Source organism: Cervus elaphus, chromosome 31 (genome assembly GCF_910594005.1).
Source record: "Cervus elaphus chromosome 31, mCerEla1.1, whole genome shotgun sequence".
NCBI lineage: Eukaryota > Metazoa > Chordata > Mammalia > Artiodactyla > Cervidae > Cervus > Cervus elaphus.
The window spans coordinates 53,730,320-54,018,677 of NC_057845.1; the positions used below are offsets into that span (position 1 = coordinate 53,730,320).

Sequence of the window (288,358 nt, forward strand, 5' to 3'; positions counted from 1 at the left end):
CAGGAATTAAAAAGCCTCTTGATGAATGTGAAAGAGGAGAGTGAAAAAATTGGCTTAAAACTCAACCTTCAGAAAACTAAGATCATGGCATCTGGTCCCATCGCTTCATGGGAAATAGAGGGGGAGACAGTGGAAACAGTGGCTGACTTTATTTTTCTGTGCTCCAAAATCACCGCAGATGGTGATTACAGCCATGAAATTAAAAGACACTTACTCCTTGGAAGGAAAGTTATGACCAACCTAGACAGCATATTAAAAAGCAGAGACATTACTTTGTCCACTAAGGTCCGTCTAGTCAAGGCTATGGTTTTTCCAGTAGTCGTGTATGGATGTGAGAGTTGGACTATAAAGAAAACTGAGTGCTGAAGAATTGATGCTTCTGAACTGTGGTGTTGGAGAAGACTCTTGAGAGTCCCTTGGACTGCAAGGAGATCCAACCAGTCCATCCTAAAGGAAATCAGTCCTGAGTGTTCATTCGAAGGACTGATGCTGAAGCTGAAACTCCAGTACTTTGGCCACCTCATGCGAAGAGCTGACTCATTGGAAAAGACCGTGATGCTGGGAGGGATTGGGGGCAGGAGGAGAAGGGGACGACAGAGGATGAGATGGTTGGATGGTATCACCAACTTGATGGACATGAGTTTGAGTCAACTCCAGGAGTTGGTGATGGACAGGGAGGCCTGGCGTGCTGCGATTCATGGGGTCGCAAAGAGGCGGACACGACTGAGCAACTGAACTGAACTGAACCCATTCCAGTATTCTTGACTAGAGAATTCCATAGACAGAGGAGCCTGGCAGGATACAGTCCATGGGGTTGCAAAGACTCAGATATGACTGAGCAAGTAACACTACCGTTTTCACACATGTACTCCCTAATGTTTGGGAGTGAGCAAAAAGGGAAGATTATCTGCAAGTGTGTATAACTCTTGTATACACAAGATATACAAGAGTATATTTTGTTGTATAACTCTGCAGGGCCAGTTAAAGAACTTTCTATGATCTCATTTGAAAGGTTAAGTTAATCACAGGAGAAGCTATTATCTATCGTTTATATCTTTGAGCCTGTACCATGCACTGTTGATGCCCCAATCCTATCCCCTTGGGCTTTTACCAAAAGAGTCCCCTCTACTCTCCACCTACCAGTATCTGTATCTCTTTGGCCAAGGGCTCATCTGACTGGCCGTACCAGGGCTAGCTTCTTGGAGGTATGACCAGTACAGTGTTAGAGCTTTCTACACTCAGATGGGGGCCTTATGCTTAGAGAATTAAAATTCTCGGCTGTTGCTCTACTGAAATTCTTAGTGAGTTTGTGTTCCTTAGGTGAAGTCCAGTGGGGCAGTAGAACATGCACGGGGTTTGGAGCCTCCACTCCTGTGCACCCCCTCTCCCCTGGCCTGACCCAGTGACTTCTGCCTCGTTCTGCCTTTGGCCGAGGAGCGAGACAGAAGTTGGGTGAGAATCAGGGTCAAGCACACGCGTGCAGCACATTCCACGTGCCCAGTGATGAGACGGCTTGGAGCACGGGACAGCGTGTGAGCATCTGCAGTTGCCTGTGAGTACCCCCTACCAGAGTGATGTATTAAATAGCTAGCCAGCTCTCACACAAACTCGCTCACAGACACACACGCGCATGCACACGTGCAGAGAAAGAGACAAAGAGAGGGCTTTTCCTGGATTTTTCAGCCAGGAGCTCCACATTCTGATTTTGCTGTGGACCAATGCAGTCCAACAGTTGATTCAGTGGAACTCTCTCTGCCCCCAGACATGCAGACCAACCGTGCCAGAGAACGAATGTCTACCCCACCCTTTTCACCCCACCCTTAACTCAAGGATGCCTGTTGGAGCTGGTGGGAGGATGTGTGTTCCACAGTGGCTCCAGAGGTCTCCAGCAGGATTCGGTTCCTTTTATCATGTGGTAATTTGATAAAGTGCTCTTTTTTCTTTTCCCTTTGGGCCCTGTGGCATGTGGGATCTTCGTTCCCAACCAGGGAAGGAACCGCATTCCCTGAGTTGGAGTGTGGGGTCTTAATGACTGAACCATCAAGGAAGTCCCACTGACTGACAAAGCGCTCTTGGCCACCTTTCCTTCTCTGCCTCACTTCCTCACTTCCCCCCTGGTGCTTCCTAAGATTATCTTCCAAATATACCGCTTGGATTTGAATTCTTGAGTATGTGCCTGGAGAAACTCAAAGTAACAGTGATTCAAAAGCCAATATTTGAGACATTTCTAATATCTTTTACTAATTGAAAAGCAAGTATCTCCCAGAGAGCGGGCTCCTCTCTTCCACAGGCTTCTCTGTAACTCAGAGGCTTTGGGCTTTGTATTTCTGCGTACCCTTTACTATCCAGGAGGCATGGCCAAACAATCATTTCTCCTGTGTTTACTTCCTCCTCCTCTAGTTTGAATGCAAAGGGCTCAAGCTCTCTAAGGATTCCTCCTCATTCTATAACGCTATGAATCTCCTGGCCTCTTTCAAAAAGAAAAAGTTGTTCTGTACTTGTTACCACAACATACAATAATTTTCTGTGGATTTCTGAATTCTGCTATGATGGTGTTTGATTTTGTTAAATATGACCCTCACTGACAAAAATTATACAATGCATTTATCATCATTTGTTCTGGAAAACAAATATATTTATTGAAATATATATAAAATATGTATTTTATATTGAAAGAAATATTTCAACTGAATCTGAAAATGTAGTTTCAACATTTCTTTCCAGATTTGGGAAGGAAATTGAAAATGGTGGAAAGGTATGGAATTTTTTAAGACCAAGATATGTTTTATATTTAATTTATTTCTAAAGTTTTAAATCTTTATTTTAAATTTTTATTTTTATACCATGAATCAATGATGATGATGATGATTCTCTGTCTTCAGGCAGTGCTGCTTTCTGAAAGCAAAGAGAGTTAAAAGAAGGTGCTATCAGCGTATTGGTCAAACCTCACATTCTCAGAATGCTTTAGAGAAAAAAAAATGACACTGAAAATTAGTAGTTAATTTCCACCTGCTCCCTCTTCTCTCCAATGATTCGTGAACTCGGACAAAGCTGGTTGCAATCACTGATTTTTTTTTTTAAAGATCCCTTCCCTTGCCACATCTGAGACCTAACAGATGAAAGATGGAAAAAACCAAACTTATTAAGGGAAATTCCAGATTATCTCCCAACATAATGACCTTATGCAGACCTCATCCCCTCTAGGAATAACCCTGACTAATAAGCCTCTTGACTTTGAGGTACCTGTTTGACCTATCTCCCGTGATTTTTCAGTTCTAACTATTCTCTAACCTAGCCGTGTCTCAATTCCTTGTCCTGGTGAAAAGTTCATTCATTTATTCATTCATGTGTTCATTGTTTTAACAAAAAACTAACTGGTCACATACAGTGAGATTCAGTGATCTATAACTCAGGTACAACTGTGGTCTGCAGAATGGCAGCATCAGTAGCACCTAAGGAGTCTGTTAGAAAAGCAAATTTCTAGTCCTCACCACAGACCAACTGGGCTAGAATCCCTGCATCCAGGGATCCATGCTGTAACTACCTGTCCAGGAGATTCTCATGCAGCTATAGTTTGAGAAACACTGGTCTTGGTCTGGATTGGGGCCCAATGATTGCAGTTCTAATAAGTTTTCAGGTGATGTTGATTCTGCTAGTCCAGGGACCACACTTTAAGAAACATTGATTGAGAGGTTCAAGTTATTATTTCTGCTACCTAACAAATGCCTGTCTCAATCGCCTCAAATTATAGAACTTTAACCTCTGCTTTGTCCAAACTAAATCCAATTTTACTGTGAATGTTTCAGCCCCAACTTGCTACTTTTTAAATTTGGTAGCAATTAGAGACAGTTGCCACTTTACCCTGCTAATATTATATTCTCATTATTGTTTCACTTGCTTTACCTGAAAAGCTCGTGGCATGTTCAACAAGGTACAAACTTAAAATTGGATTCTATGAGTATAAACTATAGATGTGCCCTATTACCTGTCTAATTTCGAATTAGTGACTTACCATTTCTGAAGCCTATTTTCTTATCTGCACAATAGAGATGAGATGGATTGGAAGAGATTATGTACTTGAAAAAATCTAGCAGAAGGTCTGGCATATAGTAGGTGCTAAATAAATGTTATTTAAATTTTTATATCATACCTTCTAAAGTCAGGTAGTGATATATGTTAAATTCACTCAACTTTTCAATCTTGTTTATGCCTTCAGAATGTATTTAGTTTCTTTTAAAAATGGATTAACTTTATTGCCTACATTTTAATCTATTTTGGTGACCTCTAGGAAACATAAAAATACTAATTTTCCTTTGATTTTTAAAAATACCTATCATTTTAAAAGTACAGCAGACTATAACAGAATGTTATTTTTATAACAGACTGTGCTAGTCCTAATGTTCAGGTTCCAGCATTTCCTTGTCATTTGATGTCAAATAAAGTGAAGTCGCTCAGTCGTGTCTGACTCTCTGTGACCCCATGGACCATATATATAGCCCACCAGGCTCCTCTGGCCATGGGATTCTCCAGGCAAGAATAGTGGAGTGGGTTGCCATGTCCTTCTCCAGGGGGTCTTCCCGACCCAGGGATCAAACCCATTGCAGGTAAATGCTTTACCCTCTGAGCCACCAGGGAAGCCCTGTCAAGTAAAAGTCATGGCAAGATGTACCCTAAAATTTCTTATTAGGAAAAACAGCTTCAACGTTAACTAAGCCTTTCATCCAAGTACCTGAAATCCCTTTATAGGCATTAGTTAATTAAGTTTTAAAACACCCCCATCAGGAGAGGAAGAATTAGGAACACATGGACTAGAACCACATTGGCTAGTTAAGAAATCAGGGCTCATACATGATCTATCAGAGTAAACTGCAAAGATGACAATATAGTCTGTTCAGTTCCATCATTTAATGCCAGGCTGGAGGAAGCACAAGCTGGAATCAAGATTGCCAGGAGAAATATAAATAACCTCAGATATACAGATGACACCACCCTTATGGCAGAAAGTGAAAAAGAACTAAAAAGCCTCTTGATGAAAGTAAAAGAGGAGAGTGAAAAAGTTGGCTTAAAGCTCATCATTCAGAAATCTAAGATCATGGCATCCAGTCCCATCACTTCATGGCAAATAGATGGGGAAACAGTGGAAACAGTGTCAGACTTTATTTTTGGGGGGCTCCAAAATCATTGCAGATGGTGACTGCAGCCATGAACTTAAAAGACACTTGCTCTTTGGAAGAAAAGTTATGACCAAACTAGACAGCATATTAAAAAGCAGAGACATTACTTTACCAAAAAAGGCCCATCTAGTCAAGCTATGGTTTTTCCTATAGTCACGTATGGATGTGAGAGTTGGACTATAAAGAAAGCTTAGCACTAAAGAATTGATGCTTGTGAACTGTGGTGTTGGAGAAGACTCTTGAGAGTCCCTTGGACTGCAAGGAGAGCCAACAAGTCCATCCTAAAGGAAATCAGTCCTGAATATTCATTGGAAGGACTGATGCTAAAGCTGAAACTCCAGTACTTTGGCCACCTCATGCGGAGAACCAACTCACTGGAAAAGACCCTGATGCTGGTAAAGATTGAAGGTAGGAGGAGAAAGGGATGACAGAGGATGAGATGGTTGCATGGCATCACTGACTCGATGGAGATGAGTTTGAGTAGGCTCCGGGAGTTGGTGATGGACAGGGAAGCCTGGAGTGCTGCAGTCCTGTGGAGTCTCAGAGTCAGATATGACTGAGCAATTGAACTCTAACTTTAAAATAGTTTTTAAATCATATTTCCATAAAAGCAATGCATGCATATGCTTACAAAAATCAAATAGGACCAAAAGAGTCATCAGGAATGTCAGCAATTTCTTTCTCGGCATTTCCCCAATCCCAGGTCCTGTTCCCTAGAGGCAACCTCTCTTTAACTACTAGTTTCTGTATTTGTAAGTAGTATGCTTTTATTGCTATTCTTGATTTACCAATAGTTACATACTATTTATGCCATTCTATGATAAACTAGAATTTGGCTATTTCAACACAACTACCACCACCCCTCTCCCATTCCTCCCACTAGAACTATGTCAATTTTAATTAAATAACCTAATCATGTTTGGAGTATTTTGAGTATATATAGATGTTCACTACAGTTGTCAAGTCGTGGTATTACCAGTCAGTCTCACTATGGTTATATTTTCTTTCTCACTCAGTGTTTAAGTTTTGTTCCTAGAATTCCTAATTATTTTACTTTATTCTTGCAGGTCCTTCTTATAACCGTCTTCCCCACTCTCTCTCCTAGCCTTACTATAGCAAGTTTCCATCTCAACTTTCTGCTTCCACTGGGGCTGCTGCCCTTAGCTAGCCCCTGTATCAACAAATTGCAAAAAGTTCCTTCCAGTGAGTAAATTAGAAAATGGTGACTCACCCTGGCTGAACCAATCAGGATAAAGCCTGAAGGGCACAGACTTAGGTCAACAAGGATGGCTTTCAGTCTCCATTTGCACCCCAGGGCCAGACGCTGTTACCCACACAGTACTACCTGGCTAATAATACATTGCAGACCTGAAAAGGTGGATCCCCAGCTGCACCTTGGATTTAGACATACTTTGTTGGAATCTTCCAAGTGTATTAAAATGTATTAAATTAATTAAATTAATATTTGACAATATGCTCTGTTAGTGAGACCGTGGCTAAACAGTTACCCTCTTACATTGTCAGTGAGAAAGCAAAAAAAAGAAATCACACAATCCTCAGAGAGAGGAATTTGACAAATTCTCATGCAGTTACATATGTATTTATCCTGTGACACATACATTCCAATTCTAGGTATCTTTAGTAAAGATTTACTGGAAAAATTCAAAATGACTTGTGTCCAAGGCTATCCTTTAAGAATATGTTTTACAATAGCAGTAAGCTGGAAAAAACAAGCCTCTATTCATAGTTGAGTGGCTGAATAAACAAGCGTTAGCAAACATTTTCTTCTTTTTAAAAAATCTTTATTGCTTTATTTTTGACTGTGCCGGGCCCTTGAGGTTCAAGCTTCTCTAGTTGCGGCAAGCAGGGGCTGCTTTTTGTCAGAGCGCGCAGACTCCTCACTGCGGTGGCTTCCCTTGTTGCGGAGCATGGGCTCTAGGACGCACGGGCTTCAGAAGTTGCGGCGTGTGGGTTAAACTGCTGTGGTTCCCAGGCTCTAGAGCACAGACTCAGACTCAGTGGATAGGGTACTCGGGCTCAGCTGCTCTGCAGCTGCAGGATCTTCCCAAATCAGGGATTGAACCTGTGTCTCTTGCCTTGGCAGGTGGACGCTTTACCGCTGAGCCACCAGGGAAGCCAAAATATTTTCTGTAAAAGGCCAAATAGTTAATAACTTGGGCTTCGTGGGCATATAGTCTCTGCGGCAATACTCAACTCTGCCATCATGGTACAAAAGCAGCTATAGACAATAAGTGAGTGCGTCTGTGTTTCAATAAAACTTTATTTGTGGATGCTGAAACTTGACTGTGTATAACTTCTGTGCCACGAAGTATTCTTCTTTTGTCCTCAGCCACTGAGAAACATAAAAGTCATTCTAGGCTTGAAGTCCATATAAAAACAGATGGCAGGATAGATTTGGCTCTCAGACGGTAGTTTGTAAGTCCTGCGAAAAACCATAGTATATACCAATGTTATCCTAGCAGTTAGATAAAGAACTGAGGGAAATACCTATATTATGATATGGATCCAAACTGTGTAAAGTGAAAAAACAAGGGGCAGACTGGTGCTTATTGTATGCTATTGCTTGTGTAAGAAATTGAAAGAAATATGAGTACATATGTATAATGTTTATATTTTCAAAAAGAAATGCTGGAAAGATAAACCAAAAACCAGCTAAAGCAGTTACTTAAAAGGGGAGGGACAAAACAGGGTGATAGGGGCAGAAACGAGAGCAAGACTTCCGTGAATATAACTTACTGTTTTGACTTTGAAATATAGTTTTGACATAATTAACAAAACAAAGTCACAAAGAAAAAAAATGATTTAGTTACTCACATTTAGAATCTAAACTTCCTTTCTCTTGAGATATCAAAAGCTCTGTCTGGCCTCATCGAGGCTACCTTCCCACATGGCAGCGGTCTGAGGAAGCCAGGTTTTAGCAACTTTCTTTTCAGTAAGACATATATTCTGTGCAGGTATTGAAGTTTGCAACTTCTGCCCTAGGAGAAGCAAATGAATTAACATTTGATGCTTAGTAGGGCGGTAATAGAAAACTATTCATTATTTTAAGCACAAGCATGCAATGATAAAAGTAATATTTCAGAAAGATTAATCTCTCAGTGTTGCATGCAATGATTAGCAGTGGGATCTAGAGCCTGATTCCAGAAAATCAGGAGACAGAAACAGGTTTCTGAAGGTCCTGTCCAGGAGGGCTGTCCCACTGAGCCGCACTTGACGCTGCCCTAGGCATGGATCCCGCAGGCCTGTAGCATCGAATATTGATACTCATCGCCATTCAGGTGAAGCTCAGGCCTCAAAGCCTGGACCACCCTCACACTCACCTCCTGGGCCCCAAAGGCCTGCTGAAGCCAGCTGCTTGACCACCTCCTCAGCAGGAGCCGTGGTCGAGTTTGGGAAGGAGCCGCCTTCCCGGGACTAGGGAACTGGTGTGCCCGCCAGTCAGGCCGTGCTTGTTAGGACTTCTGGATGGCGCGTGGCTCCAGGTCGGGCAACGTTCTGTGGCCGAGTTGGGGCGTCGGGGTGACCAGCCTCAGGTGCCTGGTGGTCAGCAGTGGGCAGCCACCCATGCCTCACCTTTCTCCATCCTGCACCCAGCGCTTTGCAGAGATGAGAGCGGGGGCGGGAGGTGGCTCGGGGTGGGGGACTGAGCCTGCGGCGGCGGAGCTGCCCAGACACTGTGCTTCACGACTAAGGCTCCCTGGCCTCGCCCTCTGGGGGCACACCCACTGCTCTGAAATCACAACTGTGCCCCTGGAGGTGTCCGGGGAGTCAGGTGTCCCTTCTCAGAGCCAGAGGACAGGTCACCGTGCAGGGAGCAGCCTCAGAAAACCTCAATAAGGTGCCCCAAGCATCATGCCCATCCTCTGGCAGACTCAGGGTCAGATCTTGAACTCAGGCCACCGGGTGTGGGTGGAACTTTATTTTAATAAAAAGACCAGTGGCGTGTCTCTGGAGGGTGGCAGGAGAGCAGCACCAAGGCATGAAAAAAAAAAAAATTGCTTAAAAAAAAAAAGAGTTGCCCAAGCTCTCTAGGGGTAGGTCCCGGACTCGATCCATTTCTCTGGTCCTCTATAGCATCCTTCCTCTCACAACACGTTAACTTAGGTCAATTGATTCAGTTCTGTGTATCCTTGGCCCATGTCAACAAAAGAGCAAATATATTAAAATGGGATGATTTCTGCAGGCCCTTCCAGCTCTAAGATTCTACCAGCCAGAGAACTGTGTTTCCATGTGTAGGAGGGGGTATGGGGAAGAGTTAGCAGTATTTAGCTTCCATGCCCACCCCCCACTCCTGTCCTTTAACTATAAAGAAACCAGGAAATAGAGTCATTTGATCCAGCACGCATATGAAAATTAGACTACAGCTGGTCCCCAAGAGTGACTTCTAGGGTCACCCTGGATGTCTCTGCAGACATCGGGAGGCTCTCCTGAAGTCTCACCTATTATGGGTAGGCTAGCCTACCACCTCTCACCTTACACCCAGTTACTTCCTTAGGAGTAGGGTTTTTAGTTAACAAAATGCGTACACTGGCATAGATACTCAATCTTAAAACCTCTACTTGTTTCCAGAGCATCCATGCTGTAAATAGCCATCATTCCTACTCTGCATGTGTATAGTTTTTAGATAATTCCTTTTGTACAAATTAAATAGCTTCATCATGGCTGTCTTACTTCTCTCGATGAGGATGATAAGATCTTATTCTCCTTTCAGCTTAGGAGAAAGATCCTGGAGAAGCTTTAGAAAGATCGGTAAATCAGTCTTTCTTTCACATTTCCTCAAAAAACTCCATAGCTTATCTTCCCCATCATATGAGAAAGACTCCTTTTCAATATACTCTCCAATTTTGAGAGAAACATACTGCCAGGAGCTGAATTGCTATCCTGTGGCTTACAGGCAATTCCTGGCTTCTAACTCTGGCTCTAACTTCTCTGGGCACCTCTTTGAACTGGGAAGGTTCGTGACACAGCAGATCACTGCGGGCTGTCCTGCCCCGTGAGAAGGCCTTTGGGTACACGTGCTTTCCTCCTTATTCCCTGAGCCAGTGACTACATGCAGCAGGGATTCTTCAGAATGAAGACATGCCTTACACACCAAGTATTATAATTTTTCTATAGTGTAACAAGAAATCCAGTATCCTATAGACAAAATAAAATTGGAGGTACAATCTTTCAATATCTAGAAACCACTCTTATTTTTTATATTTCAAGGTAATAACCACAGCCAGCCAAACAGGCAATTTGGGAGCCTCTAAAGCATCAATCAGTCAGTTTCATAGTTGGCATCACCGCCTTTCTTCGGGGACCACTTTGTATGAGGTAGAAGGTGCCCCTGCTCTCACTAGGGCAGACGAAGAGAGGGGAATAAAGAGGCTAAGAGTGAGCCAGCCTGTTCTCCATGGGAGAGCAGGGAAAGGAGAATCGGTGAGTACTTGCTCTTCCACCTCTTCCCCAGATGCTTCTTACTGTCTTTGCATTATGTGTCTTTTCCTTCTAAACTTGGACTGTTTGCATGGATCAACAAAAAGATGTCTCTAACCTTGCCAATGATGTTGAATTTGCAAGAACTGCTTGACACCACTTCCTCTGGACCAGATTTTTAGATTTGGGATCTGAAATTTTGCTTTTTAAATTGCTCTTTTCCTCTTCTCTCTCTACCATTTTTCTACCTCCCAATGTATAGAAGAGATATATGAACAAAAATATGGAAATATTCATTATAAGCATTATCTATTCTTTGATTTTATTCATTTGCTCATTTAACAAATATTCTTTGACTACATCTATATATTAGCTAAGTGCTGGGTATGTATGTAGTAGTCAGCCAAATAGACTAGGTTATAATGAAGGTTATACTTTTGTGACCTTAAATCAAATAAATATTTGCCGTATAAAGAAATAATTAGGGATAACTAATATAGAATGGAAGGTCAGCAAAGGCTTCTCTGAGGGAATAACACATATGAACATCATATGAATAATAATAGGGTTTCATATGAAATATGAAAAATATTTGATGATGATTCTAAATAGATTATTCTCCTAATTCTTATGATATAAAAATATTTATGTATTTGTGAAATAAATGTAATGGAAAATTCGAACATTTATTTGTAAGTAGACGTCTATTTTGTCTATTTGTGTTTTTTTTAATTGAAATCAGTTTCATCCAGCAAACTTGCACTTTTCTAGTACTATGAGAAAAGATCCCAAATAAAAACAGTTCTTTTTTTGATGTCAGTGGGGCTTACTAAATGGCAAAAAAAAATGGCAAAAGCAGTGAACCAGATACACTTAGATGTATAAGGAAGGATTTTAAAATCCCAATATGAATGAGAGAGGAAATCTGTTTAATATTATAAACAGATCTGAACTCTTCTTTGATTATACCTTTGCAAGCAATTGCAAAAGAAAGAACATACAAACATGATGGAGGCATTTTTCTAGACATTTTCTAGACATTTTTCTTGGTTAAACTTTTGAATCCATGAAATACAGTCTGCCTCAAAGTAGGCCCAGATTGGACCCACCTTCAAAATTACTGAATTAATAAGATAACACATTTATAACTTGCTTTCTCATTTATAAAATGTTTAATTAACATCCCATCTGATTCTCAAAACAGATCTTTGAAGAAAGTATTATCACTATACCCATTTTAAAGAAAAAAAAAAAAAACACAGAACTTAGGTGATATGCTTAAAGTGAATCAGTAAGTGGGGAAAATAAGCTTCAGAACTTGAATTTCTGACATGAAAGCCTGTGGACTTGGTGTTGAATCACATTGCCAAGCCTTATTGTAAATCAGTCTCTACAGCTGTCCCAAGAGAAGTGACAGACAGACTTCTCACAGTAAAACGGCAGTTGGACAATCACACTTTCTGCTGTGCCACTTCATGGAGAGCAAGAGGTCACAGCCTCACCTCATCCTAGATTTCTTCAGAGACCCATTAAAGGATCTCACATTCAAAAGCAACGGGCAGGTAAATCTTCACTTTCAACACGGTTCTGTGGCACTTGTGACGCGCGCCTGGAGAAGCAGACTTGGCTCAGGTGAGACCCACACCTGAAACTCATGGATTCATTTCTGCCTGGAGTGTCTTTCATAAAGAAGGATGGAAAAAAAAGGTACAGAAGTCTCTGAGTAAAGTGAGAACTTGCAAGCATGCTGCGAACATTGCCTCCCAGAACAATATTAGTGGAAAAGGTTCTTCACAAGCCTGATTTGCTCCTTTTTTTTTTTGCCCTCCAAAAATACAATTTATTTCATTTTTTAAATTATCAAAGATTATAACTGTACAATATTGAGAAGTATAGAATGAAATCAATTATTGGATGACAGTTGCTCCACAGTATTCTGCGGGCCTCTGCCACACATCAACACGAATCCGCCACAGGGGTACACGTGTCCCCTCCCTCCTGAAACCCCCTCCCACCTCCCAACCCATCCCCGCCCCCAGGCTGTCATAGAGCGCTGGGCTGAGCTCCTGTTTTACACAGCGAATTCTCACTGTCTGTTTTACATGTGACAATGTATATGTGTCCATGATCTGCTCTTTAGAAACCTAAAATCTGAAAGGAAGTGTCTGTGTGTCCCAATAATTTCAATATTTTTAAAAAAGCAAGTTTCTGTCCTCAAGCAAGATGATAATAATTACAGTAATAGTAATACTAATAATAGTGGTGTGGAAAATAGGACACTTTTACTTATTTTGTCTCCGTTATCCTGAAGTAATTCCACTTTGGGCAATTTAACCATCCTTGAATTATTTTTTATTCCAGAGTATTCAGGTGGAATACAGACAATTTCTTATTACACAAAAATGGCTTTCTAAAATCACAATAGCAGGGGTTGACCAACCTTACAATCATTTCTCAGGTGGTGCTAGCGGTAAAGAACCCTCCTGCCAATGCAGGAGACATAAGTGACGAGAGTTTGATCCCTGGGTCCAGAAGATCCCCAGGAGTAGAGCATGGTAATCCACTCCTATATTCTTGCCTGGAGAATCCCCATGGACAGAGAAGCCTGGCAGGCTACAGTCCATTGGGTCACAAAGAGTTGGACATGACCGAAGTGAATGAACATGCATGCACAATCATTTCTGAAAATGATTCTTGCAGAAGGCTAGAAAGGTCCATCCCAGGAGTGGATATATAACCTCAGTTCAGTTCAGTCGCTCAGTCATATCCGACTCTTTGCGACCCCATGAACCGCAGCACACCAGGCCTCCCTGTCCAACACCAACTCCTGGAGTTTACTCAGACTCATGTCCATCGAGTCAGTGATGCCATCCAGCCATCTCATCCTTTGCTATCCCCTTCTCCTCCTGCCCTCAATCCCTCCCAGCATCAGGGTCTTTTCCAATGAGTCAGCTCTTCGCATGAGGTGGCCAAAGTATTGGAGTTTCAGCTTCAGCATCAGTCCTTCCAATATATAAACTAGTCCTAGCCAAAGAAACATGAGAAAGATCTCTTGGAAAACTTTTGGGAGGAGTTTCAGTAGACTGTTGAAGAGAAGATGTTCACTTCCAATTCTCCCTTCCTCTTGCCTTTAATTTGACTATAATCCCTAGAACTGTTGCATCCTTTTTGTGACCATGAGCATTGAGGTTATGAGGGTAAAGAGCCAGAAATCTGTGGAGACCATGGCAGAAAACCTGAAAGAGCCCAGGTCTCAGAGTCCCCAAAATACCACCAAAGGTTTCCCATATAACTATTGGCCTATCACTTAAGAGTATTTTAAGAGGACTAAGACTTAATTTTAAAAAGCCTATCAATCCAGGTCTTGCTCTGAGGCCAGCACAAGGAAAATACCTTTTCTAATGACAACTCAAGAAAAAGTCTTTCTATTGTTACTATTTAAATATCACTATGGGGAGGCAATGCTTGGTCATTGAAAAGCAACAATTTCATTGTATGAAAGTAAGGGATTTTAAAAGCACTTTCTAAGTAGATTTGCAACAACATATTTGCAAAGAGTAAATGTTACCTTCATTTTCAATAGGAGACCATATTATCATAACAAAAACTATTGTGTGTTCTTACATATACCTTTAAGACTTTTATTTTTTATTTTTATTTATTTTTTGGCTTTCATTCTTTTTTTTTCATTTATTTTTATTAGTTGGAGGCTAATTTCTTTACAATGTTGTAGTGGGTTTTGTTATACATTGACATGAATCAGCCATGGATTTACATGTATTCCCCATCCCGATCCTCCCTCCCACCTCTCTCTCTACCCAATCCCTCTGGGTCTTCCCAGTGCACCAGGCCCGAGCACTTGTCTCATGCATCCAACCTGGGCTGGTGATCTGTTTCACTATAGATAATATACATGTTTCGATGCTGTTCTCTCGAAACATCCCACCCTCGCCTTCTCCCACAGGGTCCAAAAGTCTGTTCTGTACATCTGTGTCTCTTTTTCTGTTTTGCATATAGAGTTATCATTACCATCTTTCTAAATCCCATATATATATGTTAGTATGCTGTAATGTTCTTTATCTTTCTGGCTTACTTCCCTCTGTATAATGGGCTCCAGTTTCATCCATCTCATTAGAACTGATTCAAGTGAATTCTTTTTAATGGCTGAGTAATATTCCATGGTGTATATGTACCACAGCTTCCTTATCCATTCGTCTGCTGATGGGCATCTAGGTTGCTTCCATGTCCTGGCTATTATAAACAGTGCTGCGATGAACATTGGGGTGCACGTGTCTCTTTCAGATCTGGTTTCCTTGGTGTGTATGCTGGTATTTTTCACAGAACTAGAACAAATACTTTCTCAATTTGTATGGAAATACAAAAAAACTCAAATAGCCAAAGCAATCTTGAGAAAGAAGAATGGAACTGGAGGAATCAACCTGCCTGACTTCAGACTCTACTACAAAGCCACAGTCATCAAGACAGTATGGTACTGGCACAAAGACAGAAATATAGATCAATGGAACAGAATAGAGAGCCCAGAGATAAATCCAAGAACCTATGGACACCTTATCTTCGACAAAGGAGGCAAGGATATACAATGGAAAAAAGACAACCTCTTTAACAAGTGGTGCTGGGAAAACTGGTCAACCACTTGTAAAAGAATGAAACTAGAACACTTTCTAACACCATACACAAAAATAAACTCAAAATGGATTAAAGATCTAAATGTAAGACCAGAAACTATAAAACTCCTAGAGGAGAACATAGGCAAAACACTCTCCGACATAAATCACAGCAGGATCCTCTATGACCCACCTCCCAGAATATTGGAAAGAAAAGCAAAAATAAACAAATGGGACCTAATTAAACTTAAAAGCTTTTGCACAACAAAGGAAACTATAAGCAAGGTGAAAAGACAGCCCTCAGAATGGGAGAAAATAATAGCAAACGAAGCAATAGACAAAGGATTAATCTCAAAAATATACAAGCAACACCTGCAGCTCAATTCCAGAAAAATAAATGACCCAATCAAAAAATGGGCCAAAGAACTAAACAGACGTTTCTCCAAAGAAGACATACAGATGGCTAACAAACACATGAAAAGATGCTCAACATCACTCATCATCAGAGAAATGCAAATCAAAACCACAATGAGGTATCATTACACACCAGTCAGGATGGCTGCTATCCAAAAGTCTACAAGCAATAAATGCTGGAGAGGGTGTGGAGAAAAGGGAACAGTCTTACACTGTTGGTGGGAATGCAAACTAGTACAGCCACTATGGAGAACAGTGTGGAGATTTCTTAAAAAACTGGAAATAGAACTGCCATATGACCCAGCAATACCTTTAAGACTTTTAAATGATAGATGGGTCTTAGCTCTGTCTGAAGATTAAATTCCAGATAAATTACTTTTATTTTCAATCTTGAAAATTTGGATTTTTAAAAAGCAATTTTACTGAGCAGAATCTTTTAGAGTAAAATATTTGGGCTTAATGTGTTATTACTTTTATGTGCTTCAATATTTTAATAGGTTAGTATGTCAAAAATAGCTAATACACACGATCTTTCTGCTCTTAACATTGCAATAGTTATAAATCAGCATGCTTCAGGTTATAGTTCTACTTCTAATTTTGGCTTAAATGGTAGTAGAATAAAGATTAAGTTTAGTATACTACTCTTTTCTAAGTTCCTTTTAAAAATCTCTACAAAGAGATTCATATTATACTGGATTTAACATGAGTAATAAGCAAGTAAAAACTAGTTGATACTAAGTTGACAACTTGTTTACAGTTTTTATAGATGGAGCTTAAACTAGTCATAATCTCACAAAATTTCTGAGAACTTAAGAGAATCAAATAGAATTGTGTTGCTTCTGTGTAAGCAAGTCCCTTAAGTTTGTTCCTGTCTCTGACAGATCATGTTCAACAGTAAAATGGTGCTTATCCCTACTGGAGTGGCATTTCCAGGCAGTTTAAATACCCATTCTTAGGGTGTCCTCCGACTCACATCTCCTTCTCAGTCTTCATATTGAAACAGGAGGGAAGAAGGCAGGGTACAGCCTTGAAAAGAATGACATAGCCCTTGGTTACAAGGCATAAATTGGTTAGACCTGACTAGGCCTAAGAGGGCGGAAGATTCAACTTCCAATAGACCTTGAGCCTCATTACACACTCATCTTGGATCTGTTTGGTTCTAATGAGTTTATGTCATGGGCTATGTCATTCTTTCCAAGGTTGTGCCCTGTCCCCTTCCCTCCAATTTCAAAATGACTTTTAATTTCTCTAAGTGAGTTGTAGAAGAAGTAGAAATGCCTAGATCCTTTTCAATAATGTAGTATATTTCACAATAATTTAAGTAACCATGGAGATAGTTATCGAATTAGATAGAAAAAGACCAATTAAAGAATTAAATAGATGGGATTTTTATGCAATGTACAAAAGGCAGAGTAAAAAAGACAAAATTATAGAGCAGAGGGAGATATGGAAAAAAATTATAAAGACTACCCCTCCAATCCTGAGGTTTTAGCCATCTAGTTATAGAATCACATATGAAAACAACAACAAAACATTCATTTACCCAAATATTCACATACATTTTATACCAAAATTGTATTTTCAAACAGTGAATGGCAACAGCTTAGCATTAAATATTTGATCATGAAAGAGACAGAACTGATTTTTCTTGACAAACTGGATTTTAGCTTTCTAATGTAGTTCTATTCATTAGGCCAACTTCTTTGTTTGGTGTTTTATTCCCATAACAGAAAGACTGTCCTATACAAGAGGGCAGCAGTGTTATCAGCAGTAGGTTATCTTTAAAGCTGGATTCCTGCTTCTGAAATTGGATTTTAAGAATTCTAATACTCAAAGTTTTTGATCTATTTCTAAGAGGTGAGTCATATCTACACTCTTCCATCTTCAGCTGCTTAGAGAATAAAAGTCCATAGGTCCCACTGGTGGGGGAGCGTGAAGATGATGTTACTATCAATGAACTTTTTTTTTTTTCTTTTTTTGCTTTAACTTGCTCCTGTTTGATCCAATAAACGTTTTTGTTTTTTTTTTTAACTTTTATTTTTTTTATTAGTTGGAGGCTAATTACTTCACAACATTTCAGTGGGTTTTGTCATACATTGACATGAATCAGCCATAGATTTACACGTATTCCCCATCCCGATCCCCTCTCCCAACTCCCTCACCACCCGATTCCTCTGGGTCTTCCCAGTGCACCAGGCCCGAGCACTTGTCTCATGCATCCCACCTGGGCTGGGGATCTGTTTCACTATGGATAATATACATGCTGTTCTTTCGAAACATCCCACCCTCACCTTCTCCCACAGAGTCCAAAAGTCTGTTCTGTACTTCTGTGCCTCCTTTTCTGTTTTGCATATAGGGTTATCATTACCATCTTTCTAGATTCCATATATATGTGTTAGTATGCTGTAATGTTCTTTATCTTTCTGGCTTACTTCACTCTGTATAATGGGCTCCAGTTTCATCCATCTCATTAGAACTGATTCAAATGAATTCTTTTTAACGGCTGAGTAATATTCCATATCAATGAACTTTTAAATTATTGCTGAAGGAGAGAAAAGGGTCACAAAACAGGTTAAATTAGAAAGCGATTGATACAATTCATCTAGGAGAGCTTCAGTTTTCTTCAGGGCAATAGGAAGAAATGTTATCCAATGACAATGCATAGGCTAAAGAAAGGAATGGAGGCCTGAGGATAAAGGAAAAAAAGAGCAGTCACTGTAAAGGCTTTTTAAAATTTTTATTTTATTTAATTATTTTAAGGACATGAAACAACAGACTGGTTCCAAATAGGAAAAGGAGTACGTCAAGGCTGTATGTTGTCACCCTGCTTATTTAACTTATATGCAGAGTACATCATGAGACACGCTGGGCTGGAAGAAGCACAAGCTGGAATCAAGATTGCCGGGAGAAATATCAGTAACCTCAGATATGCAGATGACACCTCCCTTATGGCAGAATGTGAAGAAGAACTAAAGAGCCTCTTGATGAAAGTGAAAGAGGAGAGTGAAAAAGTTGGCTTCAAGCTCAACATTTAGAAAACTAAGATCATGGCATCCGGTTCTATCACTTCATGGCAAATAGATGGGAAAACAGTGGAAAGAGTGACAGACTTTTCTGGGGGGGGCTCCAAAATCATTGCAGATGGTGATCACAGCCATGAAATTAAAAGGCGCTTACTCCTCGGAAAAAAAGTTATGACCAACCTAGACAGCATATTAAAAAGCAGAGATATTACTTTGCTGACAAAGGTCCATCTAGTCAAGGCTGTGGTTTTTCCAGTGGTCATGTATAGATGTGAGAGTCAGACTATAAAGAAAGCTGAGCACCAAAGAATTGATGCTTTTGAGTTGTGGGGTTGGAGAAGACTCTTGAGAGTCCCTTGGACTGCAAGGAGATCCAACTAGTCCATCCTAAAGGAGATCAGTCCTGGGTGTTCATTGGAAGGACTGATGTTGAGGCTGAAGCTTGAATACTTTGGCCACCTCATGGGAAGAGTTGACTCATTGGAAAAGACCCTGATGCTGGGAAAGATTGAGGGCAGGAGGAGAAGGGGACAACAGAGGATGAGATGGTTGGATGGTATCACCAACTCAATAGACATGAGTTTGGGTAAACTCTGGGAGTTGGTGATGGACAGGGAGGCCTGGCGTGCTGCGATTCATGGGGTCACAAGGAGTCGGACATGACTGAGTGACTGAACTGAACTGAAGTTTTATTTTATTGTTTTTATTATTATTATCATTTTGGCCATGTTGCATGGCACACAGGATCTTGGTTCTCCGACCAGCAATCAGACCCGTGCACCCTGCAATGGAAGCACAGAGTCTTAATCCCTGGACCACTAAGGAAGTCCTGTAAAGGTTTTAATAAGGATGATTATAAGAACTATTGAATAGCTTTGAGAATTCATGGGAAAAAAAGTATGACACCATAAAGTTTTAGGAATAATAGCTTGTGCCCTATTGAGATTTTATCAAATAACTCCTGATCTGTTAAAATGAAGCAGGTCCCTGTTGGACCCTCAGGGTACAAATCCTTTCCCTTTCTCCTATTTCTTGTTTGTAGGAAATAGACTTCGTTCAGACTCCTTGACCTTCCCTAAGTTCTAAAGAGCAGATTCATTTTGCTTATTGAGGAAGGGAAGGAATACAGAAACACAAGAAACAAGTCAAGAAACAGCAGTGCAGCAATGGGACAGGGCCCCATTTCCTCCTCAAGGGATACATACATTTCTCTTTGAGTTCTTCTGCAGGGCTTCCCTTGTGACTCTGCTGGCAAAGAATCCACCTGCAATGCAGGAGACCTGGGTTCGGTTCCTGGGTTGGGAAGATACCCTGGAGAAGGGAAAGGCTATCTACTCCAGTATTCTGGCCTGCAGAATTCCATGGACTGTATAGTCCATGGGGTCGGAAAGAGTCGGACACGACTGAGCGACTTTCACAACAGCAACAAGCAGGTACTAAGGCCCCCACCCAGGCACAGGATGGTAATTTCAGCCAGAGCACAAGATTCCTGAAACAACGTCCTGTTACCTCCAATCAAAATTGGAGGTACTAACCAATCAGAAGAAAGTCTTCACGCTGTGGACGATTACAGACACTCTGACCTCCTATCCAAATGATTCTCCATTTAGAAAGTTTCATGGTTGAGCAGAATCTTCAGAGTTAATCTTTAGACACAAGTGGGCCTTCTCCCCAGGTTGCTGGGCTCCTCGATAAAGCAACCTTCCTTTTTCCAACCAACACTTGCCTCTTGAGAATTGGCTTTTGGATGGCAAGCAACACTTTGGTAACACTATGGCAGGAATGCTGAGTGTTGTTAGTGAGGATTAGCAAAGCAAACAAATGCTGCTGAGTGCATTATTGAGAAGTTTACCATGGAGTCCAGTCTGAACTGGAAGGCAGAAAAGTCAGAAATACAGTAATGGGTTTGGAGATAAGTGTTAGAAAACAAAAATTGTAAGATGAAGAGTAAATTCAATAATGATGCTTAACTGCTTGGAAAACACGAGGCTAGTTTAGAAAAAGCTCTTCAATAAGAAATTCCCACTGAGAGGAAATTTCCACAGGAGGTTGGAAAGTACTGATGTTACCAAGGACCTCAAATAGTAGAATTTAAAATGTGTAAGAAATTCAAAAGTAAACTGATTGTTAAATGATGTCTGCAAAGCAATGATCTAGAAGTAGATACACCCATCCTTGTTCCAGGCAGCATGGGTTGAAGTAGTAGAAAAAAATAACTTTCTATAGCAGAGGATGCAAAGAATGTTAAGTTTTAGAGAAAAATCCATTTTTATTTAGTTCAAGAAGATGGAAGTATTAAAAATAAGAATATGGAGATGTTAGTTCATGGTGGAACAGGGGTCCTAAAGTCTCATGAAGAAAATACAAAGATTGGTCAGGAATGGAGTGAGCCTATGGTGGTATTAGGAAAAGCCAAGTAAAGTGGTTAGAGGTAATGCTAAATTTTACGTTAAGCTCTTTGAATATTAGTCAAAAAAAATTAAGGTAAGGTGATAGGGAGTTGTATTAGTAAAAGAACTTAAAAAAAAAAAAAATGTTTCCTCACTGTGCTACTCACACCAATTTCTGACACCAAGGGTGTGTGTTGGGGGGTGTGTCCCCAGATGAAACAGTTCTCCAGTTCTCCAGACCAGTTGTCCTACAATTCAATTATGATACCAGAAATCAAAAAGTCCTAAAGATTAAGGACCCAGTCCCACAAGACTACCCTCATTTCAGATGTCCATCACAAGTCCAAGGTTGTCAGCTGCACTTCTGACCAATCAGCTGTAAATTGAGAATTTCCATCCAAATTTGAACAGTGCTGGGAAGTCCCTAGTAACAGCAGTGTGGAGTCCCAGTTGGGAAAAGGGTCTTGGGCAGTCAATCCATCCCATAGGTAGGACTTCAAATTGTAGCTTTGGGGGCTCCTGCTTATAATCCCAGACTGAAAACTGAAATCATCATAAGTTCACACACCAAAAATTCAGCTCTGGTTTTCCTTTAACTTTTACGATGCTGTTTGTTTCACCTTGTGATATAAAAGACTTTTTAGGCCCCCAGGGGCTGGCCAAGCCCCCAGAAGCTTAAGAAATGTCAAGACCCACTACTTTTCTTAATTAAAGTGCTGCTTGACTTGCTGGTAATAATTGGTGTGTTTGCAGGCTGGCAGGTAGTTCAGTTAGGGTCCAGGCAGGGTCAGAATCCAGTCAGAGGCCTGCTCTTCCACTTCTGAAGCCTGAACAAGACTACCTCCATTTTAATTTCCCTAACACAGGGGAAACAATTGCATTTGCTAGTTTATTACTGAAGATACAACTCAGGTATAGCCAAATGGAAAAGTTGCATAGGGCAAAATCTGTGGGAAAGGGTCAGGACACCCTCAGCACTTTCACCTGTTCACCAACCCAGAAGCTCACAGGGTTTAGAATTTTTAAAAGAAGTTTCATTAAGTTAACACAATTAATTAAATCATTGGCCATTGATAATTAAGTCAATCTCCAGCTTTTCTCCCCATCCTGGAGGTTGAGAGCGGAGTGGGCCTTGAGAATTCCAGCCCTCAGATCCCTAGGTTGGTTTCTTTGGCAACCAGCCCAAAGGCTCCAGTCACCTCATTAGCATAAGCACACAAACGGTTGAAAGGGGTTTATCATAAATAACAAAAGACACTCCTTTCACCCATGCCACTCAGGAAATTCCAAGGGTTATAGGAGCTCTGTGCCAGGAACTGGAGAGAGGAAGATCAAATGTTTATTTCTTATTATGTCACAATTAGTTTTCTATTGTTGCTATAACAAATTAACACAGGCTCAATGATCTACAACAATACAGATTCATTATCTCTCAGTTCTCTAGATCAGCAGTCTAACACAGGTCCAACTAAAATCAAGGCACGGGCATTCCTTTCTGGAGACTCTAGGGGAGAATTCATGTCTTTGCCTATTCTATCTTCTAAACACTGCCAAATGCTTTGGCTTATTGCCTCTTTCCTCTATTTACAAAGTCAGTAACTTTGCATCTCTGACCATTTTGCCCACCATGCAACAGGTTGTGGTGAAGGAAAGTATAGACTTTACTGTAAGGCACCAAGTCAGAAGAATGGGCAACTTACACTCAAAATATCAGAACTCTCTGGTGAGGGAAGGATTTTTAAAGGCAACATTAGAGGTAAGGATTGCAGGGCATGTGATAAGCTCATGGACTCTCTTCTGATTGGTAGGTGGTGAGGTAACAGGGTGATGTTTGGAGAATTTTAATCATCAACCTTCTAATTCCAATCAATCTGGAGTCTAGTGCTTGTGGTCAGCATATAGACAACATCCTGTAAGTGGGTGGGGACTGGGTCGGTCTTAGCTCCTGAAAAACAATTCAAAGATATGTATTAGATTGCTCTGCATATTCTACAAGGAAGAGGAACTGGGTCTCTATTTTATCACTGAACTATTATTACTTTTGCTTGATTTTACCCTTTGTTTCTGTTGCAGGAAGGGGGACCCCTTCCAGGGCCCGAAACTGGGCTCTTGTCTAACACTCGGAAATGAATTGTCCAAGGAGACACATGCTGACAAAGCAAGAGATTTTATTGGGAAAGGGCACCCGGGTGGAGAGCAGTAGGTAAGGGAACCCAGGAGAACTGCTCTACCGCGTGGCTCGCAGTCTTGGGTTTTATGGTGATGGGATTAGTTTCCGGGTGGTCTTTGGCCAATCATTCTAATTCAGAGTCTTTCCTGGTGGCGCACGCATCGCTCAGCCAAGATGGATGCTAGCAAGAGGGATTCTGGGAAGTGGACGGACAGGTAGTGTCTCCTCTCGATCTTTCCCGATCTTTCCCGAACTCTTCCGGCTGGTGGTGGCCTATTAGTTCCGTATTCCTTATCAGGATCTCCTGCCATAAAACAACTCATGCAAATGGTTACTATGGTGCCTGGCCAGGGTGGGCAGTTTCAATCAGTGTGCTTCCCCTAACATTTCTACATTCCCTGACTTCTCAAATTAGTAATTGCTTGAGTCTCCTTTTTGGGACTCGGTGGAGGCTTAGGAGACTAAACCTTTTCTGCAGACAAGAAACGGGACCAGATGGGGCTTTTGTGCCTTGGAAGGCCCTACAGTGTCTTGCTTGATTTCAATTCCCCTTGCATCAGACACTCCCCAGTTCTGAGGAGAACCACAGTGAGACAAGAAAGGAAATAAAGCTTTAGATAGATTCATCATAAATTTGTCGTGAAACTCAGTTTTAGGTGGACTCTGTTTAAAGGGTACAAGATAGAAATAAAACTTCATGTGATTAATTAGGGTTGGATCTGTTGAAACATCCATGGGGGAAAAGTGGCTCTTGATTTTACTAAATCTACACAGATATAAGATTTTCTTAGTTCAGTTCAATTTAAATACAACAGCAAAATCCTTCACAGATGTATTTTCTTTTCCCTCCCTTGCATTCAATAATTATTTATTGATTAATGATAATATAAAAGAAATGGTATTGGAAATTACAGGAACCTGAGACACATCCATAAGAATTAAGGGGACAGTATAAAGATATAAATAGGAAGTAACTTACAAAATTTACCCAATAACTTAGAAAAATCTATTATGTTATTGCAACCTTTGCCACATGATCTTCCCCCATTTATTTTCTCTCTTCTTCTAATATCCCTCTGCCTCTGGGGCTACCCTGGTTGCCTCGGACAGTAAAGAATCCTCCTGCAATGCAAGAGTTCCAGGTTCGATCCCTGGGTTGGGAAGATCCCCTGGAGAAGAGAATAGCTACCCACTCCAGTATTCTTACTTGGAGAATCCCATGGACAGAGGAGTCTAATGCACCACAGTCCATGGGGTCACAAAGAGCTGGACACAACTGAGAGACTAAGCATGCACGCAAGCTGCCTCTACCCATCAGTTCAGTTCAGTCGCTCAGCTGTTTCCGACTCTTTGCGACCCCATGAACCACAGCACGCCAGGACTCCCTGTTCATCACCAACTGCCGGAGTCTACCAAAACTCATGTCCATTGAGTCGGTGATGCCATCCAACCATCTCATCTTCTGTCGTCCCCTTCTCCTCCTGCCCTCAATCTTTCCCAGCATCAGGGTCTTTTCCAATGAGTCAGCTCTTTGCATCAGTTGGCCAAAGTATTGGAGTTTCAGCTTCAACATCAGTCCTTCCAATGAACACCCAGGACTGATCTCCTTTAGGATGGACTAGTTGGATCTCCTTGCAGTCCAAGAGACTCTCAAGAGTCTTTGCCAATACCACAGTTTAAAAGCATCAATTCTTTGGTGCTCAGCTTTCTTTATAGTCCAACTCTCACATCCATACATGACTACTGGAAAAACCAGAGCCTTTAATGGATGGACCTTTGTTGGCGAAGTAATGTCTCTGCTTTTTAATATGCTGTCTAGGTTGGTCATAACTTTCCTTCCTAGGAGGAAGCATCTTTTAATTTCATGGCTGCAATCACCAACTGCAATTCTCAGCGATCAATGCAAAGAAATAGAGGAAAACAATAGAATGGGAAAGACTAGAGAGCTTGTCAAGACAATCAGAGATACTAAGGGAACATTTCATGCAAAGATGGGCTCAATAAAGGACAGAAATGGTAGGGACCTAACAGAAGCAGAAGATATTAAGAAGAGGTAGCAAGAATACACAGAAGAACTGTACAAAAGAGATTTTCACGACCCAGAAATCACTATGGTGTGATCACTCACACTCACCTAGAGCCAGACATCCTGGAATGTGAAGTCAAGTGGGCCTTAGGAAGCATCACTACGAACAAAGCTAGTGGAAGTGGTGGAACACTAGTTGAACTATTTCAAATCCTAAAAGATGATGCTGTGAAGGTGCCACACTCAATATGTCCGCAAATTTGGAAAACTCAGCAGTGGCCACAGGACTAGTTTTCATTCCAATCCCAAAGAAAGGCAATGCCAAAGAATGCTCAAACTACTGCACAATTGCACTCATTTCACATGCTAGTAAAGCAATTCTTAAAATTCTCCAAACCAGGCTTTAGCAATACGTGAACCGTGAACCTCCAGATGTTTAAGCTGGTTTTAGGAAAGGCCGAGGAACCAGAGATCACATTGCCAACATCCTCTGGATCATCAAAAAAGCAAGAGAGTTCCAGAAAAACATTTATTTCTGCTTTACTGACTATGCCAAACCCTTTGACTGTGTGGATCACAATAAACTGTGGAAAATTCTGAAAGAGATGGGAATACCAGACCACCTGACCTGCCTTTTGAGAAACCTATATGCAGGTCAGGAAGCAACAGTTAGAACTGGACATGCAAGAACAGACTGGCTCAAAATAGGAAAAGGAATACATCAAGGCTGTATATTGTCACCCTGCTTATTTAACTTATATGCAGAGTACATCATGAAAAATGCTGGGCTGCAGGAAGAACAAGCTGGAATCAAGACTGCTGGGAGAAATATCAATAACCTCAGATTTGCAGATGATACCATCCTTATGGCAGAAAGTGAAGAAGAACTAAAGAGCCTCTTGATGAAAGTGAACGAAGAGAGTGAAAAAGTTGGCTTAAAGCTCAACATTCAGAAAACTAAGATCATGGCATCTGGTCCCATCACTTCATGGGAAATAGATGGGGAAACAGTGGAAACGGTGGCCTCTACCCATATTTCCATTATTATTATTATTTGAGTGCTGTTCTTTTCATCAGTTTTCATCCTCTTACTCACGTGTCTTTTGCCTCTTGTTTCCCTCCATTGCCATGTTACTAACTTCTAGCACATATTTAAACCACTGTGGGAAAAAAACTATTTTGTCTTAAAATACTAAAATTCTTCTGAATTCATTTTCTCCTTTCTGTCCCCTTTAGCACTGCTCAAGTTCAGATGTTCATTTTCTCTTTTCCTTACAACTTCTTTAGTACATTTCTGCTTATATTAATAATTCTCCTAAACCCCCTGACAATCATCCATCCTCAACTTTACACTGTTTTCTGACTTTTCTAGAAAACCTAAATTTGTCCTTCCCCTACTCAAAAGTATTCAATGGTTCACATGACCTACCAGATAAAATCCAAACTTCTTTATAAGGTTCAAAAAAATTCCTGCCTACCTCTGTCAATTCATTTCTCCCTTTTCTCCTACTTCCCCTTTGCAGGTTACCCTCTGGCAGCACAGAAATACTTGTGACTCTGTCATTCTCTGCCATGCCTCTGCTCGCTCCACCTGTCCTTCTCATATCACCTCGGCTGCTTTTACCCCATCCATATGCAAACTCCTAGTCAGTCCTTAAAACTGTTCAAATGCTGCTCAGCCAGTAAAAGGAATGAAATCTTGTCATTTGTGACAACAGGGATGGGCCTAGAGGGTATTTAGTGAAATAAATCAGAGGGAGAAAGACAAATACCATATGATTAACTCATATATGAATCGAAGAAAATCACAAACAAACAAACAAAACTAAACTCATAGATACAGAGAATAGATTAGTTGTTACCAGAGGGGAAGGAGGCTGAAAATTTGGAGAAATAGGTAAAGGACGTGAATTGTATGGTAAGGAATGGTAATTAGACCTTTGGTGGTGATCACTTTATAGTGTATTCAAATGTTAAATTATAGTATGTTACACTTAAAAATTACACAACGTTATAAACCAATTTTACCTCAATCAAAAAAAAAAAAAAGATTGTTCAAATATTACCTTTGCGAGTCTACAAGCAATAAATGCTGGAGAGGGTGTGGAGAAAAGGGAACCCTCTTACACTGTTGGTGGGAATGCAAACTAGTACAGCCACTATGGAAAACAGTGTGGAGATTCCTTAAAAAACTGGAAATAGAACTGCCATATGACCCAGCAATACCACTTCTGGGCATACACACTGAGGAAACCAGATCTGAAAGAGACACGTGCACCCCAATGTTCATCACAGCACTGTTTATAATAGCCAGGACATGGAAGCAACCTAGATGCCCATCAGCAGATGAATGGATAAGGAAGCTGTGGTACATATACACCATGGAATATTACTCAGCCGTCAAAAAGAATTCATTTGAACCAGTCCTAATGAGATGGATGAAACTGGAGCCCCTTATACAGAGTGAAGTAAGCCAGAAAGATAAAGAACATTACAGCATACTAACACATATATATGGAATTTAGAAAGATGGTAATGATAACCCTATATGCAAAACAGAAAAAGAGACACAGAAATACAGAACAGACTTTTGAACTCTGTGGGAGAAGGTGAGGGTGGGATGTTTCAAAAGAACAGCATGTATACTATCTATGGTGAAACAGATCACCAGCCCAGGTGGGATGCATGAGACAAGTGCTCGGGCCTGGTACACTGGGAAGACCCAGAGGAATCGGGTGGAGAGGGAGGTGGGAGGGGGGATCGGGATGGGGAATAAGTGTAAATCTATGGCTGATTCATATCAATGTATGACAAAACCCACTGAAATGTTGTGAAGTAATTAGCCTCCAACTAATAAAAAAATTAAAAAAAAAAAATATTACCTTTGCGGTTAGGCTTTTTCAGTCTCTTTTAGGCAGACCTCAGACTCACCCTCTGTTCTTTCCTCCATTGTTGGCAAGAATACTGTATTGGTATTTGGGGTCAGGATTTGAGTTTTTCCATTCCCAACACTTGACATAAATTTCAGCATACAGTAGCTCAATCATTTTTGCTCTATTTCTCTACCTTTTAATTTAACCTACCTGAATATTAATGCCTAAAACTGCATTTTTTTGGAACCCTACTGCCCCTACAAAAGAGCTGTGTATTATTAATATAAATAGAATTAGCCTTTAGATAGCTTTGTGAAATATCTGTTTTCATTGTAGGTTTAGGAGAGAAGTCCAATTCTTCCTTCCCAAACAATCCTCTTATCTTTTAGTTCCATAATGATTCTCAAGGGCAATCAAGTTCTGTAAAATAAAGAAATCCCCTTAACCACCTAATATTAGAAATTTCTATTTGTTTCCACCATGATCTAGATCAGGAACATTAATTGCAAAAATCAAATCATACGTTTACATGACAAAAACACCAGCACAATTACTTCCAAAATTACTCATTTCAAACCCACCTCTGCTTAACCTGGATTCTTGTCAATGAAATTGAAGAAATTTTGCTCATTTGCCTTATTGCTTTTATTTATATTAATTGACATATTGACGTAGGTAGGCTCTATAATTTTAAACAGTTTGAATTAGAGAAAAATAACTGTTATAAGGGAAGGTTTGAGGAAGGAGTCACTGAAAAACTGAACATCAACCAAAGTTCAATCAGGAAAACAGACACTATATTATGTTGCCTACAGAACTTAATAAGTGGGCATTGCTGCAGAGAGGGTGAAAGGGTGCTCCACACCAAAAAGGGGGCACGGAACTGACTCAGATATGTGTGCAGGAGACTGTCACCACCTTCAGGCTGGGGAAGCAGAGGGAAAATTCTGGGTTCTTAGAACTAAGAAGCTCAGGGGACAGGTCCTATTGTTTAGGGCATGGACCTTTGAGAACTGGGCATAGCCTCGCTTTTGTGGGTAACTCTGAGGTGTTGTGATGATTTCTTACAGCATAGAAATGGGAGGCTGGAGCCCACTGCTGAAGACAAGCTGATGGGCCGTTACTACTGAGGTGATGCTGATAGGAGCAGGAAGTAAACAGCAGGAAGTAAACACGTGTCTTCTCCCTCTGTCCAGTGACTTCTACTGACAGAACCTATCAAGAAGCCAGCTGGCAAAGGAGATGGATGTGTGCAGAGGCCAAGCCCCAGTACTAAGTGTGAATATGAAATGGATATGATAGCTTAGTAAGTAGTACTGTTGTTGTTTAGTCACTAAATTGTCTGACTCTATAGCTACCCCATGGACTATAGGCTCCTCTGTCCATGGGATTTCCCAGGCAAGAATACTGGAATGGGTTGCCATTTCCTTCTCCAGGGCATCTTCCTGATCCAGGGATTGAACCCATGTCTCCAGCATTGGCAGGAGGATTCTTCACCACTGAGCCACCAGGGAAGCCCTAAGTAGCACTAAGAGCAATTAAATCAAGAGTGTCAAGCCATGGTCAGTTAAAGTAACCATCTTGCAGCTTGAAAAACTCAACATGGTCATATACTCAAGACCTTAAGAAATTAATATTCTTCTGCTGAGTCTGTCTGCCATTAGACATACACTTGAGTATGCTTGTCACTATAGATATCATTCAATCATCCAATCTGAGAGCTATATGGCAGATATTTTTCAAGGTGGTTGAGTTTCAACAGTGAAAAATAAATAGGTTTCTGCCCACCCTTGTGGAACTGTCATTCTAGTAAATATAAAAAAGATAACATAAAAATACAGTGTATCTGATGGTGAGTGCAATGGAGATAATAAAGCAAGTTGTGTGTGTGTGTGTGTGTGTGTGTGGTGGGAATAGGGATTGGAGGTGGGGGCAACTCTTTCATATGGGGTGGTCATGGAAGATCTTAATGACAGAGTGTAATTAGAGTAAAAACCCAAAAGAAATCAGAGGAAGAAAGCAGTATGAATATATGGTTGAAGATCTTTTCAGTACGAAATGGCTGTATCTGATAAAAATGGGTGGACTTCTTTCATGGATTTGCAGTTTAACTATTTGCATAGTTCTGCTATAGACTGTGACTCTAGCTAGGTAACATCAACTTACTGTCAAACATAGTACCAATTCAAACACTCCACAAAGCATTGCTCATCTCTTCCACTGAGAGAAATGCTATACTTCTTCATGCAGCAGGTTATAAAAAAATTGCTGATGGTAAAAGAACTAGCTGAGGTATGTACATAATAGCCTACCTGTACTAAAAAAATATTTCCTCTTTCAGAGTCAGGTATGAAATTCTAGCCTCAAACTTTTTCTTTGGATTATCTGAGTAAATGTAAAATGTCCAAACTGTACATAAGATGTCTTTGATGTCTTTGTCAAACTTCATTTTTTAATTAAGAGTTAATGAACCTTGATAATTGGCCAACAGTCTTTAAGGCAGAAAGTGGGATGGATACCATCAGTGCTCTTAATCCAAAACAATGAAATCACTGTTGGCATTAGAATCATGTTGCTTTTTGTTCAGATAATTTTTTTTTTCTTGGAAAATACATGAATACTTTGGATTCAGTGGTACCAGAGATGTCAATACTAACTATGATTAAGTATTCCTTCAACCAGTTTGCCACTCAAACAATAAAAGTGAACTTACCTGTAAAGTTAGACATCTGAAAATGATATAACCCAGTTATATTCTTATGTTAAAGGCTTTAAGGGAAATAACAGTAATTCTAGTCCTTGAAAAGAGTGAGTTGTACCATGTAACGTAAAATCTTTTTCTGTAGAGCTAATACTTTCCTACAGGAAAACTTAAGGTGGGTATGTCTTCATTTGAGAGGAATGTATTTGAGACTGGACACGTAGAAAGTAGAAGTTTGAATTAGTCAACTTGTTTTCAACTTTTTTTAAAAAGGAATCTTTGGAGGTCAGTGGTGTCTACTAGAAGGCAAGAACTTGATTCTGGTGGTGAGACCACCACACCTGGCTTGTAGAGTTTGCAAACTTCGTGCCTAGGTTCCTCTGGCTCTCAAGGAGGTATAACAGTAATTGTAACCTTTCTTGCTTTGACATCTCTGGCTGAAGCTGATGTATTAAAACAAATTATTATTATTAAAACATAATGCATGTATGCACATAAAACACCAGCTTGGTGCTCTTTTCAATTTTATATTACGTTTATAAAATACTGGTCCTTCCATGCTCCCTTCACTTTAGGTCAGAGGAGAATATAATCAGAGCATACTAATCCAGTTCTCAAAATATGGAGGAAATATATTCTTTAAAGCTCCGTATCATCCCTTTGAGAAGCACTAAACCGCCTAATCCCTCATGGTCTCTGTAGCAATTGCATGATGGCCCCCATATTAAGTCTTTGGCACCTTTTCAAATCTTGGCTAAATTACTTTTTATCTGGAGACTGGAACTATCAGGGAAAGACTAGGGGAATGAATTGGCTAGCAGTATTAAAATTCTGGCTGTTTAACATTTAACTGAGTATCAACAACGTGTTAAAGTGCTATCTAAACATAATTAGCTAGTCATGGCGCAGTGGGCTCTGTCTAAATTTAACTGTGAAATTAGGTTTAGGGAATGTGAAAATAGGGGGGAATTTTTTCTCAAGGGAAACGGTGGTGTCAGCACAGCTGAGGAATGTCACAATAGCTACATTTAGTCAGTTATGATCATCATCAGGGCATCTCCTGGAGCGACGCAGGACAGGGTTTATTCTTAAGTCCATTCAGACTAGGTGATGGAAAGGAGCGGTTGCAGGAGACAGGCTTACAGGGGACGACAGAGGCAGACAGGAATGGAGAGGGAGCGAGAAAAGAGGGTGGAGGAAAAGAGGTCTTTAAACCGAGCGCTGGAAGACAGGATGGGCGGCGGAAGTTAAGAAAGAAAAAAAGAGCGGTGGGCAGGGGTAGACCTGCGTGTAGTCTTGGAGGTGAGTAAAACGTTAAGTTAGTGGGTGGAGGCCGGGGAGCCCTAGCGACTGAACGCGGAGGACAGCGTGATCTTGGCGAGAGAGAATCTTTCGTTTAGCTGCGACAGGCGGCCACATCCTTTTTTGACTTTATTCTTATTGGAGCACATATGTGGCTATCCGGTGGCGATGGCAGGACCAACATAAAATTAATGGTGTCAGGATTGAGGATGCGTGTCCTCCGCCCCCAGCCCCCCTCGGGAGAGTGGAAACTGTCCCCCACCCCCCCAGAACCGCCGGTGGCTGCGGCTCCAAGGCTAAGCCACCGGGGCAGTGCGTGGCGGGCAAATGAAGAGGGCAGGGTGCGCAGCCACCGGGGTGAAGGAGGGTCGCGGAGGATCACAGACGCTCCTTTCACGGGCAAATATTTAATATTTCTCGAGGTCACTGTCCCGCGATCAGTGCACAGGAAAACAGGCAACGAAAATAAAATCACATGTGCGAACATGCAAATGAAAGAAAACCAAAGAAAAACACCACCGCACTACAGGCGCTCCGGTCAGGGAAATCCACGGCCTCCTGTTGCCAGCCGCCCGGCGAGGACAGCGGACCGCCGGGCGGCCAGAGAAGCGAGAGCGAGAAAAGACCTCGTGCGGTTCCTCTCCTTGCCCGGCTCCGTTGACCCTTTCACCAAACTGCCCTCCGTGAGAAAGGGGCAAGAAAAACGCCTGTGCAAACGTGCCTCGGCGGGCTAAGGGGGAAGAGGGGCTGGGAAGAAAGGCGGGATTCGGAGAGCTCAGCTGTCCCGGGAAGCAGGAGGGAGAAAGTCTCTCCTTCCAGGCCCCGGCGAGGAGGGAGAGGACGAGCCCCGCAGAATACGTCCAGCTTCCCAGACAGGAACCTTTAGCCGGGGCAACGGAAGGGCAGCCCCATCGTGCCTTCCTCTCCCCACCCCCTCTCTCCTCCGGGTCCCCGCCAGAGGGAGAAAGCCGCCCGGGCTGGCTTAGCTGCGAGCACGACCGTCCCACCGCCCTCCGCCTCTATCCGAGCTGGGGCCGCGGCGGACCCGCGAAGGGCGGAGTGGGCGAGACCATTGGAAAGGCTGGGGAGGGGGGGCAAGGCAGGATCGCGAGGGGCGGGGCCTACTAACCCATTCCAGATTTTCTGGCCTCTTTAAAGCCCTGCTTTGGGAGAAACCCCGTTATCTTGGAGGAGAAAAGAGATTTGGGGTTTTTTTTTTTTGAAAGGGGCGGGGCGAGTGAGGAGGGCGGGGTGGGAGGAGTGTCGCGGCTCGCACTCGGGCATCAGACGGGAGCGCGAGTTGCGCGCGTTGGGCGGGCGCGTCCCTGCTCCTGCTCGGAGGGTCCGGCTTCCTCTCCCCCTCCCGCGCGGGGCGGGGTGGTGCGCTCCGAGTTCCCAGGAGTTCGAAGTGGGCGGGTGCCGGGCTGGGGGGGAGGGGAGTGGCGGCGGCGGCGGCGGCGGGCGGCTCCCGCCTCAGCCTCGGCAGTGGCGTCGGCGACGGCGGAGTCGAAGCAGCCGCGAGCGCTCGGCGGAGTGTCAGCCGGCGGCGACGGCTCAAGAACTGGGAGTTAGGGACGCGCGCACCGGACCTTCCGCCGAGGCCACTGCCGCCGCCGCCGCCCAGAGCCGGAGGCACCGGGGCCGGGGGAGCCGGGCGGCGGGAGAACCAGCGGGCCGGGGGGAGGGTGGGGGATGGCGCGGACCCCGGGGCCGGCTCCACTGTGCCCCGGAGGCGGCAAGGCACAACTTTCCTCCGCTTCTCCCCCCGGGGCCGGGCTCCTGCTGCCGCCCCCGACGCCGCCGCCGCCGCCGCTGCTGCTCTTTCCGCTGCTGCTCTTCTCCTGGCTCTGTGGTAGGTGAACCTCGGCCGCCGGCGCGGGCTGAGGGGAGGCGCGGCCGAGGGTCCCTGCGCCGCGGCCGGGCCGGCGCGGGCCGTTCTCTCGTGCGGAAGGCGGTTGTGTTCGGCGGTTGGCTGCGCGAGCGGGTGCCGTGGACTTTGGCTGGAAACTTTTCGCCGCGCCCGGGGCGAGGCCGGGGAAGGGCCGGGGCCGGCGGGTGAGGCGCCGACTGCCCGCTCCCCTCCCCCGCGGCCGCGCGGCTCGCCACGCTGCCGGTCGGGGTCTGGCTGCGGGGTTCTCCGTCCGGACGCCGAGTGCTCGGCGCGACAGGGGTCCCTCGCTGTTTGCTCTCGGGACCGTTACTTGCTCGCTCCTACGCGGAGGAAGCAGAGAGCACGGACTTCTGTGCTGGCGCTAAGGTGATGGGATGCTCGTTTGCCGCCTCATTTTTTCCCCGGGTGAAACTTGAGCTGTGAGCCTAGATACCTTTAGGAACGCAAGAACCGACGACGGAAAGAAGCCTTTGGGTTCCCACCCCGCTTCTCCTTCCACCCGGGAGAAGGCACCGTGTCAACCCACCCTGCAGCTTCCCCTACAGTTTTCTTCGATCCTACCGCCCCTTTCTGCCCTGGCAGCCTCTGGATCGCTTTGCATTGAGCCTATCGCTGCCTTCCAGTTTGTGGGACGTCTGTCTCACTGTCCATGTTTATTTTAGCTGAGCCAATTTGTCTTCAGGACTTTGATTTATGTGTAAAATACCTGACTGCATTGGCTGTGCCCCGGCTGTTCTGGTCAAATAAGCCCCGCGCCTCTTCCCTACCGTTCTTCCCACATGTTCTATTACAGTTGTGTCGCATTTGGGAGGTGGTCTCATTGTAAGTTCACTTCCTAGGCATCGGAGACTAGAAGCCTACTTGTTAAGAGTATCGTTAAATAAATATCTCCGTTTCATGCGAGAGACGTAGACTTACGTGATCCTTAATGGAAGGCGGCGATTTGGGAGACTAAGGCCACCGGTCTAGCTCTGGGGACTGGCTTTGTCTTTTGGTAATACCGGAACACAGCAGGACGTTATTCATTCGATGACTCCCACTTAGCAGGAAAGTGGAGAGGAAAACTTAGGCTTGCTCAAAGTGTGTTTTACCTGAGACGTTTTTCTGGTACATAAATCTGCTCTTGGATGTCAGCGTTTAATGAAATTTTAGAAGAAACCAGGAAGTTTTACCAGTATTTACTACAAGAAGAGATGTGTGCGGTTTTCTTGGATGGTGTGATTTAGAAGAGAATCCTATACCCCTGTACCTTGTGGGTGTGTTGGGGTAGCTGGTTATGAGGAAGGCAAAGTTTTCAAGAGATTGAGTGCCCCTTATAGGCTGAGAATTTCCACTACCAAATCACTGTCACGTTTAAAGCACTGTAATGACAGTTTCTGATTTACAGAGTATAGTATGATAAATGGCATGTTATCTAATCTACATTGTTTCTGTAGTCCACTCCTCAGATGTTTGGTTTCAGGACACAGTTCTTAATGCTGTTACTTATTTATATTGAAGATTCTGGATTGAATTTTGTGTACTGTTCTTTTGCATTAAGAAGTCTTGTGGAATACTCCTTAATGTGGGAGGAAAATGGGAGGGGGATGTTAACAGTTTACTATTCTGATTCAGATTGTGTTAAAGACTAAGAATATTTATACTTGCAGTAAAGGTTTATCCAGCTAAGCAAAGCCCCATAGAAGACTGAAGCAAGGTAATATGTACAGGTAATACAAGGAAAATTAAATTTGGGTAATTTCATAGTTATTGTGAAAGTAAAGTGGTGTTTACTTTTTGAAGAAACACATTGAAATTCACATGAAAGAAGAAAGGAATTAAAAAATCATCTCAATAATGTGCTTGATATTTTAGAGTTCTGAAAATTCAAGTAGTATAGGCAAATGGACTGTGATTTAGAGAGATGTAAATTTAAGTTTTTAAGAGTTGTCTCTGCTTGTAGTTGTAGAGACAGACACTAGCTTTGTATTACTGTGCACTGCTCATTTAAAGAGCTTCCTTTTTTTGGCTTATAGTGTTATAACACCCTAATTTGTGAACCGTTATGACAAGTTTTTTTTTTCCATCAACCTTTATTTTAGAATTAAGTCTTTGAATAGGGCACAGTTGTCCTGATTTATGGATACTTAGTAAGTATGGAAACGGAAATTTCTTTTTGTAACCTGTTCATTGATCTAACATTCATAGTACTACTTACAAGCTTTGGCATGTACTGATGTTTGAGTTTAGTTTTATTTATTTATAAAATTTTGTTGAAGTGTAGTTGAGTTACAATGCTTTGGAAGTTGTTAGAAATGAGAAGATGTTTAGGCTTTAAAGAGATGACTCTATGATGATTTGTTAATTAGAGTGCTTTACTTATTTTTACCACATACAGATTCTTTTTTTCTTTTTGCTGTGGTTTTTGATATTCTGGTTGCATGTAGCATGGCTGTACCTATGCTAAACTCTTGCAGTATCCTCTCAGCACAGTATCATTTTTATGTCATGCTAATTTTACTGCTATAAAAAACCCTCACATTCAAACTAGTAGACATGATATTCTGAAAACTGTAAAAAAGTAATTAGATTTGCTCTTTTGAAGGGTGTACATTATCTGTCCTATTTGAAGAACTGAAATTCTCACTCGTCAGGGTTAGTTTGTGTGTGTATGTGTATGTGTATTAAACCTGATAAATCATAGGTATAAAGGTTAAGAGGACTAGATTTTCAACATTTTCTGACTTGATAAACCTCATTTATTTAATTCTGGAAGTCCATATTTCTTTATGATGCCAATAATCAATTCATATGTGATGAGATTTATGTTAGTTTCCCTTCCAATATTTTTCTTGAGGGACAGAGAATATTAGCAGGGATGTCGTATCGATGAGAGAGAAGATAGACTATTGACCTAAGTTCCAGCTCTTCCCATTTTCAACAAGGTTTTATCTTAAATAGATATTTAGAAGATTATAGAAGAAAAAATCTAATATGATGATGGACCATTTAACAGCACTTTCAGAAATTGCTTTATTCATGGCACTTGTTAGACACTTGAGGACACTGAATAAGGCAGAGTCCTGGCTTCAGGGAGCTTACCTCAGTATAAAGACGTAATGTAAAGGGATGACTGGAGGACTTCCCTGATGGCTCAGACGGTAAAGAATCCACCTGCAGTGCAGAAGACCCGGCTTCGATCCCTGGGTTGGGAAGGTCACCTGGAGAGGGGAACTGCTACCCACTCCAGGATCCTTCTCTGGAGAAATCCACGGGCAGAGGAACATGGCACGCTACAGCCCACGGGGTCACAAAGAGTCAGACACAACTGAGCGACTTTCATATAGGACAGCTTGGTGTTTATGATAGATTTGTGCATGAGGTACTGTTGATTACCCAGAAGAGGAATACCTAACCAACTATATAGGGATATTAGTGTAAACTGAGGGAAAAAAGTTACCTAAGAAAAAATCAGTTGAGTCAGATTTTCTTACTGAGATAGGTCACTGTGGTAGGTGGTATAAGTTTGCTCTCTGCACTTTATGGTTAAGATACTAAATAGGCAGTTTGAATCTGAAAAAAGATTGTCACTTACCAGCTGTGTGACTCTTTGGCAAGTTATTTAACCTCAGTAAACTTAAGTTTTCTCATCTCTTCAAAAAAGGGTAATATCAACTTGTTTATAGAGTTCTTGTGAGGATTAAATGAAAGAAAATAGCAGAATGCATGGAATATACATTCAAATTTTAGCATTTATTTTATTTCATATTATTATTAGGGGCTTCCTTGGTGGCTCAGTGGTGAAGAATCTGCCTGCCAGTGCAGGAGATGAGTTCCATCCCTGGGTTGGGAAGATCCCCTAGAGAAGCAGTAAATGGCAACCCGTGTCAGCAGTCTTGCCTGGGAAATCCCATGAACAGAGGAGCCTGGTGGGCTGTAGTCCACGCGGTGGCAAAAGACGTGGACACGACTTAGCTACTAAAACAAGAAAGAGAGACCAACTGTTTGTCATTCTTAAATTTTACCCTGATGACTTCAATAATTGGGTTTTCAACTTGATTGACTTGCTTTTTTTATACTTTCATCTTTATTTTGAATGTATAGCCCAGTCAGTGCTCTTGAAGTATTTGTTAAATTTACCTCAGATAAGTATACAGACCAGTTTTCAGAATGTTAGGATGTAGTGAAATTAACCCAGCTGTGTAATTGTATGGAATCTACATGGAATTGGATGGTTCCAAAATGATGGAGAATGTTTTAGGACTTGGCTGTTCTGTGTGATCACTTAGAATGTTAGTGGTTATACTGAAAGTGTAGAGTTGAAACTGTGCAGTTGAAGATGGAGTCATAATTTCATTTCTACTTTAGCAAGTTACTGGTATTATCAGGTTGGAGCCTACAATATATATTGCCCATATCAATCTTCCTGCTTCTAAGACGGATATAATTGGAAAGTGACCCAAATTTAAAAGGAAGCAAAAAAGAGCAAATTTTGCATTTAGCTACACTGTCCAAAATAGAAATGGGAAAAGCTAGTCAATAATATATTTGTGAGTGTGGGTATATTTACTGTTTTAACCTTGTTTATGTCACTTATGCGTATATATGTGTGTGTAAAAAGTGATTCAGCAACTCTAAGGTACATTTTGCATCTGTATAGTTAAGGAACAAAACTTATGGCTTATTGCCTTTTATTTGAAAATGATTGAAGTGAAGCTGGCTGTGATACCCTTGTTAAAAAGGAGTATTTTGGTATTCTGTTGCTTACCCCTTAAAAAATTAGTGAGTAAATAACATATTCCTATGGCGTATTCTATACTCTATTAAAGTCTCCATAAAGTTGGCAATACTGAATACATGATTTGTGAAGGATGTGGCATTTAATTGATAATAGCCGAAGTGAAGTGAAGTGCAAGTCTCTCAGTCGTGTCCTACTCTTTGCAACCCTGTGAACCATACAGTCTATGGAATTCTCCAGGCGAGAGTACTGGAGTAGGTAGCCTTTCCCTTCTCCAGGGGATCTTCCCAGCCCAGGGATCAAACCCAGGTCTCCTGTATTGCAGGCGGATTCTTTACCAACTGAGCCACCAGGGAAGCCCAAGAATACTGGAGTGGGTAGCCTATTCCTTCTCCAGTGGATCTTCCCAACCCAGGATCTTCCCAGTTGAACTGGGGTCTCCTGAATTGCAGGCATACTCTTTACCAACTGATCTATCAGGGAAGCCCTAATAATGGCTTATTAATATGTAAATATAGGCTAAAATCAAAGAACCTTTAAGTAAGTAATGAGTGTGTCAGAAACTTAGATCCAAAAATCTTAGCACCATTAATGTCATGCTTTTGGTTACCTTTTATGTTTTCATCTGAAATTGTCTTGAACCCATATCCTTTCCTGAGTTTATGAAACTTATGATTTTCTGTTTTAGGCTCTGACATAGATTGATTATTTATGTAAATAAAACTTGTTGTGAATCTTTATCAAGAGTGAATTTTAGGTTTTTTGCTAAATGGCTCACTTATTACAGCATGGTCATTAATTTAAAATTTTAGTGAGGGCTGTCTCCTGTAAGTCTAGATACAGCTATATTGTAAGTATTACAGCTGTTTCAGAAACGATATTGTATTGCATACTTATGTTGCGAGTTTTACATGTTTTCTCTAATATTGCATTCAGGGAGATTATTTTACTTGCAGCCCTGTTAATTGCCCAATATTCAGTTTGCTAATTAAGATCAGTAGGAAAGAAGTACCCTGTAGTATTGTGAGTAGATATTCATAAACTGGAATTTGAGGTATGGTATGTAAGAACATACCAGCTCATAACTGGTTTAAATGACAAAGAATTGACAGCATTTCTGATGATTATTTTGTAGCTGTGAGATATTTAATTATACTTGTGACTCTATAGATAGGAGAGGTTATAACAGTTTTTTTTTTTTTTTTTTTTTACTTTGGTTTCCTTTAATAGGAAGTTAATAAGTTAATAGTTTAATAGTCGTTTTTTTTTTTTTTTAAATAGGTTGACTGTTGTACCAGTAGAGGCTCTTTACTTTAAGCTGTTAGATTTCTTCAGAAGTAAAACTTTTGAAAAGGAGGAGGGTATGCTGCTGCTAAGTTGCATCAGTCGTGTCCGACTCTGTGCGACCCCAAAGACGGCAGCCCACCAGGCTCCCCCGTCCCTGGGATTCTCCAGGCAAGAACACTGGAGTAGGTTGCCATTTCCTTCTCCAATGCTTGAAAGTGAAGTTGCTCAGTCGTGTCCGACTCTTCGCGACCCCATGGACTGCAGCCTACCAGGCTCCTCCGTCCATGGGATTTTCCAGGCAAGAGTACTGGAGTGGGGTGCCATTGCTTTCTCCAAGGGAATATCTATAAATCACTATGCTCAGCTACCCAAGGTCAGCAAAAGTACGGTGTATTGATAAGTTCAAATACTAGTTACTAGGAAATCTTTTTTGAAACAGCATCCCAGGCCCCACTGTGGACTTACTGGATGAAGAATTTTGCAAGTGGGTGGAGAGTGTAGCCTGGTGATTGGGGCGTTTGTGTTTTAAGAGACATCTTCAGTTGATTGTTTCTTCCCTTGATGAGTACTATTTATCATGGCATTTTTATATATGATTTGACCAGATGTGGTCATTATTTTGTTTACTACTGTATCTCATATCCTAGGTATGCAGTGGGTGCTCATATTTCTTTATAGCAAGAGCTTAACAACAAAATAAAATTTAGTCTAAACCATCAATGTCCCAATAGAGATCTGTGAACTATATACATAGTTTTAAGTTATCCTGATGCCACTTTCAAAAAATAATGAAAGGAACTTGAGAAATTAATATATTTTATTTAACACAGTATAACCAAAATGTTATTTAGCATGCAGTTGATATTTAAAAATTGCGATATTTTACTTTTTTTTTTTTCTTTTGTCGTAAGTCTTTGAAATCTGATGTGTACTATACACTTACAGATTGTTGTTTGGATAAGCTGTATTTCATGTATTCTGAAGTCAGGTGTGGCTGGTGATTACCATATTGGACAGTGCAGGTCTAAACTATATGTGGTCTCCAAAGTAGGTTATGCCCTTCTGTGGTACTTAACTCAAAAGGCCTAAAATGATATTACTCTTCCTTCTTATCTAGTCCAATTCTGGAGCACCCAGTTTGAAATTAATTTTCTCCATGAATACTTTGCTCACCACTTCTTTCATACAGTGAGCTTTTTTCTTTCTAGTTACTCTTTTTACTCATTATTTAGTATGTAGTTGTGAGTTGTTCTATGATGTATACTCTTTGCAGTAAAGACTTTGCCTCAAGCTTCACTGTATGCATCCCAGCACCTATTACAGAATAAACATAAGTTATTTTTTAAGCTTATAGACTTTTAACGTGTCAGGGAGGGAGAAATTTTTCTCTGCCCTTCTAGTTTCCCCTGTGTGGTCTGAATTACATTGACAGGAGACAGATTAAAAGGAGAAAATGAAATAGAAGTTTGATGCCATGTATACATGGAAGAGACTCAGGAAACTGCTTAAATGAAAGTCGCTCAGTCGAGTCTGACTCTTTGGGATGCCATGGACTCTACAGTTCATGGAATTCTCCAGGCAAGAACACTCGAGGGGGTAGCAGTTCCCTTCTCCAGGGTATCTTCCCAACCCCGGTCTCCTTCACTGCAGGCGGATTCTTTACTAGCTAGCCACTGGGGAAGCCCTTCCCTCACATTAAATACCAGCTTTGGCTACAGACAAAACAGGGTACTGGAGGTAGTGATTTGAGACTTCAAGGGGAGAAAGGCAACTCACATAAAGCTGTAAAACAAATGTTTGGTAAACAAATGTTTGCTGGGCCTTGTAGACACCATGGGAACATAGAGTGGACTCTGATCTCTAGGCCATGCAGAGATTCCCCACTACACTTTACCTTTACTTTTATAGATAACTCTGGTGATAGCTCAATGCCAGGCCCACTATCTAAAAAACCTTTTTAGGCAGTTGGGGAAAGTCACAGTTTCTTTCTGTCTTTTTGTCCTTGGTTGTTTTCAGCTCAAAATAATCCTGTGCCAGAGACATTATTGGGGAGCAACTTTTGCTCCCAAACATTTGCTTTTTTCCCTGTTAGTAAGTGTTTTAGAATTGACCAAATTTGCTATACAACAAAAGGGTATCAAGAGAATACTTAGCTTATGATTTCATCTTCCATGTTGAAATAAGATAATAAAACAGAATAATAGCTATAATAAATAACTAGAAAAACTTCTCTGAATTTGACTTCATTTCCTATCTGATCCTAGCTATCTTTCAAATCCTTAGTCCCTGGAGCAAATTCTGTTCATTTTTTCATGCTTTTAGGTTTAGAGCAATGTTTTCCAAAGTGTTTAATAGAACCCTAGTTTCTGGAAAACAGTGCAGTGATTGAATATATCTGGGAATGGGAAAAACTAACTGTGTAACCCCCTCCCTCATGGAAAATCACTGCGTGCGTTAGTTTATTAATGGCGTAAGAAATTCTTCAGTAAAATATCCTTTTCTGCAGTTTAATTAAACAACCTGTTTTTGCTGCAGAAATTTTGTTGTACAGAACACTCTATAGGGAATGTATTCTTAAAGAGGTTTGTATACTTGATATTTATTCCTATCCTGACATTTTTTCTATTGCTACTTTCCAAGATAGGGGAGGAATTTATTTATCCAATATACTAGAAATGGTTGATAGGCTTTAAAGATGTTACTTGGTGAGAAATGTTCTTCATTGCCTTTTCTTTTTTTCTAAAAATTCCTTTTGCTTTCTTTAGTTCTGTCTTTATACCTGTCTTTATATTCTGTCCTCATTGTCTTACCCATTTTGAATCTGAGAAATTTGAGGAATTGACCTAGGAGGAATGCAATTCTTCCTCTTTGATATTAGCCGTGTATTATTTACCCGAAAATATATGTAGCTTAAGCAGTTTCTTTGGGATATACCTCACTCTATGTATAATACATATCATTCTGGGTTTGTGTTTTAGAAATAGAGTAGGTATATTTAAGATAGCTTTTCTGTTTTAATGGAAGTATACCAGTGCAGTTACTGAAAAGGACATGAAAAAACCAAGAGGCGGATATAAAAATAGATGTACACAGCTAGGACTCCAACTTAACATTTGAGAGCATTGTATAAAATTAAAAATGTGCTTGACTCTTTTTAATGGTTTCATTTCAGAGGAAAAACAAAAGTATTAATAAAGTGTTAGTATTGGAAAACTATGGTAAGATGAATTTCATATAGTGACTCTTTGAGTTATCCATGATAGACATTATTGTCATTACTAAAACATTGGAGGCCATTGGTTTTGAAACTTATTAATACAGTATTTAATTTAGTCATTGCTACTGTGGATTAGATTAAGATTTCATTTTACAAGTGTCCTTGTCATGAACTCCAAACTCACTTATAATTTGATTTAGGTTAGAGATAATCATTCATGGTTATAAATTCAGTGTAATGTTAAGTGAGTCAGGGAATAATCTGTCTTGTATGTGAGTCTGCTTAGTAGTACCCGTGTGTTCAGTCATGTCCGCTCTTTGTGACCCCATGGACTGCAGCCTGCCAGGCTCCTCTGTCCGTGGAATTTTCCAGGCAAGAATACTGGAGTGGGTTGCCATTTCTTTCTCCAGTGAGAAGGAATACCCAGATTATTTTAAATGTAGAATTTTAAAAAAGCTTCTCCTATTTTTCACTAAAGAAATTCTGATGGGAGAAGGTACAAGGTACGTAGCTAACAGTCCTGTCCTTCTCATTAAGGGCACAGGGCTAGAGCATTATAGCATTTTTCACTAACCAGGAGTCTGCATATGTTAATTGCTGTAGCAGCTACTTAAAAGAGGTAAAAAACTACCACCAACAAAAACTTTGATAAACATATGCAAGTAATGCAGTGGTACTGAGCATCAACTTTTGTATTAGCTTGTCATTCCTATAAGCAATTTTAAGGTTATGAATATGTGATTATTTTGATGACACAGTTTCATTTGCCTAGTCCACATTAGAACCAGAGTGAATTTTAGTATTGAAATAACAGGAAGAAACTCTTCTTTCAAGTTGTTACCTTCTGTTGCACACTAGCACAGTGTCAAAGATTTGTTGTTTTTCTTTTAAAGCTGGTATAGCTTTTTCAGTTGAATGACAAAAAGAAGGCACATCAAGGTTAGAATTAGTAATACTAATGAAAGCATCTTGCTTAGCAAGAAATAAGACTCTTTGGACTATTGATACTCCTTTCTGTATTTAAGATAGATTATGTTTACATTTTTCAGTTTAAAACATTGTCAACTTTTAGATTATTTGTAAAAGATTTAGCAACTATGGTGGCTATTTTGAAACCATGAATTGTTTGTAAGGCTTATTTTCTATATGTGTATAGAAGAGTGTGGGCTTTGATTATGTTTATATTTGTTATATTTTGTAACTGCTAGTGAAAATGTTTACGTAAATAAGTAGCTGGTCAAGTTTTTATATAGCATGTTAAAAAGTCTCTTCTCTTATAATAAAAGCTTTAATGTTAACAGCGCCTGTTAAAATATAAAAACAAATCTGAAGTTCTCTGAGAAAAATACATATTTTTTCTTAGCGAACACTGCTGTTGCTTTGCTGCCCTCTACAGTCATCTGAGACAGTCACTCAGACTTTCCTTCCATCAGACGGTTACAATGCTTTCTTGACGCGTGTGCTTTAAATTTCAGGAGTGGGTTAAATGATGTTTACTGTTAAAGTATGATAACATATAGATAACAACGGTTGATCTGTACCTTTAATGCAAAAAATAAAAGGTTTACAAGTTGAAGCAGGGGATGGACAGGAGACTACTGCACATCAGTCAGGAAACAAATGCTAGAGCACCAGCCTGGTGATGGGTAGTACAGAGGATGCCACAGTGGGATAAGTGCTCACACGCTTATAAACCCACTGTGGTACAGCCTAAAAGAGAAAAAAGCTCAGTAAGGCCTGGAAGAGTCAAGAACACTGATTAGAGGAAATGAAACTTTTGAACTGTAAGAATGATTTGAGTTCAGACAGGTAAAACAGGGTTATGTCGAACAGGAAAAGAAAATATTAGAACACAAAGCATCTGTTACACAGAAAGGGCTATGCTAGGACCCTCGGAGTCTTTTGCCTTTAAGAAATGTAAAGTTTAATTGTCAGCAGATTTTGGGATTAGAAGATAGTGTGTGTGTTTCTCTTTGTCTGTTTTATACCCAGTTACTTAATCTTTTTGCCTATTTCAGTTGTTATGTGAAGTGAAAGTGAAAGTCGCTCGGTGGTGTCCAAACCTTTCCCCACTCCAGGGGATCTTCCCAACCTAGGGATCAAACCCAGGTCTACCGCATTGCAGGCGGATTCTTTACCAGCTGAGCCACAAGGGAAGGCCAAGAATACTGGAGTGGGTAGCCTATCCCTTCTCCAGGGGATCTTCCCGACCCAGGAATCGAACCAGGGTCTCCTGCATTGCAGGTGGATTCTTTAACCAAATGAACTATCAGGGAAGCCCCTTCAGTCCTTATACACTTAGCTAAATGATACCTCCTTTACAGAGTTGCTGTGAAAATTAAATGAAATCCTTATTAAACTATAGTAAAGTGCTTTATAAATACAACTGACCATAATCCAAGGGAAAATGGATTGTCTTATGTTAAAAATGCGAAGTGTATCTAATTGCTTCAAAAGAAGGAGTTTAACTGAGAAAGACTCAATAGAAGACCTGATTTTCTAGCTGAACCTTAAAGAGTTTTCCATTTCTGAGAGAAGTCAGTAAAAAAGCATTCCAGGCTGAAAAGATCACTGGACTGAGGACTCTGTGGAAGGAATTAATGTTTCCATGTGGTTCAAGTATGATCTGTTATGGAGGGTAGTCATAGATTTTTTTTTTTTTTTTTTAGATTTTTAAATACTTTGCTGATGCTGAGGAGATTAGAGTTTGTGTGGGAGGCAGTGAGAAGCTTTTGAAAGCAGGTAACTACTGAGTCTGTGATTCCAGAATATTTTGTAGTCTGACAGCACTGTAAAAGGTAAATGGGAGATACGAGAGACAAGCAAAAGGGAAAACGATTGCAGTTGTACGTAGGAAGAGAGGATTGTGGAGACAGACGGCAATTTGATAGGAATGTTTGAAGGGAGGGATAGATCTGAAAAGTAGATCACATGGTGTCTGAGTATCATCATGGTTGAGGAGACAAGAGTTGGGAGTGAACTTAGGGTTCTTGAGTGACTAAGAGGACTGTTGTTGCTCACTCAACCATGTCCAGCTCTTTGTGGCCACATGGACTGCAGCACGCCAGACTTCCCTGTCCTTGACCATCTCCTGGAGCTTGCTTAAACTCATGTCCATTGAGTCAGTGATGCCATCTAACCATCTCGTCCTCCGTCATCCCCTTCTCCTCTTGCTTTCAGTCTTTCCCAGCATCAGGGTCTTTTCAGTGTCGGCTCATTGCATCAGGTGGCCACATTATTGGAGCTTCAGCCTCAGCATTACTCCCTCCAATGAATATTCAGGATTGATGTCCTTTAGGATTGACTGGTTTGATCTCTTTGCTGTCCAAGGGACTCTCAAGAGTCTTCTTTAACACCACAGTTCAAAAGCATCAATTCTTCGGTGCTCAGCATTCTTTATGGTTCAACTGTCATATCCAAACATGACTACTGGAAAACCATAGCTTTGATAATCCAGACCTTTGTTGACAAAGTAATGTCTCTGCTTTTTAATATGCTTTCTAGGTTTGTCATAGCTTTTTTTCCAAGGAGCAAGTGTCTTAATTTCATGGCTGCAGAAGGATTAATGAATCAGTCTAGTAACTTTGTGGAGGCATTTTAATTGTGGTGCCTCTGGGATGTATTTTACAGCTGTAGTTAGAAATTTGTTATGAGAGAGTAGGAGGGAAGGACTTGGAATTGGGAATTATCAGTATTGAGGTATTTGGATTAGGTGAGCTCTTTGAGGGAGAGGCAGAGGGGGAGAAGAGAAGAGAGGAAGGAAGTGGAAGTAGGGAGGGGACTGGAAAAAATTTTAAAGGTTGAGGTACATTGATTAGATCAGAGAGAGGGAAGGGATAAATAATCTGGGAATAAAATCTTCATAGATCAACACATTTAGTAGTTAAGAAAAGTAAATTGATGACTCAGTAATTTAGTAAAAATGTTTAGGAAAAAGGTTAATTTTCAAAAAAATTAATGAAGGAATAATGAAAAAACAGTAGGGTAGGACTTGCTCTTGGGAAAGAGGAGGTGAACAAATAATTTGAGGGGGAGTAACGTATCAGTTATTGTGGACTGAATGTGTTGTTCCCAAATTCCTGTGTTAGAGCTCGAATTCTCAAGGTGGCGATTCTGTTTTTGTTCACAGGTTCTGCTACTGAGTCCCGTAGCCCAGAAGAGTAGATTCTCTATGGGTGTCTACTATAGAGAGTTGAAGAAAAGCTTTTTAATTTTTACGATGAGACTTCTTGGTTTTTGTGAGGGTGGTGGGAAGGGAACTTTGGTGTGGCACCATCCAGGAACAGAAAGTAAGTGGATGGTGATGGTAGAAATGAAAGGGAAATTTTAAAAACAAGAGAATTAAAAGGCAAAACAACACCTCTTGATGATGTCAGGATATGAAGAGTGAGTAAAAATTAGTGCATTTGGAGATTACGTGTTAGGCAGATGGGAGAAGAGTGTAAATCCTGCTAAAAAGTAGGTTGAGGTGAAGAGTCAGTTACCAGATGGAAGGATTTATTAGTTTCCTAGGGCTGCTGTAGCAAAATACTACAAACTGCGCGGCTTCCGGTAGCAGAGATTCATTCTCTCCTGGCTCTAAAGCCCGGAAGTCTGAAAGCAAGGTGTCAGGAGGGCCGTGTTCCCTCTGAAACCCTGGTGCAGAATCCTTTCTTGCCTCATCCTAGCGTCCAGTGGTGGCCGCCAGTCCTGGGCGTGCCTGGGGTGACAGCCGTGTCCCGCAGTCACTGCCTCTCATCACAGGCCCTTCTCCCTGGTTCTGTCCTGGCGTGTTCCTGCCCTTGTGAGGACGGCAGCCACGCTGAGCTAAAGCCTGCCCGCTCCAGTGTGACGTGCTCAGCCTGCATCTTGGTTACGTCTGCAGATACCTTGTTTCCAAATAAGGTGCCACTCGCAGGTACTTGGAGTTAGGGTTTCAGTATATTTTTAAAGGGGGATATAACACCTCATAACAAAGGGGTAATGATTTTAGTTTTGACTGTGTTAATTGTGAGATTTGAGGCTCAAGTTAAAGTGGCAGGTAAATACGGAATTTGAAGATGTGAAGTGTGGGCTCGGTTGAACCAGACTTGAGACATTAATTCAGGAAATACTAAAACTCACATATGAATATTAATATAATATATGTTAACATATGTATATATATATACATACACACACATACACATATGTGTGCATATATATTATAGATACAAACACACAGAAAAGTATACACGGAGAATATGTAATCTGAAGAACTATTACCAAGTGAACACATCCACAGAAACATCACCCTGGTCAAGAAGTGAATCTTTACCAGCGCTTCCCAGCCCCCTTCCCGTTATTGTGCTCAGTCTGTGCTTAGCCACTCAGGTGCGTCCAACTCCTTGTGACCCCATGAACTGCAGCCCGCCAGGCTCCTCTGTCCAGGGGGATTCTCCAGGCAAGAATACTGGGGTGGGTTGCCATGCCCTCCTCCGGGGGATCTTCTGAACCCAGGGATCAAACCCAGTTCTTCTGCATTGCAGGCAGATTCTTTACCATCTGAGCCACCAAGGAAGCCCTTCCCGTTGTTTTCCAATCACAATTCTTCTCTCGTCTTTAGTAGTAACGACAATTCTGACTTCAACATCATAAATTAGTTTTGCCTGTTTTTGAACTTTCTGTTTCTTTGCTGATTTTGGAGAATTAACCATTTATCATTTTTAATGTTGTGTAGACATTTAGGTTATTTTCATTTTGAGGCTTTTATGAATAGCACTGCTGTGAACATCACTACATATCTTTCTTGACTTATGCTGGGGTTACATCCCCATAAGTTGAAAATATAAGTCAAGATTTATTCAATATACGTATCCTAACAGACATCACAGCTTAGCCTGTGTGTATATCTGTGTGTGTGTGTGTGTGCACGCAGCGCGCGCGCTTCGTCGTTCAGTCACCTCTGACTCTGTGGCTCCATGGACTGTAGCCCACCAGGCTCCTCTGCCCATGGAGTTTTCCAGGTAAGAATGCTGGAGTGGGGTTACACTGTCTGCTCCAGGGGGTCTTCCCGACCCAGGGACCCAGCCCATGTCTCTTGCATCTCCTGCACTGGCAGCTGGATTCTTCACCACGTCCACCGCCTGGCAAGCCCCCTGTATAGCCCAGCCTGTCTCAGACATGCTCAGAACACTTAACGTTAGCCTGTAGTTGAGCTTCCTAACACAAATCCTGTTGTATAACGAAGTATTGAGTATCTCATGTAATTTATTGACTACTATACTCAAAAAATGGGTGTGTGTGTTGTTTACCCTTGGGATGGCGTGACTGACCGGGACCTGCCCCTCCCTGCCCAGCACCATGGGAGAGTATCCTCCTACATGTTGGTAGCCTAGGAGACATTCAGAATTTGAAGTACACTTCCTGCTGAATGTATATTGCTTTTACACTGCCATAAAGCTGAAAAATACTTAAATCATGGATAGTTGGGGACCATCTGTGTCACTCTTTTGGTAGTGGAATTGCTGGTTTGTTTTATGTATGGTTTGGTTGAAAAGGTCTTCCTGAGTGTTTGTTACAGCTTACACTTCCCACCAGTAGTGTTTAAGAGTTTCAGTTGCTCTACTGCCTCACCAGCCGTTTGTTGGTGTTCAGTCACCCATTCGTGTCCGACTCTTTGAAACCCCATGGACTGCAGCACACCAGGCTTTCCTGTCCTTCACCATCTCCCGGAGCTTGCTCAAACTTATGTCCATTGAGTCAGTGATGCCATCCAACCATCTCATCCTCTGTGGTCCCATTCTCCTCCTGCCTTTAATTTTTCCCAGCATCAGGGTCTTTTCTAAGGAGTCAGCTCTTCTCATTAGGTGGCCAGAGTATTGGAGCTTCAGTATCAGTCCTTCCAATGAATATTCAGGATTGATTTTCTTTAGGATTGACTGCAGTCGATCTTGGAGTCCAAGGGACTCTCAAGAGTCTTCTCCAGCACCACAGTTCAAAAACATCAGTTCTTTGGCACTCAACCTTCTTTGTGGTCCAACTCTCACATCCATACATGACTACTGGAAAAACCATAGCTTTGACTAGACAGGTCTTTGTTGGCAAAGTGATGTCTCTACTTTTTAATACACTGTCTAGGTTTGTCATAGCTTTTCTTCCAAGGAGTAAGGGTCTTTTCATTTTTTTTTCCATCCATTCCAATCAGTGCATAATGATTTAATATTGTGGTTGTAGTTTATACTTATCTGATGGCTAAGATCTAAGGATTGTGGACTATTTGAATATCCTCCTGTGAAGTATCTTTTCATTCACTTCCCATTTTATTCATTTGGATTGTCATTTATCTATGGATTTGTAGGAGTTGTTTTTGAATTCTAGATGTGAACCACTTATCAGTTAGATGTATTGCAAATATCTTTTCCCACTCTGGCCTTTTCACTATATTAATGGCATCTGTGGACAGACACTTTAATATATATTCATGTAGTCAAAACTAATCCTTTTCTTTATAATTAATTCTTTGTGTCTTATTTGCAAAGTCTTTGTCTGTTATATCATTATGAAAACATTTTTCCCTAGAAACTTTATTATTTTGCCTTTAATATGATAACATCTAGAATTTATTTTTGTGGTTAATGAGGTAGGGTCCATATTTTTTCTTCATTTATTATCCACTTGACCATCTCCATTTATGGAAAAGACCCTTGGCTTTGCAGTACTGCCTTTATAATAAATAAAATAGCCATATATGCCTGGGTTTAATTTTGGACTCTCTTCTTTGTTCCATTGGTCCATTTTACTGTCTGTGCACAAATAGCATAGTGTCTGATTATAAGTGTATAATAGCATATCCTGGATCGGGTGCAATAAGTTAACCTACTTGTTCAAGTTTATTATGGTTAACCTTGGTCCTTTTCCTTTCCATGTACATTTATTGGCAGTTTATCAGTTTTTACAGAAAACTTCCAGGGATATTAGTGGAAGTACATTAAATCTATATGAGTTAATGTGGGATTAAATTGATATCTTTATAATACTGAATCTTCCAACTCAATGAACCTGACTTATTTTCTGAGATTTTCTTTACTTTCTTTCCATTAAACCAGTTTTTTTGTGTGTAGAAGTCTTGCACAGCTATAAACTTTCAGTTACTTTAGTTATAGATTTCAAGTTATTTTTTGATGTTATTATAAATGATATTTTAAAATAATACTGTTTATAGGCATATAAAAATATAGACCTTGCTAAATAACTTCATTTATTTCTAATACTTTGTTGAATCGTCTGGATTTTCCATCTATACAGTCATGCCATCTAGGAATAATTAAAGCCTTATTTCTCTCCAATCCTTACACTTTTTTTTTTCCTTTTCCTTTGCTTATTGCACTGGCTAGGACCTCCACTATGATGTTGAATTAAAGTGGTGGCCACAGTCATCGTTGTCTCATTCCTTATCTCAGAGGAAAAAAGTGTTCAACATTTCAAAATTAAGTATGATGTTTGCTGTAGTTTTTTTTTTTTTGAATCTCTATCAGTTTTGGAAATTTTCTTTTTACTCCTAGTTTGCCTGTGAATTTTTATCATGAATAGAGTTTAATTTTATCTAATGCTTTATGTTAATTTTAAGATGATCATTTGATTTTTTTTTTTTAAATGTGAATTACATTTAAAAAAAAATGTTAAATCATCTTTGTGTTTCCGGAATAATCCCAGTTTGGTTTTGATGAATGTATCCTTTATTATATTGCAGGATTCAGGTTTTTTTTTTTTAAGTTTTTTCTTTGCTCTCTATGTTTATCAATTGAATTGGCCTGTAATTTTCTTACAGTGCTCTTGCAAAATTTTGAGCAAGGTCATGCTAGACCCACAAAAAAAATTGAGAATTGCTGCATCTTTTTCTATTCTGTGTAAGAGTTTAATAAAGATTAATACTTTTTTTTTTCTTTCAATTGGTAGAATTTGTTGGTAAAGCTGTCTGGACTGGAAGTAATTTTTTTATGGGAAGGATTTTTAGTTCCAGTTTACTTTTTAAGTAATCATTTTCTTCTTGCATCAGTTTGGCACCCTTGCCTCTTTATAGGAATTTGTGTTTCCTGCTTGCACCTCTGCTGACCTCAAGTTGTTACATTTTTTAACTAACTTTTTACTGCCTGGAGTATCTGATAGTAATGCCCCCCTTTCTCTTTCCTCAGGGTTATTTATTTTTTTTCCGGATCAGTCTTGCCAGAAGTTAATCAGTTTTATTAAAGCTTTCAAAGAATCTATCTTTGACTCATTGTCCAAGCTCTGTTTCCCTTTTAAAAAAAATTTTGGCCCATACCTCATGGCATGGGGGATCTTAATTCCTCAATCGGGGCTTGAACCCAAGCCCCCTGCGTTGGAAGCGTGGAGTCTTAACCCTGGACCATCAGGGAAGTCCCCATGTTTGTTTTCTGTTTCATTATTATCTGTTCTGTATTTTCTTCTACAATTTTTGTAGGGTTTTTATTATTACTTTTTTTTTTTAAATGGCTGGTTAGATGATTGACTTTTAGTACTTCTCTTATATATATGCAAATTGAACCTGTATGTTTTCTAAATAAGGTCACATTCACAGGTGAACATCTCCTAATTACTTTCTTCATCTGTGCTTTATTTTTTCCACTATAATATATGAACTTCTACTACATGAATTTTTCTAGCTAATTTTTTGGCTTCTTGTATTTTTACTTTTCAGTATTACTTATTTTTTCCCTCTTATTTACAATTTCCCTGATGTGATTTTAAGCTCCTGAAGGGCATGGAATGTGTCTCTTCCTGTCCTTTCTCAGCATAAACCCTGGTCTATATTGGTAAGTGTTAAATAAGTGTTAGTGAAAAAAAATGGATGTGCAAAGAAACCAAATTAAGAATTTGCCTTTCTGATTTCATCACTGTTATCTGTTACCAATACTTCAGATTTTTCTTACTTGTCCAAACTTCCCGTGTATTTTCTGTTTCTGTGAATCTCTTTGCTTTCGTCCTTCTTCCTATAGTACCCATTCTCTGTTTGGAAAAACTCACCTTTAGAAAAACTCTACCTTGCCTAAATAAGATCTAGCTCCAGTTCTACTGCTTTTCCACATATTACCAAGTAAAATTAGTAATCACTAGTTTGGGCTTAGCTGAAGAAAATGTTTCAACTTTTCTCATTCTACACACGTCTCTCATTCCTTCTCCCAGGTCTCTTTTTCACCCTTAATTACGGTGACTTTCATAAAGGTGATATAACCCAGTTTGCCTTGGAATGTCTAGGCTTACAACTGTATTTCTGGCATAGTCAACAATAATACTCCTCTACATCTTTTCACTCTAAAAGATGTTTTTTGGTTTAGGCAACAAGTTATATGATCACTCTACCCCACATCCATTACCTTGCATGTCTTATTTTCTCTTCTAGATTCTCAGCTCTTGGAAGTCTCAGGCTGTGTTATGTTCTGTGTTACAATGTGCTTAGTCGCTTAGTCGTGTCCGACTCTTTGCAACCCCACGGACTGCAGCCCACCAGGCTCTTCTGTCCCTGGGGATTCTCTAGACAAGAATGCTGGAGTGGGTTGTCATGCCCTCCTCCAGGGGGTCTTCCCAACCCAGAGATGGAACCCAGGTCTCCTGCATTGCAGGCGGATTCTTCACCGTCTGAGCCACCAGGGAAGCCCACCTTATAATACTTAGAACTTGATGTGGAGTGAATGAAATGCAGTAAATATTTGAGCTCTTACCATGTGCCATACATAGTTTTTCCATATTAGCTCACTTAATTTTTCACTTATTACAACCTAGACTTGTAATATCAAAGCCCTTGCCCCTGTATTTTTCATTTATAGCAGCCTCGCAAAATGTTAATTCTAAATCAGTTCAGCTGTACAAATTCTTTATACTTATTTCTCAGCTACTAGTGGGACATGGGGAGAAAAAAATCATATAACCACGCAGATTGGTGCCATGTTAATCAGGCTTTAGGTTCAGTTGGACCTTAGACAGTTTTCTAACATCTTTGGTTTAGTTAGTACATGCTCCGTGAAGGTAAAGCCTGATTAACAGTGGCACCAATTTGCGTGGTTATATGATTTTTTTTCTCCCCATGTCCCACTAGTAGCTGAAAAATAAGCATAAAGAATTTGTACAGCTGAACTGATTTAGAATTAACATTTTGCAAGGCTGCTATAAAAGAAAAACACAGGGGCAAGGGCTTAGATATTACAAGTCTAGGTTGTAATAAGTGAGCTAATGTGGAAAAGCAATAGAATTGGAAAGACTAGAGATCTCTTCAAGAAAATTAGAGAGAGCAAGGGAACACATTTCATGCAAAGATGGGCTCAATAAAGGACAGAAATGGTTTGGACCTAACTGAAGCAGAAGTTGTTAAGAAGAGGTAGCAAGAATACACGAAGAACTGTACAAAAAAGATCTTCATGACCCAGATAATCACAGTGGTGTGATCACTCACCTAGAGCTAGACATCCTAGAATGCTAAGTCAAGTGGACCTTCGGAAGCATCACTACGAACAAAGCTAGTGATGGAATTCCAGTTGAACTCTTTCAAATCCTAGAAGATGATGCTGTGAAAGTGCCGCACTCAATATGGCAGCACATTTGGAAAACTCAGCAGTGGCCACAGGACTGGAAAAGATCAGTTTTCATTCCAATCCCAAAGAAAGGGAAAGCCAAAGAATGCTCAAACTGCCATACAGTTGCACTCATCTCACACGCTAGTAAAGTGATGCTCAGAATTCACCAAGCCAGGCTTCAGCAATACCTGAACTGTGAACTTCCAGATGTTCAAGCTGGATTTAGAAAAGGCAGAGGAACCAGAGATCAAGTTGCTAGTATCTATTGGATCATCGAAAAAGCAAGAGAGTTCCAGAAAAACATCTACTTCGGCTTTATTGACTATGCCTTTGACTGAGTGGATCACAACAAACTGTGGAAAACTCTTCTAGAGATGGGAATACCAGACCACCTGACCTGCCTCTTGAGATACCTGTATGCAGGTCAGGAAGCATCAGTTAGAACTGGACCATGGAACAGCAGACTGGTTCCAAATAGGAAAAGGAGTACATCAAGCTGTATATTGTCACCCTGCTTATTTAACTTATATGCAGAATACCTCATGAGAAATGCTGGGCTGGAAGAAGCACATGCTGGAATCAAGATTGCTGGGAGAAATATCAGTAACCTCAGATATGCAGATGACACCACCCTTATGGCCAAAAGGGAAGAAGAACTTAAGAGCCTCTTGATGAAAGTGAAAGAGGAGAGTGAAAAAGTTGCCTGAAAACTCAGCATTCAGAAAACTAAGATCATGACATCTGGTCCCATCACTTCATGGCAAATAGATGGGGAAACAGTGGAAACAGTGTCAGACTTTATTTTTTGGGCTCCAGAATCACTGCAGATGGTGACTGCAGCCATGAAATTAAAAGATGCTTACTCCTTGGGAGAAAGATGTGACCAACCTAGACAGCATATTAAGAAGCAGAGACATTACTTTGCCAACAAAGGTCCATCTAGTCAAAGCTATGGTTTTCCCAGTAGTCATGTATGGATGTGAGAGTTAGACTGTAAGGAAAGCTGAGGGTAGAAGAATTGGTGCTTTTGAACTGTGGTGTTGGAGAAGACTCTTCAGAGTCCCTTGGACTGCAGGGAGATCCAACCAGTCCATCCTAAAGGAAATCAGTCCTGAATATTCATTGGAAGGACTGATGCTGAAGCTGAAACTCCAATACTTTGGCCACCTGATGTGAGGAACTGACTCATTTGAAAAGACCCTGATGCTGGGAAAGATTGAGGGCAGGAGGAGAAGGGGACAACAGAGGATGAGATGGTTGGGTGGCATCACCAACTCAATGGACATGAGTTTGAGTAAACTCTGGGAGTTGGTGATGGACAGGGAGGCCTGGCGTGCTGTGGTCCATGGGGCAGCAAAGAATCGGACACGACTGAGTGACTGAACTGACTGACTGCATGCTCCGTGGTTTTTGTTTATTGCGGCTGTGCTGTGTCTTCCTTGCAGCACCCGGGCTCCTGGTTGCAACACGTGGGTTTCTCCCTCTGTGGCTCTGGGCTCAGTAGTTGCAGCGAATGGACTTAGTTGCAGTGTGTTGGACCTTGGCTTCCTGACTAGGGATGGAGCCAGAGCCCTGCATTGGAAGCTTAGAGTCTTAACTGCTGGATCCCCAAGGAAGTTCCATTTAATTTTTTCTTTAAAATGTTACTAAAACCTTGTTAATTATGTGATAATGGTCATGTTTTATAGGTGATAAAACAAGGTTTTGAAGTACTCAGGGTCACCCTGGTAATAATTTAGAGATCTGTGTGTTCTTGAATATGGGTTACTCAGTCTCCAAAGTTCTCTTTTATTCCATTCTGTTACCATTCACAACTTTGATTCTGATTCACAAAGTATTACAGTACTCAACCATAAGCTCCATATACTTACTTAGGGATGCTTCTTTGAACAGTAACTTTGAGATTTTCAGATTATTAGTGTTTTTATGTATCACTTATAGTTAGGTTAAAGTAAATTTAAGGACCAGAAGTAAATTCATCAGTATTGTTAAAAAACAATACCATTGGTTGAACATTGTTTACTGTTGATTATAAGTTTTATGGTTGGAATTACAGTAAAGTGAAAATCCCTCAGTGGTATCCGACTCTTTGCAACCCCATGGACTCTACTGTATAGTCCATGGAATTCTCCAGGCCGGAACACTGGAGTAGGTAGCCTTTCCCTTCTCCAGGGGATCTTCCCAACCCAGGGATCAAACCCAGGTCTCCTGCATTGCAGGCGGATTCTTTACCAGCTGAGCCACAAGGGAAGCCCAGGAATATTGGAGTGGGTAGCCTATCCCTTCTCCAGCGGATCTTCCTGCCTCAGGAATTGAACTGGGGTCTCCTGCATTGCAAGTGGATTCTTTAATCAGCTGAGCTAGCAGGGAAGCACTAACAGCTTAAATGCCACCTTTTGCAAAGCTTTCTCTGATCCTCTGGACTATTGCAAAAGGCACTGTCTCTTTATTTATATGACTTGTGGTAAGTCTTTTAATCTTCCTATCATATGCAAAAAAATTACCTATGTATCTCACAGAGAGCCCAGGTATAGATTCATTTAACTCAGTCAATTGATCTTTAAAAGAAACAAAGGCATTGTAACGGAGCAAAGAGAGTCTTTTCAACAAGTGATCCTGAAACAACTGAACATCCACATGCATTTTCTGGGAGTGGGTGGGGAATAGGGTTGTGGGATCAGAATCATGGCATATATAAAAGCTGACACTTTTCAGGAATACGCAGCTGTAAGGTGTTCATGAGATATGAAAACTGAGTCTCAAAGAGATTGACTTTGTCCCATTTTCTGCCTCTCTTAATACTTATTACAGTAATTCTTTAACTGCATTAGTTTCTATAATCCTTTCATCGTCATTTCCTTCTTGACTAAAGTCTATAGTCTACCATTGAAATCATTTATTTGTCTGAATATCAGTTGCTTGCTCATCTCTCTTCTGATTGTGCTAGCCTGGTGAAACTCTGAACCAAGGTGAATGCTTTTACTCTTTGCCATCTCCATTTATCCACTTAGGCAGCTGAGTACTGATTGATGTCACTGTAATTCAAGATTAGTAAGTACAAGTGGCTCTTGGTACTAGTCTGAAATCATACATTTTTCTAGTAGTGGTTCTCAAACTGTTTGGTCTTGGAACATTTTTGTACTCGTAAAAACTTGTTGAGAACGCCAGTGAGCTTTTTTATTTTAATTTATTTTGCTCTAAGGCATGCTGGGGGAGAAGGCAGTGGCAACCCACTCCAGTGTTCTTGCCTGGGAAATCCCATGGACAGAGGAGCCTGGTGGGCTGCAGTCCATGGGGTCGCACAGAGTCGGACACGACTGAAGCGACTTAGCAGCAGCAGCAAGGCATGCTGGATCTGAGTTCCCCTACCAGGAATTGCACCCTGAGTCACCTGTCCCGGAGGGCAGATTCTTAACCACTGGACCACAAGGGAAAATCCTGTGGTCGATTTTGAGTTAATCTTTGTGAAGGGTGTGAAGTCTGTGTCTTATATTTTTGCATGTGGATGTCCAGTTGTCCCAGGATCGCTTGTTGACAAGGCTGTTTGCCTCACTGCGTTGCTTTTGTTTCTTTAAAGGTCACTTGGCCTGGTAAAATGACCCTGTTCTGGGCTCCGCTGGTTCCGTCCGTCTGTTCTTTCACCAGTGTCACTGTCTGGACCGTCCTGTCTTTGTAGGCAGTCTTGAAGTCATGTGGTGTCAGGCTTCTGACTTGATTCTTCAGTATTGTTGACTAAGCCTGTGTCTTGTTTTTCCATAGATATTTTAGAATCAGTTTGTCAATATCCCTGAAGCAGTTTGCTGGGAGCAAGGATTGTGTTGAATCCACAGATCAAGATGAGAAATGACATCTTGACAATATTGACTCTTCCTACGCATAAACATAGAATAAATACTTTTATTTAGTTTTCTCTAGATAGATCTTATACATATTTTGTTAGATTCATACCTAAATATTTTCTTTGCGGGTGCTGATATAAATAATATTGTTTTTACATTTCAAATTCTATTTGTTCATTGCTAATATCTAGGAAAGCAGGTGTATCCTACAACTTTGCTGTAATTGCTTTATTAGTTTGAGGAGTTTTTTGTTGATTCTTTCTGATTTCCTACATGGATGATCATGTCATTTGTCATCAATGTTTTATTTCTTCCTTTCTAATCAGTATATTATTTATTTCTTATTCTTACTACATCATGTGATGTTGAAGTGTTAGTCACTCAGTTGTGTCTGACTCTTTGGGACCCCGTGGACTGTAGCCCAGGCTTCTCTGTCCATGGAATTCTCTAGGCAGGAATGCCTGAGTGGGTTGCCATTCCTTTCCTCAGGGGATCTTCCAGACCCACGGTTGAAACCCAGGTCTTCTGCATTGCAGGCAGATTTTTAACCATCCGAGCCACCAGGGAAGACCAGTATGATGTCGGAAAGGTGCGGCAAAGGGTACATCCTTGACTTGTTCCTGATCTTACCATGAAAGCTTCTAGTTCTCACTGGAAGCTTCTTGTATTAGCTGTGTTTTTTAGAGAAATGTTCTTTATCACATTGAAGAAGCTTCTCTCCTACTTGAATATTCCTTTTTATTGGTGAGTAGTATTTCATTGTACAGGTATTCTTCAATTTCTTTATTCATTCATCTGTTGCTGGACATTTGGGGTGCTTCCAGTTTATGACTGTTAAGTATGAAGCTGCTGTGAACATTTGTGTATAAGTCTTTGTATTGATACATGCCTTTTTTCCTACTGAGTAAAGATAGCAGAGTGAAGTCGGTGGATGCTACAGTGCTTGTATGTTTAAGAAACTGCCAAACTGTCCGATAAGGTTGTCCTACTTTGTAGTCCAACCAGCAGTGTAGGAGAGTTTGTTTTTCTACGTTCTCTCCAGCACTTGGTCTTGTCAGCTTTTTTGTTGCATCTACTCTAGTGTGTGGTGATACCTCACTGTGGCCTCAGCTGCGTTTCCCTGATGATGTTGGACGTCTTTTCACGTGCTGTTTGGTGATGTGTCTGTTTTAATCTTTTGCCCATTTTTTATTGACCTGTTTGTTTTCTGTTTATAGGGTTTTGAGTATTCTTTTTATATTTGGATTCAAGTTCTTTATCAGCTGTAAATCCTTTATCAGATATGATTTGCAGAAGACATTTTCCCAATAAGTGACTTGTCTCAAGAAGTGTCTTTTGAAGAGCTGCTGCTAAGTGCCTTCAGTTGTGTCCGACTCTTAGCGACCCCATGGACTGCAGCCCACCAGGCTCCTCCATCCATGGGATTTTCCAGGCAAGAGTACTGGAGTGGGGTGCCATTGCCTTCTCCGCTTTTGAAGAGCAGAAAATTTAAATTTTGAAATCCACTGATTGTGCTTTTGATTACATATCTTAAGAAAATAGTTACCAAGGCAGGGTTATAAAAATTTATGTTTGCATTTCTATATTAATTTTAGCAATAGCTTGTTAGTTTTTCATAAAAGGGTATATTGGCTTTTGATTGGGATTGTATTGAATCTGTAGATCAATTTAGAGAAATTAATGTTTTAAGAATATTGAATCTTCTAACGTCTGAACAAGTATGCCTTTCCTTTTATTTAGGTCTTTAATTTCCCAATTTTGCAGTTTTAACTGTACCAGTGTTTTACAGCTTTTGTCAGATTTCTCTTTAGCATATCTTTTTTTTTAAATGCTAAACTGAAATGTTTAAAATTTTTTCCCAGTTTTCATTGCTAATACATAAAAATATAATTAATTTTTATGTATTGATTTTAGATCCTATATAAGTACTATTACTGTCTTTGGTAATCACCCTTGTTATAGTAGCTTTTTAGTAGATTTCATCAGATATTCTATAAATAGAAAATTGTATTTTCTGCAAATAAAGACAGTTTTACTCTTTCCTAATCCGGATACTTTTTATTTTGTTTTCTGGCCTGATTGTACTGGCTAGAATCTTCACTGTTAGGTTGGGTAGAACTCAGACAGACTGCCTGACTGTGTAGGCTGTGTAGGGTCTCTCTCTCTAGGGGTGGCCCTGGAATTCACTGTGAGTGGTAAGCTGAGGCTAATCATCAGGTTCACCGGTATGTTTACTGTCTCTCTGGAATCATTATGGTTGTTTCAAGCCTGAGGGTAAATCTTGTTACTCTTTCTTGACTAGACTCAGAAGTATCTATACTATTCAGTGTTACAAATGTAGTCCCATCAGGCTTTTATTTTATCCTCACCTTTCGTAAGACAGTTGCTAAATTCATTGGTTATTTATTAGTCCTCGTTTTTGGCCTGCACAGCATTTGGGGTAATTGATCGCTCTCTCTTTCTGTATACTTGCTATACTTACTGTGCAGGATATACTTTTTGGTCCTCTTCCTTCTTCCCTGGCCATGCTTTTGCCATCTTCTCTTTTGCGTTCTGTTCAACTTCCATACCTTTAAATATTCAAATGCATCTTGCGCGCTTAGTCTTTGTGTTAATATTTTGTAGTGGTTTCATCCAGTCTCATGACTTTATATACATTTTATAGGTTGATTACTCTGAATTTACATCTGCAGTCCATCGGTTTCTCCAGAACAGCATACTTTTATGTATCCAGCTGATTATAAATCTTGTCTGTTTGGTTGTGAGATAGGTATCACAAACTTAAATTAAAAGCTGCACTTCTGCAGCCTAATCCTTAAAAACACTTGCTAGTTCTCACTTTGGTAAAAGGCCAGCTCCATCATCTCACTTATTCAGGCCATAAATTGGGAGTAATTTTGGCTTCTCTGTTTATCTTAGACCCGATATTTGGTTCCATCACCAAAAAATCCCATTTGCTCTGCTTTCAAAATACAATATATCCAGAATCTGGCTACTACTTAACACTGCCACTTTGGTTGTTGTTGTTGTCCAGCCACCCAGTCATGTCCGACTCTTTGTAACCCCATGGACTGCAGCACACCAGGCCTCCCTATCCCTCCCCATCTCCCAAAGTTTGCCCAAATTCATGTCCATTGCATCAGTGAACCGTTCTGGTTACGGTGCTCCAAACCCCATCTTCTCTGTCCTTAACAAAATGTAGTCTTACCTGGGATCCTTAGTTTAGTCCCTTTTAACGGTAAATTAGAGTATGTCGTGTTTCTGCTAAAAACTTGTCTAGTCGTTTTTCAGTTTATCAGGACTAATAAAAGCCAAGTCATACAGTTGTATAGTCCCCTGCTATTGCTGTGGCCTCACCTCCTGCCGTTCTTTCTCCTGCTTCACTGTAGGGACACTGCAGAGTCCCTTTTTCTGACTCTTTCACCCTTTCAAATCCTTGCTCCAATATCGTTTTAAAAAGGCCTTTCGTCACTCTGATTAGGAGCTGGGGCGCTGCCCTGCAGTAACAACTGCACCTTTTACCTTCCTCTATTTTCCTCCGTAGTTCTTACTCTCTGGCGTCTATTTATCTTCTTGTTAATTATGTCTTTCCAGTTAGATTGCAGACCCCGTAAGGACAGGGATGTCTTCCTGTTGGGTTCTGTTCCCAGCACCTAGAAGAGCGACAGTGTCTGCAAACAGCGCACACTTGGCACGCGCTGGTGCGCTGACTGACGCCTTGAACTCTCAGCCGTTTCTGATACGTGATCCAGGTTTTCCTTAGAGTGTAGGATCTCCTATGATCCCGAAGGTAGAGATTTTTTCACATTCTAATAGCGTTTGAGTTACCAGTTTATAATACAGTTCTCACGTATTGTTAGTCACTTGGCTCTACTATTCTGTGCTTATTTCTGAGTGTTTGGGGCTATTGTTAAAAAGACTTTGATTACATTTTTGAAGTTAACATGTCAAACCACTTATCAGTTTAAAACAGACTAATTCAGACTAATTATTGAATGTATTGGTGATATTAATTTATTGAAATGCTTTTTTAAAAATTACTTATTTGAGTCTGGATTGTGGCGCGTGGGGTCTTTGGTTTGGTGCGTGGGCTTCTCCAGCCGCAGTGTGCAGGCTTCTCTCGCAGTTGGGGCGCGTGGTCTGCGTAGCTGTGACCCACAGGCTTCGCTGCCCCATGGCCTGTGTGATCTCAGTTCTCCCACCGGGGGTCCAACCCTAACCGCTTAACCTTAGCTCCAGGGAAGTCCCCATCTCAAATGTTAACTGTGCTGAAATGATGGAGGATACCTTAGATGGTCTGATTTTGCTAGTCTCTTGAAAATACGTACTTATTTCAGTTGTTGCTTTGAAAAAGTGATTCTAAATTCTGAGAAGTCTGAAAGAATCCATACTTTAGAGATATTTAGAGATGTTGTTTATAGTTGGACACAGTACAATCAATAAATGTTTCATTTCTATATTTGCTTATACTTACTTTGTAGATCTAACATTTGGAAGATCCCAGAACTAAAATATCCAAGATGCATGACATTTTTTGTAGGTTGAAAAGTGAGATGCGGTAAAAGATATATTAAAATATCAAAAAGGATAGTTTTAAAGATAGATTTGTGATGACTTTTACTTTTTGGTTCATTTCTTGGATAGTTGCCACTTCATTCATACTTCCATTTCAGTCACTTTAATGTGATCTCTATTATAAATCTCAAGTCTTTTTGTTTTTAAAAAATCGATATAACTTATGTGTGTTATTATATTTTCTTCCTGTCAGAAGCTTATTGTTCATATATATATATTTCCTAATTACTTGTACCCTAGGGGCACTTTGAATTCTCACTGAATTCAAATACACATGAGTATTCAAATACACATGAAAATTCCAAAGAGTTGTTTTTTTCTTAGTTGAAGTGTTTTCATGGAAGCCACATGTAGGGGAAAAGCAATCCTCTTCATCTTTGAAAAGATAACAAGTTTAGTTAATTAATTATAGAACTTTTTATTTGGTGTGTATCAAATAGATATACAGAGCAGAAACAACATCATATCTTATCATGCCTTGCCTTGGCCTCTAGAGTGTGCAGTAGCCAGGATATGACAAAGTTAGGGTCTTGCCAGATAGGATAGATTCAATTCTTTGCTGTTCTTAGCCTCTGTATTGTAGACTTTACGTAACCACTAATGAGGAACATACTTCAATTAATTTAGATCTTTAGTAATAAACAGTTGCTTCCCCAGTACTCTTCTGCTCTCTAGTTACACACAGCTGCAGATGGGAAGGTGGAAGGAAGAAGTAGGCTCCATGTTTGGGAGGTCTTAAGTAATGAGCATTCTAATATTGACCTTGGTCTAAGAACCACAATGGAAAATCTGTTTCTCCATGGCTTTAAGATTCCATGGGGAAAATCTTCTCCAGAAGTGGCTTTTAACTTTTGAGTTTAATCTAGGTGTGGAAATTTATTAGACATTTTTGTTTGCAAGCAACAAGAACTATAACTTTGGATAACTGAAACACAAACAAGATGTGTCCTTAGAAGCTCATGGGATCTAAGGGAGAGCCAAATCATCATTACTTACAGGGTAATATAAAGTCTTGTGTAAAGATTTAAGGGTTGAAATAAATAAAAATTTATACCAGAATTTACTTTTGCAGAAAGCAAAAAATCCTCTGAATGTTTCTGTAGGAAAAGTAGACAGTAAAAATCACTTGTAAGTTCCTAGAAATTAAACAAAGTGAAAAAGAAAAACCTGGCAGTCACATTAATGTTTGTTTACAAGTAAAATTGGCTCATTAAAAATCGCCATTTGTAGTTTTTGGTCAATATCTGCTCAAGCTCTTTGGTTATTAGAGAGGTGTTTTGTTGGTGGTGGTGGTGGTGAAATCTGTAAACTTTTTCCTTGGTGGTTTTTCTGTCTTTGTTATGTGGAGAGTAATTTTCCCCATTTAAATATTGTAAAATATTTTAAATGTATTTTTGATTTACTGGATCCACTTTTTCTTTTTCCTATCTTCCAAGTATTATTCTCTTTAGTAGTGATGCCCCATTAAGCCATGGTTCTTTCTTTTTTTGAAAAATTTTCTGTTAAAAATTGAAGTATAGGGTGACTTATTAGTTTAGGTATACACCATAGTGATTTGATATTTTTATAAGATATACTCTATACAAAGTTATTATTCAATATTGATTATATTTCCTATGTCACACATTTTATCCTTGTAGCTTATTTACTGTGTGGCTGGTAGTTTGTGCCTCTTAAACCCCTCCACCCGCCGTGCTCTTCAGCATACCTCTCCCCTCCCCGCTCTCCTACCTGGCAGCCACTCATCTGTTCTTTGTGAGTCTGTTTTATTTTTTAGGCTTCATATGTAAGGACAAACATATAGTGTTTGTCTTTCTCTGTCTTATTTCACTAAGCAGAATAACCTCCAGGTCCATCCATCTATTTTGTCACAAATGCAGAGTTTTATTATTATTTTTTTAATAACTGAGTAAAATTATGTGCGTGTGTGTGTGTGCGTGTGTATGTGTGTGTGTGTGTATGTTTGTAATACATCTTTTAGGGGTTGTTTCTTTATTTTGGCTATTGTAAATTAGTACTACTTGAATATTGGCATGCATATATCTTTTCAAATTGGCATTCTTGTTTTTTTTTCAGATAAACACCCAGGAGTGTAATTGCTAGATCACATGGTAACTCTGTTTTTAACATTTTGAGGAACCTCCATATTGTTTTCTATAGTGACTACTAATTTACCTTTCCTTCAGCTGTGCATAAGGGTTCCTTTTTCTGCACATTCTCACCAATGCTTGTTATTTTTTTGTCTTTTGGACAATAGCCATTCTGACAGCTGTGAGGTGATACCTCCTTGTGGTTTGTGTTTGCATTTGATAATAATGATGTTGAGTATCTTTTCACGTGCCTCTTGGCCATCTGTTTCTTCTTTGGAATACTGCGTATCCAGGTCTTCTGCACATTTTTTAAATTGGGTTGTTTAGTCTTTTGATATTGAGTTCCATTAGTTCTTTGTATAGTTTGGATAATAATCCCTTATTGGACATATCATTTACAAATATCTTTCTCCATTCAATAAGTTGTCTTTTCATGTTGTTGATGATTTCTTTCACTATGAAAAAGCTTTTAAGTTTGATTTGGTCCATTTGTTTATTTTTGCTTTTGTTTCCCTTCCCTGAGGAGACAGATCCAAAAAAAATATTGCTGAGAGTAATTTCAAAGAGTATTGCCTATGCTTTCTTATGGGAGTCTTATAAGTTTTCAGGTCTTACATTTAGGTCTTTAATCTGTCTTGAGTGTATATGTATGGATTGGCTTCTGGACTCTATTTTGTTCCATTGAGTATGTGTCTATTTTTTATACCAGTTCCATACTTTTCTGATTATTGTAGCTTTGTAGTATAGTCTGAAGTCAAGGAGTGTGATGCCTCCAGATTTTTTAAAGATTGCTTAGGGTGTTAGAGGTCTTTTGTGGTTTCATATGAATTTTAAGGTTATTTGTTCTAGTTCTATGAAGTGTGCCACTGGAATTTTGATGGGAATTTCTTTGAGCCTGTAGATTGCTTTGGGTAGTATGTGTATTTTGACAATCCATGAACATGCGATATCTTTCCATTTATTTGTGTGTTTTTCAATTTCTTCTATCAGTGTAGTATAGCTTTCAACATAGAGGTCTTTCACCTTCATTAAATTTTTTCCTAGGTACTCTTTTTGGTGCAGTTGTGTGTAAATAGGATTGTCTTCTTAATTTCTATTTCTGATGGTTTGCCACTGTTTATAGAAATCTACCAGGTTTTGTTTTGTTTTGTTTTGTTTTGCCATGCATATGGCATGCGGGATCGTATTTCCCTGACCAGGAATTGAACCCATGCACCCTGCAGTGGAAGCTTGGAGTCTTAACCACTGGACTGCTGGGAAGTCTGAAATCCACACTTTTGTATATTGATTTTGTAGCCTGTAATGTCACTGAATCTACATATTACTTCTCTCTCTCTTTTCTTTTCTTTTTTTTTTTTTGGTGAAGACTTTAGTAGTAGCATGTCATCTACAATGACAGTTTTAACTTATTCCCTTCCAATTGAAATGCCTTTATTTCTTGTTTGCTGTGTCTGGGACTTTCATTGTTTTGTTAAACAGAAGTGGCAAGAGTGGGCATGCTTGTTTTATCTGATCTTAAAGGAAAAGCTTTTTAGCTTTTCACCGTTGAGTATAATATTAGCTGTGGATTTGTCATTGTCGTATTCAGTCAGTTGTGTCTGACTTTTTGCAACCCCATGGACTGCAGCATGCCAGGCTTCCCTCCATCATGCTCCAGGCTTCACCATCTCCTGGAGCTTGCTCAAACTCATGTTCATCGAGTTGGTGATGCCATCCAACCATTATGTCCTCTGTCACCCCCTTCTCCTCCTGCCCTGAGTCTTTCCCAGCATCAGGGTCTTTTTCTAATGAGTTGGCTCTTTGCATCAAATGGCCAAAGTGTTGGAGCTTCTACTTCAGCATGAATCCTTCCAATGAATATTCAGGGTTGATTTCCTTTAGGATTGACTGGTTTGATTTCCTTGCAGTCCAAAGAACTCTCAGGAGGCTTCTCTAACACCACAGGTCAAAAGCATCATTTCTTTGTCACTCAGCCTTCTTTATGGTCCACCTTTCTCACCTGTACATGATTACTGGGATTTGTTATAAATGTCCTTTATTATATTGAGATAGTTTCCTCTGTACCAAATTTGTCGAGAGTTTATTGTAAATGTTAAATTCTTTCAAATGCTATTTTTTGTGTCTATTGAGACGACTGTGTGCTTTTTATCCTTTGTTTTGTTAATGTGGTATATCACATTGATTGATGTGCAGATATTGGACCATCTTTCCATTGTGGAGAACTTCTTGATCATGATAATGTGATCCTTTCTGTGTATTGTTGAATTGTTTGCTAATATATTTTTAAAATGTATTTACTTTTAATTGAAGGATAATTGCTTTACATGTTGTGTTGGTTTCTGCCATATATCAACATGAGTCAGTCATAGGTATACATAGGTCCCCTCCCTCATGAATCTCCCTCCCGCCTCCCTCCACATCCCCTCCCTCTAGGTTGTTACAGAGTCCCAGTTTGAGTTCCCTGAACCATACAGCGAATTCTCATTGGCAGTCTGTTTTACATGGGGTACTGTATGTTTCCGTGTTATTCTCTTCATTTGTCCCACTGTCTCCTTCCTCCCCCCACCCTGCGTCCCTAAGTCTGTTCTTTATGTCTGCATTTCAGTTACTTCCCTGCAGATAGGTTCATCAGTACCATCTTTCTGGATTCCATATGTATATGTATTAATATACAGTGTGTTTTTCTCTTTCTGACTTACTTAGCAATATTGATTCTTCCAACCCATAAACATGGAATATCTCTCCATCTGTTTATGTCATTTTTTATTTCTTTCATCAATATCTTACAGTTTTCTGTTTATAGCTCTTTTGTCTCCCTAGGTAGGTTTATTCCTTGGTATTTATTTTGTTTGGGAATGTTTGCATCTATGTTTATGAGAGATACTGGCCTGCAGTTTTCTTTCTTTTTTTTGTAGTGTCTCTTTCTGACTTTGGTATCAAGGGAAAACTGACCTTGCAGAATGAGTTTCAGGATGTTCTCTGCTCTTCAACTTTTTGGAATAGTTTAAGAAGGATAGATATTGACTCTTCTTTAAATGTTTGGTAGAATTTCCCTGTGAAGCTGTCTGGCCCTGGACTTCTGTTTTCTTGGAGGTTTTGGATTACTGATTCAATTTCATTACTAGTAATAGTGGACTCAGTGGACATGAGTTTGAGCAAGCTTCAGGAGTTTGGTGATGGACAGGGAAGCCTGGCATGCTGCAGTTCCTGGGGCCGCAGAGTCGGACATAAGTGAGCGACTGAATTGAGCTGAATTAGTCTGTACAGATTTTCTATTTATGTGTTCCTGCTTCAGTCTTAGTAGATTATAGTAGCTAGGAATTTATCCATTTCAGAGAGGGTTTCGATTTGTTGGCATATAACTAGCATTGTGATTTGCTTGTTGTACTTCTGTGATGGTGGTGAAATGAACTACTTTTTCATTTCTAACTTTATTTGGGCCCTCTTTTATTCTTGAAGATTGTGGCTAAAGGTTTATAAATTTTGTTTATCTCTTCTAAAACCCAGCTCTTGGTTTCATTGATCCTTTCTATTAGTGGGTTTTTTGGGGGAGAGGGGCTCTCTATTTAACTTATTTCTGCTCTGATTTTTATGATTTCCCTCCTACTACCTTTGGGCTTTGTTCTTTTTTAATTCCTTGAGGTGGAAAGTTAGGTTGTTTGTGATTTTTCTTGTTTCTTGAGGTAGGCTTATATATCTATAAACTTCCCTCTTGAAACTGCTTTTATTGTGTCACATAGATTTGGGAAAGTTGTGTTTCTATTTTCATTTGTCTCAAGGTTTTCTTTTTTTAAATTTCTTCTTTCATTTCTTCATAGATGCATTTTTTTGTTTTGTTTTTAATAACATATTTAGTGTCCACATGTTTGTATTTTTTCATTTTTATTCCCATAATTTCTGGTTTCATACCATTGTGGTCAGAAAGGATGCTTGATATAATTTCAATGTGTTGAATTTATTGAGATATTTTTGTGGCCTAGCATATGACCTGTTCTGCAGAAAGTCCCATGTGCATTTTAAAAGAATGTGTTATTTTGCTGCTTTGGATGAAATATCTGTTCTGTAGATAATTATTAAGTCCATCTTGTCTGTCATTTAAGACCACTGTTTCCTTACTGGTTTTCTGTCTGGATGACTTATCCACGGATATAAGTAGAGCATTATAGTCCTCTACTATTGCTGTATTGTTGTCAATTCTTTCCTTTATGTCTATTATTATTTTGCTTTATATATTTCGGTACTTGTCTGTTCAGTTCAGTTCAGTCACTCAGTCGTGTCTGGCTCTTTGCGACCCCATGAACCGCAGCATGCCAGGCCTCCCTGTCCATCACCAATTCCCGGAGTCAACCCAAACCCATGTCCATTGAGTCGATGATGCCATCCAACCATCTCATCCTCTGTCATCCCCATCTCCTCCTGCCCCCAATCTTTCCCAGCATCAGGGTCTTTTCAAATGAGTCAGTTCTCCACATCAGGGGGCCAAAGTATTGGAGTTTCAGCTTCAGCATCAGTCCCTCCAATGAACACCCAGGACTGATCACCTCTAGGATGGACTGGCTGGATCTCCTTGCAGTCCAAGGGACTCTCAAGAGTCTTCTCCAACACCACAGTTCAAAAGCATCAATGCTTCGGCGCTCAGCTTTCTTTATAGTCCAACTCTCACATCCATACATGACTACTGGGAAAGCCATACCCTTGACTAGACGGACCTTAGTGGACAAAGTAATGTCTCTGCTTTTTAATATGCTGTCTAGGTTGGTCATAACTTTTTTTGCAAGGAGCAAGTGTCTTTTAATTTCTTGGCTGTAATCACCATCTGCAGTCATTTTGGAGCCCTCCCCCCAAAAAGTCTGTCACTGTTTCCCCATCTCTTTGCCATGAAGTGATGGGACCAGATGCGATGATCTTAGTTTTCTGAATGTTGAGCTATAAGCCAGCGTTTTCACTCTCCTCTTTTACTTCATCAAGAGGCTCTTTAGTTCTTCTTCACTTTCTGCCATAAGGGTGGTGTCATATCCATATCTGAGGTTACTGATATTTCTCCTGGCAATCTTGCTTCCAGCTTGTGCTTCTTCCAGCCCAGTGTTCCTCATGATGTATTCTGCATACAAGTTAAATAAACAGGGTGACAAAATACAGCCTTGATGTACTCCTTTTCCTATTTGGAACCAGTCTGTTGTTCCATGTCCAGTTCTAATTGTTGCTTCCTGACCTGTATATAGGTTTCTCAAGAGGCAGGTCAGTGATCTGGTATTCCCATCTGTTTCAGGATTTTCCACAGTTTATTGTGAACCACACAGTCAAAGGCTTTGGTATAGTCAGTAAAACAGAAATAGATGTTTTTCTGGAACTCTTTTGCTTTTTTGATGATCTAGTGGATGTTGGCAATTTGATCTCTGGTTCCTCTGCCTTTTCTAAATCCAGCTTGAACATCTGGGAGTTCATGGTTCAGGTATTGCTGAAGCCTGGCTTGGAGAATTTTGAGCATTACTTTACTAGTGTGTGAGATGAGTGCAATTGTATGGTAGTTTGAGCATTCTTTGGCATTGCCTTTCTTTGGGATTGGAATGAAAACTGACCTTTTCCAGGCCTGTGGCCACTGCTGAGTTTTCCAAATTTGCTGGCATATTGAGTGCAGCACTTTCACAGCATCATCTTTCAGGATTTGAAATAGCTCAACTGGAATTCCATCACCTCCACTAGCTTTGTTTGTAGTGATGCTTCCTAAGGCCCACCTGACTTCACATTCCAGGATGTCTGGCTCTAGGTGAGTGATCACACCATCATGATTATCTGGGTTGTGAAGATCTTTTTTGTATAGTTCTTCTGTGTATTCTTGCCATCTCTTCTTAATATCTTCTGCTTCTGTTAGGTCCATACCATTCCTGTCCTTTATTGAGCCCATCTTTGCATGAAATGTTCCCTTGGTATTTCTAATTTTCTTGAAGAGATTTCTATTAAGTGCATGTATGTTTACAAATGTTATGTCTGTTTCTTGGATTGACCCTTTTATTATTATATGATATCCTATTTGTCTTTTGGTGTAGATTTTGTTTTAAATTCTGTTCTGTCTGGTGTGAACATTGCTACCCCATAAGCCATTATTCTTAAGGTTGTAAGGAGGTATCATTAGCGCCATCCTTTCCAGTTTATTTTGATGTCTTCGTCAGGTGAAACTGCTATAAAAAACACTATAGACTGGTTGACTTAAGTATCTGAATTTATTTCTCAAAGTTCTAGAGTTTGATAAATCCAGGATCAAGGTGTAAACAGATCATTTCCTGTTGAGGACTCTTCCCTGCCTTGCAGACAGCCACCTTCTTGCTTTGTCAGGGTGGAGAGGCAGCAAGAGCTCTGTTCCCTCTTCCTTTTTTTAAATGAGGACAGTAATGCCAGCATGTGGGCCGGCCCTCAGGTAAATGTCATTGTCACTAGTGTTCAGTATACACAGTGTGGAGGGGCACAGACGTTCGGCCCGTAACTCTGCTTCATCCTGTGCCTTCTCTGTCTTACCTGAGGAGGGGGAGGCTGTTTGTTTGCTTTTATTATGAGCATTACTTACTGTAAGTGATTCTGACATCAAAGAACGCAAAGTGACAACTAAAAGTTCTTTCTTTAATCTTTAGTCATTTCACTCCTTACAGTAACTAATGTTTATCTTCCAGAACATATAAAAAATCATTGTCAGTATATATGGCATATGTGACTGATTTTTTTGCATTTAGATCTCCAGTCCATCTGGATCTGTGTGTGTATGTGTGTTTAGTGTAAAGCAGGGATCTCTGTTTCCAAATATTTAGCTACTGTCCTTTCAGTGTGTCTTCACTAATTCATTATTTACACTCGTAGAACATGTTACATACCATGTGCCATCATATATGATGATCTGTTTACATACTCTGAGTTGCTTTAAGACCCTGAGCTTTGTATTACTGTCACTCTAGTATCAGCCCCCTTACTGTGCGGTTGTGTGTGTGTGCATGTGTGTGTGCGGTTGTGTGCGTGCGTGCGCACGTGTGTGTGTGCGTGTGTGCGCGCCGTGGTTCTCACTGCAGTTGCACTGAGTCTGTGCTGATGTGGGGAGATTTGCCATCTGTGCAGCGTTACACTTTGCTTCTCATGAAGGTGACACGTCTTCCAGTCATGCAGTCCGTTGCTCAGGTCTGCAGGTTCTTTACAACATTATTTAAGTAGTTTAAGTATTAATATTTTATGAATACTGTTTTTTTCTACAGTAAATTTGTAAAGATTATCACATATTATGACATGTTGAATATACATTTTGTATACAGTTTGCATTCTTTACAAGCAGCCATGTTATTTGTTCTAATAGTGGTTTCCTTGGCCTTCTTCAGTTTATCTAGTAATAGATTTTCGAGATAATTTCCTATGTTCTTTTTTTATTCATCCCTGTTTCCTTTTCTTGTTTCACTGCATGAGAATTTCCATTGTAAGTTGAATGATGATGAAAGTGTACCATCTTGTCTTCATCGTTCCTTAATAACGTGCCCCCCCCATTAATTTTAGCATTGTGATGTCCATTGATTTAGAAGAATGTGTTATTAAGAATTCTTTTTTCAATTGTTACTTTTTAAAAATCCAGATAATGAATGTTACTTTCTCTTAAATTTCCTTTTGGCTTCCAATGAGAAAGCCATGCGACCTTTCATTGTGATGAATAGTCTAAAAAATCCTTACATTTTGAATATCCTGCTTAGTCATTATGTCTTTTTCTTTAAATACAGAGCTATGTATTATTTCATAATATTATATGAAATGTTTAATATTTATAAATTGCTTTTTCATTTGTGTATCTTCAGGTTTAGTATTAGGCTTATGATAGCTTGCTAAAGTACATTTGAATGCTTTCATGTTTTATACTAATTACATTAAATTTTAAAAGCTTTGTAGTTATCATATGGTTGAAAGTACATTTTTTGGACTTGATTTTTTTTTGGTGGAGTGGTTAAAAGAAAGACAACTTTTCTTCCATAGGTGTCAAGTATGATCAGTGTGGATTTTCAGTCCTTTCCTGTAATATCCTCAGTCATCTCTTGGATAGGAAAGTTAACTCTCTTATCTATTTAATGTATTCATTTAGGGTTTTTTTTTTCTTCATGCAAAAGTTCATGGAAATAATATTGTATTAAGTTTTTATTGTTGTTTAGAGCTGTTTGAACATGTTTAAACGTTTTTCTTAATCATCTTTTAAATGATACACCCCATGTATTTGCTATATATGTTCTAATATACTTGTTAGTGAAGAGTGTCTTGCTTGAATTTAATATTAATGAGTATTAGTCCTATGTTCCGTAAAATGATTTGTATTTGGCCCATTGCTTTTAGGAAGGAATCAGTATCATAAGGGTGAAGTTTGATGATTTTATTTTAACTTTCATTTGTATGTTTTCTTCATCTATGAGATAGAAAATTTTGATTTCACGTTTATATGTGTTTTTTTGACTTATGTTTTCTGGCAGTTGATCTGTCTTTACCAATGTGTTCTATACAGATTTTTGGTAGAGAAACCCTCTGAAGGAAGATACTTTAGGATTTGGTTATCTGTTACTGAGTAACAAAATATTCTAAAGTTTGGTAGTTTTAAAACAGCATACTTTTATTATATGTCAGTTTCTTTGGGTCAGGAATCCAGGCATGACTCAGCTGAGTTCTTTGTTTCAGAGTCTTTCACTAGGCCACAGTCAGGGAGTCAGCTGGGGCTGGGACCTTACCTAGTGGCTTGACGGGGGAAGGACCTCCTTTTAAGCTTACTGTTGGCCCGGTGTAGTGATTTATCCACTGCAACACATGTTGGTGATTATTTGATTCATTTAAGAATCATGCTTTGGGCCTGAAAACATCTAACTCCTTTCAGTTCTTCCTGTTTGCTCAGTCATCAGTGTCTGTGTGTGTGTAGGAAACAGGGAGGGAGGGGATTTGATCATATATTAGCATAACTTAGGTTCATTTTTAAGAACTATGCTTTTCTTTTTTCCTTAGGTGCCTTAGCTGGACCAATTATTGTGGAGCCACACGTCACAGCAGTGTGGGGAAAGAATGTTTCGTTGAAGTGCTTAATTGAAGTAAATGAAACTATAACACAGATTTCATGGGAGAAGATACATGGCAAAAGTTCACAGACTGTTGCAGTTCATCATCCTCAACATGGATTCTCTGTTCAAGGAGAATATCAGGGAAGAGTCTTGTTTAAAAACTATTCAATTAATGATGCAACGATTACTCTACATAACATAGGATTCTCTGATTCTGGAAAGTACATATGCAAAGCTGTTACATTCCCACTTGGAAATGCTGAGTCCTCTACAACTGTAACTGTATTAGGTATGTGTACTTGACTTGTGTATTTTGGTGGTAGTGATGAGGATTATAGTAAAAATATTTTCAAAAACTTAAACTGATTGAAAATTACATATAAATGTAGATTTAAAATGAAAGAATTCAAATATGATTTTTCAATTTCTGTCATAAAACTCTATGATTCTAGACTCTGTTTAAACAAAATCTTGTCCATATCTACCTGTCTGTATAATGCTGTGTAGTTCATAGCTATTTTACTTTGTTCATGAAAGATTGTTTTTTTATTTATAATACTAAGTGCTAATATTCTTTGATGTTTATTTTATTTCCCCTCAAACTTCAACAAATTACCATCTTTAAATAAGCTTTTCCATTTTTTTAAATGACTGTGGTCTTAGAGCCATTGATGTCTTATGTTTGTTTTTCAAATCAGATTTTTATTTCTGCTGTTGTGGATTTGCGTAGCTATTTGAATCATGGGCTGTTGCTTCCATTGAAGGATCTTCTGCCTTTTACTATCTGATAACTATTAAAATTATGTTGAACTTTAGAGAGAGCTTATTAGCATTAAAATAGCCACCTGCAGTGAAAGGTAAACCAATCTGGAACAGCTGGTGAGCACTCATAGACTACTAGTTTGAGGACCAAGGACTAGTAGCAACCTTAGCCATTTCCCCCCAGAGTGGAGCCCCTTTAATGGCGGGTCTTTGCCCCGAATCCAGCTGTCTGCCTGTCAGGGCTTCTGTCAGGTCACTGGTGGCTTTCCCTGGTCAGTCCTCCTCTCTCTTCTCCAGGATGCTGACCCTTTATAGACTTTCTGCACTCCTCACTCATCTCACTGTCTGCTTCAGGAGAACCAAACAGTTACACAGCCTCTAATATTTAATGGTATGATTTCAGGATCCCTGAAGTTCAGGGAAGAAATTTTGTCCAAATTTGTTATATATTTTTTCATGTTGAGAAAAACTATTTAAAAACAGAAATAAAATTAAATATTTGAAGACTTTGTGTTTAAGACCCTGTCCTAAGGGCTGTGGAGAAAATATAACTTAGGTTCACAAAATTGATACTTTTGAGAACTGTTTTGATTGGAAAACAAGGTATTGATATCTAAAAAATCAAGTGCAAGCCATTGGGGTAAAAATTAAAAAAAAAAAAATAAGTGTCAAGAAAAAAAAATTGTAGGAGAGAGAACTCAAGAGAATAAGATTTTTTGCTTTAAATTTTAGTAATCCTTCCTAAATTAATAAACATTTAGTGGTTTAAAACTCAGGATTGTTTATAGTGTAAGACCAGTCATGATTTTACCTGTCTGCCGCTCTACTTTCATCTGTCCCGTTCCTTGCTCTACTTCTCCCAACAGCCTAAATTTTATAATCATAATGAACTATTTGTGGTATGTTAACGCCTACGTTTTTATACGTATTGTTTGTTACGCCTCTCTTCTCAAGAGATCGCCACCTTTCCCCTTCTGTCTGTCTCTCCCTCCGTGTCTTCTGTTTAACCGTTACTCGTCACGCCACGTCCTTTTGGTAGCCATCTTAAACATGTCTAGCCCTCTGCTGCTTGGTGGGGATTTTAGTTCGCTCTTTCGCCGTTGTATCGTGAGCTTGTCCCGGTTGCAGCAGCCCGGTTAGCACTTGCTGTGCGCCTTTCTCGCTGTGAACCTGTGGTGGGCGGCAGCTGTGCCCTTTAGAGTGTGACTGTGTGTCACGGGGCTGCGAGAGCCCGGTGCGGCAGTAGCGCGCCAGGCGTTCCTGAGGTCGGTGTGCGGGTAGCTAGGTTAACTCCAGCTTGGAAATGTCCTAGTCCTTGAATGGTGATAGGTTTTAGTAGGCAGAAAGGAAAGAAACATACGGAGGGGAATAAGTGAGCCAATGCAAGGAAGCAGAAAACAACATATATCAGGGCAGAGTTTCTTCACCATGGCATTGTTGAAGTCTTAGGCTGGAAATTTTTGCTGGGGTAGACTGTCCTGTCCATTATGGACTGTTCGGCAGCCTTCATGCCATCTACTCGCTAGATACTAGGAGCAGTTCCTTAGACGTTGCGATAAGTTAGAATGTCTCCCAGCATTGCCAAGTGTCCTCTGAGGGACCACTGAATAATCTGTTGATTGTTCAAAGGATTTATATAAAGTCAAGAATTAAAGGCTAGAAATGAAGAGCAGGACCACTTTAAAGTAACTGGTATATCGAGATTGGGAATTTGAGCCTCTATTACTTGAAATGCAGACTGAGCGTTTCTCACTTCTCTTATTCTCAAGTTCTTTCTGCTTATTTTTTATTATTTTTGACTGTACCACGTGACATATGGAATCTTAGTTCTCTGACCAGGAATTGAACCCATGCCTTTAGTGAAAAGTGCATAGCTCTAACCACTGTACTGCCAGGGAAGTACCAGATTCTTGTTGTTTAAAGTGTGGTTCGTGAGCCAGCAGCAGTGGTATCACTTGGGAGATTGTTAGAAATACAGAATTCAGATCCTCTCCAGACTTGTTGAATGATAAATCTATTATAGCAAGATCCCAAGTAATTTTTATGCACAGTAGGTAAAGTTTGAAAAACACTACTTTGACCATCTTCTCACCTTCCTTAGAGGGATGTCTAACTCATAGACTTTATTTGTAAGTAATGTGATGAAAGTTCTGATTTAGGAAGATCAGTCAGGTGTTTTTGATGGATTAAAATGAAGAGTCCTGAAGTCATAATTCCTCAGATAGGAGGCCATGAAAGCTTGAAGTTAATTTTCTAATTTATGCCACTTAAGTGAAGAAGGGAGCTATTGGGAAGGAAAAACTAACAGAACTTTGTAACTGACTGTATATAAGAAACCAGGAAGGTTTGAACAAGTAACAGGTTTTGAGCCTTAGTGGTTGAGTAAATTATGTTGCCGTTAATTTAAATTGGCATGTCTGAATGAAAATCATGTTGGGGATTGGGAGGATGAGATGATGAATTCAACCTTTGGCTTACTGAGTTGGAGGATACATAGACAAGTGACACCAAATTTTGTATCAAAAGTGAATATAATTAGGGATCATTCAGGTAGTAGTGTTTATCAGATAAAAGTTTTTAAGAGGCATACAGAAAGTAACTGAAGTTTTTATTAGGGCAGGGATTAGAAGAAATAGAGATGAACAGTTCAAAAACATAGCTTTGCAAAAAAAACTGTTAGAGTAATATTATTTATATCAAGAGAAGATAAAGTTTGTGAGATTGCTCCGGCACATTTCCCCACAGTGAGAATCGAGCCCGGCAGAAGTGATGTCGGTGGCCCGTTTTCCCAGTGCCCCTGTGGCTGGCACATGCAGCTTCTCAGGCGGCCCTCGCAGTGAAGGGTCCACCTGCCAGTGCCGCAGACACGAGAGATGCAGGCTCAGTTCCCGGGTTAGAAAGATCCCGTGGAGGAGGGCATGGCAGCCCACTCCAGCGCTCCTGCCTGAAGAATCCCGTGGACAGAGGAGCCCGGTGGGCTGCAGTCCATGGGGTCACAGTCGGACACGACCGGAGCGGCCTGGCGTGCATGGTGGGCACATAGCTGCTGCCATTCTAAATGCATGCCCCAGAAGTTAACTCATCACTTAGAGCAGATACCTGAAGGCATTAGAACTTAATTCTTTTGAAACTGATTGGGAAGAACTGCACTAATTATCAGATTTCTACCAAGTCAGTCATAGAAAATAGACAAAAGCATTGAGTGTGTAGATTAGGCAGAGACAGTGACATAAGAGTCTCAGAGGAGTGGTAGTGAGAGACAGCTGAATTAAGGGACTGTAATGTAGCAAAACCCTTTTGGGAAAATTGAACAACAAATGTCCCATAGCAGAAGAGTTGTTGTATAATTGATGGCTTCTTCTTGATGTATGAGATATTATATAGTTGTTAAAATTGTAGTTAAGAGAAGTATTCCTGCTTGAAGATAAAATGAGCCACAAAATTGTAGGAATGCCATGATTACATTTATATAGACACTGGAAACAAAAATAAAGAGCAAGAAGTGAAGTATATGATAATGACTATATTAGTATATCAAAGAAGGTAATGTCACACCACTCCAGTACTCTTCTCGTGGACGGAGGAGCCTGGTAGGCTGCAGTCCATGGGGTCCCTAAGAATCAGGCACAGCTCTTAAGAGATGGATTGGACAGATGTTTAGAATTTGTGGAGCAGAAAGAAAGAAGGGAGTATCTGAGAGAAAGAATGTGTGCTTTAGAGACCTACAGAAGGGCCCTCTGAAGTCTTTGGTTTAGAACTTACTGTGTACACGTGGAAGACACTTTGGAGGTGGGGGAAAGAACCAACAGAAAGAAGTGGTCTTCACAATCCTGGTGTTAATACAGGGCTGGGAAAACGCCGTATTCCTCCAGATCAGAGTGTAGAGGGCCCTGGGTAGGAGAGGGAGCAGCAGCAAAACCTCTCGGGACGAAGTGCAGAGAAGTTAGCTAAACGCTGGGGAATATGAGAAAAGTAACTTTAGAAAGCCAGTGTGGTCTACACCCAGGGGTTTGATTCCCTTCAGAAGAAACAGAAATAATATAATTTAAAATTAACTTTAAAATATTTTTTAAATTTCCTCAAGGATAAAAACCTCTATTGACGGCACAGGTTATTCACACCGACTCTGCCATGGTTGGGGGATGGACAGGTGAAATATTAAAAACCATTGAGAACTTCAAAGAAATAACAACATAGTAAGGAATACACACTAAAATCTAAGAAAAAGTAGAAACATAGAAATGAACCTAGCTCTGAAAGCTGAAATCTGTATTCAACCTTGGGGACATTCAGCAATTCAGTAGAGATACCTAAGATGATGAGCTAAGATTTTGAGATCCTTGAGAAGTGAGAGAGACAAATATCTAAATGTAAGTCTGCTCGAGATGGGATGTCTAGTAACCTTTCTTATATTCTCCTGGTACCCAGCAACTTAACATTTTCAGAAGAGTGGTTCACCCACAGTAAACCAGCCTTATTACAGACTTTGAGGCCTGGTTAATATCACTTGAGTAATCTGAAATTGAGGTCCTGGGCTGGATAGTGTTCCTAGAAGCTAGCTTAGCAGAAGAAAAGAAAGATCTTTTCTGGAAGAAAGGTACTGTATTCTAAGCCTCAAATTATTTCTACCTTAATTATTCAAATTCAAGCATCTGCTTGAATGACCAGGCATACAAGTAAAGAAGACCCCAGAAGCAGCCAGTGCAAACAAGAAGAGAAATAGACCTGTGTAAGATGTTGGAATTATCTGACCTAGGCTATTAAACAGCAGTGCTTACCATTTGAAGGGATAAGAAATTCAATAAATTATTGAATTTCTGCAGAGAACAGGAAACTGTCAAGTCGTGTCCATCTCTATGCCCCCGTGGACTCAGTAGCCTGCCAGGCTCCTCTGTCCATGGGGTTCTCCAGGCAAGAAACCTGGAGAATTCCCTTCTCCATCCAGAGACTGAACCCAGGTCTTCACTGCAGGCAGATTCTTTACCATCTGAAACACCAGCAAAGCCCATATGTGTGTGTGTGTGTGTGTGTGTGTGTGTGTAATGTTTATGTATGTATATAATGTATATGTATATATAATATGTATATGTGTGTGTGTGTATTTATTTCACATAGTAATTGTAAATATCACAGTAAAACAGTCACATGAATTTTTTGGCTTCACAGTGTTAATAAAGATTATGTTTATACTACACTGTAGTCTGTTAAGCGTGCAATAGCATTGTCTTAGCAATGTATATAATTTAGCTAAAAACTCATTGTATTGCTAAAAAATACTTACCATCATCTGAGTCTTCAGCCAGTTTTAATCTTTTTACAGTAGTAGCATCCGAGATTGCAGATCATCATAACAAATATAATAATAATGAAAAAGCTTGAAATATTGTGAGCATTACCAAAATGTGACAAAGATAGGAAGTGAGCAAATGCTGTTGGAAAAATGATGCTAATAGATTTGCTCAATACAGGGTTACCAGAAGCCTTTAGTTTGTGAATAATGCAGTATCTGTGAAGCACAATGAAGTGAGGTGTGCCTGTATATAAAAAACTGATGAATTTTATACATTTGAATTAAAAACTTCTCATCAAAACATACTATAAAGAGAGAAGCCCTAAATGGTAGAAGATATTGCACATATAATCAGAAATGGACTCTCTCCAATCAGTAAGAAAAAAAAATGGACTTTAATAGGTATTTTCAGAAAAACCCCAGATGGCTCATGAAAGATTCTTAATGTCATTTATAATCTGAGAAACTAAAATCAGGGCCTCTATTATATGCTGGTACACACTTACAGGCTTGTCAGACACGGAGAAGTCTGACAGTGTGAACTGCGGTGGGTGTGTTGGGACCAACCGGAGTGCTAAGGCTGAGAGTAAGTTGGTGCTTTGGAAAGCTTTTTGGGCTTGCTTGGCAAAGTTGGAAATAAACATAGAAGCAAGAGGAAAACTAGAGAGACTTTTTTTACACGTATACCAAGACACATGAGTGAAAATGTCTTTTAAAAAATCATTTTTTTCCAAAGAGGAAACCACCAATATTCAACAGTAAATGAACCATACAGTAGTTAAGACTAACCATAAATAGTTAACCATACAGTAGTTAAGTACATAAGTAGTTAAGTAGTTATAATTTAAACAATTGTATGCAAATCTAAATGATCTAAAAGTAAAACAAAGAATTGTAAAATAATAATTGAAGGCTAAATGATCCTACATGAATAAATCTCAGGAACAGAAAATTGAGACAAAAATATATTTTAAAAATGAACCAATTAAAAATTTTGGAAATGAAAAAAGTCTTTTAGATTAAAAACTTAATGGACACAGTAAACTACAGGCTGGAGCCAAAGACACAAAGTGAGTACTAAGGGGTTTATACAGAAAGGAGCACATGAGATTTAATCTGAAGAGACTGCTAGCACACGTGTGGAGGGCAGAGTAAAAGGGTCTGACGCTAAGGCTCCTTCTCCTGCTGAGGGTCTGCCTTATATCAGATAAAGGTAGGTAGCAAGTACGTTTCAGTAAGCATAACTGTTAATGACACTATATTTTAACAGTTGTAATTTAAATATAAACATTTTTGGCACAACTTGAAGGATTATATATTAAAACTGCGTTTTTATTTTCCATTTCAGAATAATAGTACCTTTAATCTCCTAATGGAAATTATGGTCAAATTTGCAGATTTTTTTTATATGTTAACTTCGGAAGAAACTCATTTGTCCCTATAAAAAAAGGTGTGTCTCTATCAGGGCAGGGGAACCATCTTTGTGATGGTTATATGAAGTCTTGCTTCTAGTTTGGCCTGACTCAATCTTCTCTGGTTCTAAGAATCCATTTGGTGTTGGCATTGTGTGTGTGTATTTTACATTCAGTTGTCCCTAAGTTTATGAAATGTGGCTAGATGTGGCTTGGAAGGAGTGAATATGCTCTTAATTGAAATGTAACTAATTTTTTAAAATTTAAACAGTTGAACCTACTGTGAGCCTGATAAAAGGGCCAGATTCTTTAATTGATGGAGGAAATGAAACAGTAGCAGCCATTTGTATCGCAGCCACTGGAAAACCAGTTGCACATATTGATTGGGAAGGTGATCTTGGAGAAATGGAATCCACCACAACCTCTTTTCCAAATGAAACAGCAACAATCGTCAGCCAATACAAGCTTTTTCCTACCAGATTTGCCAAAGGAAGGAGAATTACTTGCGTTGTAAAACATCCAGCCTTGGAAAAGGACATCCGATATTCCGTCATATTAGATATACAGTGTAAGTAAATGATAATGTTTGCTTTTTAAGCATTATGTGTTTTAATATTATTCCTCTAACATAATTCTGTATCAAATTGTATTTAGTTTGAATATGTAGTATCCATATATTGTAGATTTTCCTTGTTGACATTTTTTCTTAATTAAAAAAAAATATTTTCATGGAAATTTCATTTAACCAGAACATTATTGTTAGTTTGTAAAGGCAATGATTAAAGTTGCTGTCTCACTTTAAATTATTTATCCTTGTCTTTTTTAGACCTTAAAAATAGGCTAGACTTAGGTGAATTGTGGAAATTTGTACCTCAGAATGTTCAGTACTTGGAGAAAAACAGCTGCTTCTCCAATCCAATTAATTTAGCTGTTGTTTATTTTTATGAGTGCTACCCATGATATTTTCAGTAAGAATCTTTAATTTGCTAGATGCATTTTAATTAGCTGGAAAATTTTTTCTTTCAATATTATTTGTAGTCACATTTTGTTGATGACATTCTAAGATCCTCATAAAGGTAAAACAGCAAAGTGATCGTTGGGATAGTAGATAAAGTTCAAAGTGGGCCCATCCTGTGCTGCTTTTTTCTTAAGAGATGCTCTCTTATGTGTGTATTTGTGTGGAGATATATATATATGTGTGTGGATATCATATGTATCTGATACATATGTGTATATACTTTTCCCTGTTTATAAAGTTTCTCACTTTTTATATAGTCTTGGTGTAGCATTTTAAAATTTGAGCAAGAGAAATGCAGATAGCTTATAGTAAAGATAATGAAAGTTAAGTAGGTTAAAGATAAAATTATGAAAAGTCTCTGGGTTCTTGTGTCATTTCCATCCATGCACAGATCATAAATCTAGATAGGTTTTTGAAGGAGATGTTCTGTTTTTTGTTGTTTTGTTTTTTTGATATGACATGCATGGAATTTTAATTTACACATATTCATTACACTTGGTATGATTGTTTTGAAAACTAATTATAAGGATCTTTTTCAACATTTATAGAGTTAAACTTGAGAAGCTGTCTTATGTGCATTTTATTACCATTGTATTCTTGAGTGCAAATACAGTCCTAGTAGTGGTCCCTTCTCGTAATTTGTCAGTATCCATGAAGGGTTGGTTACAGACTCCTGCTTATGCCAAAATCCAGGCATGCTCCAATCCTTTATATAAAATGGCATATATTTGCATATAACCTACACACATCCTCCTATGTTCTTTAAATCATCTGTAGATTGCTTATAATACATACTACAATGTAAATGTTATATAAATAGCTTTAAATTCAATGTAAATACTATGGAAATAACTGCTGATATGCAGCAAATTCAAGTTTTGATTTTTGTACTTTTCTAGAATTTTTTTTTTCCTGAATATTTTTCATGCACAGTTGATTGAGTCCACAGAAGCTGAGCCCATAAAGATGGCTGGCTGTACCTTCTTTTCTCCTCATTTTTCTGTCTTGTACATACTCTTAAATTTTTCTTTTTTCTTATAAAATTTAGATTCAGTTATAAGTCCATTAATATTTTTCTCATACGTATTTTCTCTTCCCTGTGTCTAATAATGACTGAAATTTTCATCGATTATGTATACTATTATTTTTTGTTTGCCTAAACACAATTTTAAAATATAAAAATATTTCTCCTGATATAAGACTTTATAATTACGGCTTAGACTTACTGGCCTATACCTAAAAATATTCTTTCTTGCTGTTGTTAATTAGGCCCTAAAAAACATGTAAACAAAGATTGGGGAGATAAAATCTTATATGCAAAATTCATATCTCAAAATTTAGAGGTATTCTTTGAGGATACTTTAATATCTATCTTATCCTCTGTTGAAAATAAACACACAGATATCTGTACTGTTCTTTCAGCAACATTAATTATTACCAATTTTAAGTTAGAAAAAAATGTTAATTCTTGGTATTTATGAGGTAGGCCTTTTAAAATCATTAAGGTACTTGTACCTTAGTAGAAGAAGTTTAACTTTTCCCCACTGTTTTTTGTAAACCTTCCTTGACTTCAGGCTTCCCTGCATAGTTAGAAGACTGACTTGGTCTCTCTAACATCCCGTCTGGCCTGCTGTTTATCTAGTTTACCTGTGTAGCTCACAGAAGGGTTGAGGGTCTCTGCACCAAACTTAAGTGTCATTTCTTTACCTTCTGTCTTATCATTCTATATTTTTCATTGTTAGTCCTCATAACAGATTTTTGTTGAATTTTTTAAAATGTTATCTTCCCTGTTACTGTTAGAATATAGGTATTATAAATACAGCATGTCGACACTAAATATCTAAAACAGTGCCTGTCACTTAACAGGAGCTAAATGAATGATGGCTCAGTGAGTGACTGGTATCGGGTTCACAGTCTGAAAGCATACATTCATATTGCTGTTAGATGTGGACAACTACTCACTTAACTAAATAGTACATATGCTAAAAGACCTTTAGGTGCGTTGAATGGATAAAAGTTCATGTTTTGGAACAGTTGAGCCTCAGAAAATTTACTTTAGTTGTAATTATAGTCTTAAAAAGTTTGTCATATCTCTCATGCCCAGTGGATATTAATTAAGTGTATGATATCAGTTATATTATAATTTATTTTAATATTAATATAATATTAATTTAAACATGATATTAACTGTAATATAACACTTATTAATTAAATGTATGAATTTTATAATTTTTTATAATTGATATCTCTTAGGGCAGTTTTATGTAGTGGCTTTGTGCTTAAATGCCATGTCTCATTATCAAATTACTGTATTTTCTTTTTCATATACTTCTGCATCATAATAGGACTCATATTTTGCTTTTGGTGATTGTAAGCTGGTGAATGTTCTTTCATTGTGTCCAAAATAACTAACATTGTACATGTGTGTGGCTGTCTATAGTGTTTGGTGCTCATCGTCAACCACCCATGCGTTCGTTTAGTTAAATACCCAGAGTTTATGGAGTTTGTTGTTGTTCAGTTGCTGAGTCGTGTGCGACTCTTTGCAACTCCATGGAGCTCCTGTTGGGCTCCTCTGTCCATGAGGTAGGTTTTCCAGGCAAAAACACTGGAGTGCGTTGCCATTTCCTTCCCCAGGGGATCTTCCCGATCCAGTGATGGAACCCACGTCTCCTGCTTGACAGGCGGGTTCTTCACCACTGAGCCAGTTGGGACTGAATACCGCATTCCTTACTTCTTGTGTGTGTGAGAGGAGGAGAGCACACAGCTTCTCAAGCTGTAAAGTTGTTAACACTTTATCACTGTATATTGCATCTATTGTTAACAAAAGATAATCTGCTGTGTAATGCATTTATTTTATAGATGCTCCTGAGGTTTCAGTAACAGGCTATGATGGAAACTGGTTCGTAGGAAGAAAAGGTGTTAATCTTAAATGTAATGCTGATGCAAATCCACCACCCTTCAAATCTGTGTGGAGCAGGTAATAATGTTGATAGTTCTAAAGAGGAATTATTTAAAAGTCAAAAGTGTTCTTCAGTGCATATTTGAAGTTGTTTTTATCAATGTAATATATCATGACAGTAATAGCTGGAAATTAAGGGTTTCTGCATGTTTTTCTGTTTCACCTCTCCCCGCCTTCCAGTCCCCTCAATTCTGTTTCTCAGGGGCTACCTTGGCAACTTTAGTAATTCCTCCTGGCATTTATCATCATAGGTCTTAAACTTACTTCCTAAACTACTAATTTTTAACACTGTTGACTTATTATGAAAATGAAAATTTAGTTTTATATCTACCTCTTCACAAACATACCCATATACATGTTCCTGCCCTTTGTCATCTCAGTGACATTAAGCAGCCTTTAAATTGTGTAATCATTGCCTCTCTATAATAGATAAATATTATTTACTGAGAACTAAGTATACTAGAATTATGTTTTATTTTTTAAAACTGTTTGTTTTTCCTGAGGTTAATAATTCCTTCTTTTTACTTGTGTAGTTTTTACTGACAAGCCTTAATTCTCTTTATTGGTGAAATTTCAGACTGTTCTGCTGAGATTTCATTCTTATTTCTCAGTATTTGCAACTTCCACTCCCTCCAACCCCACCTTTTCAGTCTAGAGAATTTTATCTGTTAACCTGTGAATTCTCTCTTTTCTTTTCTCTATTTTTTTTCTCCTTTGTTTATTGTATACTAAACATTCTTTTTCTTCAGTTTTCAAATAATTTTTGTTGTTCTCCCAAGATTTCTTTGATTTTTTCCCCACCATTGATTGAAAATTTTCTTTTGAGATATTTTCAGTGTTTCTGAGAGTGTTTTCTTGTTCTTTGTTCTTTTTCATAGCATCCTTTTCGTCTTTTATGGGTGTGTCTTCTTGTTTCTGAATTGGGATACTAGCGTTACTTCCTTGGCAGAGCTTTTCTGTTTCCTACTTACTGTTTCTTTTTTCTTTCAGGTTCTTTTGTTGTTGTTGTTTGGTCTTTTATTTTGTAGATATTTCTTGATTTTCTCAGTTGTCCATTCATTTCACAGTGATGCATTAAAATGCTGAGTGGAAACTCTCTATAGTACTTAATGGGTAGATTCTACTATAGAGGAGGTTATTTCCCTGGAGAAGCTTTAGATACCACTTATTGAAGAGTGGAGTTCTTTTTTTCATGAATTAACCTTCATTATTTTGCCTAAAGCATGAATACCTGGTATCTGTGCAGAGTTGAGTGGAATCCGTTGTTTTGTTTTTTCAACTTTCAATTAATCTATTTTTAGCCCTCTGCCTTACTGGCCTTCTGCAGGACAGTGGGTCAGACTTTGGATCTTTGGCTTCTTTGGTCCAGGTTGGCTGCTTTCTTATTCGTGTGCCTCCTTCAAGGACTTCTTCAGCCAAAAGCAGAGCTTTTCAACCTTGGCACTGCTGACATTTTGGGCTCGATAAATCTTTGTTGTTGGAGGCAGTCTTGTGAACTGTAGGATATTTTAGTAGCATCCCTGGCCTTGCTTCTCTAGAGTCAGTAGCATACACTTTCCCTACTCTCAGCTGTGACCACCAAAACTGTTTCAAGGCATACAAGATATGTCTCCTGGAGACAGAATTACTTCTGTCTTTTTTGTCTGTCTTCTGTCTGGGGAACACTGGCCTCATGCATATATTGTTTTCCCTGTCTGTTTTCTGATTTGTTAAAGTTTGTTGACACTTCTTGTGTGGTGAGTTCTGCCTCCTTTTCTCTTTCTCCTTGTTGGTCTTTAGTAGTTCTTCATTCCTTTGCTCCTGTTTTAGATGGTGTTTTGTGGGATCAGAGAAAGAATGTTTGGTTAACCTGTTGTCTTTAAGCAAAGATAAAGTTTTAAAGTAGTGAAGGCCTTCCATTTACATTTTCTTCAAAGTGGGAAGCAGGCATTGGTTAAGATGTGTGATAGGGTATATCTGAAAGTCATACACTTCTGAGTTCTCATTCTGGTGTCTGTACTTGGAGCAGTCTTTTGAATAAATCATTTAGCCTTTCTAAGCCTTTGTTTCCTCATTGATAATAGTGCTCCATAGAGTTTTTGTGAGAGTAAAGCTGATGAGTCTAAACCATGTACTGTAGGTATAGAGCCTGTAAGGTGTTTAGCGTGTCCTTTGTTGTGAGTTTAATATGGCATTTATATTTTTCTAGCTTATTTGAATAAACACCTTTAAAGGATTATAAGCCATTTTTATATTTCTCAGAGTTAAAGGGATTAGAATTTAGGGCCCAAAGTACAGAGCTAATTGGTAAGATACATAGACTTCATATTCATTCTTGTACTTCTAGAAAAAGAGTTCACCTTTTGAAAGCTGATGTTTGTAAAAGTGTTCTTTCCAAAGTCCTCTTAAGAAGAAGATATGAAGTTTTTGTTTTTTAAGTAATTTAAGAGTATTACCTTTACCCTTCAATGCTAAATTAAGTCATAGCAGCTCTAGAAGGTTTTATTGGTGGTTTGGATCCCAGAACAGAATCCTGTCTCTAGTGCTGATTCCTTTCTCTGTGCCTGTTCAGTGCTCTTGTTCTCACTCCCTTTGTAATTAGTTGGTCTGCTCGTGTGCTCAGGCCACTGAAAACAGGGAGCACATCTTCCTTACTTGTGCATTTCAGCAGCACTAGCAGAGAAGAGTGTGGTAAATGGTTCAGTTCTTAATAATTAAATAATGGATGACTGAGTGAATGAGTGAATGAACTTTTTGAAAATCTACTTAACTCGAACTATACTACTAGTTGAGTACCTGGGTTTACTTCACTTTTATCCTCTTACCTTAATAAAAATAATTTATGGGCTGTAAAAACACTTTCAAAATAAAGACTTAATTGATTCCTCCTCACTGCATGTGGGATATACCCTAACATGGAAAAATGATGTAAAACAGTATACATTTAGTTACATTGCAATGAATAGCTTTAGAGTTCTTACAGTGAAATTTTATTCCTATTATACTCTATAGAGTAATGTGTACACCAGATAGAACCTTTTAGCCTAATTAGTATAAAAATCATTTTAAAAGAGTTATTACTGATAACAAAGGGGCCTTGGTTTTTACTGTTACAAATGCCTACTTTATGAGTAAAATTATTTTGTAAGAAAACCCTTGTTGGTGCTTTAGAAGTTAACCATATTTGGAGTACAGCGCAGTATAAATTTATTTGCTCAATGTTAAATGTTACTCTTTAAATATGTTACAGAAGGTGCTAAAATATTATCATGTGCTAATAAAGTGATAACTTTCACTATGAAAATTGTAGATAAATCATGTATGGATTCATAATTCACTGAGAATTGTTTTAATTCTTTTAAGACTATGGGTATGTTTTTAAATACTTCTAATTTTCCAGTTTTCTGAATATAATTCTTTAAAAATGAATAATTTTCCTCTCTCCTTCTCTCCTACTCCCTCTAATATGTCAGCCTAGCTTCGCTTGTATGAATTGATATTTTAAAAGAATCGGTGTTCTAAATGGGTGTTCTTTATCTGTTGGTTCATCTCTACTAAAATGAAATTTCATAACTTACATGCTTTTATTTCATAGTGAATTTTACCTAAAGGATGCTGATTCTTTCTCTAACAACTGGAAAGTGTAATATCTTACTTAAATAGTTGTCAGTGAATAGAATCTGAAGGATTTAATTTCATGCTTTTTAAAATCTAGGTTAGATGGACAGTGGCCTGATGGTTTATTGGCTTCAGACAATACTCTTCATTTTGTCCATCCACTGACTTTCAATTATTCTGGTGTTTATGTCTGTAAAGTGACCAATTCGCTTGGCCAAAGAAGTGATCAAAAGGTCATCTATATTTCAGGTAAGTTACTATCTACTCACAAAATGAGTTACGTAGAATAACAGTAACACTGTGATGGAGGCAGGAATTGGTGCTTGTGAAGATACATACTACTCCGTGTGAGGCTCTCCAGATAATCTCAAAGAGGTGCGATAAAATAACTCTACCTGAAATTCATATATAAAGTAGCTTTCCATGACTTAAAAATTGTCAAAATGTCTATACAGTAAGTTCATATACATTTTAAGACCTATGCATATAGCTGATTTTTCAGTTATAATATTACATATAGTCTGTACCTTTCTAGATTCTTTTGTATTTATACCAGAAATAAATAGTGGATTTTTTGTTTGCTTTTGGCAGCTATTCTGCACGCAAGTGTCTTTAATAAATAAAATATCCATTTTGATGACCTTTCTTATTAAATATCTTTGTCACTCAATATGAGATGATGCCTTATTGAGTTACTAAGCGGTGAAGTGGGCATGCTACTGAAAATGTGCTGATGAAATAAAATTTAAGATGTTTTTTCTGGTTGGTCCCTAAGCCACTAAGAACTTAGATCTTATGCATTTCATTTGTTTCACTGTGAATGTTTTCATCAGTTTGAGTATTAATTTGGGTTTTTACAAAACATAGTTGGAGCTAAAATATTTTTCCTGGGTATGGCTGTAAATAATAAATTATCAATGGAATGCTTATTTATAAGGATTATTTTAAGCATCTCCTTCTTGACTATAAAACTGTAGTAATCTTTATTCCTAACAAATGGAAAATGAGAGGAAAAAGGACAAGAACCTTGAGAAGTACAGGTTTGTATAGTAATTTGATAATAGGTATTTAGAGTTTATCTCTGTTCAGTCTAAAACTAATAAATTTTTAAAAATTGAACTATACTTAATTTACAGTGTTTCACGTGTACAGCAAAGTGATTCAGTTTTGTATGTGTACATATATTTATTCTTTTTCAGATTCTTTTGCATGATTTTAGAGAAATTTTAAGTTTGCATTAATGTCACGTTCTTTGTCCGCTGTGATCTCTTAATCTAAGAACAGTTCTCCATATTGTTTTGCATGGCATTTATCACAGCTTGTAGCTGTGTGCTTACGTAATCATCTGTCCTCATATTTGAACAGCCTGTACTTGCTTTATTATTGTATCCTTAGTGCCTGGCCCCTGGTAGGCACACAAGTTGTTTTTCTTGCATGTATCTCACAAGCAGATTATAGTTTTGTGCATCTCTAGCTAGTCTTTCTTGCCAGTAGCAGTGCTTTGATATAAATCTGTTAGTATATTAGTCTCTTTTTCTTCCCTCCGAGGTTTTTTGTTAAAAAAGAAAATGAAGCCACAGGAAATCCATATTTAAAATGTAGTTACCTAAGGACTGCATACTTATTATTTCTGTTGTACAGAATTTGGTGTGGGGTATTACTTATAAATCCTAGGCTCAGTGCGTTCTAATTTTGTAATCATTTAAATATCAAGGCTCAATCTTAGCGTCTTATCAATTGGTGATTTGCCAAATTTATATCATTGGTATTCTGGGTCCATTTCCCAATCCTGGTTACTTGTGTGTCCCACTGTCTATTAGTGATCATTAACCCCTTATGGGGGCTTCAATGGTGGCACTAGAGGTAAAGAACCCGCCTGCTAATGCAGGAGACCTAAGAGATGTGGGTTCGATCACTGGATTGGGAAGATCACCTGTAGCAGGACACGGCAACCCATTCCAGGTTCTTGCCTGGAAAATCCCATGGTCAGAGGAACCTGGCAGGGTAGAGTCCATAAGGTTGCAGAGTCTGATACGACGGAAGCGACTTGGCACACACACCACCCCTTGAATGTAGAAGTATAATTTGCATTCGGAACTGAGCTCCTCATCTTTCTTACGCCTTTTGCTATGAAATCTCTTCCTCTAGGAGTCTTTGTCTGTCTTTTAGTTATTGGTATCTCTATCGTACACTTGCTCAGGGCATGAAATCCTTGATACTTATTCTTGATTTTGATTTTTTTTTTCCTCGTACCACATCCCATCCATCAACAGATTGGTCTGAACTCTTTCATTATGTTATATACAAAACCTTACCAATTCTCTACTACTTTGCTAGTACTTTGGCACAAACCATCAGCAGCCCTTGCCTCTCTATAGAACAGTTATTTAATATTCCTACTCTTCAGCCTGTCATCAGTTGAGCAGCCAGATTAACCCTTTTAAAGGGCATGCCGGATCACATCAGTCCTCTACTCCAAACTTTCCATGGACTTCCCATTTGCCCACAATGAAAACCAGACGTTCACAGTGATTTGTGAGCTGTGTCCATGTTCTGGTGCTAGATTATCTTTTTGAGCTCACCTCTTACTGTATAGCCTTTGCTTGCTTGGCTTCAGTCATACCAGCCAATTTGCTGTTTTTGAACACAATAGGCACATTTCAGAGTCACTGCCTCTGCTGTTTCCACTGCTGAAAATACTCTTTAGATATCTTCATACCTCTTTCCCTCACTTCCTGTAAGTGTTTGCTCATATATCACCTTCACAACTGTATTTAAAATTGAAACTCTTCTCACCCCTTTACTACTGTCTGTCTTTCATCTCTCTGCCTTATTTTTTCTCTGTGGTACATATTACCATGTGATAGACTGCATATTTGGTTTTATTTATATGTGTGCCTATTTTTATCCCCACTGGAACATATGTTCTTGAAGGCAAGATTTTTGTCTGCTTTAATCAATACTATATTCTCACCAATTGCAGCAATACTTAACACATAACAAGTGTTCAGTAAACTTTTGTTGCATGCATGAATACATTTAAGAAGAAAACAATCAGGAAAGAATAAAAAATTCAGAATCTACATTTATGTAATTTTATTTTCATGGCAAAAGTCCTAATGTAACACTGATGATAAACTTTAAACATTTTAAAATCAATTTCTACCAAGTCTTATAAGAATGGAAACAACATTTTGAGTAAATATGAAAAATCAATTACCACTAAATACTTCAGAAAAAGATGGCATTATATGAGATGGTTTTCTTTAAGTAGTCATCAGGAATTAGACTTGACTTTTCTATCCATAGTCTTTAATACAGTATACCATGCTGAGTTTAGTTAACTTCTCTAAGAGCTTCTTAGTTATATCTAGTATCCTAGATATAAATTGCCTTTCCAAAATGGCAATTAAGGTCTACTAGTAGACTTTTATCACAATAAAAGGCCATAACTTACACAATGAATGATCAGAAAGTTAGTCTTTTTTCATTGTGAGTTATATGTTCTTGCTTTCCTCCAGGACAACATTTTTATCTCAATAATAAAACTGATATTTTAAAATTTCATTACTGATTTTTTTTAAATATTTGTAAAATGAGTATATCATATGACTGGAGACTAAATGGTAACCCAGAACAGAATAGAATTATTAGCTCCGAGAGAAGTTATTTGAAATTTTGTCATACATTTTCCCACATTGGCATAATTTTTGTATATTCAGGATCCAAGATTGCAATATACAACTTTAGTTATTACTCATCATGGTACAGTGACTCTGTCCAATACTAGCCGACTGCATGAAATTGTGTTGTCCTAGTCGCTTTTGATGTGGGTTTTTTCTCCTGATCCCTCTTACTTCTCTGAGAATAGAGAAGCAAATTTTCATGTATCACTTAAGTTCCCTCATGCCTTAAAAAAATCAAAGTATATTCCTGGGCAGATCTTTAATTTCAAATCAAATTGATTTGATCCACACATATTAAGCACACTTAACTTAGCAGTCCTTAAATTTTAATGCTTATAGATTTTGTTTATTTAACAATTGATATGGTCTGAAAGAAGAAGGAACCAATTCATTCCATTTTTAACATAATAATTATTAGGCTAAAACATGCTTATAGCTACAGAGGTTTTGCTGGACTATTTATTTTCCTATTTGGCAGGACTCAATTCGTTTGAAAAGGGAAAATTGAGAAGTTGGATATGGAGAACTCAGAATCTACTAGTTTATTACATTTGTTATATATTTATTTACCACATTTAGCAAAGAATATTAAAAAAACTGCATTAATACAGAATGCTGTTGGGAAGGGTTTCTAAATCTTGATAAATAAGTAGCTGTTAGATGCCTCATTTCACAAATAGGACTCTCACCGTAATTATCTTGGAGTAGAGCAGAATTGGAAAGCAGGAATAAATGTCTCATGTGAATCATCATATGTCTGTCTGTTGCTTAAGATACAAAATGTAAAGTTTAGTGAAAGTCCCTTTTTCATGGAATTTATTGACAGTGAGGCTGTTCTGTTTTGTTTTGTTTTTTTTTTTTTTTAATAGTTGAGGAGGAGATGGTAGGTTAAAAAAAAATTCTAGAACCACTGACTAAGATTTTTAAATAGATTTTTGGGGGGGGGTTACTGTTTTTTTTGTAGTTGGATTTTCTGAAAGCTGTGTTTTGTTAAATCTCAGTTAAATAAACAGTAGATATCCATTTGTGTTTACATAAAGAACATCGCAAGTAGAAATAAATGGTGATTTCTTAAAGAATGCTTCATAAAAATGTACAGTTACGTATCTTATGTTTGGTGAGAACTCAGGTGTACTATTCTGAGAAAAAATATTTCATTAAGAGCTGTCACAAACTTAGAATTTTAAATCATTAATTAGGTAATTTGTGTTTTTGTTTAAACATGCTGATGCCCGTTTATTATAATACTTTTTTCTTTGGTAATCATTATAAAGACAGCATTGAATACGTAAAACTTTTCCATTAGTCCTCCTCAGAAAATACATGAGTTATCTTATAAATGATTAGTTTTTAATATCCTGGTTCTGTGAGGTTGGATTGGATTATATGAGGCTTTACTGCTTTTATAGTGGAAATGATTCTACTGTTCCACAATTTTAAGATTGAATTTATTCAGCTAGTGATTATGTTCTCACAAATTAAAACTTCTTTGATTCACTTACATATACTATGATAAATAATATTCGACTTCAAGGTACTTGACTGGATTGCCTGTTATATTGGTTTACACTCATAGGAAATTACTTACAATGTCCTTGTTACATTTTATACTGTACTTGCTAAATTTTTACCACATTCTGTACATATGGCATTCCGTGATGAAACCTGTTTCAGTAAGTATTTTTCTTTAGCTTGTAATTTTAGAATAACTTACCCCATGTAGATTTAGTATTTTTCTAACAATCACTTTTTAAAAGCTCTGTCAGTACCACTCATTTAAAAAATAATTATAGGAGATTTATCATTTGGATCATTTTTTTATCAATGAAGAAATTCAAGAATTTTGAACTCATCCTTTCTTCAAACTCTAGAATTTTGTGTAACATGATCTGCAAATACCACTTAATTGATAATTAACCAATCTTTATTTTTTACTATTTATGTTTAGTTGCTTTTTAATATTAATGGCTATTTACTCTATAATCTAATGGCAATACACAAGGTCATTTGCATCTAATATTTAAGTATCATTAGAATGTTCTCTCTAAAATATTAGCTGCTCTTTTTGAGACTCCATCCTAAAGCAATGTGACATTGAATTTTGCAGATATGGTTGAAATTTCTCAAATTTCCTAAATGTTCAGATATCTTACCCATGGGATATAGACATGATGATGATATTTTTGTAACACTTTATAACATGTTTTTTCTTTGTCAATCTCATTTGACAATAGCCCATGATTGGCTAACATAGTATAAATATGTACTTTCTATTTTTTTAATCACTAAATAATGGAATATACTACATACATGCTTTCTAAAATTTAAAGCATTTTCTTTATTTAAGGAAAATATTTTTGAGAGAATTATTAAGCCAACAGCTTATACTACGGCCACTTAACAATCTATAGTTTTTCATTCTTTTAAAGATAAGTTCACCTCTTAATAAAGATTAACTTTATTAGGTAAAGATGGATATTAAGAAAACACACTTGAATTTTTTTCATTCTTTTACTTTATCATTCTGTTATTTCCTTATGCTACTGTACTGGCTAAGAAAATGTACATTTGAATGATTTGATTTAATTTTTTGATAATGATAATTCTTAAGCCAGCTGTATAGTATATATATAACATTTAAATAATACTCTTTATTTTAAAAAATACTTTTCTTAGAGTACAATATTGTGCTTAAACTTGGAATAGAAAATTTAGGATTTACACCATGCATAATTTTTCACTTCCCTTATGTGATTGGTAACTGACTTAGTGTCAATTTTGTTATTTAAAAAATATATATATAGAAGTATCACTACCCTCTGATCTTAAATTAAGAATGAAAAACTATTGTTACTATGAATATATTTTCATTAACTGTGCTGTCTTTTCAGCTTGCTGCTGAATCAGCCTGCATTGACATTCTTTGCCTTTCTGTGTCTTGTCTATCTTTACTTTTTCCATTAGATCCTCCTACTACTACCACCCTTCAGCCTACAATTCAGTGGCATCCCTCAACTGCTGACTTCAAGGATCTAGCAACAGAACCAAAAAAATTGCCCTTCCCATTGTCAACTCTGGCAACAATTAAGGATGACACGATCGGCACCATCATTGCTAGTGTAGTGGGTGGGGCTCTCTTCATAGTCCTTGTAAGCGTTTTGGCTGGAATATTCTGCTATAGGAGAAGACGGACGTTTCGTGGAGACTACTTTGCCAAGAACTACATTCCACCATCAGATATGCAAAAAGAATCACAAATAGATGTTCTTCAGCAAGATGAGCTTGATTCTTACCCAGACAGTGTAAAAAAAGAAAACAAAAATCCAGTGAACAATCTAATACGGAAAGACTATTTAGAAGAGCCTGAAAAAACGCAGTGGAACAATGTAGAAAATCTCAATAGGTTTGAAAGACCAATGGATTATTACGAAGATCTAAAAATGGGAATGAAGTTCGTCAGTGATGAACCGTATGACGAAAATGAAGATGACTTAGTTTCACATGTAGATGGTTCCGTAATTTCCAGGAGGGAGTGGTATGTTTAGCAACCACTAAATATGACTTAATGTACAATGTTTCATTCATACTAGTTGATCATTTTCAGATTGTTCATACTTTTTCTTGGGGGAAGAATAAGCTTTTTCAACTTGATTTTCAAGCTTACTTTTTATATTCTGATTTGACAAATGGAAATGTAAAATCTGGGTTCAATGTATCTGAGCTGCTTTACAATTTTTTTTCAATGCTATACTACTGTCTCAAGATTTAAATTTTAATGCAGAGTACTTTATTGGTCTGAGGCACACAGGTAAGAAGAAATGTCAACATTAAATGTATGACTTTTTGGTACAAAAATTTAAAGGAACAAAAAAAAAGGAAACTACCTTGGCATTGTGTATTAAATGTTTACTTAAGACTATATAATCTCAAGTATAATGTTTGTTGAACATATACCTCTCAAAATTTATCACCACTAAATGATATTACATCTAAATTGACTATAAAACTAATTCAAGAAATGTTTATATATATTTTTAGTATACAAAAAATTCAGCTTGATGAAACACCTTTTCTTTTCAAACATTGTTTTCTATGTTTCTATACAAATGGAATCTTTACCTCTGCATTTTAATGAGCCTTGCCATAATTACTGTAGAGTGGCTTTTCAAAGGTATTTTGTTGCACTAAAAACTGTGGTAGTAAACTCAGTGAACATGATGTGTGGAAGAGCATAATTAGCTGATCAATATTTTTGTCCAAAATACATTTAAAAGTAATAAAAACATGCCTTTTAAACATGATAATTATTACAATTTTTTTTCATCTCTGGAGGACAATGCTTATATTGTCATGCGAACGTTGGTACATGAAGTGGTAGTTTGTTTTAATGCTTTATGTGCTAAATAATAATAATGAGAAGATGGTACATAGTTTAATAGAGTGTAGAGAGGGCATTTCACTATATGGAAAACCATGTAAACAAGCAAACAAGCATTGGAGTACCATTTTTTAAAACATAAGACAGATGTTTCAGATAAGAATCTGTGCAAAGAATGTGGTAGACCATCTTGTTTTAGTCATTTATTATTGATGTTGTTCAAACGGGTAAATATATATAGGAAAAAGTAGAATAAACTTGGAAATTTGAGATTTAACAAGAAAAAAATCTTAGTTATAGAACCTGTCACTAACACTTGCTGATGGATGTTGTCAAACCATCCCCTCTTTTCTCCTAAATGTTTGTATGTGTTTCAAGATTTTTGTTTTTCCAATTAAAACTGGAAACATCATGAGGTTTTTTGTTTTGATTTTTACATAATTAAGTTTATTCTTTCCAAAAATCATGCATCTTTTGCAAAAGAAATCTTTCCTAAATCTTCAAATGTGGATCTTCTTTGTGAGGTAATTAAGCTGCTTCTGCAGTGGGATTCTATACAACTATAATAATGACAACTATTTTGTAACCCGTAGAACATATTTTTCCTGTTGATTATTCATTTGAAAAAAGGACTGTAGAATTGCCTTTAGGTGTTTTGCCATGGAATTGAAATAGAAGTTAGTAGGAGAACCCTAAATTGACTTATTTTGTTAATAAAGACAAAGTAGTTACTTTTTTTTTTTTTTGCCTTCTCAACCTACCCCTTCTCAATCCTCATCAGATCTAAAAAAAGATATTTTTTTAAGGCAAAGTTCTAACATGTTCATAGAATTTTGCAAGTAGTGAAGGCTTTAATCTCAATGATTATAACTTAGTTTATTTTAACTAGCAGTATTTTGTGGAAGTTTGAAATCTATTTTCTTTCTCTCCCTCAAATGCTCAGTATAGTAAAGTATTGATTAAGGGTACAATTAGGTAAAATTCACTGATGTCCTGTTGAAAATATTTGTTTTAAATATAGTTTACCACTGCAAATATTAAGACTCTTTAATCCAAATCATTGGAAGAAAAACTTTCTTGATAATACTCTTACGATTGAAGTGACTTTTAATTTAAATGTTAGTAATAATATGGCCATAGAAAGTGAGTCTGAAGCTTTTTTCCTTTGGAAGATGTAAACTTGTGCCTTTTTGGATCAGAACCTCATCTTTGGAACAGTGGTCTGAAGTGTTGTATGAATTTGAGAAGGGTAACCCCATTTAGAACATCGTATGAATCTCTCTCTGAGTCTGATCTGAAGGAAGTCAGCAGTGTTTCAGGAGCTGTGTTTTAAAAGTATAAATATCTGCTTAGTGATCGTGAATTTCCTTTTCAGTTGTGGTCATTGTGTGGTTAGGGCTTTTTGTTTGTTTAGTTTTTGCTGGTTTGTTTTGTTTTTGGCAGTAGAGGGTGACATGGAAAACTGCAAGTGAGTATTTGATATATTCTGTATCCTTAATCCAAAGCATTTGGCAAGCTAAAAGACTTCAGAATTTTAAGAATTTGCTACTAATGCTTAAGACTTTCTGAAGCATTGCACTGTTGTTTATTAGAACTTTATGTATGTTTACTGTACATAGAGACTTGTTTGTAAACATAGTCATATTAATAAACATTTTGTTAAATTAATTTTGAATATCAGTAATGTACACAGCTGACTGATGAGTTGAACTCCTACTCTCTTCTTGGAAAAGATGGCAGAATAGTTTTACTATATTTTGGCCATGTTTATATTTATTACCTTTGTATTTGGGCTGGTTTTTCATTTTTGTATTCGCTTTAGAGTTTTCTTTCACACTGGTTAAAATACTTGTACAGTGGAGATTAATTCAACTCTTTTCCCCTTTTTTTCCATTTTTATTGAAATGTCTTGAAACTAATAGGATAGGGGTTAACTTTAAAAGTGATATTTGAGAAGTACTTTATAGTTGAAAGATTTAGTATTTTACCATGTGCCTGAAAGGTTTCCATTTGATAAGTCTAACATTAAAGAAATCGTTAAGCTTTTTCAGTAGTAGTATTGCTTCTGATAGCCATAAATAGGAAAGTTTTATAATGGTATCCCTGGCTGAATGTTTAGCACAAGAGGCTGTAGGAAATATAATGTATACGTGCAAAAATTGAGAGAAATGTAGCAATATTAGATGTGAAAACATCTATTTTGAGTTTGATTTTGCTTTTGGTAAATACTGCTAAAAACAAAAGTATGAACAAGAAGTTATTAATGTGTGGAAGTAATCAATGTAAAGTATAAGAAAGAAATGGTACCCATATTGATTTTTTAACAGGAATTATTTACAGATTGAATTGTTTTTCTTATTTACTTGTTGATGTATCATCGATAAAAAGCTCCTTTCTCAGATTTTTGGTATGTTGGGATATATTTAATTTTGATTTGTACCAGGGATTTTTTTTTAATCAAGTTACTTATCCGGTGGTAGCCCCAATAGCTGCGCAACAAATCTTTAAATAAAAGTTTTTTAAAAAAATTCTTTAGAGGCATATTTCTGTAACAAGTGTATGGTTATGGATTACCTTCTTTGTCCCCAGAGAGAGAGAGAGAGTGTTTGCGTGTGTGTGTGTCTCTGTAATCTAGTTCCCTTTAATTAATGATGTTTTGTGGAATTAGAAACAGATTTAATTTCTCTTTCCAAACAAAACCATACCAGGTTAAGGATACAGTTAAATAAAATTTGAGGAACTGTTTGGGTATGTTAACCATTATAAAATTTACTTTTAATTAATCATAGAATTCCTATTTCATATATACATATAATCAGTAACAGTCCCCACAGTCATAAATTGTCTTATCTCTTTAGCCCTAGCAGTTAAAATGTTTTAAATGTTTTGCTGTGACTTTGACATCAGTTTTTTATATATTAATTTTCAGTTTGGAATTAACAAATTCCATAAGATATTTTTTAAGTTGGCATTTAGTGTTTTTACCTTACAGCTTATGAGCTGCTTCAAGTAGGAATAACATTGATTCTTATTCTTCTCCTTATTCTGACCTTAAAAATTATAGTACAGGGATCCCTGGCAAGCCAGTGGTTTAGACTTTGTGCTTCCACTTCAGAGGGCTTGAGTTCAGTCCTTGGTCAGAGACCAAGGTCGACATGCCCTCACATGCTGCATGGTGTAGACAACAAAATAAAATAAAAATTAAAAACTTGAAAGCCTAAAATATTTAAACTAAAATAAAATTATGATACACTTTTCCTCTAAACTTGAAACTGTTTTAGAGCAAGCAGCACAGTTTTTTTTTCCCCCCGAATATGTACAATTTGACTGGATTAAGTTTGATTTCATTCTTATTATACTAATAAAGACTGGATTAAGTTTGATTTCATTCTTATTATACCAATAAAAATTCATGCACAAAAGAATCATTGAGTGTGTACAGAATATACCAACTTTTGTTTTTAGATTGTTTCTATTAATGCATTTGTTTTCTTCTGTTATCTTCCAATAAGCACTGTTTTTTAAAAAAGTGTATCTACTTTGAATTGAGTTGTGATAGATTTCCATCAGGAGCTTAAAACCAAGAATTGCTTACAAAAGCTTTTGCTGTATACCTACGTTTGGGGTCATTTCTTTTCTTGAACCTTGATAATATCATGTTCATTTCGATGTTGAAGGATAAAACGATTCAGTTTTGTGATGTTTTATTTCAGTTGCCTTGGGTTGGCCACAGAGTTCGTTTATATTTTTCCATAAGATGTTACAGAAAAAACGAGAATGAACTTTTTGGCCAACCAACTGGCTGTTTATTCTGGCTGGGCACTGTGGATGAAACCTAGTGAAAGTTTAGTACAGTGTAAGTTATTCTCAAAACTTGAGACTAATTCAAGACCTCATTCCTGTTCATGCATATTATTTCTACATGGACATGATACCCTAATTTTCACAGTCTCAGTTATGAGAAATATCTCAGGAAAAACCTCGTGTTGAAGGGACAGTTTGATCTAAAAGTTAGAGGTAACAAAACCTAGAGGCTTTGACTTTTTAAAAAAATTATTTAAAAATATGCACAAGTAAGACAGAATAATGAAGTGAGTGTTCATGTCCCTGCTTCAGTTATTGTCCATTCATGGTCAGTCTTGTTTCATTTAAACTCCTGTCTGCATGATCCCTCCTGCCATTATTGTTAGTTCATCTGTTAAGTATGTCAGTCTGTAACTTGAAGGATAAGGAACATTTAGAAAAAGTAATCATAGATTCATTACTCTACCGAAATGAATCATTCCTATTATCAAGTATCCAGTTACTGTTCAAATTTCTAATCATCTCTTTTTGCAGTTTTAGCTAGTAACCAAATATGATCCATATACTGGTTGGTTGAAATGCCTTTTAATCTGTGTGTTCTTTATGTGCTGTTTCCCACTCCCACACTTCTCCCATGCAATTTCTTGGGAAGAAATAGCTTCATTTGTCCTGCAGTTTTCCAGTTTGGATTGTGCCAGTTGCTTGCACCTCTTGCTTGCATCTCCTGAGAGATCTAGAGCCTTGACAAGATTAATGTTTAATTTTTGGGAGCAAGATTACTTCTTAAGTGGTGGTTTGTTCCTCTATCAGGCACATAGTACCTGGTTTTCTTGCACAATATTAGCAACAATTTGATGCTCAAAGCCTAGACTTACTGACAGGGAACCTACATAACATCTAGATCTATTAATTCTGTTTTTTACCATACCATGTACTTTGATGTCTTAGTAACTATGTTCATGCTGCTCCCTTGACCTGAAATTCCGTTTCCTCCTTTTGCCATACTGGAAAGTCAGTCTGTATTCAAGGTCCAGTTCAAATGATAGCTTAATGAAACTTTTCCCTTCAGAGTTAATAACTGCTCTTTATAATTCTTTTTTTTATCAACTTACATCTCCTCTACTATAATATTACATTATTCTAGTTATTATCTGTCTTCTCTAGATCAGTGGTCTTCAACTGAAAAGACTATACGTATCAGTTAAGAATTCATATGTACTCCTCATATGTAGAGTTTAAATTATGTGTGTGCTACCATAGAAGTTTGCTATATGCATTATAAAATACTCAAAAGTGAAAATTTTTAAATTTGATTAACATTTTTAAAAGATTAATTATTTTCACTAAAAGAGGAATCTTTGAGTAAATAATATAATAGTACCTCATTTTGAAAGTTAACTTTTTTCCTCACTAAAACATTTTTGAGAAAAGCTGTATGATTGAATGTGCTTCATTTGTTTTTTCACCTTGGTTTTACACTTTTTGATTCAGTGATTGAGTTTTAAGTCCATGTTGAGTTATTTTGACACTGGTTTTTATATATGAAAGCTCAGTTACCTCTCAGAAACAAGTAGATTCAAATGAAAGATGTACATTTTTAGGGACCTTAACAGTTTTCATCCCAACTACTGTTTTTAGCGCTAGTCTTCCTGTTCATGGTGTTTGGTTTTCCATTGTCAATGCTAATCACCCTCACATTAGCTGTTTCAGCACAGTATGGGTTTAGGGTGAGGTTTGTTGTTAGAGAGGAGTGAATCTAAATGTATATTTTATTTGGTTTCTAATTAGTTTATCTGAGGGGGCTTGATTTGTCACATCTAATTAGGTTTCCATGGTTTTATTTCATAATGTAACATGCAGTTTAGGTGTTAGGAGTAAGATATTTGCATTGCCATTTTGGAGGATTCTGTTTTATTATTTGTGCCTGTGTTATTGGTGTTCATCTGTCAGTTCTTTGCAGGAATGACATTTGCCAAGAGTGAACGCTTACTAGTGTATAACGTGGGTTCGTGCTGACACCCTCACTTGGTTTATGAGTCAGATGTTCACTTGTCACATAGAGCACCCATGTCATGCCTCCTTTACATTTTTGGTTTTGTGTTAAATCTAGATAAAGTTTTAGTTCAGCTGAGCTCCCATATGTCATAATATGTCTCTCACAAGATGCAGACTGTGATGAGGGGAACAACCAAGTGAAGATGTGACTGTCTACTGTAACCCGGGACTGTCCGACTCCACACTCCCCACGGGATATTCTGGGTGCCCTGTGCGGCCGGTGCCCGCTGATGCGTGGACCTAGCAGGGCTGCCAGTGCCGACCCACATTAGTACAATGCCGGTTTTTATTAAACGCCGGCTCCCTCTCGTTTATTCTTAGATAAGTGATCATTTCTGTCTATACTTCACTGGAAAATAAATAATTTTATGGATTGTCCAACACTGTTTGAGGATTTTGTTTTCTATGGTGAGGAGAGGGACTGTAAAAGTTACCCTTGCATTCCTAGCACTTAGAACAAGACCTGACACAGAGTAGGTTAGGATTGGTAATTTGTTGGATGAAAATCTAAGGAGACCCTCCTGATCCAAATAGAGGACCTTCTTTAAAAAGTAGTGAGATAAATATATGGATGGATATAGAGGCTTAGATGTCATATTGAACATATAAGTGTTAAAAAGGGCTTTTTATGAAAAGTGAGAGTGGGGCATATTTAGGGGAAAATTGGTAATACAGTGACATGTAGTATGGGAATACTTTTGTATTTTACACCCAAATAAAATTTGGGAAGATAAGTTTGTAGAGTATCATATTAAGCTGTGAATCAGTTGATGGGGATTACATAAGTTTTGGTGAATGAAATGAAGAAAAAGGGATGAAACTTTGATGTTTCAGTTAACTGTTAAGATTTGGTGTTTTAACATAAGTATAATAAGGGACTATAGATTTCTGTACTCATTTTAAAATGGTTTTAGCAAATTGCCAGAAACACATATTTTAGTCTATAGAATAGTATTTAATTTCAAAACTATAAAAGTGCCTCAGTCTCAGATGTGAATTAAGTAGGCACATGTTTGAATAGCTTTTATGTAGATTTTATTCACTTATATACACAGTGATAACATGGACTTTAGTTCAATCTAATATCTGTAATATTTATATTTTTCAAAAAATAATGAAAGTTATTGGTAACTGGTTTTTGGTAGTTTTCTCCATAAGACAAATATATGGTGTCTCTATATTTCTATGGATAGTATACTTCGGCTGTACTGAGAAATGCTGTTTTTCTGTTTTTGGAGGTGGTTTCCAATGTATATGGATTCATAAGCTGCCATGATAACAGGAATATGTTCTTTTGGGAGATGTGCACCAATCCTTTAATGCTAAATATTTGAATGTTTGTCCCTTTGTTTTCTGCTGCTTCTAAACATATAATTAGATTTAGTAGAACATCTCCTTAAGTGATGGTAAGATAATGTTGCTTTATGTCAATCACTCAGTAAACTAGCTTGATATTTAAAAATACCAAATTTTTATACATTGGCTTACTTAATTTTTTTTTTCCTTCTGGTTTTGTTGGAGTATAGAGACTATGTAGATTATGTGGGCAGGGATGTGGGGAGGCAGTGTTGGGGCTAAATTCTCAAATTTTGTCAAAAATCTTTGACTTGAATGCAAAAAATTTCAGCTTTTCATTTACATTTCATACTAGTGTTCATCACTTGTTAATACCTTTAAAATCTTAATCTCTGAAATGTATAATTTCTTCTTTTCTTAATTAAAGATTTGAAGAATTGAAAAATCAAAAAGGAAGCATGAAATTATGGCATGTATATACTTGACATAATTAGTTTACCTGTGTGGAGTAGGATATCCAGTTGGTAAATGGATTCATACCTAACTTTTCTTCCAGTTTCTTATTTTAGCACTTACTAGCATGTTCTCATACTAAGAAGAGGCGTGCAAAAAGATGTTAGACATTATTAAAGGATAATGGGAGCCAAGTGAAATAAATATGCTCAAATATTTATTGAGATAGAAGGAAGAGTGATGGTATACATAGAGTCAACTCTCAGTTATGGAATTCTAAAGCAGGACAAAATTAGATAAGTAGACCATAATTTAAATAAGAATCGTATCTATTTAGACTTCAGAGTTAACTTCAGGATATTAAAAATAGTACATTTTCAGAGTTAGGATATTAAAAGTCTGATTTTGTTTTATTACAAAGCACTACCAAATTTAATAATGCTAAGGTTAAATGAAAGGCTTTCTTTTAGGAGATGTGAGGTTTGATGAATTTATAGTGTACCTTGAAAATCTTAATTTGGACTAATTACATTCAAAAAGTAACCTGAGTGTTTGAAAAATAATTTCAGGAGTATTATTATAAACAAGTTATTTTTAATTAAGTTATTAGTAATATAATCAAGTTATTATAAATAAGTTATAAATATATTGTTATAAATATAAATACTATTAAATATTATTATAAATATAGTATATTTATTATTATAAATAAATGGTATAACTTTGTCATTATCATCAAAGTAAGAACACTCAAATTTAAATTCTCCATAGTTGGGCAAAAGTGATAGGGTCACTTTACTCCTTAGGAACAGAAAAACATCTCTTAGAGGGAAACTTTAGTGTGAAATAGGTAGCATACTTGACACATGAGGATTTTCTCAAATAACCTTTGCATTGTCACCTTAAAAGGTTTCAATTGGCCTATTGTTAAAACCTGAATACGGAACTATAATTTATATGGTGGGAAAAAGTGATAGTATAGATGAGAAGATTAGCCCTAAATCAACCCAAGGCTCTTCTACATTTATAAAAGCAGAGTATATTTGGCTTGGTTTTCAATTTTTTTTCTCATGTAGCACATATTTAAATGGAGTTAGTACTGGTTAGAGATAAGAGCAACAATGAATGATGAACCAGGTATGTATTAGCAAATAAGGGTAACATTTTGAATGATGAAGCTGGTTATATTGGTTACAATAATTGTGTATTTTTAGATTTTATTCAGTATTTGAGTTATTGTTGAAATTGGTTACTTGGCACTCATTGGTATGAGATTTTTAGTCTAAAATAAAACTAATAAAATGACATGTTAACAAACCCAAGATGTTAGTTTGCTAGGAAATTTGTATAATTGGTAAAGAAGTGAAACATTCTTTTTAGCAATCTAAAACATCACATGACTCACATTTGAATAAAAACAGTTGAAAAATACTCCTAAATACACTATATTTGGAAATGCTATGATGGTAAGTAGGTGAAATATTTCAAAACTGATAGTGCTTTGATTCTATTTAAATTTGTCATGTCTGGAGTCCAGTAGTAACTATTTAAGGATGTATGTGAACATCAGTTTACTTGAAGACAAAGAGCTCTTTATTTCCAAGTAGGGGACCCAAAAGAAGGGATTATGTTAGATGTTGCAAAAAACCATTCTTTCCCCGAAAGGGTAGGGTAGAGGTTTATAACATTGTCCTAACCTAGCTTTATTTCATGCTGTGTTCTCTCCTGTTCATTGACTGACTGACTTTGGGCAGAACATTTGCTTTAGAACAGAAGTATCTTCATTTATAGAATGTTCTATTGAATATATTGAAGGTTTTTTGTAACTGATAGGTCATTCTGCAAAATTTAGTTATTGGATGTAATATGGCTGAAATTGTCAAAATAATACCTATACATAAGGATTGATGGTTTTGTCATATCCATAATACTTATATTTGAAAATAATTTTAGTAAAGTCTTTTACTTGGGAGTTCATAAAATACGGTGACTTTTTAAAAAAAAATTGTGTGAAATGCTAACTACTAAATACATTTTTAAAATCCTTTCTTAGAAAATTTTTATGATACAGGCTGGAAATGAGAAATTGGTATTCAGAAATTGTATAGTGTGTAGCCAGGAGATGGGGAAGAATTTATATAATTTTGTAGTAGAGACACTATCTTAAAAGTGTACTATGTATTACATGTGTGTTAATTAAGGGAAATTATCTGCAGCAAGTACTGTTTTATTCACATTTCTGTTTTAAAAACTTAAATTTTGCAGTGTCACTTTTTGACTGTTTATTATTAGAGCCAGGATATTTTCTGTTTTCTAGTGTTATTTTGCCCTTTCTTGAAGATTTTTGGTTTCTTTAATAGAATTTCTTTTAATATAATAAAAGCTGAATATTGTGTTGGCTAACTGCATTAAAGCATACTGAATATTTTTTGTTTGTTTATCATCTTTTAGAATAAGAAATTAGTTTTCACCTTCTTTGCTTCTTAAGACATTCTTTGCCCATTGACTGTCGATTCACTCATTCATACGTGACGGGGGATATTCTTTTCATAACTTTAAAAAATTAAAGTTGGAGTACTAAGGTTACATCTTGCAAAGTGTTAGCATTAAAAAGTAACATCAAGTTTGGGGTCTTCTGAGCTTATGGTTGAATAACTTTCTTGCACATTGTAGAAATCAGAGGACAGGAATGTGAGAATTCTTTGTAAAATTGCTTGAAAAACCTAATTTTTGTTACTTTACAGATGTTCCATTTAAGCAGACCTCTTCTATAGCCGTAGCTGGAGCTGTAATTGGAGCTGTCCTTGCCCTCTTCATCATTGCCATCTTCCTGACTGTGCTGTTGACTCCTCGAAAAAAGAGACCAGCCTACCTCGACAAAGTGTAGGTAACTTTTTTGCTGGTGTTCAACTATGAAAATTCAGTATGTGTCAGTCTTTACCATTACAGCTACTCATATGAAAAGTGTCTGAGGGATAGAAATAAAGATAGGTATCTGTAAGATGGCTAGTTTTATCAGAAAGTCTCAAACTACATCTTGGTAAATAAACAGTTGCAAGGGGCTATTAGAGACAAGTATATTCCTTTTTTTTTTCCCTACAGTATATTACACATCTTTGCAAATGGTAGCATAATAACCCTTTATGTTGTCCTGCCTTCTGAGTAAAGATGCGAGTCTTCAATGAAGTAGTTGAAAGACAGATACAGAAGTCTTAGAAGTTTACTTCTTTAGGTTGTATATGCCTGTCTTATGTATAGATGTAACTTAACTTTCAGCTGCCAAGTCATTAGATACGTTGAGTTTTAAAGTTCTTATCTTAAATTTGATTTTGGTGAATTACAAAATGTGCATCTTTTTTATTTAAAGAGAAAGGAATGTTTTGGACCTAATCATTAGAGTTATAAAAAAGAAATTGCACTTTGTTGTATAGTCAAAAGACTTATGTCCCAGTTCACTTAATTCCATCAGCAGCTTTTGTTACTTCACCTGTGAAATGTAAATAATACTTTTCCTGCTTCCCTCTCATGGCTTTAATAAGAGTAGAATAGATGATGTTGTTTATGAACTGTGAAGTTCTATACAAATGGCATTATTTCTTGTGTGGTTATTAGTGTTTTTATATGAAGATATAAGGCTAGCTCTCAAAGGAAGTACTTCTGTCTTCATAAATGCCTTGTGTATGTCTTTGCGTCTCTAATCTGGCACAGTTAGAGAACGAATCTTTTGGGGTTAAGGGCACCTGGGTATTAGTCTCAGCTCTGTTATGACCAAGTTAATAGTATGACCATGAACGAATCACCTCCATGAACCTTGGTTTTCTCACCTACATGACTTATGGCACCTTGGAGCTATACATTTGCTGTAATTTTTATTACATTAAAGGAAATAATTACTTTAAATAAAAGAACTGTAAAGGACTCTTCCAGTCTCTTACCTGCAAGACCGAATTTCTTTAATATTTCAAGAGTAACTAACTAGTTTGTGGTTAAATTTGTATTAGTTGCTGAATTATCTCAAGCTCTTCTATAATTTCAAAAACATACTTTACTAGTAGGCTAGTAATACATGTAATTTATTTTATTGTTTGAATTCTAATCATTTAAAATATTATTTCATGACCACATTGAGAAGTTATTAGACTACTGAGAATTTTTAATTACTTTGGCCTCTATAGCTTTCATGCTCTTTATCTCTTAATATAGGTAAATTTTTGTTTGATTTGCTAATCTTAATTACTGAAAAGTAGTTATCTGTGATCTTCAAAAGTAAGAGTCTATATAAAAAGCTGCATTCTAAAATGCAGAAAGCTACAAGATATTTTTAATTCTATTTTTGTCATAATATAACAATTTAAAAATATATGAAAATACTTTTTTAGTAGTTTAGGTCATTTTGGCAAAGGTAAATGCATTCCCCGAGGATATAATAGTCTGTTTCGGGTGGTAAGATTTATAGTGGTTTGTAGACTGAAAATCTTAATTTACATGATCACTGTTCTAAGGGTGACCATGGCTTTTGAAAACTAATTTTAGAAGTGTTTCCAAAATGTAGTATAAACTTATTTTTTCATAACCATTTTAAGATACAGTCTTGTGTGTGTGTATGCCAAGTCGCTTCAATCATGTCCTCCTCTTTGTGACCCTTATGGACTGTAGCCTGCCAGACTCCTGTGTCCGTGGAATTCTCCAGGCAAGGATACTGGAGTGGGTTGTCATGGCCTCCTGTGTGGGATCTTCAAACCCAGGGACTGAACCCATATCTCTTATGTCTCCTGTGTTGGCAGGCGGGTTCTTTACCAGTAGCACCTCCTGGGAAGCCCTACGTCTTTCAAATCACTGTTATGACAATTTGGATGAAAGTGTTTTCCATCACACAGTTGACTATTTTAAAATGTTGGTACGCATGGTCAAGTGTGAAAAATATGCAGTACTTAACTAGTCATTTACTAGTGCTGCGCTTAGTCGCTCAGTTCTGTCCGACTCTTTGTGACTCCACGCATTGTAGCCCGCCAGGCTCCTCTGTCCATGGGGGTTCTCCAGGCAAGAATACTGGAGGGGGTTGCCATGACCCCTCCAGGGGGTCTTCCCAACCCAGGCATCGAGCCCAGGTCTCCCGCACCGCAGGTGAAGTCTTTACCGACTGAGACACCAAGGAAGCCATTATACACTAGATTGCTTGCTTAATAATAGTTTTCAAAAAGTGCTTCTATATGAGTTGCTTCTTTTTTTAATTTTTTGAAGAATTGTTTATTTCAGATTACTCCTAAACATTAGAACCTGTAAAGCTAGTTTACTTTTTTCCAAATATGATTAATGGAAATGTAAGAACTGAATTAAACATGTATACTAATACAAATATTAGTATGAGGAAAATATTCTCAAAACTTAAGAGACTCTTGATGGCTCCTCCTCCTTCTTTTGTTTTGTTGTTTTGTCTTTTGTGAAATGTGGTAATCATATTTTTTAAACTTTTTCATGCAGGATCGACCTTCCACCCACACATAAACCACCTCCTATGTATGAAGAACAATCTCCCCCTTTGCCTCAGAAAGACCTTCTATATCAAGTAAGTATCCTTGAGTACACTTAAAATAAAATGAAATAAAATAAAAAATACGAAGTAGTGTTTGTTTCAAATTTTTCAATAATTATTTCTAAATATTGTTTAGTCATTATACATTAAGTATTATATAATAATTTCTGTGAAACATTCAAGGAATCAAATTTAGTCTACAAATTGGATAAAAGTTATGGCTGGTATAGGTAAAACAAATCAACACTGTATTAGGAGTACAAATTTTTGCTTAAAGGCTATGACTGAAGACTTATTATTAATACAGTTTTATTGACATACAGATCTATTGTAAAATATGCATTTTCCTATAAAATAAAAGAAAAATTGAATTTTAAGGCTTAATGTGTGTTGGAGCGGTTTTTCTCCTTGGCATATGTATTTTGTTTCTTTTCAGTATATGCAAGGTCTAAGTTTTTGCTTTTTTTTTTTTTAGCAACAAAAGGTTTATATTCTAATTTAAAATATTGGGCATGAATATTGGGCCCCAGTTTACACTGATGATAGTTTAAAGTTTTTCTTAGAATCAGTTTACAGAAATTCATGTGAAAATACTGATTCAATCCTTCTTAGATTCTATATCTAAACTAATATGCTCTACTTGGGAAAGTTTAAGCCAATGGAATGTTTGAATACTTTTATTCTTAAATTTTGGAGAAGGAAATCACAACCCACTCTAGTAGCCTTGCCTAGAGAATACTTTGGACAGAGGAGCCTGGTGGTCTGCTGTCCATGGGGTCGCACAGGGTCGGACACAACTGAAGCGACTCAGCGTGCATGCATTCTTAATTTTAATTTTTTTTGTTTCTTTCCTCTATCACCCATGGGACTCTAACCCCATATTGGAGTTTTATTACCTGAAAAGCTATTTTGGAATGTTTTTCTTCTAAGATATGTCCTGTATCTTCAGCTTGAATAAGGCAAATCATTTGCCCAGTGATTAATTATTTAGTTTGGAGGAAAAACTTAGAAGGAGTATTTCTGTTTCGATGGTCTCAGCTTCTGTTCCTTGGTTGACTGTCGAGTCGGTCTACTGCCCGAGTGTGGGGCGGGGCGGGGCATCTCACAGCAGGTGCACTCACTGACCCTGGGCGCCAGCTTTGTGGTCTTGCACGACTTTGGTGTCCTAGACATGAAGGCGACCTGTCTTCTCAGAACTGTTGTTTTCACACAGAAACACCTCACATCTCCTTTGGCAAATGAATTAAATTGGTAAGCAGTGTGAAATGTCAACAAAGGATTCAGCTGGAGGTGGTGTTAACTGCTGCAGATGGATAGGATAGCCGCCTTCTTCCTCTACAAAGCTGGAAGTTACCTGAGGGTTTCTAGATACAGGTGAGGGGATAGTTGAAGAAGGTTGTTAGTAATTTTTAGTACAGCCCTAATTGCATATAATTTTATTCTTGTCCATAAAATCAACATATTATGTTACTTTTTATTTAATATTTTCAAATTAAATATTTATAAAAGCTTATGAATTGAAAAAAATGCTTGGCACAGATCATGCGACCTGGTTTGAGTTAAGAAAATATATGTAAGTGCTGCTAAATAAACACAGAGGGAAGATTTTTCTTGGATGATTTGATAGTGGTGCAGACTGAAATTTTTATCCTTGGAGTCAGAGAAAGCTTCCTGGATGGATCAGTTTGGAAGTAGGATTTTTGATGCATGTGATAAAATTACTCAGTTGTTGATTAGAATAAATTTCATTATCACAGGCATAAATCTAGGTGGAAATGAACAGTTATGTGAAAGAGTAATGGAAATTTTAGAAAGGGAATTGGTGGGACAGCATCTGCAGTGGATAACACTGGACTTTTAGAGTCAGAGACCACCTAGGATCACTGTGACTTTTTTCCTCATCTGTAAAATTAAGCAAGTGAGGATTGATTGTTTCCCTCTTCTAGCTATTAAATTGAGTCTATAAGATACTGCTAAGGGTCTGCTGGTTGTGTGATTTTGCTTGCTGTTGCTGCTAAGTCACGTCAGTCGTGTCCAACTCTGTGTGACCCCATAGACGGCAGCCCACCAGCCTCCCGTCCCTGGGATTCTCCAGGCAAGAACACCAGAGTGGGTGGCCATTTCCTTCTCCAATGCATGAAAGTGAAAAGTGAAAGTGAGGTTGCTCAGTCATGTCCAACTCTTCGGCGACTCCATGGACTGTATAGCCCACCAGACTCCTCCGTCCATGGGATTTCCCAGGCAAGAGCACTGGATGGGGTGCCATTGTCTTCTCCAGTCATTTTGCTTAGGAGAGTCAAAATGAGTTAGAAATGAAATAATTCTTAACTCTATAAAGGTTTTAAGAATAATTGAAGCTAAAATTATTATTCATTAGTAAGAATTTGTTGTGATTCATACATTATAATGTAATATGTTAATTATATGGCTGTTTGTGTTTTAATTAATGTTGTGATGCCAAAATGCAAAATACACAGAACTGTTTCCTGGTTACCTAGAAATCTATAAGTGTGTAATTACTATCTAATTAGCTTCATGCAATGATAACCATGCTGCAATAGTAAACGCCATCATAATGTTCTGCTTCAGTAGATAACTTGTCAACTTTAAACTTGTGAGGTAATTCCTATTTGAAGTCAATAGTCCTTAGTCCTCACACCAGGCCGTGCTCCCAAATACCACCATCGCTTCTTTTAAGAAAGAGAGTCCCACTTGTTTCACCCATTGGTGTTCTACCCTTGGGAAACCACACAAAGGAAAAGTTCCTTACTACTTATATTTGTGTGTGTTAGTTATTCAGTTGTGTCCAACTCTTTACAACCCCATGGACTGTAGCCCACTAGGCTCCTCTGTCCTTGGAATTCTCCAGGCAAGAGTACTAGAGTGGGTAGCCATTTCCTTCTCCGGGAATCTTGCCAACCCAGGGATCAAAGCCGGGGCTCCTGAATTGCTGGCAGGTTCTTCTGTCTGAGCCAGCAGAGGATATTACCAAACCCATACCTGAGGATTTTCACTCTAAGTATAAGCTGGAAAACGAGACCTAGTATTGTGGAGAGGCAATTTCCTAGAGTGGGAAGGGAACTATTACCACACTGCAGAGAAGATGTATGTATGCCCACAAAAATATAAAAGGAAGGAAATAAAAAGAGGAATGTCTTGCCTGGTGGTAAAGAGTAATTAAGAAATACTGTGGCTGATTCACATTGATGTTTGACAGAAAACAACAAAATTCTGTAAAGCTATTATCCTTCAATTAAAAATAAATAAAGGAATATGAAAAAAAAGAAACACCACCAGCTTGTTATATTATTAGTTGATAATCCTACAAAAGTGAGTTGTTGTGATCTTTTACAGACCAGGAGCTGGGGACTGGAGTTGATGAAAGAGAAAGAGCAGTATCCCTCGGGTTACGTGGAAAACCAATAAAGCCCACACACAGGACTTGTACCGCTCACGAAGACTCAGGGCGTCCTCTCAAGGAGGTCCTGAAAGCCCAGGCAAGAAAGTGAGCTTGATAGGTTTCCACACTCCAAAGAATTAGCCAGAGACAGAAAGAAGGATGCGAGGGACCCAAGTCTGTAGTGGAACAAGGATATTTTATTAGCAGAAATGCATGTTTATATATCTTCAGTAAAATGATTACTCACCCATTAAAAAGAATGAAATCCCACTAGTTGCAACAAAGTGGATAGTCTATTAAGCACAAGGTCGCTAAAGAGAGTCACTGAAGAGAATCCAAGCAGGTGCTCCGTCCCGTGATCTCAGTCCTGAGAACTGCCTGCAGCTCTACTCATTCCCGTATTCCAGGAACTGATAAGGAGCAGAGAGTCCTTGAGCAAGGACACACAAAGGGAGAAAATGCAGCATGTTGGCTCCCTTAAAGTTGAGCGTCCCCTGACAGTGAGTCTCCATTTAGGTAACTAATATTAACTCATGACATTAAAATATACTTTACCTTTTTATTATGGCTTATTTTCTTAACATTTTAAGTAATACATAAGTATATTTTTGGTATAAAAATGCGAATAGTACAGATATTTATAGAGTTAACTAGTAAAGTTCTCTTTCATACCCATATTCCCAAATATATTATTTTTTCACAGAGGTCACTGTTGTTACAAATTTATATCCTCCCAGACTTTTCCCCACATGTTTACTTTGAAGTATACATCATCCTTGTTTATATCTACAAGTAGTTTAATTTTTAAAAAACATAAATGTGATCATAGAATACATATTGTTCTAGAAACTGCTTTTTCCACTATTACAAACCAGTATTTTTCAGAATGACTAATGTTGACACCTTAATCAGAATCCTCTGTGTTACTAAAAAGGAAGATTCTGGACCACAGTTTCAGTTTTACTGAATCAGAATCCCAGGGGTTGGAGACAGTGGGCATTTTACCTAGCTCACCGGGTGAATTTGGACTTCCCTGGTAGCTGAGACGGTAAAGCATCTTGCTTACAATGCGGGAGACCCAGGTTCCATCTCTGGGTCGGGAAGATCCTCTGGAGAAGGAAATGGCAACCCACTCCAGTATTCTTGCCTGGAAAATCCCATGGATGGAGGAGCATGGTAGGCCACAGTCCACGGGGTCCCAAAGAGTTGGACACAACTGAGTGACTTCACTTTGACTTTCTTTCCAGGTGAATTTTAATGCACATTCATGTTTGAGAACTGTTGCTGTTTGTCTGTGTCATTCTTAATGGCTGTAATTGTATTCTGTTCTGTTGATACACCACAAATTGCCTAATGATTTTCCTAGGTTGTTTTCTTTTTTTTTCTGTTACATTAATTGTTGCATTGAACATAGTTTTAAATACTTTATTATAATGTGTTTATAAAATATATGCAAAAAATAGAACTGCTGTGAATATTTTTTATATTTAAATATGTGTCACATTGCTGGCCAAACTAGATGCATTAATTTATATTCCTATAAATAGTATCAGTTCAGTAACTCAGGCGTGTCCGACTCTGGAACCCCATGAACCGCAGCACGCCAGGCCTCCCCGTCCTTCACCAACTCCCGGAGCTTACTGTAGCTCACGTCCATCAAGTCGGTGATGCCATCCAACCATCTCATCCTCTGTCATCCCCCACTCCTCCTGCCCTCAATCTTTCCCAGAATCAGTTCAGTTCAGTTCAGTCGCTCAGTCATGTCCGACTCTGGAACCCCATGAACTGCAGCGCGCCAGGCCTCCCCGTCCATCACCAACTCCCGGAGCTTACTGTAACTCACGTCCATCAAGTCAGTGATGCCATCCAACCATCTCATCCTCTGTCATCCCCCACTCCTCCTGCCTTCAATCTTTCCCAGAATCAGTTCAGTTCAGTTCAGTCGCTCAGTCATGTCCGACTCTGGAACCCCATGAACTGCAGTACACCAGGCCTCCCTGTCCGTCACCAACTTCCGGAGCTTACTGTGACTCACGTCCATCAAGTCGGTGATGCCATCCAACCATCTCATCCTCTGTCATCCCCCACTCCTCCTGCCTTCAATCTTTCCCAGAATCAGTTCAGTTCAGTTCAGTCGCTCAGTCATGTCCGACTCTGGAACCCCATGAACTGCAGCACACCAGGCCTTCCTGTCCATCACCAACTGCCGGGGTCTACCTAAACCCATGTCCATTGAGTCAGTGATGCCATACAACCATCTCATCCTCTGTCATCCCCTTCTCCTCCTGCCCTCAATCTTTCCCAGCACCAGGGTCTTTTCAAATGAGTCAGTTCTTCATATCAGGTGGCCAAAGAATTGGAATTTCAGTTTCAGCATCAGACCTTCCAATATATTCAGGATTGATTTCCTTTAGGATGGACTGATTGGATCTCCTTGCAGTACAAGGGACTCTCAAGAGTCTTCTCCAACACCATAGTTCAAAAGCGTCAATTCTTCACGCTCAGCTTTCTTTATAGTCCAACTCTCACATCCATACATGACTACTGGAAAAATCATACCGTTGACTAGACAGATTTCGTTGGCAAAGTAATGTCTCTGCTTTTTAATATGCTGTCTAGGTTGGTCATAACTTATTCCAAGGAGCAAGCGTCTTTTAATTTCATGGGTGCAGTCAACATCTGCAATGATTTTGAAGCCAAGAAAATAGTCTCTCACTGCTTCCATTGTTTCCCCATCTATTTGCCATGAGGTGATGGAATCAGATGCCGTGATCTTAGTTTTCTGATTGTTGAGCTATAAGCCAACTTTTTCACTCTCCTCTTTCACTTTGACCAAGAGGCTCTTAAGTTCTTCCCTTTCAGCCATAAGGGTTGTGTCATCTGCGTATCTGAGGTTATTGACATGTCTCTCAGCAATCTGGATTCCAGCTTGTGCTTCATCAGCCTGGCATTTTGCATGATGTACTCTTGCATATACATTAAATAAGCAGGTTGACAATATACAGTCTTTACATACTCCTTTACTGATTTGGAACGAGTCTATTGTTCTATGTCCAGTTCTAAGTATTGCTTCTTGACCTACATACACAGATTTCTCAGGAGGCAGGTTAGGTGGTCTGGTATTCCCATCTCTTCAAGAATTTTGCAGTTTGTTGTGATCCACACAGTCAAAGGTGTTGGCATAGTCAATAAAGGAAGAGTAGATGTTTTTCTGGAACTCTCTTGCTTTTTCCATGATCCAACGGATGTTGGCAATTTGATCTGTGGTTGGCAATTTGATCTGTGGTTCCTCTGCCTTTTCTTAATCCAGCTTTGACCATCTGGAAGTTCACAGTTGTCATGATGTTGACGCCTGACTTGGAGAATTTTGAGCATTGCTTTGCTAGCATGTGAGATGAGTGTAATTGTGTGGGAGTTTGGATATTCTTTGGCATTGCCGTTTGGAATTGAAATGAAACTGGCCTTTTCCAGTCCTTATGGCCACTGCTGAGTTTTCCAAATTTGCTGGCATGTTGAGTGCAGCACTTTCACAGCATCATCTTTTAGGATTTGAAATAGCTCAACTGGAATTCCAATACCTTCACTAGCTTTGTCCATAGTGATGCTTCCTAAGTCCCACTTGACTTTGCATTCTAGGATGTCTGGTTCCAGGTGAGTGATCACACCATCGTGGTTATCTGGGTCATGAAGATCTTTTTTGTATACTTCTGTGTATTCTTGCCACCTCTTCTTAATATCTTCTACTTCTGTAGGTCCATACCATTTCTGTCCTTTATTGAGCCCATCTTTGCATGAAATGTTCCCTTGGTATCTCTAATTTTCTTGATGAGATCTCTAGTCTTTCCCATTCTATTGTTCTGCTCTATTTCTTTGCATTGACCGCTGAGGAAGACTTTCTTATCTCTCCTTGCTATTCTTTGGAACTTTGCATTCAGATGGGTGTATCTTTCCTTTTCTCCTTTGCCTTTAGCTTCTCTTCTTTTCCTAGCTATTTGTAAGGCCTCATCATACAATCATTTTGCTTTCTTGCATTTCTTTTTCTTGGGGATGGTCTTGATCACTACCTCCTGTACAATGTCATGAACCTCGGTCCATAGTTCTTCAGGCCTCTGTCTATCAGATATAATCCCCTGAATCTATTTGTCACGTCCACTGTATAATCGTAAGGGATTTGATTTAGGTCATACCTGAGTGGTCTAGTGGTTTTCCCTACTTTCTTCTATTTAAGTCTGAATTTGGCAAAAAGGAGTTCATGATCTGAGCCACAGTCAGCTCCCAGTCTTATTTTTGCTGACTCTATAGAGCTTCTCCATCTTTGACTGCGAAGAATATAATCAGTCTGATTCAGTGTTGACCATCCGTTGATGTTCATGTGTAGAGTCTTCTCTTGTGTTGTTGGAAGAGGGTGTTTGCTATGACCAGTGCATTCTCTTGGTAAATGTCTGTTAGCCTTTGACCTGCTTCGTTTTGTACTCCAAGGCCAAATTTGCCTGTTACTGCAGGTATCTCTTGACTTCCTACTTTTGCATTCTAGTCCCCTGTAATAAAAAGGATATCTTTTTTGGGTGTTAGCTGTAGAAGGTCTTGTAGGTCTTCATAGCACCGTTCAACTTCATTTTCTTCAGCTTTACTGATCAAGGCATAGACTTGGATTTCTGTAACATTGAATGGTTTGCCTTGTAAATGAACAGAGATCATTCTGTCGTTTTTGAGTGTGCATCCAAGTACTGCATTTCGGACTCTTGTTGACTGTGATGGCTGCTCCATTTCTTTGTGCTATTCGTGGCGGAGGAAATGGCAAAGTAGAGGGATGTGCACTCATTTTCCCCTGCAAGAACTCCAAAATTACAGCTCGCTGCTGAACAACTGTCAACAGGAGAATGTTGAATCCCACCGGAAAAAAGATACCTCACATCCAAGGGCAAAGAAGAAGCTCCAGCAAGACAGTAGGAGGGGCGAAATCATGTTTAGAATCAAACCCCATACCTACCAGAGACGCTGGGAGTGCTCAAACAAAGCTTGTGCACCAGGACCCAGGAGAAAGGAGCAGTGACCCCACCAGAGACTGACCCAGACTTGCCCGTGAGTGTCCCGGAGCCTCCGGCAGAGGTGTGGGTCAGCAGTGGCCTGCTGCAGGGTTGGGGGCACTCAGTGCTGCTCTGCATGCAGGGGACCTTCTGAAGGAGGTGGCCATTATCTTCATTTCCACCGTAGTTTAGCCTCAGGTCAAACAACAGGGAGGGAACACAGCCCTGCCCATCAACAGAAAATTGGATTAAAGATTGTCTGAGCATGGCCCTGCCCATTAGAACAAGACCCAGTGTCCCCCACAGTCTCTCCCATCAGGAAGCTTCCATGAGCTGCTTACCCTTATCCATCAGAGGGCCAACAGAATGAAAGCCACAGTCACAGAAAACTAATCAAACTGATCACATGGACCACAGCCTTGTCTAACTCAATGAAACTATGAACCGTGCCCTGTAGGGCCACCCAAGACAGAAGGGTGAGAGGAAACTGGTAAGAGAATTAACATTTTCTTCCACATTCATGGAAATTAAATGACTGAGTGTGGAATATTTAAGTAAATGGGTCCTGAGTGTTTCTAGGATAGTTTTGCCCTTGAGTAGCAAAATGTCTTCATCTTGCTTATTTCCTCCAGTTAATAAGTAGTGGTAATTATTGAACTCAGTACTGAAAGATTGTAGGGCCTTGTTCTGGTCTAAGGAAGGAAAAGTTTTGGGCTCAGCAAATTTGGATGAAATACCGATTTATAAACTAATATCTAAATAATCAAATAGAATAGTGAAACGTCTGAAGTATAAAGGATTGGTATTTTTAAATTACTGAGTCAAAGCTCTTACTAATCAGTTTATAAATAAGAAAAAGATAAACTTACTTGATAAGGTTTTATAAAGATTAATAAGTTGCCATCTGTTATATCCTTATAATAGTGCCTGACACAGTAAGTGCTATGTGTTTGCTGTAGTTGTTGTTATTGTTAGTTTAAAAGAAGTTTTGTTATTCTTAGAACATTTTTAAGAGACCAACCAGTGAAATTATTTCAGTAGAAGCAAAAAACTAATACTACTTTGACTCACGTAAGTAAACTCAGCATATATTTCTTTAAGAAATTATTGATATTTTTATTATACGCTAGCTTAGTAGTGCTTGAAATGAAATTAAATGGAGTTTTCCTCTTTTGATTCATAGTTCTATTTTGATTTTTCTGTCTTCCATTTATCAGACATATTTCTTAAGTACTAATATATGTCAGTATTGGGAATACGTAGTTAATAAAACAGATTTTTAAAATGTTGTCTTTATGGAGCTTACATTCTAGTGACAAATGGATAAATGCCTAGGATGACTTTTTTCTTCCTTTTTTTTGAAGGAATTTTATTGAAGTATAATTGGCATACAACAAATACATAGACAAAAAACAAACATACACACATACCCTAGAAACATCCCCACAATCAAGATAATGTGCATATTCATCATTTGCAGAAGTTTCCTGATGCCCCCTCTTGCCTTATCTCTGCTCCCCTTCTACATCTCCAGAGAACCGACTGCTAATCTGCTCTCTGTCTATAGACATGAGTTTAACTGTTCTTGAATTTTAAGTAACAATCATACAGTAGGTTCTCTTTTTTGGTCTTACTTCTTTCACGGCACATAATGATTTTGAGATTGTTTTATGCTGTATTGGTCTATAGTTCATTCCTTTTAAATAGATACACTTAATGGATATATTCAGTCAGTTCACTTCAGTCACTCAGTCCTGTCCGACTCTCTGCGACCCCATGAACCACAGCACGCCAGGCCTCCCTGTCCATCACCAATTCCCAGAGTCCACCCAAACCCATGTACGTTGAATCGGTGATGCCATCCAACCATCTCATCCTCTGTTGTCCCCTTCTCCCACCTTCAATCTTTCCCAGCATCAGGGTCTTTTCCAATGAGTCAGCTCTTCGCATCAGATGGCCAAAGTATTGGAGTTTCAGCTTCAATATGAGTCCTTGCAATGAACACCCAGGACTGATTTCCTTTAGGATGGACTGGTTGGATCTCCTTGCAGTCCAAGGGACTCTCAAGAGTCTTCTCCAACACCACAGTTCAAAAGCATCAATTCTTCGGCACTCAGCTTTCTTTATAGTCCAACTCTCACATCCATACATGACCACTGGAAAAGCCATAGCCTTGACTAGACAGACCTTTGTTGACAAAGTAATGTCTCTGCTTTTTAATATGCTGTCTAGTTCGGTCATAACTTTACTGCCAAGGAGTAAGCGTCTTTTAATTTCATGGCTGCAATCACCATCTGCAGTGATTCTGGAGCCCAGAAAAGTAAAGTCAGCAACTGTTTTCCCATCTATTTACCATGAAGCGATGGGACCGGATGCCATGATCTTAGTTTTCTGAATGTTGAGCTTTAAGCCAACTTTTTCACTCTCCTCTTTCACTTTCATCAAGAGGCTCTTTAGTTCTTCTTCACTTTCTGCCATAAGGGTGGTGTCATCTGCATATCTGAGGTTATTGAATTACATACTGTTTTCTATGTTTACTTGTTGATGGATATTTGCATTATTTCCAGTTTGGAGCTATTATAAGCAATGCTGCTATGAACATTTACTTATGTCTTTGTGTAAATGTATGCTTTTATTTATCTTGGGTAAATACTTACCAAGTATTTGGGATGTGGGATGTGGGATGGGATGTGGGATGACTGGGTCATATGGTAAATGTAGCTTTTTAAGAAAATGCCAAACTGTCATCCTAAGTGGTTTTAGCATTTATGTTCTGACCAACAGTGCATTTGTTGCCTCCTATCCTGGCTGCCATTTATTATGATCAGATTTTTAAAATATAGACACTAATAAGTGTGTGGTCAGTTCATTATTATTTTAATTTTTTCCATAGTTACTACTACATGGAACATTTTTTTCATTTACTGATTTGTCTTCTTTAGTGCAGGCTGTGTTCAAAGATTTGCACATTTTTATTGGATTTTTTCAAGTATTGGATTTTGAGAGTTCTTTATATGTTTTCTGTTATGCAGTGCATGTCTTTGCCCCTCCTCCCATACATATACTGAAACTCGCATCACTAATGTGATGTTATTTGACAGTGGGGTCTTTGGAAGTGATTAGGTCACCTAGGTGGAGCTCTCATAATGGGATTAGTGCCCTAGTAAGAAGAGACACTGTTGACCACTAAGAACAAAGCTAGTGGAAGTGATGGAATTCCAGTTGAGCTCTTTCAAATCCTAAAAGATGATGCTCTGAAAGTGCTGCATTCAGTATACCAGCAAATTTGGAAAACTCAGCAGTGGCCACAGGACTGGAAAAGGTCAGTTTTCATTCCAATCCCAAAGAAGGGCATTGTCAAAGAATGTTCAGACTACGACACAATTGCACTCATCTCACATGCTAACAAAAACTAATGCTCAAAATTCTCCAAGCCAGGCTTCAACAGTATGTGAACCAAGAACTTCCAGATGATCTGGATTTAGAAAAGGCAGAGGAACCAGAGATCAAATTCACAACATCAATTGGATTATAGAAAAAGCAAGAGAATTGGAGAAAAATATCTACTTCTGCTTTATTGATTACACCAAAGCCTTTGACTATAGAAAACAACAAACTGTGGAAAATTCTTCAGAGATGGGAATACCAGACCACCTAACCTGCCTCCTGAGAAATCTGTATGCATGTCCAGAAGCAATAGTTAGAACCAGTCATGAAACAACAGACTGGTTGCAAATTGGGAAAGGGGTACATCAAGGCTGTATATTGTCACCCTGCTTATTTAACTTATGTGGAAGAGTACATCATGCAAAATGCCGGGCTGGGTAAAGCACAAGCTGGAATCAAGATTGCCAGGAGAAATAGAAATAACCCTAGATTCGCAGATGGCACCATCCTATGGCAGAAAGTGAAGAGGAACTGAAGAACCTCTTGTTGAAAGCGAAAGAGGAGAGTGAAAAAGCTGGATTAAAAGGCAGCATTCAAAAAACAAAGATCATGGCATCCGGTCCCATCACTTCATGGCAAATAGATGGGGAAACAATGGAAATAGTGACAGACTTTATTTTCTTGGGCTCCAAAATCCCTGCAGATGGTGACTGCAGCTATGAAATTAAAAGTCACTTGCTCCTTGGAAGAAAAGCTATGACTAACCTAGACAGCATATTAAAAAGCAGAGACATTACTTGGCCAACAAAGGTCCGTCTAGTCAAAGCTGTGATTTTCCCAGTAGTCATGTATGGATGTGAGAGTTGCACTATAAAGAAAGCTGAGCGCCAGAGAATTGAGCTGTGGTGTTGGAGAAGACTCCTGAGAGTCCCTTGGACTGCAAGGAGATCCAACCAGTCCATCCTGAAGGAGATCAGTCCTGAATACTCATTGGAAGGACTGATGCTAAAGCTGAAACTCTAATACTTTGGCCACCTGATGTGAAGAACTGACTCATTTGAAAAGACCCTGATACTGGGAAAGATTGAAGGTGGGAGAAGACGACAACAGAGGATGAGATGGTTGGATGGCATCACCAACTTGATGGACAGGAGTTTGAGCAAGCTCCGGGATTTGGTGATGGACAGGGATGCCTGGCGTACTGCAGTCAATGGGGTTGCAAAGAGATGGATGCAACTGAATGACTGAACTGAACTGAAGAAGAGATGGGAGAATTTATTTTTGTCTCTGCTCTCTGCCATGTGAGACTACAAGAAGACAGCTGACTGCAAGCTAGGAAGAGAGCAGTCACCATGAACCAAAATCTTAAGACACATAGGAGCTTTGAACTTCCATAGAACTGAGAAATAAATGTTTATTCTTTAAAAATACCTAAATGTAAGTTGATATAGCAACCTGAACAGAACAAGAAGTTTTGATTTAAGTCCTTTGTTAGAAAATTGATTTGGAAACATTTTCTCCCATTTTCTTCTTGCTTGTCATTCTTTTAACAGTAATTTTTGAAGAGCACAAGCTCTTAATTTTGAAGAAGTCCAGCTTATATGATGACAACAATGGAACGGTGGGTGGTTGTGGTAATGCCTGTTTTTACTTTAGTTGTCGTCGTTCAGTCTCTATAAAGTTGTGTCTTACTCTTTGCAACCCCATAAACTGCGGCATGCTAGGCTTCCCTGTTCTTCACCGTCTCCTGGAGTTTGCTCAGATTCATGTCCATTGAGCCGGTGATGTTATCTAACCATATTATCCTCTGCCATCCCCTTCTCCTTTTGACTTTAATCTTTCACAGCATAAGTCTTTTCCAATGACTCACTTCTCTGCGTCAGATAGCCAAAGTATTGGAGTTTCAGCATCAGTCCTTCCAGTAACTATTCTGGGTTGCTTTCCTTTAGGATTTAATCTCCCTAAAGGGGCTCTGAAGAGTCTTCTCCAGCACCACAATTCAAAGGCATCAATCCTTTGGTGCTCAGCCTTCTTTGTGGTCCAACTCTCACATCCATACATGACTACTGGAAAAATCATAGCTTTGACTATACGGGCCTTTGTTGGCAAAGCTTTTTAATACACTGTCTAGGTTTGCCATAGCTTTCCTTCCAAGGAGCAAGCATCTTAATTTCATGGCTGCAGTCAGAATCCACAATAATTTTGGAGCCCAAGAAAAGAAAATCTGCCATTGCTTCCACTTTTTCCCCATCTGTCTGCCATGAGGTGATGGGACCAGATGCCTTGATCTTTGTTTTTTGAATGTTGCATATGTATTTATATTACTTTGTCTTAATTTGGTTAATGCATTTTATGATATACAATTTTCTCTATTTTTCCTGTGTAAGCATCAACAGTTAGGAAATTTAGTGAATTAATTCAAAGACAGTAGTTTTCTTGGTCATTAGGTTTCCTTCAATATCTAGTATCCTCAAGAGACATAAATAATAGTATTTTGTGGTCCTTGTACTGAAGTAGCCATTATCTCTCTATATGTTCTATTCATCTGTATCAAAAACAGTAATTAGTAGAGAGAAGATGCTTACTAAAAACTTTAAAATAGAATAGTAGTAAGTAGTACATGAAAAACAACATTTAAGTCACGTTGTTACCTCTTGTTTTCAGTAGAATCAAATGGGATTTAACAATCTTGTTATAATAAAAAGATTCAAATTCACTTATTTTGACTTGCTATAAATTACAGAAATACCCTAAGGAACTTTATTTCAGACTTACTGTATACATGTAAACCAGCATGAATCTGGGGAACCTGGAGAAATAATTTCTAAAGATTCTGAGTTTAATTGCATTTTAGTGTTTTTAATGATATTACCAGCATAAGTGAATTTATTATGTGATTTTTCAGAAAGGAGTTGAAATCTTCTTACCTTGATTCTGATTGTTTATGATTTGTAGCTGAACTGTCTGAGTGGGAACGTTTGGACCATCTTAGATAAAAAAAAACAAAACACCACCACAATAGTTCCCTCAGAACTATTTCTAAAAAAATTGAATTATTTTATGTAGTTTAAATAACAGAAAAGAGCTGGCTTCATCCCAGTCACCAATACTCATTACCAAAAAAAGAAGAAATAAGTAGATGATTAAAGTAAAAGAACTAAATGTTGGCCTTTTAAGATGTGCTGAGCAATCCAGTGAGACCATCTAACTGACACCTTTTTGTAAGACTTTTTATAGTAAAATTCCTCGTGGTTCTATCTGTGATAAACATCTCATTTTCTTTCTTCCTTTTGAACCTATAAATAAGTTGTAAGAACTAATTATAAATATTACATACTCATTATTTGTCTTTAATAGACACGTATTTGTGAGTCTTCTGTTTTTCTATTAATTGTAAAATCTTTAGAAAGAAGAGCTGTGCCTTACCACTGCCTTTGTGACCTTTCTTTGTATCTAATAAACTTGCCTGTGCAGAGCCACTCCGTGATTGTTGTCGAGCTACAGTGGCAGTGAAATGGTTTGCAAAGTCACACTTTCCTGAGCTGGTTGAGGGTTATTTCAGGAGTTTGGGGGAGAAAAGAAGACATCACAGTAGTGTCACCTCACCCTTCTACTTGTGTGACACCTAGAAAGTTTGTTTTAAACCTCTTGGACCGTTATAGCCAGTTCATCAGTAATTTTGAGTAAGATGATGTAAGTGAAGTGAAGTGAAATTGCTCAGTCGTGTCCGACTCTTTGCGACCCCAGGGACTGTAGCCTACCAGGTTCCTCCATCCATGGGATTTTGCAGGCAGGAGTACCAGAGAGGGTTGCTGTTTCCTTCTCCAGGGGATCTTCCTGATCCAGGGATCGGACCTGGGTCTCCCGCATTGCAGGCAGACGCTTTACTGTCTAAGCTACCAGGGAAGCCCAAGATGATGGACAAGGTGCCAATCTATTATATCTTTTCCCAAGATTTAATCATTGTCAGCTCCTAATAACTGGAAAGGAGCATCCACTCTTTGACATAACCACCAGAATACCTTTAAGGCACCTCATAAACTGTGTTAAAGTCTCAAATATTAACTCAGAATTTAATGCTAAACTTGGGAAGAATAAAACTGTTTTAATGCCTCAATACTACTTCGGAACTCCTGAAAAAAAGTATTATCCTAACCATTAATTTACTTAAATTGTAGTTTTTGCCTTGATTTTTAAAGAATTAAATTTAGACTATTCATACTTCAAGTGCAGTCAGTATTAAATTTTGAGTGGTTTATTTGAGACCTACATTAAATTCATACTGCCATCAAGGAATTATAAGTCTTAATTAAAGGTGACTCTTAATTGACTCATGAGTAATGAGGAGTAAAAGAGCTATTGAAATTACATACAGTAAGCTAAGTAAAATGAAATTTTCTTCCAAATTTTAGGGGACCTAATAGTATTCTTAAAAACAGTCTTGGTTTTCTTAGTTGGGAGAGATTCCTTTTTAGTTACGGAGAAATCTGAGAGAGCTGTTACTTTAAATGTTCAGAGCAAACTAACACTTGTTTTCTGAGAACAGACTGCTTATTAGTGAATTTAATTTTACATAGACATTAATAATCAAACTTTACATTGAATTTGGTTATTCAGTTCTAATTTTCATCTCGGCAAATTCTTAAAGTTATTTTGACATGTTAAATATAAAAAATTAGTAAATGCCACACATGAACTTTTGAGAGAGTAATGTAAATGATACATTATTTTAGATAAATGTTACCCATATGTTTGAATTTACACTGTTCATTCATTCATTCAGTGAATTACAGTAAACCATGGTGAATGATTTTCTTTTTTTTTTTTTTTAGTCTCTTCCTAAGTAGATTCAATTATGGTTAAATGAAGCTGACCTAAATGGAGTGTTGCTTTAGGCAGCCTTTTTCATATTGTGATGTGTGCAGTGAGGCCTCTATGCCTACCACAATGCCTGACTTAGCGTCAGAGAATAATAGTGATGAACAGGGATTAATAATAGAGATCAGTAGAGATTAATTTAGTACTATCTGTTACTGCCTGTTAACATGAAATCACTATGGGAAGACTAACTCAGGCTGCTGATTATTATCAAATGTTCCAAACGTATTGGGATACCAATCTTGCATCCTAGAATTTCCAGGATCATCCTGATTTTACATATTCATGCTTCAGTGTCACTATGTATTTTGGGCTCCAAGATCACTGCAGATGGTGACTGCAGCCGTGAAATTAAAAGACACTTGTTCCTTGGAAGGAAAGTTATGACCAACCTAGACAGCATATTAAAAAGCAGAGACATTACTTGGCCAACAAAGGTCCATCTAGTCAAAGCTAAGGTTTTTCCAGTGGTCATGTATGGATGTGAGAGTTGGACTGTGAAGAAAGCTGAGCACTGAAGAATTGATGCTTTTGAACTTTGATGTTGGAGAAGACTCTTGAGAGTCCCTTGGACTGCAAGGAGATCCAACCAGTCCATCCTAAAGGAAATCAATCCTGGGTGTTCATTGGAAGGACTGATGCTGAAGCTGAAACTCCAATACTTTGGCCACCTGATGTGAAGAACTGACTCATTTGAAAAGACCCTGATGCTGGGAAAGACTGAAGGCAGGAGGAGAAGGGGACGACAGAGGATGAGATGGTTGGATGGCATCACCGACTCGATAGACATGAATTTGAGTAAGCTCCAGGAGTTGGTGATGGACAGGGAGGCCTGGCGTGCTGCAGTTCATGGGGTCGCGAAGAGTCTGACACAACTGAGCGACTGAACTGAATTGAACTGATCCCCATTTTGGGGGCTTCCTTGGTAACTCAGCTGGTACAGAATCTACGTGCAATGCAGGAGAGCCTGGTTTGATTCTTGAGTGGGGAAGATCCCCTGGAGGGGAGGGCATGGCAACCCATTCCAGTGTTCTTGCCTGGAGAATCCCCATGGACAGAGGAGCCTGGCAGGCTACAGTCCATGGGGTCACAAAAAGTTGGACATGACTGAGCGGCTAAGCACAGCACAGCATCCCCAGTTTTGAGACTTCCTTGCATTTTCCCAAGCCTTTTCTCTAACTTTTTAATAGGCTTTTCTATTTCTAAGTACATGGGGGAGAAGGGAGCAACAGAGGATGAGATGATTAGATGGCATCACCGACTCAATGGACATGAGTTGGAGCAAACTCCAGGAAATAGTGAAGGACAGGGAAGCCTGGCGTGCTGCAGTACACGGGGTCACAAAGAATCTGACATGACTTAGTGACTAAAGAAGAAATAGTCTGTTCATTGTCTTAAAAAAAATCAGTGATATAGCACAAACCATATATATGTACTTTTAGTGATACAAGTTAGAAATTGATTAGAAATACTAAATTAAATTTACGATCCTTATAATGACAAAAATTAAGAAACTTTTTTAAAAAATGGAAAAACATTCTAAAGGCTTTGCTTTGGATAAAGTAGTCAAGACCCCAGTTTATCCCTGGGTGAATTAACCTTAGTCATTTGATCTAGAGCCACTGAATTATTCCATTTTCTTATAGACATATAGGACTCTTTCACCCTTTCTGCATTTTCAGTTAGTCAGATGAGTTTCCACAGTTACCAAGCTACCATATTACAATTTCTTGTACCTGGGCATGATGGTAGACATGGTTACTGCTCTGTTTCCCCAGAGACTTGCTGTCAGCACTGGCTCAGTTAGGTTGTGGCGTGATTCCAGATTTATTTTGTTGATTCTTTGACACATTATCTAAACAAGATGTTTGTCCGCTCAATGTTGTGTACTCTTTTTGCTTACCTGCTACTAAGTCACTTCAGCTGTGTCCGACTCTTTGCAGCCCTGCGGACTGTAGCCTGCCAGGCTCCTCTGTCCATGGGATTTTCCAGACAGAAATACTTGAGTGGGTTGCCATTTCCTTCTCCAGGGGATCTTCCCAACCCAGGGATCAAACCTGCATCTCTGGTTTCTCTTGCATTAGCAGACGGGTTCTTTACCACTAGCGCCATCTGGGAAGCCCTTTGCTCTCCTGACACTTACTTAATTAGAAGTATGTGCAGGGCAAGCAGTTAGCCTGTTGTTCATTCAGTATTTTTAATGCATTGCTTGCTGTTTGGGAATCTGATTCTGAAAAGAAGTAAGCCCCAAAGTGAAAAGTGTTTCTCTGGGTGTATAACTTAAAAAATTATTTTTATAGTTTGGACTAAATGGTATTTTATTATTGAGGAGTATGGGGGGGGGGGAACTTATCTAGAGAGGTACTTTGGTTTGAATCATTGATGCTGCCATGCAAATGTTTTTCAAAAATCATTAAGCTTGTTAAGATCATTTACATATTTTCAAAAATGCACAATTCTCTTTACCTCTGTGTGCTGATTACTAGCAAATATGTATGTAATATATTCAAGGTTATCTCTTGTGGTGACTTCCTGTAGGTCTGTTTCTTATTTTTCAAGAGACCAAGCTTAAGTTCATTTACCGTTTCTACGATTACATAGTTACTTCTTTGGTTTTTCCTCAGAACTGAACTCCTTGATGATTTTGTATTGTTTTTTTGGTTTGGGGAGTATAATTTTTCTTAGTAACTTTAGAAAACAGCTAGGATCAGAAGATGAAGGCCATGGGCACACAGATTTGAATACTCAGTACAAAGAAGATCTATCCAGTAGTTAGGGCCTGTCTGATAATGGGGCTGATCTCTTAAAAGTCATACGTATTTCCCCATGGGCCTTGTTGGGAAAAGGACTCAGCTGATGTCTTTTATTGTATGTTACAGGAATAATTTCTAAATTCCGAGTAAAGTTGAATTTTAAGGCCCATTCTAGTCCTATCTGTTTATTTTTTTTTTTTCCCCTAAGTAAATAATATTGGTGTTAGGTTGAAAAACAACATCAGTGTTACTTGGGACCAATGTTCTACACAGATATTTCAATTTGATTCCGAGCATATTATTTTACTATATGATTAGTTAGTTTGTTAATGAGTTACTAAAAGTACTAACATTAGAGGTAACTGACTATTCGTGTTTTCACTGAGTTTGATTTCAAGATCTATTTCCATGTAGTTTTTTTGAGTCTTCATTAAAAGCAATTTGACAAAGGAAAAATTACTTTAAATTTTTTCACCCTCTTTTAAGGAAAAAAAAGACTTTCTTCTTAAAATGCAAATTATACATTGTTTTATGGTTGGTTTTCAATTAATGACTAACTGCCCACATAGATTCTTGAAGCTTAAAATACACTTTGAATGAAATCTTTACAGTGGCTTTAACTACAAAGAATAAATGATGAAATATAAAACTTGGTAACTGCAGAATATTTCATGTATATAAGTAACTTCAGAAGAAAGAGAATTTAAAGGTCTTTGAAAGGGAATGCTTAGCTTTATAATGATTCCTATTTTAAATTCATTGGCACTTTACAAAGGTAATAGTCTCAATTTCAAATGTTTGGTGGGCATTAATTATTTAGGCTGTCTATCTTGTTTATTAAAAGAAATGCCATGTAAATGTATCTGTTTGAAACATTTTAAGTGCTTTATTGCTGGTACATGTATTCCCATGGAAACCACAAATACCCCTTTTGAAATACGATGTAAAATAATAGCTTCATGTTTAAGTAGAACCTGAGACATTATAGGCTATATTTGAGAAAAGGTAAGCTGCAAAGTTGAACAGTTTTGCTGTGGTTACTTCTTGCTGAGATATGAATTGCATGTAAAGCTGTAAAGACATGTGTGTGTGTTACATGCAGTTTAAAAAACAAATTAATTATACTAGATCACAGAGATGCAGAGTAGAAAAGGAAGAAAGTGATGAATTAGGCTTCATTAGAGTTAAATTGTTTGATCTTCAAAAGACATCAGTAAGAAAACAAAGGCAAACCAGAGATGGAAAAAAATATTTGCAACACATATATCAGACAAAAGAATTATATCCAGAATAAATAAAGAAATCTTGCAACTCAATAATAGGAAGAAAACAAACAACCCTATTTTTAAAAAGTGGACAGAAATTTTGTTCAGTTATCCCTCAGTATGGGGGGGTGGGGGAGATATTGGTTCCAGAACACCCTGCAGATACCAAAATCTGCAGATCCTCAAGTCCCTTGCATAAGATAGCATAGCATTTGCATATGACCTATGTACATTCTCTCATATACTTAAATCATCTCTTGTTTACTTTATAATTACATTGTACTTAGTACAATATAAACACTTTGTAAGTATTTGTAAATAAGAGTTAATACTGTGTAAATAGTTACCAATGTGTGGGGAAATTAAAGTTTTTCATTTTGGGACTTTCTGGAAAATTTTTTCAAATTTCTTTTCTATCTGTGGTTGGTTGAATCCTCATATGGGGAACTCAACAGTTATGAAGGGCTGACTGTATAGACATTTCATCAAAGAAGATGTGCTAATGGCTAATTTGAACTTTAAATTTTATAAGTCTACTTTTGTATTTGTTTAGTTTATATCAGTTCAGTTCAGTTCAGTCGCTCAGTCATGTCCGACTCTTTGCAACCCCATGAACTGCAGCACTCCCTATCCATCACCAACTGCTGGAGTCCACCCAAACCCATGTCCATTGAGTTGGTGATGCATTCCAACCATCTCATCCTCTGTCGTCCCCTTCTCCTCCGGCCCTCAATCATTCCCAGCATCAGGGTCTTTTCCAATCAGTCAGGTCTTCGCATCAGGTGGCCAAAGTATTGGAGTTTCAGCTTCAGCATCAGTCCTTCCAATGAACACCCAGGACTGATCTTTTGGAAGGACTGGTTGGATCTCCTTGCAGTCCAAGGGACTCTCAAGAGTCTTCTCCAACACCGCAGTTCAAAAGCATTAATTCTTCTGCGCTCAGCTTTCTTTATAGTCCAATTCGCACATCCATACATGACTACTGGAAAAACCATAGCCTTGACTAGACGGACCTTTATTGACAAAGTAATGTCTCTGCTTTTTAATATGCTGTCTAGGTTGGTCATAGCTTTCCTTCCAAGGAGTAAGTGTCTTTTAATTTCATGGCTGCAATCACCATCTGCAGTGATTTTGGAGCACAGGAAAATAAAGTCAGCCACTGTTTCCACTGTTTCCCCATCTATTTGCCATGAAGTGATGGGACTGGATGCCATGATCTTAGTTTCCTGAATGTTGAGCTTTAAGCCAACTTTTTCACTCTCCTCTTTCACTTTCATCAAGAGCCTCTCTAGTTCTTCACTTTCTGCCGTAAGGGTGGTGTCATCTGCATATCTGAGGTTGCTGATATTTCTGCCAGCAATCTTGATTGCAGCTTGTGCTTCCTCCAGCCCAGCGTTTCTCATGATGTACTCTGCATGTAAGTTAAATAAGCAGGGTGACAATACACAGCCTTGATGTACTCCTTTTCCTATTTGGAACCAAGAATTGATGCTTTTAAACTGTGGTGTTGGGGAAGACTCTTGAGCGTCCCTTGGACTGCAAGGAGATCCAACAAGTCCATCCTAAAGGACATCGGTCCTGGATGTTCATTAGAAGGACTGATGTTTAAGCTGAAACTCCAGTCCTTTGGCCACCTGATGCGAAGGGCTGACTCATTGGAAAAGACCCTGATGCTGGGAAAGATTGAAGGCAGGAAGAGAAGGGGACGACAGAGGATGAGATGGTTGGATGGCATCACTGACTCAATGGACATGAGTTTGGGTAAACTCCAGGAGTTGGTGATGGACAGGAAGGCGTGGAGTGCTGCAGTCCATGGGGTCACAAAGACTTGGACACGACTGAGCGACTGAACTGACCTGAACATTTGTTCTCCTTAAATCTGTGGACACTTTCCACTATAGTGTGCAAGGAAATGCTAGAATTTTACCTTAATTTAGTGTTGTCTATTTTGGGGCCTGGATTTCAGGCATCTAATCAGACTGTTACAGTTAATACCAGCTACTCAGTATATTGAATCAAAAATACTGATTTAGTACCATATTTATAAACATGTTCTGTTTGATTCAATATTATATTCCTTCTACCTGACTCAAAACTGTTCGTATCTACTTCCACCTAGGTTCTGAAATTTTTATCTCTATAAGCTGGGGAAAAAAAAAACAAAAACTGGAAAAATCTTGCATTTTGGGAGGCCACACTTAGTAGTTTACCTTAGGTATATTGATGCAGAAAATGAAGCAATTCCTTAAAAAGGAAAAAAAAAATATATATATATATATATATATATAAAACCAACTAAAAGAAAATAGTTGGCACTTACAGCATGTTACCTAGAAATCTCCTAAAGTAAATCTACCATGTAGATTTCATTATGTATGTTAATTTTTTCCCACAGTATCATAGGCAGCAGTGCTTTTAAAGTTTATCCCACTGTGTAATAGGGTTCCCTTTTCTTCAACTTCAACACAAGAGCATTTTCCTTAACCTTCCTTAAATGCACACCAAAAGTCTCCTTGAAATCCGGGAAGCTTCGCTAGCTGTCTCTCCAGCACCCTTCCAACTGTTCTATTTTCTTTATCTGCTCTTCCGTCAGTGAACATTGAGGTTATTTCCTTATCTTGGCTATTGTGAATTATGCTTCAGTGAACATTGGAATGAGAGGTCACTTTGAGATTCATGTTTCAATTCCTTTGGATGTAGACCCAGAGATGGGATTTCTGGATATTATGGTGGTTCTTTTTTTAATTATGAAACTTGCGTGTTGTTTTCCATAGTGCCTGTACCAGTTCACATTCCCACTAGCAGTATACACGAGTCCCCTTTCCTCCACATCCTCAGTGGCATTTGTCATCTCTTGTCTTTTTTCTAATAGCTGTTTTAACATGTTATTTGTTTTTTGCTGTTGAGTTGTGTGAGAACCTCTTACCTTTTAGATATTAACCCCTTATTGGAAATAGGTTTGTCAGTATTTTCTTTCATTTCATAGGTTGTCTTTTCAATTTCCATAGTTGCCTTTTCATTTTCTTTACTGTGCAGAAGCTTTTAGTGCTCTTTGCTGTGCAGAATCCTTATTTTCGCTTTTGTGGCCTTTGCTTTCACTGTTAAATCTAAAAAATCATGGCCAAGAATAATTGTTGCTTCTAGAAGTTTTTTTTAAGTCCTTATTAATTCATTTTGAGTTGATTTTTGTAAGTGGTCCAGTTTCATTCCCTTGCCTGTGGCTGTCAAGTTTCCCCAATACCATTTATTGAAGAAAATACAGTTTCTTCATTGTATATTCTTGGCTCCTTTGTCAAAATTAACTGACCATATATTGGCCATATAACTGGCCATATATTCATGAATTTATTTCTGTTTAGTTGTATTCCCTTGATCTATGTGTCTGTTCTTACATCATTACCATACTATTTTGATTACTATACCTTTATAATATAGTTTTAAATCAGAAAGTTTGATGTTTCTGGCTTTATTGTTCTTTGGCTACTCATGGTCTTCTGTAGTTTCATACAGATTTTAGAATTTTTAAAGCATTTTTGTGGAAAATGCCATTGGAATTTTGACAGGGATTGCATTAACTCTGTTGGTTGCTTTGGGTAGTATGAATGCTTTAACAGTGATAATTCTTCTGACCCATGAACATAGGATAACTTTCCATTCGTTTGAGTCATCTTCATTTCTTTCATTAGCATCTTGTAGTTTTCAGTATATTCACTTCCTTGGCTAAGTTTATTCCTAAGTATTTTTTGGTTTTGACGCTATTGTAAATGGAATTTTCTTTATTTCTTTTTCAGATAGTTCCTTGTTATATGGAAATGCAACTGATTTTTGTATATTGAGTCTGAATCCTGAAACTATTGAATTCATTTATTAATTAAAACAGTTTTTTTGGTGGAATCTTTAGGATTTTCTGTATACACAATCATGTCATCAGCAAACAGATGATTTTACTTCTCTTTGCAAATTTGGATGCCTTTCTTTTCTTCCCTGTTACTCTGGCTAGGACGTCTAGTCTACAGTTCTGTATGATTGGTGAAAGTAGCCTTGTCTTTGTTCCTGATCTTGTGATTTTAATTAAAATATACTTCTTTTTTGTTGTGAATCCATTAAGAAATTATTGTAACTAAACTATTTTTAATACGTTTGTCCCTTTTCCTTTAAACTAGAGTTAAGTGTTAACATACCTCCATATTTCAGTAGTTAGAGTATTCTGAATACTATGTATACTTACTGTTACGGTTACATGCATATATTTTTGTTTTACCTCACCATCTCTGGTGGACAGCTTTGCTGGGTAAATCATTCTTGGTTGGCAGTTTTTTTTTTTTTTTCCTTTTAGCACTTTGAATATATTATGCCACTCTCTTGGCCTGTAGAGTTTTTTCTGCAAAACCCACTTCCGGCATTATAGGGATTCCCTTTTGGAGAGAAATTTGTTTCTTGTTGCTTTTTAAATTCTTTTTAATGTTGGTAGTTTTATTATTATGTGACTAAGAGTAAATTGTTTTGGATTGAAATTATGGGGTGAACCTGGATGTCCAGATTTCTCCCCAGGTTTGGGATGTTCTGAGCCATTATTTATTTAACTAGGTTTTCTGCCTCTTTCTCCCTCTCTTTTCCTTATGGGACTCCAGTGGGGCGTAGATTGTTTCTCTTAATGGCATTCCACAAGTCCAGTAGGCTTTCTTGATTCCTCTTCATCCTTTTCAGGTCCTCTGAGTGAATAACTTCAGCTGATCTGCCTTCATAAGAGAGGGACCACATTGTGGCCCTGGGACAGGCCAGGCATGGTGTCGCTTCGGCTCAGGTCGCCTGAGTCACCGCGTCAGCAGCCAGGTGGTCCTCGGTGGGCCCTGTGAGGGGTCTGCAGCGCCGCGGTCTGCAGCAGCGCAGCTCGGCAGGCAGCTAGGGAGCAGGCAGTCGTGGCCCGAGAAAGGAGCATGCGTACCCCAGACTGCAGGGGGCCAGCTGTAGGTGCCGGTGTAGCAGACACTGGTCACAGACACGTGTGTAGTGATAGAGGCCAAGGCAGGCAGGCAGCCCCGGGGTCTGGGGCGAGCTGTGGACGCACTGGCCATTGGCCCCCAGAGCACCCGTGGGCCCTTGACCGGCCGTGTGTACTTCTGTGGTCACAGGGTCTTCCTCCATACAGACACACATACAGATGCACACAGGGCATACAGGTGCACACAGGGCAGTGCTGACGAGGGCTGGGTGTGCACCATCAGAACGCAAGTGCTCAGGCAGAGTTCCTGGCCCCAAGCACATACACGTGATGGGAATCGGCCACGGGAGCCTAGCCTGGTGTCTTCAGCCATAGAGGCCTGGGCTAGCTGCCAGCATGGATCCTGGACTACAGAAGAGACAGGGAGGGGAGGGATTTGGGCAGGACTCATGGACGGAGGAGCTTGGTTGGCTACAGTCCACGGGATCAAAAAGAGTCGGACAGAACTGAAGCAACTTAGCGTGCAGCACGGTCGCCGGTGGTCTGCAAATGCAGATACCTTGGGATGAAAAAGGTTAAGTCTGTAAGGTTTTCATGACAGCTGCGTTGACTGTTGCTTTCTTCAATGGCAAGAGTTGCTGGGTTCCTCTGCGGAGCAGGTTACTGGAAGGTGTGGTTGCCCCCCGCGGTGTGGCTCTCGTCCGCTTGGCGGCCCCTGTTCTCTTTCTGCCTTCCTAGTCCCTTCTATGCATCTCAACTGTGCCGGCCTCTGGGCGCCGTGAAACGGACGTAGATCCTGCGTGTGGTGCTCCACAAGGTTAGGGAAGCTGGTCGTTCACCAGCCCCTCCGTTCCCCGGGGAGAGGACCGCTTTCTAGCTGGAAGTGTGCTCTTGGCGCTGAGCGGCATAGGCCTGGGGGATGGGACGATGCAGGCGAAATGAAGTTTCGTTCTTCCTTCCTTTTCCTATAGTTGCTCTCAAGTTTTTTTGTTCCACTTTGTTGCTGAAGTTTCTTAAGTGGACTCCTGAGCTCTCTCAGAACTGTTTTTGTTTGTGATTAGTTGTCTGATTTATTTTTTCATTTTTGTAGGGAGCTAGTGGCTGGGTTCTCCTACTCAACCATCTTGGTGATAGCACTACCCAAAATGTTTGCTGTTTTAAAAGCAATATTTGGCTGTATTTGCTACTGTGATATTATCAATGAGCACTTTTTCCCCCTAGCAAATTGTGCATAAGGGTAAGTAAAATACACTATCGTAGAAAAGTAATAGATTTCTAAGCATGGTTACCAAAGCGTATTTTAAAGTTGTTTATGATTATTCTATTTACTTAGCTTCTAGAGTCTAATGTGAAGATTTACTTTTCCCTTAAAATTCTCAATGATAGGTACATATGACTAGGTACTGGAGAGGTATCTAGAATCTTGAACTCAGAATTAAGGAAATAGTTTTATATTCAGCTGCAGTGATTAATTTGTAAATATAATTTTTGTATGTCTAAAGCATATGTATTAGATGACTCCCTAAGAAGTAGAAATTAATGGGTATGTGGGTTTTTATTTTGATGGTTATTGCCCACAGATTTGTACTTGACACCAATGTATAATGCCACCAATAGTATATGAGAGGAAAACACATCTTTTAGTTCATTTATTAGCTTGATCTATATTTACATTACTACTGTACTTTGTTTAGGCTCTAAATGATATGCTGGTGAGTTGAAAATGTTCTTGTGCATACAGTTTTTCCTTTCTCCAGAGTGTCAATTCTCATGTACTAATGTATTGGTTGAATTAGGGTGTTTATATAAAAAAAAAGAAATCCTCTTAAACTTTTTTCTTTATTTCCCTTATTTAATGTTGAAAAATAAATCCCTTATTCATCTTTATTGGGCATGGATATGGAGAAAGCTGAAAGGTAGAAGGAGACAGTGTTAAGTGGGGAGGAAGTAGGTTGGTGATAGTTATAGTTTTCATTGAATTATTGTTTGTGAATACTAGCTGTTATTTGTAGAGCACTACTCATATGCCAGGCTCTGTTGTAAACATTCACATGAATCATCTCATTTAATCCTTATAGTCACCTTGAGGTAGGAATTACTATTTTCCCCATTTTATAGATGAGGAAACTAAGGCTTGGAGGGGTGAATTTACCCAAGGTGATTTCTAGTGAAGGGCTTCTAGGTTGGGCTCTTGTTCCTTGGTGCCTGCCAACCAACAGAACGCATGTTAATACTGCCTGTAATCGTTAGAGTTCACGTATAGTTTGCATTTGTTAAATGCACGGCATTGTCTTAACTGCTTTACATTATGAATTTATGTACCCCCCCCCCCCATAACAACCTTGTGAGGCACTTGCTCGTGTGATCCTCATCTTTCACACGAGCACACTCAGGCTCAGAGCTTAAATAACTTTGCCAGTGTCCCCAGCTATGGAAGCCCAGAGCAGAACCCAGGCAGTCCCGCGTGAGAGTCACACTGTGTCACGGATATTGGAAAGATCACTGGCCTGGGAGCCGAGAGATCCGGATCTGGATTTGTGTCCCAGCGGTATCATGGGCGAGTCCTTGGGGAGACCCCTTTATTTCTCTGGCACTCTGTACCCTCACATGTGAAAGGAGGGCATCTGTCTCTGGATAACTCCTGAGGCTTTTCTTTGGGTAACATTTTAGAATTCCTCAGATGAAAAGGGCTAAGCCAGGCTGCTGCTTTGGATTCATCAGTTATTAAGGACAGTCTTAGACTTTAGCAGCTATGTTGTCCCACGGCCTCTGAGAATACACCTAGGAGATGCTCGGCTGCTGCGGCGGAACACATCGTCCTCTCCCAGCACGTCGGGTGCCTTTGCAGCTCCGCAGAACAGAGCGCAGAACCTCAGTGCATGTTGCCATTTGAAAGCTATTTATAAGAAGGTATCATATGACCCCACTTCACATATGGGTGGAACTTTGTAAGGAAAAAAACTCTTAAATTAAAAACAGTTGATGTATGTATGTATGTCATCTCCTGCTAAGAAAAAATGTTTAGCTTCAATGTGACATGCATGCATTTTCTCAGAACAACTCACTTCGTCATCCAGCCCTGTTAAAGATCTGTTGCATACATTTGTAGCCAAGTTCTTGAGGTAGATTTTTTTCCAACATTTCACAAAATAGGGAAACATTCAGGCATTTGCTGGCATTAGTCATCTAATAATTCTAAGCCATCTCTTTTGTTTTGAAGTGAATGCAGATTCCACCAGACTGACTTTTTAAAACATAGGAGTGGAGGGCTTTCTGCTGTTACACCTCCTTTTTCTTTTGGGTAGTTGCCAAAATCTGGATGAGGAAGGAGGAATATAAAAACAAGATCTTTTTGTCTACTTTCTCCACATATTTGGGATCTGAAGTTAGCCTGGATTTTATTTCTTAGAAATTTGGATTACCTAGCTTCTTCATGTACTTATTTTTGGAAAAAGTGTTTCTCCAAAGCATACTAAATATAAGATAATGCAGTATTCAAAACTGACTTTAGAAGAAGAAAATTAATGACTTTAGAAGGAGAACATTCAAGTTAGTCTTTAGGATTAGTTATTGAACGTGATAAGAAGTAAGACTTTCACTCTTAATGGTGCTGTGATGTCTGTCAGAGAATTTTACCCACAAATGGTTTCAGAGGCTGCTCCTCCTGTCGGCCTTTTCCTTTGATCTGCCAGATGTCACGCACGCTGGTTGGAGGCCTCATTTGTTCATGAACAGAGTGAAGCGCCTCGACTTACTGTGAAATCCTGCGTAATTCTCTCTGAGAACCTTTGTCTGTCCTAACTCTCACTGCTGAGTTTGCCCCAGTCCTTTTGGAACTAAAAATGAGATTCTAGCAATGCAGCCTGAGCTGCTTTGGAGGAAAAGTGATGGAAGATTTTTGGAGCTTTTAAGGCACTTTACATTGAGTATATTCTTCTGTTCCAAGCAACTTAGAAATGCAACATTAAAAAAAAAAAAAAAAAAAAAAACAGGCTATAGTCAGAAGCAAACATTATGCCTTTCCTTGAATACACAGATGGTGCTTACTCTCTTTGATGTGTTACCCATTCTGAGTCTGTTAGGAAAACATGACTCCTCTTCCAAGTGCATGCCACTCTTCTTTAACATAACATGCTTCATCTCTGTGAGCAAGGAAGGGCCATTACAGAACCGCCAGATGCTCTTCACCTTCATGTAAGCAGTGGTGTTTTCCTCCATGTGATAACATTTAACCCCTCCCATTTTGTTGCATCTTGTGAATTTCAGGCCAGCAGCATTCACCCCTTCTGGATCTTTGGCCTGTAATCACGCATGATCCTTTCGATCAGAACTCTTTGATTCAGCTCTGATTCACCTTAATCTTTTATGGGGGCCTGTAAGATGTCACCCATCTCTGGGGGCACAGCAGCCTTTTCCCTTCTACTGCTCCTCCCCAGCCTCACAATTGCTTCAGTCTCTGTAATATGAGCTGCTCACTCACCCCCCTGACAGCCCTCCCCGGGGATTTTACAGTCTTTGTGCACTCTTTAAGAAACTATCATTTTCCCCCTTAGTAATGTACTCCTTCCTACAGTTGAGTGAGTATTCATTTCTTCTTTCATTGTGCTTTTGAAAAATCTATGTTGTTTTCCTGGATGGAATGTGATTTTTCTTGTGATTCAATTCAATCTGTAGTAATAATCTCTGCTATTAACCACATTGTTTTCTTTTCATGGAGGAATATACCTTCTGCCCCATAAACCTTAAATGAAGTACGTGACCTACGTTTGTTCTTTTTTCCTCTCGTTTTCTCTTTTTTCTACCTGCCTGCAGCATCCACAGACTTGGTTTACTGTAGGTCTGCTGGTGTCTTCTGCCTTCTCTCACTTCTCCTTCTGCACTCCCTGCTATTGGTCAAATGCCGGATTCTCCTGTGCTCACCATCAGCATGGTCAGCCTCATTGGTTAGATTGATGTTTCCCTGGCCCTGCTGTCTATAACTTAGAATCTGGGTGGCTCTGGAGGCTTGAGACTCTGTCTGGTGGTCTGTGGTCAGACCTCATACCCTCAGTGTGGTCAGATGCGTCCTCCCAACCCACCAATAACGTCTGGGTTCTCACTAATAGTGTTTAACCTCCACCTCTCCACAGCTTTATCTTGATTGCTCTAGCCTCTGAACTTCTGACATTCTGACGATGTGTATTATAGGTCCACAGTCTGTTATCTACATTTGTAAATATCTCCAGGCAGTTAACTTTTTTTAAACTCATTTTGCACCAAAATCTGACCTGAACTGCTGACTCTCATGAAGCTATACATAATCATCCCTTTCTTCACTGAATGTGAATGCTCGGATTTCCATTGCAAAAATATTTGTATGCTTGATTATGGAGTTCTATACCAAGCTCTTCAGGAGGTGTTTTATAAATACATGGAATAAGTATAGTATATATCACCTTTCTAAAAATCTGAAAAATTCTGAATTCTAAAAAATGCATGCATGCTCAGTCGCTTCAGTCATGTCCAGCTCTTTGTGACCCCATGGACTATAGCCCACCAGGCTTCTCTGTCAGTGAGATTCTCCAGGCAATACTGGAGTGTGTTGCTATGCCCACCTCCAGGGCATCTTCCTGACCCAGGGATTGAACCCAAGTCTCTGCCTCTCCAGCACTGCAGGTAGATTCTTTACCACTGAGCCACTTGGGAATCCCCAATCAAAAATATATCCATCCCTAAAACTTTTAGTTAAGAAATTGTGGCCCTGTAGTGATTTGAGGTTATAATCAGATCAGATGGTTGTATATCTAAAGCGTGGTAGGCACTGTGATAGAAGTAGAAGCATAAGATAGGTTTCCCACTTTTACTGGGTTTGCATTCAAACTGTCTTGCTTTGTTGTTTAACCATTTGGAAGACACACGAAGCAAGGTTGTAAATTCCTTGGGCAGGGGAATAGATAAGTTCTTTGGCATCCCTATTGGCAGAAAAATATCAATAACCTCATATGCAGATGACACCACCCTTATGGCAGAAAGCAAAGAAACTAAAGAGCCTCTTGATGAAAATGAAAGAGGAGGGTGAAAAAGTTGCCTGAAAATTCAACATTCAGAACACTAAGATCATGGCATCCAGTCCCATCACTTCATGGCAAATAGATGGGGAAACAATGGAAACAGTGACAGAGTTTTTTTGGGGGGGGGCTCCAAAATCACTGGAGATGGTGACTGCAGCCATGAAACTAAAAGACGCTTGTTCCTTGGAAGAAAAGTTATGACCAAACTAGACAGCATATTAAAAAGCAGAGACATTACTTGGCCAACAAAGATCCATCTACTCAAGGCTCTGGTTTTTCCAGTAGTCATGTATGGATGTGGGAGTTGGACTATAAAGAAAGCTGAGTGCTCAAGAATTGATGCTTTTGAACTGTAGTGTTGGAGAAGACTCTTGAGAGTCCCTTGGACTGCAAGGAGATCCACCCAGTCCATCCTAAAGGAAATCAGTCCTGGGTGTTCATTGGAAGGACTGATGCTGAAGCTGCAACTCCAATACTTTGGCCACCTGATGCGAAGAACTGACTCATTTGAAAAGACCCTGATGCTGGGAGGGATTGGGGGCAGGAGGAGAAGGGGATGACAGAGGATGAGATGGTTGGATGGCATCACCAACTTGATGGACAGGAGTTTGAGCAAGCTCTGGGATTTGGTGAAGGACAGGGAAGCCTAGCGTGCTGCAGTCCATGGGGTCGCAAAGAGTCTGACACGACTGAGCACCTGAACTGAACTGAACTGATTTGCAGAGTATTACTAATGATGAGGGTATTTCAGGACAGACTTGATTTCCAGACCATTTAGATAGGACTGAAGTTTACCTCTGTGGAGATCAGTTCTCAGAAGCAGTAGAACTAAAACTGCTAGCAGCTCTCAGGCTAGGTAGGATTCCCTGACTTGATGGCACTTCCCAGGAGCCTTGTGTCTGAACCAACTGCCCAGAACCAGGGAAAGAGCTGCTGCTGCTTCAGTGGCCCCTGCCGATGGCTCCTAAGGGGGCCTCTCCAGGTGGGATCCATTCCGGCCGGGGGCACCCACAGCCTGTGGCCATTCCGGCTTGGGCCTGGGTTAGGTGACTCTGTCACTTTAAATGCCATGAATATGGAACTAATTTGAATATCTTTTGAACTGATATTTTAAAAATGCTACTTCTGCTCTTTCCCCCAGAAGTTTGCCTTTCGTTCTTTGTTTCAAATAATGGAAGCGATCATGCCCTAACAGACAACTTCTTTCAGTATCCGTGAAGGGATGTCAGTTGAAGTGGCATTGACAGCAAATCCAGACTTGGTGGATGACCTGTTGTTTGTAGTTGTCAGCCTGTTCTAGGGGCTCACAGAAAATACTTAGGCTTTGTTTGGCCGTTTAAATCATGTGTGCATGAAGACACGACGCGATGTCCCCCGTCGTTTTAACTGTTAGTGAGGAGTGTCTGGGCTTCCCCGGGAGCTCACATGGTGAAGAATCCGCCTGCAATGCTGGAGACCTGGGTTCGATCCCGGGGTTGGGAAGATCCACCGGAGAAGGGCATGGCAGCCCACTCCAGTATTCTTGCCCAGAGCATCCACATGGACAGAGGGCCGCAAAGAGTCAGACGTGACTGAGCGACTAAGCACCCCACAGCACAAGCAGTGTTTCTCGCCTGACACAGAACGGCGTCTCTCAGAAGCGCATCTTAAACACTCACTTCTGACTCTAGGGTAGATTGAAGGTGTGCGGAAGATCCTTGACCTGTTTATGAGCTAAGCAACCTTATCTCTGCCAGAAGGATCCTCCTCGTGTCATTTCTACCGCACCCTCCCCATAAACCACCGGCGATGTGAACTCTTGCTATCACTGACAGTTCTGGTTGTGCTTAACCCAGGAGCTGGCTTCCAGCTCAAGAAATCTTTGTGCAGGTTGCTCAAGACATTAGTGCCTGTAGGCAGAGAAATGCCAAACTAGGATTATAGCTGCTTCTCTGTTTCAAACAAAACTGCCTGCTTTGGGCTTTATATTTACAAAATTGCCATCCCTGAAGGTTAATATTAGCTTTCCATAGCAGGTGATTTCTCTTCTGTCTTGGCCTTCTTTACTATTATTAGGTTATTTTCCTTTAGAGAAAGAAACAGTGTATGTTGCCTATATATCTCTTTTTTCTTTTCAGGAAAATTCACAATTCTTACATTCAATCCAATGTAAGACCCCAAAGAAAAGATACATGTAATTATTAACTAAATATATTCAAAGATCCTTTAGATTGTTCATAGGAGAATAATTATTTAGTGAACAGATAAAGACTTATTTATATTTCATTTTCTTCCGTTTTATTACACCCTCAATAGAATTGTAGATTATTGGTAAGGGAAATGATTCCTATATTATTCTCACCTTTTGTCAGGAAGGAATATAAGAGTAGTGGTACTCTACATTTAATATATTATGTTTTGTTTCACAATATAAAATATGGTGTTAAAGATTTTGGGGAGGCTCTTTTTACTTTTTTAAATCTATTTAAGCTAAGAATAGCATAACATTAACCACAGAAAGATTCTTATTAAAGTATCTTTTTTCCAGTGCCGTGAGTTCAGGAATGATGAATTAAATTAAATGTAAGACTTGGGAAGGCCCATATTAATAGTTTCTTGAGAGGAATTAGAATTTAATTTGTCAAGATAATACTTCTGTACATCGTGACTGGGAGTACGGTCCTGTGCCTGACACAGAGGAGGTAGTTGACCCCTTCTTTGAGGGCCTTTGGGTGCATAGATGAATGTGTATCAGTAGCTCTGGATTGAAGGTTTAGCCTGTGGGCAGGTTTGGAGATGAAGTGGTATGCATGAATAACTGGTACAGCGTTACGGCGAAGGGCTGAAGCGCAAAGATGCCCACTGACAGGGACAGCGTAGCGTTCCGGTGTTAAAATGTGCAGGTGTTTGTTAGTCGTGGACGTTAGCACACAAGAATGCATAATCATTTGATTCGTGTCCTTCAATCAGTAGCATTAATGATGGGGGAGGACGTCTTAGTATTGTATGTAAATGTCTTGTTTGCCTGCAGATAATTTTCCATCATCTTTATCGTCAGTCTGCCTTAACTAGGCATTTGGCTTTGCATACATATTACAATTTAGGTGAAGTATCACTTTCTTGTGTAGTTTAAGGTAAGGATTATTAAGTAAGACCACAGCCAAGACAAGAAACTTCATTAAAATGTGTCATGTCAGATTTTACTTTGAAAAATTAAAATCTAGAATGTATACTCAGTCAAAGTATCGCATATGTTTACCAATGATCAGAAGGAACACTGTCTTCTTTTGGGTAAGACAATGTTTTCAACAACTGCTAGGCTGTTATAATTCTGTGGGGACTTAAGTAAAACCCAAAGCTACCTTGTGGGATAAGACATCTAATATTCTCTCTTAGAAAAAGCCTCATGATTTAAGTCTGCATTTGAAAAGTTTGCCATGAGGATATTCTGTAGGCATTTCTGCTTGTAATTGCCTCATTGCAATCTTTAACATTATAAATTAAGGGCCTGGACATTTCATTTTAAGGCACTAACCATATCACTGAAGGGTATAAACCAGAAACCAGGAGGGAAAATGCCCTTAAGTTAATTTTATAAAGTATTATCCCACAGCAAATGACCATTATGTGTTCAGCCCTGGGCTGGGGCAGATGAAAATTTAGGACTCGGAGAGCCCTAGCTTGCTCAGGAAAAGCCCCGCCTTTCTTTTTCCTCAGTCGAGGCTGAAGCCGGAGCAGGAAGTAAAGTAACTTAAGCCGTAGTTTCTGTTTGACCGGTTCAGACGAAGATGACTCAGCAGGTGGCCAGACTGCCCAGTACTGAGCAACACCAGCCCTTCCCCTCAGGTTTATGCCCTCTCCCCTTTCAAAGGCCCATTGTATTCTTCCTTTTGAGTCCTCTTCTACGGTCAAATTAGGAAGAGACTGGATATACTCAGAGGAAGGGAGGCAGCTTTGTGTGATGGTCTAAGACGCAGACTGAATTTGAATCTTAGCTCTTTGAACTTGGGAGCATTGCTTTAACTCTCTGAGCTTCAGCTTCCTCATCTCTATTATAGGAACAGTGATAAAATCACCTTTAGGAGATGTACGTATAAGAATATGAGGTCATTCAAAACTTATTGTACTACACTTGCCTTAAGGGACAAGGAGTAGGGGAAATAGCTTGTCAGTCCTTACGAGTTACACTTGTTCTTTTTACTATGCAGAGCCTTTCTCTTCCGTTTGCCTTAGACTCTCTCCTCCAGTCTGTCTTTATAAAATTTCTGAGTACTAAGGATCTAGAACCTATTTTCATGGTGTTCACACTCTTTTTTTGAACCAGTTCAGACCTAACTGCGCCCTATCTTTGTAGTTGGGAATTTGGACCCAAGGTTTTTAGTCCAGGCACAGGTTTCTCAACATACGCTAGCACCCAAGACTTTTGTAGGGACCGCTGACTGAGAGTGGCAGTCAGAACAGATCCTGTGTACGGATAATACATCCGCAAGTGTTCGTTGAGCATCTCCTCTGTTGAGCACCATGTAAGATTTGGGGGAAACTTCCCCGTCACCTTCTTAGAGTGTTAACAGGGAAGGATTTATACAATGGAGTTCATGGACAGAACATAGAAATGAGCCTTACTCTCCCAATAGTTAGCAAAGTGGAGTTACAGGCAAATAAAATATCAAGTCTTAGGAAATAAGATCCAGAAAGCCTTTATGCATTTAATCTGTATAATGTATAGTGCATCAATCATAATTGATTCTAGATACTAGAAACCTAAGAATTAACTAAAAATTAGTGAAAACAATTTCTCAATTTAAAAGGAAAAGATTGATTAATGATATAGCACCCCTTTGACATTCACCAAGGAAACGTCCACAGGCTTTAGAGAAACCCTGCTTTCTTAAGTACCCCTATCTTTTATAGAATCCGTAAATGAGTTGAGAATAACAAAGACACAGCTTAGCAATTGCTGAGCTCATTAACTAGCTAAATAACTATTCCATAACACAAATCTCCTCAGCCTGCATTCAAATTTGTTTCTCAACAAAAAGTTAGAAATTACAACCTGTCATAACCTTGTAAAATTCACTCGTGAATGGTTAAAACCAGCAGTGTTAAATCTATAAATGCCAAGGGTCTACTATACTAATAAGAGACATTCATGTGAATAGCTTGAGCAATTATTGCAGAGAACAGTAATAATTATCTATCTCATTAAACAAGTGCCCAAGTAATGTCATCGTAAATTTTGCTTGATTAGAACAGTCTTTATAGTTGCTCATACAACATGGCTGGCCACTCTCACAACTATTAATAAAAATGAAAGGGAAAATTGACTTTTGGTTCACAGTTTTAGTCATGGTTTAGAGAGGTACTTGATAGGAAAGTAATATCCTTCATGCCTTGAGGAATCCATACTTAGTGAATTATGTATGATAACCATTTCTTCATGTATTATTCCTTTAGTGTGGTAAAATCCTATCTGTGAATTAGAAACTCAGTCACTGGAACACAAGTAAGCAATTGAATATTATAGTCGAGAAACTCCTGCGTCAAGGGTGATCTGGTATGAAGTATTTATTGAAAAGTTACTATGTTTTAGTATCACACGAGTTTCCAGACTGTCAGTGAATTCCCATTCTGATTCCCTCCGTGTGCATCCTCCTGCAAAACTGAATGACTGTGATAAAATGAAAAGGCATTATTTTTTTTCTAAACCGACTTTATTGAGACATAGTTGGCATAATACTTGACCCATTTTAACAGTTTGATAAGCTTTGCCAAATGTGTACATTCATGGACACTATCTCAATCAAGAACATTTCCATCACCTGAAAAACTTCTCGTACATACCCTGTACCACACCTCATGTGATTTCTATCACAGAATAATAGTGACATTTTTATAAAGAATTTCACAGGGGGAGGAAGACAGCATGCCTTTTTGTGTCTAACTCCGTTAGCATAATATTTCTGAGATTCATGTTGCATAAATAAATGTCCTCTCTTTACTGAATCATACTCCTCATGTTACGAATGCACCACGATCTGTTTAATATTCAACTGCAGAGGACTGTTTTCATTTAAGGTTTTGGGATGAAAGGAATAAAAACTTTGTTTTGTAACACCTTTTCCTGGTTTTGTTATTAAAATGATGCTAATTTCATAAAAGTAGTTACAAAATGTTCTCTTTTCTCTTATGTGCATAAAGAATTTATGAGTGGTATTACTTTTTTAAACGTTTGGTGGAATTTACTGGTGGTCCCATTAGGGCTGTGGAAAGAAGGACTTTGTGTCTTTCAAGACATTTCAGGTGGAATCATGACAGTTTATCAATAAATTCATTATTCATGCATTCTTGAGTACACTCTGAGATTCTCTGGTTTTATAAAAACAGTGCATATGAAATATGTGGCTATGTCTGGTGTACTATAGGTGGTGGTGTAAAGTTACCCAGAGAAGTGATGTGGGAGCTGAGCAGGTGCTTGAGTCGGGGAGGAAGGCATGGAGGAGAGACTGGGTTTACATGGCAGGTGTGAAGCTGCGGAGGGCTGTTTATCAGTCAGTTCAGTCGCTCAGCCGTGTCCGACTCTTTGTGACCCATGGCCTCCCTGTCCATCACCAACTCCCGGAGTCCACCCAAACCCATGTCCATCGAGTCGGTGATGCCATCCAACCATCTCACCCTCTGTGGTCCCCTTCTGCTCCCACCTTCAATCCCTCCCAGCAGCAGGGTCTTTTCAAATGAGTCAGTTCTTTGTATCAGGTGGCCAAAGTATTAGAGCTTCAGCTTCAACATCAGTCCTTCCAATGAACACCCAGGACTGATCTCCTTCAGGATGGACTGGTTGGATCTCCTTGCAGTCCAAGGGACTCTGAAGAGTCTTCTCCAACACCACAGTTCAAAAGCATCAATTCTTCAGTGCTCAGCTTTCTTCACAGTGCAACTCTCACATCCATACATGACCACTGGGAAAACCATAGCCTTGACTAGATGGACCTTTGTTAGCAAAGTACTGTCTCAGCTTTTTAATGTGATATCTAGGTTGGTCATAACTTTCCTTCCAAAGAGTAAGTGTCTTTTAATTTCATGGCTGCAGTCACGATCTGCAGTGATTTTGGAGCCTAAAAAAATAAAGTCAGCCACTGTTTCTACTGTTTCTCCATCTATTTGCCATGAAGTGATAGGAGCGGTTGCCATTATCTTAGTTTTCTGAATGTTGAGCTTTAAGCCAACTTTTTCACTCTCCTCTTTCACTTTCATCAAGAGGCTCTTTAGTTCTTCGCTTTCTGCCATAAGGGTGGCGTCATCTGCATATCTGAGGTTATTGATATTTCTCCCGGCAATCTTGATTCCAGCTTGTGCTTCATCCAGCCCAGCGTTTCTCATGATGTACTCTGCATATAAGTTAAATAAGCAGGTTGACAATATACAGCCTTGACGTACTCCTTTTCCTATTTGGAACCAGTCTGTTGTTCCATGTCCAGTTCTTTTTTTTTTTTTTTTCCCTTTATTTATTCATTTATTTTCAGTGGGTTTTGTCATACATTGATATGAATCAGCCATAGATTTACACGTATTCCCCATCCCGATCCCCACCCCCATGTCCAGTTCTAACTTGCTTCCTGACCTGCATACAGATATCTCAGGAGGCAGGTCAGGTGGCCTGGTACTCCCATCTCTTTAAGAATTTTCCACAGTTTGTTATGATCCACACAGTCAAAGGCTTGGCTTAGTCAATAAAGCAGAAATAGATGTTTTTCTGGAACTCTCTTGCTTTTTCACTGATCCAGCAGATGTGGGCAATTTGATCTCTGGTTCCTCTGCCTTTTCTAAAACCAGCTTGAACATCTGGAAGTTCTCGGTTCACGTATTGCTGAAGCCTGGCTTGGAGAATTTTGAGCATTACTTTACTAGTATGTGAGATGAGTGCAGTTGTGTGGCAGTTTGAGCATTCTTTGGCATTGCCTTTCCTTGGGGTTGGGATGAAAACTGACCTTTTCCAGTCCTGTGGCCACTGCTGAGTTTTCCAAATTTGCTGGCATATTGAGTGCAGCACTTTCACAGCATCATCCTTCAGGACTTGAAATAGCCCAACTGGAATTCCATCACCTCCACTAGCTTTGTTTGTAGTGATGCTTCCTATGGCCCACTTTACTTCTCATTCCAGGATGTCTGGCTCTAGGTGAGTGATCACACCATCGTGATTATCTGTGTCATGAAGATCTTTTTTGTACAGTTTTTCTGTGTATTCTTGCCACCTCCTCTTAATATCTTCTGCTTCTGTTAGATCCATACCATTTCTGTCCTTTATTGAGCCCATCTTTGCATGAAATGTTCCCTTGGCATCTCTAATTTTCTTGAAGAGATCTCTAGTCTTTCCCATTCTATTGTTTTCCTCTATTTCTTTGCCTTGATCATTGAGGGAGGCTTTCTTGTCTCTCCTTGCTATTCTTTGGAAGTCTGCATTCAAATGGGAATATCTTTCCTTTTCTCCTTTGTTTTTTCGTTTATCTTCTTTTCACAGATATCTGTAAGGCCTCCTCAGACAGCCATTTTGCTTTTTTTGCATTTCTTTTTCCTGGGGATCGTCTTGCTCCTTGTCTCCTGTACAATGTCACGAAGCTCCATCCATAGTTCATCAGGCACTCTGTCTATCAGATCTAGTCCCTTAAGTCTATTTCCCACTTCACTATAATCGTAAGGGATATGATTCAGGTTATACCTGAATGGTCTAGGGGTTTTCCCTGCTTTCTTCAATTTAAGTCTGAATTTGGCAATAAGGATCTCATGATCTGAGCCACAGTCAGCTCCCCGTCTTGTTTTTGCTGACTGTATAGAGTTGCTTCATCTTTGGCTCCTATCACAGTCAGCAAAAGAGTCTGAAATGCAGTACTCTGATGCAGTCTCAAAAACGACAGAATGATCTCTGTTCGTTTCCAAGGCAAACCATTCAGTATCACAGTAATCCAGGCCTATGCCCTGAACAATAATGCTGAAGAGACTGAAGTTGAACAGTTCTGTGAAGACCTACAAGACCTTTTAGAGCTAACACCCAAAAAAGATACCCTTTTCATTATAGGGGACTGGAATGCAAAAGTAGGAAGTCAAGAGACACCTGGAGTAACAGGCAAATTTGAGCTTGGAGTACAGAATGAAGCAGGGCTAAGCTCATAGAGTTTTGCCAAGAGAATGCACTGGTCATAGCTTAGTTCATATTCCCATATAATCTTAGGAACTGGGAGAGGATGGGTGGTCCTTCAGCAGGTGATGAGTTTTAAGTATCTTGTTAAGCTGAAGTTTCAAGATGTATATGCCCTTTTAGAATTTAAGATGTTGAAGTTTTAATAGATATTGTATTTTCACTCATCTCTTAAGATGGCAGATGCTTGAACATATTGTCATGCCAAGAGGTAGGAATCCATGGCAAATAAGAGTGAGAGAGTTGAAAAATAAGAGAACAATAGGGAAGCTCTTGTAGATGTGGGAGTGATCTGCAGTAATTTTCTCTAGGCTTAAGAAAACTGTTGAAGAGGCGGATGGATGTCAGTTGGGGCTAGAAATTGGAGGAAACATGTTAGAGAAACATTTGGGAAGGTAAGAGAATGTGTTTAAAAAATAATGTTTAAGGTTTATAAATTACAGTGAAAGAGTGTGAGCCAAAGGAAGACATGGAAGGCAGTAGAAGAGCATTTTGAGGATGAAATTATGATACGAGAGAAGACCAGAAGGATGCTAATTCAGTAGTGATCTGCAGTAATTTTCTCTAGGCTTAAGAAAACTGTTGAAGAGGCGGATGGATGTCAGTTGGGGCTAGAAATTGGAGGAAACATGTTAGAGAAACATTTGGGAAGGTAAGAGAATGTGTTTAAAAAATAATGTTTAAGGTTTATAAATTACAGTGAAAGAGTGTGAGCCAAAGGAAGACATGGAAGGCAGTAGAAGAGCATCTTGAGGATGAAATTATGATACGAGAGAAGACCAGAAGGATGCTAATTCAGTAGGGGAATAATGGTTTCAACTGGGACTCTAGTTTCTAGCTCTTCCACTGCCAGAGCAAGCAGAGTGTCCAGTGTGATTGTAGACTTGTTGACAATAGCAACTTGAAATCTTGATTCTGTTTATTACTGAAAATAAACTTTAGTAACTCCAAAAGCTCTGTTTATAGGGTTTTAAAGTCTTATATACACGGAAAGAATAAAATATAGCACATAGTAACATGTGGAGGTTTATTTGTTGAGTCAGAGAAAGTAAAAATATTCATTACAATAATACATAGTTTGAAAAACTAGTTTGTTAGCACCTTGGCAGACAGGAGTGAAAATCTGCATGACTAGTGAATCAGGAAGGTAAGTACGTGTTGTAGCTCAATAGAAATTGTTACGAGATAGTGCATGTAAAGCAGGGAAATCTAAATATGTGTTAGAGATTCAGACTCGCTCAAGGCTTTCTGGGAAAAAAACACGAGAATAATAATATATACCATGTATCCACCAATTGAAATATCATAGGTTAATTCAGTTTACATATACCAAGCACCAGTCATACGTGAGGTATCATGTAAGACACTTTTCTATATATTCTTGTGATTGTTTTTTAGAAAGTCAGATATGTAATATTTGGAGTCATTATGGACTAGCAGAAAGAGAGCGCGTTTATCAGCCACTATAAAATTAAGTTCCGTAGGTATCTGGTCAGAAGCTAGATGGCCATACATTGCAGAGGCAGGCATCCATAGTCTTGGTCCCTCATGCAGGGCCATCCCTAGGACGTGTGGGGCTGCTGTCTATATAAAGAATTTGACTCACTATTGTATTACAGAATTCATGGACTCATGTGAGGTATAATGATTTATTGGTAGAGAATTACAGTACTGGGTAGAGAACAAGAACTTCATGTTTGCTGACAGTGCAGTCAGTGAAGCTGAAGGGAGCGCGTGGTGTCCAGGCCCCACGTCTTCCTGCTCTGTCCTAGGCACTCTCTATTCTTGTCCAATATTTCAGGTGACCTTGCTGATTTTGTTATCTCCAGCCATGAGAAAAGGGGAGCAATGCTGTTATTGCTCATAAAGCTGTGTGTGTGTGTGTAGTCACTAAACTGTGTCTGACTCTTTGCGACCCCATGGACTGCAGCCCACCAGGCTTCTCTGTCCATGGGATTCTCCAGGCAAGAACACTGGAGCAGGTTGCCATTCCCTTCAGGGGATCTTCCTGACCCAGGAATCGAGCCCAGGTCTCCTGCATTGTAGGCAGATTATTTACTGTCTGAGCCACCCATAAAGCCATGGCTCATCTAAAAGAGCCAAGAAACAAAAGAAAATGCTAATTTTAATTTTAGGGTTTTTTTTTTCCCTGAGTCCGTTTTTTTTCGACCAGAATCAACTATGTAATTTGTAGTCTCAGTGCAAAGCAAGATGCAGGGCCCTTTGTTTGAAAATTAAGGTTTTCGATATGGAGACGAGGTTCCTATCTGGACGTAAGAGGTTTGGCCTCACTGAAACGTGTCCTTATATCCTCCTGCCACCCGCCCGGTGCTCTGTGGTGTGGAGGGCATGCACTCCTGACCCCAGACTTCCCTGTACCAGCACTCAGGCCCCTGCCAGGGCAGAGGGCAGCAGCAGTCATTGGACAGCGGAAGGGAGGGGAGACTGGGAGGGCCGGGGTGGCAGCCAAGAAATCATAGACAAGCAGAAGGAGGCAGGACACCCTCGGGCTGAAGTTATAGGTCCCGAAGCATAATCTGTTGTCCTTTTGGCCACTGACAAACCACAAGTTCGTAGTAAAATCATTACGCAATCTCAGGTGGCAACCATGGAACATTGAACCCCAAAGTGGACCCTTCTGAGCACAAGGCCCCATGTGACTGGTCCATGGAACAGGCCTGCCTTGACTTTTCACCACTGTGTACTGTGAGTATCAACCGATCGTGCCGAAAGCACCCCAGAATCACGCAGAATGTGACGGGGGAACAGATTTGTCACAGATAACTTACGCTTTGGATAACACGGCATATGACAGAGGATATCAAGAACTGATAGTTCATATTTCAGTGAAGTTATTAGTTAACTGTTGACTTACTATTATGACAGACCCACAGGCTAGGGTGTGGGTTTGGAGGAGGATGGCCAGGAAAGGCTCACTAGGGTTGAAAGACAAAAACATTAAGAACTAAAAAACAGATCATGATGTCTGCTATAATAGAGGTATAAATAAGAATAAGAACAACAGGAAAAGTAGGAGTAAATAAATTAACTTTGATGGGTACTGCAGAAAACCCTTTTAGGAAAAAAAAAAAATGACTTTAGTCTGGCCAAGATTGGTAGTATTTCAAGTGCCAGAGGCTAAGCGGCTGACATTCCAGACTAGAAGGACAGCATAAGCAAAGACAGTGGAATGAAGAACATGCTGATAGATGTGCCCACATGCTGGGATTTCCAGGCATTCTTTTATTACCATTCTTGAACATCTATTTTCCAGGCGCAAGCAGGGGTTATAAGAATATAGGTTTAGGAATCAGACAAAGCTCCACCACTTACAAACTATGTGACCAGAGACACCTTACTTAACCACTCTGAGCCTCTGTTTTAGTCCTCTGTAAAATAAAGACATGGGTTTTACAGAATTATTATAAAAATTAAATGAGGTAATGTCGGTAAATACTCCAACCAGTACCCTCCGTCCAGTGAAGGAGAAAGCAGATAGATGTGATTGCACATGCTGTGAAAATACGGAAAGCAAAGTGTCTCTGCCTGAGGCTTAGCGCTGTGCTTCCTGGAAGAGATGGCATTTGAACTTGGGGCTGAAGGGTAAGTGTGTGTTTATAAGCCAAGGGGAGGCTGAGAAACATTCTTGCAGGCTGAGGTTTAGAAACGATGAATCCCTTTTTTGAGCTGTTTGGGGTTGGGAGACGCGGAGTAAAAGAAGACCATATACACATCTATAATAACCTTTCATTACCTCCCCAAACCCCTTGTAGCTGATTCAAAACATCAGACTCTTCCACCAAGAAGAGGCAAGAGCCCTTCTGTGCTGGGTGCTCCCTCGAGTAAGGTGCAGACCAGTTTGCATGCGAGCTTCTGTAGATGTTCTGTGCATTTTCTTCCTCTACAAGAAGGCTGGAGCTGAGAGGGAGACAACACTCAGGAAATGCCGTTGCTTTTCCCATCCTGACGTGGAACAGTTTGCTTCACTGGCAGACATTTAACCAGACGCGATTGGCTCTTTTAAAAATAGGAGTCTGAGTGGTCTTGGTTGATTTGTTTTATCATGGACTTTGTTTTAAAGTGCATGTCTTTTTCTGTCTTCTCCCTCCAGACTGAACACTTGCCTCTGCAGACTCAGTTCAGAGAAAGAGAGACTGGAAGTGTCCAGCGCCCTGTAAGTAACACGATCCTCTCACAGGGTCAGCCCGGGTGGAGCCAGCGACCACCATGTTTATTAAAGGATCGTTTTATTTCCATGCAATTTCCTTTTCTTCACCTCTGCTATCTGAGCACCTGTAGTGTGATTTTGTAAAGTCCTTGAGCTGGTTTATTCCTCTTAGAAGTAATCAAGTTATATGAAACCAATAACCTGGCAGAGGGTCAGTACCAGAGACAGCACGAGCACCAGGGAGGTTCGTTTTATGGGGGCAGCTGCGACCCAGAGTCAAGCAAGGAAGAAAGGTCAAGACAAGAGGCTGTTTCTTGAAAGCATTTCTTGCTCTCAGCCGTGGTGGGTGTACAGTCAGATATTGTCCATGCATTTCACTGTGTCTCTCCCCTAATTCCCCAGTTCTGAATCCTGAGGCTTCTTTTGGTTTGGTTTTGGTTATTTGATTTACATCTCTGTGTTATCTCATGCACGGATTCCAAGCTTGAGCCTTGCTGAGAGACCCCTGCAGTTCCCAGCCTTGTTTTTCTCCACTTTACCTTAACTGATGCCAGCTCCAAATTTCGAAGCCTGAAGCTGACCACAGTCCCCACTAGTCACAGTTTTCTGTTTAGGAGATGCGGTCACTCTCAAGTATTATGAGCAACAAGCGACTAGAAAATGATGAGCTATTGAACTTCGTCTTGCCACTCAGTAAATAGCTGTGTGTGATGAACTCTGTGCTTGCCTGTCTTTACCCAAGAGCTAGAAAAAGTGCAAACAGCTGCTCAACTAACGTAAGCGACGTTTGAATTTTTAGAATGGACTGAACAGCAGGAGATTCGACTGTGAAGATGAGAATCCGGTGGGGGAGGATGGGACTCGGCAGATATACCCCCTGTATGATCAGATGCGCCACCCAGACGGGAGCCCTGGCAGACACCGTCCGTGTAGCGACCTGGAGGGCATCTACATCAACCCGCGGGAGCACTACGTGTGAAGGCCCTGTTTCTCCAGTGCTGTCTTAGCAAATGTTTCCTCTTAGATTGGGGGGAGAGAAACCGAGGCCAATAGTTATGATTTTATTCTCTCTCATATAAAGCAATCCCAGTCTAAGCGTATCGGAAGTTGTGATGAATGACTTGGCGCCAAGAGAGAATTTCTTCTTTCGTTAAGAGTTTCTTCGCCACCAGCTGTTTGTGAACTTGACTCTAGCTTTGTGTGTTTCTGTGATGATGGCGTTTAACTACTAACATTTGGCCCACAATGGCATGTTCATTTAAAAGTAGAGCATCTGCCTGGGATGACGGCAGTGATTCTCCAGAAAGAAAGGCCCAGCTGGGAATATTAACCTCACTGGGTCTCAGGCAGACCAGCCTGTTCATGTGATTCAAACAAGCAGGAAAAGGAGCTCAGACTCCATCGCACTAATATTTCATGGAATTTGGGCTTTCCTGACTTGTTTAGTACGCTTACAATACCTGCTTACAAATAAGAGGCTAAGAGGCTACTTTATTGTTTATCCCAAAACATAACAAAAGGCAGTTTAAACCTTCAGGTCTGGTGGTTGTGATACTGTACTGTGTGTTCCTTCCTATGATCTCAGGATCACCAGGGTCCTGAGGGATGCATACTTTTTGCTATCATCGACCTAGTCTTGATGAACTGTGTGCTAACTAAGGTTGTTCTCTTACTTGGTCATTGTTCCCACAGTTCTGTTCTTTGCAGTCCAGATTAGCCTATTTCCCACCTGTTAAAATCTAAAAGCCCCTTTCTATATGGGGGACAGCCTTGAGCCTTTTCCCCTTTTCTGGGGTATTGTATTTGACAGGCTCACCTTTCATTACTGAAATTTCTTTCAAACTAATCCTGTCTACACAGGCTTCAGCTACCCTCTGCATTCTTCAGACTTCTTATTGTCCATGTTTTATCTACCTCAGGGGGAAAAAAAAAAAAGCCTGATGGAAAAAGCACCATGAAATAATCCTTGCTCTTAAAAGCCAGGTCAAAACTTTGAAAACCTAAAAATAAAACAAAAAAGCCGCATTAATATGGCCTGTGTGCTAAACCCACATGTGGTCCTTGATCCTTCCTCACCGTCTTTACCTGGTCAATAATAAGAGAAAGGAGATGCTAACAGCAGATATGACAGTGACTGGCTTACTAGTGTTTCCTGCAGCATCTTGGTGCCTGCCAATGTCTGTCTGGAATTTTCTCACTTCTCTTTGCCAGCCTTTCCTCACTGAGCTCTGAAGGTAGCAATTATGATGGGGTGAGTGGAGTGGGGAGCAGAGGGACACGTGTGGGTGTCAGCCTCCCGTCCTCACGTCTTGGACAAGCATTGCTTACGATGAGTTCTGGAAGCCTATGGGTCTGTCACAGATAGGAAATTGCAGACTTGTCATATGTTAGGAAAGCGTGATGTAGCACTGAAATAAAATTGTACACATTTCCAACCTAAGCTTCACGGGCTAGGAGAATATTAACGTGGATTTCTAGTGGGACGCCAAAGATAAGTTATGATTCACGTTGCCCTGACTCTGTTTCTCGCTTGTGTATTTATTTCCTTTCTTCAGTTGCCTTGCTTTGTCAGAAAAAGTATCCAAGTTGTTCTGCAGTAGTAATGCAACGCCACCCTCCTTTACATGGATGACCGGCAATTCTGTGAAAGATTATAGTTGTTGTTTACACGCTAAGCCATGTCCGACTCTGTGACCTCATGGACTAGCCTGCCAGACTACTCTGTCCTTGGGATTTCCCAGGCAAAAATACTGGAGTGGGTTGCCATTTTCTTCTCCAGGGGATCTTCCCGACCCAGGGATAGAACCTGCATCTCCTGTGTTGGCAGGCAGATTCTTTACCGCTGAGCCACCTGGGAAGCCCCAGAAGATGATAGCTACATGGAATCCAAGAGTAAACGCCGGGGACCGTCATTGCTGTATCACTGCACTACCTCAAAGTCCGTTCACTGCCCTTGCTAGCGAGCTGGCACAGGAAGAAGGTACCCGACTTTATTACTGGGAATCCCATCAGTGGGTTAATGTAACCGAAGGTGTAGGGATCCTCGCAGTGTCTTCCAGTAGAAAGTTGACTCTAGTCAGAGCTCTCCGGGATGAGGAAGTGGTTTGTACGTACTGGATGTTACAGTGGAAGATACGGAGGTGCAGTCGCTCCGTTAGTGAGCTTTAGAAATTGGGGATGGTTTCTTGGGTCCTGGTGGGAAGCAAATTGTTGGATTAGTGTTACAAAAGAAGACCTTGGACCTCAGGGGAAATTGAGATGTCTTCGTTGGCACTAGGGAGAGAGATTGGAAGCACTGAGCTTCAGAACGCTTTGACCTGTCTTTCTGCCTTCCTACCAGCAAGTAGCCACTATTGCAATTTTTGACATTCTTGGTGTAGTTATAGAAAAGAAATCTCAGGGTGTAGACTCCTCTTGCAACAGCCAGCTAGTTCAATATCCTCTTTGCTTCTCTGTCAGCTATGATATTTCTTTAACAAACTGGTAGATTTTATAGCTGTTGGCCCCTTACATGGGTCACAGAAGCTATATAATTGCTTATCCCGGTGCCTTCCATCTGTTCTCTCTAAATACTGAGGGGAATAGAATGGAGCTTTAAAAGGGTTTGATCAACAAGCTCCCTCAAGCAAAAAATGCCATCCAAAATTAGCTTGTTGATCTCTAAATTTGGAGTCTAGACCACTTGAGGATGGACAGTTAAATTTGGAAGTCAGACTCTTCAAGGTCCGTGAGTGAGGCTTAAGGATGTGAGCCACAGCTGATACTAGATACTCTTCCCATAACTGGTTTATTAAAACACACTGAACCAGAAATAAATCCCAGAGTGCTTATCCACTTACACTTGCAGCTTTGCATTTCAAGGGGGCGTGTGCATGCTCCGTCTTAAACACACAGCCCAGATTTTGTAGATGGCCTAACCTCCAGGAGCATGCCTCATCGCTGCAATAGCAGATCATCCGGTTCTCTGCACACTACACTCAACTAGTGTCAGCGTCACTGAGGATTGCTCTGACGTAATGGGATAAGCATTTAGATTAATTCTTAAAAGGCAGTGGTTTGTTTTCTCTTCTATGAGGGTTCCTCTATCCTTGGCTTTCTTGTATGTTCTGTTCAATTTTAGAACATGTAAGAAGGCCAAGGATAGAGGAGCCTGGTGGGCTACAGTCCGTGGGGTCGCAGAGTCAGACATGACTGAGCAGCTGAGAACACACAGATAAGAAATAGTGTCAGAATATGCTAGTTGGCTTTGAAGACTCTTAGCTGCCCTTGGCTTCCCTGTGACATGCACGTGTGGGGGCGAGGGGCGGTCAGTGAAACGAACGTGGAAGTGTCGGGACCCCTGCCCTGGCTCAGTTCTGTGCTTCTCTTGTTCCTCTGCTGAACCAGCAACAGCGGGCAGCTTGTAAGCCTGTTCAGCTGTGGACTGGGCCTGGGTTCATCTTATGGCCCTTGAAAGGTATTTGTGTTCCTTCCATTAAAATTGTAAGCTGGACTTTGTCAGTTTGGTCACTTGCAATTATTAGGTGGTTTGGTGGGCTTCTGACTGATAGCTCAGCTGGTAAAGAATCCGCCTGCAATGCGGGAGACATGGGTTTGATCCCTGGGTTGAGAAGATGCCCTGGAGAAGGGAAAGGCTACCCACTCCAGTATTCTGGCCTGGAGAATTCCATGGACTGTATAACCCATGGGGTCGCAAAGAGTCCGACACGACTGAGCAACTTCCCCTTTTGGTGGCTTGCAGTAGACGGGGGCTGTAGGTCTCCTCCCGCAGCCTCGCCAGGTGGTATGCTGCCTGGAAACCTGGTTTTAAGCCGGTGTCTGCACCGTTCATGCAGGCACCAGAACAGACATCCGACCGCAGCCAACCTGTCATGCAAGCTCGAAAAAGTCCCCACTCCATTCTTGTAGAGAACCCACCAATACTTTGTGTAAAAGGGTTATTAGAAGTGAATCCAGTAATATTACAGCTGACTCAGTGTCAGGCAGCCTGATTCTGTTCAACTTCTAGACCCAGAGCAGGTTAGTGATCTAGGAATCCTGGAGCTCGTGGGCTTGCTAGCGCTGTATGCCGTTTGTGAAAGGGGGAAGCGCCCTGTAGGATGTTTCCAGTCCACATACCTTTAACACCGTTAATTTGACCCCTGAAAATAATCACCGATTAACAAAGTCTCTGGTGCTGAATTCTTGTGGTAGTAGCCTCTGAAGTGAGCTTTTCGAATGCTAACTAACAACCTTTGGAGGGTGTATTCCCAACTAGGAAATGTCAAATGTTAACTAAATGCTTCCAGGGTGTATGGTTAAGACCACTTAACAAGTGCCGAAATAATTTTTTTTTTAGTTGATATTATTTTTATTTATTTTTTTTCCATTTATTTTTATTCATTGGAGGCTAATTACTTCACAATATTGTAGTGGTTTTTGTCATACATTGACATGAATCAGCCATGGATTTACATGTGTTCCCCATCCCGATCCCCCCTCCCACCTCCCTCTCCATCCCATCTCTCTGGGTCTTCCCAGTGCACCAGCCCCGAGCACTTGTCTCATGCATCCAATCTGGGCTGGTGATCTGTTTCACCCTTGATAGTATACTTGTTTCAATGCTGTTCTCTCTGAACATCCCACCCTCACCTTTTCCCACAGAGTCTAAAAGTCTGTTCTGTACATCTGTGTCTCTTTTTCTGTTTTGCATATAGGGTTATCATCACCATCTTTCTAAATTCCATATATATGCGTTAGTATACTATATTGGTCTTTATCTTTCTGGCTTACTTCACTCTGTATAATGGGCTCCAGTTTCATCCATCTCATTAGAACTGATTCAAATGAATTCTTTTCAATGGCTGAGTAATATTCCATGGTGTATATGTACCACAGCTTCCTTATCCATTCGTCTGCTGATGGGCATCTAGGTTGCTTCCATGTCCTGGCTATTATAAACAGTGCTGCGATGAACATTGGGGTGCACGTGTCTCTTTCAGATCTGGTTTCCTCAGTGTGTATGCCCAGAAGTGGTAATGCTGGGTCATATGGCAGTTCTATTTCCAGTTTTTTAAGGAATCTCCACACTGTTCTCCATAGTGGCTGTACTAGTTTGCATTCCCACCAACAGTGTAAGAGGGTTCCCTTTTCTCCACACCCTCTCCAGCATTTATTGTTTGTAAACTTTTGGATAGCAGCCATCCTGACTGGCATGTAATGGTACCTCATTGAGGTTTTGGTTTGCATATCTCTGATAATGAGTGATGTTGAGCATCTTTTCATGTGTTTGTTAGCCATCTGTATGTCTTCTTTGGAGAAATTACATTCAACATAATGGAATTTCTTAAGGATTCCTTGTTACCACACCTTCCCACTGGGATGCACTGTATTCACTGCTCTAAAGTCAGCCACCTGATGGCATTTCTCATTAGTGACAGCCTTTTCCTTCTTGGGATGGGTGTGTGTGTGTGTGTGCATGTGTGTGTGTGCATCAGAGACAGAGAAAGACAGAGGGGAGAAGCCCACTTAAAATCCGCAGTTGAAAAACATTTTGGAGTTCACACGTGCAAGAAAACCCTCACATCTGCAAACATCTGTTTCAGGCCCATTTTATTATCTTGCTGTAGCATTTTTTTAAATAATACTTTAGCATTATTTCTGCAAAAAGGTTAGAAGTAGGTTCAGAAGCCTTTTGGTCTCAATGGCCAAAATATATAAAGTATTAAGTTTATATCCACTGTATTTCCATTTATTAGGGTAGGTATTCTCTAGTCATGTTTGTTTGACTGTGGACATTTGGAACTGAGTAGACTAGAATAAAGAGAATGCCAGCAATTCAGATGACACTATGCATCTTTTTATCAAACATTATCAATTGAGACTATGATGTAGAAGTTCCTTCTGTATTTCAAGGAGAAGGGAAACCACCATTGACAAAGAAAAGGATTCTCCATGCCATAGATTGGGAATAAATCCCTTCCATTGGTCCATTGCCCCAGAATATTCTAGTCAGTGTTTGGGGGATAAGGCCATGATGTATATCAAATTACATACCTACTTATCGCCCTCACCAAAAGTTTGGTTCAGTCACTCAATCATGTCCAACTCTGCATCCCCGTGGACTGCAGCACGCCAGGCCTCCCTGCCCATCACCAACTCCCAGAGTTTACTCAAACCCATGTCCATCGAGTCAGTAATGCCATCCAACCATCTCATCCTCTGTTGTCTCCTTTTCCCGCCTTCAGTCTTTCCCAGTATCAGGGTCTTTTCCAGTGAGTCAGTTCTTCACATCAGGTGGCCAAAGTATTGGAGTTGCAGCTTCAGCATCAGTCCTTCCAATAAACACCAAGGACTGATCTCCTTTAGGATGGACTGGTTGGATCTCCTTGCAGTCCAAGGGACTCTCAAGAGTCTTCTCCAACACCACAGTTCAAAAGCATCAATTCTTCAGCACTCAGCTTTCTTTATAGTTCAACTCTCACATCCATACACGACCACTGGAAAAACAATAACTTTGACTAGACGGACCTTTGTTGGCAAAGTAATGTCTCTGCTTTTAAATATGCTGTCTAGTTTGGTCATAGCTTTTCTTCCAAGGAGTAAGCATCTTTTAATTTGATGGCTGCAGTCACCGTCTGCAGTGATTTTGGAGCCCCAAAAAATAGTCTGTCACTGTTTCCACTGTTTCCCCATCTATTTGCCATGAAGTGATGGGACCAGATGCCATGGCCTTAGTTTTCTGAATGTTTAGTTTTAAGCCAACTTTTTCATTCTCCTCTTTCAGTTTCATCAAGAGGCTTTCTGTTCTTCTTCTCTTCCTGCATATCTGAAGTTATTGATATTTCTCCCGGCAATCTTGATTCCAGCTTGTGCTTCTTCCAACCCAGCATTTCTCATGACGTACTCTGCATATAAGATAAATAAGCAGGGTGACAATATACAACCTTGATGTACTCCTTTTCCTATTTGGAACCAGTCTGTTGTTCCATGTCCAGTTCTAACTGTTGCTTCCTGACCTGCATACAGGTTTCTCAAGAGGCAGGTCAGGTGGTCTGGTATTCCCACCTCTTTCAGAATTTTCCACAGTTTGTTGTGATCCAGAAGTTTTAGTTATATGCAGTATCTGTCACCTCTAGCTGTGAGGTGTAAGGATAAATGCCTAAGTTTCAGATGTTGTGAACATTTATGGAAAACGGCAGCACCTGCATGAGTTACAGGCCAGCCGGGCCGTGTCCTCCAGGACTGGCATTCTAGAGCTGTGTTGTCTACAGTTGCCACTTGCATACGGTTTATAGAGGAGGCGTATCATTTACTGAGTGCATGCACGCGCGCACACACACACACATGCATGCACACACATACTCACAGGTCATTTAGACCCAAGGAGATAGACTAATGGACTTGAAATTATTACTGGATTACAACTGCGATCCCAAACAATCTTCAGCAAACAAAAACCAGCTGAGATGTTTCAATGTTTCACTCCTTCTAGAGGTGGGAGACTGACCAGTTGCCTTCTGAGGTTTCTCCCAGCACTACCATTTAAAGATTTTATGATCAGGTTGCCCGTGGCCCAGCAGGACCCCTGATGTCGTGGCCTGAACGGTTGCATTTACTACTGTGGCCCAGGATTGAAGTGTAAAGGTGATTGGAGGAGATGCAGGGGAAACCCCTTGGGAATCCAGAGCATCAGATTTGCTGCACTGGCTTAGAGCTGTGGCCTATCCTGCTGCAAGTATGTCTGACAGCCATGAATCAGTGTCTCATGTGTCTCCTCCAGGGGTTGGGAATGTGTTTCAGGCATCCGTAATGCCCCTTAATGACTCACAGTGGGTTTATAAAGCCCGGAGCTCCATTGATTCCCAAATGCATGGGCACCATTGTTTTAGGTTTCATTATTCTTGCCAATATTGACCAGCTTTTCTTTTTCTTTTTTCTCTTTAACCCACCCTAACTCATTGATCAAGCTAAATTAAATTCCTCTCAGAAGTCATGTTGCTGGCTCCATGTCCATCATATTTTAGCTGCAGGCAGCATTATTTTGTCCTAAATGCACACTGTGGCTTATTAATGCCTCTGTTTTTTCATGTGGTCTTATGAGATCTTACTGCTATATTCCCTTCAACTGAGCATTTCAATTCCCAGAAGAACATTTGTCATCTTAGGTTTCACTATGTACTTGAAATTCCAAGTTCTTTGTAGAAAAATGTTAAGTAGGTGGTGGTGTTACTGGATCCTTAGATTATTCCACTTGTCCATCCAGAAAAGCTCCTGTTTATCCTTTACCTTCTGGTTCTATTTCTAAGCCAAAGCTTTAAGACGTTACATCTGCTCCAGCCTATTTGTTCTCCCTGTGGTGTTAGCCTCTTAACTTCCTTACTTCTCACTCGCATCCCTAGTAAAAAGTTAGTGCTCTCCACCTCACCGGAGTTTTATGGAGCACGGGGAGAGTAAGATGCTTAAGGGTTGTCTTCAAGAGAGCTCCTACTTATAAAGTGATTTTGTAAAAGCCCCTTGGCTTAGAAGTGAGAAACTCTATAGCTCTTATTTTTTCCTATCCTTGTTTTGCTATTTTTATGTCTGAAAAGTGATCTCTGTCTGAATAGAGTCTGTACCCTGGTTTTAACTTTCTTCTCATTAACCCCTTTCACACTGAAATTGTCCTCTCTACTTTGTCCACGCTGTGAACTTTTTATCTACAGAGCCAAAACTAGTTCTCCCACAATATTTCCCACATCGCTTACTTCCATCCTTGAACAAATTAATGTCCTCCAGGAAGAGGAATCTGGCTGTGGATATAAGAAGTCAGAAGATAAATGAGGTCTCACTCTGGCCCTGGTGAGATCTCACTATGGTGCCTTGATTCTCCCCTTATAAACTGGGGTTAATTCTGCTGTTTCACAACACCTGGGTGGTGTGAATCTTGACCAAAAAAAAAAAAAAGATGAAAAGCTATTTTCAAATGTCTTATACTATATATATATATAAAAATGCATAGTGAATAATCTGGAGAGTCCTCAAGTAGAAATATGTTCTTGTGTAGCTCAATTGAGAATACTAATCCACCCATTGTTTTCAAAAGAAATGTTTTACTAACCTGTTCTTTTTTTAAAGTGAAAATTAGTTTCTAATCATTTGAACTATTTTAATTTTTCAGTATGGAAGAGATCAATAGTATACAGAAAATACCCAGGTTATATTTTAACTGTTAAAACTGAAGGGGCTGCTTCAGGTAGTGAGGTGAGGAGAAGGATTCTAGCGCAAACGCATCGCGATACAGAAACACGGTGATTAGCTTTGGCTTTGAGATTGTGTTATAAATAGTAGATGTTAACGTGGTTGTTTTTAGATGCTCTTTATTTTTAAGTTACCAGAAATTGTCTTTTATTTTTGCAGTTTTGAACTATGTGGTTCTTGATGTGTTTTGAATAAAGTTTTTATCAACTAAACTTTTTTGTTTTCATTATTGATAAATCAAGTATGATTAAAATACATATAAAGATTAATAGCCTAATTACATGACTATAAAACTCAAGATTTAAAGAACATCTTTCATAGTAGTAAATTTCTGTACTGGAGTCCTTTTTTAAAAATGATTTTAACAGTAGCAACAGGAGTGCTTTTATACTTCAAGCAATACTATAAGTATTTTTTAAAACATGATAAGTTAAATATTATTGTAATTGCTTGTGAAAATTACTTAATACTTTTTAAATGAAACTGAATTTCTTCCATTTAAAAACTGTTCTTCATTCCTGATTAGTCTTTAGGTGTTAAAATGTCCCCTCTTTTATGAAATGGTATTAGTGCTAGATGATAAATTTTAATATGTTCTTAATTTTTTTTAAGTTGGCATTTCTGTATTATTTTAGGGATGGATGCTTTACTGATCTGTTAAGTCTCAAAATAGGAACCACTTTAAAAGAAACATTTTATTGAGATACCATAATTCTCATACTCTTAAATTCTAAAAGTCAATGCTTTTTAGTTATTCAGAGAATTTTGTAATCATCATCAAAGTCAATTTTAGAATATTTTCATTGCCCCAGAAAGAAGCCCACTCCTATTGGCTCCTTGCGCCCGTCCCCCTTCCCCTTCCCAATCCCCGGCAACACCAGTCTACTTTCTACCTCTGTGAGTTGGCCTATTGTGGACATTACTTGTAAATAGAATCACATGATATGTAGGCTTCTTTCACTTGGCATAATGTGCTCAAAGTTCAATCATGCTCCAGCATTTATCATTCATTTATTTTTATTGCTGAATAATATTCCATTGTATGGATATTCCACATTTGTCCATTCCTCAGTTGAGGAACACTTGGGTTGTTCCTACTTTCTGGAAAGAATTATGCATTATTCATGTACAAGTCTTTGTGTGAACATATGTGTTATTTTTCTTCCGCATATACCCAGGAGTGGAACTGCTAGATCATGTGGAGACTGACTGAGCCTTCTGAGGAACTGCCAGGCTGCTCGCCAAAGCTGCTGCACCATTTACATTCCTCCCCCCCGTGTTTGAGGGTTTCAGTCTGTCCACATTCTTACCAACGCTTGTTGTCATCTGCTCTGTTTGATTATGGCCATCCTAGTAGATACGAAGTGATATCTCACTGATTTTTAATTTCCCTGGCTGCTAATGATGGTTTTTTTTGTTTTTTTTTTTTTCTACAGTCCTTTAAAAATGTAAAGTCATTCTTAGCTCATGGGTCATATTGCAGGCTGGATTTGACCCATAGTTAGCTAACCTCTGACCTAGAGGATAAAGAAAGATCATTAAACCAGTATTATAAATACACTCTGTATGTTCAGCAACGTAGAGGAAAGCATGAGCCATTGTGCCAAAGAAAATGAAATACTTAGGTGTAAATTACATGAAACCTATATAGGGTCTCAGTGATGAAAATTATAAAATGCTGATGAAAGACATCAAAGAAAACCTAAATAAATAGAGAAACTTACCATGCTCATGGACTGGAGACTCAGTTGGGAAGGGACATACCCAGTTGGCACCTGCAAGCTGGTGCCACCTGTACATTGCTGACACAGACCGTCTCTAACTGCACGCAGGACAGAGAGACATCAGAAACCGGAGCTGCCATCTTCCGACTGTCGTCGGTCTTCCCCGCCACGCCTGTCTGTCCTTCCGACTGTCATTGGTCTTCCCCGCCACGCCTGTCTGTCCTTCCATCATATCGTTACTCCCGAATAGCTTTGGCTCTTTCTCAGCCTTCGTTCTCTGAAATCATGGCCGTGTTGCCCCGAGACAGGTAAGTGCATACCTGCACACTTCCCAGAATGTCAAAACTGTTGGAATGAAGTCAGAACAGCAAAGGTGAACATGTTATATTTCAGTTGGGTGTTGAATGGATAGGAAATAGCCAGTAAACAAAAGTGCAGACATACTCTACACAAATAGTTGGTTTGGAGAAGAATTCAAATTAGGAGTCAAAAAAATTGGGTATGATGATTGTTCATGTTTAGATAACAGAATCATGAACTCTTGTAATCGGATGTTTTTGCCTCTGAATTTCTTCTCCCCAGAGGTTCTGGGAAAAGCCTTGAGATTTATGCTTTTACCAAGAAGTAAAACATACGGGGAAAAAATCTCTTCTACAACCTGAAATTGCTGCGAAAAAGCTCTAGAGAAATTAGATGGAAAATCATCCAGAAAATAATTCATATCTCAAACTTTAGCCCTTGACATTCTAGTCTAATGTGTGTGTGTCTGTGTATGTGTGTGCATGCACACGCTCAGTCGTGTTTGACTTTTTGAGGCCCTGTGGACTGTAGCCGGCTAGGCTTCTCTGCCGTGGAATTTTCCAGGCAAGAATACTGGCGTGGTGTGCCATTTTCTCCTCCAGGGGATCTTCTCAGCTCAGGGATCTACCTCGCACCTCTTGTGTTTGCATTCAGATTCTTAACCAGTGCCACCTGGGTTTCCAACTTGGCTTTAGTTCATGAATCGTGATTAAGAACATCCCAACCTTTTTGTCCACAGTCTGCCTCCCTGCTTCTAAACACTTCTCCTCCTCCTACTTACTGATGGTAAAGCCCAGAGGTGCCGTGTGGGACTGATGCTTTTGACCTGCATTTCTCAGCTCAGAGCAAACCAAACGCTGCTTTGCTGGGCAGAACTGTTCATTGCTCAGAGCTCACAGTTGCTGACTCCCTAAAATTTGGATTTTCTAAGTAGAAATGTGCAGGACATAGGGACTTAAGCTGTGACTTCTCTATAAACTCTCCCATTGTTGTATTGGCTAAAGAGGAAACAAAGGCTTTTCTAAAATGTAGAGGACTTTCTAGCACGTGCCGACTTTCTGGGTTTCCAGGCATATTCCTGCTTTCAAAGATCGTCTTGATTTACCTGTGTTCTGTTAACTCAGAGGTTCTCAAACTTCAGCTTGCATTAGAATCACCCAGAGAGCTAGTTAAAACTCAGATTTCTGGGTCCCGCCTGCAGAGTTTCTGATTGAGTCGGTCAGGGAAGAGACCTGAGGAATTGCATTTCTAAGAGTTCCCAGGACATGCTGCCGCTGGTGGTCCTGTAAGATCACAGGGACTCCTGTAATCTTCTCCGTAACACTCTGCAGGCCCCCTTGGCTGCTACTGCTACCTGGCTGTTCATTAGGATAACTTCCTCCACCTGGCTTGCTAGGCATTTGCACACTTGGCCTTTATTATGTAGGATTCTCACATAATGATGAGGGTGAAAGAGGAGAGTGAAAAAGGTGCTTGAAACTCAACATTCAAAAAACTGAGATCATGACCTCCAGTCCCATCACTTCATGGAAAATAGGAGGGGAAAGTGGAAGTAGTGACAGCTTTCATGTCCTTAGGCTCCCAAGTCACTGTGGATGGTGACTGCAGCAAAATTAAAAGATGCCTGCTCCTTGGAAAGTTATGACAAACCAAACAGCATGTTAAAAAGCAGAGACATCACTTTCCCAACAAAGGTCTTATAGTCAAAGCTTTGATTTTTCCAGTAGTCATGTACACGTGTGAGAGTTGGACCATAAAGAAGGCCGAGTGCCGAAGAACTGATGCCTTCAAACTATGGTGCTGGAGGAGTCTTGAGAGTCCGTTAGCCAGCAAGGAAATCAACCCTGAATATTCACTGGAAAGACTGATGCCGAAGCTCCAATACTTTGGCCACCTGATGCAGAAAGCCAAGTCATTAGAAAAGACCCTGATGCTGGGAAAGATTGAAGAGGAGAAGGGGGCAGCGGAGGCTGAGATGGTTAGATAGCATCAACAAAGTGGACGTGAATTTGAGCGAACTTCGGGACAGTGGAGGACAAAGGAGCCTGACATGCGGCAGCCCATGTGGTCATAGAGTTGGATGACTTGGTGACTGGACAAGAGAATGTGGGGTTCTGTCGTGGGGCGGAGGGGTGCTCTCCCACTCCATGTGTGGTGATGCCAGAGCTCCCCGCTACCACATTCCTAGCAGATACTGAGGCCATGCCTCAGTAGCATCACCTTGATACATGGTATCGCCTTTTTCGTTTTCAGGCCTCACATAATACAGAATTATGTCGTATTTGATATGCCCATATCCCTAAGCCCTTAATTCTTTGTTCCTCTATATTCCAGGACATTCTGGCATTCCAGCTTCACTTAGTAGATGGGCCATTGCTTTTTCATGCTTCTAGGTACCCTGCTAGACATCATCTCCTCGGGTTCTTGCCGGGTTGTAAATCCTGTATCTCTGAAGTATGCTCCCAAATCAATAAACTCTGCCTCATCTGATCTCATGTCCCAGCTCTGCTCAGTCACACAGCCTCAGAACCCAGAACTGGTACTGCCTTGCATCTGCCAGTGGATGTTGGCTAGGCCTTGCAGCTTCTTTGGAGTGAAGTCCCTTTATTCCCTATCAGGCCCAGCATGTCCCAGGGTGATTATGCTGTGACTTAATCCTACTTAGAAGCCTAGTAGCCAGAAGGAGAGGTGTGGGTAGATCTTGAGTAGGGCATATGCTGTCTTGAAGGTGGGCAGTGGTGTCTGTATTGATTCCAAGCAAGAGGGAAGTGACCGCAGAGAATTCAGGGGAGTTGCAAAGAGTCAGACATGACTAAGCCCAGCACAGAGGACAAAGGTGAGTCCTGGTTTGCCCAGGACTGCTGAACCTTTGGCACAAAAAGTCCCAGCTCCCAGGAAACCGCTCAGTCACTGAAAATCAGGACAGCTGGTCACCCCAGGATTCCGGAGATTCAACGTCTTCAGGGGAATCTTCCCAGATATTCCCGTCCCCAGTGTCAGTGTCTCCTTTCCCCCAACAAGTCGCAGGTCTGCTTGGCGAGGTGTTTGACGGTTTCTGGAGATCAGCACTAGGGTTACTCCTGAGTTTCGCCTCGGCTGCAGGACGTGCAGCCTATTTATTAATGGTCAGGGAGATCCTCTGATGTTTGTATCTGACTTTTCTATGGCCTAGCAATTGCCTGCAGCTTTTCATTATGCTTTTTGTATCAGTGAAAGTATTAGCTGTCAGTCATGTACAACTCTTCCAGCCCCATGGACTGTAGCCCACCAGGTTCCTCTGTCCATGGAATTCTCCAGGCAAGAATACTGGAGTGGGTTGCCACCCACCTTTCCAGGGGATCTTCCCAGCCCAGAGATGGAACCCAGGTCTCCTGCATTGTAGACAGATTCTTTACCGTCTGAGCCACTAGGGAAGGCCTGGTGTACAGTGGCTCTTAGCAAAATTCACACAATCCCATTGTCCTTATAAGTCCTACGTGTCCCTTGGGACTGTCACCTTGGGCCAGAGGGTGCCCGTGTCCGTCTATCAGCAGCTGGGTTCTCATTGCCTGCCGGTGACTCGGGACGTGGCTCCCAAATCCCGTGTTACTGATGTACTTTCTGGGACCACTCCCGGAGGCACTGCTGTAGGCTGGCTTCTCTGGAAGCAGATGCGGAGGTGGATTTGAGTGTGCAGGCTTTTTTTTTTTTTTTTTTTTTTTTGAGACAAACACCTGTGGAAGGTAAGGGGCTGAAGCAAAATTGGGCAGAAAGACATTAGAACTGTGAGGGAGATCTGTGAAGCATCAACTCATCCACGGGGAGGTCTGGGGCACGCACCTCCCATGTTGAGCTGAAATGGCTCCTGGCCAGGCCCTGCCCCCTCCATCACTGGATGCAGGCTGCCCAGAAAAGGCATGTTCTTGGGTGCAGAGGCCCTTTGCAACAGGATCACCCCGGGAGCTGAGAGCTGGGGCAAGTCCTTTTCTGAAAAGGGATGTGGGCAGAGACTTCCCACTGACCACACCAAGAGAGAAACTGAAGTAAGCTGATTACTTTCATTAGATCGGTTACTGTTAATTTATTCTTGAACTGGAGAGGCTTTGTAAGTGGCACGATAATGTTTAATTTTCATACTTTCTCTCTATATTCTGCCCCCATCTCCTTCCCCTTTCAAGGGAGTACTTTCTTCATCTCAGGGGAGGTTTTTTTCTTTTCTGTGTTTTTTCCCAGAAGCCTAAACCCATTGCTCTGAGAATAAAGTTTGAAGAGAAAGGCAATTTCTCTCAAACTAAAAAAAGATGCTCTCGGATGGTTGGTGTCACAAGGGATACAGTTTTGGGTATTTCTGTGTTAGAAGTGCCTCAGAAGGAACAGTTCCCCAGCAAATACGGGTGGTGAGACTCTTCACTGTCCTCGTCTCCGCTGAGAAGGGCACTAGGGTGGTGAGCCTGAAGAGACACCACCCCTCCTCACCACTGTCAGACCCCAGGGCTTTGAAATAACCTTGAACCAGAAAAGGTAAGAGAAGAAGTTAAAAGAATAGCTCTGAATTTCCAAACTCACCTGTTGGGGTAGAAACGTGGTTTTAGAAAAAGCTGACTCGAAGAAAGGCAAAGGGTGATATTGACCATAGTCTTGTGTGTAAAGACGGATTCTTACTGCTTCACTCGTGTGAAAGGCCATCATGTCAGTCTCTCCGTTCCCCAAAGCTGCTAATTGCTAATGTCTGTCCAGCCTCCCAGTTCCTTCCACACACACTTTCTGTGTCCTTAACCATCTGGACCACATATTTCCAGATGGATGCGGAGATGCTGAGCACTTTTGCAAAGCCTCCCTGCAGCTCCTCTCTTGTCCCTCTCTGAGCAGGAGCAGGCCCTTTCTGTCCTCCACCCCAACTCCACTGGCTTGTTCATTTTTGAAAAGTATTTGAGTGTGATTGGCATGCAGGCTCCTCTGTCTCCCAGTGTGAGTCAGCAATGTGTGCACGTATATGTCCGCCCTCTTGAGCCTTCCTCCCACGCCCCCATCCCATCCCTCTGGGTCACCAGAGCTCTGGGCTCAGCTCGGGGTTCTACGGCAGCCTCCCACTAGCTGTCTGGTTTACACATTCTTCTTCTTGTTCCGTCGCGCAGTCATGTCCGACTCTGCGACCCCATGGACTGCAGCACGCCTGGCTGCCCTGTCCTTCACTATCTCCCAGAGTTTGCACAAACTCATCCCCTGAGTCAGTGTTGTCACCCGACCACCTCATCCTGTGTCGTCCCCGTCTCCTACCCTCAATCTTCCCCAGCGTCGGGGTCTTTTCCAGTGAGTCGGCTCTTTACACACAGCGGTGTCTCCATGTCACTGCTGCTCCCCCAGTTCATCCCGACCTCGTCTCCTTCGCCACATTCACATGTCTGTTCTCTGTGTCTCTGTCTCTGTTCCTGCCATTGGTTTATTCTTGCATTGATCTCAACTCACCTCTAGTCCTACCAGTATTTCTCTATAACAGCACTAGCAAAAACTTGACTCCACCCATTTCTTGTTTATCCTCAATTTTTTTTCACTTTCACGTTCACATTCCTGTCCTTTATATCACTCATCTCATATCTTTGTTTATTCCTTATTTTCAGTTTCCTCATATCTGAGGTTCTTTGAGATTTCTAAACTGTAAAACAGTAGATTATAATATTTGTCATAAGAAACCTCAAAAGACTCTTTTCATAATAAATTTTTAAAGTGAATAATAGAACATACTAATACTGATTTCTGACCAGTATTAAAATGGATTTTATTTTCAGTAATATCAAGGAGAATTAAAGAGAGAAGAGGGGAAGTACATGTTTGAAAACCTCATCAGGAATATCCTGGAAAGGAAAGGTTGAGATTTTTTCATATAGCAGGTCGCTTGTGAAGTGAAGTGTGAAAGTCGCTCAGTCGTGTCCGACTCTGCCGCCCCATGAACTATAGCCCCCCAGGCTCCCCTGTCCGTGGGGACTCTCCAGGCAAGGATACTGGAGTGGGTTGCCATGCCCTTCCTCCAGGGGGTCTTCCCAACACAGGGATCTAACTGAGGTCTCTAGCATTGCAAGTGGATTCTTTACTATCTGAATCACCAGGGAAGCCAAGAATACTGGAGTGGGTAGCCTGTCCCTTCTCCAGGGCATCTTCCCAACCCAGGAATCAAACCGGGTTCTCTTGCATCGCAGGCGGATTTTTACCAACTGAGCTACTGGGCAGGTCTTAGCAGGTCACTTAATGGGTCTCGATTAGTTGGACATCATGCTTCAAAGATGATTCCCTTCTATGAAGTGAAGGGAACATTCCATTCCCTTCTATAAAACCCAGCCCCGTGTTTCAGACAGGGCTGGTAAGGAGAGTCAGAGCAGGGCTTCTGGGGAGAGGGTGTGCATTCGTTGTTTCTTCCTTGGCTCTGACCCGTTTGTACAGCTCCCCAGAGTCATCACCCAATTCTCCGTCTTGGAGCTCTCAGCCATTTCTGTAGATGCTGAGACTGTGGCAATGGACAAAACAAACAAAATTCTCTGCCTCGTGGGTGAAGAGGGTGAGAGAGGAAGGAGACAGTTTAGTAATAAGTTGTGTGTTAGAAAGTGATGCATATGAGTGAAAAGCAAAGTAGGAAAAGGAGTTAGAAAATGTTGGGGGCATTGGGTTTATAACTTTAGGTAGAGTGTCCAGGGGAGGCCTCGCGGAGGAGGTGATATTTGGGGGAAAGTGGGAAGGGATGGGGGTATCATCTGGGGAAAGAACTATCCAGGCAGCGGGAGCAGCATGTGCAAAGGCCCTGTAGCAGGAGTGTGGGGTGTCTAATTCAGAGACCAGTTCAAGCATTTAGCCAGAGGCTGTGGTAGTTAGATCAGGCTCTGGGCAGGAAAAGTGATGTTCATATTGTAGACATACCCTCCTAAACATCCGTCCTTGCTCCAATCTTCCCTGTGTTCTACACAGCTGGACCTCTTACTTTCTTTTTTTAAAAAACATATAGTAAACTTTATTATTAACATACATTTCAGTTATAGCTTTATTATCTTAATTTCAGATTGGCTAAAGGGTAGTTACAGAATAATAATAACCTGAAGTGAGCTTTTATTTTCTAGCTGGATATGGTTTTCCTTCCTCCAGCCTGCCCTGCACGATGCTACATAACTCTGGCCTTGTCACTCCCTGCTTTGGAAGTTGCTCAGTAGCCCCTCATTTCCTGGAGTGAAGTCTGCCCTCTCTGGCTGGATAGTCAGCCTTCTGTAATCTGGCCCCAGGTAACCTTTCTTTTTTTTTTTTTCCTCATTTATTTTTATTAGTTGGAGGCTAATTACTTTACAATATTGTAGTGGTTTTTGCCATACATTGACATGAATCAGCCATGGATTTACATGTGTTCCCCATCCCGATCCCCCCTCCCACCTCCCTCTCCATCCCATCTCTCTGGGTCTTCCCAGTGCACCAGGCCCGAGCACTTGTCTCATGCATCCAGCCTGGGCTGGTGATCTGTTTCACCCTAGATAATATACATGTTTCGATGCTGTTCTCTCGAAACATCCCACCCTCGCCTTCTCCCACAGAGTCCAAAAGTCTGTTCTGTACATCTGTGTCTCTTTTTCTGTTTTGCATATAGGGTTATCATTACCATCTTTCTAAATTCCATATATATGCGTTAGTATACTGTATTGGTCTTTATCTTTCTGGCTTACTTCACTCTGTATAATGGGCTCCAGTTTCATCCATCTCATTAGAACTGATTCAAATGAATTCTTTTTAACGGCTGAGTAATATTCCATGGTGTATATGTACCACAGCTTCCTTATCCATTCGTCTGCTGATGGGCATCTAGGTTGCTTCCATGTCCTGGGTATTATAAACAGTGCTGCGATGAACATTGGGGTGCACGTGTCTCTTTCAGATCTGGTTTCCTCAGTGTGTGTGCCCAGCAGTGGGATTGCAGGTAACCTTTCTCATCTCATCTGCCACTCCCTCTAGGTAACCCACTGGTATGATAGTTGTCTCTGAGAGACTTCCTGGAGCTTTACACCTACTTCCATAATACCGTGTCTGTGTATGGTCTGACCAGGACACCCTTTTCTCCATTTCTCAACCTGCAAAACTCCCCTTCATCTCTAGCTTTCCTACTTAACCCTCCTTCCTTTCCAGGGTGGAATTAATTCTTTCTTGGCCCTTTTTCTGTAAGTTTACTCTTCTCACATCACTTTCTTAACTCAAGAACACCAAAATAACTCCTTGTGTTTGACCAAATCATGTTCTCTGCTTTTTTTTTTTTTTTTGAGGACTCTAACCCTTTGCAACTTGACATTCTTCCTGTCTACTTGAGCACCTCCCACCTCCCAACTGAGCTCTCTATTCTCATCAGCTTCTTTACTGTTCTCCCATCACACACAACCTGCTGTTCTAACCTCTGCAAGGGGAGCCCACACCCTCTTCTTTGCCTAGATCCTTCCCTCCCCTCCTTTTAAAGCCCATTTCAGGTGTCCTCTCCTGCATGTCTTCCCTGACACGAAGGAAATTCATGTCAGGGACAGTCCACGTGAGCAGCTCTGTCACTGGGTCCGACCCTCAGAGCCTGCACCTCCCATGCTGACAAGTTAGCTTACACCACTGGGCACTATTTTCCCATTTGGTTCGGGTACTTCCTGGAGTTCATAAGCTCTACAAAGGCAGGGACTTGATGTAATTTTTTTTTTTTTTTTGGTCTTCTCCACCCCCGCCAACACAGAGGAGGCATGTAATATGTCTTGGGCAAATAATTACTGGATTGAACATAATGTAACCTACACTCTTCAAAACTAGGGTAGCTCTTTCAAAACAGTCTTTCATAGTAATCTGGCGAACTGTCTTTATGTCTTCAACACATAAAGACATGTGGGAAATCATGGTGATGTTGACCACCACCTACATTCCTTCCCTGTGTTCCTAACTACTTTATCCTGAGGCATATTTCCCGGAGTAGTGACTCGCTCGCTCGAATGTCTGCCTGCCAACAGACATTTCTCACAGACCTCTTTTCTAATACCCATCCCCACCAGCCTGCTTACAGGGCACCCTCCCATCAGGCTGCTTCCCCTCCATCTTTTCCCCAGTCTCCTGACCCCTTCCCATTCTGCCAACCCTTTCCCTCCACTGTGAAGATTATTTGCAAACATCACTTCAAGGATGAATCTCATCAGAACCTGCTGAGCAGCATATTTATATGGTCACCAGGTTTTTCTTACCAGCTGTGGATGTTTTTGCAAACTCTCTATTACCTCCTAATTGAAACGGCCGCTTGGTTCCATTTCTCTTATTAAAGACCGATTAAGAAAATCAGTTCAATATCTTGACCATTTCAAAGTCACCATTAATCTCATGCTCTTGATTTACAAGCTGGCTTTAAAAAAAAATGTTTCCCTACAAATCCTTCTGCTTTTTAGCCCCCTCTCGCTAGTTTCAGAACACATTTCATTCTGGTTGCTATTTCATTCCTTTTAGCCTACTTTAACAGTTGCGGTTTTTGTTCATTCCCCACCAGGCCTCTACAAATACATTTTTCCCCCCTTCATGCATAAATCTCTTGCAGTTTATCATTTGAAGCATCCAGTTGTTCATGAACATGCATGGTGAGAACAAAATGCGATGTTCATTTGGGGGTGTCCTCAAGGGCTCTCTGCTTGGCTTTTCTGATGACATCCCTGGCTCTGCGCCATCTCAGCCTGCCAGGCCCCGTAGCAGAGACCTCACAGTCCCATCCAGAGGCAAAGTCTGGCCTCAGTCCTAGGGGTCACCACAAGAACGCACGGAGTCTCTTGAGGATCTCCTTGCCCAGCTCCGTCCTTACTCACGAGCTCTAGAAGCCTGGCCTCTTCTCTGGATGTCTAGGCTTAAAGATCTGACCTAACTTGTCCTGATCATCAGATCATCCAGCGTCACCTTACCTTCGCGGGTCCTTCCCCAAACCACACTTAAGGGCTGGGGTCTATCTTTGCATGTTGCGACACCTTTGTCTAGCCTCATGTTCCGGCTGACAGTGTGTTGAGCTCTCCATGCCCCTTCAGGGTCAGGGAAACGCAGCAGCAATCATCCAAGGAACTTCCAGTGCCGAGTGCCGTCTTCTTGGACCGCAGCAAGCCATCTGCTTGTCCCCTCATACTTGGGACACCACGCTCTGCCTTCCTAGCTGGATGTTTTTCTGCTGAGTACTGCCCACCAGATGGGCAGGTCTGACCTGTTCCATTTCTAGTGAGCAGGTCCATCCGACACCCATGGCTATAAGAGCGTTTGATGACTTCTGTGATTCCAGCATCCTCCCGAGGCTTTCCTCTCGGGAACATCCTCAGTGAGACGAGCTGTTCACTGCTGGTCTCGATACCTCTGTACCCTAAGATTCTTTTCTACTACGCAGCACCTCCTTTCCGTGTCCAGAGCCCTCCTGCGGCAGCAGCTGCGACAGGACTGCCCTTGAGGGCCGGACCCCGCCTTGAGAAGCGCCCCCTTCTCAGCACCACCCCCTTTTCCCCCTTTCCTTCAGCCAGGGCTCTAGGGTGTTGCTTCCACAGGCACAGCCCCAGGCTGGTGAGCGTTTCCTGAAACCCCACAGTGAGAATATCACAGTTCCCACCAAGTAGCTGCATTTGTGAAAATCAAGGACGGTCCGTAGACATTGTGAGGAAATGTGCTATACACACAAGGATGCTTTTTACCTAGAAAAACGAAGCCTCTTAAAAACTGTGAGGCCTGAAACAGCAATGAAGTGGCTGGTTTTCACTGCTTATAGCAATAAAGAACTTTTAGGTCATACTATTCAGTATTGAAAACAAGATAATAAAATAATACTCTCTCACACTGCTTCTAGAAATATAAACTAATACATCTTTCTAAAAAGAAAGTCCATATACTCAGTAATTTCCCATTTAGCAATCTATGGATATAGTAAAACAACCAGACAAAGATTCTTGTATCAAGATGTTTATTAAATTATTATTTGAAAGAGAAAATGTTTGGAAAAATTAAAAAACTCATTAATAGAGAAAAGTTAATATATAATGGTACATTTATTCTTTGGAACATTATGCAGCCATTGAAATGTTTTCAAGGAATATTTTACATGATGGGACAATATTAATAATATATAAATTGAAAGCAATATAATTCAAAATACTGTATTCTGTAATCTCGATTATGTCACAAGTGGTAAGGCATGAAAATGTGCTTGTGTATGTGGGTACTGTACAAATAACACTGAGATAAATACATTAAAACATTAACAGCACCGCTTTATGAGGTTAAAATAGATTTTTATATTTATGTTTTTGTGTTTTGTCAGATATCCTACATTTCAGTAAATACGTATCCGTTTTATAATCACAAAACAATACTGAAAACACATAGGTAGTTAGGCTTGAGTTCAAGTGAAACACTTCTATCCACCTGAGCCGCTGCCTGGATCGCCCTGCTTGTCGAGAGGACGGACTTTCAAGCAACAGTGACGTGCGTGTCACTGAGTTTGCCTGTCACACTGCTTGAGAAATTACATCCTTTCAGCTTCTGAGCTGAGTCTGCAACTCATACCTTCTCATGCTCAAGAGGAACACTTAAGGGGTGGAGCTCGGCAATCACAATGGCATGAATTTGTGTTTGTTGAGACGAACCCCGTTGGGCACAAACGCTGGGACTTGAGCTGCGAGCTGCCCGCGGTGTCCTGGGGGCCCTGCCGGAGCCACAGAGGGGGGCGCGTGCAGGCGAGCTCAGCGCGGCCGTCCCCAGGTCAGAAAGGTCAGCATCAGCTCTGGGGGGCTCCCTGAAGGAAGTGCTAGTGCACTCAGAACATACATAGGAAGACTGAAAGGAATTCTGAATTCCTAGAACAATGGGTGTCTTCTATTTAAAAACAGAATTTTCCCCCCCCCTGAAACAGACTTTGAGTAACTTCCTAGAGAAACTTCCCGCAGGTCCTTTGTGTGAGGAGGGAGAGGCCAGGGTCGGGTGCAGACTTCAGGCAGTCAGGACAGACTTCAGCCGCGTCCTCGGCGGCCCGCCGGTGGCCGTGGTTTTGTGGACGCCCCCTTCCTCCGGCTGCAGCCGACCTGCCCCCGCGCGGGGGGATCGGCGCCGCTCGCCTTCGCCTCCCGGCTCCAGTGGGCGCGGCGGGCCCCGCCCCGGCCTCCTGCAGGGACTCGGCTTGGGCTCAGCCAGACCCCTTCTCACGGCTCTGAGTCACCCCGCTGACTTATGCATTCCTTATGGTGGAGGCTGTTCTCGCCTAACCTCAAACAAGAACCTGTGGGATAACCGACCCATTCCCCCCAGTTGTCTTGGAAAAGTCTTTCCAATGTAAACATTAGATCATCTCTAGTTATATTTAGCAAAATGCCTCTTTTGAAAAAAATAAAAATAAAAAATGCATGAACCCGAGCCGTCCCCGCGCATTTGGGTGTTTTCCGGCCGCTGTGCTGCTGGCTCCGGGCCTCTCGGGGGCGCTCTGGAGCGGGTTGCTTTGCCTCCCGCTCTAGAGCCCCTTCTGCCCGCCCGGGGACGGGGTCCCGGGCTCCGTCTCCTCCAGCGCAGGCGGGCTCTTCACCTCCGGCGCCGGGGGGAGCCCCGCGGACCTTGGGGGTGTCTCTGTTCAGCTGGTCAGTCGAGTTCAACTCTTTAGCCCGCCAGGCTCCTCTGTCCGTGGGGCTCCTCCAGGCACGAACACGAAGCTCTCAGTCTAGATATCTGTTGAGCAGTATGGAAATCAGATCCGTCCTCTCCTATTTTGCGGTGATAGTTTCATTTTATCAAAGGTCAACGAAAGAAGCAGTTTACCTCAGATTACCAGTTATTTGCCCCCAATAATTATCTGAATAGTCACTTCTGATGGGGGTGTGGGCAGTCAGGCAGGGAGGAACTTCGGGGGGCCTCTCATGGCCCCTAGAGCCACGCGGGTGGGGAGCACTCCTTCTGTATTAATCAGACACGCTGCCAAGAAAGATCTTTTGTTGAAGTGGGGACGGTCTCTCCTGAGCCCTGGGAGGCGTCTAATGCCTCATGGGTGTTGTGATGTGACCCAGGATCTGAAATAGGATGAGAGCATGGGATTTTTTCTGAGGGAAGAAAGGGAAAAGACTCAGGATGTTCTTTTAAGGACCCTTTATTTTAGGAGAGCCAAACTGAAGGAGATGACCTTCTGCCCTCTTTGGCCTCTTTGGCTAAGGCTGACTTGAAGTCTTCAGCTGGTCCACAGAGCACAGAACTGTCCGTCCAATGTAGGCTTCAGAGTGTAGCCTGGCAGCCGCACTTTGCGCCATGGCGGTGGGAAAACCCATGTTCCCAAGCTGGGGCGCCATCTTATCCTGGTCAAAGAGGAGAAGAGCTAAGAGTGTTCAAGAAGACTGACACCACTCCAGTGAAGCTCACATCACTCCAACGTGAATCCACCCAAAAGCCTTGTCCTGTCCCTGGAGAACAGCGGTGGCGCCTTCCTCTTTGCAAAGGAGACCGTTGCTATTATCCAGGGTTGTAGAAAATTGTATTTAATACAATTAAATATGGTGTTTTATAAAGATGAAGAGCAAAAAGTAAGTTTTTATAGAGCTGTTGTGATAGAATGGCCTTGAAATGTATTAATGGACTCATCATTGAAGAAGAGGAGAAAGTAAGGATGTCTTAGTTCCATTTTTATTATTCAGTTCTTTCCCACAGAGATTTAGATAAACTTGTTTCTTTTTCTCTAATCATCTCCATGATTGGAAAAGGATTTCTTCACAGAATTTTAATGCAGGAAGAAACCCCAGAGAATGTCAAGCCTGAGGGCAGATTTACCAGAAGAAAAAACCAAAAAACTTTTTTTCAGACATTCAAAAGAAACTTAGAGCTGGCTCCACCTCCTGGGAGAGACTTATAAAGGTCACTGATCCCTCATTGGAAGTATAGTGTCATCTGGGAAGACTTGACGAGGCAGGAAGGAAGAGAACCAGATTTACCTATTTTTAGTATAAAACAATGGAAGAGAAATTGTTTTACTAAGTGATCGAGAGAAAAAAAGATCTCTGTAACAGATGCAAGCCATGAAATATAAGTTTTTAAACACCACTTGGTAATAATGATACTGAGTTAACCCTTATCTAGCACTTGCCAGATCCCAGGTATTGCTCAGCATGCTTTATGTTAACTCGTTGAGTCCTTTTGAGGATCCTGTCATTATCCACACTTTACAGATAAGGACACTGGGGAACAGAGATGAAATAACTTGTCCAAGTATTTCTAAGTAGAAAATGCTACAGGTGGTCTTCACAGCTTGGCAGTCTGGCTTCAGGATCTGCACTCTTCACCACTTACACACACTGCCTTGAATTGATGGTAACTCTGTTATGGAAAAATCTCAGTAAAGGACTAGAACAAGCATTCAGTGAGCCGTACTTAATTATTTGGTTGGTTCTCATAACAATGCAAAGAAATGTGTTACTTAAAATCTCAATAAAAGACTTGAGAGAATTTATACAGCTCCTATTGTGTGCCAGTTATTGAGTCAATTCTCATGAAATGTGAGGGGTAGGTTTTCTTACCCCTGTTTTACAAATCAGGAAACAGATTCATAGAGTTAAAGTAACTTGCCCAAGTTACAGCTGGTCAAGAAAAAGAGCAGACATTGCAGACATTCAAAAGGTGTCTGTTTGATTTCAAATTTCTATTCCTTCCACTAAGAAGTATGGACAAACTAATATTTGAAATTGTTTTCCTCACAGATTTTTGGGTTTAAAAATACATAATTATATACAAAACAGAAATAGACCCACAGACACAGAAAACAGACTATGGTTACCGAACGGGAAAAGGAGGCGGATGGGTAAGTCGGCGGTTCGGCACTAATACACGCGCACTGTTACATTCGTGCGCTGCGCGCAGCCGCTCATCCTGTCTGACTCTGCGGCCCCGGGGACTGCAGCCCGCCAGGCTCCTCTGTCCATGGGACTTTCCAGGCACGGATACTGGAGTGGGTAGCCAGTCCCTTCTCCAGGGGATCTTCCCGACCCAGAGATCAAACCCACCTCTCCTGCATCGGCAAGCAGATTCTTTCCTACTGAGTCACCTGGGAAACCCACACACTGCTGCATATAAAACAGACACCCAACGAGGACCTACTATACAGCACACGGGACTTTACTTCAATATCTTGTAATAAGCTGTAATAGAAAAGAATCTGAAAAAGAACTTTGCTCTATACCTGAAAACAATACAATGTTGTGAATTAACTATGATTTAAAAAAGACGCACTTTACAAAACAAAAAATACATAATTATTACATTTACCAAATGAGATTTTTATTGAGCAATATAACAATGGCCAGTTAACAGTAATTACTCTGTTTTGACCTAAGATCTTAAGCATCTTCTAGAAAGAGAGACATTGGAACCAGAGCCCAGAGGCTGCCATTTCAGATCAGCCCTTTTCCACTAGACTCTGATGAGGGCTTTGAGCTTGATCATGGTTGAGCAGAAACTGACTCACAGACTTTGGCCTTCTCTGCAGACCCATTTATGCCAAAAAGCAGCTGATTTATCCTTCAGATCTGTGTACTAAATGAATTCGCCCAGATAAACAGATGGTCTGACCAGAGTGGCATTTCACAGCAACATGTGTTTGTTTGAATAACATGGTCATAAACCTTTCACTCTGGGTCTAAAATTAAATTGTGGCTTTTGGATGTTACCTGGGGCCACTCAGAAGAGAGCATTCAAATGTCGAATTTATGGCTTAGTTTCATCAACTAGTCCTACATAATTTTCTATGGTCGTTTATGAGATGAACCTGAAACATGTACACATTGTGAGTATGTGTGTGGTGGTGTCGGGGCTTCCGTGGTGGCTCAGGGGCAAAGACTCTGCCTCCAATGAAGGAGCTGCAGGAGACGTGTGTTCAATCCCTGGGTCGGGAAGATCCCCTGGAGGAGGGCATGGCAACCCACTCCAGTGTTCTTGCCTGGAGATTCCCATGGACAGAGGAGCTTGGTGGGCTACAGTCCACAGGGTCGCAGAGAGTCAGACACGACTGAAATGACTTAGCACACGCACGCAGTGGTGCTGGGGGTACTGGGCGTCGAGATCCAAACTCCGTGATTCTGATTACAACTACACAGACAGGTTCATGCCTGGGTCTGTGCTTTATCACGTGAAAATTACACCTCACTGCCGTTCTAAGCCTAAAGTTTCACCTTCCAACACAACAGCAGGCCAAGACTCTGATGTCTACTCTACCATTAACTTACTATCACTGTATCTTGAAAAACTAAGAGAAAGGTACAGAAAGAAGTACTCAGTTCTTATAGCAATGTTTCCCTAAATTGTAATCTGATGTTGCAGCTGTGACTTTGTACATTAGTCATCTCAGGAGGGCCAAGGATGATGTAGGGATCTTTGGATGACATACTTACCAAAGGTGGAATAGGATGAACAAGAAAGATAGAGTCGGAATCTCTGAAATGCAGTTCTGTACTGTTTTCTTCTCATATTTAATAGTCACAGAGAATATTATTATTATTTGACTACATATTTAATAGTCACAGAGAATAAGTAAGACTGATTTCTGTCCTATCAGAGTCATACATTATTATTTGTGTGTTTATCTAACTACTACCCACAAGAATAAAAGAAATGGCCATTATTATAATAAAGGTGTGATGGCATTATGGAAATTATTTTCTCATTCCTGTTCACTATTGTGTTATAATTTTAAAGTAAACATTTAATTTTGAGATAATTATAGATTCACATGTGGTTGGAAGAAACCACATAGAGGGTTCCTTGTGTATTTTTCACCTATTCCCCTAGTGATAAAATCTTGAAAAAATAAAAATAAAAAACTATAGTAAAATGTCACAAATAAGAAATTGACTTTGGTACCATTAATGGGCATTATTCATATTTCATTAGTCTTACATGCACTCATTCTGATGCCTACGGGCATGTGTGTGTGTGCATTCAGTTCTACGCAATTTTACCACGTGTGTAGATTTGTATGACCACCACTATAGTGAAGATACAAAACAGTTCCACATAAGGATCTCGCTGCTGCTGCTGCTAAGGCGCTTTAGTCGTGTCCGACTCTGTGCGACCCCATCCCTGGGATTCTCCAGGCAAGAACACTGGAGTGGGTTGCCATTTCCTTTTCCAATGCAGGAAAGTGAAAAGTAAAAGTGAAGCAGCTCAGTCGTGTCCGACTCTTAGCGACCCCATGGACTGCAGCCCACCAGGCTCCTCCGCCCATGGGATTTTCCCGGCAAGAGCACTGGAGTGGGGTGCCATCGCCTTCTCCACGGGCTCTCTCTAATGTCTTCTTGTAGCCATAGCCAACTCCCTCCCTCTTTCTCCTCCCTAAACCCTCCTAACCGCTAACCTGTTCTCCATCTCTATACTTTTGTCATTTCAAGAGTGCTACATAAATGGAATTGTATCATACAGTATGTCACCTTTTGAGATTGGCTTTAAACTCAGCATAATTCCCTTAAGATTTCTCCAAGTTGTATTTCATAGTGTAAATGTACTACACTTGGGGTCATTCATTCCATTGAAGGATAAATGGTTAGACAAACTCATTTTTCTTTTCCAGTTTGGGGTTATTATGAATAAAGCTACTATGAACATATGTATAAGGCTTTTTGGGTTAACACAAATTTTAATTTTTCTGAGATAAATGCTCAGAAGTACAATGGCTAGGTTTTATGGTAAGTACCTACTTAGTTTTCTAAGAAACGTCCATACTCCTTTTCAGACTGACTTGACTCTTTTACATTCCAACCGGCAATATGTTAGATTATTATGTCTTACACATCTTTGATAGCCCAGATCAATTCAAGTTCTCAGTGATGTCTTCCCTCCCTCATCATTTTTACCTATGTGTATCTGTCTTCATCTTATTGGTCATTAACATTTGTAGCCTTTGAATCTTTAATATTTCTCCTCATTTCTTCTACACTGAAAGCTTTCTGAGTCCTAGGATTGTTATTTCCCTTTGGCATTTCCCCTGCCGAGCTTGGCACAATAATAAGTAATCAGAAAATAGGCTTTTGAATGTTTAAAGTTGAATAAACAGTAATAAGGATCAATGAAATGTGTTGTAGTTTTCAGAAAATTACCAACATTCTTTAGAAGTGATGTTATTGCACCTAGGTAAATTCTTGAACCATTGTAATTAAGCAACTTACTACAGATACAGCAAATATATGATTATTCCATTTTGTTCCCAAAATAAACATGATACTTTCTCTATGAAGACATTAAACCATCGGGGAAATATTAAAATATTGTATCAGATTTTATTAGAATGACTTAAATTACTGGTTTTTATTGCCTTTCTCTGGGTATTTCTTGCCTAGCCATCCTGTCAATAGTTGACATAAGGACAATGATGTACTGGTAAAGGTTTAACAACAAGTTTTCTGGAAGGAAAAAAAAAAAAAGCCCTGCCGTGTCGCCTTTGCCAATTTCCATGATTTAAAGACTCTGACCACTGCCAATTTCAAGCTGCCATTTGAGATCACCAAATGCAGACTGAGGAAGAGATGCCTAGAATAGGCTCTAGTGAGCCAGTGCAAGGTAGCTCCAGCAAACCAGTGTTAGGGATATACTATATTTTATTAATGGAAAATGTTTTACTATATATCTAAATTCAGATGAGTCATCTGCATGCACATGGACACTGGGAGTTTTTGAGTGATTTTTAATCTCCAAAATCTATTTTTCTCACCGGTAACCTCTAATGTTTAATACTTTCCTGGGATGTAGCCCACACTCCCCCCAGCTGACCTCCATTCACCCCTTTTGTCCTGCTCAGATGTCTCTTTCTTAGATTCCACTGACCAGTGTCCCCCTACCCCGACACAATTTATCACAGGACCACATGTGGTAATTTTTCACCACAGTCCTTACTTCAGAGCACTATATACAACACAGGAATGAATATAGGTTTCTTTTTGTTCCTCTTTACTGTCTGTCCTAGACTGGACACCACTCGAGGGCAGGGGCTGGGTCTATTTTGCCCCGCCTAGTCCCCGCAGCGCAATGAATGAATGGAGAAATTCACCTCCTTTTGCACTGAGGCAGCCCTTCCTCTGCTCATCTGGGCCACGAGCTTTTCGGTCTGTTAAGATACCGCAGGGCGAAAGAAGCTATTGCCTTTCCAACCATCCTCCTCTGTTAGACGAGGTCACGGGGGAGGACGTGATTGTCGGCTGACCCACAGACTGGATCAGGCCGTCGGAGACTCTTCACCCCTGGTCCTGCCGATCCCTGCAGTGTACGTTCTGCCCACCTTTCCCACAGCTGGGGCCGTCTTCCAGGATGCAGCCTTGAGAAATCAAGGTGGCACGCGGAGCATCTGGGTGGTAGGTGTGACTGAACCAGGTACGGCCTCTGTGTAAACGTTTAAGAGGCTGGCCAGCGGTGCAGAGATCTCCTCTGCAAGAGGGTCAATTTCAGATCTCACCAGGAGGCTCGTGAGGTTTGGAACCGACACCATCCCCAGTTGGACTCACATCAGCAGAGCACTCTCTGCACTGTCACCATGGGTGAGCGGGGAGGCTGTTGATGGAGCAAAGCGCTCCTTGCCCGAGGCACACCAGGCTTGGAAGCCAAACACCACGCTGCTGGCTTCTGAGAAAAGAAAAAGCTTTACTGCAGGTCAGTCAAGCCGGCAGGAGGCAAGGGTCAGCTGTGTCTCCCCATGGCAAGGTGAGACGGGTGTTTAAGGGCTAGGGCTCTCCAGGTGAGAAGGAAAAACAGAACGAGAGGTTGGTTATCAAGTTTCCCGACTTGCTAAACTGTTATGCGCAGGTGCAAGCAGGCTTCCCGTCTCCTTGTGGGTCCCGCGGGCAAGTCCTAGGCGGGCTGGCGTGAAACAGGTGCGGGAAATTTGGACTGTGATGGCAAAAGCTCACCGGTTGGACAAGCGAGTTTGTTCTGCGCAGACTCTGATCGGCCATATCGGTTCCATCCAGTTTTGGGCAGTTTTGTTGCATTAATTAGCCTATCTGCTGTTGTGTAAAAGGAGCTCAAGAAATTGTGTCAGTCACCAGTTTCTGTTAGCTCTATTGGGTACGTTTCAAGGTAGGGGGATTTATTTCTTTCATTAGCAATTACCAACTTTTTTCTTTCCCACTGTTCTTCGTGTGTGTGTGTGTGTGTGTGTGTGTGTGTGTCTGTGTCTGTGTTTGTGTCTGTGTGTGTGCGCGCGCGCGCTCGCACTCAGCCGTGTCTGACTCTTTGCGACCCCATGGGCTGTATCCCGCCAGGCTCCTTTGTTCATGGAATATTCCAAGCAAGAAGACTGGAGTGGGTTGCCATTCCCTACTCCAGGGCATCTTCCGGACCCACAGGATGAGCCCACAGCTCCTGCATTGGCAGGCAGATTCTTTACCACTGAACCGCCCTCACTAGAAAAGCGCTTTCAGCGTCAGTTGGTTCGTTCGGCCCTGCAGATGAATGAATCTCTCAACCTCTCTCCCGGCACTCTGCCTCCCTCCACACCCGCCCCACCCCCATCTTTGTTTTACAACCAGATTATGTTTGTTTAAGGGCTTCCCAGATGGCGCCAGTAGTAAGGAATCCTCCTGCCAATGCAGGAGACATAAGAGACTGGGGTTCAATCCCTGGACGGGGAAGATCCCCTAGAGGAGGAAATGGCAACCCACTCTAGGAATTTTGCTGGGAGAATCCCGTGGACAGAGGAGACGGGCAGGGTCACAAAGAGTCGGACGCAACGAAGCAACTCCGCACATGGCACATGCTTGCTTTATCATTATAAGGGTAAAGGGGCGCGAAACGCCGTTGTTTCTTTGATTTTGTATCACTCACAGAAATTGCAAAGCTAAAGAGATTTTCCTGGCTGTTTTCTCTCTTCTGCTAAAATATAAGCTCGCTGAAAGCATGTTTTTGTTTTTTTTTTTAAATTGTATGTTCTATCATCTGGAACCTAGAACAGTGCCTGCTACACAGTAGGCATTTAATAGACATACATTAATGAGTCAATTTAGTTCTGAATCATTTCAATAAATTAGGAGCATGCAGTGCATTCTGGAAAAAAAGCCAAGAACAGATGTTTTATACAAGAATGATATTTAAATATTTTGAAAACAAAATGTATGAATAGAAATAACTATAAAAATTAGCAATTAAATATATGGAATGAAATAACTCAATTTAACGGAAAAGAATTCACTATTTTATGGGGTTGATCTTTGTCTTGTCCTGTTAACACCTCTCAGGCTCTGGGTTTTGAAAGTACCAATTTCCTGAATTAACAGCTAGTTGATTTTTATCTTCAGTGTTAGTATTTTACATGTATGTGGCACTTTAGAGATTACAAAGAGCTGTTTCTTATATTGTCACACATGATTATTATTCAAATTAAATGAAGAATTTCTTATGCTTAAGTCAGATTGCATGTTGTTGGATATAAAAGAAATAGATACTGTGTCAGAATAGGCTAGTTAACTTTGAAGATCCGTTTCTCTTTCCTTAGAAATGAGAACACTGATTTTAAGCTGGGCACAGATCAGACACCTAAGAATCTGTTTTCCTCAGCTCCCTTACAGCTTACTGTGAACATGGGGCTAAGTATCTGTTAATGAGATTTAAGTGACAGTGTGAAAAATTCCTCCCTTAAATGGAAAACACACTATCTTCTTTATCCCTTCCTACATCCGAATACCTAAAATGCGTTTGTGATAGCTGTAGCTTCAGCAGTCATCTTAGACCCGGAGGGGAAGACCACGACCACTTCCATCTTATCTCCCATTGTATTTTCAACACTTAGTACAAGACGTACCATATAGTAGGTAGAAAATTTAACATTTATTAAATAAATGAATAAGCATAATTTCCTTGATTATATTCTTTCCCACATTTTCTTTCTTCTTAGAGAAGCTTTGGCCAGGTTTATACTAAGGAAGTAGTTGCAATAATAAAATTATCAAAGGTCCACACTTGTATAGTCCTGTGCTATACCATAAATCATCCTTAGTCATTTACACCATTAACTAGTTTTTTAAAAGCTGTAGAATTATTTTGAAATCTTCATTGTAGTTCTTGGAAGAGTTATTGCATGTAAGGATTCTCCATGAAATAAGAAGTTTGTGTCAAGACAATCTATACTAGATAAGAGATCTGTTAGATTAGGACTAGATTTTCACAAATCTCCAATGATTTAATAAGGTAAGTAGAGGAAGCAGGTGCCCTAAGGAGACATTAAGTACGACCGGAGCCCGAGAGAACTGGGGACTGCGTTGGGGTGTGGTTCTGGGTGGCCTGTGTCCAGGACTTTTGCATATGAAGTAGATTTTATCCTTGGTGTTCTCATAGGTGTCATTCTATCACTGGTAATTCCTGCAATTTTATGACTAACTTTATTTAAAAGCTTCATTTGGGTAATAGATGTCTCTGGTTGTCATTACGTTATTGCTTTAAGTTATAAACTATATTAGAGTTTTTGAGAGCAGATATTAGGGTATTATATGGTTATTATAGTTCCAAATTATCATTTAGAATATCCTAAATTCACACGCTTCCAAAATTCCTTAATAGATTGCTCAGTTAGTGTCAGAAAGATTGCAGGGGAACATTTACACAAAATAACAGGATATTGTTCCTACTTTTCTGGTTTGAAAGATGGAGTTCAGCAATGTTCAATAAAATATCTTAAAACATTGTGCATACCGAGTCTTACTGTATACCAGGTAGATTCACTGCCTAATCTTTATAAAGGATGGATTTTGTTTTGTTTTTTTTTCCTTGGTATGTGTTTAATGGTGGTATTTTTTGCAGTAGCTAACACTTGAGATTTCAGGAGAGAAATTTGGTGCTGGAAATATTTACTATAGTACTGGCACATAAACCAAAAGCTATTAGACTTTAATGCTTTTTCTCCCTAAACTTTTTATAGCCTTTCATTTTTAATCGCTGCCAATCTGCTGATTTTATTTTAAGTAGATACTTCAAGACTGTGCTTTGTCAAAACAGACAGATGTATCATTAAATTCCCTCCCAAATTACACATTAGGCAATGTCTTTGTGTCTTTGTTTCATGCGCTACTGAGGTATTTGAGTTTGTTATAATCTGGAGTAAAAAGAAGGCCAGAGAGCTGATTTGCAGAGCAAAAAGCTCTGTTATTCAGAAGTGACTGTTCTGACTGCAGATGACTTTGTGAAATGCATATTAGCCACGAGGGTGGCCACGCTTTTGTGTGCTCATGTCTGTAGGTCACCGTGGCACAGTTTTGCTGAGACAGGCTGATGGAAGAATCTGCATTGGAAGTCTCTGGAGTTGTTTTCCTGTCTATTAGTCATCTCTTTCTAGAAAGGGGTGAGGGATAATTTGGGTAGTTCTCAAATGTGCCTTTTCACTTGGGTTATCTAGTAGCTTCTTATTAGTGCTGTAACTAACACGTTACCACAAACCAAGTGGCTGAAAATAACACAGAATTTAGTATTTTATAATTCTGGAGGTCAGAGTGTGAACTGGATCTTACTGGGCTAAAATTAAGGTGTCAGCACAGCTGTATGCCCTCTGCGGGCTTTCAGGAAGCATTTGTTTCCTTGCCTTCTCTGGTTTCGGAAGGGCTCTCTGCCTTCCTTGGCTTGTGGCCCTTCCTCCTCCTCAAAGCCAGCAGTGGAGCGTCTTCCAGCTTCCTTCTACTCTGACCTTTCTGCCTTGTGATCACATTGTACCTATGAGAAAACAGAGTAATTTCCCCATCATAGGATCCTTAACTTAATCACACCTGCAGAGTCCTTTTTGCTATGTAAGGTGACATTTTTACAAGCCCCAGGGATTAGAACATAGGCATCTTTAAGGAGGTCATTATTCTGCCTTCCACAGATTTTTTAGTAATAAATAAATGAATGCATATTAAGGAACTTCTGTATGGAAGCCTCTTTTCTAAAACTGAGAACCTGTGATAAATTTCCTTTCAGGCTGGACAACTCCTTCTGGAAAACCATGTTTTTACCAAGTAACTCTAGTTAATAGTTAATGGTTTTAGTAAATGAAAAGAAGTGGAGATTATCTTCTAATAAGGGGAGCATCTGAGTAAGTTGAAGCTCCCTGAGAGCTGCGTGCCTGTCTTTGCCCACGGCCCCCACCTCACGATACACAGGCCAGCAATGCCACGTTCTTGTCTTCACTGGCCTATTGTTTTCTCACCCCATCAAGACAGGTTGAATCCCTAATCTCAGAACTGGGTGAGAAAACATTCTAAGAAGGGACGCCTGGCATACCACGGTTATCATGTTAGCATTACGGCTCTCCTGAGCCAGAGATGGAGGTTGAAAAGACAATCTGGAGGGCTTCTCCGGTGGCTCAGTGGGAAATACTCTGCCTGCCGATGAGGAGACACAGGTTCAGTCCCTAGTCTGGGAGGATCCGGTACACCGCGGAGCATCTCAACGCGTGTGCCACGGCTGCTGAAGCCTGTTCAGTCCCTGGTCTGGGAGGATCCGGTACACCGTGAGCAGCTAAGCGCGTGTGCCACGGCTGCTGAAGCCTGTTCTCTCCCTGGTCTGGAAGGATCCTGTTCAGTCCCTGGTCTGGGAGGATCCGGTACACCGCGGAGCATCTCAACGCGTGTGCCACGGCTGCTGAAGCCTGTTCAGTCCCTGGTCTGGGAGGATCCGGTACACCGTGAGCAGCTAAGCGTGTGTACCACGGCTGCTGAAGCCCATGCGCCCTGGAGCCCGTGCTCCACAGCGGGAGAAGCCCGTGCCCCGCGCCTGGAGAGTCGCCCCTGCCCTCCGCAGCTGGAGAAAGCCTGCACCGCAGGAAGACCCACTCAGCCAAAATGCATAAATAAGTACATTTTTTTTTTTAAAAAGAGACAGTTTGGAATCTTCACAGCAAGCATCTCTAGATGAGAAAATATGAAAATTAGCATTAGAAACCCTCAAAATGGAGATGATGGAGAAATTTCCATCAACTCTGGCAGCTGCCGTTCTGACAGTGGTGTGGTTTACCAAGTCATATGAAATGACTGTGCCTCTCAGAGTAAGCCAGGCTACTGAGGAGAAGCTGGCTGGTTCAAATGACAGAGAATGACAGGAGAGACGCAAGCCCTGCATTTTATGTGCAGCCTGTCATTGGAGAAGCCTGTGCATCATTACTGGTAAGCCGTACTAAATCCTGAAAATGTTCTCTTCGCTTCTAAAACTGTCCCTACTCTGGGGACTAAATGTTCTTTTTGTTCCTTTTGCTGCCTCCAGGGTGCATTTAAACCTCCCTTTAATACCTGAAGTTTGTCATGTGTGGGCCACATCGGTTTTGCTGAGCTGGGTGATGTCCCATTGGGTTTTGGAGGCTCCTCGATCAATCACTTACCGGAACTCCCTTGCGGCTGCTGGGAGAGGCTTTCTCTTTCCCCATCAGGAAGAGATAGACATTTTTACATTTTCTCCTGAGGTCTTGGGACCTCTTCAACCCAAAGACGGGTGTGTGCAGGCCTCCCGGTGCGTTTCCACCTCCAGAGTCATCTCAGCTTTCTCTCTGGGGGCAGATTCGGACACCTGCCGCCACCATGGGTAGCCCACAGGGTGGATATTCTACTTTTAAGGCAGTTTTGTCTCTACTTTTTCTTTTCTCCTGTCAAGTTAAAAGGAATTGGTATTTGTTTTCAGAACCTCTTTTTTTTTTTTTCTCCATGTTAAGTATTGATGGTTAATGTTCCAGACTTTTAAAATTAATTTTTCTATTCTTCCAGCTTTCATTTGTTAGGGTCTCTGCAAGGCACCGGGCTGAGAATTCTCAAGGATCCTGTATCTGAGTCCAGGGAATAAGTAGATAGTGGAGCGAACACAGGTTCTCCCTGAGTCCCAGACCCGGGTGTGTGATGATGTCGCCAACATGCTGTGATCCTGAGTAAACCCTTTCCTCTTCCAGGCACTAGTGTTTCCTCCCCTGGGAAGGACGGTGGCGCTCGGCGACTTCCAGGCCACTCGGCTCTGCACTCAGATGAGTGTGAGGCCAGGAAAGCAGCTCCCCTTCATGCCCCTGCTTCCACTAGCAAAGGGGAAATCGTAGGGAAAGGCAAGATGCCAGGATTCCTTCTAAGAGGTGACACCTTACAGAAAACACTCTCTCTACCTCTCCAAGACAAAACCTTTCCGCTTCTTGGTATATATAATGCCAAGAATCTGAGATGGAATCCGTTTAATATGAACCCAAGGCAAACAAGCCTTCCCTAGTAGCTCAGTTGGTAAAGAATCTGCCTGCAATGCAGGAGACCTGGGTTCAATCCCTGAGTTGGGAAGATCCCCTGGAGAAGGAAATGGCGACCCACTCCAGTACTCTCACCTGGAGAATTCCATGGACAGAGGAACCTGGTGGGCTGCAGTTCGTGGGATCGCAAAGAGTCAGACACAACTGTGTGACTAACTTTCACTTTTCAAGGCAAGCAAATAAATGCTTAGTTATTACAGAAACAGGATGGTAGTAATTTTAAGAAAATCAACCCACTTGGTATTAAATTAGAAAGGTAGCTGATGTTCACTGTCAAAAATTAAGAAAATAATAAAAAGGAGAGGAGGCAGGAATAAGATTTAACACTAATCTCACTGTTTAGAGGTATCTACTGTTAACATTTCAGTATGCATCCTTGGAGGGACTTCCCAGGTGGCTGTTGGTAAAGAACCTGCCTGCCCGTGCCAGAGACCTAAGAGACATAGGTTTGATCCCTGGGCCAGGAAGATCCCCTGGAGAAGGTCATGGCAACCCACTTCAGTATTCTTACCTAGAGAATCCCTTGGACAGGGAATCCTAGAGGGCTGCAGTCCATAGGGTCGCAGAGAGTTGGACAAGACTGAACATGGTACTTGCATCATTGGAACCTTCCAGTTCTCATTAGTCCTGCCCCAGACTGGATGTCTGTGTCCCTACAACATTTATATGTTGAAGCCTACCCCCAATGTGATGATATTAGGAGGTAACACCTTTGAGGGTGATTGGATCGAGAGGGCAGAGTCCTCATAAATGGGGTTAGTGTCCTTATAATAGAAAACCCACAGAACTTCCCTGTCCCATTGTGTGAGGACCCAGGGAGGGCATAGCCGGGTTTGAACTGGGAAACTGATCCTCACAAAGTCCAATTCTGCTAGTGCCTTCATCTTGAAATTCTTAGCCTGCAGAATTGTGAGAAACAAATTCCTATTGCGTTTGAGCCACTCAGTCTATGGTTATCTGTTATAGTGGCCCAAATAGACTAAGACAAGTCCTGATTAAAATTGGGAGTACTTTCCGTATAATACATTTTTTACATAGCACTATATTGTCAGTAGTTATAAAATAATATACATCATCCTATTTTCAGAAGTTAATGATATAAGCAAGAAAAAAATAAACACTTTAATATTCACCTTGATTCTTAGACAGTGGTGAGTCTTGTCTTTTTCCCACTTTGTGCTTTAGGCTTTCTTTTTCTCTAAGGTCTCATTGAGACTCAGCACTATTTTCAGAGAGCATTGTTTCTTCAGAGAGCCATGACATTTTTTAAGCACAGGTAGAACTGCATGTGGTTCCTGCCCTTGGACACTTCCCTCGGCTGGCACAGTGATTGACCTGGCATCAGTTACGCTAAGTGCAATTTAAGGAGTGAGGGTGTGCAACCTGGAAATTAAGCCATTAGCACTAAATTAAGGCCATTGCGAAGCAGTCAGGACACCTTTAGGCCCAGTATGCCTTCTGCTCTGTCTTTCTGCTCAACGACAGAGATTTGGTCAGCTCATCACGTTCCGCTGAGTGGGTCAGGTGGATATTGGAAGAAGCGTGGTTACTAGGACCGCTGTCCTTGCAGGAGAGGAGCCTGTGCTCTGTGCTCAAGCATTGGTGCCCTGCGATTCAGGGTTCACAGGGGATTAATTCCCTCCCCCAGAGCACATCTGTGGTGCTCACTGTTTGTACCCCTTACTAAGCTGTGTGTGTGTGCACATTTGTATGTGTCTGTGTATGAATGTGTGCCCCCATGTGACAGTTTGTAGACACCTATGCAATTTTAGGTACAGAAACTCAAAGTTATAAATATTATAGAAGGAATTTATAAAGGGATTTGAAGTCAGAATGCTTTATGTTTTGTAGTCTATTTGTGCATTTATCTGGCTAATTGTGGTTATTTTCTTATATAGAAGGTTTTGCTATGTCACAACTTACAATAGCCACTTATTTATTAGTATTTCTTGATGCCTACTACATGTCAGCTGTCTGCTTGGCACTGGAACTGTAGGAATGCAAATAAATAGGCAAATTCTCTGCTTTCCCAGAATGTATGGTCCAGTGAAAGGATGCAAGATATAAAGAAATAAATTAAGTAGATGTTAATAGCTGCTTGGAAGAGACAAAAAAGCGGGGAGAAACCATAAAACAGGGGTGTAGGGATAGGGAGTGTGTGTGAATGTTGGTGGGTATTGGTGAGGAAAGGTGGCGGTCATTGTTGTTTAGTTGCTAAATTGTGCTGACTCTTTTGTGATCCCAGGGGATCTTCCCAGCCCAGGAATTGAACCTGCATCTCCTCTATCTCCTGCATTGGCAGCAGGTTCTTTACCACTGAGCCACAGGGGAAGACCTGTGGCTATTTTAAATAGTACTGGGGACAGATCATGCACATGATAAACATGAGTGATGAGGAGGCATGTGAGTGGAGACCTGCGGCTCATGAGGGAGGAGTCACGGAGCCACCTGGAGGAGGGTGATGTAGGCAGAGGGATTGGCGTGTGCAAAGGTCCTGGGGCAGATACACATGTGATGTATTTGAGGAAAAGCAAAGAGGCCAGTGTGGCTGGAATAGGGGAAATGAGGAAAACAATGCTGAGGGGTGAAATCAGAGAGAAATCATGGTTCTCAACTTCAGTAAGCATTTCGTTTAGATCCTGCGTGCCTGTCACTTCACTTACACTTTGACCCACTGTGCTCTGATCCCTGGGGGAAGAGAAAGTCCAGCCAAATGGACTGGTGGTCGTTTGTTCTTCTGCTATGGTAACGTGAGAGGGTATATTAGGGTATTCATTTTCTATTGTCGTAGAATGAATTGCCACAGATTTGGTGTCTTCAAACAATGCTATTTGTCACCTGTAATTTCTGTGAGTCACAAGTCCAGGCATAGATTAACTGGCTCCTCTGCTAATGGTTTCACAAGCTAAATCAAGGTGTTGACTAGTCCAGGTTCTTACTTGGAGGCGTTGGGTGTAGAAGCTGATGATAAGCGCATTCGGGTGGTTGGCCAAATTTTCTTCCTTGCCACTGGAGGGCTGAGATCTTTATTCCCTTGCTGACTGTCACCCACTCTCAGCTTCCAGAGTCCCCTGTAGTCAGTCCCCTGTCATATGGCACCCTCTGTCCAACAATGGAGAGTCTCTTCCTATATCTGATCACTCTCACAGTTCTAATCTCTCACACCAAGGAGGGTCCAGTCTTTGAAGAGTTCATCTAATTAGGTCTGGCCTGCCAAGAATCACCGTCCCGTCTTAAAAGTCAGCAGGTTAGGAAACTAATTTGTTGTTTGCTCATTCAGTCATGTCCAACTCTTTGTGACCCCATGGACTGCAGCATGCCAGGCTTCCCTGTCCTTTACCATCTCCCGGCGTTTACTCAAACTCATGTCCATTGAGTCATACATCTGCAAAATCTGTTCATAGCAGCACCTAGATTAGCATTTGTTTGAATTACTGGGAGATGGCATACTGATATACATACACCAAGGGACAGGAGTCATTTCTACCGTCTTAGATTTCTGCCTACCGTAGTTGGGAAGCCTGCAGCTGGAAGGGGAACGTTTGTGACTACGTGTCCTTGGGCACACCCAGGCCCACATCATCCACATTTACATTGGATTGGGTGAAGTGGATGAAATGGCTAAGGTTGAGGAGGACAGGGGTTTTGATGGTGCTGACTTAGAGTCGGCACTAATGAAGGTCCGAGGAGTGGGGAGAGGAAAGTGGCATCTGTTGGGTATGACTGTGTGCCCCCTGCTGGAGGCTGTGAGCCTTGGCTTACATAGGGAAAGCTAAGAGTTGGTAAGCAGGAGGGGCTGCATAGGGAGATTGAAGATCAGGGGTTAGGAACCCAGAATTATGAGTAACCTGGACAGTGAGTTTTATCTGCAGGGGGATAGGCTTCGAGCATACAAGGAAAGCGAAGTTCAAAGAATCGTGTCTGAGAAGAGATGTGTCCAGGTGGCCAAGCCAAGCCTTTTCCAGGCCTCCTAGAGGTCCACTACGGAGTGGTCCAAGAATTCACAGCATCACCATCACCCAGGTGCTGCTTGGACATGAAGACTGTTAGGTCCCACCTCAGACCTGCTGAGTCAGAACCTGCATTTTATCAGCATCCCCAGGCGACTCCACACGCATTAAATTTTGAGAAGCACTACCCTACTTTATTGGTCCAAGAATGAGATCTATTGTCTAGACTTTTCAATAATCTAATAGTTATCCTGGAGTTTCAGGTTTTCCTGAAACCCATTTTCAGGAAAACTTTAGAATCTTGCTGCAATGCAGGAGACCCAGGTTCAATCCCTGGGTTAGAAAGATTCCCCTGGAGAAGGAAATGGCAACTCACTCCAGTATTCTTGCCTGGAGAGTCCCATGGACAGAGGGTCGCAAAGAGTCGGACACGACTGACCACCTGACACTTTCCCTTTCTCAGTAGTCTGCTAAAGTTCTGCATCCAAGCCTACCCCATAGTCTCGGATAAATCCAGGCAGCCCTCCGGCCTCTGCCGACCAAGGCACAGCCAGTCACAACTATAAACACCTGCTCACTGTCACTGCTCTGGCCCCGCGCCATCCCCGCCGGTGTTCCCGCTGTCACCCAGGGATTGCATCATTCCAAGAAAAGGCTTCTCAGAAGAGGAGAAACTGTGGAAAGTAATTTGAGATCTGCTGGGCTGATAGGGCTTCTTATGAATACGCAGCCGGAGTAATGACACTGGCTATCGTAAACTCATAGGGTGCCCGTCAGGGGTGGGAACTCATGAGGCAGGACTCAATCTGCCGAGTCGATGAAGCAGAAAGGTTCTCCCCGGGAGGCCAGACGCTGGGGGGAGCCCCACGGGAGCCCGTACTGGGAGGAGCCATCAATCTTGTGAACTGCTTCTCTTGCTCTTCAGCAGTAATGAGTCTGTCCAGCAGAATGTGACTAAATGGCTTGAAGTTATCAAATGGAGTGCCAGCCGAGGCCCTGTCCCTGCTAAACAAACCTGCCAACAGCCTCCACACATACCCCCCACGCAAGATGAATGGCCAGGTCGCTTTGAAACTTCACCAAAGCTCCTGCCTCTCCCAGGATGATGAGGCAGGCTTCTGCTGAGCTGAGATAATGATGGAAATGGTTACGGATTAATGAGGGTAGACTGTGGATCAACGATACTACTAACCGTGTGCATCTTCTCTTGGAAGCCTCACAACAGTTCCAGGCAGTAGTTTATTTCACAGATGGGGAAACTGAGGTTTAAGAAGGAAAACCGAGTGAGTAGCAGGTCAAATAATCTCAGGTGGACTTCTGTCCCCAAAGTCACGTTCTTAACTTCACTCTAATCTGAATTTGCCTTCACCAGCCTTTTTCCCCTGCGTAAACAGTCCACACGGGGTCACGTTCTTCAGCAGAGGGGTGTTTATATACATTACACTTGATATCTGACACTACAGCCCCGCTCACCAAACCCTACAGATGGTTCTGCCCTGGAGGAGGCAATGACTAGGGAATTTATTTCAAAATTGAAAGCTCTATAATTATCTATGCTCCTAGTACCCAATCAACAACTATGTGTGGGAATACTACATTTAGTAGATACAAGAATGACAACATCCAGCATTTATAATATGCAATAGTTTACACCTACACCTTATATTCATTTATCCTCATATATATATCCTATGTATTTGTAGTATACATAGAAGAGCTACTATTTTTATAGTAAAGGAAACTGAGGCTGAAAAGTGAAACTGGACTTAGTCATATAGCTAAGGAAAACCTCAACCCTATGTATCCTGACTCCACAGTCCGTGCTTGTTCCATGTGACCGCGACTGTGGCAGCAAATACAGCCGCATGCGGCAGTGTGTCTTGTCTGTAATCACTGCTGTGGAGGAAAGTACACAGGGAAATGGAACCCGCGATTGTTGACATTATATGACAGACTCAGGTGATCTTCAAACTTAACGAGTTCCATCGGAAGGTGAAATGAAAGTGAAAGTTACTCAGTCATGTCTGACTCTTTGCAACCGCATAGACTATACAGCCCATGGAATTCTCCAGGCCAGAATACTGGAGTGGGTAGCCGTACCCTTCTTCAGGGGATCTTCCCAACCCAGGGATTCAACCCAGGTCTCTCACATTGCAGTCAGATTCTTTACCAGCTGAGCCACAAGGGAAGCCCAAGAATCCTGGAGTGGGTAGCCTATCCCTTCTCCAGAGAATCTTCCCAACCCAAGAATTGAGCTGGGGTCTCCTGCATTGCAGGCAGAGTCCTGTTCCATCTGGATGACTGCATTTGGAGTGTATAAGGCATGTTTACCATCTGAGCCAGCAGGGATGGTAAAGAATCTGCCTGAAATACAGGAGACTCACATTTGATCCCTGGGTTGGGAAGAACTCCAGGAAAAGGGAATGGCAACCCACTGCAGTATTCTTGCCTGGGAATCCCATGGACAGAGGAGCCTGGTGCACTGCAGTCCATGGGGTCCCAAAGAGCCTGACGTGACTTAGGGACTAAACAGCGGGGGATGCTGAGGCTGTGGTCCGTGCGCCCGCCTGAAGAGCAAGAAACTTAGAAGGTGAGCAGACCACACTCCCCCACAGGGCTCTCAGTGCTTCTCAACTCAGGCCACGAACGCGACAGCTGAGGCCGAGATCGCCCCCGTACCGAGCAGCCCACTCCATGTGTGCAACCACCGAAGTAGCCGAGGGTGAGGAGCTCGCGTGTGGACGTTTAAAGGTGTGACGCCCAGAGCCGTCGAGGGTGAAGGGCTGTGGTGTGCCCGGTCTGAACATCGTGTGTGCAGCAGGGGGTGTGAATGTTGTGTGTGCAGGGGGTGTGAACATTGTGTGTGCAGGGGGTGTGAATATTGTGTGTGCAGCAGGGGGTGTGAACGTTGTGTGTGTAGCAGGGGGTGTGAATGTGTGTGCAGTGGGTGTGAACGTTGTGTGTGCAGGGGTTGTGAACGTTGTGTGCAGCAGAGGGTGTGAATGTTGTGTGTGCAGCAGGGGGTGTGAACATTGTGTGTGCAGGGGGTGTGAACTTTGTGTGTGCAGCAGGAGGTGTGAACGTGTGTGCAGCAGGGGGTGTGAATGTTGTGTGTGCATGGGGGTGTGAACGTTGTGTGTGCAGGGGGTGTGAATTTTGTGTGTGCAGCAGGGGGTGTAAACGCTGTGTGTGCAGGGGGTGTGAACATTGTGTGCAGCAGGGGGTGTGAATGTTGTGTGTGCATGGGGGTGTGAACGTTGTGTGTGCAGGGGGTGTGAATGTTGTGTGTGCAGCAGGGGGTGTGAACGTTGTGTGCAGCAGAGGGTGTGAACGTTGTGTGTGCAGCAAGGGGTGTGAACGTTGTGTGTGCAGCAGGGGGTGTGAACGTTGTGTATGGTGGGTGTGAACGTGTGTGCAGCAGGGGGTGTGAACGTGTGTGCAGGGGGTGTGAACATTGTGTGTGCAGCAGGGGGTGTGAACGTCGTGTGTGTAGGGGGTGTGAACATTGTGTGTGCAGCAGGGGGTGTGAACGTTGTGTGTGCAGGGGGGTGTGAACGTTGTGTGTGCAGCAGAGGGTGTGAATGCTGTGTGTGCAGCAAGGGGGTGTGAACATTGTGTGCAGCAGGGGGGTGGCTTGACAAAGAAAGCCGTAGAGCCAGGACTGTCTTTTCACAATTTAGGGCATTGGTGTCTTAACAGCCCTGTGAATTCTGCTGTACATTTTTCATATCTACATAGAGCTGGAAGATTTTTTTTTTTCAATGACAATGTGATATTTTCCTAAATGAGGCTTTAGGTGAGAAGCTTATCAAGGAAAAGATTTTGTGGAACCAAACAGCAAATAAAATCTAATAACCGCTCTCATCCTTTCAGTGAAAAGTGTCTCTGAAGTCAGGTTGGAATGTTAGTCCTGGCTAAGTTCAGTGAATGAAATTCAGATATTTTCTCTCTTTTGTTGCCCAGTGTTTTGTTGGGGGTTTTTCTTCCTCACAGCCCCTGAGTATTACCTGAGATAGCTAGCCTACTTCTCCTTTCCTTTTCTTCCCCTTCCCTCTCCCCTCCTCTCTCCCCGTCTCATCTTTTCCTGACCATCTCCTCCGGGTCTCAGCGGTCTGGTGCTGGCGGCCGGCGCGGACGAAGCTGCCTCAGTGCAGCGTCCGTGTGCAGCCCGGCAGGCCTGAAGAGCGCCTCTGGGAGCAGAGAGCCTCTGTCCTGACGTCTTCTTCAGGTCGGTGGGTCTCTCATGGTCTCCTGGTGCTGGAGCCCCCTCCATGAGACCTTCTCCAGTATCTAGTGGCCGTTCTTCCCAGGGAAACCATCTCAGCCAAACTACGTGCATTTTCTCTCTTAGCATTCAGTCATTATTATTTTTTAGCCTCTTTCCTCTTGTTCAATCCAACATCATCTTGTCATCTAGGGAACTAAGCCCTTGTTTTGCAGTTTGCAGAAGATTCTGATAAGAGCTTGGTGTGGAACTCATAATCACTTTATGAGCCAGGTTGCAAATGGTGTTTACAAACCAGAGGCAAGAAGTCAGTAGGTTACATCTGAGGAGTAGTTGGCCACTGGGAGACGTAGCACACTGCGGCTTTCAAGAAGAGAATGAATGCTGTGTCCGTGCTTTCTCATGCTCTATATTTTAATATTCTTTATTTTTAAGAGCGGTTCTAGGTTCACAGCAGTATTGAATAGAAGGGTCTGAGGTTTCCATTGACACCTTGACCCCACCCATACATAGCTCCCCCCTCCATCATCAGCATGCCCACCAGCGTGGTATACTTTTACAATTGATGAACCTATATTGATGCATCATTATTATCCAAAGTCTATAGTTTATATTAAGTTTCATTCTTGGTCCTGTACATTCTATGGGCTTCAAAAAATTGTGTACGAAGACGTATACCCACCATTATAGAATCATACGGAGTATTTTCACTGCCCTGAAAGTCTTTTCTGCTTTGCTCATTCATTCCTCCCTCCCCACAACCCCTGGCAACCCATTGATCTTTTTACTGTCTCGATGGTTTTGCTTTCTCCAGAGTGTCATACAGTTGGAATCATACAGATTATTATTTTCACACTAGCTTCTTTCACTTAGTAATATGCCTGTAAGTCTCCTACATGGCTTTCTATGCCTTTTTAGCTCATTTCTTTTTTAATAGGAAATAACATTTAATTGTCTGGATATCTCATAGTTTATCATTTCACCTACTGTACATCTTGGTTGCTTCCAAGTTTTGGCAATTTTGAATAAAGCTGTTATAAACATCTGTATGCATATTTTAATGTGGATATGAGTTTTCAACTCCTTCTAGTAAATGCTAAAGAGTATGAATGCTAGAGCATATGTTTGGTTTTGTGAGAAATGACCACTGTCTTCTGACGCGGCTGTATCATTTTGCATTTCCGTCTGCAGTGATGAGAGTTCCTGTTGCTTTGGATCCTTCCAGCATTTGGTGTTGTCATGATGCTGGATTTTGTCATTCTAATATGTGGGATGGTATCTTTTTAATTTGTGTTTCCCTGATGGCATATGATGTCAGACATCTTTTCATAGGCTGATCTGCCATCTGTATATCTTCTTTGATCTGTACGCCTTCTTTAATAGGAGTACCTATTAAAGTTCTATTGTTTTAAAAAAAAGTTTTCTTTTCTCCTTAGCATAAAAGTCACACATGCTCAAAACTAGCTAGCAGTTTCCCATCTCATTCTATGTTTTACAACTCAGATGAGGGTGTGGCTTGCTGGGGCTTAGTTTGGGTCAAAAAAGCCAGAGATGTAAATATGTGCAAGCCTTCTATAATTAGAAGCCTGCAGATTCTAATGAGTATATGAATGAGTAATATATGATTCTAAGGAGTGTATGAGTCAGGGTTTGTTGGTAAAGCAGAAGACACCCCAGGTATCTGAAGGAGGAAGAGGTTGAATAAGAAGAATTTGAGTTGGCATAACTGGAGCCTTCAGTTGGGAGGCTGGGGGAGTAAAGGCAAGCAAGATGTCAACACAGGAACCAGGAAGAACAGGCTCACGAGAAGCTGTCACCGTGGCCTCACACGGAGCAGTGGATGGCTCCCAGGAGGATGCGAGGAGGCCTAGGGTAAGGTCCTTGCCATGTGCGTCATCAGCTGATACACACATCTTGGTCTGCAGCTGCCGTGTGGGGAGCAGCCGGCTCTTCTCTTCCGTCCTCAAAACTCTTAAAATGCTGGCCGAACCTAACTGGGTCCCCTGGCCAGGGACCTTGGGAACTGTGGGATTTGAGCTTCTCATCCCCTGCAGTACAGAGGAGAGCTTAGACAGGTAGGGAGGGTCTGATTTTCAACCAACAATATCTAGCAGTTTGTTTGTTCGCTGACTGGGGAGTTTATGGTGGGTAGAGTCTATTGCACTGATCCTAAATCTCCTGACATACTGTAACAGCCGCTTTAAAATCTGAAGCTAGGGGAGTAGGGAGTGCCCTGGCTAATGTCCCTAGACCCACCCTGCCTGCTTCTTCCCTGCCTCACGTAGCATTTCCAAACGTGTCTGGGAGCAGGCCGGATGGTGGGTCCCCTTGTCCTCAGACAGCAGGGTCACTTGTTTTTCCTTCCCTGGAAGGCCCAGGAGATGCTTCCCTCCACCCTGTTATACTAACCCTTTCCCGCCGCTGCTCCCCCACTGACGGGCGCCCTGGAATAGCCTTGGCTTTGGTTGCTCTCTGATGTGCCTGCAGCCAGGAGGCCAGTGACTCCAAGCATGTAGGCCTGACAGTTTCCCTGGCAGTCCAGACGTAGCCTGAGATGGAGGGCAGCCTTGATGAGACTCCACTGGGGTCAGAGCAGGCAGAGTAAATCACCCTGACTCCCCACTCGAGCAGAAGTGAGGCAGGATGGCGTGTGGGATGGCGCAGTGGTGGGTGCTCACCACCTCTCCTGGAGAGTCAGCAGCTGCCCCGCCAGGAGGAGATCCTGTTCCATTTTGCTCATGTGGCTCCGACGTATTGGCCTCAGTGGTTTGGGGCTCACTGCTGCAAACCCACGCTCAAAAATAGAACCAGCCTCGTCCATGAATTGCTCTCAGGCCTTTTTTGTAGCGCTATTATGTCATTTTGAAAGGCCTTCAGACAGATACATTCATTTATTTGGCTGGAGATTGGGAAGTCAGGCCAGTGAAAGGGAATCTCATGACCTCCTGGGTCACAGGAATATGAAGGAGGCAGCACTCTCATTATCCTAGAATGGTCCAGTGACATCTTGGAGCATCAGTGCATCATACTTCTCTCCAAGACAACGTGCTTCCCTCCTCATGTAGTGATCCCGTGAACTTCCACTTCCCCATTTGACATCCTGATTGGTCACTTAGAAGTACCTAAAGACACTCAAAGCCATGGACTTGAATTTTATGTAGTGTCAAATTCTTTCTCTTCAGAAACTGAAGAACTCTTTGGATATATCTCTTGGTTAGATATTTGACTCTACAGAATCCTATTCAATGTAAAGAAAGCAAATTTCACAAACAAGTGTGCAATACTTTTTCACACCCTCATCATTGCTATCAAGTTACAATCTAAGAATGTCACTGAAAAGATACTCCTCCCATCTGTGGTCTCTTGGTTCAGGACCTGACTTCAGTTCCTTCATCATGTCACCTTGGAGATTGCAGAATCACTTTATGCTCTGTGCTGTACACCATCCCCTCTGATTTCTGGGGACCCTTCCTTCCACAATGAGGCGCTCATCCTCCACAATCATCAGTCGCCTTACCCCTCCACCCCCCGACCTCCACGGATTCCTTCCCTGTGCTTCCAGATATATGCACAAGTCACTTTGGGATATGATATTTGAATATCTTGCTAATGGTTATCCTTTTTATTTGAACCTTAAAGCTTCTCAGCTAAGTGATCTCTACTTATGAGTGCATTTCCTGATCCTTCCCACTGTTATTTATTCCTTGAAATCTAGTTTTGGCACTTGTGGTTTTCCTGAAACATCATCTTTTTTTTTTTTTTTTTTTGAGAGTCACACGTTTTCATTGCCCATCACAGGATATTCCTTTAGAGTCATTTCAGACCATATGCTCTTAAATGATAACATTTCTGCATGTCTAAATAATTCTCTACCTACAGCACTGATTCCGGAGAACATACACTTTTTATTCAAGAGAGCTTATTAAAGCTCTGTCATCAGGTAATCCAGCCTGCAACAACAATTGGTATTCAGCCGGCAGTACGTTCAGAATGTGATGGTATGTTCAGATTCAGCTCCCTGTCCCTCTCCAAAGCTGGTCTTCATACACTGCCAGCCCACTGCAGTTGTGTTTCATATTCAGAGAAATACTACAAACGACATCATCATTTATTCTTGAAAATCTCTGTCGGCTGCCCTGTGTCCAGGCTCAGAAGTCCTTTTCTCTTTATCATCTCTGACGTATTTGCTCAGGTCAGCAATCCTGATGCTTAGCCAAAGCTGCGTAACAAACCAACCAAATTCATCAATCGAAAACAACCATCAGATGTTATTGCTCATTCAGGTTTGCAGGTTGTTAGGCATTTGGCTGATAAAGGATGGCTTTGGCTGGTGTCTGTTGCTTCGGGCTGTGGCTGCTGGCATAGCCCTGCTTTGCACTTGGGTTCAGCCAGGGAGGCTTTTCCCACGTTTCTCCCACCCTCTTCCCACGGTCAGTGAGCAGGCTGGGGCCTGGTCTTCTCACGGGAGTCATAGAGACACAAGAAGCTAAGTGGAACCATGGAAAGCGTCTTAGAGTCTTGGAGCTGGAACCGTGTCACTTTTTCCTACTGTTGCTCAGAACAAGTCATTTGGGTAAACCCAAAGTCATGGGCAGGAATGGTACGTTTGCTTCTAATGAGGCACGGCAGAGGCCGCATGCAGGGAATTGAAGCCGGTCGTTCGGGGTCCCATACCCGAGACTCTTCCACTCTGGCGTTTGTGACTCTACACTGTTCTGAACTCCAGTGACCTTTCGCTGGATCCTCTATGTGTACCTGGGGATTTTCAGCAATGCCCTTGTTGCTGGTACTATGGTCTGGTCTTCATTAATAATATCTTTAAGTGCGATTATCGCCTCCATGGTAAGTACCCCTCAGGTATGTATTTCAAGCCCAGTTTTCTCACTGGTTTTCGTCTGTCTCCACTCAGATTTTGGCTTGTGTGCTGCACTGTCATCTTAGATTCAGCAGTTCTGAAAAGAATCGATCTTCTTTCATCTAAAAGCACCTTGTCTCTTTACTTTCTTTTGACCCGCGTCAGTGGGCCCACCGCTAGACTTTGCAGCTGTCATTTTTCTTCTGTCCTTCAGTCCATATCATGCGCCACACCAGGTCCTCACACTTTTTCTTAAGAAAAGGCTCTCCTTATCTTCCTGCCTTGTCTTCTGCGGTCCTTACCATCTAACCACGGCCACTCAAGTTCTATACTCACCCTTAAAGTGTCCACCTTCCTATGAAGCCACCTTCTCTGACATCTCTAGACTTGTTAGGTTTTCTTTGCTTTTGAACTTCAAGTTCTAATCTGTGTTACAAAAGTTATCAATTGTCAATGATCAATTCAGTGATCACTGGCATAATTTGTTTTCTTCAATTTGTGTATGTCTACTTTCCCCAAATAGACTGAAACCCAAGGAGGCAATGTGTTGCGCTGAGGGAGCGTAGTTTAGCAAATCTGGTTTGAGTCACATTTGGCGGCTTATTACCGGTAAGTCTTGAGAAAATTACTTCTCTCGTCTATAAAATAAAAGATGGATTATTTACACTAAAGAGTCTTGGGAAGGAATGAAAGAGATCATGTGTGGGAAGCACTCAGCATACAGTAGGCTCTCAATAATGTTTTGGTTTACTTTCCATTTTCCTTTTATTTTTTCCCATAGCTTTTGTTGCTATTTAATATCGCTATGTTCTCTTTACAGGTTTTCATTCACTCTCCTAGTTCTAAAGCAGATTCCTCAGGTTAAGGAGTCTGTGTCCTTTGTATCTCTTAGCTATTTGTTATTTGCATTTGTGAAAGGTGTAAATCATGTGATCTGAAAGTCTTTACTGAGATAAGAAAGACTTTTGCCTCAAAGTTTCTAGGAAAGAGAGTCTGCTTGTATTGTGAACTAAAGTTTTTATTGAATAGTTCCTCTTTCTAAGTATTTATTTATTTGGCTGGGTGGGTCTTAGTTGCAGCATGGGGATCTTTGATCTTCGTTGCAGCATTCAAGATCTTTTTTTTAATTGCAGCATGTAAAGTCTTAGTTGCAGAAGGTGGAATCTAGTTCCTGACCAGGGATAGAACCAGGCCCTCCTCCATTGGGAGGGCAGAATCTTAGCCACTGGACCACCAGGGAAGTCTCTGAATGTTTCCTCTTTTGAATAACTTATTTTCCTACCCTGTTTAGGAATACAGTTATCTTTCTCAAAAAAAAAAATTTTTTTTTTCTCCAGAGTATCTAATATTGGTCATTTCTTGCTCAATGTGAATTTTAGTCTGGATTTTTCTTCTTCTGGGCCTCTCCTTAATGATCTAGTGATTGATTGATTTTGCTGTGCTCGGGAGGTTTTGTCTCCTTGCAAAGCTTGCCTCCCTTGAGGCCACGCCATCCATGGTCATGTTGGATCCAAAAGATGCCCATCTCGTTACCCTGTTTCACACCTGAGACGGGGAGTGTTCCTTGCTTACTAGCAGCTGTATAAGAAAAAAACCCTTTTCCACATGAATTGGATGAAGGCTTCTTATTGGTTTGTAGCTTTGTAGCTGACACAAAAGTGGGAAAAACAGGAAGAATTCAAAATGCTAGTACTGGAATAGAATAGCTAGAATACCAGAGTCACACTAAAAAGGTAAAATCCAGGAGATAAAGACCTATATTCAGACTAAACAAGCTTGATTTGGGGCTTCCCAGGTGGCGCTAGTGGTAAAGAACCCGCTTGCCAACGGCGGAGAGGCAAGAGACGCGGGTTCAATCCCTGGGTTGGGAAGATCCCCTGGAGAAGGAAATGAAAACCCACTCCAGTGTTCTTGCCTGGAAAATTCCACGGACAGAGGACACTGGTAGGCTACAGTCCATGGGCCACAAAGAGTCGGACATGTCTGAATTAACTGAGCTCGGAGCACAAGCTTTGTCTGATAATACTACAACAAAAGCAAGCAGACACAAACCCTAGCATGATGTGATTCTGTCTTAGTAAAGGTACCGAGTTAGTCTTTGTTCATGGAAATCTCAGTCCCATTTTACTGATGCTAATCGTATCTGTGGTACTGAGTTAATTCTACATGACACCCTCCAGAAAGATCACTGACTGCTTTCTTCTGTCCCAGAACATGGAACCAGTGCTCTCAAACAGTGGAAGGTCTGCCTTATCAGGGGCTGTTTCCTGAGTTTTCCTGAAGTTCAAGCTGGAGCTCAATAGCTACTTGAAAATGGCAGTGACCACTTATATTTAGTCATTACCAGGCATTAGTATAAATTGGCACTGTTGGTATGGAAGTGTTAGTCACTTAGTTGTGTCTGACTCTTTGCGACCCCGTGGGACTACAGCCCACCAGGCTCCTCTGTTCATGGAATTCTTTAGGCAAGAATACTGGATTGGGTGGCCATTCCCTTTTCCAGGGGATCTTCCCAACTCAGGGATCAAACTCGAGTCTCCTGTATTACAGGAAGATTCTTTACCATCTGAGTCAGCAGGGCAGCCCACTGTTGATATGTGTATGTATAATAGATATAATTAATTTGCACAGTAACCCTAAAAGTCAAGTATTACAGTTGCCCCCATTTTAGAGGTCAGGAGACTGAGGCTCAGAGAGTGTGTTGCCCACGGCCACACAGCTGATGAGCGGCAGAGCTGGGATCTGAATCCAGTTTTCCAGCACTGTTCTGTCTCCAGCAGGTGCTCTAGGCGGGACTTCCTCGTCGAGTGTGCACTCAGCCTGCATGGGCTCTGAGTCCCCTTTCATCTGGAAATCTTTTTCATGGAGCTAGTCCTTGGTCCATCAGTAACACTTAAATATTCATATATGCTTCATCTGTGGTTTGAATAATTTTGTAAATTTATTTGAATCATGTGTATTTTAAGTATTATCTGGAGGTGGAGCAAAAATAACATGAAAATTAGGGCATACATATGATTTCCTCTTTCTTGAAAAGTGGCTGCACATTTATAAGAGTTATAATATACCTCTCATTTTTCTTGACTTGTGCAATAGACCCCGGAGTTCTTTTTAAATCCCTAGGAGTTATTAGAGTTGCTCTGAATGATTCAGATGAGAGACTGGAAAGAAGGGATATGAGTATTTGGTGAACATTCTCCAGATTCCTGGAACTGTGTTTGGAGGCCTATGTAGATTATCTCACTTCCAATAAGCTAATGAGTTAGACATCATCCCCATTCTATAGATGAGTGATCCAGGGCTCAGAGGAATTACCCACCTGACCCCACTGGTAAGCTGCAGGGAATACATTAGAACCCAGAGGCATCTGGTGCCAAAACGTGCATTTTCAACTCTACCATATTGCTTCTCAGTCACAAACCGTGGAAGCTACCATGGCTTTGGCCAAGTTCAAGAGCACCATGGGGGAGTGGATGTATTTGCTACCTGTGTTCCCCTTTCTACACTGACATACTCACACCCTCTCTTCTGTTTAGAGTTTCTGAGAAATTTGAGAAAGGAGTAGTGTCTCAGAAGTCTGGGCATTCAGAGGGAAGAATTCTTACATAAGGTTTGAGTGCTTTATAAATACTTTTGATTTTACTGTTCCTACTTATTCTCCTATTGCCACCATTCACAGCAAAATTTTATGGCACTCTACTAAATTTTAAGCATTCTATATTCATATACACCATATCATATCTCATTTTGACAAGTCTGTGAGTAAATCTTAATAGCCTCATTTTACAGATGAGAAGGAAAGGAGGCAAAATAGCTTTCTCACAGTCAGAAACTTGGAGTGCTGGGAAGAGACCTTAAGCTCAGGTCTGCCTGACTCTAAAGTCCATGCTCTTTCTATCACCAGTGCTTTATTTAAAACACCTGCACCTCTCCCCCAAAAATAAGACCTGCACCTAATACCAGTTATAAAATACCATAGGTGGGAGGCAGCCTTTCTTTATCTGAGGTTCAGTCCAGTGACATCTTCCACTAATCAAAGTAACCCACTGCCACTCATCTGTCATGCTTGAAAGTCATAGAAATGCAGCTCTTATGTTAATTTTCTATCTTAAAATTCTACTGAATTCATTTATTAGTTCTAATACATTTGTGTGTGTATAGTCTAAAGTTATCTATATACAGGATCATGTCATCTGTAAACAGAAATAACTTTACTTTTTCTTTTCCAGTTTGAACCCCCTCGATTTCTTTTTCTTGACTGGCTGCTGTGGCCAGGGCGTCCTGTAGTGAGTTAAACAGAAGGAGTGAGAGTACACGTCCTTAGCTTGCTGCCGAACTCGGTGGAAAAGCTTTCAGTTTTTACCACGTTGCTAACTGTGGCCTTTATTGCTTTGAGATACGTCCCCTCTGGGGCTTCCCAGATGGCGCTAGTGGTGAAGAACCCGTCTGCCAAAGCAGGAGACAAGAGAGATGTGGGTTTGATCCCTGGGTCAGGAAGATCCCCTGGAGTAGGAAATGCACCCCACTCTAGAGTTCTTGCCTGGAAAATTCCATGGAAAGAAGGAATCTGATGGGCTGGAGTATGTTGCAGTTTCTCTGGGTTAGGAATCTGGGAGCAGCTTGCCTCGGTGGCTGTAGACCAACATCTCCCATGAAGTCACAGCCAAGCCGTCCATCAAGGCTGCAGTCTCTGAGGCTTCACTCGGGCTGAGGGACCCGCTCCCAAGCTCACTCCTGTGACTCTTCACTTCCTCGCTAGAAGGTCTCTCATTGGGCTCCTACTCCGTGGTTCCCCCAAAGGAACTAGTAAGAGAAAACCTGAGATGGAAGTTTTCCTTTTTTTTATAACCTACTTTTGGAAATGACATAGGATTACTACGGTTATATGTTACTGATCACCCAGACCAACCCTGGTAAAACGTGGGAGGGGGTTACACACGGGCGTGCATACCAAGAGGCAGAGGTCACTGGGGGGCCTCTGAGGCTGGCCACCCCTTTCCAGCGACAGTCTTTCAAGCCCTCTGGGTCCTTCATTTAAGGTGTATGTGTTTCCAGAGAGGATTAACATATCAACAGGCTATTAGTTAATTAACCAAGTAGCTGCCACTCTGAAGAGCAGAAAATAGATGAGCAAGTTGTGTGTAGCAGGGGGAACAGAAGAGATGAGAAAAATTTCTCTGTGGGGCTTTAGAGGATGGTCAATGGGGAAAGATTTGTGGGAGGGAGTCTTAGCACAGTTTTGATAATAAAGACAATAAAAAGCAGGATCCCTGTCTGTAAGAGGAGGGGACAGAGTGGGAGTGGGGAATGGAGAGATGTTCCGTTTGCTGCCTTTGCAAACATCCCCTACTGAGACCTTGGCCCCTGCAGCCGCGGTGTCTGTGCAGAGATGGACGGTGTGGGCGCTTTGCCTCACTGCTGGTTAATTAAATGTCGCTTCCAAAGCAGCTGATGGAGTGTGTGCCTTTACAGAATCCTCAGTTTGGTTTTTCTCTTTTTCCCTAAATCACACATTTTAATTAACCTTCAAGCCCTTGCTGGGGCTTTGAAAGAACTTAATTGGCCAGCAGGGATTGGAACACACAACAGCCAGAAAAAGGCTACATTCTCAGTTGTTTTCACTCTGAGGACTTATGAAATAGAAATTACTGTTTTGTTTCATTCTTTGAAGCCCAGAGCTACATGTGGATTCCTATTTGGAACTGTCAGAAGCCTCCTTGAATGCCTAAGTGAGAATTGAAGAAAGGTATTTAAGCCGCAGTGACATGTGAGTATTTAATACTTGAATCTTTCATTCATCTTGTGTCTTTGGGTTTACAATAAGAGCTCCTACTGGATTTTTTTTTGTCATCCTCATTCAGGAGGGGAAATATTTTGACCCCAATATAATACAGCAGACTTTCACAGTCAGGTGGGAAATTGTCTCTTGAAATCAGAACCCTTTAAAAGTCGCAAAGGGTTGGATCCAACTTAGTGACTGAAAACAACAAATAGATTTTCAGATGTTTTTGGTTTTGTCAAACGCAAGTCTGAGGTCCACAGTCAGTATGTGTGTGTTTCTCCATGTGAAACCATGTGAAAACCATATTACAGGTACTTATGGAAAACCAGTGGCATATAGAGATCAAGGCAATAGTTAAACAGTTGCATGTCATCAGAATAGAGGAGATTATTCTCAGGAGAAAGCTACATGAGTGAGTGGGAGAGAAGAACAGAGAGTCAAGAGCTGGGATGCTGAGAGTCTAGAGGAAAAGAAGCTGGAAAGGGTGATGGAGAGGGAGGAGATTGTGTAGCACCCAGGAGAGCTGTGAAGGAAATTATGGAGACATTGCCAAAAAGGGTGATTAGACACCTTAGAAGCTGCAGAAATCCCAAGGAAAAAGACAAGAATGAAAAGAAGGCAGCTGGATGTAGCAGAACTGGGAGGTGGGGTGACTAGGCTTCTCAGCTTCCTTTTTGTTTTGTGTCAGGAGTTTGCTCACCAGGTCCTTTCCCCTTGCATTTTGGTCATCTGTTACTGGATAAGGATCCAAGCCAGAAATCAGTAGCTTAAAACAAGCTGTGGATTTGGTCACAACTCTGTGCATGGGCAGTCTGGGCTTATGATTCTATATCCATTTACAATTTGTGGGTGTTTTCCCCACCCCACAAAGCAGCTCTCTGACATCAGCGGAGCGTCCGACAGTCTGACTCGATCCTGATGCGGTGCGCCCGGAGATGGTGTCCTGTTCTCAGTTCTGTGGCTGCAGCCCCCGCTTGAGACGCCCATCACCTGTCCAGTTTATCACCTGTGCTCTTGATGGGCCTCTTATAGGTTGAAGGTTCCAGCATCCTCCTCCTTGGGTATGATCGATTTGTTGGAGTAGTTCACAGATCTCAGAGAAATACCGGTTTATTATAAAAGGCTGTAGCTCAGCGACACAGTAAGAGATGCTCAGGGCAAGGTGTGGGGGAGAGGTATGGAGCTCCTATGCCATCTCCAGGAGACCATTCTCCCCACACCTTCATGTGTTCATGGCCTGTAAGCTCTTTAAACCCCATCCTTTTGGATCTTTACGGAGGCTTCATTACACAAGCAAAGTTGACTAAATCACTGGCCATTGGCAACAGGCAACTGACTCAACCTCCAGCCCTTCTTCACTCCTGGGAGGCCAGGAGGGTGGAACTGAAAGGTTTCAATCCTCTGACCAACCCGTTTGATTTTCCTGACAACCAGTCTCCACCTTTAGGTGTAGTTCCAGTGTGGCCTCATTAGCATAACAAAAGACGCCTTTATTACTCTCCTCACTTAGGAAACTTCAAGGGCTTTAGGAGTTCTGTACCAGAAGCATGATGGCTCAGCAGACTAAACAACAACCAGAAACTTGAGGCAACATCAGTTTCTTATTAGAATCATAGTGTCGCAGGACTAGACTCAGCTGGGAAACCCTCTTGCTCCTCTAGCGTTGGCTGGACTCATTCACATGTTCTCGGAGTGTTGGTTGGTGAACTCGGGGCTGGGGCATTCATGGATGACCTCATTCACTTGACTGATGGTTGGTGTCGGCTCTCGATGGGGCCTCTCCACAAGCTGCAAGGCATTTTCAGGCTTAGCCTTGGAAGTCACACACTATCACTTTACCACGTTCTCTTGGTCCAAGAAAGTCACAAGCCCAGCTTGCACTCACACGATGGGGAAATAGACTCTACTTGGTAGGAGCAGTTGCAGGTCACACTGCAAGGGAAGCTGATACAGCAGAGCGTCGTTCGTTGGAGCCATTGTTGTACCGATCTATCACAGGCAACCAGAAATATACCAAAGGATCAGAGTTGTCTAAGCCTGTACTATTTCATGCACACTATTACTGACATTTTTTTCATGTCAGAATACATCTTACAATGGTACGTTGCTTCTATTCAATTAGGAAAAAGTTAAGGCACAAGTGAAGTGAAGGCATAGTGGATAAGTAATCAAAGGAGACTTCAACCTTTGCTTAAACCTAGATTCCTGCTTCTTGGCCCATGAGAGACCCACCTAACTTCTCTCTTTCAAGAGACAACCACTTTATCAGTTTTCTGATATTTTGGTGACTGAAACTGGGTTAGCCACAGACCTTCAAGCTTCTCTGCATGAGTCAGGGGCCTTCGCTTAAGGTGATGGGTGAGACCACTCTGCAAGACTATGAGAATGAACCCATGGATCTATGAAGTGCCTGCCCCCTGTCAGTGGAACTGAGCTCTTCTCCAACCCCCATTCCATTTACCTATTTCTCTTTCCTTTTTAATATTCCAAAGAATAACTGTATGTGAGCTTTTTTTAGTGTGTGTGTACTGCTATTGATTCAGAAGGATTTACTTGTCAGTAACAACCTGGGATGGAATATCCAGACTTGACAGTCAAGATATCTATCTTCAGTGTTGCCTTGAGGAGTCAGTGTTTGTCCTTAAGGAACAGTTTCATAATCAGCAGTGGGGAGTAACTTGAACCCAACAATAAGCCGCGATCGCAGGAGAAACAGAAGATGCAAGAGCCAAGAGGGAAGGGATCTAACACTATCCTCAGCTCCTGTTGTGAGCCGGGCACTGAGACGCACATGTCACGAATGTGCTCTCATTTGGGTCCAGAGCCACCAGCAAGGCAGCTACTACTATAGCTCCAGTTTTACAAATGAAAAAGTTGCAGCTCGAAGACATTAGTAACTTGTCTGAAGTCCCACAGCAAGTAATCACTGGACCCCGGGTTTTGACTAAAGTTTAGCTGATTTCAGTGTGTGTGTTCTTTCCATTTCACCAGGGTGATAGATGCATCATTTCATAGTGAAACTTTGTTAGGAAAATCATATTATGCATGTTCTGTTGAATTCTTTTCTTCTCTATTTCATAGTTCAGTTTTTGTCTTTTATGGAATCGAATCCATGATGATTTAAAGTGCCAAGGTTGCATGGTATCCTTGGCTCTTGTTTAGTTGCTGGGTCGTGTCTAACTCTTTTTTGATCCCATGGACTGTGGTCTGCCATGCTTCTCTGTCCATGGGATTTCCCAGGCAAGAATACTGGTGTGGGTTGCCACTTCCTTCTGCAGGGAATCTTCTCAGCCCAGAGATTGAACCCATGTCTCCAGTATTACAGGTGAATTCTTTACCACTGAGCCACAAGGGAAGCCCATATCCTCAACTCTATAGACTGCTTATATTTTATTCTGCCCTCGAGTGTTTCTTTCCCTCCCTTTTTTAGCAACTGGTAATCAGGTCAACCAAAAATGCTAGTTAGTCCATATGGTTGATGGTTAGCTGCTTGTTAGAGAAGAAGACCAAAATAGTTGACAAGACAAATTTACATTTTTTTCCAAGGGACTTCAATTGCCTGTATTATCCCCATCCACCACTGTTCTGGAAAAGAGAGGGTCCACACGCGCTTACAACTTCTCCTGATTTTGAAAAGAATACTCCTTAGAGGAAAAAGCACAAAAACCTGGGTAATTGAATTCATATAAGTGTGAACATCTCAGAAATTTTTCTCTAAGAAAAAGATCTTAGGGAAACTTTAATTGATTTTAGTTATTATTGCTAGCAATTTGGGAAACTAGCAAGGAATTATCTTTATCACTTTTGTGCCTGTTTAATGCTAATTCAAAAATTCCACCCAGACTGTTTAATTGGTTCTCTGTTTCATAAAAAAAGAAAAAGGCGATGCAAAAACCTGGGCAGTGACTTTGTTTCTAGTTCATAAAAATTGCTTAGTTTAATTATAACTGCATTTTGTGTCTCATTATAATTTATGCATTTGAGATATTCACACTAAGTCTTTACACAGCTTCAGTGTAATAAAAACCAAGTCTTCCTATTTTTGTATAGTGTTATTTCTCCTGTGTTCCTAAAATGATATGGACTGTATCGAGAGAGAGGAAATGTGAAGTAATAATTAGAAATGGCATCTATGGAGTACTTACCGTGTGCCTGGCTCTGGGATAAGACTCTCTATATCTTAACTCATTGAATTCTTGCGTATCTAATACTAATACATAATACTAAGCCCATTCAAAGGACAAGAGTTTCCTGGTTCAGTGAGGTTAAGACATTGGCCAAGATCAAACAACTACTAAGGAGGGACATGGGGCTGAAAACGTGTTCTGACAACAAACTGTGTCCTATGCTTGATTCTCAGCTCAACTGATTTATTTGCATCTCTAGAAGTTTTCTTAAATCACACTTTTAATTTTGAAAACAGGTAGATTCATGTGCAGTTGTTAAGAAATAATACAGAGAAGATCCCTGTATACCACTTACCCAGTTTTCCCAATGATGTTTTGCAAAGTATGGGACGATATAAGGACCAGGGTATCGATACTGATACAGTCAGGATACAAATCAGTTCTGTAATGAGCATCCCTCCAGCTGCCCCTCTTACAACTACACTGACTTCCTCCTCATCCCCATCCCTAACTCCTGATAACTCCTTTCTTCTTATGACAGCTTTTAAAATCATTTCCCCGTTTCTCTTTATTCGACTCCAATCACATTGTCCTGTTTCCCTGAATGTCAGCTTCACTGTCTCCCATCATCTCTCCAGTGACTTTCTTGCACTGCTCCAAACCAGGCTCATAGACACAGCCCTGTGATTGGGGAAAAGTGCGTTGTTTTAAGAGTGACTTGCTAGAAATTACACATCCACCATGAGCATCTTCCTCAGGGTATGTCAGCGGTGGGAGCCTGGTTACGTGATGGGCCTGCCACTCCTCCTCTCAGCAGAGTCTTTCCTTTCCTCCAGTGTGAGAACAAGCCTCACCTTTGTCTTTGTGAATTGGGTGCAGTTCTGTTTGAAGATAGAAGCTAGGTTAAACAACTTCTCAGCATCTATTCTAGGTCTATAAATCCATGATATTTTTACTTATCAAATAGACCTACCATGGTTAGAAAAATGTTTTTCTACAATGAAATTTAGCATGTCTTAGCAGTTTAGCAGTTTGAATAATTACCAGTGGCGATCAGCAACTTTGCCCTTCACAAAGAGAGGTACTACAACTGACATCATTTGCTTTAAGAAGTAATGTGGATACCATCCTTCCCTCTCTGTTTTTCCTTCTTTCTTCTTTTTCTGCCTTCAGCTAACATTGAATATACATACTGAAGTGACTGGGAGGTAGGCTTGGGCAACAAAATGGTGTTAATACTTATTTGTGTCTTTAAAGAATCACGTTATTTGACAAGTTCTCAGAATAAGAGGACATAAAGTAAAACAGGAAGCTGAAGTAATATGATCATAATCACAAACTAATAAGTAGAAGAACTGGGGTTTGGAACTAAGTATGTCTGATTCCAAACTCGATCATTTCCACTATGTGGTGCCATCTTGATACTGAGTTTAGAGAAGCGAGAAATTGCTCATGTGTTGGAACGATGATGGAAGTGTTCGCAGAGTGGGCAGCCTCTAATCTGGACCTTGATGGATGGCCAGGATTCTCAGTAGATGGAAGGACCTGGGCAGAGAAGGGGCAGACCAATAAGAGTGTATCTCAGCACCGAAAAGGACAGGTTCTGGGTATGGCATTTGTCTTTATGTTGAAACCTGTGGTGGTTTTGCTACTGTAACATTTCTATGGGAGAACAAAAGGTGATTTGGGATAAGAATATGCAGAAATGCCAGACTAAGCACTTTGTACTTTATTCTATGCTCAACCGAAAATAGGATTTTTAATGTATTGTTGCATTAATAGCCCTGTGGATAGTGACTTCTAGAATTTCAGTATTTGGTGTGATTTCTCTCCCACATTGGTTCTGGGTTTGGCTGTGTGACTTGCCATGTGATTTTGGCCAGTGGAGCATCAATGAAAATGACGCAGACCGAGGGTTAGTATGCACTTGAGTATTTGGATTGCCGCTGTGGAAGGCTGCTTCCTTTATGTTAGAAACACGGGAAGGTCACGTGGAAGAGAGAACCACAGATCCAGTTAAATGAGGCCGCTTTAGATCATCCACCACTCAGAGAGATGAGCAAAAGAACTGCCCGGCTGAGTCGAGCCGAAATTGTAGAATCATAAGTCAGTAAATTAAGTCCTTAAGTTTTGGAGTAGATTGTTAAATAGCAAGAAATAACTTATTCACAGATATGTAAACTCACTGAAGGTAAGGCTTAATCCTGGTGCCTAGGTAAGCAACTTCATGGCTGACCCGGTCACTCTGCAACAGCAAGGGCAGTGATAGTTATCCAGCAAAGGTAAGAATTAGTCATTGTCTATGAGAGAAGGGTATATAGAAGGCTCCTAACAAGCCCTTGAATTATAATGATGGGTGGGTCACTCAGACAAAAACTCTCTTTGCCCGGAACAGTAGATGTTGGTTAATTCAAAATCCCTCTCAGTAATTCTTTGATCACTCAGATGTTGAGATTTCATCTCGTATATTATATCTTAATTTGAAAATACAATTTCATTGAGAGATTGTAGCATTAAAATGAGCAACTTTATGATCCATTTCACTTTGCTCCTTGCAGTCTGGGTAACAATCCATTTTAATAAGCAAGTGTCTGTGGAGCTACTGTCCGCTTATGTAAATGAGAAGGTGCACTTATTTTTATTCTTCACTGTGATTACCTTCTATTTGTTTTTGAAAGCTTCCTGGATTTCAGCTCATTGTTCAATTGGGAATCATATCTGTTTTATTCAGAGCAATATTTTAATTTTCAGATTCTGAGCAGACATTTCTGTGATTCATTTCACTCTGCCTTTTTGCTTTGATTTTGCTGAATGTAATTTCTGCCTTTTTTTTTTTGTTTAATCCTGTGCCTGTTAGAAATCACTTTAACTATGAAGTCTTTGTCTTTTTCTCTCCTGCTTTTTACTTCCCACTGTAATTCCCAAAAAACCTCCCTTGGGCATAAAGAAAATGGGAATTTTGTGAAGCAAATTTTTGCTTTCAAATGTTTTTGTTTTCATGCATGATTACCTTGGGGCTTCACTGAATGATTTATTTTATGAACCAAAAAAAGAAATATTACAAACAAAATGAAATAACCAGTAGCTCCTAGGGATGAAGTAATGAGAAAGCATTTTATTCCACATTGATTTTCAAAATTACTGGTGTCCAAAACAATACAACGTGTGTGAGGAATGACTCATTGAAAGTATGTAATAGAATGGAGAAGGAAGGGAAGGTGAATACTTACTGCATGTTGTAAAATTGTGCGCTATGTGGTATGAACTCCCTTTTGCAAAATACTATGAATCATGTTCCAAACCAGTGGTTCTCTAATGTCATCTATAGCTTCACCTCCCAGTAGTCAAAGCCAGTTCTGCCCCTCATTTCCCCACTGTCCCTCAATCAGACACCGTCTCTCCTCCTGGAATTCCAGCCCAGCCCACAGAGGAGACGGGTGTGAGGAGGATTTCCCGAGTATGTCTCCATACGCTCTGTGATCTGCTGTGTTCCTGTGAAGTGGGGCTTCCTAACCTCAGTCTGAACTGCTGCTCATCCTGAGTGTGAAACAGGGACAGGTTGCATGTTGAACCAGCATCTTACTGTGAAATAGACCAAGTTCCTGGGGATGATCTGTGGCGCAAAGTGCACTGAATTCTTTATATGCAGGTACTTGCTCTCTGAACCACACAGGCTGAATAGAGTCTAGTTAATCTCTTTTCATCTGATCTCTTCCTTTTTTATGCATAAAAGTATACAAAATAATCTGTCACTGAAATTAGCCCATATAAAAGGGAACTAAAATGGAGGAGAAGGGGATGACAGAGGACTAGATGGTTGGATGGCATCACCGACTAACTGGACACAAATTTGAGCAAGGTCCGGGAGATGGTGAAGGGCAAGTCCTCTTCTGCACACTCTGTCCTCTTTCCTTTAAATGCTTATTTTATCTTTATTAGTCACCTTTTCAATGACAGCTTAAATTGTAAGATCCTCCAATCTTCATGATCTTCCTACTCTAACATTCACCATTGACTAACAACGTATTTTGTATTTAAGAGAAAATCTTTAAAAAATTAATTAATGTTTTCCAGTTATATCAAGAACTAATTGGCAAACATGACTGGAACTTTAAGGCATACAGCATATATTACCAAAGCAGATTCAGTTAACATCCGTCTTCAAAAGAGAGAGACTCTTATGGGACCATTTCCTTTGAGTAATACAAGTCACTCTGGTCATGAATTGGTAGCTTTTGGTTGGGATATTTATCCATATTCCAACCAGTCATGATCTAGGATGGGGTATAAGCACATACTGAATATCACAGACCTTTTAGGAAGTGTAGGAAGGGCAGGCCCACAAATCATTTGGATTAAGTTCTAACAGAGGAAAGAGAAGACCTATTAAGTCAATAGAGAAGAATCACATATACTATTAACATCACGAAAAATAACCGTGCAGTGAGTATTCTGTATGGAAATAACATAGGGATGCTGCACATCATGTGGGCAAAGATGAGCATTTAACCCATGACATAATTAAAATGCCTGCATAGCAGTGATTTGAAATGGATATTCTCTATTTATCACACATATCCTGCATGCATCAGAGGGCAGTAGAAAAGACTATAAATGGAAGTTAGAAGTAAATTTTATAAAAGAACATTATATAAAAATACATTCTCACATTTAGAGTGCTTTAGAAGCTAGACAAGCTGTCTCATTTAGCAGTGAGTTACCTGTCACTGGATGTGTTCACATCCCAGCGTTGAAGGAGTATCTTACAATTTTAAGATTCTGATTCTCTCACTGTAACTTTGAGCTAATTAGTCTTTCAAAAAACAAATGAATTATTGACAAAGACTTGATGTATAAACTAAAATTGTAAATTTTTTATTGTTGATGGTGTTTGGTGGTGTTCAGCGGTGAGTTAAATCACTCTCTTGAACAGGGATGATAGCTCATTCTGGTTGTGGTACCAGAGGAACAGGGGATGTCAAGTTAGCGTCTTGTAATAAATATGAGGGACCCTCACCTATGTTTTACTTAGCAAAAATCCATCTCCTGATCACAACACTGTTACCAGTCAACAGCGCACACACACACTCACACACAAAGTCAGCAGTCTAGACATCTTTAAAAAATCTGAGTCTTGAACTGGCTTTTATAAAGCATCCACTGAGAGCATAACTGATAAATTGTGGTTAAAGGAGACAGGCTGAGAGGAGCCTTATCTAGGTTCATCAAACCTGATCCTTGTAAAAAATGAGATCATCAGGATATTATATACCAGGACTGATATCTTAACTTCCCACAAAGGTATATTTATGTCAAACTTTTCACTGTGTTGTTGGGGTTTTATTAAATTTTGACATATAGATCTATTTGAAGAATATTTCATGATCACCTCTAAACTTAATATTTTTTTGTTGTGCTTATTCTATTGCTTACTGCTTCATGTATGGTGTAGACTGGAAAACCATTGCCCAGGAATTTAGAGACATGAAAATTTCTCCCTAGGTAAAATTGTAGGCTTTTAAAAAATATATATATAACTATATAATGTTACATTTAATGTTGTCCTTAACTACTAGGAAGCTGGAAGATAAAATAAGTGTTTAATTACAGTAATGATCTCATTTTCAGGATGGGTAAAATTATTCTTTCTCCCCTAAATTGTTTCTTTAACCTTCATTTTAAGTATATGTATTTAAATCATACAATGTTCTTTTTAGAAGCAGATAAAATTTAAATGAGTAACAGTGGGAGAATAAAGGAGACACAGCGATGGAACCACATAGGCTATTGAGTTGGTTAATATAAGATTCCAGAGACTCGTTGATGTTTGAAATACTAGCGTTTTGTGAGTCTGACCTAACACTAGCTTCCCTTGCTCTGCTAAATGTGCTACAATAAATTACCATCAATAAACTTCAAAGGTACTATGACTTGGAAGAAAATGTTCTGGTAATCCATAGAGTTATTACTGATAACAGGACAATGTATTTATTTACCATTGAGAAAAAAATCTCCTATTAACAGAATGAAAACTTTACAATGCAATCTGTGATGCATTGCTAGGAAGGCTGAAGGTTCCAAGATGAAAATACTTTATTACAGTCTGAGATTTTATTCCTCATCATCTACCTTCTTTATGGACTTATAATCAGGGTTCCTGTATGTTTAATCTTGTCAGATTTGGCACTTTGTGATGTAAGCATTGACGCCTCTTCTTGGGGGGTGAAAAGTAGGAAAGTGTCTATGGTGGCATGTTGGACAGAGTCACCATTTTGTTACTGTTCAGTCACTAAGTCATGTCCCACTCTTTGTGACCCCATGGACCGCAGCACGCCAGGTCTCCCTGTCCCTCACCATCTTCCAGAGTTCATCCAAGTTCATGTCCATTGAATTGGTGATGCCATCCGATGCTCTGCCGCTCTATTCTCCTTCTGCCTTCAATCTTTCCCAGCATCAGCGTCTTTTCCAATGAGTCAGTCCTTCGCATGAGGTGGCCAAAGTGTTGGAGTTTCAGCTTCAGCATCAGTCCTTCCAAGGAATATGCAGGACTGATCCCCTTCAGGATGGACTGGTTGGATCTCCTTGCAGTCCAAGGGACTCTCAAGAGTCTTCTCCAACACCACAGTTCAAAAGCATCAATTCTTGAGCACTCAGCTTTCTTTATAGTCCAACTCTCACATCCATACATGACTACTGGGAAAGTCATAGCTTTGACTAGATGGACCTTTGTTGGCAAAGTAATGTCTCTGCTTTTTAACATGCTGTCTAGGTTGGTCATAGCTTTTCTTCCAAGGAGCAAACGTCTTAATTTCATGGCTGCAGTCACCATCTGCAGTGATTTTGAAGCCACCCAAAATAAAGTCTGTCACTGTTTCCATTGTTTGCCCATCTGTTTGGCCATGAAGTGATGGGACCAGATGCCATGATCTTAGTTTTCTGAATGCTGAGTTTTAAGCCAACTTTTTCACTCTCCTCTTTCACGTTCATCAAGAGGCTCTTTAGTTCTTCTTTGCTTTCTGCCATAAGGGTGGTGTCATCTGCATATCTGATTGTCCTCAACTAAAGATATAAAAAAGAAGCCATGTGTGACAAGTGGTGGGGTGGGGGCAGAGACACAATTCCTAGGTCAGCAACCCACAAGTGGGAGTGATATCACAACTGCAGAGATACTTCCCAGTGTGGGTCCTCCCCAGCTCCACGTCTGGCTTCCCAGCCTGGGATCCTGCACTAGGAAGATAAGCCAGCAGAAAGTTGGGCTTTGAAACAAGTGAGACTTGTGTTCTGGAAAATTATAGGAAGAACACATCCACTCTTAGAGAGCACACCCGCAATGTCAGTGCTCTGGGTTCCTGCACAAAGACAGTAATTTGAAAGACATTGTGGTCAGACCCGCATGCTGATCTTGAACAGCCTCTCAGAGGGACAGGAGGCAGCTGAGCTTCCCCTGGGCCTGGAGACACTGGCATCAGTCATCTTTGTAACCTTGTTCTACCACACTGACACCTGCATTGCGAAGTGCCGTTTTGGAACCCTTCCCCTAGCCTGTTCACACCAGGGACCCATCCTAGCCAATGAGCCAACAGCAGCTGGGCTCCACCAGGCCACACAGCCAGCTGCCTGGGAGCCATTCTCGCTGCTAGAAGAGCTGCGGCAGCCGCACGAGGCAGAATCTCACAGCCAGCCAGGCCGGGGGTCAGCCCCACCTCCACGTTCACCCACAGTCATCAGCAGCACTGTGATGAGAAAGCATGCGGCCCATGTACAGGATTACCCTGGAGCATCTAGTACTGCTGACCAGGAGGGGCTGGACTGCTGGTCACCACAGGTCTCCTCCATACGGCCACTTCTCTAAGCTTAGGACATGTAACAAAACTACCTTATATGTAGAAGTAAGCACAGAGAATCAGGCAAAATGAGGAGACAGAGGAATATGTTCCAAATAAAGGAATGAAACAAAATCTCAGCGAAAGAACTAAATAAAGCGAAGATAATCTATCCATAAAGAGCTCAAGGTAATGATCATAAAGATGCTCACTGATCTCAGGAAAATAATAGATGAACACAGTGAGAACTTCAGCAAAAATTACAAAATATAAAAATAAACAATCATAGCTGAAGAATACAATACCTGGAGTGAAAAATACATTAGAAGGAATCCATAGTCGATTAGCTGATATGGAAGAACAAATCAGCAATCTGAAAGAGTAGTGGAAATCACCCAAGCTGAATAGAAAAGAAAAAAAAATTTTTTTACAAATGAATGTCACTTAAAGGATTTCTAGGACATTAAACATACTAACATTTGCATTATAAAGTCCAAAAAAGAGAAAAGAGAGAAAGGGGCAGGCAGGTATGTGAAGAAATAATAGCTGAAAACTCTTTCTATCTAAGAAAGCAAACCAGCATCCAGATCCAGGAAGCACTGTTCAGTAATACACGTTATAATTAAAATGGCAAAAATTAATGAGAAAATCTTAAAAGCAGCCAGAGAAAAGCAACTAGTTGTATACAAGTGGTCTCCCACAAGACTATCGACTGACTTTCCAGCAGAAACTTTGCAGGCCAGAAAGGAGTGGCACAAATATATTCAAAATAATGAGAGGAGAAAAGCCTACAAGCAAGAATGCTCCATCCAGCAAAGTTATCAATCAGAATTGAAGGAGAGAGAAAAAGTATTAAAGACGAGCAAATGTTAAGAGTTCATCACCACTAAACTTGCATTACAAGAAATGTTAAAGGGACTTTTCTAAGTGGAAAAGAAAAGGCCACAATTAGAACTTAAAGAAAGGAAAAATCTTACTACTAAAGGCAAACATGTAGTAAATGTAGTAGATTAATCACTTATAAAACTAGTAGGAAGGTTATTAAAAGTAGTAAAGTCATCTATATTTATAGTAAGTAGTTAAGGAATATACAAAATAAAAAGAAATGTAAAATATTATATCAAAATCATAAAACAGGGCAGGGAGTGTGATAATGTGGGGCTATTAGAATGTGTCTGAGCATAAAAGAGCATTAACTTAAAATAGATATAGTTTTTTTGTATATGAACTTCATAATCACCACAAACCAAACATCTATAATAGATACACACACACAAAAAAGAAATCCAAACATACTTCTAAAGATTAAAATCAAATAACAAGAGGATCAAGAATAGAAAAAAGGAATAGAGAACTATGAGACCAGAAAACAGTGAATAAAATGGCAATAAATATATGGCCATCCATAAATTTTAAATGTAATGTGTTAATTCTCTAACCAAAGGGCATAGTGTGACTGAATGGATTTCTGTTGCTTAGAAGAATATATATTGCTTAGAAGAAATCACTTCATATCTAAAATACAGACAGACTGAAAGTGACAGAAATTAAAAAGATATTTTGTATAAATGGATATGAAAAGAAAGCTGGGGTAGCCATATTTATATTAGACAAAATCATCTTTAAAACAAAGACTGTAACAGGAGACAAAGAAGGGCATTACACAATGATAAAAGGATCAGTCCACAAAGATATAACAATTGTAAATATATATGTACATAACAAAGGAGTATTTAAATACATAAAGGCAACATTAAGAGACATAAAGGGAGATATTTTCAGTAGCAAAATAATAGTAAGGAATGTTAACACTCCACTTATATCAATGGACAGATCATCCAGACAGAAAATCAAGTCAGGAAACATTTGCCTTAAGCGACACTATAGATGGACCTAATAGCTCTATATAGAACATTCCATCCCCAAACGGCAAAATGCACCTGCTTTTCACGTGCCCAAGGAGCATTGTCTTAGATAGATCACAGGCTAGGGCACAAAACAAATCTTAGTAACTTTAAGAAGATAGAAATCATATCAAGCGTCTTTTCCAACCACAACAATATGAAACTAGAAATCAACTACAAAAACACCCCTAAAAAACATAAACGTGGAGTCTAAATAATATGCTTTCTAACAATATGAATCATTGAAGAAATCAAGAGGAAATTAAAAAATACCTAGAGATAAATGAAAATCTAAACACAACATTCCAAAATCTATGGGATGCAACAAAAGCAGTTCTAGGAGAAAAGTTTATACCAATACAGGCCTACTTCAGGAGACAAGAAAAATCCCAAATAAACTATCTAACCTTACATACAAAAAAACTAGAGAAAGAAGTCAAATAAAACCCAAAGTTAATAGAAGAAAAATAATTAAAGTGAAATAAATGAAATAGTTAAAAATACAAAAGATCAATAAAAGCAAGAACTGTTTCTTTGAAAAGATAAATAAAATTGATAAACTTTTTGCCACAATCATCAATATAAAAAGAAAGTGAGCCCAAATAAAATCAGAAATGAAAGAGAAATTAACTACTGACAACACAGAAATACAAAGGCCTTGAGATTACTGGGAACAATTATATACCAAGAAAGGGGACAACCTGGAAGAAATGGATAATCTCCTATAAATGTGCAATCTCCCAAGACTGAATTAAGGAAATGCAGAAAATATGGGCAGATTAATTATCAGTATTGAAATTGAATCAGTAATTCAAACACTCCCAGTAAAGTCCAGGGCTAGATAGATTCACAGGTGAACTCTATAAAACACTGAAAGAAGAGTTGACATCTATTCTTATCAAACTATTCCCCCCAAAAAAAAATCAAAGAGAAAGATATGTTTTCAGATTCATTCTATAAGGTCAGCATCATCCTAATATCAAAATCAAAGACAGAACACTATAGGCCAATATCACTGATAAACATAGATGAAAAAATCCCCAATGAGATTTTAGCAAACCAAATTCAATAATACATTAGGAATCACACAGTATGATCAAGTGAGATTTATCCAAGAGATGCAAGTTGTTTCAATATCTGCAAATCAGTCAACATGATATACTACATTGACAAATTGAAGAATGAAAATTGTAAGATCTTCTCAAAAGATGCAGAAATTTTTTTGACAAGATTCAACATTCACTTATGAGAAAAGCTCTCAATAAAATGGATACAGAGGAACCATGCCTCAACATAATAAATGTTGTGAATAACAAAACTACAGTGAACATCAAACTCAATAGTGAAAAGCTGAAAGCATTTTCTCTAAGATCTCTTAAGACAAGGATCCCTGCTCTCATCTCTTCATCTGCTATTAGAAGTATTAGTTGCAGCAGTCAAACAAGGAAAATAATAAAGGGAATTCAGGTTGGAAAGGAAGAAGTAAAACTGTCACTATTTGCAGATGACATGATAGTATTCTACAGAAAATCCTAAAGTCACTACCAAAAAACTACAGAACTAAATTATGGATTCAATAAACTTCAGGGTAGAAAACTATACATGGAAATCCGTTGCATTTCTGTAAACTAGCAATGAGCTATTAGTAAGAAAAAATCCCATTTAAAATTGCATCAAAAAGAATAAAATATCTAGGAACAAATTTAACAAATAGGTAAAAGATATGTACTCTGAAAACTATATTGATTAAAGAAATTGAAGATGACAGAAACAATTGGAAAGATACACCATGTTCATGAAAGAATTAATATTGTTAAAATGTTCAAACTACACAAGGCAGTCTACATATTTAAGGTAATTCTATACAAATTCCAGTGTCATATTTCACAGAATTAGAACAGATAATTCTAAAATTTGTATGAAAGTACAGAAGACCCCTAAACTAAACCTCAAGAAGCTAAAACAATCTTGAGGAAGTAGAAAGCTGGTGGTATCACATGCCTTAATTTCAGATTATACTATAAAGCTACAGTAATTAATGTGGTATGGGCATAAAATCAGACATACAGATCAATGGAACAGAATAGAGCTCAGAAATAAGCCCAAGTTTATATGGTCAATTAATCTATGACAACTGAGTCAAGAATATACATTCAGTAGGGGGAAAGACAGCCTCTTCAAAAATGATGTTGGGAGAACTAGACAGTTACATGCAAATGAATCAAAATGAACTACTTTCTCATACCATATACAAAAAACTCAAAATGTATTGATGTCTTAAATGTAAGACCAGAAACTGTAAAACTCCTAGAAGAAAAAATATGCATTCTGCTATTTTCTTTTTGATATATGTACTAAGGCAAGGGAAAGAAAAGCAAAAATAAACAGATGAGACTACATCAAACTAAAGAGCTTTGCACAGCAAAGGAAACTGTCAACAAAATACAAAGGCTGTCTACTGAATAAGATATTTGAAAATGATACACTCCATAAGGATTTAATATAAAAAATATACAAAGTACTCATACAACTCAACTTCAAAAAAGCATGTTGTTGCTGTTCAGTCACTGAGTCATGTCCAACTCTTTGCAAGACTGCAGCATGCCAGGCTTCTCTGTTCTCCACTATTTTCCTGAGTTTGCTCAGATCCATGTCCATTGAATCCGTGATACTATCTAACCATCTCATTCTCTGCCACCCACTTCTTCTGCCTTCAATCGTTCTCAGCATCAGGGTCTTTTCCAATGAGTCTGCTCTTTGCAACAGGTGTTCAAAGTATTGGAGTTTCAGCTTCAGCATCAGTCCTTCCAATGAATATTCTGGGTTGATTTCCTTTAAGATTGACTGGTTTGATCTCCTTGCAATCCAAAGGATTCTCAAGAGTCTTCTCCAGTGCCACAGTTTGAAAGTATCATTTCTTTGACACTCAGCGTTCTTTATGGTCCAACTCTCACATCCATAAATGACTATTGGAAAAACCAGACAACCCAGTTAAAAATGAGCAAAGGACCTGAATAGACATTTTCCCAGGAAGACATACAGATAGCCAACAGACATTTGAAAAGATTCTTAACATTGCTACTTATCAGGAAAATGCAAATTAAAACCACAATGAGATACCATCTCATACTTGTCAAAGCGGTTGTTTTCAAAAATACAACAAATAATTAATGTTGATGAGGATGTGGAGAAATGGGAACATTCATGTACTGGGGGGAGTGTAAATTGGTGCAGCTACTCTGGAAAACAGTATGGAGTTTCTTCAAAAAACTAAAAGTTGAGCTGTTACATGACTCAGCAATTTCACTTTTGAATATTTACATGAAGAAAATAGAAACGGAATGGTCAGGGTGAAAATTCTGTGGGTGGTGGATGTGTTCTAAGACTGGATTGTGTGACGATTACTCAACTGTATAAATTTGCTAAACTTGTTGAACTATACACCATTTTAAAATGGGTAAGTTTTATGGTATGTAACTTATACCTCAATAAAGCTGTTGAAAAAATAAAAAAGAAACACTAATTTGAAAGGATATAGGCACACCAATGTTCATTGTAGCATTATTTACAGTAGTCAATGTATAGAAGTCACCTAAGTGCACTTTGACAGGTGAATGGATAAAGATGATGTATATTTAGACAATGGAATATTAAACAAAGAAAAATAAACATTGCCATTTTTGACAACATTGATGGGTCCAGAGGGTATCATGCTAAATGAAGTGTCAGAGACACTGTGTGCTCTTACTTATATGTGGAATCTATAAGACAAAATTAAACAAAACTAAAAAAAAGGCAAAATTAAATTAGGTTCCTAAGATAAAAGAACAAAGTGTGATTGCCAGAGGGAAGGTGGAAGAAGGGGTGAAGTAGGTGGAGGAGATTAAAAGGGTTAAACTTATAAAATAAATAAGCCACAGTTGTATAATATACAGCATATTAGCCAGTAATACTGTAATAATTTTGTATGGAGACAGACAGTTATTAGAGCTATTGTGGCCATCTTTTCATAATGTATGCAAATATCAAGTCACTATGTGGTACACCTGAAATGAACAATATTATACGTCCGCTCTACTTCAATAAGAAATAAAATGGTTAGATTTAAGCCATCCATTTTGCTATTTAGAAAACAGGTATTTTTTTTCCATAATCATAGTGGGAATGATTACTTTTGATGCCTTAATCATTATTATGCCCTTGGTACCTAACATGGTGTATTCTCAATAAATATTGTAGTAGGTGTGCTGACTGAACTACTGATGAAAAGGCATATTTCAGTTTGTAGCAGCAGAAGCAGAATAATATGAATCTGCTTTCAGATGGATGGGAAGAAAGTTAAGTACTGGTGAGGAGCTTTGCTTAGATGAGTAGAAAGAAATGCCAAATTGGGGTAGGCTGCTTCTTGCAGAGAGCTATTAATTATCTAATTTTCATAGGTCATAGTAATGGGGACATAAAAAGCTATAATTGCTTTCTTCCCCATTTATCAAGCATAACCACACAATCATCTTTAATTACGATAAGCATAACTTAGAAAACACTAATACATTGTTTATAGCCTTAAGGTCATTTCAGTCAATAAAATGTGCCCTGATTCACTTCATTTGTGAGACTAGAAGATCTGTCATAACTCCTTCTTTAATCCCTTCCATCAATTTAAAAACAAGGACGCCGAGATATATATATATATTTTGCTTAAGTAGATATTATGCTGCTAATGTTTCCCAACCCCCAATTCTTATCTTATTACCTAGGTTCAAGAGATTTATCTTCAGCCACATTTCCTACTTATCTTTTGTAAGTTAAAACATTTATTTATTCATTTATTTATTTACTTAGGCCCACTGTCCAGCCTAAAATGATGTTTTCAGCGCAGTCAGATAGATCTAGTTCTTCTATAATGTGAGAAACCTGAATTCTTGGTCCAGAATCTCTTCTTACTAGTCATGGAGTCTTGAATAAACCACTTCTCCCCAAGGCTTTCTTCACCTAGAGAAAGCAGAATGATGTACTTTGAGAAGCCAAAAGAGCTATTACAGAGAAAATTGTAGCTATTGAGAGGTGCAGGACCTGACTGGGTCACCTTGGAGATCCCACAGAGGATGTGGAGGGGAGAGCTTGTCCATCCAAGGGTTTATGGAGATACAGAGTTGCTTTCCCCTTGAGGGAAGAGGCAGTGTGTAGTGGGATCTGGGGCACCATTCATTGAGTGGCTCACTTGCCCGTGAGAAGGGCAGTTGCATTCCTGTTTCTTCCCCGGTCCTGTGAATGTGGAAACATTCCCTATTACTGGGGACTAACCAGTATTGATCACCTGATGATTCCTGCCATTCACTGTGGGCCAACTAACAGCTTGAGACAAAAGGAAATTAAGAAGATGGATCAGTGTTTCTCGAAGGAAAGGGTGGCAGCAGCCTAGGAGGAGATTTGAGTTTCTAGGAGTGATGGGCCATTGTTTTCTATTAGAGACTTTTATGGTTTATAAATAGTTCTCAGCAGAAATGAGTTCCCCAGAATGACTCAGCGGACTTGTGATCACATCCCACCATGCTGTTCTTTGGCGTCCTCTGCCTCCACCAAATTGAAATTGTACCTTCCCACACGGCCATGTTTTCTGTGCACTTACTTTTTAACTGAAATAATGAATGATGCATGACTGAAGAGGACAATTACTCTTTGAGTGCAAATCTTAAGAATAAGGGTGGTAATTATCCAGAAGAACAGGCATAGCAGAGCATACCGAGAGAGCAACATCCTTTTAAGCCATTTTCCCTCTTGGTTAGAAGGGAAGCTGCTATCCCTCCTCACACCGCTTTTCCACAAACAGACAAATACAGATATGCTGTTTCTAAAACATTTCACTCCTCACAGGCCATCTTCTGACCCAGCCTCCTCTCCCAGTGTTCATTCTCTTTCTTTCCCCACACTTTTCTCTTACTTCCTTTCCCTCCTCTCCTCTCTCCCTTTCTCTCTCTCCTTCTCACCGCCTGACCCCTCTCTCCCCACTTTAGACACCATAATATATTTCCTTTCATCAATATGGAGTATCCTGAAAATGAAGGTGAAACCAAAAATCTGGCTTGGAGCCCAGATATCACTTTGTGAAGTGACAGGCTCTGGTAATAGGGGAGGTTTTGCAATTATACAGATCATTGCTTCGACCTGGTGCAAAGTCAACCAGGCCGCAATGCAAGAACAAAAAGGCTTAGTTTCTGCAGTTTCCAGAGGGGCTGTGAGCAGCGCCTCCGCGTTCCCTGGCCCGCCCGCTGCGCCGGGCAGCCGCCTGTGCTCTTCTCCCGTTGCAGCCCTTTGATAAACAGCTCAGCTCGTTTGCTGCTCCCCTTGTGAGCTTCTGCCTTATAAACTAAAAACTAATGTCCTTATTACACATGTTCTTTTCCCTCACCATCTCCTCGAAAGTGATTTGCATAAATGAAAAATATACCCTCTTAATGATGCAAGCCTCTATATTCTAAATATCTGGTTAACTGTACCTTTCACATCTTAGCGTCAGCTTTGATAGCATTCAAAAAGGCACTTTCTAATCTTGCTTTGAAATGAAATTTCTTCTTGCCGGCTAGCTTAGAATGTGGTCTGTGAAAAATATAAAGGCGGGGGAGATACTTTCTTTCAAAATATATTAAGACCTCCTAATCACTTTCAAAGCAAAATGAGGGCAGGAACTCAAATGGCATGAGTGTGTATGTCATCCAGATAAGGGAAGTGCATGGTCTGTTATTGAACCCCGTATTACTATTTACTTTGACTTTCTGAGTTCAGCTTGTCTTGAGGCATCCATTTTTTAGGCTTTGGGGAATTAGAAATTTAAATGAGATGTGAGAGAGAGAGAAGGGGAGTTCTCCCATGAGGATGCAACACATTTCTGGACTCAGCAGTCAAGGCAGGCGGGGAGAGAGCTGTATTAGAGTCGGGAGGAAGGAATGAAAGCATCTTTCAAGTCAAGAAGGAGCAGGCAGCCTTTGGCAGCTGGCAGAGTCTTCAGAAGTCTAAACATGAACAGTTGAGCCATTTGCAGTTTTATGATTTTCGTACAGATTATTCATGCCCCCATTAAATTTCTTATTTCTTCAGCTTCTAATACCAAAAAAAAAAAAAAGTTTAAAGACTTGAATTGATTAGGCTTCATCATTCTACTTACTCTACTTTTTCTTCGTTCCGTGCCTTGAGAACACTGGTAATTGTACTTCAGACTGGCGGTTGTGACATGCTGGCTGTCTCTTCTGAAGAAGCAGCATCTACAGGGGACGCAGCCCAGCATGTTTTCCTGTCCTCCCTGCCCATCTTCTGGAGCCTGAATTAGAGCACGTCTGTGTCTCCCACGCACTGGGACTTCTGCTCCTCGGCTTCAGCCGCACTGTTACCCAGTGACGACAAGCAGCAGCTCGGAGGTGACCTGGGTGCAGTAAGGCTTTGGATGGTGAGCTTGTCCCCCAGAGTCTCTGTGCTTTAAATTCATGCCTTCCAGCCGTGCTCACAGAGCCATGCATTGCTGGGGGGCAGGTCAGGAGTGGGGAGCAGAGAGGAGCCTTTTGCCTGTGGTGACTGAGGCTTGGTTTGAGGAAGGAAGAGACAGAACAAGGCAGTCGTACTTGTTTCCTAGAGCGCTTACAGTAAACGACCGCAAACCTGGCGGCTTCAAACAACACGAGTTTATCCTCAGAGAGTTCTGGAGGCAAGAAGGCTGAAATCAAGGCCTCAGCGGGGCCTTGCCTCTTCTGAACGCTCTGAGATGCCTGCCTTGCCCCTTTCAGTCTCCAGGCTCTCCAGGGATCTTCTGGTTTCTGGGAGCCCGACTCCAATCTCTGCCTCCGTCTTCACAGGGCCTTCTTCTCTGTGTCCTTCTGTGGCCCCTCTGCTTATAAGGACAGCTAGCCCGGTATTTAGGGCCTATCCTAAATCTAGGATATTTTAATCTTGAGATTCTTAACTAACTACATCTACAAAGACACTATTGCCCCAAAGGTCACGTTCTGAGTTTCCAGGTGGATATGAATTTTCAGATGACGCTATTCAACCCGTTACAATAGTAGAAGCATGCAGTGTGGAAGCTGGAAGGGAGAAAACTAGTCATCAAGTCCAGCTCTGTTATTATGCAGTGAAGTGACAGAAGGTGAGTTGCTCAGGCTTTATGCAGATGAATGAGCGAAAGATGCATCACCCAAACCTAAAGAGGTTGTAAGAGAAGTTTTTATTGGCCTTAGTGGCAGATGTACTAGGCTATGTTAAGAGAGGAGTAAATTTAAGAGGAAGGGAGAGTGTGGCATTTTAAAAAAATTGGCTGCAGATTTTTTGACACTCCTTCCATTGGGAGCTGAGGTCTGTCTCCTCTCCTGTGTGTGGAGAGCCTGCTCTGACCATTGAGTGATGATGCTCTGTGACCACCAGGCCGGGCTCATAAAGAGTGAGGCAGCCCTGCCTTTTCACTGCAAGGCTCCACGTTGGAGCCCTGGACCCTCAGGTCCGACCATCCCGAGGCCATTGTACTCTGCGGAAGTCAAGCCACGCGGAGTAACCGCAGGTCAGCGCAGTTCAGGCCAGTGCAGGTCATGTGAGTGAATGAGCCTCCGAGGGATCCCTCCAGTCCCAGCTATCAGGTCACTCCTGGTTTGGAATCTTCTCTGGTAAAGCTCCATATTTCATGGAGCAGAGACAAACCATCCCTTCTGTGCTGGCTGCTACTGTGCTTATCAATCTATACATTTGGGGATAGATAGTTACACAGCAGTTGTGACCGAAACGAGTCACCTGTGTGGTAACTGGATAATAAGTATATATGCATCTTTATTCCATAAGACAGAGAAATAAGCACCAAAATTCGGACCAGTTTAATTACAACAAGGATAGACTCTCCAGGGTGCAATCTGATGAATGCTGACCCCACTGAGAAAAGGCAGCCAGCATACTGACCACGGAGAGGCAAGGTGCTCTGTTCATGGCCTTTTGTAAATGTAGCTGTGAAGTCGGGGGAGGGGCTCGTGGTCTTGGGAATGACCCCCCAACTGTTGATGCCGTGACCGCTCGACTGGAGAGCGTGCAGACGGAAAGGACAGAGTTCACAATTCAAGAGCAATTGGACCTGAAACCTTATAAACTCTTCTCTCCGGGTTCTCAGTGCTGAAAATAGATGAAATCTGGAGTCTGGTGTGGCACGACCATCCTGAATTCTTAGGCAGAGATGAACGTAAACCAGAGGTCACTGGCTTTTACAGAGAGACCCCCAAAATGTATAGTTTCTAAGGTGTCTCAAGCAAAGAATGGACCACCTGTCTGCATTCCTCTTTTTAAGCAAGATACCACTAATTAGCTAAACATGAAGAGTGCTCCCGCGCCAGGTACCCTTCTTGGTCCTAAGGATACAAGTACCCTGAGTACAAAAGTAATGTGGATGTGTGATAAAAACAGCATTCGTTTTTAATGTAATCTATATTCTGGAAAGGAAAGCTAGACAGTGACTGTCTGAATAAATCATATTTGGGTAATATGAAGAAGGCTCAAACTACTGCACAATTGCACTCATCTCACACGCTAGTAAAGTAATGCTCAAAATTCTCCAAGCCAGGCTTCAGTAATACGTGAACCATGAACTCCAAGACATTCAAGCTGGATTTAGAAAAGGCAGAGGAGCCAGAGATCAAATTGCCAACATCTGCTGGATCATCGAAAAATAAAGAGAGTTCCAGAAAAGCATCCATTTCTGCTTTATTGACTATGCCAAAGCCTTTGACTGTGTGGATCACAACAAATTGTGGAAAATTCTGAAAGAGATGGGAATACCAGACCACCTGACCTGCCTCTTGAGAAACCTGTATACAGGTCATGAAGCAACAGTTAGAACTGGCCATGGATCAATAGACTGGTTCCAAATAGGAAAAAGAATACGTCAAGCCTGTATATTGTCACCCTGCTTATTTAACTTATATGCAGAGTACATCATGAGAAATGCTGGGCTGAATGAAGCACAAGCTGGAATCAAGATTGCTGGGAAAAATATCAATAACCTCAGATATGCAGATGACACCACCCTTATGGCAAAAAGTGAAGAAGAACTAAAGAGCTTCTCGATGAAAGTGAAAGAGGAGAGTGAAAAAGTTGGCTTAAAATTCAACATTCAGAAAACTAAGATCATGGCATCTGGTCCCATCACTTCATGGCAAAGAGATGGGGAGACAGTGGAAACAGTGTCAGACTTTATTTTTTGGGGCTCCAAAATCACTGCAGATGGTGATTGCAGCCATGAAATTAAAAGACACTTACTCCTTGGAAGGAAAGCTATGACCAATCTAGACAAACATGCATATTAAAAAGCAGAGACATTATTTTGCCAACAAAGGTTCATCTAGTCAAGGCTATGGTTTTTCCAGAAGTCATGTATGGATGTGAGAGTTGGACTATAAAGAAAACTGAACGTAGAAGAATTGATGCTTTTGACCTGTGGTGTTGGAGAAGACTCTTGAGAGTCCCTTGGACTGCAAGGAGATCCAACCAGTCCATCCTAAAGGAGATCAGTCCTGGGTGTTTATTGGAAGGACTGATGTTGAAGCTGAAACTCCAATATTTTGGCCACCTGATGCGAAGAGCTGACTCATTTGAAAAGACCCTGATGCTGGGAAAGATTGAAGGCAGGAGGAAAAGGGGACGACAGAAAATGAGATGGTTAGATCGCATCACCGACTCAATGGACATGAGTTTGAGTAAACTTCGGGAGTTGTTGATGGACAGGGAGGCCTGGTGTGCTGCGGTTCATGGGGTCCCAAAGAGTCGGACAGGACGGAACAACTGAACTGAACTGAAGGTGAAGAACTTTGAAGGCAATTAAATAGGGAAATGTGGAAAACAATTTGTGTGTGTGTGGGGGGGGTTGTAAAAAGGAGAGTCAGGAAGGCCTCTCTCATAAGATGAGCTGAGTGAGTCCTCAGTGATCTCGGCGAAGGTCATGACCCACCGCATCAGCAGGCGTGGCTCACTGATTGGAGGTGGCTGACACATAGAAGGTCAAGTGGATGGAGGATTTCCCAATTCAGTGATTACCTGTTGAGCACAAATTGTGACGTTTTCCTGGTTAGGAATCACTGCTGATCCTAGTACTTTTTAGTGGTAAGTACTACAACAGACTTAGAATTTCCTGGTTCTGTTAAGGACAGTTAAATACTGAATAGATGAAGTGCCTAGGTATTAAAGTGATCCTAGGATCTATTTTAAACAAAATTTAAAATTAAGCCCTAAATATCATGCTCTATAAGAGATGGCATTTATAATACATCTAGAGAAAAAACTACCACCAATTGCTTTCTGTAAAGAAAGAAGACAGAAGGCAAAAAGTGTATGAGTGAGAAAACAAACACATACAGAAATATGACTGCATAGAGGCTCCCAGATGGACTTAGGCAAATGCGATAACAACATATTTTGAATTCTGTGTCTGACGATTTGGATATCTATATTCTTTGTAGCTTGGATTCTCTAATTAGTTATTTCTGTTGTTACCCATCCTATCTTATTCCTTGAATGTTAGGACTGCCTTTAAAAAAAAAATTGTGAACTTTTATTCCTTAGTTTGTTATCTGTAGAACTCCTTGAGGTTTAAAGAGATCACTGAGATAACTTTAAACCAGGGGTCAGCAAACTTTTGCTGTGAAAGGCCAGAGAGTAAATATTTTAGGCTTTGTGGCTATACAGCCTTTGTCCCAACAACTCAGCTCTGCCGTCGCAGAGTGGAAGGACCTCTGGACTGCGTGTAAACAGGTGAGCATGACTGCTCTGGTGAGATGTTCAATTGGAGACTGAAATTGATTTCAAACACTATTCCCGTGTCGTGATATATTTTCTTATTTTGATTTTCTTTCAGTCTTATAAACCTGCAAAAACCATTTTAGCTCATGGACTGTACAAAAGCAGATGGCAGGTTGGTTTTGGCCATCGACCATACCAATGCCTGTTTTAAAGTAAATTTTCAGCATGTGGTTTTCATGCATCTTACAGTCACTGTGAATTTTAGCCCTAAATTTGTGTGAGGGAAGAGTTGTGGTTCAGATTTCTGAGGAATCATTTTCCTTTTTCCCCTTTTCCCATAACCAAGGCCAAAACAGATGAACCTCCCATCAGCTCTTTGTGTGAAGCAGTTCTTTTCTTAGTTGACCCACAGAAACTTCCAGGGACCTGGTTGGATACAGAGACTCCTGATCTGCATTTCCACGATGCCTATACCTCAGGTGGTCTCCTCATGGTCTACCAAAGCTGAGTTGTAGTCCAGCAGGATTGGAAAAGGACACATGCTAACGTTTCATTTCTGTATGACAAACTCTGGATGACAAATACAGAAATGGATTTGAAATTTCATTTTTATTCTGACCTCTAACGGCATCTCTTACTTTCCAGCCATTGCAGCCAGGCATTTTTATAAAAGCTTTTTACATATTGCCCAGAATTTTTAGGTGTTCCATGTACTCAACAATACTGGTGAAAACAGAAGTGTCTCTGGGGTCTCTCGTGCTTTTTCCAGAACTGTACTCTGGCTTATGGTTCATGCTCCATAAGGAGCACAACTCCAGGAGGCTGGTTGTGGTTTAGGCACAAAGGTGTGGGAGAAAGGAAGCTTCCGGAGAATCTGTGCCTGGTGGAGAGGAAGCAGGGATAGAGCTACCAAGAAAGACATGGAGTGGTAAAGAAGGGAAAAACCGGGACTTCCCATGATTGAGTGGTTAAGAGTCCACTTTGCAATCCTGGGGATGTGGGTTCTATCTCTGGTTGGGGAACTAAGATCTTATATGCCTTGGGGCAACTAAGCCTGCATACCACAACCAGAGTCTGTGCACCAAAACAAAAAAACCCCACATGACACAGTGAAGATCCACCACATCCAAATAAATAAATTTTTTTAAGTGAAAATATTTTAGAGAAGAAAAATTTCTGAGAAGTAGCTGAAATGAGAGATGAATATTGAAGTTGAATGCTGAATGTTGAAGTGACTGGAGTTACTTTCCCACCAAAGGATCCTTCAGAAGTAAAGTGATGCAGGAAGAGGAAAGGTGATCTTGCATCAGAAAATGGAGCAACAAGCAGCCCAGGGGTAAGAAGGCTGGAGGCAAATTCAATATGTGGTGAAATGAATGTGTAGTGAAAGTGGAGCTGTGTGTATTCAAAGACAGATGGGTATGAATTCACGCACAGCGTCAGAACCATTGTGTGTGTGCAAACAGGCAAGATGTGATGAAGACTAAGAGGTTAATCCTGTAGCACAATGCAAGCTGGTTTGGGTCATAAAGAACCTGGTTGCAAAGAAGGCAGACAAAGAGGCTGCTGAAATACTTGAGATGCGAATGTGGAAGACGTCTGCCTGTGATGGAAGTGAAAGGGCCAGGCAGCCCTGAGAAATGTGGACGAGGAAGGGCTGTGAGCGCAATGAGCATCTAGAGAAGGGAGCAGCTGAGAGAGAGTGCTCAGGCGGAGGGCACGTGGATCCTGACGTGGCTTCTAAAGTTTCTCTGGTGGTGAACCAGCCTCCAAAAGTGTAATCCTCAAGCTCATTACTGGGGAGTCAGTTAGATTCCAAGATACCAGGGTCCCACTGGTTCAGTGTGAGTTTCATGTTACATTTTTTTTCTTTCACATTGACAAAGCTGGGAGCACGGTTCTCTCAGATCACTGTTATTTCTATAGCTGAGCGTTGACCACAGTGGTATGAGCCGGTGCCCTGGATGTTTTCCTCAGTAACAGAACCGCTGTGCTTCCCCGAAAGCCTTCGTGGCAGCTGAGCCAATGGTTGGCCAGCGCACCACCTCCCCCAGCACGCCGATGGCCCAGTCAGAGGTGGCAGTTACTCACCGCGACGCACATCAGAAGAGGAAAACTCATTTTGTACCAACCAGGGTCGAAAATTGAAAATGTTCCACCTTAACTGCTTTTCATGCTTGACACACTTCAGAAGCTATTCCTTCTGACAACGTAATCGAGGTTAGTGGTGGCCCGAGTGTTTTGTTTTGCCTTCTTTATTATAAAGATGGGGCAGTTTCTAAATGAACGATCCCGAGAATAACCCTTGGAATGGCAATGTCATTTTTCAGAAGGAGACACAATGGCCTTTCCACTTCATGTTGGAGCAGCTTTCTGCACCCTAGGTGTCTGTTGCCTTTTCAGAGAGCATCATTAATTTATGAAATAGATGCTCTTGGAGACAGAGGTACGAACTGTGCCAAACTGTGTAGATGGGAAGAAAATAAACAGGAAGTTAGAAGGGAAAGTAACACCAACGTGGCATTACTGCAGTGCGGCTACAAATAACACAAGTGGTTTTATCTCCTCCAAAGAAAGGACCCCGCACTTCATTTTGCTTCTGCTGAGACATTTTGGAAGAGCCCCCTTGAAGGAAGTTCTTAACTCATTTCTTCATAGGAGTGAAGGAAATAACAATAGAATACAAAAGAAAGGAAATACATTTTTTTCTGGAGCAAGAAGGCCTAGAACTTCGATGGTAGAACTCTAACAACTGAAAAAGTTGTCCAATGTAAAAAAGTAATGGACTTTGGAATGGAAGTCAGGGTCTTTGACTCTAGTCTGGGTTCTGTCCATGCTTATGAGTCACCATTTATCAAGTGCACAGTGTGAGCAAACCCCAGGAAATAGTGGAGCCAGAGGGACCTTCCCTGCTGACTCAGATGGTGAAGCGTCCTCCTGTGCTGCAGAAGACCCAGGTCCAATCCCTGGGTCAGGAGGATCCCCTGGAGAAAGAAATGGCAATCCATTCTAATATTCTTGCTTGGAGAATTCCATGGAAGGAGAAGCCTGGCAGGCTACAGTCCATGGGCTCACAAAGAGTCAGACATGACGGAGTGACTTCACTGCAGAGGGACCTGGTGTGCTGCAGCTCGTGAGGTTGCAAAGAGACAGAAGCAACCGAACATCAACAACAACCACACTGCACCGGATATTGGGCTAAGGGCTTTTCATGGTTACTTCATTGGATTCTTTTCACATTTCCAAGAGGAGAGTCCTGTTCTTATTTCTGTTTCAGATGTGAAGGCCAAGACTCGGGAAAGTTAACTAACTTGCTCAAGGTCCCACAACCAATAGATATTGGTGCTAGAATCTAAACCAGTGTGTATTACTCTAGAGCTGGAATTCTCAATCATTGCTTCCCCAAAGAGTGTTGGGCCTTGAAAGATTCAACTAACCCTTTGAGCATTGATGGTATTATAAAATAAGAAAATTGGTGATGCATGAGGTAGCTTCCAGTTTCAAGATCCTGTCCAATTCTGTCTTCTGATGGATGAAGTAATAAAGAGGTAACATGACATAAAGGTTTAAAAATATAAAGTCTCTGGCATTGAGAAAAGGCAGCTAGAGGCCAGGAAAATTCCTTTGGGGAAATAAAAAGTCACCACAACCACCTCAAACTGAGTAGTGAAGTCCTAGAAGAATCCTGGAAGGATTTCTAAAATACTGAATGATGTTATGTTTTGGAATCCGAAGGGTGACTCCTAATGTTGGAGAAATGACTCATGGGAGATTGAAACACTTTATGTGGTTTCTTCCCACCTCCCCCTTAATAACAGGATACTCAGAAGACAGGGCCTGAAGCTGTGCAAATCCAAGAGATTCCATTTTGAGGAATCCCCAGGTAATCTGTCTTTGTTCTGGAATCTTCTGCTTTCTGAAATCCATTTTTCTCATTTAGAAGTGGATTATTAAACATTCCCTTCTCCATACTGAACCTGAGTTGAAAACTAACCAAAACCTGTTAAGGCCTATAGGCAAGAAAACTCAGAAGGAAAATCCAGCTGCACCTCCCTCAGTGTGGGTAGAGTTCTCAACATGTGCTCACTCACTTAATCTACATGGCATTGAAAGTCCTTTTAGTCCTGATGAAGTGCTGTGGACAGGTATGCCGTTTAATTTTCCTTTCTCCTCCCTTCCCTTAACCTCCTCTACATTTCTTTTGATTATAAGCAAGGTTATTACCCTTTAAATACAAAAGTAGATAATATTAGCAGCCAGTCTGATTATGGGCATTCTCCATTTCTTTTTCATTTTCTGATAGTGATACAAAGCTGACTTTTCCACTCCAAATCATTTCCGTTCAAATTTTATTATTTGCATGATTTTAAAAAAAGTTCCAGGCGCTGAAGTTGTTCTGACAGTCCTCTGACTAATTGTGTACAATGTAGCCAATACGAAAACTTGTTTGGAAGCAGGCTACCTCTGTGCTCTTGGTAAGGGCAGTGTAGGACCCAAGCAGCTGCTGTGACGCATGAAAAACATCCTAGTTCATAAGATCAACGGGGCTAGTCACTTGTTTACAGCGCTGATTTCTGCAGCTGAAAAAGTTATTTACACCAATTAACAATTAACAACTTTGTAAAGCCCTCTGCTCGAATTCTTAACCCTCAAATAAGCTATCTCCGTGGAAATCACTGATGATACAACCGCTGTACCAAAATTCATCTGCCTGACCTTTATTGCACTTGATGTGCCAACATTTAAATGATAATTGAGACACTAATTAAATACCGTGTCTGGGAACTGGAGTCGGGAATTCAGGGAGAAAGCCTGGCTTACTGGTAACAATATCAGGAGCCAAAGACCCCACGATGTTGCCAGTTTTCAGCAGGAGCAGTTTAGACCCTGTCTGGGTTGCCGTGAGAGAGGCACTTCTAGCTGAGCCGTCGAGCAGCACAGGGGATCCATACACTGTGGAATCCCGGCCCGTCCCAGAGAGAGTCACCGTCCACCCTGGCGACGCTAGCGACGTGGTGTTGACAGCTTAGTCTAGTGACGATTCAGACTGGAGTGCACAGGACTAGGTCGGATCATATTTTTGGATCTGGCCATTGTTTGGATTTTTTTTTTTTGGTTTTGGTTTCTCTGTGTTCAGAGTCTCTGTTTTTTTTCCTTCAGTTCAAATTTGAGAGTACTGGGTATATCCTTTCTTTGCATTCAGTGGCTTACAGCAATGGTCCTCAACCTTAACTACATATGAATGTCAACTAGAAAATACTGCTCCTAGGCGAGGGTGGGCTGATCCGAGAGAACAGCACTGAAACATGTGTATTATCAAGTGTGAAACAGATCGCCAGCCCAGGCTGGATGCATGAGACAAGTGCTCGGGGCTGGTGCACTGGGAAGACCCAGAGGGATGGGATGGGGAGGGAGGCGGGAGGGGGGATCGGGATGGGGAACACATGTACACCCATGGCTGATTCATGTCAATGTATGACAAAAACCACTACAATATTACAAAGTAATTAGCCTCCAACTAATAAAAATAAAGGAAAAAAGAAAAAATAGAAAATGAAAATACTGCTCCTAGGGCTGCATTTGATGCCAGTTGTATCAGAATCTCTGGCCACGAGGCCCAGGCATGGGCATGTTAGAAAGTAACACTGCAGGGCTATCACTGCGCAGGCGTGGCTAAGAACCTCTGCAGTAGCTGTGAGCTCCCTCAGGGCAGGGACCATGTTGATTTCATTCACCTTTGCCTTCGTAGAGTGCAGCACCCGGGCTGACACATAGTAGATATTTTTGAATGGGAATCCTAGGTATGGCTGAACTGGCTGGGGGTTCTAGGAGGTTTACAGGTGTACCAGGTAAGTGAGAGCGGCAGGCAGTGTCTTCCCGCCCTGCTTCTGCTGTTGCTGCCTGTCACAGGAAACAGTGACCCTGGAACAAGCCCTGGAATCATGGATGCTTCAGAAGTTGCCGTCTCTCTCCCCATCCCACCAGCTGTGCCCCCTCCCTGTGACTCCCATGACTGACTCCTCCAATTCCTCACTGCCCTCCAGTTTCCTGCTGGCCCTGGCAGCTTGTCTGAACCCTAACCCTGCACAGGACGTGTTTCCCAGCCGCTGGAGTGCTGCCAACAGACGCTCCTTAGCTATCAACGCTTAACAATAAGAGAATCCCCTTCTCCAAGGTCACCCCCCTTTTGAGGGCAGCCCATACCTAATAACCGTGAGGGTATAAGGACTCACATTTTGCCCCACCCAGGGCAACTCTGATGGTCCGGCTCAGCTCCAGAGCTTCTGTGGGATAAGCTGAAGACCTGGTTGGACTGTATCACAGCTGGACTTCCTTCCCTCCCCCTACTGTGAAAGTGTGAAAGTGTTAGTCACTTAACCGTGTCTGACTCTTTGGACCCCGTGGACTGTGGCCCACCAGGCTCCTCTGTCCATAGAATTCTCCAGGCAAGAACACTGGCGTGGGTTGCCATTCCCTTCTCCAGGGGAATCTTCCTACCCAGGGATTGAACCCGGGTCTCCTGCATTGCAGGCAGATTCCTTACCATCTGAGCCACCATGGAAGCCCCCCTTCCCCCACAGGTATTGATAATAAAAACGTTTCCCAAAGAACTGCTTCACTTTAATCTCCATACCGTACTCTGCTCACGGAGCCTACAGTGGTGATGGCATGAATTACTTGACCTGAGCTCTCCGTGGCTCCTCGGACTGAGCCTGGGCTCCTCTCACCTCTGTCTGCCACGTGCCAGATACCATGGCCGTGATGATTGAGACACGGAAAGTTCCCGCCCTCATTGAGCTTATATTCTGTTGGGAGAGATAAGCGAGAAACAGATGTCTAATGCTGTCTGATGATGAATGCCATTTAGAAAAATAAAGCAGGAACAAGCAGAACAAGAGAGTAATAAGGGTGAGGTAGGGTGGTGGTGTGTTGGAGCCGCTGCATACTGCCTCATAAGGACCTGTTGTTAAATTCACAGGAATTTTGCAAGGCACTGGTACAGCCGTTATAATTTTTTCCTTTTCTTATTGAGGTGCAGTTTATTTAAATGTTATATTAGTTTCAGATTTTCAAATAGTGATTCAAAATTTTATATAGTTCATTTGTAGTTATAGTATTGGCTGCATTCCTCATGTTATACAAAATATCTTTGTAGATTATTTATTTTATACACAGTAGTTTTTATCTCTTAAACCTGTACCCCTCTAGTGCCCTTCCCTCTATGCACTGGTAACCACTAATTTGTTCACTATATCTGAGTCTGTTTTTATATAGTTATTTTTTAGATTCTACATACAAGTGACATCATACAGTGTTTATCTTTCTCTGTCTCACATGTTTCACTAAGCATAATACCCTCGAGGTCCATCCATGTTGTTGCAAATGGCAAAATTTCATTCTTTTTCTTTTGGCTGAAGAGTATTCCTCTGTGTGTGTGTGTGAGTGTGTACTATATCTTGTTTCCATTTATCTGTTGATGGACATTTACGTTGCTTCCATGTCTTGGCATTTGTGAATAATGCTGCTATGAACATTGTGAGCATGTATCTTTTTGAATTAGTGTTTGCATTTTCTTCAAATATATGCCTATGATTGGAATTTCTGGGTCATAGGGTAACTCGATTTTTAGTTTTGTAAGGAACCTCCATACTGTTTTCCACAGTGACTGCGCCAATTTACACTCCCATGGTTGATTCTCTTGCCTCCCCAGTCTCACCAATATTTGTTATTTGTATTCTTTTTGAAGATATCTATTGTGACAGGTGTGACGTGATATACCACTGTGGTTTTGATTTGCGTTTCTCTGATGATTAGCAGTGTTGAGTGTCTTATCATCTTCCTGTTGGCTGTCTACATTTCCTCTTTCAGAAAATGTTTGTTCAGTTCTTCTGCCCATTTTTTAAATTGAGTTATTTTTTTTAATGTTGAGTTGTATGAGCTGTTTATGTGTGTTGGATATTAAACCCTTAGCAGTCTTTTTTAAAAAATTTTATTGAAGTATAAATGATTTACAGTGTTGTTTAATTTCTTTTGTACAGCAGTATAACTCAGATATATGCATATATATGTCATATTCCTTCCATTTGTTTCCATTATGGCTTATCAAAGAATATCTGATATGGTTCCTCTGTGCTATATAGCAGGCCCTTGTAGCTTATGCGTCCTCTATAGTCGTGTGCATATGCTAATCCCACCCCCAACAGTCCCTCTCCCACCCCCTTTCCTCCTGGCGACCACAGTCTCTTCTTTATGTCTGTGAGTCTGTTTCTGCTCTGTGGATATGTTCATTTGTGTCGTATTTTAGATTCCTTGCAAAAGTTCTATCACATGGTAGACATCTGACTAGTATGATGATCTCTGGGTCCGTCTGTGTTGCTGCCTTCCTTAGCGGTCTTATTTGCAAATGTTTTCTCCCATCATTCAGTATGTTGTCTTCTTGTTTTGTCAGTGGTTTCCTTTGCTGAATGTTGAGTATCACACTGATTGTTTTGTGAATATTGAACCGTTCTTGCATCCCTGAAGTAAATCCCATTTGATCACAGGGTATGCTCCTTTTAATGTATTACTGAACTGGATTTGCTAATATTTTGTTGAAGATTTTTGTATGTATGCTTGCCAGTGATGTTGGCCTGTAATTTCCTTTTTGTGATATCTTTGTCTAGATTTAGAATCAAGGTGATGCTGGCCTTGTAGAATGAGTTTAGAAGCATTCCTTCCTCTGCAAGTTTTTGAAATAGCTTGAGAAGACTAGGTGGTAACTCTTCTAAATGCTTGGTAGAATTTACCTATGAAGCCATCTGATCCTGAACTTTTGTTTGTTGGAAGGTTTTGTTTTACTTGTTTTTCTACTGATTCAAACTCCTAACTGATAACTGATCTTTTCATATTTTCTATTTCTTCCCCATTTAGTCTCGAGAGATTTTGCATTTCTAGCAATTTTCCATTTCTTCTACATTATTGATTTTATTAGCAAGCATATAGTTCTTCACAGTAATCTCTTGTGATTCTTTGTGTTTCTCTAGTGTTCATGGTAAGTTCTCTTTCATATCTATTTTCACTGACTTGAGTCCTCTCTCTTTTTCCCTGGATGAATCTGGCTAAACGTTTGTCAATTTTGTTTTTTCAAAGAACCACCTTTTAGTTTCATTGATTTTTTTCTACTTTTGTTTTGTCTCTGTTTTATTTATTTTTTGTTTTGATCTTTATGGTTTCATTCTTTCTACTAACTCTGGGTTTTGTTTGCTCTTTTTGTAGTTCCTTTGGATGAAACTGTATGATATTTATTTTATATTTTCCTTGTTTCCTGAAGCATGCTTGTATCACTATAAGCTTAGAATTGCTCTCTCTAAGAACTGCTTTTGCTGTATACTATAGATCTGAGGGCTTCCCTGGTAGCTCAGTGGTAAAAAATCCATCTTCCAATGCAGGAAATGTGAGTTCGATCCTTGGGTCAGGAAGATCCCAGGCATTTCAGTGGTAAAAAATATCCCTGCCAAGCAGGAGATGTGGGTTTGATTACTGGGTTGAGAAGATCCCCTGGAGAAGGAAATGGCAACCCACTCCAGTATCATTGCCTGGGAAATCCCATGGACAGAGGAAGCTGACAGGCTACCATCCATGGGGATGCAAGAGTTGGACACAACTTAGTGACTGAACAGCAAGAAGAATAGATTTTTGAATCATGTTTTCATTTTCATTTGTCTCCAGGTTTTTTTCTTTAGATCATACCTCACAGCTTAAAGTATCTTAATTCCTTGACCAGGGATTAAACCCAGGCCACCACAGTGGACGTGCTGAGTCTTAACCACTGGACCAGCAGGGAATTTCCCTCCAGGCATTTTTTAATTTCTTTGATTTATTTAGTGGTCCACTGATTGTTTAGTAGCATATGGTTTAACCTTCTTGTGCTTATGATTTTTTGCAGTTTTTTCTTGATTTCTGGTCTCACAGCATTATAGTCAGAAAATATGCATTTAAAATTTTCTTTAATTTACAGAGGCTTGTTTTATGGCCTAGCATATGATCCATCCTGAACCTTTCATTTGCTGTGAAAAGAATATGTATTCTGCTGCTTTTGGATGGAATGTTGCATATGTGTTGAGTCCATCTGATGTAACGTGTCATGTAAGATCAGTGTTTCCTTACTGATTTTCTGTCTGGATGATCTGTCTGTTGATGTAAGTGGAGTGTTAGTTTTCTACTGTTGTTGTGCTACTGTCAGCTTCTCCCGTTGTGTTTGTTACTCTCTGCTTTATGTGTTAGGTTGGTCTATGCTGTGTGCATATATGCTGACCGCTGTGATATCTTCCTGGATTGACGCTTGATCATTATGTAATGTACTTTTTTGTTTCTTGCAATACTCTGTTGTAAAGTCTGTTTTGTCTAGTATAAGCGTTCACATCCTGATTTGTTTTTGGATTTCCATTTGCATAGAGCATCTTTTTCCGTCAGCTCACTTTCGGTTTCTGTGTTTCTTTAGATCTGAAATGAATCTCTTGTAGGCAGCATGTATATGAGTGTTGTTTTTGTATGCAGTCAACCAGTCTATGTCTTTCAGTTAGAACATTTAGTTCTAATACTTCTATTACTTAAAGTAATACTTGGTGCATATGTGCTTATTGCCATTGTTTCATTGTTTTGGGGTTGCTTTTGTAGTTCTTTTGTTTTTGTTTGTTTCATCTTTTGTTGTTCCCTGTTCCTCTGTATCTTCTAATCTACTGTTGATTCCTCCTAATGTATTTTTTAAATTATGACTATTGTATTCTTCAGCTCTGTTTGGTTCTATTTTCTAACATTTTGTTAAACTTCCCCCTGTGTTTGTCCTTTACTCCTCCCGAGTTTTTTTCTTTTCTTTTGTTAGCATTTTTATGATCATTACCTTTAACTCTTTATTGGGTAGATTGCATCTCTGTTTCACTTAGTTCTTCTATTGGACTTTTTTCTTGTTTCTCTATTATGAACATATTCCTCTGTTGCCTCATTTTGTCTAACTTGCTGTTTCTATTTTTATGTATCTGGTAGATTGTTATGTCTCCTGACCTTGGATAAGTGGCCTTCTGTCCGAGATGTCCTGTGTGTCCTGGCGGCAGCTCTCTTATAATCACCAGAGGTATATACCCTAGGAGTGCTTCTGTGTAGGTTGTGTGCATCTTTTTGTTGTAGTGGGCTGATTACCATGAGAGGTTTGATAGACATAGATGGCCCCTGGTCTGGTTGGTTGCCAGGCCCCACCTTGTATGGAGGCTGTCAGCTGTTGATTGGCAGGGCTGGGTCATGGAACAGCTGACTGTGGATCCCTGGGAGGCCCCCAGGCTGGAGCTGACTTACTGGTTAGTGGAGTCAGGACCCAGGAGATCCAGGGACTGTTGCCTCCACTGGTGGGTGAAGCCAGATTCTGGGGCTAGTGCTGGCCCACTAGAAGGCAGAGCCAGGTCTTGGGATCTGGCTGCCAGACCTAGGGCTCCAGAGCTGGTGTCCAACCACTGGTAGATTTGATTGCTTCCTGACACAACTGGCTGTGATGTCTGGGGTATTTTGAAGCTTGTGTTGGCCTGCTGATGGATGGAATGGGTCCTGCCGTGGCAGATGTGGGACTGTGGCTTCTCTGTGGTTGATGTCTGCTTGTAGGTGGGTGAGACTGGTCCCAAGGCTCGAGCAGGCTCAGTTGTGGGGCTGAGGCCCAGTGCGTTCTGAAGCTGGTGCCTGGCCACTGGGAGACAGAGCTGGGTCCTGGGGCCCCAGGTCTGTTCCCTGTGTACCCGTGTATGGTGCTGGGTCCTGGGGCCTCTGGTTGGCAGAGACATGTACAGGGGTGATTGTGGGCTCAGGAAGCCTTAAGGTGGTCTGTCTGCTGGTGGGCTGTGTCCCCACCCCTTGCCGCTTGGCCTGAGGAATCCTAGGACTGGTGCCTATAGGCTGTTAGGTCAGAGAAGGGCTGGGTCCTGAGGCTGATAAGCTAAAGGAGGATTCCAAAATGGTTATTGCCAGCACCAGTGACCATATGGCAGAGCAAGCTCCCCAGACTGGTCACCTTCAGGGTCTATGTCCCTGGAGTATGCTGCACTTGCCGCTTCCCTCTCTAGGAGACTCCCTAAGATCAGCACGTAAGTCTGATTAGCCTCCTTTCAGTTTGTTGTTTCTGCTCCGAGTCCTGGAACTTGTAAGATTTTGTGTGCGCCCTTTAAGAATGAAGTCTCTATTTCCCACAACCCTCCACAACCCTTCACCAAATAAGTCATGCTGGCCTTCAAAACGAAATGTTCTGGGATTCATCTTCCTGGTTTAGGACCCTGAGCTTGGGAGCCTGATGTGGTGCTCAAACCCCTCACTCCTTAGGGAGAACCACTGCAATTATAATTATTCTTCCAATTTTGGATCACCTACCTGGGTGTATGAGTCCTCACTATAACACAGTTGTGTGCCTTCTACTTACCTTGTTATGATTCCTTCTTTGTGTCTTTTCTGTTAGGCCCAAGTCTTTTTCATTGATAGTTGTTCTGTAAATAGAGAAGTTCGAGTGTGTGAATGAGAGGAGGTAAACTCAGGGTCTTTCTACTCCACCATCTTGGGGACTGGCCCCTAAAGAGAGCCATTATTAAATTAAAATCACATTAAGTTAAAAATCAAATAAGTCATATTAGAAACAAAAGTAGGACGTATTCAGAATTCACCACATTCTCATTTTACTGGATTTTGCTGTAATATATGCTCTTGTGGCTATTTACATTTATTTTATTTGTTTGGTGGAAATATTATACAATGGTGCACTACTGTACATCTTTAGCTAATTAGATGTTCAGTGACATCAACAAGTCAGGACTATACTCATTCAATTGCAGCCATAGGTTGTTTATGGCTACAAAATTATGGTAAAAACTAGCAAATGTATTCTATGAGGATCAGTTGACTATGTAGAATTTACAATAAAAAATCATGCATGTTGTTTTAATTCCTAAATTATTTGAAGTACATCTTTTATATCAATAAAATCTATAACAAGCGTATATACATGCATCCAGGCTTCCCAGGTGGTGCTAGTGGTAAAAATGCCACTCCTGCCAATGCAGGAGACATAAAAGACATGGGTTGAACCTTTGGGTCAGGAAGATTCCCTGCAGGAGGGCATGGCAACCCACTCTAGTATTCTTGCCTGAAGAATCTCAGGATCTCAGAGGAGCCTGGCAGATCATAGTCCATAGGGTCGCAAAGAGTTGGACATGACTGAAGAGACTTAGCATGCGCACGCTCATATGTGCCTCCATCCCCAACCCAACCTCCCACAAGCCCCTGAGATCCAATTGTGAACTTCTACTAGGGCATCACTGCATTGAGGACTTCACTTCAGGTATATTAGAGAAGAATTATATAACATTTGAACTAACTGAATCCAAGGAGCCCTGTTTATTGCTCTTTATAACAAAATATGCTGCCTCAAATCCTGTGTGTACCTACATATAATTCTTAGATGATAGTCTCTAGACAGTTTTATTAACACTTCACCCATATGGTAATTTATCTCTCTCAACCTATATTGATATTTTTAGGATTTGAGTTTTGAGCACCTCTATTATGTCACAGCTCAGAGTATAACTATTCCAGTGAAGATAAACTCAACTTGCTTGGTTCATTATTATTTACATTTTATAGCACTTTTTCTCTGTAATTGCCTAGTTATAAATGTATTTAATCATCCTTAATTGTTTATATGGTATTACAGATTTTTTATAAAAGATCACTCTCTTCATTATAAATTTTATCTCTTCTAGGAATTTAGATTCTTGAGTGTTGAATTAAATTTTTTGTTATCCATATTTAAAAGATACTGTAGTTATCAAAGTTCAGCTATTATTATAGAAAGCATATACAATAGAAAAGAAGTTGGGTATCCTAAAACACTTTTTGGCTTTGTACCCATGGACAAATCACATGACATCCCCAAACCTCGGTGTCCTAATCTACACAATGGGAATTTAATTTAGCAAATTTATTGACTATTAAGACAATTAAGACATGGCTCCTGACCTTAGGGTGTTGCAATTAGACCTAAAACTATTTCTAATTCTTTGTGACGGACACTAATAACAGCTATATCGTGAGTACAGAGTTATGTGAAAAACTGGAGGTAACAAATCATCATGTTTTGTGAACAAGGAAAGGACTGTACCATAAATATGTAAAGTACAGTTTCTCATAGAGCTTTTGGGTCCTGGTTATTGGGTGCTTTATGGCACTTGGAAAATGCCTACCAAAGGAATGAACTATGTAGTACGCCAACTGGGTTAAAGACTATCATGTCTTTAGGTAAAGTCTAGCTCTGCTACTGTATGGTTATGTTTAAATTTCTTAATAAACATGGTCCCATTGGTCTAATGAATGCATGTGTGCTTGCTCAGTCATGTCCGACTCTTTGCGACCCCATGGACTGTGGCCTGCCAGGCTGCTCTGTCGCTGGAATTCTCCAGGCAAGAATACTGGAGTAGGTTGCCATTCCCTTCTCCAGGGGATCTTCCCGACCCAGGGATCGAACCCAGGTCTCCAGCATTGCAGGCACATTCTTTACCATCTGAACCACCAGGGAAGTAGTTATAAAATTTAGTCTTATTATGGTACAAGGTGTTCAAGTAAATAAAATACTTCTTTCATAGAACCAAATCATGCTGTTTTATTATTCTGAAACTTTTCTAGATGTTTAATCTTAGCATCTATGGTTGCTGCATTTGGTCTTTTCTAAAGCCTTCAGAGTGATGGCAACTACCCAGTTACTTCATGTTACAGGTGAAGCATCATGCATGGAGGTGATCATAATCTGAGGCCAAATACAAGCAATTCTTTCATTGGTTATGAGAAAATGTTTATAATTGAGTTTTTTTTAAGAAAGGAAAGCATGTCTATTACTGTACAGGTTACACCCATTCATTAAAAATTTTTAGACAATACTGAACAGTAGAAATATAACCACTTGCTCGTCCACCACCCAAAGATCTTCACTTTTGACTTCTTGGTATCTATTCCTCCTATCCTTATCTATGAACATTTTTATGTGGTTGTGAAACTCTGTGATGTATAGTTTTATACTCTGCTTTTTCATTTAATGTTGTAACAGAAGCATTTTCTAAGCTATTAAACATCTTTTCAAATGTCCATTTATGTGACAGCATGTATTTTATTGGGGGAATGTGTCACACTTGTGCCTGGTCTTTGAAACACAATACTGAAGCTTATTTGAAGTTTATATGAATGTTGACTCTGCTTTAATCACTGAGAGAGATTATATTCTTCTTCCAGTGACACTGACATTCCTTCAGTTATTTTTGAAATGATGTCTTTGGAAACACCTTCAAAATATCCCAGAAAATTGATGTCTTTATCAATATACAATTTAAAAGAATACCTAGTTTTAGAAAAATATAGTTTTATCTGCCTTGTTTCTTTTAATTAACTAAGGGTGTGACTTTTGGTCATTTCTATTATCCAAATCCACCTTAAGGAAAAAGCAACTATTAACACCGAAAACCCTGAGGAGAATACTGAGCAGGCTTTGATGGCAATTTCCGAAGAGAAGTTTGAAAATATTTTGTGAAATGGCTGTATGTCAGGATAAAGTATGCTTTCTTACAGAGTGACTGTTTGAGGTGGAAAAAAAGAAAACAAGAATTCACTTGATCAGGTTTCACCATGTTTGTTAACAAACAGGTATTTTATGTTGTAGTCATCCTGTCATCTCTGAAGACCCTCAGGAGTTGATTGTTGACAAAGTCCGAGGAATCTGAAGTCTCTCAAGCTGCTTTGCCCCTCAGGTATCCCCTGGAGTTTCAAGGTTCTCAGTTTGGACTCTGCTGTTACAGCACCACTCTTAAAGATGTCGCTGCTCTGATGTTAGAAGTAGAAAATCCTCCAAGATCTTGACAGAATCCGTTATTGGTCAGGAAAAGAAAAGAAAACAAAAAGCAAAACCACTGCCTCAGGCCTTTCTTATCCAGGAAACTTGTGCTGTTTGGCGTCTCCCTTATTTATTAATGACCACTGAGCACAGAATCCCGTGCTGGGTGTCAAATTCTGCCTTGATAAGAGAGCATTTCAGGGCCATCTTTAGTAGCTTGAATATCAGGAAATGGTGAAACGGTGAAAAAAGCAGCCGTTTAGTAGTCAGGGGCCTGAAATGCTAATAAATGTTACCTCTCCTTCCAACTTAAACAAATCTCTTCCTTTTTGCCTCATGCTCTCCTTTTTTAAAATGGAGGGAAGAGCTGTGGAGGACTTTTTGTGAGATGGTCTCCAGGTTGCAATTAAGCTCTGTGACTCTGGCTCTGCACATGTGGTCAGGAGGACCGATCAGGGGAGTTCAGAATGGTTTTAGTTGTGGTGGCGTTTGTTTTACTGAGGTACAAAGACTCAGGAGAAGTTTCAAAGGCACGGGCCTGAAGAACAAGTACCAGTGTGGTATCAAGGCAGTAAAAACTCTTCCACATGAATTGTCGTATTCTTGACGTGGCTCCTTGAGGTATCAACTGGAATTTTAGCTATCTTTGGAAAGTTCTTCTATGTTGTGAATAGAGAGTTTGAAGTGCAGAGACTCTCTCTACCTAGTTCTCTTTTCCCACCAACCCAGTGAGGGGAGGCTTAGTCTGGGTTGATGTGGGTGGGGGTACGAAGGACTTGTGACCCCTCTAGGGGATTCTCCAGGGCCCTCTTAACTTGCCAGTATGATGAGAGGTTCAAATGCTCGGAGCAGGTGAGGCTAGGATGGATTGGGACGAGAGAACGCAGTTTTAGCAGTTGTCCAGAATAAGCAAAAGGACAGGAGTTCTCAGGGAGAGTTAGGAAGCACTTTTCAGGAGCGAAAGGATTTTTGACAGCTCTGGTCCAGTCCCCAGCTGTCTGAGGATGTGAGCACATGAGGAGCAGGATGAGACACGGCTTCCAGGGCGCACCGTGGAGCCCACATTACATGTGTTACAGTGTGGGACAGAGCGGAATAAAGCAGGGAGCAGGATTCTGGACTAGGAGACCAGGAGGGACACCGCTGGGAGGCAGCCCCTCACATTCTGCGTCTGAGTCTGGGTAAAATTCTCTCCCACAGTCGAGACTCACTTCTGTCGGCTTTGGAAAGGAGAACTGACAGGCTTCTGTGCAGGGATCTCTTATTCAGTCAGCGCCGGAGGCCCAGGTCGACGCCCCCGTGGCCCCTGGAGCCGCTACAGACCCGTGTGGTGTCAGCGTCATTAGCCGCGGGGAGGGCGGCGCGGCCGGCAGCCTGTGAGGCGGCCAGCAGGGGCGCGGGAGCCTGTGGAGTTTGGTGAAGCCAGAATTTGGGGTAAGGCTGAAACGACCTTTTTCAGCTTGGCTGTGGGAAAAGGGTGATGGGTGGGGCGGATGAAGGGACACGGCAGGAGGAGAAGCCACAGCCTCCTGTCAGCCTCTCCTGAGGAACACCTCCCGTGGGCCGACTTCCTCTAGAGTCTGTCTACGCCTCAGATTCCGTTTCTGTGTGCACGGGATGCAAGCCTCCGGGTTTTTGCATTAATAAGCCCCTTTATAAATGTCAGATGAGAAGCGCTAAAGACCTTTTCACCAGCCACTTTTCAATCTTGTTATTTTAATGCTTGCCTCTACCCTAGGCTTCATAGAAATGCAAAAGGTAATGAAGTATTTCACATGATGTTCTCTGTCTTTCTGTTCTAATTTAAATCTATCATTGAGTGTGTGCTTTAAAAACGGTGTTTACTGGAGCTGGAGCGCTTATTCCACGCAGCCCAGAAATGCATATCTGGGCTTGTATTTTAGGCATATTATGTATGTTATCATTGTACACAATCGGCACAGTGAGAGGAGAAGTATATTTTAAACTCTTTAGGCTTCAGTTTTAACCTGTAAATCTATGAGTTTTCTGTAATGTACCTCATTGGGTCAAGGCGGACCTACTATCCTATCATCTCAAGAGCTGGAAAGCAGGACTGTGACCCCAGCATCCTGAGTCAGGCTCTCCTTTGCTTTACCTTGATGTGGTGACTCCTCCCTCCATTGGCTTTATTTTTTTTTTTTTTAAGCTATAGAAGAGGTGGGGGAAAGGAATAGTGGTTTCTACATTATGTTGCAGAGCAGTTAAGTCATTTATTAGTATCAAAAAGATTTCTAAGTGATCAATCTGGTTTATGGAGCATATGCTACAGGTCTGATGGTGTGAGCTGCAAGAGCGTGCAAGTCCCTGCCTCCAGCTGCTCTCAGTCTGCTGAGACAGGCCCAGGAGTGAAAACCACACAACACCCAAGCTGCCCTCCTGTGTTACAATCAGCTTCCTACCAGCTGTCTGTCTGCTTTATCTGTGCTAATGTACGCATTCCAGTGTTACTGCCTCAATTCACCCCACCTTCTCCTTCCCCCACTGTGCCCACAGGTCTCTTCCCTAGGTATGTGGCTCTACTCCTGTCCAACAAATAGGTTCATCCATACCATTTATGGCTCATCCATACCGTAGATTCCATATATGCGTTAATGTACAATATTTGTTTTTCTCTTTCTGACTTACTTCACTCTGTATATAACAAGCTATCAGGTCCTCCACCTCACTAGAACTGACTCAAATTTGTTCGTTTTTGTGGCTGAGTAATATTCCATTGTATATATGTACCAGCACTTAACCTACAGGGATGGGAGGGAGGGGACATAAGGATGCTTATGGCTGATTCCCATTGTCGTATGGCAGACACCAACATAACACTGTAAAGCAGTCATTCTCCAATTAAAAATTAATTAAGAAAATAAAAAGCACCAGATTTAGAATAAAAAATCAAGTATGAGAATTGGGGCGGGGGGGGGGGGGGTGGGGGAATACAACGCGATGAAGACAAGTGTGAAACAGAGAAACCTGTTAGCTCCATACCGTGAACCAGAGGAGGGAGCAGTGGGAATCATCACCAAGACCCGTCAGGAAAAGAGAGGAGATGGTAGCTCTTAGTGTGACAAGGGGCTTCCTGCATAGCTCAGTTGGTAAAGCGTCTGCCTGCAATGTGGGAGACCTGGGTTCAATTCCTGGGTCGGGAAGACTCCCCCAGAGAAGGAAATGGCAACCCACTGCAGTATTCTTGCCTGGAGAATCCCATGGACAGAGGAGCCTGGCGGGCTACAGTTCATGGGATCACAGGAGTCGGACACGGGACTGTAAGAGTTTGGTAACAGGGAGTAAGGAAGGTTAGGACTCTCCAGACAAAGGAAGGAGCAAGTGTGCAATCACCATTAGAGAAAGCTCCGTGTATCTTGGGACCAGTGAGAAACTGAGAGTGTCTAAAGCATGAGGTGCAAGGCAGGGGCAACAGGAGTGAGGGGTGAGCAGGGGTGAGAACAAGGACGCCTTGACCTGCTGTGCGGTGTGCATTCAGACGTTTCCTTTAGCCACCTGAAAGCCACGGAGAACTGAAATCTGGAAGTGATATCAAGTGTTTGAAGGCAGTCCGATCTGGTGTCGGTGTGGATGAAAGGTGAGTGGAGCATGAAGATGAATATAGCAGTTTAGGTGAAGAAAGGTGCTGGGTGAATATAATGGGTGAAAAGATGGAGAAGGGGGCTGCATCCAGGAAATATTTCCAAAGTAGGATTACTAGTATTTAGTGATGTTTTTAAGCACATGGTGAGAGTAAGAACTGGTTTAGAAGGAAAAATTGTGAATGTGGGTAAAATTTGTCTCCAGTCCTCTGGAATGCACTTTGTGGGATTTGGCATCTCTCCCATGAGACATTCAATCAAAATCTTCTCCTAGACCCTTAATTCAGACTAATGTGAATTTAGCAATTACTGATTATAGCTTGAAATACTACTCCTGTGTGGTGGGATTTATGTTTTACTTGTAACTTTTAATATTATTATATTTCTAATTTTATTGTTTATATTTTATTATGAACACAAAAATTTGTCCACCAAAATACTTGTGAAAGTGGATTATATAATGGAATCATTATAACAGTAATGATTTGTTGAATCAACAGTGTATGTCCAAAGGTGACATTTAGAATAGCCATTTAAAAATATGTAGAAATACATTTATTAAAAAGTTGTTCAAAATATATTATGGAGAAAAAAAAACTACTTACAAATAATAAGTAAGTAGGTAATTGTTAGTTGCCCAGTCATGCCTGACTCTTTGCGACCCCATGGACTGCAGCCCACCAGGCTCTTCTGTCCATGAGATTTTCCAGGCAAGGATACTGGGGTGGATTGCCATTTCCTTCTCTGGGGGATCTTCCAAACCCAGGGATTGAACCTGGATCTCCTGCACTGCAGGCAGATTCTTTACCGACTGAACTACAAAGGAAGCCCGCTTACAAATAATACAGAGGGTATAATTCCATCTTCTAAAAGTAGATACTTTTAAGTGTGTTTCCAGGCAGAGACAAAACAAATATTCCCCCCAAATGCTGGCAGGGATTATATTTGTGTGAGAAGTGAAATTATCAATGACTTTCATTTTCTTAATCATGTGATCTGACAGGTTCCCAATTTTTAATAATATGTGTATTGAAATGTGGGATTGAATGTGTATTGAAAATGGGAAATGGGAATTTCCCATGAAGCACCAAGGTATAAATGGGTATGTTATTCCAAAGTGAGATTCTGGACCAAGTTGCAAAATTTCAAGGTCATTTCAAAAGCAGTTTCACAACTTTTAATAACCTCATCCATGGTGAGGGATTCAAGTGTCAGATGTTGACAGTCAGTGGTGTAGGGTTTCTAGAGGGGCTTCTTTGAAAAGACATGCACCATGGGCCCCATCCCACCAAGGAAGAGAGGGGAAGGCATGCTTCTCTTTCCTCTCTAGCCAAGAAGAGAGAGTTTCAAGAGGACCACTGGACAAATTTGATGTGTGACACTTCTAGTTGAAGGATGATGGCCTCATGTCTGACTCCCATCTGAAAAATTGAAAGAGATAATGGACAGTCTAGATCTTGGCAGATTAACTCAAGTTAAGGTGGCTGCTTTTAGTATCAGCCCTACTTCCAGAGCTTGTGAGGATAAAGAGCAGGTAGTCATTTCCTGTGGTCCACAGTGGGCTACAAGCAAAAGAGCCAACATAGGAGCCGTGAGGCCCTGCTCAGTAGAGAGTTGAAGGCACAGATAGAAGTTCAGCACATTTCTGGATTCCTAGGAACTTCAGAAGGAGTAAGCAATGTGATCAGGAGTGATGGTGGTGGTGTAGTTGCTAAGTTGTATCCATCTCCTGTGAACCCATAGACTTCCCTGTGGCTCAGACGGTAAAGCATCTGCCTACAATGCGGGAGACCTGGGTTCAATCCCTGGGTTGGGAAGATCTCCTGGAGAAGGAAATGACAACCCACTCCAGTACTCTTGCCTGGAAAATCCCATGGACTGAGGAGCCTGGTAGGCTACAGTACATGGGGTCGCAAAGAGTCGGATACGACTGAGCGACTTCACTTCACTTGTGAACCCACAGACTGTAACCCGCCAAGCTCCTCTGTCCATGGAATTTCCCAGGTGAGAATACTGGAATGTGTTGCCATTTCTGTCTCCAGGGGATCTTCTCAACCCCGGGATCTAACCCGCATCTCCTGCAATGCAGGCATTCTTAACTCCTGAGCCACCGGGGAAACACTTAGGAGTAATGAGTCACCACTTTATAGGAATTGCATGTTAGGCACCCCCAATACAGGTGATGGGTGGCCCTAGAGAGAAGCCAGGAAAATTTCTGTTAGAGACTATGTCTCCAGCCAAGGTCAGAAATATTGAAAGCATCTTATAACAGTATCAGTCCAAAGAGAGTATATTCATGTCTCTCCTTCCTTCCTCGGATTCAATGTTGGAGGGATCAGAAACCATAGTTAGTAAAAGGAGAGAAGGGATGAAAGCCATAGCATAGGAAGAGAGAAAAGAAGGACCGTGCTCCCATTTCTCCAGCTTCCTGCTTAACAACTAGGGAGAGGATTTAACTTTTAGTCACATTTGGAATTTTGATATTGTAAGATTAGGCATTTTTAATATAGCATCAAGTATAGGTTTGGATATTTATGGTACATGTAGAATTATTACCTAAGGGTCACTGAAAAAATCATGAAACTATTTGACTTCATCGATGGACATGTAAAAGACCATCTTCCCATCTTATGAAAACATTTTAAGGAGATTGTTGGGGGAAAAAAGCTGCTTTAATTTTATCAAGAAAGTTCTGCTCATTTAGTGTGGTCTTTCAAATACATATCATTTTGCTGATTCTTAGGTCAGTTCAGTTCAGTTCAGCCGCTCAGATGTGTCCAACTCTTTGCAACCCCATGGACTGCAGCACGCCAGGCCTCCCTGTCCATCACCAACTCCCAGAGTTTGCTCAAACTCATGTCCATTGAGTCAGTGATGCCACCCAACCATCTCATCCCCTGGTATCCCCTTCTTCTCCTGCCTTCAATCTTTCCCAGCATCAGGGTCTTTTCCAATGAGTCAGTTTTTCGCATCAGGTGGCCAAAGTATTGAAGTTTCAGCTTCAGCATCAGTCCTTCCAATGAATACCCAGGACTGACCTCATTTTGGAAGGACTGGTTGGATCTCCTTGCAGTCCAAGGGACTCTCAAGAGTCTTCTCCAACACCACAGTTCAAAAGCATCAATTCTTCGGTGCTAAGCTTTCTTTATAGTCCAACTCTCACATCCATACATGACTACTGGAAAAATCATAGCCTTGACTAGATGGATCTTTGTTGACAAAGTAATGTCTCTGCTTTTTTATATGCTGTCTAAGTTGGTCATGACTTTTCTTCCAAGGAGCAAACATCTTTTAATTTCATGGCTGCAATCACTATCTGCAGTGATTTTGGAGCCCCCCAAAATAATGTCTGTCACTGTTGCCAATGTTTCCCCATCTATTTGCCATGAAGTGTTGGGACCAGATGCCATGATATTAGTTTTTTGAATGTTGAGTTTTAAGCCAACTTTTTCAGTCTCCTCTTTCACTTTCATCGAGAGGCTTTCTAATACTTCACTTTATGCCATAAGTGTGGTGTCATCTGCATATTATTGAGGTTATTGTTGTTTTTCCCAGCAATCTTGATTCCAGCATGTGCTTCCTCCAGCCCAGCGTTTCTCATGATGTACTCTGCATATAAGTTAATTAAGCAGGGTGACAATATACAGCCCTGATGTACCCCTTTCCCGATTTGGAACCAATCTGTTTTTCCATGTCCAGTTCTAACTGTTGCTTCCTGACCTGCATACGGGTTTCTCATGAGGCAGGTCAGGTGGTCTGGTATTCCTATCTCTTTAAGAATTATACAGAGTTTGTTGTGATCCACACAGTCAAAGGCTTTGGCATAGTCAGTAAAGCAGAAGTAGATGCTTTTCTGGAACTCTCTTGCTTTTTCGATGATCCAGCCAATGTTGGCAATTTGATCTCTGGTTCCTCTGCCTTTTCTAAAACCAGCTTGAACATCTGGAAGTTCCCGGTTCATGTATTGCTGAAGCCTGGCTTGGAGAATTTTGAATATTACTTTACTAGTGTGTGAGATGAGTGCAGTTGTGTGGTAGTTTGAGCATTCTTTGGCATTACCTTTCTGAGGGATTGGAATGAGAACTGACCTTTTCCAGTCCTGTGGCCACTGCTGAGTTTTCCAAATTTGCTGGCATATGGAGTGCAGCACTTTCACAGCATCATCTTTCAGGATTTGAAGTAGCTCAACTGGAATTCCAGCCATCACCTCTACTAGATTTGTTTGTAGTGATGCTTCCTAAGGCCCACTTGACTTCACACTCCAAGATGTCTGACTCTAGGTGAGTGATCATACCATCATGATTTTTTAGGTCATTAAGATCTGTTTTATATAGTTCTTCTGTGTATTCTTGCCACTCTTCTTAATGTCCTCTGCTTCTGTTAGGTCCATACCATTTCTGTCCTTTTTTGTGTCCATCTTTGCATGAAATGTTCCTTTGGTATCTCTAGTTTTCTTGGAAAGGTCTCTCGTCTTTCCCATCCTATTGTTTTCCTCTATTTCTTTGCATTGTTCACTTAGAAAGGCTTTCTTATCTCTCCTTGCTTTTCTTGGGAACTCTGCATTTGGATGGGTATATCTTTCCTTTTCTCCTTGGCCTTTCACTTGTCTTCTTTTCTCAGCTATTTGTAAGGCCTCCTTAGACAACCATTTTGCCAACCAAAATCTTGTGTGTGTGTGCGTATCTGTGTGTAGAGGTGAGTTTTCCATAATATATCCTGATGTTTGAAAGATCAGTTCAGTTGGATCTGTTACATTCATATAAGCTTTGCCTCTTAAGCTGCTGTTCCCAGGTCTCCCAGAAGGTGGACCATTACCATCCCCCTCCCCTACCACGTATGTCTGTTGAGTAGCGTTAGGTGGCCATTTCAGCAAATGTCAGAGAGGAAGAAGCAGAGATCTCAGCGACCTGCTTCTGCTTGACTTTCCCTTCAGTGCACTCATCAGGCGAGACCAGGCAAACAGCTAAACTTGCTTTTCTGTGTCATTCCAGAAATGAGGAATGGGGTATGTGACATGTGTAGGGGAAGGAATAGAAAAAAGAATAAGGCAAGACCCCAGCAGATCAGAGGATTCAGTTGTAGGAGACGTGTTACTGAGCTCCCTCATGGGAGACCTTTATGTGTTCACAGCAGCTGGAAGGGATGTTGCTAGGCCAGATGTCTGGAGGCAGCAGCGTTGTTGGGCAGGCAGTGGGAAGGAAGGCTCCAAAGTCAGACCCCTGTATTTCAGTCCATTTACTGATGGTGTTCCTTTGGGCAATTCCTAATCTCCTGTGCCTTTATATCCATTGTGAGTATAATTTGAATAAGATTAGTGCCAACATCATAAGATTGTTGTGAGATTAAATGAGATTGTAGATAGATAGATATTACTTAGAATACCTTCCACATACTGTGAATACATATCATACGTTTCAGGGATTATGCTAAAAACTTTCATGTTTCCTCATTTCCTCCTCATAACAGCTCTATAAGGTAGCTAGTTCACAGTGATTAAATGACCCACTTAAGAACAAGTAGCTAATCTGTGACAGATCTTAGATTTAAAATCAGGTCTTTACTTCACAATAGGATACTTCCTGTGCTGTGACTCCGTGTTCAATAGAAACAAAGGAGGAAAATAGATGTGCATTTCAGAAGTCCATGTATCTGAGAGCTAATGAACTGCCAGGGTTCCCCTTCAATTAAAGGTGCTCTAAGTATGAGAGGTTGGCTTGGTGCACACCTGCATTAGTAAGGAAAGGCTTGTAGCTAGAAGAAACAGCCCATAGATTCCAATGTCTTTTCATAAAAGTTTCTTGTTCACACACCAAAGCCAATCAGTGTTGATGAATGAGGAGGGGCTGGAGCTTCTGCATTTAGGGATCCTTCTTGCCAGTTGTGGGGCCCTCAGTTGCATTCTCTGCCTGAAGCTAGCATCTGAGGGGAAAGAGTGAGTTTGGCACATTTAGATTACTTATGGGTTGGACCTGGAAGTGGACATGTCACTTTTGCCCTCTATTCCTAAACCACTGGATTTGATCACATGCAGAAGAGGCCAGAAAAGTCGCTTGATTGAGAGCACAGGAGAAAATAGGTCTCGTGACTAGACGGTCTGTGCCAGTCTCCTCTTCTGGTCACTGAATACTGATTTCACTATTTCTTCCACATGCAGAACCTATTGTTTCCCTATCCAAGGGAGACAACCCTAAGTCCCAAACAGTTCTTGCATCCAGCTCAGAGTCCAGGATCTCTGAGCATTGCAAAGTCCTTATCAAGCTTGGATGTGGAGCCTCTGGTGACCTTCAAAGAGAAGAAATAACTTATGTGTTCCTACTCTGCACCCCTTTCCCCCTCAGTAGACAATGGTCAAGCAATGTACAACTTAAGGCATTTGTTTGGAGAAGGGCAGAGTGGGAGACAGCAGCCCCTGGTCCAGCATTCTTCTGAAATCCTCCTGACCAGGCGTTGTGAAAGGCCCTTTCCTGCCCACAGGGGCGGTGACTTGGTCAGACACAGGGTCCTGTCTGAGAGGAGCTCCCCTGTCCCTCATCCTCTGTGACCCTCGATCCACCCACTGGGCATTTCTCCCTTCGCTGTTTTCCTCCAGGGTCACCTCTGAAGTGGGCATGGTAGGAATACGTTTTCCCTGGGAGCTTAATCACCTGCTTCCTACTCATGCACGTTGAGAGGTTCAAGAATTGTTTTAAGCCGTAAACAATTAGAAGCCTCATTAGACCAAGGAAGTTAGTGATTAGTTTGGCAATATAATTTCTTCAGAGACCCACTAGACATTTGACCTATTTGCTTCTAATCAGTAACTGCACTCAAGTTCTTTCCTAGACATATTTTTTAAATTTTTAAAGAAAAATTGAAGTATAGTTGATTCATAATATCGTGTTAATTTCTACTGTACAACAAAGTGATACACACACACATTTTTTGTGTGTTCTTTTCCATTATGGTTCACCGCAGGATATCAAATATAGCTCTCTGTACCTAGACATAATTCTCAAGCCTGATTTGTTTCTTTTCTCTTTCATCCCCATATATCCCTCTCTCAAGTTCCTGGCTAACTTGAGACTCACTGAAACAATCCCTCATCCTGATCTTTGCTCCAAAGCCGCAATGTGTCAGTAAGAAGTCTTATGGGTCTTGGTAGCTCAAGACATTTTCCAGTCTTATCTTTTATTATTTGGAGTTCAGCAGTAGTTGGTTCTTATAAATTTGGTCCTTATAAATCAAGGACTCTTGATCCTTGGACTTTTCCCCTTTAGTCTCTGCATGGAAATCTCTCCTTTCTTGCCTAAGCTCCAGTACTAAAGGCATTTAAGAATAATCAACACACTCTTTACTATACCTTTTTCTAGCTACTTTCCTCACAGCTTCAGGCTCAGAAGCATGCAGTCCTTTTCTTAAGTTATTGCCAATGACACGTACATGAAATGTTTGGCCAGAGATCATCAAGACTCCCCAGCTCTCTCGCTCACTATGTTGAACCCCTTACTGTCTGCTGTCTGACTGCTAAAACAATACCAGTCATTTTAGGCTTTCACTAAGTCAGCATTTCAGTTTTTCTGTCTTGATTTCTGTATAAGATGGAGAAGGCTAACTGCTAGAACCAATAACCCCAAAATATTAGGGGCTAGCATGTCAGAAGCTTTTTTTCTTCCTTATGTCAAGTCTAGTGGGCAGCAAGTACAGGGAGACTCCGCTCCGCACGCGCACTCAGGATCCCAGGCTCCCAGCTCGGGGCGGTGTCATCTCCTAGACCTCGAATCCACCGCTCTATTTTCCATACCCGCTCTCAGACTGCCCGGAAAGGACTCATGTCCTCCATGTGCTATTGGCCAGGACCCCTCAAAGGCTACATCTAATTGCAAGGCAAGGTAGAAAACGTAATCTAGCTATGTGGATGTGAGCTGGACAAAGAGCAAGCCTGTCTCCACCTCGCTGCCTCTGCCCTGGGGAGCCGAGACACTGTCAGCCGTAGCGTCTGAGGACACACGAGCTGCGTATAGCCTGGGGCAGGGAGTACCCGCTCCCGGTGGACACAGTCAGCGTGCCCTCGAGATAGGTCAATTCACCTTAGGTTTTTTCCTGAGGAAAACCTTTGATATTGGAGGGTCACTAAATGCAAAGTGTACTGTCATAGTTTCAGCATCTAACACTTGTTCACGTCTTCTTTTGCAGAAACAGATTTGATTGGTTTGACTTTCAAGAGGGGAACTTGCCTCTTTGACAGTAATTCCTCTAGAAAATACCCTCTGCATGTCCAAATCCCTCCCTGTTTTCTCCGTGTCAGACTTGTTTTACATAGAAGTCATTATTATCTCCCTGTTGTTAAAGGTACTTATATGGCAAGAGATAAAAAATCCTAAATAAAGTAAAATCATCTCTAAGAGGTGATAAGATAATTATAGTAAGAATCAAGTCATCTGTTTTGTTAAAATACAAGCGTGGAGATCTTCTAGAGTTTGAACTTGATTATAAAACACCCAGGATGACTTTGACATTTGGTCCGGTTTGGGGATCGCTCGTCAGAGAAGATCCTGCTGTCCTTATCTGTACAAATTTTAAGTTAGTCCCTATGAGTTGACTTTGTAACATGAGACTTTGAGGGTCCAAACTCTGTGGGAGCTCCTGGAGCCAGGTGGGAGGACTTTCTCCATCTTTCATCTGGTTGGATCACTGAATGGCCCCTTGTTCTCTTCTTATCTATTACCCCAGCCTAGGGCCCTCTGATAGCTAAATAATTAAAGGCAACTTTCCAGATTTCTGAAAAAGAATAAAAGGCTCTTTGTGGTGCTGGCCTGTTTTCAGAAAACAAACAGACTTCTGAAGCATGGGGTTCTCTTTTCTGTATGTGAGAGTACCAAGGAAAGAAGTGTGAGCAACGAACAGGCTGGAGAAGAGCCGCACGCTCGGGGCGTCCCGCCAGTGGCCCACGCCGGGCAAGAAGGGGGGCGGCTGTTTGCCCACAACCTGCTCCTTCCTTACCCCATGCTCCTCCAAGGCGCGCCCTGGGGTGATGAAACCTGCTGTTAGTCCCTGGTGAGCCAGGAAAGGTTTGCGTGGGTACCGGGGTACAAGTGGCCGCTGCCTCCTGTTCTGGGAGAGGAGGAGGTTGCCCTCTGACCCCACAGACTGTGCGCATCAGGGGCAGGGGCCCTTTCCCTCTTCATCGCTCAGGCATGGAAATGATGCACAGGCTACAGTGGTGTGGGAAACTTCTTGCATGGTCAGAAGACGCCTCTGTCTCTTCTCTTGTTCCAGCTCTCCTTGTTTTAAAGGAGCCGGACTCTGAGTCAAAGGACATGCTTTCTTATTCTGGCTCTGTGTTCAGCTAGCTTTGTGACCTTAGGCGACTCAACCAATGTCTCTGGGAATTTTCTCATCTCTAAAAGAAGAGGGAGGAATCTGGAATGTCTAGGATTCTTTAGAACTCTGCTGCTGCTAAGTCACTTCAGTCGTGTCCGACTCTGTGCGACCCCATCCCTGGGATTCTCTAGGCAAGAACACTGGAGTGGGTTGCCATTTCCTTCTCCAATGCATAAAAGTGAAAAGTGAAAGTGAAGTCGATCAGTCATATCCGACTCTTAGTGACCCCATGGACTGCAGCCTACCAGGCTCCTCCGTCCATGGGATTTTCCGGGCTAGAGTACTGGAGTGGGGTGCCATTGCCTTCTCCGTCTTTGGAACTCTACTATGGCTGTAAAGCCTAGTGGTGACCTCCCAAGCCTCCAGGAAGTTCTAATTGGATCTGGAACAATGGGCAGTCCTGTGGAGATCACCGAGTGATATTTTAGTGGATGTTAAAGATGATAGTTTGGGAGCAAGAACTCTAGGCTCATCTTGGGCATTTTGTGGAGGCAAAGTTGTGAGTATTTTCACATCTTTAACCATGAAATTCAAGAGATACATAAATAATTGGTCTACATCCGAGGTAATGGGGATTTTTATAACGGCCTGTATAATGTGCCTCTTTGCCAGTGTTCCAGGAAGGTCCCAGGGAAGGCAGTCCGGGGAGATCCATGTGATGCAAGGTGGCGAGATGGCTCTCAGAGCAGCACGGTAGCTATTTCATCGTTCATCCTCCAATCCCTTGAAAAGTGTTGAAACCCCAGGCTATGTTTTCTTCCACTGAGGAAGTAATGTTTCAAAGAAAACTGAGAAAACATCTAATAGCCCTCAAGTTTCTGACACTGACTTGAAAGTAAGATGCAACAGAACCTGGAGGCAGAGTAATACAGAGTGGGTTCTGATAGAAACCCAAGGTGGTACCTACGTGTGTGTTTACTTATAGGGACCACATTCAAAGGCTGCCTGGATCTCATCCAAAAAGCCAAGTTATTGAGGATCATTTTGGTATTTAAAGATTATGTATTTACCGTGGGTTTTAAGCTGTTAAATAGAGGCTAAGTCAGTAAGGTTATTCATCCAACTGTTTGAGGATGCTGTGAATGGGCCGGGTGTGGGTTTCAGCCAGGCGTTTGACAAGGTCTCCTGTGTTACCTGTGAGGCAAGATGTAGTGCTGTGGGTCAGCAAGAATATGGGCGATGGGGGAGAAGGTGACTTAGCGTCTGGTTGAATGAAAAAAGATCAATTAATGGATCTGGATCGTCATTGATCTTATCCCCTTGCCACAGGGATTTATTCTTGACTCTGTCCTCTTTGTAATTATTATTCATGACTTGAGTGAGAACACTGAATGGCAAACGGAAAATAGGAATTCAGTGAGACGAAATTTAGCAGAGGCAAACGCAAAGCTCTGTGCCTGGAACCAGGATACTAGCTGCGTGAGAGCAGGGTAAGGGAGGCATCATTTAACAGCAGGATGTTAAACGCTTTTACATCCCGTTACAGTTGGTGTAACCTCAGTCTGAGTCGGTGGTGTGATGTGCCTGCCAAAAAGGCTGCCGGGGTTCCGGACAGCATGGGCAGAGCGCACTTGAGGAAGAGCAGTCTGTTTGGGATCCCAGATGAACAGCAGAACTGGCAAACTGGGAATGCACGTGAGCAGGCTGAAGGAACTGCGGGGATTTACGATGGATAAGGGGAAAGCGCGAGGGTGGATGATTCTCTTGTTAAACCTGCCTCATCTGTCTGTGGAAGAGCATTTTCAGACTTACTCTGCGTGGCTGCAGAGTTCGGGATGAAAGCTTACAAGGAATAGACTGTGGACTATTTCAGCTCAACACATGGAATTGCCTAACGATCTATCTAAAAATTAAATGTACTAGCTAGGGAAATAGTAATTTTTGCATCCCAGGGGTATCCAAGGAGAAATGGATAAACACTCCATAAGCAAACTGTAGAAGAAAATTTAAGCAACATCTGAGTAGACGCCTCTAATGTCTAACCTTGGCATTTGGTGTTCAAGAAGAGGATATAAAAGTTGCAGAGAAGGGTACAGATAGTACAGTCTGAGACTACTTCTGGACAAAATCAGCCTTCAATGGTTATGTGCCTCCTGGATAATCTTTTTTGTTTTTTTATTAAATTTATTTTAAGAAAATGTATGTATTTTAACTGGAGGATAATTACAATATTGTGTTGGTTTTGCCATTCATCAATATGAATTGGCCATAGGCATTGGATAAACTTTGAGTAGTATTATATTGGTTCATGAGCTGAGGCTGATAAAACCTTTAGAAAGTAGGTTATGTTTTTTAGGAAACTATTGTTAGGACATAGGAAGAGTTCTGAAGTGAAAATTAGGAAGCAGGAGTGTGATTTTTGGTGCCAGAATTGATCTTCAGGAGTCACCAAGCAGGTTGCTGTGACTTGGTGTCCTTAACTATAGAACAGGATTCGACTTTTATTTATTCTTAAAAGCTTTGAATTACATGCTGTGCTTTGAACAGCCCCAGGGCAGAGCTATAGTAAATTATGAAAACACTTTGCGGGACTGTGGTGTGTATTACCAAGGAGGAGTTCCTTCTGCCTGTGAATTCCTTTGTTGAACAGATCTCCGTGTGAATACAAATAATCATTAGAGAGACAGCTGGCTTCTGCTGTGCATCACCGATAAAACACTCTTCACACATCCCTGTTTTTTATTCCTGGGAATTTTGCCAGAAGGACTCGGAGCAAGTGTTTGGGTAAGCAACTGGGGTCTGCTTTCTGCCTCCGTAAGGCCCCGTGTGATGTATTGATTCTCCTACAACTGTAACATCAGGGGCGAACATGAGTCTAACAGACCGGGATAAATAGACTATGCAGGGCTGGCTCTCCCGAGCTGTCTTTGTTGATAGGTAGGCCAATGAGATTAAAGAGGCAAGGTCATTTACATTGTCAAGAGTGGAAGGTTTCTGGGACTTCTGCCTATTAAGGCTGTTGGGAGGAGCAGACATCACAGAGGGGAAGATCTGGGAGGCCAAAGTTTATCCTTTTCTGTTCTGACTACTACACCTGCCCAGAAATCTCAGCCATGACCATGATTTCTGCTATCACCCATGGGCAAATAATCTCCACAGCTATATTCCCTGATCTGCACTTCAGACCTATGGAAGCAAATTCCTATTTGACATCTGAATATCACACAGGAACTTCAGGCTTAACATGTTCAAAGACAAACACCATTCCTCTGAAATTATTTCTGCCTTTGCATTTTCTTTAGGGCTTCCCTGATAGCTCAGTTGATAAAGAATCCACCTGCAATGCAGAAGACCCTGGTTCAATTCCTGGGTCGGGAATATCCACTGGAGAAGGGATAGGCTACCCACTCTAGTATTCTTGGGCTTCCCTTTGTGGCTCAGCTAGTAAAGAATCTGCCTGCAATGAGGGAGACCTGGATTCGATCCCTGGGTTGGGAAGATCCCCTGGCGAAGGGAAAGGCTACCCACTCCAGTATTCTGGCTGGAGAATTCCATGGACTGTATAGTCCATGGGGTCGCAAAGAGTCGGACACGACTGAGCTACTATACCTCTCCAGGAGTCTCAGCCATGACCATGATTTCTGCTATTACCCGTGGGCAAATAATCTCCACATCTATATTCCCTGATCTGCACTTCGAGCCTATGGAAGCAAGTTCCTATTTGACATCTGCATCTGAATATCACACAGGAATCTCAAGCTCAGCATGTTCAAAGACAAACTCACCATTCCTCTGAAATTACTGCTGCCTTTGCATTTTCTTTACAAGTGAATGACAGCACAGTGCACCCAGTCATCCCAGGAAGAATGTTTTATTCATTCATTCATTGATCTGAAAAAATATTTATTTTGCTGCATACTCTGTACCAGGCAATGTTTGCGTGTCATCAAAATAGTAGTTAAAAGACAAAATCTCTGTCCTTAAGACAGTGCATTTTAGTGGGGAGAACTTGACCACCAGTGTGCTAAGAATAACAATAAAAGGACAGCAAAACAGGCACAAGCGTAAGGGAAGCAGGAGCTGGAACAGAGAGAAATGGCAAGAGTGGACAGGGGTGTAGCCATTTCGGGCTCTTCACGTATATTCTGGTTCTCACCTCCGGTTAGGCACACAGTAAGGCTGTATGCCCTGCCCATCTGAAGCTTGTCACGGCCACGTGGCTTGCTTAGGTCTGTGAGACATGGACATAGGGGCTGTACATTACTTCCAGGCAGAAAGATCACATGAATCGCCTCATTCCCTGACCTGTTACAGTTCTCATGGAGGCATTAGTCAGGATGGGACTTCATCAACTGGGGTCACTGAGTGGTTAAAATTAGGAAAATCTCTCTTCTGACAAATCTAAACAAACATATTCTTTTGTGTGTGTGTGTGTGTGCTGAGCAGCTGAAGTATTGGTCTAACCTGTCCTAGTACAGGCAGTGTGTGAAGTTCAGCTGGCAGAAGCTTAGGATGAAAATCGGTGATGAGCAAGTGGAGAGGGAGATGGGGCCCCTGGTGGTAGTGTTTTAAATGTTCTGCCTACAATGCAGGAGATACGAGTTCGATCCCTGGGTTGGGAAGAACCCTGGAGAAGGGATGGCAACCCACTCCACCATGGAGCCTGGTGGGCTACAGCCCTTGGGGTTGCAAAGAGTTGGACACAACTTGGTGACTAAACAAAACGAAAAGAGAGAGAGATGCACAATTATATCATTTGAGAAAAATATGAAAAGTGCTCTAATCAAGGTTAACATTCTCAACATAGAAGATCTGATATAGACAAAGAATAAAACTTTTAGCCTACAGTAGATAAGCGGACAAGAAATAGGCACCTATGTTGATAAACATAATAAGCATATTGAAATGTTAAACGTCATTGGTGATTAAATAAATTCAACTGTGAATAATAAGATGATATGATCTGCCTTCACATTTAGCAAAGATATTAAGCATAATAGTATCCTCTCATGTGTTTACTGATAGGAATACCAACTCTAGAGTTTTCTCAACAGTGGAGCCATATGCATGAATGGTCTTAAATTTAGTTTAGCCAAGTAATACCTCTTCAAGAAATATTGCTGTATATTTTTTACTAATTGAGTTTCTTTTAATTGAAAGTTGCTGAAACCAACCAGAATAGTGTGTCAAACAGAGGTATTAGTTGGAAGGATACTGATGAATCTTGGTGCACAAGAAATGGTTGAAAAGCCAGGCTTTGGAAAGAACAAGAAGCAGAGCATCTTTGGGGACCTCATCATCAGGAGACTGTGGTCCTTCCTTCTAGAATGAGCCAATGATACGGCCTGGCTATGTCTCTCAGGTTAAAATTCCAAATTTAAAAAATAAATATATTGGTCTGGGTCTAGTATACAGCATTGCAACAGTTAGTTACAGTCAGAAGGGCAAGACTCCACAGCTTAAATGTGAATGTAGGAGACAGCTTGGGTGGGGCAGGTGGCTCCCAGAGAGAAGCTGTGTGGGGAACTCGACGTGTGTCCTGAGGTGATTATCAGAGACGGGAACAGAAATCTGTGAGATGCTCACCCTAGTATTATTTACAGCAGCAGACAAAGTAGGAAGGGAATGTTTCTGTAAAGTATGATCAACTCTTATTAAAGCCAGTTAAAATTGTGCTCATGAAGAATTCAGTGATATGAGGAAAGGGCAAATGATATAATAAATAAATTCAACAATTTTTATAAAAGTTTTAAAGATACCACGAAATCATCAAAATATTAATTGAGGTCTAACGTGGGTGGTAGTGATGATTATAGAAAATTATTGTGAACACAGGGAAACATCAAAGCTGTTCAAACAAGGAAGTGAAATGAAAAAAAAAAGAAAATTAACACAGATTTTAACATTTTCTTGATTTGTGTAAATTCCCTACAGTGGTCATGTCTGACTTACAAATGATCAGCAAATTAGGCTATTTTAAAGAAAATGTACAGAGGCAGTGTTTTGTAGCGATGAAGTGCCATAGTTAAGTATTCTGTGTTTGTATTTTGGTTCTGCCATCTACTAGCTGAGCAATCTTGGTTACATGGATTGACCTCTTTTAACATGAGAATTTATATCGAAAAAAAGGAGAAATAATAATTTTTATTGCCTAGGGCTTTGTGAGCATTAGTGCATGTAAAATTCTTAGGCCTGTTGCTGTGTCTAACGTGATGAAAGGCAACTATTGTAATAACTGAGAAGCACAGATAAGGGACATCTAATCCTGACTGGGAGAGCAAGAGGACATGACATTTAAACTGGGTTTTGTTCTATTCACGTTCATTTCTTGAATTAGGGTGCTACTGAGAATTGGATTAAAAAAAAAATGGAGACAAGACATCCATTAATGTAAACATTCCCATAATGCATGGATCTTCTCCACCTTAAAAATGTGCTGGGTGGCTTCTGAGCTGCCTTACATGGGAAGGTCCGTGAGTCTAAGCAGGGTGGCTCAGTGAGGCTGAATTCTCTCCATGTCCTCTGAGCCTTGGGCGTCTGAAGGATGCTAGACCAGCTTTGGTAAAGGGTCAGAACAGTCACCTCTGGTGTAAGCAACCATTAGCCTTTCTCTTGGAATGGGGGTGGCCTGGAGACTGCAAGGCCAGTACCAACTGGAGACTCTGGTCTGTACACAAACAGTGGAGTCATAGGGCGGGGGCTTACAGGTGTCCTATCGTCCTTTCCTTAGTCCTGCGTCTGCCTTCATGCTTCCCTTCTTGCCTCCACATAGCAGTATCTAAAAACGCACGTATGATTCAGAAGCTGAAGCTCTCTCACAACACTTTAAAAAAATAGGCAAATAGTTCTAATACATTTTCCACATAAGTCTTACTGTCTTATTCTGCTAAGTTTTTCCAGGCCTCAAGGTTCTTCAGGTTATTTGTGGATAATGGAAAAAGCAGAGCCATATTAATAATTTAGAGGCCATAAGCAAGAAAAAAATAAGAGTTCCCATTCTCTAATACTTATTTTTAAAAAAGCGTAATCCTTGAAAAATCATATTTCAGAGTAACACAAAACTTCTGTGTAAACTGAAATTTAAAAAGCTTTTCCTTTCATACTTTTCTGATTTTTTAAAAACCACTTAATTGAAGTATGGTTGATGAACAAAAAGCTGTACATAATGTATACAACTTGATAAATTTGGAGGTAGGTCTACACCCATGAAGCCATCACTACAATCTATACCATAAACACAACCATCATTTCAAAAGATTCCTCCAGCTTTTTAGTTGATTATTACAGCCATACTTCATTTTATTGCAATTCACTTTCTTGTACTTTGCAGATACTGTTATCTTTTACAAATTGAAGATTTGTAGCAACCATGCTTCAAGCAAGTCTATCAGCACCATTTATCCAACAACATTTGCCCACTTCTCATCTCTGTGTCACATTTTGTTAATTCTCATAATATTTCAAACTTTTTCATTATTGTTATTTTGTAATGGTGATCTGTGGTCAGTGATCTTTGATGTTATTCTTGTAATTCTGGAGTGGTCACAAATTGCAACCACGTAAGACGGTGATCTTAATCAATCAATGTTGTATGTGTTCTGACTGCTCCTCTGACCGACTATTTCCCCATATCTCTTGTTTTGGGCCTCCCTATTTCTTGAGACACAACAATATCAATATTGGGCCAATTAATAACCCTACAGTGGCCTCTAAGTGTTCATCCAAGGAGGAGTTCTGCATCTTTCACTTTAAATCAAAATCTAGAAACGATAAAGCTTAATGAGAAAGGCATGTAGAAAGACAACACAGGATGAAAGTGAGGTCTCTTGTGACAAACAGCCAAGTTGTGAATGCAAAGAAAAAGTACTTGAAGGAAATTAAAAGTGCTACTCCAGGGAACAGACAAATGGTAAGAAAGCAAAACAGCCTTACTGTTGATATGGAGAAACTTTTAGTGGTTTGGATAGAAGATCAAACCAGCCACAACATTCACTTAAGCTATAATTCAATCCAGAGCAAGATTCTAGCTCACTCAGTTCTATGAAGGTTGAGAGGTGAAGAAGGTGCAGAGGAAACGTTTGAAGCCAGCAGAGGCTGGTTCATGAGGTCTAAGGAAAGACACTGTCTCTATAACATCAAAGTGCAAGGTGAATGAGCAAGTGTCAATGCAGAAGCTGCCACAAGTTATCTGGAAGACTTAGCTAAGACAATTTATGAAGGTGGCTACATTAGAAACAACTTTTAAATGTAGACAAAACTGCCTTATACTACTGGAAAAAGATGCCATCTAAGACTTTCATAGCTTGAGAGGGGAAGTCAGGGCCTGGCTCCAAAGCTTCAAAGGGCAGGCTGAGACTAATTATAGGCCATGCAGCTGGCTACTTTAAATTGTAGTCAGTGCTTATTTATCATTGTGAAAATTCTATGGCCCTTAAGAGTTATGTTAAATCAGTTCGGTCTGTGCTCTATTAAAGGAACAAGAAAGCCTAGATGACAGCACATCTGTTTACAACATGGTTTACTGAATATTTTAAGTTCAGACTTACTGCTCAGAAAAAAAGATTCCTTTTAAAACACTGCTGCTCACTGACAATGCGCCAGGTAACCCAACAGCTCTGATGGAGATGTACAGTGAGATACTTGTTGCTTTCACGCCTGCTGACACAGCATGCATTCTGCAGTCCACGGATGAAGGAGTCATTTTTACTTTCAAGTCATTACTTAAGGAACACATTTGATAAGGCTGTAGCATGTGTAAACAGTGATTCCTCTGATGAATCTGGACAAAATAAATTGCAAACCTTCTGGAAAGAATTCACCATCCTAGATGCCATTAAGAATCAACATCAACAGGAGTTTAGAAGTTGATTCCAACCCCCCCATGCATTAGTTTGAGGGGATCAAGACTTCCATGGAGAAAGTAACTGCAGAATTGATAGAAATAGCAAGAGAACCGGAATTAGAAATGGAGCCTGCAGATGTGGCTGAATTGCTACAATCTCGTGATAAAACTTGAATGGATGAGGAATTGGTTCTTAGGAGTGAAAAAGGAAGTGGTTTCTTGAGATGGTATCTATTCCTGATGAAGATACTATGAAGACTGTTGAAATGACAACAAAGGATTAGAATAGGACATAAACTTAGTTGATAAAGTGCCAGTACAGTTTGAATGGATTGACTCCAATTTGAAAGAAGATCTACAGTGGGCAAAATGCTGTCAAACAACATTATGTGTTATAGAAAAATCATTCATGAAAGAAAGAGTCAATCAATACAGCACATTTCATTGTTGTCTTACTTTAAGAGATTGTCGTAGCCACTCCAGCCTTTTACAGCCACCACCCTGATCAGTCAGCAGCCATCAACATCAAGGCAAGACTCTTCATCAGCAAAAGATTACATCTCACTGAAGTCTCAAATTATGATTAATATTTTTTAGCAATAAAGATTTTTAATTAAGGTTTGCTTGTTGTCTTATTAGATGTAATGCTATTGGACACTTAATGGACCATAGCATAATGTAAAGATAATTTGTGAATGCACTGGGGAACCAAAATAATTCAATATTTGCTTTTATTGGGGTGGTCTGGAATCAAGCCTGCAATATCTCCAAGGTATGCTTGTATTATTACAGTGGTGGTGATGTTGATAATGTGTGATAGAACACACCACTATTTACTTTTTTAGCAGCATTTTAAGTGTCCAGTATTGTAAGCTGTAGGCACTATGCTATACAGTAAGCCTCTAGGACATGTACAACTGAAACTTCATATCCTTTGACTAATACTTCCCCATTTTCCCAGTATTTCCCCAGTAGCCCCTGGCAACTACTATTATATTCTTTGTTTCTGAGTTTGACTATCTTAGATTCTTCATGTAAGTGATATCATATGGTATTTGTCCTTTTTGTAGGCAGTTATTGCTAGGAACTTCTCTGTTAGCATTGCTTTTGCTGTATCTCATAAGTTTGATAATGTTGTGTTTCTGACTCAAGATACTGTCTAATTTCCATCTAGATTTGTCTTTTATCCAATGGATGCTCAAGAATGTATCGTTACACTTACATGTGTTTTTGAGTTTTCCTGTTTTGCTTTTAATTTCTACTTTTATTACATTGTGGTTAGAAAAGATACTTGAAATAATTTCAGTTTTCTTAAATGTGTTGACTTGTTTTATGACCTAGTATGTGATCTACCCTTTAGAATGTTCCAGGTTACATTGCATTCTGTCACTGTTGGTGAAATGTTTTGTGTATGTCTTTTAGGTCTAGCAGTATTGTACTAAAATCTGCTGTTTCCTTGTTTTTTCTGTCTGGATGATTTATTCATTATCGAAAACAGGATATTAAAGTCTCCTACCATCATTGTATCATATCTGTTAGTGTTTGCTTTAAATATGTAGATGCTCTGGTATTGAGTGCATATATGTATTTAAAATTGTCATATCTTCCCATTCAGTTGAACCTTTTGATGTTATGTCTTTTTGTGACAACTTTTGACTTAAAGTCCACTTTGTCTGATATAAGTATAGCCACTCCTCCTCTCTTGTGGTCAACATCTGCATGGAATTTCCCCCCATTTTTTTCACTTTAAGCCTGTGTATGTCCTTAAATCTAAAATGAATCTCTTGTACACAGTATATAGTTGGATCTTATTTTTTATGTATACAGTTCCTCTGTATCTTTTGATTGGTGAATTTAAGCCATTTACATTTAAACTGATTATTGATAAGTAGGATTTACTATTACCATCTTGCTCATTGTTTTCTATGTTGTAGTTCTTTTGTTACTCTCTTCCTATCTTCCTTCGTGATTTTTTTTGTCATAATACACTTGGATTCTTTTGTCCTCTTTATCTTTTTTGTGTTTACTATAGTTTGTGTGTGTGTGTGTGTATTGTTATCCTGAGGCTTTCCTAAAGCTTATAATAATCCATTTTAAGCTGATAATAACTTTATTGCACACAAAACTACTCTTTTATCACTAACTTTTAATGTTATATCAGAATTTACTTCTTTTTATATTATGTATTTATTAATAGAATTTTGTGGTTATAGTTATTTTTAATACTTTTGTCTTTTTAACATTTATCAGTCAGTTCAGTTCAGTCACTCAGTCATGTCTGACTCCTTGCGATCCCATGAATCGCAGCACGCCAGGCCTCCCTGTCCATCACCAACTCCCAGAGTCCACCCAAACTCATGTCCATCGAGTCAGTGATTCCATCCAGCCATCTCATCCTCTCCTCCTGCCCCCAATCCCTCCCAGCATCAGGGTCTTTTCCAATGAGTCAGCTCTTTGCATCAGGTGGCCAAAGTATTGGAGTTTCAGCTTCAACATCAGTCCTTTCAGTGAACACCCAGGACTGATCTCCTTTTGGAAGGACTGGTTGGATCTCCTTGCAGTCCAAGGGACTCTCAAGAGTCTTCTCCAACACCACAGTTCAAAAGCATCAATTCTTCAGCTCTCAGCTTTCTTTATAGTCCAATTCTCACATCCATACATGACCACTGGAAAAACCATAGCCTTGACTAGACAGACCTGTGTTAGCAAAGTAATGTCTCTGCTTTTTAATATGCTGTTTAGGTTGGTCATAGCTTTCCTTCAAGGAGTAAGCGTCTTTTAATTTCATGGCTGCAATCACCATCTGCAGTGATTTTGGAGCCCCCAAAAATAAAGTCTCTCACTGTTTCCATTGTTTCCCCATCTATTCCCCATGAAGTGATGGGACCAGATGCCATGATCTTAGTTTTCTGAATGTTGAGCTTTAAGCCAACTTTTTCACTCTCCTCTTTGACTTTCATCAAGAGGCTTTTTAGTTCCTCTTCACTTTCTGCCATAAGGGTGGTGTCATCTGCATATCTGAGGTTATTGACATTTCTACTGGCAATCTTGATTCCAGCTTGTGCTTCCTCCAGGCCACCATTTCTCATGGTGTACTCTGCATATAAGTTAATTAAGCAGGGTGACAATATACAGCCTTGACGTACTCCTTTTCCTATTTGGAGCCAGTCTGTTGTTCCATGTCCAGTTCTAACTGTTGCTTCCTGATCTGCATATAGGTTTCTCAAGAGGCAGGTCAGGTGATCTGGTATTCCCATCTCTTTCAGAATTTTCCACAGTTTGTTGTGATCCACACAATCAAAGGCTTTGGCATAGTCAATAAAGCAGAAATAGATGTTTTTCTGGAACTCTCTTGCTTTTTTGCTGATCCAATGGATGATGGCCATTTGATCTCTGGTTCCTCTGCCTTTTCTAAAACCAGCTTGAACATCTGGAAGTTCACGGTTCAAGGGAACTTGCCTTGGACGAGGGGTATCTCCTCACAGCTGCCCGCCCTGACCGTGAACGTGGAGTAGCTCCTCTCGGCTGTCCTGTGCCTACTCTAGGGTTAGGGTTTACATACACAGTCATTGCAGGATCACGTTATCCCGTAATCTTCTCTATTCACCGTCACTGGTGGATTCAGATGCTTCTGTGTTGCTGTTTGGTGTCCTTTTATTTCAGCTTAACTCCTCTCAGGACTCCACGTTAGATACTTCCAGCAGTGACAAGTCTTAGTTTTTGGTTTTTGGAAAGTCTACCTCTCCTCCATGTTTAAAGGACAATTTTGCCAGATACAGTGTTTTTGGCTGGCAGTTTTTTCTTTTAGAACTTTGAATATGTCATACAACTCTTTTCTGGACTGCATGGTTTCTGCTGAGTGATCTGGTGATTATTATCTGGGTTCTTTTTATGTCATGAGTTGCTTTTATACTGCTTCTTCCAAAGTTTTCTCTTTACCTCTTGATAATTTAATTTTAGTATGTCTTGGTGTAGACTTCTTTAGGTCTTTAGTTTGTATTTAAGGTCTTCATGAATCTCTGTGTCATTTTCCCTGCACACATATTGGAAGTTTTTAGTCATATTTCTTTAAATAAACTTACTACCTCGTTCTCTTCTTATTTTGAAACCCCCATAATATATGGTGTCCCACAGTCCTGTAGGCTCTTTTTTTTTTAAACCATTCTTTGTTGTTATTATTTTTTTTTCTGTGTATTATCAAATGATCTGCCTTTGAGTTCACTAATTCTTCTGCTTGATCAAGTCTGTGTGGAGGTTCTCTAGTGAACTTCTCCTTTTAGTCATGGTACTATTCAGCTCCAGAATTTCTATTTGTTCTTCTCTGTGGTTTCTATTTCTTTGTTGAACTTTTCATTTGGTTCATGGAATATTTTCCTGATACTCTTTGTCATTCGGTGTTCTTTGGGAGCTCAGTATGTTTCTTTAGGATAATTACTTTGAATTCTTTGTCAGACAGTCTGTAAACCTCCATTTCTTTAGGTCGGTTGCTAAAGCTTTATTTTGTTCCTTTGGTCATGTCATGTTTCCTTGATTCTCTGTGGTCTGTATAGCCTTGTGTTGGTGTCTATGATTTTTGAAGGAGCAGTCACCTCTTCCCTAGGCAGCCGTGGTGGTGTCCACTGGGAGACCTGACACCGGGATTCACAGACAAGTGAACCCGGTGTTAGGAGCCACAAATGGACCTCCGCTGTCCTCGGCCCAAAGGGGAACGTGTGGGCCAGTGGGCTCTCTCTGCCCTGCGCTGTGCCAGATTAGGGATGCACCAATGTGGGTAAATGACGCTGCTCTTACCTTTTCAGTCTCGTCTTGTTCTGCGCTCCACCACATGCTGTCATGTCACTTGGATTCCAAACCTCAAATAAGTTATTTCTGTCCACGGATGGCTGTTAAATCAGTATTTCTATTGGGGGACTGGAAGCTAGGACTTCACATTGTGCCATATTATATTTTTCTGACTTTGCTCCCACGTCACCCCTTTTTGCCTTCCCTTACAAACATGCCAAGTGTGCCCAACGGATTCAATACAGACCTTGGAAGGAGCTAACTTTGACTGGCCTCCCTATCCTCTCCTGTTCTAATAACTTCAAATCATAGTTGTGTTAAATGGCCTTGAAATCATCTCGCCTAAACTTTTTCATTTTGAATATGTGGAAACAGACTCAGTGAAGCTAAGTGATTTGCGTAGGGCCCTACATTTAGTGTTAAAACTAGGTCTTCAGGCATTTAATTGTCTAAAGAGTAAGAAGCAGCTAAGCTATGCTTGGTTAGTTAGCTAATTTATACCTTAAAGATTTCTTGAAGTCTGTAGCCCAAGTGGACCATGAGATTGGACAAAAGTAATTTACCTTGTTATGGCTTCCTCTCCATCTCTCCTCTATACTTCTAAGGCAGCAAGTTCTCACTTTGAACTACAGATTAGAAGCCTTGTTTTTTGTTTTTAAATAACAATACCAAGTCTCATTCTAGGCCTACTAGTTCAGAATCTCTGGGGAGGGGCCCAGGGATGAGTATTAAAAAAAAAAAAAAATTGTGGTTCTAGTGTGCCACAAGCATTGAAAACCTTCAGGCTAAGAGATTGTTTCCTCTTAGATTTTGTTTTGTTTTTAGTCTCACTTTTTTTTTCCTTGCTACTTTTTTTCCCTTCTCTCTTCCTTATTCCATTTCTCTTTTCTGATTCCCTCTTCACTACGTGCATTTTGGAATTGAAATTTATTTTTATTTGTTTTGTTTGTTTGTTATATGTGTTGATTTTTACTGCTTTGTCTTAAGTTTTGGATGGGTGATTTGAACCTTTTTTCTTTTCTTCTAATGATCTCTTCTTCACCCTCCACTAAACTTAGTTAGGCTTTTGTTACATGTAGCCTTCAATTAACTTATTTTCTTGTGTGAAATAGATCTCTGCAGAAAAAGATGTGACCTAACTCTATTTGGAATTTTGGAAGAGACATTATTTAATAATTACAAAATACATTTTTGATGTTACTGACCACCTTTTATTCTTAATACCCTTGATCTGTGTTGTTCTTTTCTCTGACCATGTCCTGACTGATCTGTCCTGACTTAGGTTTCTCTTCCAGAACTTATAACCTGTTTCTCTTCTCACTGCACACAGTCCTCCTCGGTCTCACCTACTTCTCAGTTTAACTCTCATATCTCTCACTCACTCTTACTCTTGCTCTCTTGGTCTGTCTCTCCAGCTCGATAATTATTGATTGAATAATCTCCACCCTTATCTCCCTTAGTTTTTCAAAATCAATATAAAGTTATTTCTTTCTTCTCTTTTTTTTCACATCCCCACAAAAGGTTCTTTCTCCATTTATTAATGTACATAGTTGTTAATTTATGAATTCATTTGTTCAAGACTGTATCAAGATTGTTCTCTTGATAACTCCCACCTCAGGGGTCTTTTATGTTCGGAAATAATGCTCAAACTCTTTTGAAAGCTGAAATACGTGATCATGCACCAGCTGGGAGAAAGAGGGCTCTGGCTCAGTCTCTTTCAAAATCTCTGCTAATGTTTGAAACATGTCAGCAATCCCAGTGTTTCCTCATTGCCTCCATAATTCCAGGTTGCCTTTGAATGCAGCCATTTTATCTGCTGACTTGAACACGGTTGTCATTCTCCCCTGAAGTGACAGATGGAGTTTGTTGGTCAGATTGAATATGTCACACAAGTAAGCTAGTTTTGTAACACATTCTGTGTTGCTGAAGTGTGCTGCCAGTGGTGACTGTTTTTCTAAAAGAAGTCCCTGGAACAACTCTTGTAACTCAAAAATTCTGGTCAGTGATCTACCTTTAGAAAGCGATCTTTTTCATAATAGTAAAATTAAAAGTCTTACTGTTCATCAACTGATAAATGGATTAACAAAATATGGTATATCCATCCAGTAGAATATTATTCAGTCATAAAAAGCAACAAAATACTGATATACACTGCAGCATGGATGAATCTCAAAAACATGCTAAGTGAGGGAAGCCAGACACCAAAAATCATGTGTTGCATGGTCCTATAAATGTGAAATGTCCAGAAGAGGCATAGAAAGAGAAATAGAAAATGGATTAATGGTTGCCAGGACGTAGGGGAGAGGAATGGGTGTGACTTTGAAAGGGTATGGGGTTTCTTTTGGGAGTCATGAAAATGTTCTGAAATTAGATAGTGGTGATGGTTTCACGACTTTTTGAAGATACTAAAAATCACTGAACTGTATACTTTAAAGTGGTGATTTTATGGTATGTGAATTATATTTCAACAAAAACATTCTACCCACTCTTTAAGCTTTATTGATCATCCTCAGTATCCACCCCAATCTGATGTGTTCAGTTCTTCCTTTGAAACTTTTGTCTTTTAAGCAAAACTCTATTATAGCAATACTGTGGCTTTGTCATTCAAGTACTTGTGTGACTTTCAGAGGTTTAAAGGAGGTTTGTATTGAAATGGATACCACCTAGAGAGTCTGGTTGCCTCTCCACACAGGTACTGTATGGGTAGCTTTATGGTAGAGAATTTGCTAGGGTCCTGTTGATGATTCCAACTACCCAGAAGTTCTATCTTATCAGTGTTTCAGAGTCAACCCAACCCACACAATTCCTAAACTCACAAGAGTGTGCCCAGATGCCTTTATTCACTGTGATTGAGATCTGCTGTCTGGTGGACTGGTCATACCAGAGTGTGTTCTCCCTCTGGGTAATATACAAACTGGGATAGCAAAAGTGATCAGAGCAATGCGGTGATTCTAAAGGTTGGTACAAAAGGCACCCCAGTTGAAAGCAGCTTCACAGCAGGGCCAAACCAGACAGAAAAACCAAATAGTGTTTATCTCTGTGGCTCTCCTTTATCCTAGAATTGCATGATTCTTGTCCATCTCACTTCAAGTGCAGGAAACATTTTATCTATAAATTCCCTGTTTATAGACTTCTGACCATTCCTTATTTGCTGAATTTATAGTTTAAAGCCTAGAAAGCAGCCCTGAAGTAGCTTCAGCTCATGCTCAGTGTTTTCTTCGTGAAACTGTAAGATCCAAAAGGCAAAGATTGACTAACGCATCTGCATCTCTTGCAGCATCTAGCATAGACTTGCATGTTCTACCTATGATTGAAATGAACCATAACTGGAGGTAATTTATCTTCAAAACACATGGATTTTTGTTGATTTTCTTTTGCTTCATAGTGTTGTGTATGACAATGACAGAAATTTAAATTTCTATCAATGTGGTTAAGATAGTTTCTGAAATTATATAATTATCTGTATATTGAGTAGATTTATGGAAGATAATCTGCATTATTTTATGTGAAGTTGCTCAAATAATGAGAACTCAAAAGTAGTTATTGCAAGTGCGGTCTCCTGTTTCAGTAATCCTCAAACTTAGATGTGATCAGAATCACCAGGAGGATTTGCTGACATGCAGAGGTCCCAACCCCAGGGCTTCTGACTCAATAGGTCTGGGATGAACACCAAGAATTAGAGTTTCTACCAGGCTTGGTCTTGGGTGGTGCTGGTGTGACTCGTCTTGGCCTAACTACACTTGAAAGCTATTGCTCTGCTTGTCTATAGGTTTGAATTTGAGTCTACAGTTTGGTCTGTGAATCAGAGCCAATGGTAGTGCCTGAGAGCTTTTTAGAAATCAAGGATCTCAGACCCCATCATGACACCAGAGTCACACTCTGCAGTGTAATAAGATCCCTCTAGTGATTAGTATGCAGTCATTAAAATGACAGAAACCATGACTTGGAGCATTGAGAAAAGTCACTTTCTGAACAGCTCTCAGAGCTCTATGGGTTGCTTACCCTAGGTCAGTTTTTCAAAATTTATTAAGTACATATAAATTTCCTGGGGAGCATGCTAAAATATAGATTCTTATTCAATAGGTCTGGAGTGGGTCCTGAGATTTTGTATCTTTTAAAGCTCCCAGGAGATGCTGATGCTAAGGCGTTAGGAATATACTTTAAGTAGCAAGATTCTAAGGTGCCAAAAATCAAGAACGTTTTGATTCCACTAAAATTGGAATTTTTGTGTCTTCGGCCTTTGGAAATGGTTGGCAGGTTAGAAAATATCCACAGAAGGAGAAGAGAATGGCTCATTGAGACAGTAAAACATCATGAGTTTCTTGTAGCTTTAATGCTTTCTCTTTCCACTATGACAAAGCTATAGAATGTTTTTATATTTTCAACTTCATTTGTCTTAGCCCTTAATTTCATACTCCTTTGACACATCCACCCTATCAATAATCCTCTCGATTCTTGAATGAACTTTGCTCCATCTTATTACAGATATTGAAATCAGAATCACAGTTCTATTTAGTTTGTATTCTGCACTTCCTTGGAATTGGCTTCTCATGGACATAAGTCTAATACAAGGCAGGGAAAGAGGTAAATTCTATCCAAGTATTTTTGATGACAAAGCATATCCTTTGAGTTGAAGACATAATGGCAATCTATTAAATGGCATCACGCAGCATTCCCATGGACGTAGAATCTTTGGGAACTATTCTTCAGCACTGACTGATGGCTGGTGGAAAGTAAACACCACACCTAACGGGCAAGTGAACCCACGGTGCCTCCTGGGGGTCTGAGGCGCCTCGGCTGTGAATCAGTCAACACACACTCCCTGAACACTTGCCGCACGCCTTGTGCTGTGGCAGATACTGTGAGAATAGAACCCCGGATCCAGACAGTGACACCACCAGAGAGAAGATGTAATCGACATTGGAAACAGCAGGTGCCATCAGTCAGGGGAGACTTTGCCATCTCACGTTGGCTCTACTTTGCACTAATACAAAAGGACATCCCAGCGCTGATTCGCAATGCAGGGCTCACGCCTCGAAACTCACCCCAGCTGCCTTCAGTTATCCACAAACCTGTTCTGTTCTTCCTTTGCTGTTTGACTTGGTTGTGAGTTACCTCCCCACTCCCCACCTTAGATCAGTCTGGGCTCCTCTCAACCCTTTTTGTTCTCCACCTGCTTATACTGCCTCAGGTTAACATGACTAATGCCCATCCCTGAAGACCAGCCCATCTTGTGGTTGGAGCTCCTACAGGGAGACCCAGGAGAAGTGATGTTTGAGTTGTGTGTGAGGAAGAGAGTTTGTAAAATAAAAGAAATTGGGGAAAGTGTTTATGATTGTGGTAAGTGTGGTTTCTGAGCAGTGACAGTGATAAAGAATATGGCAAAAAGCCATGTAATAGTCTCAGATCAATGCCAGGGAATGGTGGGAAACGACATTGAAAAGCCGTTCACAAGGGACCGTGTGTGATGCTCCTAGAGTGGAATGATCGCAGTTGCTCTTCCGTATGTTTTGCAGGCACTGAGTAGAACCCAGCTCGCACTGAAGTTCTGTGCAGGGTGAACCCTTGCTCTTGCTGGAACAGGTTCTGCTTTGAAGCAGATGTGACCCTGATAATTTGTTTTGAGAATTCTCAAGAATGAGAAGGTCCTACTAGTTTCCAAACCTAAAAATTTCCCTAAGCAGTCTAAGAGATGCATGAGTCTTTAGGTGATATTAATCAAAACTGGACAGATGACAAGCATTGATCAAAAATTAAAGTTTGGCAGATATTTTAGTAAATTATTAAAATTTTGGTCACAGACACTCATATGCTTTTTGACCCTTGTTTTTGTTTTCAAAACACCACAAAGACCACCAGCAGTGTCAGGGAAAGTGATGAATAGTCTAGCAATAACTTTCAAATTTAGAATGGAATACCACTAAAGTGTCATGTTGCCCGATACATGAGGGCAAAATAAACCCAGACTGTTTGGTTCACATGGAAACGAAAACACCAGACAGCAATCCATGCGATGACCCGTGGAGAGCTGACACGTATGCTGGGGCTCGGCATCCCTCATTTTGAGGAGAACTCCCAGGTTGATCCTATACATAGCTCAGGAGAAGCCACATCTGTTCTCTTTGACCAAGATGTAACTGTGCCCTGGTTTGATCAGCTGTCTCACGCTTTTAAGGCCCTGTTGTCCTTTCCCAATATAAACAGCAAGACCAAGCCTTTTGACTTCACTTTGGAACTCTATCAAAACCCAACAGGTGCTGGCCTTTGCTGCCCTCTGGGGCCCTTTCCCCTTAAGAAAGGGGACTGTCTACTCTTCCCAAAATGGGTAGCCCCACAACTTGACACCACAGGATGACAGCTGTCTCCTCTCCCAACACATACCAGCAAGGAGGAAAGCTCAGAAGTGCCAGCTGATAATGCATGGCACCACCTGCTCATCGCCTCTCAAAACATGGGTGGGCACCCATGGAGGGGGGGGGAAACTGCTGGGAGAATCTGGTTTCCCATGAATGCAATGATCACAAATGTAAAAGATTTGGGAAGTTACAGATTGCCGTCAGAAAAACCCAGTCGACTTGGAGGTAAAGGTAATGTCTTCAGAGCATGGTAAATGAGAATATAAATCAGAGTCGTTCAAACTGTTTCTCGGAGGAAGAGACTGAAGACAGTGATGCTGCATAACTCAGAGACGGCTGCGAGGCTTTGGCCTCCAGATTAGGGCTGCGACATTTTGCAAATAAACATAGAAGATGCCCAATTCAATTTTAATTTCCGGTGAACAGCAAAAAAAAGAAACTGTATAAATATATTCCAGACAATATTTGGGACATACTGATACTAGAAAGCTATTTGTTATGTACCTAAATGCAAAATTTAACTTAATTTTTTGTATTTTTTTTTTTTAACTGATGATTTGACTCCAAATCCAACAATGTGTTTCTCTTCCTGATTCCTGGCTGAGTATCCTCCTGAGATCAATAGTGGCATTCCCATGCCATACAAAACTTTATTGCAAGCTTTTAAGAGAAATAGAAAGCCTCAGCCACAGGGCCCCCACTGCGTAACTGGGTTTGACTCTCTGTTTAACGCTGCTTACCTCTTTCTGCTCACTCTAACTTTAACCAAGTTGGAAGAATCTGTCTTTTGTTTTTGCATAGTGTATAAGTAACTTCTTTGTCAGAAGAACTATGACTGGCATATTAAATACAGTTTAATCTAATCTGACTGGTATTTGTCCTGTGCAGGGTCAGGCAGCATCTGGAAGAAGAGGGCTGGTGAGGCGGTCCTTCAGGAGCGTTCCGTTTCTGATGGACTGTGGAATTGCCTTCAGGGCAAAAAAGAATAGATCAGTGTGACTTACCCTTCAGCACAGTTAAACACGTACTTGCTAAACGCTTGCTGCGTTCTGTCTGCTGGACTGGACACGGAGGATGCAGAAATGGATAAGCTC

At 40.6% G+C, this 288,358-nt stretch overlaps 1 protein-coding gene across 5 annotated transcripts; it reads left to right on the forward strand.

The window, feature by feature from the left end:
• The first annotated feature begins 33,672 nt into the window (after nt 1-33,672).
• Nucleotides 33,673-167,060, forward strand: NECTIN3 (nectin cell adhesion molecule 3). 5 transcript variants are annotated; one of them, XM_043893132.1, is made up of 9 exons: nt 33,688-33,989; nt 74,300-74,641; nt 82,088-82,384; nt 85,694-85,811; nt 89,488-89,639; nt 107,807-107,945; nt 110,544-110,628; nt 155,578-155,640; nt 156,434-161,084. In XM_043893132.1, the coding sequence occupies exons 1-9, from the start codon at nt 33,830-33,832 to the stop codon at nt 156,611-156,613; spliced, it is 1,536 nt and encodes a 511-aa protein (XP_043749067.1). In that variant the 5' UTR covers nt 33,688-33,829; the 3' UTR covers nt 156,614-161,084. The 5 variants fall into 5 exon arrangements, with proteins under 5 accessions (XP_043749065.1, XP_043749067.1, XP_043749069.1 ...); XM_043893134.1 differs by lacking the exons at nt 155,578-155,640; nt 156,434-161,084 and adding an exon at nt 167,031-167,060 and having other exon boundaries at nt 33,691-33,989; XM_043893135.1 differs by lacking the exons at nt 155,578-155,640; nt 156,434-161,084 and adding an exon at nt 151,778-151,798 and having other exon boundaries at nt 33,691-33,989.
• The last annotated feature ends 121,298 nt before the right edge of the window (nt 167,061-288,358 follow it).

What these genes read in the sequence shown, in the direction of transcription:
- NECTIN3 (XM_043893130.1), top strand. Translation starts at nt 33,830, where the DNA reads ATGGCGCGGACCCCGGGGCCGGCTCCACTGTGCCCCGGAGGCGGCAAG. An exon ending in GCTCTTCTCCTGGCTCTGTG is followed by an intron (nt 33,990 to 74,299) that starts GTAGGTGAACCT and finishes TTTTTTCCTTAG; the next exon opens with GTGCCTTAGCTGGACCAATT. An exon ending in TACAACTGTAACTGTATTAG is followed by an intron (nt 74,642 to 82,087) that starts GTATGTGTACTT and finishes AAATTTAAACAG; the next exon opens with TTGAACCTACTGTGAGCCTG.